Source organism: Amia ocellicauda, chromosome 22, assembly GCF_036373705.1.
Source record: "Amia ocellicauda isolate fAmiCal2 chromosome 22, fAmiCal2.hap1, whole genome shotgun sequence".
NCBI lineage: Eukaryota > Metazoa > Chordata > Actinopteri > Amiiformes > Amiidae > Amia > Amia ocellicauda.
This window is the reverse complement of record NC_089871.1, coordinates 6610146-6825024: the sequence shown is the minus strand read 5'-3', so window position 1 is coordinate 6825024 and position 214879 is coordinate 6610146. Positions and strand designations below refer to the sequence as shown.

Sequence of the window (214879 nt, the reverse complement as noted above, 5' to 3'; positions counted from 1 at the left end):
ATTCTGTACGGGGAATAGTAGGGAATGTGCATCTGTGAATTAATGAGCTGCAAGTAAGTACTCTTATTATTTTTAAATGTGTTTAATATGAATGTGTCTGCTAGGTGGGGAGTGAGAGTGTTTTGCATCTGGGGGTCTGAGTCTGCCACAGATGGGGGCTGCTGTATTGGCTAACATCAGGTCATCGCTAGAGTGTGTGTGTCGGCTCAGGGGCCCCTGTGTGTTGCCTGCAAGCTGATGCCTTCTATGTGGTGAAATAAGCCAGGGTGACAGGAAGCCAGTCCAAGTCACCTTCATGCAGATACGGCACGCTCGGAGCCTGGAAGGATGCTGAACAGAGCAGGTAACGCTGCAGTGCTGGGAGGTGGGCTGAGCCGAGGGTGGCGATGCAGGATCGATACCAGTGTAATCAATTGATTTCCTCTGCTAGGCAAACAGATGGTTTTAGTGACTAATTGTGATTACAGTCCTGCAAAGTCTGCAGTGAGATGCACCCCCTCCCCACGCTGCTGTTCTTACAGGAATAGGCTTTACTGATACCTAAATATCAGTGATCATGGTAGCTAATAGGAGAGGATCTTTTAAAGGCAAATGAAAACTGTGCTACTTTAATATTGTATAAGTTGAATACACTTCAGTATCTGCGGAAAGAAGAAAATATAGGATTATGCGGCCCTAGTGGAAGATGGTAATATTTTTAAAGACAGGCATTGAATGTGATAGTGTAGTTGTCTATGTGTAAGTGACATGTGGGAAATCACAGCTCTGTTTTTCTTTGCCGTTAAATTGATATTACAAGCAGAAGAAAATCTGTCTTCTGAATCTGAATACGCGTTATGATTGAGTGACTGGATCGGTCAAGGTTGTTCATTGCTGGCCATACAGCCTCCCCGGAGCCGGAGGCGGTGTTGGCCACAGTATTGTGTTCAGAGCGGTCAGCTGGTGAGAGGAGGTGTATGGTGGCTGGCGTTTCGGGCTCCCCTCCAGGACCGGGGAGCTTGTTTAGGTCTGAGAAGTGGATTTGGCCAGGCGACAAGATTAGAAAACCTTTACCTGTAATCACTGGTCTCAACTCAGTGGGAAAATTGAAGTTGGTCATTTCATAATACCAGGCATAATCAGGCCTTGCCAGCAGCAGCTTTTCGCAATGCAGCCAGGCAGTTCAGTGTGTTTCTCTGTTATAGAGTGAGCTCTGCACGTCCCGCCGCCCGAGGTAACGAGGCTTAAAAGAAATTGCCAATGTTAATTTCCCTGCTCTTTGCAAAGAACAAGTCCAGGATAATCTGCGTCCCAGAGGAGCTCAGACTCGATGCGCACACCTCCTCAGCTGCACGTCCCTGCACCGCAGAAGAAACGCCAGTTGTCTAGATCAGAGCAGCCGCTGTGGGGAATTGTGATGTTTTGGCTGGGCTGGAGGCAGAGCCAACAGCTGGTTAGGGGATTGATCGTGCACCTGCGAGGCATGACTCGGTGTAGCTATGGAAATGTCCTCTGTAGGTAGTCTACCTCTGCAGTCTGTGACTTCCCTGTAGTTCTCCGATGTGCTGTAGAGAGACCGGAGCAAAGGTGAGTCACTGAGCGTTTACAGCCACCTTGTTGTTTTAATCTGTTTATGGAGATGCCCTGTTGAATCTGACACGGGCTGGAGTTTATCTGCTGGTGGGATATCAGGGCTGTAATCAGAGGCCATCTCCTCCAACCGCGGTCTGTCCTGTCGACAGCAGTCTGTGTTGACCCCCCACAGGTTGGCTGCGGTCCCAGTTCTGCAGTGATGCTAGCATTAGGTGTTACAAAAATATATAGTTTAATTAAAACAACTGTTCTTCTCTGTATATCATATCAGCAAGTGATCAACTTGCCTTTCAGTTCTTGCCCTGCTTTAGTAAAATGTGACGATGCCTTGCTTGCACATTGATCACATGTTCGAGTAAAACAGGTTGTTTGATACTCTGACATGCACGGCCTAGGTGTGTCGGGGCTTGCGCACTCATTGTTTGTTCACAAGCAGAAAGCCAGCTCTTTAAATGATGATTATCCGTCCCCTTGAAAGAGAGAGAGAGACAACTCCCATGCTATTCACGTCGTGACCGTGCCATATTTTGGAGAGGGTTGTCATTGTCCTCAAAAAAGACAGCTGATAACCAGACTAGTCTTCTGAAGGAGGTGAGACTTTTTATTCCATTTATGAACTTACTGACCGGTCTGTATCCGGATTCTGGGTAAAATAGTGGGATATTGCTGCAAATGACTAAACAAAGGCTTATTTCTATGTCAAATATGCTTCATATTGTAGTTAAACCCTAAGAAACTAATCTACGTGAAAATGTTATTATTTATTTACTATTATAAATTACTGTAATGACTTTCACGCATTTCAGTTATACTCTTACAGTGAAATTCTCTGTCTAGAATTTAGATAAGATGTCTGAGATCCATCAATTTTCTGTTATGTTTATTTAGAGGATATTCGTGCAGTTATCACAGGAAACTACTGACTCCCTTGGAGGGGAAAAAGTGAAATTCGAGTGAATGGCATTCTGCATGCGCTGTGTTCAACTTTAAATCTTGATTGTTTCACACCCTGAAGAAATAGTCGATATCGGAGACGTGTATGAAATAACGTGTATATTCCTCTGATCTTTCTTGGAAACCTGATTTTTCTGAATTCTTTTGGTGAAAGGTTAACAATTTAAAAATAAATAGAGAGCGCTGTGAGAAATACCAGCCTATCTAAATGGGATAGCGAGTGACCTGTTTGGAATAAATCACATGAAGTACATTGGTGCAAATGATGATGGTAGAATAAAAAGTCTGATGCTGGTTGATCCTGTCGTTTCAACATCTTTCTGGTATAAAAAATTCCAGAAATACTTCAGCTGCTGCTTTCAAATTCACTTATCTGCCATCAGTTCTGCCTACAATGACGCTTAATCTCTCTCGTGTGAGCGCCGGAAATATTTCTGTGCCCTGAGTTCCTCTGTGCCGTAATATTAGGCCGTCTGTAATTTGTGAGGCAGTAACTACTGGAGACCTTACTGACGGAGAGATTGCTTGCCGTTTCAGAGAGTATTCAAACAGGATATCTATTAATGACAACTCATGTATGTCCATATCTGTTTTCTGGATAAGAGATCTTGTGTGAGGTGTGAATGTCCAATACTGACAGACCCCTCTGTTTCAGTTTTATATAATTATTTGCCCATATATTGAGATTTCCAGTTCCTTTGGGTGTAGCAGAATGAAATGATAATATTCCTTTAAAATAGTGTTTTTGAAAATGAACTTTGTACCTACTTCTTAGACCTAGGACACTGTAGACAAACATGAGAATAGATAGATTAATCTCTTGGTAAAGTGGCAAAACTAGAGAAACCACTCTAATGCATGTTTCTTATCAATTGTTTGCGGATAACTCCGATCAGAATTATGATACAGTGTGGTGTTGTGTAATATAATGCAGGAGAGTTGACTAGTCATCCTAACCTTTACCATCCCCATTACATGCCAGATGAACCCTGTATACCGTATTTCTCTCTTCTTTTTTTCTTAACAGCAGTTCTTTTCTCGAAATTGGCTGAGAGGAACACGAAATGGGAGCTTAATTTCACACTTCCTGATTCAGTTCATCATCCTACAACCAGGACTTTAGCAGCTATAAGCTAATAACAGCTGATGGGCCGATACACAGTGCTGGCGCGGTACGAGCACTCTCCCGTCGACTGAGGAGTGTGGCTTAATTACTTTCTGCTTAAAAAAAATAATTTAATAGTGAGAAAAAAAGCGCAAGAGCTACAAAACAGGATCTTGAGCTCAGAGTGGAAGATCGACAGCAGTTAGGCGGTCTGATTTTCAATGGACTTGTACTCCTTAATCCTCACACTTGTCTTCAGTTAGGTGAGTAGAGAGTTTGTGTTTGTTTCTTCAGCTTGCATACTACGTCCCTTTCACTACAATATTTATTTCCTTTCTCTGAAGGAACAGGTAGTCCTCTTGTGACTGGGAAATAATATAACAATTGTTCTACAGGTGTTATGTAGTTAACCTCTGCTTTCACACATCCGCCGTGTAAAGTACCTTTCTCCTGCTGCTTCTCAGTTTTGATTTGCCGTGTTTTTTTGCCGGGCTTTTACAATTCTGTCCCATTGCTGAAGCCAATTAGGTGTCAGTTAGTCAACTCTAGATAGATGGGGTGTTCGAATGGTTTGTTGGGACAGAAAATAAACTAAGATCAGAGTTTCATCCTGATAAGTATGATTTGGGCACGGTGACAGGTGACACCTATGAAAAAGAAATGTTGTGAGTTCATGGTGGTGATGTATTGCAGAAATCCTTGTAATCTCTAAGTGGTTGTCTTTGGACAAGGAGCGAAAAATAATGTATCTTACCGAGCATGTTCATTGAGCTCCCTCACCCCACCCCACACACTTCTCTCTGGATATCGAAAATGGAGAAGTGTTGGAAACTGCTGATATAATGTGTGACGAACTCCATCAGAAATCACACTTTGCCTCAGTACAGACGCCTCTCCGTGTGCCGATTTCATACTCAAGAGGTCACAGCTGCTGCTGAAACGAAGCCCTAAAAATAACATTTCGACTTGGAAGATGAACAAACAATGTGCTGCAGTAAAATGTTGCTGCAGTGAACTGTTGAGTTGGAAAATTACGTAATGCATGTGCAGTATTAAAGAAGGGGAAAAGCAAGATTTGTTTCAGTTTCTGAAATGCAGTATTTTAACTGTTCCATGTTAATTATATTTAGTTTGCTCTGCATATATGTAGGTATATAGAACTGTGAATTTTCCTACGTGTGGTCCAGTCCTGTATTGTAAAGTTTGACCCTAGTTAAAATATTAAATAAGGTGCCACATGGAAAAGCTGTACTCATGTAGGCAGTCAATGTTCCTTGTTTTTTAATAACAAACTGTTAATAACTGTCAGTTCCTTTTGTCTATAAAGGGGGGGGGGGGCTGATGAAGGCATGATTCAAATAATAACTTTCAAATCCGGTAGTTGCTCAAGTAGAAAATAAAGCATTTCTGCATGGAAGCTTTATTTTAGTGCCTCTAGCTGTATCCGTAATTATCCTGTAGTGCTTAAAAGTAACACATAACTCATCCCTTTCAAGAGGAAATACTGCCATTCTGTGTCACTTATCACACAACACAAAACCCACAGCAAACCAGAGAACATGAGTCAGTAAACAACTGAAAAGCCATCGGAGGCATCCACACCAGGGACGCCCAGGATAGAAGCCACATGTTAGATCTGAAACTAAAGGCATCGTTTATCTATAGTATAACTACAGGGAAAAAACAGTTGTAAATTCAAATGGAAAGCCGTTCCATAGGGTTTCCCAGCAGCTCACATCTTTTGTCCTCCGAGGGAACAAAATAAATGATTCTCGGCTGAACAGCAAGAAGTGAGAAAGCTAGACGTCTTTATCACGGGCCGAGCCAAATGCGCAGCGGCGTCTGCCATCAGCGGAGAGCGGAGAATGACAAGCAGATACGGTGTTTGTCAACAAATTGTGCACTCCGAAAATATCCTTTTGTTAAGCAAATAGGGAAGGCATGCACAGTGTGGTTATATACGCCTAGTTTATTCTTCATCTGCTAGATCCTTTCAGGGTTTTCTTTAGAACAGATAAGCTTTTTATTTTGGAGGTGCTTTGCCAGCAACAGCTGATGAGCATTTCAAAGTGATTTGGATCTTCTGTGTTTGCTTTAAAAACAAATTGAAAGCCACTTACAGTGTCAAATGAAGTGACTTCCGTTGTCAATTAAATGCGATCAAGCTATTGCAGTCTTAGTGGTCTCTGACTATACTTTGATATATGCAGTTCTATGAAGAAGCCTTGTTTTGCTTTGTAAGTTTGTTTCAGGAAACGCAGTGCAGCCACTTCTGATATGATCAGCACTAGATGAAAAGCCCACAGCCTCCTGAATAATGTCTATAAAGTGTGGTTAAGGAGGCAAAGTCAACCTTTATATATTTCACATAACACAAATGAAAACCTCTACTAGAAGTAGTGAATATTTCCATTTTCTTAGCTGATGGTTTACCCACATTTAACCGAGTCATTTCCCCGACAGTCTGAAGTCAGCAGGACCTTATCAGAGCTCACTTCCTTCTGTCTCTCCACACGTGCTCATCGGCAGCACAGATTCCTCTCTGTGATGTCTAGATTTCTACCTGCAAGAGTGTGGGTTTCTCAAAGCACTGAATAATGGGCTAAGAATGTTGCTGCTGTAGAAGGAGCACTTGGATTGTCAGTGTAGCTCTAATATTTCCATCAATTCCAGAAGTTAAAACCAAACAAAACCAAAAATGGAATAGGTTTAGATGTTTCCATCGAGGATAACAAGGATAACCGGGCCAGAAAGAAGAGGAAAAAATTGCACAATGCAAAAGTGTTAAAATACTTTTCTCAGTCTAGCCAATGCATTCTTCTACTCCAAGCTGTGACATCACTGTCTAAATATGCTCAAATCTTTAGAACATCTTTTTTTTTTCCTTCTTATTTTCCATAATTTTATCATGATACAATTATACAAAATTAACACTATTTATATAAGATTTTCAGTTGAAGGCTAGTGCAGTCCTATCTTTATTGTGAGATCAAGTGGAATTCATGTGGCCCATTTTTTTTTGCTCCTAAGAGGGTCGAGTGAAAATGTTGGCAGGAGGAACAGGAAACGCTGGCTGCCGCCCACATTTTATTTGGAGAACTAAGATATTGTACAGAGTTCAAGAGCCGGCACTGGAGTTTTAAAGAAACAGGTGGCCTATTGCCCTGTCAATAAAAGGGTTTAAACAACAGCTTCTGCTAGATTTTCCTCCAATATATAGTTATAGCTATAGTTTCTATGATGTGACTGTGATGGCTAGCATAACCTGATTTCCCTCCCCCACACACAAAAATGCAAATGTCAAAAAATCTGTGGTAATTAAATGTTGAAGAGTAAACCAGTCTATATTGTGTGATATGAAGGGCTTCGTTGTTGTCTTCTGTTTTACACAATGGATTTTGCATTGGCTTTCTGTTATCCAAGTCAACCAGGATGCAGTATCGGTGGCCACACTAGTAAATAAATAGCTCCTTTCAATGCAACTTCTGCATTTGGTCAGTTGTTGTTGTTGGAATAGTTGCATATAGTCTTTATCTCTGTCAAGTGTATTACTCATATGACTACGTCCATTTGGGTAGGTTGTACACTAAAGATTTGCGTTTTTTTTATGTTTTGGGCAGGCTGCAGACATTTGGAGGCCGATCTTATCACTCAGGGTGTGGCCGGTCAGCACTTAGAGCTTGTTTTTGTTTTTTGCCACAAATGTTGGACTTTTGATGTTTCCTGAAAATGTGCATTCATGCCTAAACAGTACCCTTTCATTCAAATGAATATGCCATAACCCTTTTATCTTTCCATAACTTTCTGCAATACTGAGACAGAGAAATTATGATGGGTCTTTATTTTAACAAAACTGGCTTCATCCTGTTTAATTGCACAGAAATAAGTTTTGGATGAAACAAAAAAAGATGGTTGTCAAAGATTTTCATGCAAAATTGGCCTTATGAGCATCCCTGTACAAGCGAGTTTTGTACTTTAAATCTGAGGGAAGCGTTAAAAAAGAAAGCAGAAAGCAATGTCTGTTAGTGAAGTGGTATGCACGGCCCTAAGGGAGTCTTTCAGTCTCGCATGAATTATCTGTTCGCTGCAGGGTTTAATACATGTGACCATGGCAATACAGGGGGACACCAGGTCAGGACAGCCAAGCAGTTTAGAGAACCACAACAGACGATAGAAGTCAAGCCAAAAGGTGGATAAATGCAACTTGAACACTTTTGGTTGTGCTTTTCAGTCATCAAAGCGGTCTGAAACAGTCCCACTGCAAACCGAAAGCTTCTCAGCATGAGAGCCTTGCTTCCGTATTTGAATCATAGCAGAAGCTGCAGCTCTGAGCGCCGCGGTGCTCTGTGGTTTTCCTCTTTGGAAAACACTCGCCAGACTGAGCTACAGATGCAGGCAGAGTCACAGTCGCAGGCAGAGGGGCTTCACTCAAGTCAACGAGCTTTAGAGACCTCTATTTACTGTGAGTATCCTCTGTTCAGTTCTTATTTTTTTCCGCTACGTCTGTTGCAACCTGTAAAAAAAAAAGGAAGAAAGAAAAAGCCACGTGGAACTCTCCCTTTGAGGTGGAAATTAAAGTTTGGGAAACTGACAAAATAAGAGCGCTGATTGAACTCTACATTCCTGACTTTTTAGTGTGAATATTTTGTCTGTGATTGTGGTCATTCTTTTAAATCTTTGAATGTGGTGCCTAGGTCTTAACTGAAATCTCAATCTCAAAAATCAAGTGGTTTATCATTGAAATAGGAACTGTGCCTATACTTTTAGGGTAAAAACTAATTTATATCTCGGATTTCTGTGTGAAATCTGGCAAAATAAATTGCTGATTCTAAATAAGCGTACTGAAGTATTTGTGTTTCTGATTAATATATTTGCCTATTGTATATTAAGCAGCCGAAGGCCAGATTATAACTTCATATGGGACACATCTGTAGTTCAAAGCATTTGGTGAAGCAGCATATTAAACTTTTTTACAATCTCTGTTGAAGTGAGCAGATTCTGATTGAGGGAAAATGCTTGTGTCGCTGGTGTGTCCAGTAAAAATGTAAATTTGGCTTTTTAAATGTGTAGATGAATAAAACATAAATATTCAGGTGTTTTCGCTTATTAGGTTAGATTTGAATGATCAAACCTCTAAATATGTTGAATATATACACACTTTTTATTTATTGTATTCTCTTTCAACTGGTGTTTCTCACAAACCATGTCATACAAATCATCTTGGCAGGAAATAGAGTGTGACTTCTAGACTGTAAAAACAGCGAGTTCCTGTATGGTTTGAGTATTGATCTCTTCCCACAGCAAGTTATGAATTGAACTCTCTCTCTCTCCTCTCTCTCTGAGTCCCACCCGAGCTGCATCACTAGGTTATTAGTATGCACATCAAGTCCACACTTAAACGTCATTACTGCTCCACCGCCCGGCTGAAGACATGCAAATTATCCCGCCATATGCTATTTTGACTTTTATGCGCATTAAGCTTGACATTTCTTGCCAGGGTCACCCATACATTAATCTTCGCAGGAGGCATGTGTGGCTCGCACTCTAACTGCTATTTAAAACGATACCGTCTCCTCTTCCTCCTCTGATTATTGGATCAGATTCCACACACCCAATTATACTAGTCCTGCCTTAACCACTCTCACCGGCCAGCATGGTTGTGGGAGGGTGTGTTGGAGCCGTCCGTCTAGTGTGGCTGCGATGGCCTAAATACTGCGTGCAAAAACAAAGTTCACACAAGATGGTTTCTTCCATTTTCATATTGCTTTTTTTCTGTCCATATCGTCTGCTTAGCCGTTACCACAGGGCTGCTTAACTGAGCCTTGGTGATTGATTAAGAGGCCGAGATGCTCGAATGCAGGACACAGAGTCTCTTCCAGCTGCTGGAAAGTTGGATGGACCAGGGGGATGTTTGCTGTGGACGGTTCTCCCGCTCTCGCTCTGTGTCTTAATGGACTGTAGAGCTGTAATCACTGCTGGGCATATCAGCACGTCAGGACCGCGGACCCATGATGTTTGGGGTTTTGTTAGGGAACAGTTAACTAGCATACAGTTTTGTTTTTTATCAAGGTGGTGAGTTGGCCTTTTTGAATGCTGCTCTCTTAGAATAATGCCCCTGAAAACACCCTCAAATCCCTTTATTCGTTGCTCCTAGGTCTACATAAATCGGTATATTTTTACTTCATGTCCTAGTTAAAATGCAAATGTTTCCCCCCCCAAGTTGAAAGTATTCCTTCCCACATTATACTTTTTTATGCAATTATTTCTGCCTCTGTAAATCTGTACAGTGTTTCTTAAGAGTTCACACCTGAGTCCAGGACTCCCAAGAGCTGATAAGGAATTTTTTAATTTGTTGCCAGAGTCTGAATGATTTTCTGTTATCTCTCGCTGCCAGATTGGTCTTAGTGCCTCCGAATCACCTGCCACCGGAAGATAAAACTGAAGACCAGAAGAGTGTGGCTCTTTAGTCGAGGTGGCTTCAGAAACATTCCTCTGCTTTGCTGTCAGAGTTCAAAAGTAATGCAAGTAGAAAGGAAGAGAAAAGCAGACTGTGCCTTAGGGTGTGGCTCCTGAGTATATTTGTAATTCTGTGAAATAGCCATCTTGCTCAGTTGCTGAATGTTTTTCAGCCTTTGCATTTCAGAAGTGATTTAAACATGCAAGTCATAGCCTGGTCTCCTGAGCGGAGGGTCGTGGGTTCAGTCCCAAGAGGGGGACACTGCTGTTGTGCCCTTGAGCAAGGGACTGTACCCAGAATGCTCCAGTACAAACCCAGCCGTATAAATGGGTATGTGTCTCTGAAAATGATGTGATTTAAAGTAATGATTGTAAGTTGCCTGGATAATGTCATCTGCTAAGAAACATGTAGCATGAGTTTTCACATCCATAACCCCTTAGTACCTTTATTTTTATTTTTTTGAAGTACCATAGTACATTTTTTTAATAAAATGTATTTGTTTAGGACATTCAAAACAAGCCAAAAATCTTACGTACTTTTTCATATAAAGTCATAAACGCCAACACAATGTTTTTTTTTTTGTTTTATTCACCCTCTCATTGAACATGTATGTATCTGGAATCCAGATTTTCTATTGAACATGATGTACAAATCATGTTTTAAAATGCTACATTGATAGCAGAATTATTTATGGATTAGGCTGATGAATGTCCGAGCTGAACTATCACAGAGTGAAATGTTGATTAATCTCGATACTGTGGGAGTTTTACGATACAGAGGCCCCGTACGTCTCAACACATTCTGTCCATCACTGGTACTGTCTGCAATGTGTTGTACATATGTGCCGGTCCGTTGACTGGCACGGTGTGAAAAGCTGCAGCCAGATTAATTGAGAGCAATCCTTCATTTTGACAGGGGTTTCTCTGGCAGCACTATTTATGATATCTGGGTCAGTGTGTGTATAATGGAGATAGATCATTCACAGTTACAGAGCAGTGCAAGAGAGTTTTTATGCTTTATTATTCGTATTTATAATTGTGTTATTAAGTAGCAAGAAGTAGATGTGACCGTCAAATAAAACAATATCAATTATGTTTTTCTGTTTTATCTGCGGTTTATTTCTTAATCCATTAATCTGAACAAGAGAAACTTTAACATTTTTAATCTGAGTTGCCATCTGCTTGTACTGAATTTCTCATTGTTAACTTGTTAACTTAGCTGAAGCTTTTGCATACTGAGGCTGTACTAAACCCAGTGTGTATTGTCCTATGTCAGTGAAAGCACAAAAGACTCCTTTAGGTCCTCGGGCAGGATGGGTTATCTGCAATTATTAGGAAGTTGTTTTTTGGCAAGTGTTTTATCTGTGAAACCTGCTGAAGGGTGTAAAGATCAAAACAAGAAATCACACATTTTATTCAATCACATGACTGACCCCTCAATGTGTGTACTGTGTCTACTGATCAGATAAGGCCCCACACTTCCCTAATTGCAGTCACATTATAATCTGCTTTGTGGAGAAACACAGAGGCAATTCTAGAAGAACGACACCTAACCCTTTCAGCTCTGCACTACAGTTTACGGTCTCATTCCTCTTGGAAGTTGTCTTGGTTGGCTAAGTACAGGGTTGACTTTTGCTCTGCTGACTGTAATTCCTTTAAATCACAGATCTCCGTGGAACAGACTCCTCATGATTATCAGGTTTACTGTAACACACAATACTGTAAACCAAATATTGAAAACATGCAAAATAGGAGTGGTTTCACCATGTGACCAGTGTGACTCCCTACATCGTCCATAGGGTGCATAGAATTGATTAAATAGTTCAAAATTAAGTGATTCAATGTGGTAGTTTGGGAATGTCTGTTTCAGTGATATCAAGGTTAAATCTGACTTTTCAGCTGTTTCAGTGAAATGTAAACATGGGCATAATCAGAGTCATTAGAGAGCAGGAGGTCATGACCTTACTGGAATAACGGCCAGGCAGTGGGACAGCAGTGATGGATTGTGTCTGAAACTTACATTCCTCATCGTAATAAAATAAACCACATTAAAAACAAAGCAGCACAGCCTCAATCTGTCAAAAGCAAGATTCGGATGCCCACTTTGGCCACTGCACTCTTGCCAAAGATGACATTTTAAATAATTAATGACTGTTTTTAGTGTTTTTTTTTGTTTTTTTTTACCTGTCACAGTTTAAATCAATTGACCAACCCACAGGGTCTGTAATTGTCCCTATGAGAGAGTTTATAACTGCATGGAGAAGCGGTTCTTCAGGTTGAAGAGTACTGGGAACCTTCAGTTTCACCCACAGTGATTAAATTAGTACACAGATGTCAGCTGCAGCTGAGCAATGATTTCAGTTTCTTTCAAAGTTTACTTAAATTTTCTATCATTTTAAATCATAACAGATATATTACCTTAGTCTTACCTTTTTATCAACACATTTGGAATCTTTTCCCATAGAAATCTCACAATTAAATAATTATTGTATTTAAGAAAATTCTAGACTATAATTTCTATAAACAGTAAGTCGCTCTGGATAAGGGCATCTGCCAATAAATAAATATGTAAACTAATATAGACCCTACGGAGAAAAACAGAATAATCTTCAAATGTAGATATACAGTAGATTCTGCTAGTGTAGACATCTGATGGCTTTCTGAGTTAAGTGTGTGTGTGTGTGTGTGTGAGAAAGTTTGCAGTTTGCTTAACTTTTAGGTACAGGAATCCCTTATTGCGACTCAACTGTGTTTTTTGGCACAGACAGCCACCAGCAACTTGTATATCTTTTTTTTCTGTCAGGGCACACAGCGCTCTGTAAACCACTCTGTTGTAACTGTCCAGAGGCGCCCAGCTTAGCGATTGTTTAAAAACAACTATAGCACAGACTGAAAGCTTTACACAGTTTAAGAGCTATATTTATCTTTTGGTTATTCTATATGAAAAACAATCCCTCTATTCTCTTATTTCAAAATCTTACTGCTACCAAAATAGACCTTGTTGAGTAAGAAAAGCTCTGCTCTGTGTTGTGGTCGACCGGCGATGCCACGTTTCCCTGGAGTTTCATTGAAAGTGTCTCTGGTGTTGTTTTAGATTGAGCAGACCGGGCCGTGAGACCTCAAAGCCGCGATGAAAGGCGCTGCGAAGGGAGCAGTGGTCAGACAGAGCGTCCACGCGCCAGAGAGAAGCAGGCTGGTCTCCTCCTCGGCCATCGGCATGAAGACCTCCCGGTCGTCCACCACGCTGTCCGCAGACACCCGACTCAGCAGGGTAAGTCCCATCTGCGCAGCCAGAGCAGAGAGAAGCATGAGAACAAGTTATAACCGTACACTTTCCTCCTATTACCCCTCCTATTGGCCATCAGATAGAGGACCTTCACTGATCAGAAGAAGCCCTCAGCCCCCTGCCCAAACTGCGATCTGTGAAAAACAGTTTCAAGTCCCATCCACATGCAGACTTTGCTGGCAATACTGTTTCATCTAAGCATTCTGTATATCTTAAGCCAAATTATGAAACTTTATTAAATACAGACATTGGATTGCTAGCAGTTTTAAGTACTTTATTCCATTGCATTTCCACATGGGCAAAACCCTTTAAAAGTGGTTGGATTTTGTTGTATCTGATAATAAAATATATATCCTTACCTTGTAATATACAAGACTTTTGTATATTAAAATGTATGTTGATAGATATACATCACTCTATACTCTGTAGATGATATCAGTTTAATCAGATCCTGTATCGAACGCTGTGGCTCTGAGGTGATATTGTGTCGTTTTCACACGGCGGCTCTGCCTTGCCATAGTCCGGTACTGCAGCGGTGTTTGTGTGTGTGACAGCTGAAGAGGGCCAGCAGCGATGACACCCTCGCCAAGCCCGGCGTGGGTGTGGTGCCGGGGGCATCGCGAATGAAGAAGACGGTCACCACGGGCGCCATCTCAGAGCTTGCCGATGCCAGACCCCGTGCCTCGACAGGTAGGCCGGCCTTCCTCTCGTCAGCTCAGTCTGAAGTCTTCACCGGCTGGCGGGGCCCAGTTTCTGCCTCCCGTCCTCCTTCTCAGAATCAGTTTAACCTTTGGTTTGCAAGTATAACTGAAACTGTCGCCCTTAGTCTTTTATTAGTATATTTAACATTCTTGTACGTGCTTATCTGTGATTGCCAGTGATGTGAGAGTGTGTATAATACTCGCCACTAGAGGGCCACGGTTCATCACTCTATCCAAGTTTGTGAATTGACTGAACGAACAGTCAGGGTGGCGTCTCTGTTCTGTAACTGAACCACAGTGTGATCCATGTGGGAGGTAAAGATAATTCAGTTTAATTATTCCACTAGATCCCCACTCCACTGATCTGTAACGAGTGGACGGCACACTACACAGCCGTTGTATCATAATCTCGCCTCTCGAGCGGCCTGTCTTTTCTCTCTATCTTCTCCGGCCCTTCAAACTCCTCTCTGCCCTGAATTGTAACGAGAGAGTATCACACCGCAGGGACATGGCTTTATTTACATGCAGGGCTTTAAACGACAGCCTCTTCTGCTTCAGTATATCTGCAAAATGTGTTGTTTTTTGCTGAAAGAAGGTAAAGCAGAATGGATAGAACTGTACTGGCGAGAACACTAATAATAATCACAGCCATTAATAATCGTCTGTTGTTCCACTACAGGGGTTTGATTTGCTTATCTTCCGACAGGTGTTCTTCCTGAGCGTGTGTGTTCATTAAAACTCTTACCAAATTCCCCTTTTGATTTCATTGCCTCCTTAGGTGTCATTGAGTGGAATGAAATTTCAATACTAGGCTTTATGTTCTGTACAGTTTCTGTGCAGTTGTGTATTTGCCAGTGTTTTGTTGAATGTGGTTTGGTCAAGTATTAGCTTAAGCGTAAAAGAATAAATAATGAGTTGCACAGTATAAGAACATAATAAAGTTTACAATCGAGGAGGCCGTTCGCCCCATCGTGCTCGTTTGGTGTCCATTAATAACTGAGTGATCCAAGGATCCTATCCAGTCTGTTTTTGAATGTTCCCAAATTTTCAGATTCAGCCACATCGCTGGGGAGTTTGTTCAGATTGTGACGCCTCTGTGTGTGAAGAAGTGTCTCTGTCTTGAATGCCCTGAAGCCCAATTAGATCGTATCGTTATCTATTCTAATCAGCTATCGTCTCCTGCAGTGCTTTTTAATTTCGTCACCCCAGAGCATCCCCTGGTGATGAGCAAATGTAGTGACCCTCGGCATGAGCGCCCCTCCTGGTTCAATCGCAGGTCAGCTCTACTGAGGTTATGGAAAACCGCAAACACAATGGACACTCGGGATGACTCCTTCAGCATGCTTACTGACACGCGTTTTCACTGTGCTCTCAGTCAACATGACAAGTTCATGGCCTTTGACCCCTGGGATGTAATGAGGCGATGGAAAACCTACGAGAGTGTTGTTCCACGGCTTAATCTGAACAAATGTGCACTATTCACCCACACAGTGCTCAAATATCAGCAACGCTGTGGCCAGGCCCTCCCGAGCAAACAACCTCCTCTGGCAAAACGTGCTGCTGTTCCTCAGTCTTACAGCAAATACCCACGGCCAAAGTAAATACAATTTCAATAGCTTTGATACATATATTGCCAGGTCTGTAAGAGCAGATTTCATTAACTGTAAATCATATCTTCCCCACAGTTCCGCAGTGTTATCAGGAAGCAGTAAATGCAAATTGCCTTTATACAACACTATGTATTGCACACTAACATTGCAACTATTTTTATAATTTTTTGTATATGGATTTAAAGTAACCATTTTCTTATCGTTGACCTAGAAAGCCTATTCTATACCGTGTGGCAGTTGCAAGTGATAAATTATATAGAATGCGCTAATTATCATGTTTGTCTTGAGTCCCATAATTGTTGCATTTCTTCCTCCTGACAGCTGCTTCCTCGTGTAATGTCAACTCAGGGAGACGAGAACCAGGGAGTTGAGCACTTTATCTCTGTGCCATTCCTTCGCTGCAGGAAGCCCTGGGCGGCTGCTTATATTTACAGCTTTCAAAAAACAACAGCAGCCAAAAAAATAAAATGCTTTTCCTTCTGACGCACCTTAGAATGTATCTGGCCGTCATTCTCGTTCCTGAGACCTTGGGTGTCAGAGATAGCGAACGGTTAATCTGAGGCTTTCCTGCTGTACAAACTGCTATGGGTAGAATACTTTCTCATCCTCATCTCTGTCATTTAGAAGATCTGTGACTAATAAGGAAGAAAGATGGCTGGTTTAGAACTTCCTCTTTTTTTGGACTTTGAATGTATTTTTATATCATTGGTCACAGTGGTACTTTTCATTGTGTGTTCACTAAGGTCAAACAGTCGTAACTGGCTTTTAAAATCCTCAGCCACTGTCCGATTAAATATAAACGCATTCTCTCTGACTTTGACACCGAAAGGGTTAAATACATGTGAGGGCTTGGCTTCAAATCCAAATACCAGAGTCCTAGTGGAGGTGATGATTGAACAGAAAATTGCAACTCGTTTTAGGAAACCTTCAGGTAACCGAGAACAATCGGGGAGAGACTTGGTGCCCTGTGTATTTAAATAATACTTTGATGAAAACGCAAATGTCTGATTGTTCCCTAAGCATTTTGCTCATTAACACGTCATAATCACGTTACAAGGATTTCTTTACAATAATGAGAGAGTAGTAATTGCTTTAGAACATACTATGGCTGCATTTTTATTGTTGGGTATAGTTTTGTATTCTTCTCAAAAATGTAACAAATAGTTAGAAATGTCAGTAATCCAAAAGCTATTTATACAAACAGAGGCCAGGATGTAGGATGTTTCCCATTTATTTTTTATTTTTATAGAAAATGCATTATTTCAGATATTTTAAAAGAATGCTTCTCTGTAGCCGACTTTATTCTGGGGGAAAAAATAACAAAATGCCGCTTTCTGTTCATCTGTGTACCTACTTTAAGTAACCAAAATACTCTAATAAATAAGAGATCAGACCCCACCCCCTGCAGTTAGAGATGCTTCTTTATTCTGCTGCTAGTCGGGCACTATAGAGACTTCAGTGTTTCGAAGGAGTTGGTAATTTACCAAGTTCCCTTGTGAAGGCTATTGGAGGAAAGCGCAGCAAATTGATTTCATATACAATACAGGCATTTGAGGAGAGAACCGACATTTTCCTTCGGCTCATGCGAGGCACCGCATCGTTCCCGAAGCAATTTAAAAGCTCTCAGGCAATTAGCAATCGATTTAGTGCAATTCTGAGGCACCTTGTTTGGGAGCGTATCGTAGTCGGCCTGAAAAGGTTTGTCACTCAGCGTTATTCGCTGTTTTACCTCGCTGGGTTTAAACTGTACCTCCATCATTTAGTGCGTTTGTTTTTCTGTTTTTTGCAAGTGCAATGTCACTGCCATGTACAGCTTAGAAAAGCAAAATCCAGGCTGTTGAATTTCATGCCCCATGATTATTTTAATCCACTATCTCTGCTTGAATATTGCTGTAGATGTTTTGGCTGCTGAACCTGTGCGTCCATTAGTGATGCAGTGTATTTATTTGAGTGGTCGAAATAAGACTCCAGAATCCGGCACTCTTACAGACCTAATAACATTGGTGGGGAAAAAAGATTATGCTGGCCAACCTAGGCAGACGGTGTTTAACATTAATCTATCATTTATCATTCATCAGACTCGCTGAGTAAATATAAATGTCTGAGCGCATAGGAAAGTAGAGCAGGGGCCTGAATAAGATAAGGCACACATTTACTCCCAGTAAAATCGGCACAAATTAAATTCTTCTGCAGAGAAAGTTGTTGGCATCACTAAGGCCGGAAAACATTCCTCTGGCAAAGATCTGATACCTTATTCTGCCTCTGAGTTTCAGATCAAGAGAAATAATTAGCAAACATCACAGCTGTGTGCATTGTGATTAAACTGTAAATATTAAGGAAGCGAAGGCGGGGTGGGTCTGTTATTTTCCCACATGGTTCGCTGTAATTTACATATGTGGAAGCCAAGAAACCTTAACAGAAAGTACAGATACACACAATAATAAAGATACGAATAGCTTACTTAATTATTAATTAACTCAATTGTTTTGCATTGTCCATCTTATTGACCGTTGTCAACACAAGAAGAAATGACAAAACGGAAGACACCTACATCACAGTTTCCTGGTCTAAAAATACACCAGGACCTCCTATTATTTAAATCTGTTTTCCCCTGCCTCATGACCACACTTAATGGAGTGGTATTTCACTGTCACAGCGGGGTTGCACTTCTCGATACGCTCGTATAATCGCTTGACAAGCCGCAAGCACACCGGGCATTAAAAAACAAAATCCAAGAACATCGTGTACGAAATCTGACCGACTGGAAAGGGCCCAATAGGTCAGGAGCTTGATCAGCCATGGTGAAATTACACTAAACGCATGAGTGCTGTATAATTCTGAGCTGTGTGTACGGGATGAAAATATACAGTGTTCGATACCAGACTGGATGGTTAAAAGTCAGCATGTTGTGTAATAAGATTGATGCTTAACGGGTGGAAGAAAATACACCTCAGAAAAGGTCAGCCATGCACATCCTACAAAAGGATTCTCACGCTGTTTTGTGGTTCGTCATTTGGTACTCATACCTGTGCACTCATCACAATCCATTAGCAGTGGCTTGCTTAACACATTTTGAGTGTAATGGGGAAAACATCCAGTGCATTTGTGTTCATCTCAAATCTATAATGTACATTTACTGTAGGAATGGCTATTCTCTAGAAGCTTTTGAATGCTGACCTGTCAAAACACTGTCAATAAGAATGTCACTGGCCTACGTGGGATTAAATCAGGTATTTGTTTTCAGGCAAAATGATCTGAGAAAATATCGTGGGTGAATAATCGGAGCTGAAAATCACCAGGGCCATCTCCTCAGGATCGTTCAGCACTGTCAGGACTTGTCACTTATGCGATGGGTGGGAACTTGTGGTAAAATAACCGGAATTGTAAGCTTGCACTTTGTTTTGGCACCACTTAAAGGCCACAGTAAATGAGGATTTTCATATTTATTCAAGGTGTTAGCACTTTCATTCAACACAGGGTCCTTTGAAATGACTCGAACCATTTCGCTAATGGTTATTCCAGCTGTGTCATCACTGAAACAGTGATTAAAGCTGCCTAATTCAACTTAAGTGTGTGTCGAATTTGTGTCAGGTTTAAAGAGCACATGCAGGGGTTAGTGAATTCGTTAGCATATTGTTAAGTGGAGTACAGACAAGGGAGATATTTGTTTCTTAAGCTCTGCATACTAGGAGGCCATTTGTTAAAGTTATGTATCAAATATCCCCAAAACCGTTATATTAAGCCCCAGTTCTGTTTGACCATACTAAAATAGAAACTGTTAAATGTATCTGAAATTCAGCTCAGTTACTTTTTAATTTCCGTATGTCCCATGTTTGAATACCAAAACATTTATTTAGGATTTACACCATTTTTGGTCAGCTCGGTTACACACGGCTTCCTCCTAAAGAATCACTCTAGTTCCTGTTTTTGCTGATGTATCAGATTGTTCATATGAAGGCCCTTTGTACTAAATGAAACCTCCCTTTTCCCTTTTATAATTTTCTCTTGATTTAGTTCTGTATATGGCCTGTAATTGCTGTATTATATTACAGGTGTCAACATGAACTTTATGCTATCTGGTATCTAAAACTACCGGTTATACGATTTGGCCAAATGCTGTTTATTTTCATGCCTAAATGCATGCAACGCTAGTCTAAGCAGTTATATTAATGTTTGCCCATTTGTACCCAGGCTTTGTCATTTTGCAGAGTGAGTTGTACTGGGAGACAAGGGGTTAATGCACAAGCCACTCCAAGATGATTTATTCAAAACTTCATCAATATTTAAATAAAGCTTTTGCTGAAGAGAAATTCTCACTGAACCAATTAGCCACCAAAAGGTACACCATAGTTTAGATACAGAGGCTCATCAAACTGGCCCCATTTCTCTTTCCAATTTGCACTGTAAACGTTTTGTCCATGCGGTTGCCTAAAATTCAAGCATAGATTAAAAACAAAACAAATGTCTGAGTCTCAAGAGACCCGTTTTGTGTGTTCTTTGGGAAGTTCCTTTTGATAATGAGGATGTGTGCTCTGATCTCGGCCTCTTCTTATACAGCAGAAAGTCTGTGCACCTATTAGTTAGAAAAACATAGCAAAGTTTCAGTTTTACGACCTGTAGGACTTGTTAATAATGGCCAGTAAATAGTTTTGATTATCTCCAAAGTAGGTGCTTTGAAGATCTCCCCCTAATTATTATTGTTCACTTTGCACTGCAGTCTTCATAGCTTGGGCTTTGGCCTGGTGATAGTTTCGAAAGAGCAGATTTTAAAGAGGGCGTGGATGGACATCGATTCCAGTAAATGTCCTTCTTTCAGCTGTCAGACCCACTCAGCGTTAAGAGTTTCTGCTCAGCTACCTGAGGCTCGCCAACGAACACGTGACTCGACGCAGTGCAGAAAATATCACGAGGCATTTACAGCTTGAAAGTCACGAGCTGCGCCATGCCAGGCGTGAACCCCAGTTGTATGTTTTTGTAGTGTTGGTTCTGAGTATTTTGTGTGAGGTGGGGGTAAGGGAGATTAAAAAGTACCACCATCGTTAAAATGTGGGGAGACATGGGCATTGAGAGTGTCCTGTCACTAAAGGAGGCTGTGCTTGACACAGTGAGGTGTCATCCTGCCAGATTCAGCCACTGCACATTCCTCACCATATCGCCCCTCTGGCAGTGTATTTAGTGGGGAAAGCCCTCCCACTCCTTCCTTTGATGCGCTGTTCAAGCCCCTCAGCCTGAGTCGCCCCACCCCCCATCGGTTCCACTTGATCGCAATCTGCTGCGGCACTGGCATTTACACCCAATACCAAGTAATGCCACCCTCACTCTCGCTGGTTCTGCCATGTGGATTTCAAGGGAGTAGATTAAGATGCAAATGTTTGAAGAATGAAAATAATCTAAAACAACACGTGTATCTGGTTTTAGTATGAAAATGTCCTTTGCCAACCAATGTGTACCCTGCCACTAATGTCTTATCTGCCTCCATGGTTACATTGTGACTCGTTGCTTTTGATTGAGCTTAACGACGGTTGTTGATAGATCAGGTTTCTGTTTGTTTACTGAAGCGAGTTCACCAGTGATTTAGTTCATCACAAGGAAAGGATTCAGTGACAGTTTGAAGATATGAAATATGCAGAATGAATATTGGTGCAGAGAGCAAGTGGCGCAGGCGTCTGCTTCCCAACATTGAGATGTGAAAGCTTAACGCACAGTAATAGGATTAAAAACAGAAACTGATGCCAAAAGTCATAAGCTGGTGTAACTTTAATAGGGCTGTGCAGGGAGAGAGACGTTCACTGGAAGCCACATTGTGCAGGGGGGGGGCATATTCACCTAAGTGAAGATGCCACATCAATTTATTTCAAACGAGACTTATGGCTTTTACCAGCATCAATATTTGAAAAGCCTGCATACTGGATGAGACATGGGGGGGGGGGGGGGGGCTCTGTTGGACGAACCGAGCTGAGAAGGGTAAAGTCTGAATGGGCTGTAGCTTTTTTTCCATTTTTTTCCATTTTATTTTAACGCAAAGACTCTGAGAGAAAACCTCACCAGGCAGTGTCTGGGAGCAGACTGGAGTGTCTGCCAGGGCTTCATCTAATCTTTAAGGCTGCCTCAGCATTCGCGGGATAGATGAGGTCACGGGAGTTCACGTGAAAGAGAAGAAAAGAGACGGCTCGGCTGTCAGGCTTGCCAAGAAGACAAACACAGAGCCCCTCTCTCTGCCGGCTCCTCGCTCTTTCCTCCCACAAGCAAAAGTTTGTGGAGGTGCCTGCGATCCAGCCGGGCTTACAGCAGCAGCAGCAGCAGTCTCTGTGTGCCCTGCAAGCCACGCCCCTTTCGATTACAACAGTAACTTGGCTAATTAACTGCACTGTGCTGTTTGCAGTGGATGATATTGTCATCGGGCTGGAGGAGTGTCCACAGCTGAGGCAAGCCGGCTCTGGTAGCCGTGCCTGAGCACACAGAAATGCCTCCCTCCTACTAACACAGCGCAGTGCCTCTGCTCTCAGAGTGGACGGATAATCCCTGGTCTAACTTGTCGTGGATCTACTGTGCCTCGCTTGTTTACTCACCGCACTAACCGGCCGCCACAGCCGATGGATTCATCCGTTTCATGGTGAAGAGGCACAGTGATAGACTAAAGACATGGGGAACCAAGCTGCCAGACCAGAGGAGGTGGAGGAAGGTATGCTAGACCTTCTTCTTTTACTTTAATACTGCTTTTTGCTCTCTGAGTCTATTGATTTTAACAGAAAACGGCCAATGCTGGTTTTCTATAGTACATCTTCTTTTCCCACAGAAAGCCATGACTGCTGTATGTGATTATACCGTGAAACAATATATGAATTGTTTGACTGCTTAAGTTATTCTTTATGGTGGGCTTTTCCAATGTCACTGTTCCTCTGTGTGTTATAAATGTGTCTGGCAGTGTTTAAAGGAGAGACATGATGATCAGCAAAAAAACACAGCCAATATGTGATGGCAGGACATGTCTTTCAAAATGTAAATCCTGTGTGTGTGTTTTACAGTTTGTGTACTCGGCAGAAAGGCTGAAGTCTAAGATGAGAAAAGAGGAGTAAAATACCCTTTGGCTCGGGTGCAGACAAACAGATCACATGCTTTGCTTTTCCTTTATTTTCTGAAATTAAAGACAACTATCTGAGTGGATCGGTTTCTTCCAGACAGCTTTAAAGCCCATGAATTGATGAGTCTGTGCTGATCGGTGCCGAGACTGTGTGCCATACAGCTCACAGCAGCTTCCCTCACAGATAGTGGGTTGGAGAAGATTATATCAGAGCCTCAGTCCATTACCACCTCAAACACTCGTCTGCCCATGGATACGCCGCTTAGACCATTTCCATTTCAAAGTGCTTTTTAACTTTTAACGCTGCATTTAAATCTGAGCCATAATTTCTCTGCCTGAGCCTCACCTCGTCTGAGAGCCCTGTGCAACATGCTGCATTCAGCAGCTTTTAAATCACTCTTAACTGCAGCTCCCGGTGGTTATCAGTGCCCGACTCCTCACCAGGGCTGCCGAGTTACAGGAGCGTCGGCCCCTGCTGTGTGCAGTTAATACTGCTTCACAGAGACGCACTATTAGCAAATAAGTGTTTGCAGTGGTGTGCTGTCCACCTGATGTAAATAGCGGGTTATTAAAATCTGGGAGGGAGGTCTGTGTAGCAACTCTGAAAGAGAGAGTGCCCCGCACAGCACAGCATGATCGGCTGAAACGCTAAATCCTGTCATTTACACAGGCGGTGGGATTGGTGAGATAATGCAGGGTTGGATTCCGTCTGCACGAATACAGAACATCCTGGTGTGACAGCTGTGGGACTTTGTGTGTGAAATGTGTAGTTTCTGTCACCAGATCAGACACTAGCACCTGCCTCTCTGTACTCCAGCACACAGAGTTGTGCTGTGTTGACAATAGGACAGCAGGCTGACATTCCAGCAGGCTGCATGATGCTCACGTTTTGGCTTGCTTGTGTCTTTTTTTGTGTTTTCTAATCGCTTTGTTCGAAAGTTACGATTGTGGTGTTCTGATTCTCTTAACCTGGCACACACACACGCTGTTGGGCAAAGATTTAATATCGTCAGGTCTGCAGATCCAGACATGATGCAGTGGGAACACGTTTGAAATATGTGCTTATTCATTAATTCACATGACTTAGCATTTACTCATTCTTAGTTTAATTATTTTATTCCTCTGCTTTATCTGCCTTGAGCTTCTCCATCTTTAATGTGTGTGCTTGCAGGATGAATCTGGGTTATCGACCAAGAACAGTGATTGATTTGTCAACAAGAGATTTGTCTGACAGATCAGTGCAATGTCTGTATTTATAACAATTGTTTGACTTTCACAATGCAAAGATTTCTGAATTAGTTTCTTTGTTTGGTTTGTTTGTGTTTGTGGATTGGGTTGAGGATTTTTAGTTACACTAATGCACACAAGACCAACATAGTAGGAATTATCTTTCAAGCCCCAAATGCTCCCTGATTATCCTATAGAGGCTTATAGAAGAATGTCTTTATTTCGCTTCTCTAGTTAAATGACCGATAATGTTTAGCTTCGAGTTTACTTTGGTTTTAGGCATGTGTTAGGCATATTAACAATGAAAGGAATAAACAAGCTAACACCCAAAACACTCAGGTAAAATTAATTAAAGCCTTGCTTAATTTTGTTACTTTCTTATTACTTTCTTATTTTGAAACTAAACAGACAAGTCAGACTGTCTTGCGGTAGGTTGACATGCATAGTAATAAAAAACGGACTTATGTAAATAGTTCTATTGCAGACATCTGGAGTACAAACCTGCCTGTTGATCATAATTATACACATTTGCTGTAATTGTCTTGTCAGACCTGTTAATTTTGAAAGTGAAGGGTTGGTCCACTTCAGAACAAGCCTGAGCCGTGCTAATGATCTGCCAGCCAGCTGTCATTTCCCATGTAGTGCCACAGCCCTTGAGCAATGTCAACTACACACCCTGCCTTGTCCGTTAGCTAATTTATATTGTTCAACTGCCCTGCATACCTCAACCCATATGTAATGCACTGTTTGCTCACACTTTGATAATTATTAACCCAGAGGTCAGCAGTTATTGTGTTTATAACAGCCTTTATCACCCAGAAATCTCCCTCTGCGATTCGGTCTACCTTCATTGTTTCAGACCAAACTATTTTGTCTCAGCATGCAAGATAATCCTTTAGCATCACCACTGTCTCTTACTGCTCATACTATACTTTGCAAAATGCTATGGCTGGCGAAATGATTGATCTACCATTGGCGTGTTATAAATGTGTTACCTTTGCTCCATTGTCAGTTAAAATAGAATGAGTAATGTAATAAGAATTGATTCTTAAATGGGCAGATTTTTCTTAGTTTGAAAGATGTATAATGAATATCCCTGTAATGAGTGTCATTGATCAGAAGCTTTAAATAGAATCTATTTACTCATTCTGTCTTCAGAAACAGTGACTTTTTTTTGTGAAACAGTCCTGGAATTTTGTTACTGTTTTGGTGCCAAAGACAATATTTAACTTAATGGCCTGTTTGGCCTTTATTATTTCTCTTGCTTTAAATCAGCCTTTATATTTGCAAAGCATGAAAGAAGAAAATAATAAGATTCTGATACAGTATTGTGCTTATTCGGGGGGGCGGGGGCATCGTAATTAACATCCACATCAGATGTTTTAGATGTTCTTAATATTCTGTCTTTTGTAGCTTCAATATTGCTGGTATACTGGTATTTCAAATCCAGCCAAGGTTGGTAATTCAATCTCTGTCTTTGTCTGTGCCAGCTCTGAGCTGAGTGGCTCAAGATGGCAATTTGCTTAACAAGCGCCCCTTGCTCTCTTTCATAGTCCCACTATCATTCCTCTGCAGATTGAGCATATCTGGCTCAGGTTTTCACATTATATACACGGGACTTACCCACAGGAAATGTCGGCTTTGCTTTCTGTTTTTTCAGAAAAATGAATCATGTTCTCGTTTAAAAAAACAACACACAAGATATATAAAGCAGACGTGTCTTTGGACAAGTTTTAATGGTTTGGGACTGTGTTTTAACAACACTAGTTCATTTGGTGTGAGATCTCTAAATCTAAAACTGCAATGTTTTGTCCTTTGTGGTGACTCTGAAATTGATCTGCTCTATCTATCTGACAGTGACAGTAACTGGTCCTTAACTGAAGGCTATAGTTACATGTCTCAACTAGTTTATCAAAGAGGTTTTAGCAGTAGAAATAAGCTTACTGACAGTCCGGTATGATCTCAGAACGTAAATCCCCAGTTGGTGGAGAAATGTTTGTCCAGTGAGTTGAGAGAGAACCGGAATGGTTTGTGCTCAAAAATGGGCAGCTAAGTTTGCAAGCGGTCACTTTTGGCGTAACTGAAATATTTTCAGGATCAGTAATGCTGAAAAGCTTCCAAGATTCAGGAAGAGAGGGACTGAGTGAACTCTCCACAGATGTCCACCTGGACATGATAAAACCCATAAATGGGACCCCCTGTACACCTAATACTTCATAAAGCTTATGGCTGCATTTCACTGTAGACAATCTATACTTAATATACTTTAAAATTATTTGTGATGCTTGCCTGCTGTTTGAGTTGGGCAGCGATCTAATAAGCTGTGTGGCTGTGAATGTCATGCGAAGCCGTTATCTGTGGGGTGATAGCAATATGATCAAGTGTGGCTTATCTCGCTGTCTGCAGCTTTGCATGTTGTCCAAACAACTGTCACGGCACACGGTAATCCATGTCCTTGTTTGGGAGAAATCCATTCCTGCTAACAAGGAAGTCTGTAGGCTTGCCGTTTCCTAATACCTGTTTGAACAAATGCTTATGCCTGCCCTTTGCTTGCTCAGGGCAGTGGTGATAGGTCTGTGTCGTTTGTGTCTTGCATTAGATTTGAGGTTGGTGCAACAACAACAACCTGAGGACTCTACAGTTCTACGCCCATTGCTCCAGTGTCTCCAAATGCAGTTTCCGTCTCTGTTAAGATGAACCATTCGAACAGTAGGCAGCTAAAGCTAGAGACCCTCTCTAGAGCTCTCTCAAAGTTTTTGGGAAGTCAAAAAGCATTTGACTTTCCAATGCCTTGGTGCTAGGGGCAACAGTGTATCTTTTCATGTATTTTCCTTGTTCGTTTTCTCCTCTTTGATTTAGGCCACTGTAGCATGAAACTTGCAAGGCACAGGCACTGGTTGACAGAAACACAGACTGAGTTTGTGTCTCCTGCCCCCTTCTAGCCACTGAAGAGATTCTTGTCAGGTCACTTCACCACAGAACTGCTTTCACAGCAAAACAGGGCAGTTCTGTTTTGGATTACATTGTCTCCATGTCTCCTGGTCAATCTGCATTCCAAGAACATGACCATCGGTATTTTGAAACACTGAGTCGTACAAACTGTAGTAACGGGACTTGGGTTTCTGACTGTTTGTCCCCTTTTCTGTTTTTCCTTTTTGGTTTGGTGAAATGTATGCTGTCATTAAATAGATTTTCGCCTGTAGAAACGCCTACAGATGTTCACGACTTCTTAAACGCATTTCCTAATGAGTGGTAAATCACAGTGTACACAGGAAACGGAAATTACAGCTGTCCACTTTGTGCGTACTAGAGAAATTTAAGTCATGTCAGGACGCACATACCACCTCCGTTTTCGCAGCCAAAAGGGCCGGTACATTTGGCTCTACACCATCACTGTATGCATAGATTGTTTCTTTTTCCCTACAGACTCCAGAAGAGAAGTAGTAGAGATGGTGCTGACATGCATTAATGGGGAGACTTCCTCTCAGTGTGGAATAAATTTGTGCAATCATAATGGGGGCGCTCTTTAAGAGTACAGACGCGTGCATTCCTCACGGCCCAGATCTGGACTTTATTGTTCCGAGACGATTGTTCTCAGTGATTGCGCTGGCAACTGTTTCTCTCATTGTTGGCCCATAGGTCTCTCTGGCAAGTGGTGGGCTTCGGGGAGTTACTGTTTGGCACCTTTCCCTTTCCCTCTCACTTCCTTCACAAGAGTGCTGTCTCTGCCTTCGAAGAAGAACAAAAATTTAAAAATGTGGAAGACAATAGAACATGACCAGAGGGATCTGTTAAAATATTTACATAAGAACGTTCTCTCATCTGTCTTTTTTGTTGTTCTTGTTGTTCCCCTTCATCTCTCTTCCCAACCCCTGAATCAAGCAGGATTGGATGTTTGATCTGGGTGGTCATCGCTTTCAGAGCCCAGTCTCATTTTCTTATTTTTTAGGTGTACATCATTGTGATAATTTTTAAATCGACCAACAGAACAAATGGTTAGGGCACCCAAACAGACATTGTAGTTTTCCAACACACGTGCACACTCACTGCCGACGTATTTGCTTTTGGTTTGTTTGTATCTAATCCCTTGTTGTGTCAGATGCATATCATACTACATGCTAAAGCAGCTAATTTTAATATGGCAGTGTCTGTGTCTTGTTACTAAAAGAACGGTTCTCACGGCAATTTTGCAGGTAGCAGCTGGAGGACTTTAAGATCTTGTACGTTTTATTTCTCTACTTAAGTGTTCTTTGATTGAGACCAGGCTGTGTGTTGGCGAGAAGAATGCTGACCACGTTTTCTTTTCTTTTTCTTTTTTGCTCCCTCATTATTTGTTGCATATTGCTGTTCCATTGTTGTGCATTCCAGAGAAACAAACTTCTCCGCAGTAAGTGGTCTGGCGAAAGTGGGACGGCGCTCACTGAGGAGGCAGATGGAGCAGATACAAGCCGTATGGTTATCATTTCATGAGATCTGTGGCCTTCAGGTTTTATTTACATGGTAATAGTTCAAGGGGCAGTTTGCAAGGCTGGTAAAAGTGTAGCACAAGCAAGACTTATGGGTATGCTAATAAGATACTGCATTTTTATTCTTTCCATCATAAATCTGGATTCCTCAGCATTCAGTATGATCACATACTATGGATTTTGATTTTATATGTATAGCACACATAAGCATGTGCATAAGCCAGGTATTTCAAGACCTTTCTGACCAACCTTTGTGAGTTCAACCAGGCGTCCAGCCTAACTGAGCTGCAGGTCTTTTGATTGGCTGCAATATGGTGCTCTTGCAATGTAAGATTACCGTATTTTTAGAAGTATAATCGTATCTAGTGTGAAATATTTTCAGTAATGTGTTCACAACCTTGGAAGGTCAATATTTACCCTTCTTTGCTGTTCAATGATAGGCTACTTGCTGCTGTGCATTGTGCATGGTAATGTTTTTCATTTTGTCCTGACTGATGCTCTATTATAGCAGTGTATTAGTTGTCTTCTTCAAACTGTGCTACTGTTCACTTTAGAGTTCACTGTATCATGCACAATTCTATTACCCTACAATTAATCTAGAATCAGGAACAAAGAAGCAATACCAATTAGGTTGTGAGGACCAACAAGAATACCAGCGTTTGTATGATCACAATTGTACTGTGGTGAAAGTCAATATAGAAAACAGAAAGTTGAGCTCTTTCCATGCACTAAGATGTTATTTCCTGCTGAAATCCATAGAGGCACATTAATATACTGTTAACATCGGGAAACACCACAATTACAACTGTTTTTTAAATTTTTTTGTATGATTATTACTGCCAAAGTTATGCTGGTAGTAACTTGGAAGTTCCTCTTTGTAGCGCACAGTTGTTTAATTGTCCTCCTGCAGATTGACAGTTATGAAACAGCCCATGTCCGCTTTCCTAATTTAGGCCATGGGGACCTTTCGGTTCAGCACCAGAGTGAGGCAAATGGAAACTCCACTCTCTCTCCTCACAGCGAGCGATTCCAGAGGCGCGTCAGAGTCCAGTTGTCCTCTCTGTCCACAGATAAGCTCTTGTCTTCCAGCCCGTGCAGTGGGTGGGCACGGGAAATGGCACCGGGGAGCGTGCTGCTCCAGTAGAAAGCCTGGTACTGTTTTGTTTCTACCCGCAGTCCACCTGACTGGAAAACATGACACTGCCCAGCTCCCTGTCCCAACGTACTCTGTAGTTGAGCCATGGAGGAGGAAATTCCCTGCAGAGCAGAGGTTATCCCTGACACGCAAGCTATCTGGTGAGGGAATATGACAGCACTGTTTCAGATGCCAGTGCTCTGACGTCCCACCTACATTTGTCCGTCTATTCTTGTGCCCCACTTTTTATATCCAAACTCGCCAGAGTGACTTGACTGCATATTAATCTAATCCTCCTCTAAATCAATGTGTGTGTGCCAACTCCCTGCCCTCCCACTCCCAAGTAAACAAACAAACAAACTCAAACAAAATCAATAGTCAGCCTGACCAAAATAATGTATGGTTTGTGTGAAGGTCTGGTTTAAAGTGGATAAAGCTAGCAAGCATTCTTTTGAAATAAAGCATTTGTAGTGCCTCTGCACACACAACCAGAATCTGTGTTTGGCTGTAGATCTGAAGATGGTTTGCAGGGTGACTGATACAAACGGTCTGTATCTAAGAAAATTGAACTAATTGCAAACAAATGTGAAAAAAAAATTCAGCCACTCCCATCAGAACAGAACAATATTCCTCTTCTATTCATGTATTCTGAGTGGGCCGGGGAAGGCAACATGGATCACAAATGCCAGCATTCTCCAAATGTAACTGAAGCTGAATAACCAGCTGAATATAGCTGAATAGAAGCCCAAGTTGACTTGTTCAGGTAAAACTGAAGCTGAAACCAAAAGCAATTTTATGCGTTTCCAGTCTCTAAGCTTCAGCACAGGCTTAATTGTCAGGGACAGTATTTACAGCTAGTGGGTTGTTCATATGGATACCTTTTGAAAAGCATTCAGCCCCCGGTCTCAGTAGATCCTAATTTACAGTTTCTCCATGCTGTCCCTGCATACAGAGCCATGAATGGGAGGGATGACAAGAACAGAAACGCCAGTGTAAGTCCCCCCAAAAAATCAGGATGTCATTAAATTAAGACAGACAACAGTACAATCGCTTGGTTAAATGGCAAGAAGCAGCTAAAAATAGGAGCGACTGTGTATCCGAGACTTGGGAAAAAGTCAGGGGAGAGAACTATAGAAGCGGGAAGCTTTTGTCCGACGGTTTAAAGAGACCATGTGTATTTATGGGTGGATCATTTGTCTTTTAACCATCATTAAGTTGGGAATGCATTATTAGCTTTGTTAGCCGTGAGAAATGAGGTGGTGTATTAAGACAAAGAGTGTGACTTTTGTTTGGTCATGTTACACTTCATTAAAACAAACTGAATAATATCCAGCTTTCTATCAACCGCAGACCTGCATTGGTTCTGTTTAATTAATCTGGAAACATTGAAAGTGAAGAGACTTAAAGGAGATGATCTGTAACATAAACATAAATATTACATTAATTAAAATGCATTCATTAAATGAGGAGAAAAGTCTAATTTTAAATTTGTCTGGTTTCGTTTACTTTATGTATTCTCTTCATTTCTTGAAATAATAACTTATTAACGAGCGCCTGTTTGTTAAATTGCCTTCTGGAGCTCTACTGTTAAGGGTTTATGAATACATAAACCTTCCCTGGCTCAGCACCATAACACACAGGGAACAATCGCTGGAGCAAAACTCAACACTTCCCTTCATTTATCTGGTTTATTTGTTTGTTTGGGCCATTGAAGGCCAAATCTCCACAGGATCTCAGGGGAGAAACAGTTTTGAATGAGGGAGCTCTCCAGTTGAAATGATGGGACTTCTTCTGCCCAGGGTCCATTGGGATGAGCTGGGTCAGATCTGAAAGTGTGGTACCCTGCTGGTAGGGGTATCCGATTGTGTCCACTGTGAGGATGATCTTGCACCAGGGCAAGTCTGGAGTGAGTTTCCATATCTGAAACAGTGAGCTCATAATATCAGCCTGTCTGGTCTCAAACTCTCGTCTGCTTAGTGTAAGACAAGAGGTCACCCTTTATCTCCCCTGAGCCCGTCCCCACATTCCAGCAGCGCTGTGTAATGGCTCGTTCAGATGAATGTCCGGTTGAGCACATCTTTGGCCGAACCACCTTAAATGGCTGAAGACCACGGCTCTCCTAATCTCTCTGTAGCAGGCGGACAGAGTGACTCATTGTTTGTACATTAATGTGATCTGTCAAAGAGTGATGTCATGGCAAGAAATGTTTCAAAGCTGGGGTGTTCTACATATGAGTTTTATTTTATTAGCTGCAAATAAATGCATCAGGGCTAACATCAAGGCCCCGCAATATATGGGAGAGTCTTGCTGTCCCGTTCCAGGAATTCGTCACGCTAATGGCAAGGAGAGATTTCAATAAAACCTCCAACTCCACGGCACGCAGAGGATAAAATGTTGCTTTTCCTCTGGGAGGTGGTTAGTTCCTAATCTGCCCTTTGTTTCCTGCTTTTTTTAGGCACCAAGAAGTTCCTTTCACTTCCTTAAGAACAGAGTATCAATGCTTTGTAGTGCTGTTTTGTGCAGAGTAATATTTTTATTTTGCTCATGGCCTGTGTTTTTTTGTAGTTGAATGTACAGTGAGGGAAAAAGTATTTGATCCCCTGCTGATTTTGTACATTTGCCCACTGACAAAGAAATGATCAGTCTGTAATTTTAATGGTAGGTGTATTTTAACAGTGAGAGACAGAATAACAAGAAAAAAATCCAGAAAAATGCATTTCAAAAAAGTTATAAATTGATTTGCATGTTAATGAAGGAAATAAGTATTTGACCCCTTCGACTTAGTACTTGGTGGCAAAACCCTTGTTGGCAATCACAGAGGTCAGACGTTTCTTGTAGTTGGCCACCAGGGATTTTGTCCCACTCCTCTTTGCAGATCCTCTCCAAGTCATTAAGCTTTTGAGGCTGATGTTTGGCAGCTCGAACCTTCAGCTCCCTCCACAGATTTTCTATGGGATTAAGGTCTGGAGACTGGCTAGGCCACTCCAGGACCTTAATGTACTTCTTCTTGAGCCACTCCTTTGTTGCCTTGGCTGTGTGTTTTGGGTCATTGTCATGCTGGAATACCCATCCACGACCCATTTTCAATGTCCTGGCTGAGGGAAGGAGGTTCTCACCCAAGATTTGATAGTACATGGCCCCGTCCATCGTCCCTTTGATGCGGTGCAGTTGTCCTGTCCCCTTAGCAGAAAAACACCCCAAAGCATAATGTTTCCACCTCCATGTTTGACGGTGGGGATGGTGTTCTTGGGGTCATTCCTCCTCCTCCAAATACGGCGAGTTGAGTTGATGCCAAAGAGCTCGATTTTGGTCTCATCTGACCACAACACTTTCACCCAGTTCTCCTCTGAATCATTCAGATGTTCATTGGCAAACTTCAGACGGGCCGTACATGTGCTTTCTTGAGCAGGGGGGCCTTGCGGGTGCTGCAGGATTTCAGTCCTTCACGGCGTAGTGTGTTACCAATTGTTTTCTTGGTGACTATGGTCCCAGCTGCCTTGAGATCATTAACAAGATCCTCCCGTGTAGTTCTGGACTGATTCCTCACCGTTCTCATGATCATTGAAACTCCACGAGGTGAGATCTTGCATGGAGCCCCAGACCGAGGGAGACTGACAGTTATTTTGTGTTTCTTCCATTTGCCAGTAATCGCACTAACTGTTGTCACCTTCTCACCAAGCTGCTTGGCGATGGTCTTGTAGCCCATTCCAGCCTTGTGTAGGTCTACAATCTTATCCCTGACATCGTTGGACAGCTCTTTGGTCTTGGCCATGGTGGAGAGTTTGGAATCTGATTGATTGATTGCTTCTGTGGACAGGTGTCTTTTATACAGGTAACGAGCTGAGATTAGGAGCAGTCCCTTTAAGAGAGTGCTCCTAATCTCAGCTCGTTACCTGTATAAAAGACACCTGGGAGCCAGAAATCTTGCTGATTGATAGGGGATCAAATACTTATTTCCCTCATTAACATGCAAATCAATTTATAACTTTTTTGAAATGTGTTTTTCTGGATTTTTTTGTTGTTATTCTGTCTCTCACTGTTAAAATACACCTACCATTAAAATTATAGACTGATCATTTCTTTGTCAGTGGGCAAACGTACAAAATCAGCAGGGGATCAAATACTTTTTTCCCTCACTGTAAGAGTCCACTAAACTGTGATATAGTGTATTTATGAACCTCTGCCGTGATGCACCCCTTCCTCAGAGTAAGCAGCCTTTATTTCTTGTCAAAACACAAGGCGTTCTTTTCTAATCAGGGTTGTTAATCACAGTCTGAAGCAGATCTAGACCTGTCTCAATAGATCATCATTCCTGTACTATGAATGTCGTGACTTTTCACCTTTAGGATTTTTTTCTCTCTGTGTCATTCCTGGGAACCTGACATCCTTAACCTCAGATTCTGTGCCAGAGGAGGTGAGCAGTCATTTCGGTCTTAAACAGGGTCAGAATAGGGTTCAGAGAGTTGGATAGGCTGTGCGCTGACATCTTTGCCAGTTTAATGCCAATTTCTTAACTTGTTTCCTTTCTTTTAAACCAGCAAACGTACACTATAGTCACTTCAACATCATAGAAATAAGTATTTATAAATGTATGAATAACCTTTTTAGGTGTGAGATTTATATCTTCGTTTTTGGTCGTGTTAATGTAACTGGTCCTGGTATCCGTGCATACTATGAAACTACGGCAGTAAATCTTGTTTATAAATGACCTCGGCACCTGTCAGCTGTCAGATCAATTCGGGATCGGCCCAAGAGCAGTGTGATAGATATTTGAAGGTCCAGGATCTTGGCACAGGAAGGCTGCTCATTTCCTTCAGCAGAGACTTTTCTGCTCAGTTGAATTACCCAACTGATAAGCAAGCAGTTTAAAGTTGATTAATTGGAATTTAAATTACAGGTCTGCTGTGGGTTCTTTATGAGGTTAAATGGCTTTCATATTAATTAAAAGATCAGGAAATTGTCTGTTCAAAGGACAAATTCACAGAGAAGGGGGAATATTTCCCTCCCAGATTGTCGAACGCAGGTCTGGTGGTATTTCTCTGTGACTGCATTGAAAGTCCTGTCTGATTTTTAATGTTCTCTGAGCTTTGGGATGCTTCATCAAGAGGTTAAATACCATAACACACATTTTTGAAAAGAAAAGGTGTAACCTTATAAAATTGAAGTGGATCTTATCATGCTAATATCACTGAATATTACTCTTTGTTTGTTCTGGCTTGTGAACAAGAAATCCCCTTCAATCCACGTTCTTCACGTAATAGAAAACCACAGAAGGCCCTGACAAAAGACTTGTTTTCCCACACTGTGGTTCCGGACAGTTATATCCACAAAAACTTGAGTATGCCAAACTCTTCTCCTCTTGAGACAGTGCGCAGCCTCATCGTCTACAGTGCGTACAATAAGGTGACGGCACCACAAAGTGTCCGTCAACGGGAGATGTTTAAAGTGCCTCGGGGAGAGATTTCCATTTTAAATCAGACTGTGTGTGACTGGCCGTGATCACGGAGAGAGGGGTGGATGGGAGACCCACTATCTCTCCTTCCAGGCAGCACCGACTTTGTACTGCAATTTGATTGTGTTCAAAAACACACAGCTGCCTTTGTTTACAACTGACGTCTCTTTGTAGCGAGCTGTTTTCATGAGACCAGCCATTGTTATCATGGTAATAAGACCTCGTGTTTGTGCTGTATACTGATTATTTCAAAATAGAGAATAAACCTTTGACAAACCAGTGTTTATGTGGGACTTGACAAATGTATTGAATTTAAAAAGTCCTGGAAAGCAAACATTGCGGAGCCCACACTCATGCCATTCGAAAGCCAGTTCCCATATCCAGGCTGTTTTGGCGTCGAAGAGGGGAATTTATCCCTTGCTGTTGTCCAAAATATTCCATCAAAGCTAAACCCCATCTTATGAAATTAAAACCCCTTATAATCTCCTGATTGTGGTTTAAATTAAGTCTTAATTCTCTTTCTGAAGCCAAGTAGTTGTTGATGTAATGATTATAATAGAAGTCAGGCTAGAGAAGCAGAGGTTATAGGGATAAGTATACAATCATTTCCCAACTATACTGTAGCTTCATCACATGGTGTTGCGTCATGCATGTTAACGTATATTTTTTCTACATTCTTATTCTACAGGGGTTTTGGTGTTAACTGTAAAAACAGTTATGGAAGCAAAACTACACTTTTACACCTTCTGTATTATTCCAAATACCAGTTTCTTTGGGTTTGGAATAGACTGCATGACAGGGTGATAGAAATGACAGTACTGTATAATACAACATGATTGAGCCATTCTTCTTGAGTGACACTCAGTGTTGTGTTGCCATGGAGCTGAGCTCTTTCAGTCTTTCATGGATAGGTTTGCAGAATTCTTCGAGCGATCATTTTAAAAAGCTTTTTTCGTCTTTTCATAAAATTTGAATATTCATTGCAGTCTCTTGTGTACATTTTTTGTTTGTTCATAAAGTGCATATAAATCTTTTCTTGTTTTTTTGCATAACTGACACAAACTAATAAATACTTAAAATGCATCGGATATTTCTAGTTATTCGAGCTTCTCTATTCCATATTAGATCTAGGCATGAAAACACATACATAAGATGTGGCTGCATGACATGGGAATATATCCCTCAGTGTGGGTTTAAGCAGAACAGTAAATTAAATCTGAATTCCACTCATCTGATCTGTTAGTGGGAATTGTACTTTGATGTTGATAAACTGACATCAATATCATTGTCTCCTATTTTTCAGGAGTTCCATCGGCCAAAAAGACTGGGATTCCCACCCCCAGAGAGATTCCCACGTCAATATCAAGAGACCGACTTTCCTTGCGAGATCAGCTACGGACGCCGAACACTAAGAAAATGGTTCCCAGTGCCAGCACGTCCAGTCTTGCAGTGCTTGCCAAGCACTCCCGCGCCGCTATCAAAGCCAAACCAGACAGCGAGACGAACGACAAAGCGGTCCTGGAGTGTCAGGTCAAAGAGCTCCTCGCCGAGGCCAAGGCCAAGGAGTTTGAAATCAGCAAACTGCGTATGGAGCTGAAGCGCTACAAGGACAGGGGGACACCAGACGCGACGACGCCAGAGAGCACGGACCTGGACCAGGATGGCCTCGCTGCGCAGCCTGCTGAGGTGCAGTCCTTGGTCACGACACTACGGGAGAAAAACCGAACTTTCCAACGCGAGTTGGCAGGACTGCGGGAAGAGAACCAGACCCTAAAGGAGAAGCTCCTGTTGCTGGAGCACTCACCCCTCTCCAGCAGCAACAACACCAACAGCAACAGCAGCCTTCCCCAATCTTTAGCCAGCCCCGTCAAGCACCCTGTCAACGGGATCCTCTTGGATGGCACCAGGCCTCCTCTAGGTGGGAGCCCTTTAAGGACCTCCGCATCTTCCAGCAGTGATATCACCAAGGGGTCCCCTTCTCCAGATTCCTCAGAGTTTGAGAAAATCCCCTCCCGGTCAGAGTCTCTCAGCAGCAGCATTGGGAATCGCAAAGGTTCAGCCGGTCTCAGTTCGCCCCGAGCCCGGGATCTGTCAGTGGAGTGCCTGACAGAGCAGATCCAGAAGATGGAGGAAAGTCACCACAGCACCGCGGAGGAGCTGCAGGCCACCCTGCAGGAGCTCTCCGACCAGCAGCAGGTGGTGCAGGAGTTGACGGCCGAGAACGAGAGGCTGGCTGAGGAGAAGGGCCTCCTGCAGACCTCGCTGCAGCAGCAGAGGGAGCGCGTGGAGCACCTGGCCCAGAAGAACGAGAGCCTCCTGACCCGGCTGCAGGAGGCGTCCAAGAGCGAAGAGAACGAGGCCAAGGCCGCCAGGATCAGCGAGCTGGAGCAGAGGTATGCAGAGCTGGTGGAGAGCTCGAGGTTCGAAAGGGAAAAACTGGTGGACATCCAGCAGCAGCTGACGGGCAGCCTGAGATCTCTGGAGAAGGAGCACCAGGAGGCCCAGGGGCTCATCAGGACCCTGAAGGAGGAGAAAGATCTCCTTCAGAACTGCGTGGAGAAGGAGAAGGAGGCCAGTGGGGAGATCTCTAGGACTCTGGAGGAATGTCAGTCTAGCGTGGAATTGCTGAAGGTAGAAAACGGGAGGTTGAAGGTGCAGGTGGATATTGAGAAGCAGAAAGTGACCGAGCTGAAAGCCATGCAGAGCGCCAGCGACAACACGGAGCTGCAGCACCTGCTGAAGGCGGCGCACGCGGAGAAGGAGCACCTGGAAGTGTCTGGCACTGAGCTGAGACAGGAGCTGCTGCAGGCCAATGCTGAGATCGAACGTGTGAAGGGGATGTTGCTGAAGGTAGGCTACTCTCATTTTAAATGCAGCTGTTTTCTGTTCATGTTTTATCCTTTTTTCCATTTGGCCTCTCACTGAATTGCCTGAACATTAAGAGCAGCAGATGTTTTAATTACAAGCATTCATGTTCCTAACACTAATGAAATACCCCTGTTCCTTGATTCAGTCACATGTTGTGTGGTACAGGAGGGTGGCGTCACAGTGGACTCCTTTACATCTGAAATCACCTTTAGAGTTTAGAGTCTTGTTCCCCTGATAATTGTGGTAAAAAACAGTGCTCAGTTTCAGCATCTGATGAACACCCATAAGCCATGTGGGGTGCGAAAGCGAACACCTCGCTTATTTACTGTCAATCACGTCAGCAGCGAGAGGTTTCCAGTGTAGCACTGCCAATAGCCTGAGCGTTGCCTCATTTTGCACTCTGGGCACTGTGCTGCAGCAGCTAAACTGAGCACACAAAGCAGGGGCTCAGTCATGGGGGTCTGGAATGATCGAGGCCGGTCTCGTTCCCCATTGTTCTCACGGAGCGTCATCTGGTTCTGTCAGGGCCGGGGATTAGAGCTGATGAGACTGTTTGACCTAGCAGTCTGGATACGACTGCTTTGCCATTTTATTTGAGTCAATGAATCACATGCGAAGCTCTGTTGTGAATTGTTATGGCTACGGACAACTTTAAAACTAGATCAAATTTTTATACCAGATTTATAGGTACATTTATTGAACTTGGAACATCCAATAGCATTTGGGGAATGCGCATTTATAACATGCACAGTGTTAACTCTGAAGAGTAACTAAATCCGGCGTCTACCAAGAAAGCATCAGCTATACATAGATGCTCCATGGATTTGGGGATAGTTTGTCATGACCCCGAAGCACTATATAATAGATGAATGCTGAATCCCGACTTGAGGGAGGTGATACATAAACTGAGAACGCTACACAAACGCCGTCTGTAGTTCCTGTGCGCCACATTCATAAAGAATAGATTGTGTGTATAAGCGTGTGTGCCTCAAACAGCGTGCAAACCGCCCCTACTCCCTCAACATTTATATTTCACTTTACTGAGAAGCCACTGGTATGTTTTGTACGATTATACGGTTAACTAGTTTTCAGCTAGAACAGCACAGATTTGCTGAGGTCTTATATAACCTTCACTGTAGCGAGTCATAAAATGGCCAGCGCTGCCTTCTGAATCTCCCAGGCAGCAGCAAACTTCAAGTAATAGCTTTCTGGTATCTCGATCGCATCTGTTGGTGTGCTCTGTGGACTTGTCTAAAATGCATTAGTTGAATACCTAGGGGAGTGAATTTGTTCTGCGTAGTTGAAAGTGTAGTTTTGGAGGCCGTGTCTTTCTCAGACGATTGACGGGATGCTCACTGCGATTGACCGTGCGGCACTGCTGTGATGACGTCTGGGCAGGTGGTGCCTGGAGGAGACCTGAAATGTCATTTTTTAAGGAGGACCAGTATGCGTTACCAAACACTTGGCTGCTACTTTGTCTACACATGGATTTGTTTAAAGTTTGGCGACCTTTAAGCAGTCTCTCTTCTAGAGAATATCAGTCCGCATGAGTTGGCTATTCAGGCAACCGCTCTGTCCAATTTGGGCCAGAGTTATCCAGTTATAAGCACCGAACATGTAAAGATCTTGTGCTGTGAGTCATTTTCTACAGCGGACGACTTGCAGCCGTTGTCTCTGTGAAGCCGTGTTCAAAGAGCTTGTATTGAAGTCTGTATGACACACAATCTGGAGGTTAATCAATGTAAAAGGAACAAGACGTCTTCCATCTACAGCCCATATTGAGCCCCATAAAAAAAAAAAAATGCTATTAAATGCGTTCTAATTTATAATGACCTATAAGGTGAAGGGGACAGGTCAACCCGAATAAGAAGCACAAGAGTTTGGAGGGGCCTTTTTCTCTGTGGAGCCGTGTGCTCAAATCTAGCTTCAGTGCCTGCGACCACACAACTAATCCACACAACTCCACAGCGCATCGTTGAACATTTAATCAGACGCAGAGACATTCTGTCAAGGGCCGGTAGTGAAATTCCAAATGGAGAATTACAAATGAGGTTGGACTTTTGTGTAATGAAACCATTTCTTAAGTGTCAAGCTAAACAGAGTGTTGTTTAGTCTGTGCTTTAGATTCAGGGCCTGATTAAATCATGAGTGTTCTGGAATTCACTGGAATTCTGGGTCTCTGGTCACACTGTATCCAGATAGTCCTCTAGTTCCTGGGGTCTTCATTTTAGCCATTGATTTAGTTTTAGTGTTAATAGCACCAGATCTTTTTTTTCTTTTTCTTTTCTTCATTCCATCTTAGAGCTGTACATCCATTAAGTTAACAATGTCATTCCTCGAGTGGCCTTTAAATAACATTATAATTGGGTTTTGTTATTAGAAAGCATACAGCCTGGTTCCCCCGTTTTGCCACAGATGCAGATCGCTCTCTGGGGGTTGTGCAGATTTTACACACATTTTATGTTGTTTCCACCGAGGATGTGGCGAGGGTGGGATGGGCATGAGAAAGGGATGATGTCATATATGTGCCCATGCAGTGCTGCCTATGGATCTAATCCCAGGCACTGTGGCCTCCACGCCCAGCGCAGGTCTGAGGTGCCAAGGGGACATAAGCAGTTAGTAGATTAATCCAGTCCCCAGCTTCACTGAATCAACACCACCCGAATTATCACTCTCACACCTCATTTGATGTTTTAACTGCAGCTGGCCTGTGGCTTCATTACAATGTTCACTGTGCAGAGCTTAAAGAAGTGTGATTGCTGTGGCTGATGAAGGCAGGCCCAAACATGCATTTATTGCGTGTCTATTGCTGCAGTTGTTATTCAGTTTCTAATGTGCGAATTACCATAATAAATTCATAATGATTGGGGCACCGATGAAGCAGGAAATGTGTTACACTGACCGAAATGAGAATGTATTGCAATTCCAGACCTGCTGGCTGAGTTTTGTAATGTGGCACCACAGTTGAGAGGTATATTTTAATACTCACTGAAGATATGACTGATTTTAGATGCACCATAGATGATGGCATGATAGATTACTTTGGCTCACATTAAAGAACACATTAAATATAGGACCTTTTTATACTCTGCGTTAGCGATTAATCTAATTGCTATACAGTAGATCACCGCCTGATCCATTTCCAGGCTGCATATATAAACAGTTATAACGTGCAATACCATCTTCTAGTAGGAATACAAAATTAAAAGAGAAAACCAAGCAATTACTTGTATTAATGTTCTAAAAAGTTGTTTACTGGATAATGTACATTCAGCTCCATGTTTGGATGATGCGAGTCCCTGTCTGTACTGGGCTGGGGAGTGGCACTGTGTGTTGTGTGCTCTGTGCTGTGTCTGCAGTTTGCAGTGTGTGCTCTCTGCTGTGTGCTGTACAGGTAATTAACAGGGTGTGTTGTTTGCTCCGTGCTGTGCAGGCAGTGAGCAGGGTGCTCTGTGTTGTGTGTTGTGTGCTCTGTGTTGTGTGCTCTGTGCTGTGCAGGCAGTGAGCAGTGTGTGTTCTGTGTTGTGTGTTGTGTGCTCTGTGTGGTGCAGGCAGTGACCAAGCTGTGCTCCATGTTGTGTGCTCCATGTTGTGTGCTCTGTGCTGTGTGCTCTGTGCTGTGCAGGCAGTGAGCAGGCTGTGCTCTGTGCTGTGCAGGTGGAGGCAGAGTGCCAGCGTCTGCAGTCCCAGTGTGACCGCCAGGAGATGGAGCTGAGCAACAGCGCCCAGCGTCTGGAGGAGAGGACCAGTGAGAAGGAGACCCAGATTAAAGACATGAAGGAGACCATCTTCGAGCTGGAGGACCAGGTGGAGCAGCACAGGGCCGTCAATCTCCACAACAACCAGACCATCCTGGACCTGGAAAGTAGGTCTCACTAGCCACTCACACTCTGTGTACACAGCCCCCACGGGGCTTCTCTTTGCTGTGCATCTGACACTTTTGTTTCATTTGTAAGATGTCACGTCTCTATGTGTGTCTTTGTGTCTGTCTGTGTGTGTGTTGGTGGGTGGGGGGGCGGTTGCCGTTTCTGACAGAATGCAGATCAAAAAAGTGCTTCAGACATTGCATTGTAATTGACCTTTGTGAGTCATTTCCATTACACATAGACTTTATGTAACAGGGATACAGTACCCAAAACGCACACAGATCAGTTTCATGTCGTACAATGGGTGTTAGCTGGCTGTAATAAAGTCCTGCTCCTGAATGCGTTTCAATTTCAGCGTGGCAAAACACATCCCACTTCCTGCTATATAAATCACTTACATTGTTTAATATTAGAGGAACTGATGTTCTTTTACACTTTATTATATCTTACATGTCTTTGGATAATCCTAAAGCATTTTTTACGTGCTATAAAACTATAATTCAACAAACTCTTCTAAACCCAGACAAGTGGTTGTTTAGATTATCTCAACAGTTTACAGAATAGCAAAGGAGAATATCTGGTCTCTGATGTTCAAATTTGCTCACCTTCTCACTGCAGACCGATTTCACCTTTCGAAGGGTGACTGTGGTCCGAGTACTGACGGTGTACTCAGTGTGTTATTGGTGGAGTTGTGTCAGCGGCCCGTGGAGCGGGACAGCTGGTGGAAACGAGGGCGGGGGTGCGTGGAGAATGACTTACAGATGTGTTCGCTGGCGGAGATCTGCCGTTCTGGACAAACCAAGTTATTTATAAGTAGCCTATCGTGTCCCTCCTGACACACAGCACTAGCTTCTCGTTTCTGACTTTTTTCAGTGATGTATTGAATGTCTTTTGTAGATGAACTCAAGAAGTTGGAAGAACAGAAATCTGAAGTGGAGAAACAGCTGAAAGCATTAAACAAACAGATGAAGGTAACGTATATGTATTTACTTTTCCATTACTAATAGTATTGTATACCGACGGGTCAAAAGAACAGATCTGGCTTCATCTCGGCTTCCTTGTCAGGGAAGGTTGTTTTCTCTCACATGTGTCTTGTGGCTTTTGACAACAGTGACAACTCAGACTGGATATGTGTCTGGTGTCCAGGGCCCCGGAGTGTGGTGTTTGTGTGTTGTCGCCTGTGGCCGGTGCCCAGGGCCCTGGCGCTGACTGCTCGTGTCTCTGTGTCCGCAGGACGACGTGGAGGAGTGGCGGCGTTTCCAGGCCGACCTGCAGACCGCCGTGGTGGTGGCCAACGACATCAAGGTGGAGGCCCAGCAGGAGCTGCGCGCGCTGCGGCGCCGGCTGCAGGAGGAGCAGGAGCGCAGCGCCAAGCTTGCCGGGGAGCTGGAGCAGCTGCAAGGGAACAGGTCCGTCAGCAGGGCGGCGCCACCCCCCACAGCAACCCCCCGACTGACCCCTCTGCTCGAGCTTCTGTCCTAACACACACTCGGGCCCTTTACAACTGGACTGGTTAGTAGGGCTTGGCAGATCCCTGGGCCTCTCCCCTCCTGCCAGTGTTCTGGTGTTTAGACACTGAAATCAGTTTTGATTTGGATTGAATGGATCTGTTCCTGCTCATTAATACACAGAGAGAGCTTATTAATCCACATATCCTTGGATTACTCTACAGCCCATCCCTGGATTGTGAGATTAAATATCCCAGAACTCCAAACCCTACTAATCGACTCCTCAGCACCTGCTATAACACTGTCCTGTTCTCAGCTGCACTTTCACACTCTTTCACTGGTTCTCACAACTCGATTCTTACTTTTGCGGTCCAGGTTAAAAGTTTGCATCTTATAAGTTAATTGTAAGTAATAAGGTCTTAATTGCCGTCACAGTCACAAGCTCAGCCTTCATTTGCACCCCTACGCAGTGTTTGTGTGTCCTTTATCTTTAGTGTGTAGTGTAGTGCCCTCTGGTGCCGAGCTGAGAGAATGGCTCGGATAAAGGTCTGGTGAAAATGAACCCTATTTATTTATTACATGTGTGTTAATGCGTGATTCCAGATGCCAGCATAGTATCAAAAACAATTGAACGAGGGACTTCAAAGATATATAGTAATAATAACTCTTCCTTTAATGTATTATTATAGGACATGGAAGCACATTGAATATTTAATTCCTCACAAGGAGCTCTGTTATAATTATCAACACATGGAATTGTGCGATACTTGAATTGTATAATACTGGTCAACCTTACCAGGTGTTAAGATGTTCTGCAAACAAACAAAGATCAAACATGACTCATAGTGGCTTATTCTTATTCCAGCGATCACATGGTATTTGATATTTACTGATATACTCTCTCGGCCCAGGAAAGGCAGGACAAACATGACAATACTGTTGCTGTAACACTGAACCCTGCGATGTCAGGCGGGTGTTTTGTGATGACACTGTCCATGTGATTGCTGTTGTGTACCATCCTGTCCCTCATTCAGAGAGCTGGCGTTGTCTGTGTGTTTGTAGAGACTAAACACTGTCCCTGCGTGTGTGTGACACAACGACTGTCTTTAAACCATCCACATAGTGAGGGACGGCTCAGAGAACACTGATATAAACTGGTGTAAATAAGAGAGAGCTACCAGAGCAACAGCCGGTGCAGTAAGTCGGAAAAGCTCAGCTGTTTCGCGTCTCCACCCGGCTAGCCCGTTTGCTACGTCCTCTGCTACCGAAGCCCCCGAGATCGATCTTTAAGGATTTCTGCTGACGTGGCACTTCTTTAAAAAAAAATAACAGGTAAGTTAATTGCCAGCCGCACTAAACACAGCCATTTGGAAACATACGGGGAAAATAATATTATTTGTGCTTTTTTCCCAATTATTTTTGTTCTAATTACAATTCTTAAATGTTCTTTTTTATTTCAAGCCTTTCTTTGCATTGCTCTAGCCTTTCCTCCTTCCTTTTACTGCTGTTACCTCAGTGCCAGTATCATTTTTGATTTGGGAAGCTGCTGGGGGTTCATGGGCAGAATATTATGGGTAACAAGTAACGTTAGTCTTTGTTATATTTCCCTTTAGCGCCACCTGCTGGCTATTGAAAAAATAAGTTACATTTGTGTCTAACTCACTGAGCACTTCTCATAAGGAGCGTCTGCACTTACAGCATGTTTAGCACTTTGCGCATCTTATTGCACACATTCAACTTAATGTACTATTTGAATATTATATATAATATTAATGCACACTGTGAACTAAATTTAATTGCATTATGTTTAAAACTTCGTACCAAAAATCTTAATAAAACAGGTTTTAATCTTTGGTACTTTGAGTGTCATGTAAAGAAACCTAAAAAACACTTTATATATATATTAGGAATTCACTGTAACCTAGCTGGTCTTATTGATTATTGAGACCATCATATTTTTGAAAGTGTTGCTGTCATATTTCAATGTGTCCATCTTCACCCATCACACCACCACAATCGATTGTGTAATGTTGCCGTCTGATTTAAAACCCCTCCTGATTTGTACAGCGGACAGTGTTGTGACACAACCTTTCATTGTCATTCCTCTCTTTCAGACCCAGCATCGGAGCCAGTTAACTCGGGCGCGAAGCCCATCACGTACCGTCAGGGACACATCTGATAGGATATAAAAATGTTGCCATAATGGGACTTCAGGAACAGTGTTAGCAATATGTTTTTGTCAGTATTAAGATGTAAAGATACCTCTTCTAACCCTTTTATAAAATTCTGACTTCTGAATTGCAGAACCAATCTTTTCCCTATAATTACTGTCAGTGTCCTGAACCCTCAGAACTGGGTCACAGGGCGACTCCCTCTCGACCCACACTGTTGTGGATTGTGATGGGGACTCGTGTGGGATTTGCACACAGTTTGCTTGTGTATCTATTGAGTCTTTTGGCAATATTTTGATATAGTAATGTATTTATTCTTTTTTGTTTTTATAAAGCACATGTCGTTGTTCCTATTTTTATATGTTTTTCTCAAAATGTTAAATAATATGTATGTTTACAAATCTCCTGCCGATTATAATCTTTTAATGGGGGATTACTCCACAACGTGCACAGGACAGCTCACTGCCATAAATCATGTATCGAATACACGATACATCGGAAAAGCATCTCTCTCTAAGAACGATGTCAGTCTGTCTGTCTGGAGTAAAAAAGGAAAACATTTTATTATATACTTTGTGCATTACTAACCTTGTTTATGTTTAAGGGAATGCATCATGAACAAAATCCATTATGTGCTGTATAGTTTATTTGCTGTTATAGAGAAGAATGAAACATTTCTCTGACTCGCACACGGCTGGTCCAATCCCCTGCGGTCTGCTTACTGCATATGAGCCTGTCTGGTTTTCATTGTCACCTGTGGAGTGAGTGTTTAAGGAGACTGTTTACAGGTCACATTTAGACATTATATGTTACTTTAAATATCTACATAACAATACTGTAAGAGTATAGAGTCAACAGAAAATATGTCAGCCACAATATGTCAGTCACAAGTGTTTCAGTATATGGTCAAACCTGCAGTTCATTCAGTATTTCCACTATGTGTCGAACACTTGCATCTCTTATATTTTGTAAGTCGTCCTGGACAAGGGCGTCTGCTAATAAATAAATAAATAATAATAATATGTTTACGTTAGATTAATGACAATATTGTGTTGGTGTAGTACGGTGGTCTACCACTAGATGGTGCAATGTGCAAATCGTTTAGAAAATTGTGCTTCTAAACCGTTTTAAGTTGAATAGCCTGCGATGAAACGCAAAGAACACAGGGAGCTAAAAGCATGCATAACTCAATTGTAAGATATTTATTTGACATTATCCAGGACATCTAATGTACATAGTCAAGCCAGTGAGTTCTTGTGTGTTTGCTTTTCTCCAATGTCACTAATGCTGTCATTCAAGAAGCTTCACTCACTGGGTTGTAATTACATTTAAGTGGCAATAAAAGGCTTTAATCACCCCCTATTACATTTAAAATGATCTCGCAATCTGTGAGCGGTGATGAGACGGATAGATAAACACACAGGTTAAAAACTAATTAAGAGCAGACAATGCAGGTTGACAGCACCAGCAGTACCAAGGTTACACGGGAGAGGTTTTGTGTGTCTGTGTCTGTGCGCTTGAGTCTTTCTGAATAGCCCTTGGTGAAATCATGTGCTGTAATACATTGCTTTAAAAACACTATTTTAAAAGCATCTCTCCAGATTTCTGAATGTACCAAATATGTTCTGAAACATGAAGACAATACAGCAGTCATTACAACTGAATTTAGTTATTTTCACTCTCTTTCAGTTTTAAGTATTTCTTACATATAAATAACATAAAAAATGTAAAATAGGTAATTGATTAAAATCCTAATGATGCCAAATATATAACAGTCTCAATGAATTGCTATATATAATGTGTGTGTGTGTGTGTGTGTGTGTAATTTATATACAGCCTAATTGTCATAATAATGCACTAGAAGTATAAGGTAGATAGTCAATCATGAAGATTGATTGCAAGATATATATACACACATACATTCATACATACATACATACATGCACGGGGGAAATGTGTATTTCGAGTCAAATTAAATCACTTCAAGGAGCTGCAGGGGTATCATTTGTTGGACTCGAATGCGGTGTAACTCATTAACGATGCTTGAAATGTTTTTAATAATGTCTAATTAACTCTGTGTGTGTGTTATTTGGGATTGTGCGTGCGTGGAAGTATTAGTGAATGTTTTACTAAACAATGTAAAATGTAAATTTATTAATTATGCAGCAAAGAGGAAGTCAGGCATTGTGTTGATTGTAACAGGAAGCAGAGAAATAGTTATGAATTCTTCACACATACCCACAATCACCTGCTAGACCTCTTATGACAGCACATTGGGTTCTCAGTTCAGTTTTTGTTTTTATTTTAATTTTTTTTATGTAAGTCGACTGACTCAGGTTTTAGCTGATAAAATGTTTTCCAGTGATCACAAATGAGCGTGTCAAGCATGTGCTACTATGTTAAAGCCAAAGCTTTACTCTCTACCTGACAAAAGACTTGCGTGTCATTACAGTTAAGTACTGTAGGAAGCTAGTACTTCCTGTGAAAAATATGACATGGTAATATTAATCTTCGGATTTACTTAAGATCAATGTCTGTAAGGACAATGAATGCATTCCAAAGTGTGCCAACATGTGAAATGTGCCAACTGGGAACTGTTGCCATGCATTTTAATGATTCAGTAATGTTTTTCTAATGTGTGTGGAACTCCCAGGGGTTTACAACACCTATGAACTTCAAATAATGCTGTTTTAAAGAAGAAGAAACTTTTGATTAATTTTTGCCTTTAAAATTAGTGTGATTTTGATGTCAATAAACATGAAAATGCCTTTAAGCAGATACTCTGTCTGCCTTTTTATTGTTGTGGGTTTATTTCACACTTGTGTCATTTACAATGTATCATCAGTGCTGCTTTCTTTTCCATTTCTGTAGCTAAGAACTGCACATCACTTCAGTGACATCCTGTTTTCAGTTCCAGTGCTGAGGGGAAAAAGACAAACACAATTTCATTTTAGAACAAATCTCATAAAATTAAAAACAAATTGCACATTTCTCTCTTAGTATTTAACACGTCACTAACTGTCTGTAGTATTTAACTGTGCATACACAAGAAACTGCTTAACAATGTGTTATTCCAATGCCCTTTTACAATAATACACAACTGCCATTTTGTTACTGCTTGTTGTTATCTTTTCCCATTTCCAACATGTTGAACAGTGAGGGAGGGGACTTAAATACTAGGCTATTGACTACATAATTAAGGGTTTAATTTGACGAGCAGATGCTTGTGTTTGTATTAATTGCTCCTGGGTAACAGATCATTAAATTAACATTTAATTAAAACAAATATGGCACCTTCCTGGGAATGCATTTATCTTATTCACTTGTGTTCCTTTCAAATATGTAAAGCATCCTTATCAATTGCGGTCAGATCAATGCTTTAGAAGTAGGACTGCATCGTCACTGTCCAAAGAGTAAACTCCATGGCAGTACAGTCCTTGATAACTATAGTATCTATAATATAGTAACAGTAATGACAATAGAAACGTTGCTGTGCGGATGGTCTGAACAGTTTGATGTTTTTGTGTTTCAGGCTGAGGAATGAGGAGGCCTGTTCTTCGGACACGGAGGGCAGTCCTCAGTGGTGTGGCATCTCCATCAGTCAGACCGCCTCCGCTCCCTCAGAGCCAGCCGCCAACGTGAAATCCCTCATCAAGTCCTTCGACTCAGCGGTACAGGGTAAGAGGTCCTTCTTTCGCCGGGAGGATGTGTGATAGTTTGCCAGTAAAACGTTTCCCTTTCTGTGGTGGTATCAGCAGTGGGCCCCCTCATCCTGAGAGAGACCTTATCAGCAAGACCAGTGGTTCCCAACCCTAATTGTAATTGAACCCTTAATTGATCCTGGAGAACTGATAGCCTTCACAACTGAGACAAGATTAAAACTCTGTGTTGGGAAACCAGTGTCTTATGGGTCTCAATTAACAGTTACCATCAGACTCACTTTCCTGTGGAGTTATCAGTGAGTTAAGCAGAATCGTGCCCACACAATAAGCCTGCCTGATAAAGCACCAGGGAACACCGGTTTCTGTTCAATAACAGCAGGCTTGGTTGGTTTTGCCCTCAAATGGCAATTAAATATCTGCTGATATGATACAGTAATAGATTCCCTGTGAGTACATTTGCAGCCCCAAGAATGGCTCATAAAGCGAAGACCAAAATTCCCCGTTTCCTGTTGATTTGTCAGAGAAGGAACAAAATGAATTCTAGGAAACCGGCCCATTAGATGTTGAGTGACTTCCAGCTTTTAATACCCTGCTATAACCAGACCAGTATCCATGTTGTGTTGTGCAGCAGAAGGACTATAACTTGAAGGAGCACAGAACATTTTCCCCCTTAATTGAAGACATAAACTCTTAGCTCAGATTAGCTCAATTGTTCACTGACACCCTCTTAATGACCGCAGGGCTAACTCTTCCCTGTGTTGGGCCTTGCAGGGACTCCGGGGCACACAGTACAGATGCACTCCACTCCCAGAAGCCCCTTAAGTGGGATCCCTGTCCGCACGGCCCCCGCCGCAGCGGTCTCGCCAATGCAGGTGGGTTTCCCGCATCAATTGCACTTGACTGTTCCTGGATTAAAATCAGAAGAATTCTTTTTAAATTATTGATCCCTTCATTTATTTTTTATCGTTCGCCGCTGTTGTGTTAGTAAAATCAATATGAATTAGTGGCACCGCTTTCCTTCTCAAAATCTTTAAACAGTTTCGGTGTAACACAGTGGAGCGAATGCCTGTTGTTACATGTAGAAGAAATCCAAAGTGTTGGGACATCTTTTCACATTTCATTACAGTTATTGGTCTTTTGAAAAGGAAACAGTGTAATATTTGATTCCACAGATTCAATAATAAGGAAAAAATAAACTTCTATTGCCGTTTGCTTTGGTCCTCAGGCAGACAACAGCTTTGCCCCTGGAAAGCAAATAGTTTGAATAAACCGTGTAAACGAATAAACATGATTGACACTTGTTTGACTGAAGCATTGTGTGCGTGTGAAGACTGATTCCTTGGGCTCCAGTGCAATGCTGTCAGGGCATAAGGAGCAATTTATTTTTGGAATAGGAAATAAGCAAATATCTTGTTTTTTCTTTAGAGACATTCATCCATTAAGCCACTTTCTAAAACTCTTGAGAAGAGAATAAACCTGGGGGATTTCTCTCATCCAGGTATGTACTGACCTCTCCAAGTTACTTTTATTCACGTTAGCTTTATATTAACTATATTAACTTTGTAGATTAATATGTAAACCAATCTCATCTCATGTCAGTATTCAATTGAAGGTGGTTCCCATAATATACACAAAGCTCAGTATCCTGTTTATGATGCCACTCAATATATAACAGTTATATACAACTTATAACTAATCTTTGTTACTAAGCAGACTAAATTAAACCAAAAATAAACTATCAAAGTATCAGTTATATTTAATTCAATGAAATCAATTAATATACTAAATCAGACTCAATTTAACTGCTTTGCTGTTCTATTAATTTGGCTGTAAGTTATTTTTGTACAGTAAATAACAAACAAGTTTTAGAACATAAGAAAGTTTACAAACGAGAGGAGGCCGTTCGCCCCATCGTGCTCATTTGGTGTCCATTAATAACTGAGTGATACAAGGATCCTATCCAGTCTATTTTTGAATGTTCCAAATTTTCAGCTTCAACCACATCGCTGGGGAGTTTGTTCAGATTGTGACGCCTCTCTGTGTGAAGAAGTGTCTCCTGTTTTCTGTCTCGAATGCCTTGAAGCCCAATTTCCATTTGTGTCCCCGGGTGCGTGTGTCCCTGCTGATCTGGAAAAGCTCCTCTGGTTTGATGTGGTCGATGCCTTTCATGATTTTGAAGACTTGGATCAAGTCCCCACGTAGTCTCCTCTGTTCCAGGGTGAAAAGGTTCAGTTCCTCAGTCTCTCAGTAGGACATTCCCTTCAGACCTGGAATAAGTCTGGTTGCTCTCCTCTGAACTGCCTCTAGAGCAGCGATATCTTTCTTGAAGTGTGGAGCCCAGAACTGTCCACAGTATCCAGATGAGCTCTAACTAGTGCATTGTACAGTCTGAACATCACTGCCCTTGTTCTCAATTCTACACTTTTGACAATATACCCTAACACTCTGTTTGCCTTTTTTATTGATTCCCCACATTGTTTGGATGGAGAAAATGAGGAGTCCACATAGACTCCTAGGTCTTTCTCATGCGTTACTTCATCTAGTTCTATTCCTCCCATAGTGTAATTATAGTGGACATTTTTGTTACCTGCATGTAATACCTTGCACTTTTCATTTCATCTGCCAGGTGTCGGCCCACAACTGAATATTATCTAAGTCCCTTTGAATAGCCTGTGCTGCCAAGATTGCATCTGCTGAGCCACCTATTTTAGTGTCAATAATTTTCTTTGTTTTCCTCACTTTTTTAGTTTTGTCCTCCTTCTAACCGTGTCATGTGAGGACTCTACTCTCTTGTAAAGAGTTCTTGTTACTCTCTCTAACCCTAACTTCCCAAGACAGCAACCCAGCTGTTGTCATTGAACTCGTGGCCCCTGTGGTTCTCTGGAGCCAGGCCACAGCCTAGATAAGGAGCGTTATGTACCTGCAGTCACAGACTCCCTGGAAACACCTTCGTCCCTAATTAGCTCCAAAGCAAGGAAAAAACATTAACTTAATTGATTCTCGAGATCTTTACACATCACACAAATCACCTAATTAGGCGCAGTGTGTCTTAGTCAGCTGCAGTGGATGTTCTTTTTTTTTCTTTTGTTTTTGTTTAGTTTTTTTTCCAATCGGGAACATAATAATCTGGTCCGATGTCTCGCCCGTCCACATCCGGAGGCACAAGCCATTAAGACGCTCGGTGCCCAGTGGCCCAGAGACTGCGCTCACATCCCATTCATTTCCAGGGGCTTAATGTAATCACTGGGGCGCTCAGGGTTTTCCCAGATCAGAGAAAAACTAGCAGACCTCTTGATTGATTTGTTTGTGCCTTTTTCCGCTCCGATAATGTGGTTAATAATGTCGGTTGTTCTTTTGCAGCTATGTAGCAAACTTCCATTATCATTATTGACTACTTTGAAAAGTTTTTCCCTCATGTTTATGAGGCAATTATGGGATGTGAAAGGGGTAACAATCTCTCAAGAGACATGTTTACATGCCTTTTAATGCCCCTGAACTCGGTTCCACAGACAAACTGCCCGGCCACGGTGAGGAGATGAAGCCCAATAGTCTGATGAGGAAGAGCCCGTCCCTGGAGTCGGTCATCAAGTCACCCGCGGCAATGACCGGCCGCACCTCCTCCCTCAGCTACCCCAAAGCCAACAGCAAGCTGAGGTGGGTTTTCACAGAGAGAGAGGGAGAAGGATTAAACACACTAGAAAAGATGCATACAAGTTAATTGCTTATGCCAAATATGTGCATTTATAAAAGATCACTTGACACCGGATCCCTAAGCCAGAATTCCTGCATTCGAGTGGTCTGCCTAAATATTTGGTTGCCTTAATGCTGGTTTTCCCATATAAAGTCTTCCCTGGTCTTGCTGTTTTATTGATGGACTGATTCATTTAAACACTGCAGGGCCTGCCTGGCTGGAGTTTGACATTAACTTGCATTTAATTAATTTCAGACTTTCTCTTTTTTTGTTCCCTCCCACATACCTGCCCTCTGGTATCAACAGTGTTTCCATCACAGTGATTAACAACTCATTTCGGTTCCTGGGCCGTGACATTTCGCAGTGCCGTTCCACATGCTGGTGCCCCAGTATATCCAGACCCAATGGCCGCTCAGATTGGCCTGTATATGTGTACATCTGTGTTCTAGACTATTGCAACCATTATGGTTCCTTCCATTAACTATTCCTCCCATTTTTTGTACGCATTCCAGCCTCCACAAATACACCCAGTTAGTTTTTTTTTTCTTGATCATCATCATATTATTGTAATTAATGTCATCTAAGTTTTATGTAAAGAACACAGAAGTACCGAGGAGCTCAAGTAAAGTTTAAATTCCTGAATATGAATTAGAGGAAGCGGTCATTTGTTGTTTTTTTACATAAATAATGCTTTATCGACTTGTGGATGTGGTAAATCAAAACAGCACACCATTTCCATGATAACAGTGATGTAATCAACTAATTACAACAGAGTTTTTGGTTTCTCTGATGTTTCTCAGTAGCAGTAACTTCCCCACAAACCACAGAAGAGCATCAAATTTCTCTGGTCATATAATTTACTGATCACATTACTGTTGTGTGTGGTGCGGCCACCAAACATCCCCAGGCATTTAAGTACTGTCAATGTGCCTCGTTAACGGACCGTTATTTTGATGATTGATGGACACTGGAACCTTCTAGAATGTGTTCCGCTTCGCTTTATTGGGAACCGATTGCCTTTAACTGCGCAGCTTCCTTTGGATGAAGAACAAGAACATACAAGTCTAGAAATAATGCACGTTTCATAAACAGGCCTCGCATGCATCTAAAAATGGTCATGCTTGCGTACTTACAGTTTATGTGAGTCTCCTGATATCAGAATTCAGTATAAAAAAAATAGGAATGTGTGGTTTAAGCTAAAAATGAATCGCCTTCCAGATGCTTTGTGTAACCAGTGCATTGTCTCCTTTTCAGTGTGGAAAGAAAAGACCCCTTGGCTGCACTTGCCAGAGAGTATGGAGGATCTAAGAGGAATGCTCTTCTGAAGTGGTGCCAGAAGAAAACAGAAGGCTATCCGGTAAGGGGCAGGAGATCGAGTCAGACCAGGCCTTTTCCTTCGCTATTGTCTGTGGAGATCTGACATCCTCAACAAGGCCTGGAGAGGACAGTTCAAGCGTAACAGGAAAGCACAGGTGGTGTTAGCAGTGAACGGTGGATCACAAAGCCCAGGTGGAGCTCGTGTCCACACAGTGGGGTTAGCAACAGGAAGCAACGTCCACCTTGTTGCTAAACACGGGATCTCTTAATCTGTTGACAAAACGAGCTAATCTTCTGAGCTAAAATTAGCAGAGGATGACTCAGTCAGCGGCCGTGTTGAAAGCGCGAGTCACGGACATCTTGGGAATGTGCTGATTTATTGTGTGATGTCTTTAGGATGTTGCCAGTTTTCCCCATGTCATCTGGCCTGGGTGTCTGTAGCACTAGACGTCTCTTTATGGAGCCCCATTAAACCTGCAGATTAATGTTTGCTCTCGGTGACAACCATCTGTCAGGATTGTAAGATTATTGACCCTAAAAGCGCTTGTAAAGATCATCGTTACGGTGCGTAAACAAAGGGTGCTATACACCCCTCAGCACTGGCAGAGATACAGGTGTCGTAATTGTAAATGATGCTCTGTTACTCAGGCATCTGCCAGAACTCGAGTCCGATCGAATGGCTGCCCCGAGTGATACATTGGAGAGCAGGGGATCGATTCAGTGGATGAGCTCTGATTTAGTGTTTGTGTTTTTTAAGATGCAGAGAAAATCATCATTCTCTGCCCCCCAAAATGACTTATTATCCAGTGTTTGTTTTGTGCTGAATATCCCTTTCCCGTAAACTTCTGTGTCTGTGTTGATGGAGATCTTCGCCTAGGTAGTCCTTCTCTTCCTAAACTTGATCTGTAGTTTGGTTCCCCCCCACACCAGCATCCTCATGTAAACTCACAATGAAAAATTAACAACACGGGAAGGATTGTCAAGAGCAATATAAGAGCAGATGACTTTAAACTATACATCTTCCTTCCTTTTATTGGTTCTGTACATTCAAGCTCAATACCTTTGTTTGTCAACTGTATTCTCAACTAACTGTTTTTCATGCTCCATTTTCATTGCTGGGGTATAATTATATATTTACACAGAATACACTGAGGAATTTCCACTTCTCACAATGAGCATCTCACTAAAGCCAGTGGATTTTTTTTTTTTTTTTTTTTTTTTGGAAGAGTACTTTCACAGTAGGTTACTCTCTCTCACTCAGTCATTCACCAGCATTGGAAAAGCAGGCCCGTTGTACTTTTAGTTGTTTTTGGCGCTCCAGGGACCCGAACCCTGCCTACATTCTCCGGCATTAGGTGACGTTGGATTTTAAACCTTTTCGGTAGAAACAGGCCACCATCCCCAGCCACAGTCTGTTGCTGTGAGCAGAACCATCACCACACTCTTACCCGAGTGACTTTGGAGAAAGGTTATCTGCTGAAGTACATGCTCACCCAGTTGAACTGAATATCACCTAGGAAAGGTCAGAGCAGACATAACATACTCACTCAGACTGAATGTGCCATATTACAGACATCAGACTGGTCTCATAATAGCAAAGATCTAATTATGATTTAAGACGCAAACGGTAACAGCTACTGATGATTTAGGCTCAGACGGTCTGCAGAAACCACGGCAGTATAACAGCATTCATTAGCTTTAACCCATGTAGCTGGAGTCTGAATTTATTACATCCTTTCACCCTGAATTCAGAGTGTGTTTGTGCATGTGTGGTGTTTATGTATGTAAAGCAAAATCAATCCCCGCTGCATTGAAAAATAATAAACGCTAGTTTTCTGCGGAGATGCAGAGTCGTGATTAAATGTCACTTCAAAGCAGCTGCACTTCTCAATGCAATCCAAATATTGACTTGGCTATTATTCCTCAGATGGAAAAATTTGCCAAGAGTAAGGTTCATATATTTTGTTCATGACTGCTAATGGAGCATTTATGAATAGGTCTTTAGCCCTGGCGTTTCCTCTAGTGCTGCGGGAATTGTTTCAGTGCTATTAATTATGCATCTCTTACATTAAATGGGCTCAGTATTTAAAAAGTGTAGCAATTCATCTGTCATGACAGCTTTGTGTTAGAGGCCTCGCTGTGCGTTTGGGCCCTGACTGGATTCACGAAACTCTGTGACAGCGGGTGAGAAAGTACCAGGATCCGCTCATGTTTATTTTCACATGTATTCTTGCATTTCCCATGTGATTGATTAAAAAATATGGAAAACTAGCTGGCGCAACAAGGATTATATAATGAGTTCGATACCCATAAAAATATGGCGTTGCTATAAATATTATGCCTTTCAAATGCACTTTTATTCAGAAGACAGTTTACTTTATTTACTTTAAATAATAACTTTAGAGATTCATTTCTTGGTATTTTATTTCACAGATCGTAGCCGGTGTTGTTGTGAATACATATTGACTTTTTAAACACGAGCTTCCAATTCTGCTGTTGTGTGTTGTGCGGCCGAGTCCCCAGACTCCTGAGCGGACGTCAGCTCTCGTCAGTCTCTCCACACCAGCTACGTGCAGCATTAAGGTCACTGCATACATGCGCCGCTGCACGACTGTATTCCTGGGACGGATTAATACCCTGCCCTGCTCGAACACAGGCTGGGATAATTAGTCCTTTATCTTGAGGTGTTATCACCTGTATCTGACCTTCATTTTAGTCGTGCAAACACTCAGTATCTCTCTGGTCTGTGTTTGTGGGACTACCCTTTGACCTCCACTATTTCCAATTATAATGTAATTAGCGTCGAGATTCCCCTCAAGGACCGCAGGGCGCTTTACATAAGTACACACGATCGGGGCATCCAAAGACACAACGTGTTCCGCTGTACACAGACTGTAATTCATGGGATCAATCTGTTTGCACATACGTGACTTACAGGAATGGCGATGTGATGGCAGAACTCTCCCGTCTGAAATCCCAGAGCTTTCTTCAGGAAGTAATCTCAAACAGCCTCGTTTTTTTCTTTACTTGTTCAAAGAATCTTCAACATTGTGAGAATTACTTTTTAGTAGGTACATCATTACTGTTGTTGACCATTAAGAATCTACAAATTTGCCTCAGTTTGGTAGTAAAGTTTTATTGCAAGAATGTTATTCTCTCTGTAGATTTATATTACACCACCCTGAGCCAAAAGGGTTTTATTATGGTAGCAGTGTCTCTATCCGTTCACTACAGCTCTTAGTTTTTTATTTGAATGCACTTATGCCTGTGACTGTACACTGAAAGCACAGCCGGCCTAATTGTTCTCTCTCTTAATCAGACTGGGCAGTTTACTTAATTATTGAAGTGTCTCTGTGTTTCTCTTCAGTACAAATGCCATATTAATTCTGCCCCTGTAAGAGGGGGTCAAAAGCTAGCCATTAAAAGCTTTCGGTCACAATTAATGCCCGACTCTTCCAGGGACCTGATCATCTGTGGATCGATACAGACCATAATTATTGCTGTCAGTTAATTATTCATGATGTTAAGTGCCGTTCGTTGCTCCATCCTGTCCTGTCGATCAGGTCTGGTGAATGTGCAGCTCTCTGAGGGGGTGAGAGGGACGTTGCTTTAAATGTGGGTCTGGGAAAGCGGCCGACTGGACTGGACTGTAGTTGAGGTGTTTTATACCGGAGGTGAAAGTACTGAACCTGGGCATGGGCTTTGGTTCCCATGGCAGATGAATATATGATACAGTGAAGGGATGGAGGGGGTCTTGTGTAAAAACTAGAAGCAAATCCTTCTCTTCAAAGGGATGTTGTGGTTGATGGTTTGCCAACTGCATGGTATAATTGTAATTTTTCCAGGGAGAAACACCTAACAGATTTTCTCCACCTGCTTATTAACCATCTAGTTGCAATTCACAATGGGGGATCAACGCCTCCAGAGCCAGGAGGCAGGATATTAATGGCACGTCTCCGTAGGCAGGAATTGGTCTCCTTCTGCCGTTTGGTAATTTATGAAATGGCAGACTTGGCTGCCAGTCTGTAAACTGCAGTGATCGTGATTGCTCCCGACAGACATTCATACACAAATTTATAATTTAGAATAAAAACATATGGCAACGCACCTGAGCTTAGTCAAATGTTTAGTCTAAAGAGTAGTTTAAATACTCCCTGTCTGCATGAGAACAGGTCACACGTGTCACGCAGACATGTCTGTTTGAACTTTTTAACAATTTACTAACAAGAAGTTGTGGCTCTGTTATTGCGGACCCCAATATGGGATGTTTTGTTTTGTTTTTTACTTTACTTGCAGTTTGATGCTAACTGTAGTATCATTAAAATAAGAGCAGAGGAGTAGAAAGTGAAGGCAGAATGAGTACAAAGAACACCAGTCTGAACTTTGCTGTGTTTCGGCATTGTGGCAAGCAACAATGCATGTATTTTTAATTCTGAACTTCATACTCTTTGTTTCTCTCTACAATGGCCTCCATCTATGAAAACACAAACGTGTTACAGTATAGAGCTGCCTTTTTATAGAAACAAAAATCCCGACGTCTTTCAAGTAACATTCATTACAATTGTTTTTTTTTGCTGCTGTTGTTTTATTTTATATGTACCCTTTGAAGTACCTCTTTTTATGTCTATTAATTCTGCTAATAACCCAGAACAATATTTTGGCAGGACCAGAATGAAAACAAAACAAAAGACCCGATTCAGGGAATAATTGAATTGGCCCTATCTGTTTGGAAAATACATCCGTGGTCCGCGATAGCTTTTCTGACTCTTTACTAAACAAACACAAACTCGGAAAGCAGTCTGAGACCTCCAGCAGGTTTGAGGAAGCCGGGGCAGCTCTCAGCCCGCGCTGCGGCTGCTGAGGGAAGGATGTCGGCCTGAAACGCCAGGCTCTCTTTGAGATCCTCAACACGACTGAGTTCAAACAGTGGGAAATCTGTCCTGGGAAAAATCATAATGTTTCATTGGAGCTTTACCATCAGAAACCGTGCAGGAGGTCAGAGGAGCCGCCTAATGGGCTCGGGGCGAGTGTCAGAAGATGGTGTTGGACAGGAAAACACTATAAACCAAACCTGAACAAGTCTGAAATTGCCAGCTCTATGAGAGACTTGTGAGACAGTGTTTCTGTACTCATTACACTCCAGCAGTCCTCTGGGACAGCACTGGCCATGTTGGGAATTGCCCTAAGTGGAAATTAAATGCCGCGCTGTATTGTTTAATTGTTTGATGTATTTGTGAGCGCAGCCCTTTTCCGATACAGCGGCAGTCACAGACCCCCGACAGAGGCCTCGGCTATGTTTGGTAGTCTGCTAATGGATGGAGATATCAGATCTGTTACATAAAGCGAACGGTGTCATTAATTACCAGCGTATTTCTTAGTCGTATATATCATCAGATCAATACACACGTCTTATACTCAGCCCCCTGACTGCATCTGAAGTCTGCTGATCTGATGGATGGATCCTGACAGCTCCAAGCCCGTACTCCCCTGGAAAGGCCAAGATCTCGGTCATCGCTGACGTGCTGTGCATCTGGGGTGGGACGCGGTAGCCTGTATTTAGACGTGTCACTTCGAGGCTGAGCATGTTGACCACATACACAGAGGCAGTGACACAGAAATTGCATAATAAGCAAACGCCTGTGTCAGGAGAGGTAACAGTGTCTTAAGCTGGCTGTCAATTCAAACTGTACTGCCAGGGGTATGAAAAACAAAGAGCAGTCGGTTAAATACGCTTCCCACCTGCTTTGACACCATCTAGTAATGTATCAGTAATATTTAATTTGCAGTCATTCTCCAATGGGACCATTATCCAATATTGTATAATCATATATATAATTTAGCTCAGCAGTTCCAGCGCTTCAGGGAGCTGTGCTCAGATCCCGTCAGCGAATCAAGACACACTTTGTTCTTTATTATTATTACCATGGCAACGATGTGTAGCGGCTTCAATTTAGATCCGTGAGATCTTATTAATGATGTCATTGTTCTCAAGGTTATGGTATCATTTTCTTGCAGACTTGGCTTGGTTACCACATGTAGTTTCATAATAAAGGCATGTTTGATGTGTCCACCCAGATCCTCACCCAATGTTGATTCACTAGACTTTTTAGATTGATAGTTCTTCTTTTGGTCCAACTTTAGACAACTTCCATGCATTATTGTCTTATTTCATTTGCACTCTCAGTAATACCTTGATGGATAAGAATAGGTCAGGCGACGCGAGGACTCGTAAATCAAGACTCATCGTATCAAACACAAATACAGCACCTTCTGCCCCATGATAAAGACTCCAGTCACAGCCGTTCGATGGAGCACGTTAAATACTTGGCAGTCGGGAGACATCGTGACTCGGTGGGGGAGTTTCTTAAGGTTGAGAGACTGACGTGCACTCGATGTTATCCCAACTGATGCTCTGTTACTGCTGGCTTGCTCGGTCAAAGAGAAGGCCAAGGAAAATAAAGAAAGAAAGAAAGAAAAGCAAAAATCATGGAGCCTCATGAAACGAATACAGACACTCGGTCGTTCCCTGTCGTCTCGCTGGGATTTCGAGTTTCCGGCTCAGTGGTCTGTTTGCAGATGTATCAGTGGGTCGGTTATTTTTTTTGATTAGCTCAAATCAAACATAGATTAATACAACAAACACTGTCAGATTGCGGTAATGGGTTGACAGTGCTGCTGGAAAGATAGGCCAGTGTGTCTGTGAGAAGATAACTGAGAGACTCCAGCTCAGAGACTCTGGCCTGGTGGGGGCGGCCTGCCGTATGTGGGAAATTGGATGCGCTGGATGTGTGCTAAGTAGGTGCTCTGGTTCCCTGCATGTGGTTAATTGTTCCTTAATAGTCTTTTTCATTCCTGAACCAAACACCATACGCCGAGTAATATGTTAGCAGTAGCCTCAGTGGATGAAACCCAGACATCCATTGCGCTTGTTTAAACTTAAACTGTATTAATATTTATTTAATCTCACAACACAACCAAATGAATAGCCTGTCAAATAGCCTGTTTATTGTGCTTAATTTAAGTGTCTTTAATGTATTCATCAAATAGTTTCCATTCTGTTAATAGAAAGGACTGCCTCCCTCTCTCTCTGTAATTCAGACAGACTGAAGAGATCTCTGAAGAGCCGCTCTCGTCCCTCTGATTATGGATCTCGTCTCAACTCTCTCCCCATCCAGAACGGCTTCCTGTGATGAGTCTAGCTTCCCTCCATAGATCACATGTTACACGACACAATGCTTAACTGACATTGTAGTCATCATCTCGATTTATATTTCCATTTGTCTGTCTGTCAGTAGATAAACCGCCACAGTGTAGTCTGATGCTGTTCAGAAGCAGGACTTAAAAAAAAGATAGCCGACTTCCTATCAGCGAACAGGTCGCATTGTGGTCGTTTCATTTCACGCTTTGTTTTTGTGCTATCTAGCGCTACATTTCCACTCGTTTCAGAGTAAAAGGGAGTCCAGACACCCTGCTAGTGAAAGGCCTGTGAGGTGGGAGGCAGGTGGGCTCTGCGATGATCAGAAAATGACAATCACAGTGATGGAAACTCCCCAGACATCCAGCACTCAGAGAGGGTGGCTTTCCACTCAGTAGGTGCAAACGCTGACGGAACCTGTGGACAGTCCCTGTCTGACATAAGAGTGTTTTTTTTCCTCCCAGTGAAATATGTTCCCCAGACTCAAAGGAATACATTTGTCCTGTTGACCAGTAATTTGGTACTTCATGTTTATGCATGTATATATGTGTGTGTGTATGCATGTGTGTGCATGTGTGTGTGTTATACAGTGAGCTGGCACCCAGGAGCCAGTAACAGAATTAAAGTAAATACAATACTTTTATTTAAATAAATACACAAAACAAAACCACCAGCACGTTGGCCTGAAACAACAAAACTCAACAGTTTCTCTCAGTCTCGTTACTCTCTTCTGTGTCTAAACTGTATTCTGTTCAGTGGAGTGACTCGAGTGACAGAGCTGTGTCTGTGGGTGTCTCAGACGCTTGGTATTTCGTGTCAAGATATTATTGGAGTCAGGGCCACTGGGCACTGTGTTTCTGACTGACAGGAGACCCTCTCTCACGATGGTGGGGTTACTGAGATGACCGTGAGCAGATGTAATGACCCAGCAGAGCCCTGAGTGGGCTGCAGTGAAGGTCCTTACCCTTGACCACACCAGGGAAACCGCACTGACCACAAGTCACACGCTCTACATGAAGGCAGCCCTGTAAGGCTTTCCAAAATCGCGTTATCAAGTAACAATCAATTAATTATCCCTTTGAAAAAACTGGAGCATGTGAAACTGGGTCAAACAGGGTGTGTGATGGAGGCTGTTATCGTCATGAATAGAAGGAACCCAGATCTAGGGATTTAGGCACTTGACTTGACTGTTCCCATAGCTGTTTTCTCAATTAACAAAGCATACAAACAATAAAACATATAAATCCATAAACACAAATCCTTCTTTAAAAAATAAAACAGAAAAAAAAAAAAGAAGCCCTGACCCCCAGCTGTCCGAATCTGGCGTTTCCTTTGATTTGGCAGAGCAGGCTTGGTGGACATTTCCTGGTCCTTGATGTTGTTTTCACTGGGAGTCCCACTCTGCTCCCTGGACCTCGGCCCGCTGGGACACTGGGCTCCTCGGCCCAGATCCCCCTCTCTGCCGTTCACATCACCCGGCAACAACCTCACCTCGTTGGGTGACCATGTGACCGTGGTGCACTGACACTGCTGTGGTCGGGTCGAGCTGGACATCATAAATCTGGCCACGGGTCAGACCCTGTCGTGACATGTGATGAGTGACGTTCCTCATATTGCTCTCGACGCTGTGGGTCTCCCAAAGCGTTTCCAGTGACCCGCCGAAGACCCATGTCAGTGCTCTGATGGCGAAATATTACCCGTCGCTCTGTGTGGAATACATACCTCATCGAATAACGATTTACTGTCGGTTCACCGTGCTTTACTACCACTTAGACTACTGTAATGGGTTTTTCAATATTTCATTTTGATGGCAATGCATTTGTCCTGACAGCGATTAGTAGTGTATGTCCAGAGTGTAATTAGAGCACCTGTGGGTCGCCCTCAGAAGGTCTCGCCATCTCTGTTACCAACCCTGCCTCGGCGTTTCTCTAAACTGTCAGCAAAAGCTATTACCCTTCCTTTAAATAACTGAAGGCAGGAAAGCTTTCCTGTACACCTCTTCCTTGGAAAACACTGTCATTGTGTACAGGATGATCAGCTTGTGTTTTCATGCTGTGTGAGCCGGACTGGCCTGACTAATCTATACTTGTCAGTGCTTTGGTGGTGGAGAACGGTGGGGGGCTGCTGGCGGTTTGTTGGACAGGGAATGACAGTAACGACAGAATGAATTATAGGAGTGCATATGAAAATTTTTCACAAGTTACGTGGGCATATGAAAAATGCCCTTCAAATTACGAAATTACGAGATGTGAGTCTTTTTGTATCTTTTGCAAGACATTAAGTTACATACTTACAGTGTATCTCAAAAGTATTCACCCCCCTTGGACTTTTCCACATTTGATTGTTACAACATGAAATCAGAATGGATTTAATCAGTAGTTTTTGCCACTGATCAACACAGAAACTGTCCATAATATACAAATATAATATGCAAATTGTTCTAATTAAAAATACAAAACCGAAAATAATTAAATGTATAAGTTATCACCCCCTTCAGTCAATATTTGGTAGAGGCACCTTTGGCAGCAAGGTTGTGCCATATTCTCTCTATTTCTTAAAAAATGGACTTTACTGTGCTCTGGGGATATTCATTGCCTTGGAAATATTTTTATATGCTACACCTGATTGGTGTTTTGAAGAACCTTATTCTACATTTGCATTGAATATTCCTTCGTCTTCATGATGTAGTTTTTGTTAGGAATTGTACTAACCAACTTTGGCACCTCCCAGAGACAGATGTATTTAACCTGAAATCATGTGAATTGCACTGTGGACTTCATTCAAATAATTACGTGTCTTCTAAAGACAATTGGTTTCACCACAGCTCAATCAGGTGTGTCATAGCAAAGGGGGTGATTTCTTATGTATTTGTAATTCATGTGCAGATTCTATTTTTCGCTTTGACATTATGGAAATTTTCGGTGTTGATCAGTGGCAGAAACTCCCGATTGAATCCATTCTGATTTCATGTTGTAAAGGGGGGTGAATATTTTAGAGAGCCACTGTATCTGTCAGAAGTGATTACATCTCAATCAAATCCAGATATACAAGTTCAGTCTAGTTGTACCAGTTCAGTTCACCACATGCCATGAAAAGCCAGTCGTTGATTAAGTATCCAAAAGAGAGTGGTTGATAGAATATTTTAAAAGACAATGGCTGGTTAAAGTGGCCTCTCAGACAGTAGTTGGTTAAGTATCTAAAATACAATGGCTGGTTAAAATATTTGTATTCTATTCAAGAAACAATTAACCTTCAGGCGGAGGCAGGGTAACAGCACTTTGGTAGATTTCTGTACCATCTTTAGTTGGCAAGAAGCTACAGAGACCATAATGAACACTGTGTCGGACACACAAATCATAGTGGGATCAGAGAAATGGTTTCAGGTCTGTGTCTGGCATCTTGAACCCTAACAGAGGCTCTAACACCGGTCTAAAGGCTATCCTGTTGATGAAGAGCCCTTCGAATGTAGAGACAGGTTAGTGATGAGGAAAGGAAAACCAAGATAGATAAAACAGAGACACCAGAAATATTTATAAGGCGAAACCAGTCCTGTGTCTCCACCAGACTCCGGTCGAGCTCGGGCCATCAGGATCTTAGTTTCTGTCTCAGCCACGTGTGCATGGGCCTCAGCCATGTCCACTTCACGCTGGACGGGACTTACTTGTTCCTCAACTGTCCTCGGTCATGTGAGTCTGTGTTCAGCCGCTCTTGTGTTCTGGCTGATGCAGAGCAGGACACACTGACGATTGTGTCCGTGTGAGGACAGTGGAGGACGGTTGTTCATGAAATGTTAGTAAAGGACAGTATTTGAGCTCTACAATCGAAGTCAAAGCTAAACTGTGTCTACTGGTGAAAATACATCACCAGTTATCAGCCTGAATAACTTACTCAAATTCCAAAAGTGAATGTATGTCAGCTACTACGTGCAACACAGATAAGTTTACAACGGGACGTGTACTGATGTGTTAATTAATAGATTAGAATCTTCCCACCTTTGATGTTTACAAACTATTTTGTAGTTGGTAGGGGACGGTTTGTAATAGAGAGTGACCCTCATTGTCGATTAGCATACTCTGAAGCACTCGTCCCACAGGAACGGAAACCAGACTCTCACAGTCTTTCATATCACACACTGCAGCCTGGATCATTCTCCTCCCCTCCTCTGCTATGCTGGAGCTCAGTGCTGATGGTGGCGTATGTAGTGGAAAAGCCTGCTGCCCTCCACTGCCATTTTTACTTCACACTGTCCTTCTCTATTATTATTATTTTATTAAGTTCTGGCCCACAGATTTGCACATTTTAAACACTTGTATATTACTTGTTATTAGTGCAGCCAGCTTAACTAGAATGTTCCCACTACACTGATTTAAACATGATTTAATTATATATATGTATGAAAAATATACACTGAAAGATCCGCCCTGCTTGCTTTCTAGCTTCCCCAGACGCCAGTATCACTGCCCAACAGTCATTCTGTGCTCTTATTATTAAAATCATTAGCAGGAAAACCTTTTCAAAGACAACCCTGGGAATATGAACTTTTCAGACTCTTCCCTCAGTGGCGTTTATTCTTCCAAAGCTTTATAACATGATTATAATATAAATAATGTCAGACATTAGGTCAAACAATGCAGTCATTCTTGGACTTGGACAGACCCCACCAGCTGAACACGAGCTGCATTGATCCTGCGTCCTACTGGCGTGGCTTGATGAAGTCTTGATTCTGTGGGGCTAGGTGTGAAACTGGGCCCGATCCTACAAAGCCACGAAGATGACACACAGGAGACAACGAGCCGAGGAGTTGTGCGTCGTTCCCTGGGCTGGGATATCGCGTCCCCTCGGACGCTCTGGACAAAACATCTGATGATGAATGAGCAGAATCAAATGGGTGTCTGGCCATCGGAGCAATACCCAGGGGCGCACGCTCTGGCCCCGGGCCCAGTTTCCAGCATTTACTCTGGCAGCGGTTACAAGGGAAAGGGAGATGCAGGAAGTAAAGACCCTGCCGACAGGGACGACTGAGCGCGGACCGGCTGTCCGAGCATCCGAGCGCCGAGCAGCGCGGGTCACACACAACAGCATACGTGCATTCTTGGCGCATGAGCTGTAAACCGTGCACAAGAAAGCAGCATTAAACACGTGCTGTGGGACACATTTCAACTCCTTCCAGCAGAGACTGAAAGGAGGGAAACAGCGGCATCAAAACAAAAACATGGGAAACTTGTAGAAAAGTACAGCACCTGTTTGTTATGGAAGGGTGGGGTTTTGTTTCTGGACTTTTTCCACACTTTCGGAAAGTAAAAGCCTCTATCTGGTGTATATTTTCATACTTAGATCAGTCCGCCTCAAGTCATACTTTTTTGACGCAGAAAAAAAAATTAAGCTAATGATGTAAAGTGGAAGATCACGGCACACGGACACAATTCAGTAAGGATCCGAATTAATCATAATGATCGTCAAGCCTCTCCTGTCTAGTTTGTGTCTCATTAAATGCTTAGGTGTCCAGATATACATTCTCAATCATTTTCAAACCACTCAATTTGATTAGACTTGCAGTTTACAGCACAATTTGATCTTATTTACCTCTTGGTCAGTAAATTGAAGATAAGTATATGGAAACAGTAAGTCATTATTATTTCCATTTTGCCTTGAAGGGTAGTTCATTATAATGGGCTTGTTTTGTATCTGTGGAAACCATGGCATCACAACCAGTTAAGTACAATTGTAATTATAATGATCCAATCCGTAACCACAAGTTCAGACACTGATGGATATATCTAACCCCAACCCTAATTAAAAATCAGTGGCTTAGTGATGCAGGTTCCAGTAAATATGTAATGGACTTTATGAAAGCTGTCTTGTACAGTCCTGGAGCAGAGGAAGTTACATGTTAGCGTGTGGGGACCCTCAAAAGATACAATTAATAACAAAAAGTCAATAAGGATACAGGATGTTTGTGTTCCAGGACGGGGCGATGCTTGGCACACTTCAGAATGATGAGTTTGTATCTACTAGGCCTTATCATCATACATTGTATGTTGTGTTTGTTACGCTTTGAAAAGTTTTTTTGGTGACGACTGAGTTGCCCTGGGAAATTGTTATCTGCCGAGAAATCGTCACGATCGTGTTGCTGTATCTGTTCCAGAACATCGACGTGACCAACTTCAGCAGCAGCTGGAGCGACGGGCTGGCGTTCTGCGCTCTCCTGCACACGTACCTGCCCGCGCACATCCCCTACCGGGAGCTCATTAGCCAGGACAAGGTAGGCCTCTGTGCCCTGAGCCACACCGCACAACAGGGGGACTACAGGTTTACACAGCAGCCGGCTTTTATCCCATAATTAATACTGTGGACTGTCATGGTGTAAAAATGTACTTCTGTCCCAACTTGTCTGGCAGAATCTGAGATCACTGCCTAGATCAAATAACACATTTTTCATTAGATGGTTCATGTTTACTTTGCTAGAATTGGAGGCCCTTCGCAAAAGAGTATTTGAGAGGGAAAATGATCCGCAAGTATGGATTTGTGTACACAATGTATGTGTGTTTATAGATACAGACATAGACGTGTGAGTGTGTGAGCAGATGGGGAATTGTTATAAAAGAAAGCCCACAAAGGGGAATGAACAACAAGCGGGGCTTAGTGAGAGCGCTTTATTAGTGTTAAACAGAGCAGAGCATCAAATGCAAACAAGAACAAATATACTACGTTAAGGTCAAATGATAAATGACACAGTGCTCTCCACATGTCAGAGTAACACAAACATGAACAGCCCAGATGATGCCTTATTAAATATTAAGGGGGTGCATTTTAATTTGAAAAGAAATATGAATTATGAATGAATGATGTACAGTGATGTTGGTGGGAGTGGCACAGCCCTGCTGTTCTGTGAGCTCAAAGCATCACAAAGACCAAGGCAATGGTCATACTGATATTGTTATAAGCAAATAAAGCTTTTAGTAGGAAGTAAATACTAATAATTAATACAAATACTCATCTCTTACATGCACACGTTTATTAAAGGAATAGCAATGTGCACCTACACATAGAAACACTTCTGAGAGCCACACATGATTTGCTGCTCGTGGATCAGATGTAGTTGATGAGATTGTTGTTCTGGAGTTTATATGTCAGATTGAGTTGTTTTATTTCCCCTCTTGGCTCCTTGGTTTTGCTTGACTGAGCGTTCAGCTGAACCAATACCTCAGGACCCACCGGAGGAGACCCGCCACGGTGGGCAATAAATCACGTTTGTGTTTTCACAGGGCAGGAATTTAACCCTGGCTTTCCAGGCCGCGGAGAGTGTGGGCATCAAGCCGTCCCTGGTGAGTCCAACTCGATTCTGCTCTGACCCACATGTGTGTCACCCCAGCACTGGGCCCCTACACTGACCCATGTTAGATACTGTGTACAGCCATGATGAGTAGAGTTGTACCACAGGCTAATTTTATGGAGGAATATATAGTTTATATATTATTAACATTAATTTGTCACTTGTCACATTGAGTTTAATCCTCAGTAGAGATGTGATCTAAACACTTAAACACATGTAATGGATTAGGGTTTCTCAGCTTTAAAGACCTGGTGCTGTAGTGTTGTTGTTTTTGTACAAAAGGAAGAGGGGTGATCTAACCCAGGACACTCTGACAGGGTTCTGTTGTTTCCCGGCGTGACCGAGGTTTAACCATTCACAACATGCAGAGTTCATGGGAACTGGTGTGACGCTGAATGAGCCACACTTAGGCCCCTTAGGTTCAAGGTTCCTCATGTGAAGGTCTGTGGTTCCTGGAGGTCACTGACACGGGCTCTGTCCCTGTCCCCTCTCGGGGGATAAATCAGAATAATTACAGGGGACAAACACACAGCAGATGTACAAATATCCTTGCATCTTTGTTCTACAGAGCAGTTCATCCCCCGAAAGTAATTTATTTAGCTCAGATGCATCCTGTTCAAAGGGGAAAACATCTTCCAGATGGAAAATGTAAAAAAAAAAAAAAAAACATACAATTCAAAAATAATTTACTAGCATAGAGAGCTGGATATGGTGTTTGATTTATATGAGAACATACTGATAAGTCAGTCTTGGGTTTTCATAGTTTATTATAATAATAAGCATTAGCACAAATTAACCAAAGCACTTGTGTTTTCCAGAAAACAAACCCCCAGTTTTTCTTTAGTGAAATGTTTTCTAAACAGGTGATGTTTTCTGTTTCACTAAGATAATTTGAATCGATTAAAATAATAAGTGGGTGGATGCCTTTATCCTGGGTTGGGTTAAAATTCAAAAGCCCATTTATTATTAATGCCAGCTTTACAATTGACATTTAAACGAGCTCTTTCATTGTTGAACGATGTTAAGTTTTCTCATCGCATACCAAGGAGGTGGGAGATGGTCTGAGCGGAGCATGTCTGCTCATTTATCAGGCGCGCTGCAGTGGCATCATTCTCCGGCTCCAGGACCGGCCTATATTTTACCCGTCCTGGCAGGCAGGTGTCTGCTGCTAACGGTGATGTTATTATAGATGTTTCTCTTTACTTTCTCCCGATGCATTTTAAGTATGCGGATGACATGCATTGAATACAGAGTTCAGTCTTCCTTCTGAGGCATCCCATGTACACGACTGATCAGAAGGGTACAGAATAGCTCTTGTACAGACTTCACATCCGTTGCCCCGTTTGGGTCGAATTCATAAAAAGCTGCAGATTTAATGTGAAAATTAAGTGAAAGGTTTTTAACTGAAAACCAGTACCCTTGGATCTTGAGTATCGGGTCATGAGATGCCCTCAGAAACTGCAGTACGAGCAACAGGTCATCCTGCAGTCAGAGCAGGCTGTCTGGCAATGTTTTATCAGATCATACAAAGCACAACCCTGGGTACTTAATCTTTATGACACGGATATCGATCTGTGCAATATGTATTCAATAGCAACAACACAAATAATGCCAATAACAAAGACGATTAGCCACGTTTCTTGTTCCAGGTATTCTAAGTGTTTTCATTTGTAAGAAATACCAGTTAGATGCTCCTGTGTGGCTCAGGATCAGGGCTGCAGAGTGGGTTTTGGTGGTTTCAGCCGAGCCTGGGCTCTGAGATTGGCTGTCAGCTGTTCTCCAACATCTCTCGCTCCTTAAACGTCAGGCTGTGGTGCGAAGCTTCTCCAACCGTGGCCTTTCTGAGTCCAGTTCACCTGCAGGAGCCACATATAAAGAGCGATAGATTAGTGTATAAGCAGTGGTTATGGCCTCTATCTCAATACTGTGTCTACAAACCCAATTCACTGGAAAAGGCGGGGAAGAACATTTCCAGGACGAACAATGCCTGCACTGTCAAGACCAGACAAGTTTCCTGAGCAGATTCCATTAACTCCAGACCTGAGTTTGGAAAGAGATAGTCATCCTCTTCAGGGCTATTTACTTTGGGGATATAGTCTTAATTCCAAGACAGGAGGACAGAGTTTTTTTCTTTCCCACATCTTCATTGAAACCCTGCACATGTTATGTAATATCTACCAGCAACCTGTAAATCACACCAGTGATCTAAGAGCCCTGTGGATCCAGCACAGCATTACAATGCTTTAATCCACATACTTCTCTGATGGAGGTTTTCAAAAGCATGTGACACCCGTGGCCATCGCAGATTAAGCTCCTAAAGAAGATTAAAGGGTTGTTCTAGATTTCCACTTTAAAACCTTTAGAAAGGTTTTTTTTTTTTTCTTTTTTATACATGTATTTATTAGTCCAGGACAACAACTGCATAAGCTAAATCTAGATGTTTGTGGTTAAAAACAGTTTAAAGCCAACAGCTGCCCCTGTAAACAACAGCTGTATGTATACAGGATAGTGAGAACAAAACACAGGATCATGTCACAGTCATTTTACCTCACAAATGTAAAAAAACAAACCAATCAATGCTGTGATTTCAGGGAACAGAAGTTCAGATCAAAGTAGTAGTTTGAGGTGACAGTGTGTTGGCACGCAGCCCAGGGTGTGTAATTTCACTTTATAAAAACATAATTGAGTAAAATAGTGCAAATCTGACCATAACTGTGGTGTAGCTGTGGCTTCACGTACCACTTGGTGACCGAAATTACATCAGCGCAGTTACTGCATCCGAAAATCGAAGCACCAGTCCCCGTGTGGGCTGTATTTTTAAATGAAACCCTAGTAATCATTTGAGAAAATACAATTCTAGCAGAAATCGGTTACATACTGTGTGTAGAGGATATATACAAAACCTGTGGAGAAGTCGTCTCTTACTCCAAAGTGGAGCAGAGAAGGAGGACTGATTGTCTGTGATATTATCTAGAGTATCTTGTAGACAATAATAGGGATATTCAATATTCCCTGCAATTATTTTACACCCCAGTTAGTAACTTAATTGTGAAACAGCAGGTGGATGCTGAGATGGGAATGAAGCCTAAAAAAAGATGCCAAAACTCCAAACTGTTCCTATTGGTACTGTTTCACGCTGCGCCTTCCTGTCTGAATTCACAAAAAGCATAATCTGAAAGAGCCTGGCAGCCGAGCCCAGTTTCTGAATGAGCTCGGCCCGAAACGGACCCTGGCAACACCATGTCAGCACTGGCACAGCCCTTCCCACAATCAAGGCCAGCATTCATTTCCATCAGCAATAGGGAGTGAATTAAACAGTCCGTCACAATGAACACAGGCAGCCTGAGGTACAGATAATATACGTGCAACGAAACAACTCAGCACTCGAGTCAAACAATCTCTCGGGTCTTCTTTCCCTTAAGGGACATATTATTCTGAAGGGTATTGATCCCAGTTTTAGCTGACACAACATTGCTGTTCACTCCAGCAGCTATTACACCACAAGACCAGATTTCTATAGTTCATCTGATTTTAAAATATATATTCACAGATAGAGAACGCAATATACGATAATCGTACTTCATACTATCATCACATCTATGAATGATAATATGCCTTTAATACCTTTTCCTTCATTAAATCGCCAACTGATCATTTTATGGATGACAAAAGCATTAGGAACAAAACCACATGGTGTATTATTATGCAAGTGAAGAGTCACGTTGAGGCTAAAGCACAGTGATTGGAAAGTGCGTCACTCACTGAGATGACTTCCTCTAAATTTGCCTCCCGAGAATGTTTTCCTTTCACACTATACTGCTCTACAGTACGAGCACAGACTGACTCATCTCTCATCTCTCGCCCCGCGCAGGACATCAATGAGCTGATGCACACGGACCGGCCCGACTGGCAGAGCGTGATGCAGTACGTGGCGCAGATCTACAAGTACTTTGAGACCTGAGGAGGCCCGGCCCGGCCCGAGCACGAGCACGGCGGCACTTTCACACGAGGCCAAGCTTCCCCCACTGCCTTTTGGAGCAAACTCAAGTTCACCATTAACTCTGTCTTGTGAACTCCTTTTTGAGAGAATGTATTTGCTTTGAGTTTCAGGGTAAAGGTTTTCTGCACCCACGAGTTTAAATAACACAACACTTGACTTGACACGCAGTACTAAGAGGCATTCGCAACACTAGTTTGAAACTGTTTTAAGCTTTACGATTGTAAGGAACGCACTACTTTAGGGGAGTGTAATGCCAGGCTGTTTCCATCATTGGGACACTGACTTGCAGCTTTATTTATCAGCTGTTTCCCATGAGAGACGTATATTTATTTATAACATTGTACTGTTACAAAATCTAAATATATTAAAACATGAATAACAGACTGCTGTGTGTGTCTTCTGTTTACTGTCATCTCCGTGGGGTCTGTTTTAGTCATGGGAGGGTGAGCCAGTGTCAGTGTATGCATTCAGTTGGCAAAGTATGACTGTGCTGTCCTCAACACTTAAGATGAATATAAATACACAACAGCGACCTCTGATGCATGACACCGTACAGCGCTTTAGCAAGACAACACATTCCAGACCCCCAGCTTCTTCACTGAAACACTAACACTACGGATGTGGACCTTGTTTAGCACGTTGAACTTGGTGAACTGAGAAACGAGATGCACATTCAGGCACTTGATTGGAGCTACAAATCTGTTTCTCTAATGCAGTGGGAAAAGATACCACAACGAGAAATTAAACAATAAAATAAATAGTGTTGGTAATTGGATTGCCACACAGAAGAGCTCTATAATGGGATCTCTGATGAGAAATAGGGGAAAAAACACACATGTACATTACTCGGAGTGTGTTTTATTGGACGTCTTAATGGAAACTATTCTCTGTGATTTAGAATTCATGCCATTACATTTGTCTGTCTGGAAATTATGATGTTACCTTAACTGAATTTAATTTGCGCCTCTGGTGATTCAACAAGAATGATTCAACAAGAGAAGAATATATATACTGAAGCAAATAGTTTCCTCACCTCCTCATAACATTAGGGTGGAAAGTTAAGGGCAAGTATCTGCTAATGAATAAATAATAATAATAAATCAAGACAGAAAATCTTTAATGCTAAGTCACCTTAAGTATGTATATATGTCAAAGAACAGAATCTGCACATTTTAACATCACTGAGCGAGCCGTGTCGGTCGAAATCAAACGCACACTTGGGAACGCACCATTCCTCACCCCCCCCCCCCCACACAGCACTTCCCAACTGCAGCTCACAAGCACCAGCTCATGCCAAATCCCCCAGCATGCACAGAGCAGAAAGCCCCCCAAACAAAGACATATTGTAACGAGGAAACAGACAGAACTATGTTTAAGAAACCTAATTATATATTAGCACAGTCCTGTGATGAGTGTTCCAGTCTTTATCAGCGTCTTGTTGGATCTACTGAAGGAATGTGTTAAATCGTTTATTTTAGTTTTACTTGCGAGAACTGGTTCAGAGAGCACTGCAATTTTGCAACAGTCGAGTTCACACCTTGAGTAGTCTCAGTCATTTCATCTCCTGAAACAAGAGAAGCACTTCAGTCAATGAGCCTTGTTTGTAAAGTCCTCTCCACGAGTTACGGCCCACCTTTGAGCAACCTGGGTTATGATTTCCACTAGCGTGAACGGGTCAGGCACGACCAGTCCCGGGTCTAGAGGAGGTGGGCCCACTCAGGAAGTGTCAGACAGGCAGTACTGACCCGGGTAGAGCAAGAGAAAAGGCACTGAGCAATTCCTTCAATAACGGTACAGTGGACATGGACAGAGGATGGAAGTGTGCAAGGGGCTTAAGAGTGGATCACAACACCTAAAAAAGGGCACAATAAAATAAGGCAAACAAGTTCCCACTTTAAATTGGTTAATGACAAACGGTTGACAATCACTCCTAAAGATCAGCTGATTAAGGATGTACATGTATTTGGGCTTACAATACTAAAATGACTGCAAAGGCTTCTGTCCTTTGAGTAAAAATATCCAGAACAACAGGAATGTGAACACCAGACCTAATAAGCACAATTCAGTTTTGGATTAATGCGCTGCAGACGGCATGGCATCTCTGCGTGTTTCACTTTTAAAAGCATCATCTCGGTGCTTGTGTGAACCGGTCTGTGCCGCTATAATAAAGCGGGGCTGGAATAAAGAGGCGGGGTTACGGCGGACGCGCAGCCGACTCGGCGCTTTGAAAAGACATTTGCGCAAATCACACGCTGCGACTCCGCGGCTGCAGCAGCATGTGCACATAGGAGCCCCGGCGGAGTAACTCTGTAGTAAGACAGCGAAACCACCGACTCCTCATCTTGATGAAAAGGTAAGCAACTTCCCTGTGTAGCTCGGATTCACATGCTATCCGCTTAACACATTCAAACTTTCTGTCTGCTCTTTCGATAGACGCAATAAACCAAAAGTGGATTTTAATATTTCACTCCTATAGCCAAGCAGACGCTCATATTGTATGATCTTTAACAACACGTGTGTCCGTCATCCTCGCAGGTTACTTCTTTCGCTCAACAACTTTAGGGTTTTTATGTTTTAGTTTTTATGAGTAATATGCAGCTTCAGAGTTGTATATGCGTTTCATCCACATCTGATTACACCTCATTACACACTGATGGGCGGATACAGAACAGTTCAAAACGCGCACTAAAACTTCTTCATGAATGTGTTACATGTGTGTCCCTCTCCCTGTGTGATGAATGTGTTACATGTGTGTCCCTCTCCCTGTGTGATGAATGTGTTACATGTGTGTCCCTCTCCCTGTGTGATGAATGTGTTACATGTGTGTCCCTCTCCCTGTGTGATGAATGTGTGAGACTGTGTCTGTGTCCGCCGCTGGTCCTCAATCTCTCTCCTCCATTGCCTTCCAGATGACCGCTGCTCTGATGGACACAACTTTCAGGAAATTTCCACCCGCTGGATTATAACTTCTTCACATTCAATTTATTGATTGTCCAGCTTCAGTTATATGTTCCCCTGGATGCAGGCAAGAGGGATTTCCCTGGAGCACAATGGGCTTGTTGTCTCGACCGATGTGATTTCTTCCTCCTTTTTTTGTTTTGTTCGGTCCTTATCAGAAGCGAAAGCCTCCTCTCTGGCATGTACATATCTGGCATGCAGACGGTCTATATAGCGATTGAGCTCATTATCGCAGTGCTGGCCATCTCTGGCAATGTCCTGGTGTGCTGGGCAGTGGCCATCAACACGACCCTGAAAACCGCGACCAACTATTTCCTGGTGTCCCTGGCGGTGGCCGATATCCTGGTGGGCTGCCTCGCCATCCCCTTCGCCATCACCATCAGCATCGGGCTGCAGTCGGACTTCTACGGCTGCCTGTTCCTGGCCTGCTTCGTGCTGGTGCTGACCCAGAGCTCCATCTTCAGCCTGCTGGCCGTGGCCATCGACCGCTATCTGGCCGTCAAAATCCCACTGAGGTAAGGCAGTGCATTGATTTATATATCGATTTATTTTACACGAACTGGTGCGACTAAAAGGTTTTCAAGAGATCAAGGGGTGCAGGTTTGAATACCCTGGCCGGCATCAGCTTAACTATTTTGCACCACAACAAAAGCAGCAGGAATCACACTAAATACACCCAAAAAGCACGCATTACTATTGCTGTTGGTAAAACCAGCAGTCCTTGCTTTGTGAATGTGTGCACGCAGCAGAGGCGACGCGGCGGGGCGGGCTGCACTACAGGTAGTACCCTGTCCATGTTATTACATGTTATTACATGCCATTAGGTCACAAAGTAATAAAGCCATCTGCTCGACTTGACAGCTATGTCATCTCCCCCGTCTGTGAATACACCCCTCTTCACCCGCAGTTTGGTTTAGTGATCCACTTCACTGTATTTTTTTCCCAATTCCCAGCTATAGACCACTGCCCGTTTCAGTAAGAAACATTGAAAAATATGTCAAACAGCAAAGGTGTAATATAAAGTCCACATATAGAGTATCCTTCATTCAATGACTTGCTTAAAATCACAGTAACACGGCGCCACGCTGTTGAAACATGTGATGTAACTCAAGATTGACAGCCCGGATGCAACACTTCCAGTCTGTTTCTTATGTCAGGATTTGTGCGCAAAAGGAAGTCCCTGGAAAGGGCAGGGTGCGATCGAGCTCGTATCAAATACAACTGAATTCACTTATTTCGTTTCAGCCGGATTCATCTGCTCTATACAATTCGGTCAACTTTTGTTTCTTCTTCAATTACAATTTCTACAATACTTGACTCGGTTGTGTTTCTTCATTTCCCAAATTGCCCTCCCATCATTTCCAGCACAATATTGTTACATATTGTATTGCCTCGGCCTGGACAGAAAGTCTGAGGTTTTCTTATATTTCCTGTTGGGTGTAAACACAGGTCTGTAGACTCTCAGATGTAGCCTTTAAATGTGCGTCAGTTCGCTGCGCATAATTCATTAATAACGTAACGTAATCTTTACATGTGTAAACAATGGTATTTAGTTGGACATATATATTGATAATTGCACTCTACTTATTTGCCGTGTTCAGTTCAGAAGGCAGTATCCCAATTCACTGAACAGAGATCTGGTGCGAGTCACAGTTCAACACACCCTGGAAATTTACAATTAATACATATTTGTTCGTCAAAACGACCAAATATTAGTTTCGAATGAAGGACTTCCAATTAAAACTGTAGATACATCTGTTTATTTGTATTTGAAAATGTTACTGATGTTATATTCATTTGAGATACCAATATAATGTAATATAAAGATATAATGTCAGTAAAGCCACTGTGCTCTAATATTAACCTCTGAAATTGAATTAATTGAATCCTCCTGTCATGTGGCGTAATCCTAGAGACAACTCCTCACTGAATAATTTGAATCCATAATAGGAAATAATAATAATAATATTATCATTATTATTATTATTATTATTATTATTAACTGCTAATGCATTGTGAAGCACAGGTGACTTAACTAAAGGCCACTTAAAGCAGTTGTTACAGCTCAGTTATCACACTTTAAACAAAAGAGGGAAACAGTAATGTTTTGCATCAACGCAATGCCTGTCAGTCAAAGCCAGTACATTTTTCTGACACCCCTGTCAACACTGAGTTCAAATAACCAACTGTGCCAGAGCCATGTACAAGCAGATCATGCGAGGTAATGTCAGTCTTAGAGGTACATATACAGGTGCAAGTCACATATTGTGTGCAAATCCCAGAACTCTTCCAATCATCTTAGTCCAATCCCTGCACAACCCCCAGTGGTGCCAAACAGCTGGCGCATACACGGAAAGGATCTCTAAAGATGAGACTATCATATTTTGGACATGGCCTCACTGTACAAAGACTTTGCCAAGTCTACAAAATTATATTTAAAAAGAAATTAACAAAAAAGAAGGATTAATGTGCAGCTTCAAAGCACAGTCACAGTGACAGATTTCACTAACAAATTTGTGCTATTTGTATGTTATTTATGCAAATATAATATCTTTGGTAGAGTAAAACAAAGACATACAGATTGGTGCTAGACTAGTAGACTTTTTTTATTAATATAGTTTTTCATAGTATGTCTTCAGTTTAGACATGCTAACACTCTGAAACACCCTCGTCCTGTACAGTACAGTACTGCAAGAATCTACTGTCCATTCACACTACAACCGCAGACAGAGACCTTGCGCAGATGTTAATTATTCACCGCTGCTGTGGCCGTTGTGATTCCTGGTAGTGCGTATCACCACAAACAGTATCACTTTGTGTATTTATTTAAATGCTCAATATAATTGCACTGGCTCTTTATGCAGCTTAACACCTTTAAAACCTACGGACACTTATTCTTCTGAATCAGAGATGGCTACAATGGAGTGACTATAGCTCAGTTTCGAACAGTGAACTCTCAAGCAATAAGCAAGCATCCTCTTCATTACTGGGGCAAATTATTTTTCTCCCCTTCTCACTTTCCAAATTCACATCATTCAAAAGCATGTTTTACATATTCACAGTCTGTATGCCATGTGGTATCATTTGAGGATTACTCTGAAACATCTGAGAGTCTACAGACCTGTATAGTAATTCATTTCGCTGTAGGGTTAGTTCCTCACCCTGCAAAGAGGTTGAAGGAAACCAGCCTATTATGAAAAACATGTGTTTACACCAAACAGGAAATATAAGAAAACCTCAGACTTTCTGTTCAGGCCGAGGCAATACACCCAAAACAGCAGCACGTGGAGAATGTGACTATGAAAATGTTCTTTGCTGCAAAAAGAGCTTATTCAAATATGAGAAGTGTAGAAGATGTCCTTGCAGAAGAACACCCTTTTGATGTGGGGAACTGGTATATATCTAACTAGAGCTAGAGAGAAAATAAATAAACCACAATGGAGCCGTTACATATTTATATCTATGTATTAATGTGACCTTCGACATCAGCCTCTACAGTCAGCAGCATGGGCCCTCCTCCTCAAAAGCAGACTGGTCAACAACTTTATCCAATTCCCCTGGCATGATGTTAAGCAAGAGCTGCTTCCAGGATTTAAGATTTAAACCTGCTGGACATGGATGCTCCCATGAGAAATACAAGCAGAGGCAATAACTCTAGACTCATATAGCTGGTTTCCTCAGCATCTTAATAAGCCTGCCATGGCTGATGGGTCTGTTTTTTTTATTAGAGATTGATTGATTGTCATAACAGTCACAGACGGTGATTCCCCCTTGGCCATTCGAAGAGACAGACTCGATTTCTTCTCTGATTAAGAAAAGTGGGCCATCAAGTTTGTCGTTTGAAGCTCCCCCCCACTCCTCAGTAAGTCAGTCAGATCTAACGTAGTGACATAGTAATGCTGTAGTGGTTTCTTAAAGCATTTTGGTCTGTAGTTTCATACTCAGGATGCTATAAAGATCTACCAAAGTCATGTTACCCTGTTTCTTAGGTTAACTGTTTCCTGGATTGTGTGTTTTGGTTATTTCAAATCTTTAGGATAATTCAATCAGCTACTGCCTTCTAGGATATTCAATCAGCTTAAACAGTTGAACAGTTTAAAGGTTTTGTGATTTGGGGCTCAGGTATTTGGTTGAGGACTTAAAAAAATGTCTTTGATAAACATCTGCTGCCTGAAGAATGCTGTCCAGCACCAATCAACACATCAAACACTGTTAATTACTATGCATGTGGTAAACTATGTTGTACAAATGTATTTCAATGAGATGTAATCACTTCTGATAGATAAGACTGCAACCTGTTGTCTATCTGAAGACACAAAAAGGCTTCTCCAACTCACATCCTTAGCTCTTTTCTAGGCTCCGGGTTAACCTGTATTTGTTTTCCATAATAAACCAGTGTTTACAAAATAACTACAATGTTTTGGACTTAAAAGGATCATTTGCAAGTTAAGGGGAACCTAAACTAAACTAAAATGAAACTATTATGAGGTGAAATCAAATACACCACTTTCAGAAATAAAGAGTATAACTTTATAAAGTATATATTGGAGACTTTCGGAATATCACTGAGATTTTAGTCCTTCCAGTTTGCATGAATTGTATAGTATGTCTAAGGAGTTGTCAAAATCGTGTGCAGTGGCTCCTGTGAAAACAAGGTGTGGATGTGTACTTAACAGCTGTGTTGGACATGATATGCTAGCCTTTTTTTTTTTTTTTTTTTTCTGTCTCGGCATCCCGTATTTTTCCCAGGCCCCTCTCCTTTCATCTCCTCCACAGAGATCCTGCACTTTGCCAAACTGGCCAGCCTCCTGACTCTGCTAAAAAAGACATATGTAAAAAAGGCTTTTCCACAGAACTCGAACGAAAACCTCGCGGCTCTCCATCACAAACGCCTGCAGAGAATTGCACACTAATGACCGTTAACTAGTGGGACTTTCTGACAAGCAGCTAAGATCTCTGTCCATCACAGAGAGATGAGAGAAACACATCTATGCTACATTAATTAAAGCCCATTTAATATTCCAATGAACAATTCTAGGAACAGTTCAGAATTTAAGAGGCACAACGCTGGGGAATAGTTTGAATCTTGTCATGTGCGGGTAACTGGAGAACAGTATTTACCCTTGTTGCCGGGAAGTGCCACTCTATTATTATTATTATGTCAATATTTAAAAAGCCTCAAACATGGTAGGAGGACAACTTTATTATGGTCTTGTTGACATAACGATAAAACAAATCTCTCCCTCAGAGACCGTGTGAACAATCTCAAACAGTGGCGCATACTGGTGGCCATTGTTGTAGTACAATAAAAAATGATATACAATGTGTAAATAAGTAGATAGGAAGTAAAATTATGTCTTGCGGCTGCCTGTTCTTAACCCTGCAAATTATTACAATTATTACCCTGCAAAGTACAAGTCTGTTCCTTTAACGGCCGCAGCTTTATTTACAGCACCGCTGCCAAGGTCCGCGGCGCAGGCGGAAGCAGGAGAACAGTTGTGTTATAAATGGGATTATGGGATTGTGAGAGTGTGAGATGGCATGCCAGTGAGCTGTTGTCACCCCAGTATTAATCCATTCAGCCCATTCACCGGCCTCTGAGCGAATTCCGGCAGCTTCATTAAATAGCCGTCCGGCGCAATGATTAACTGCCAGGCTGCGGCCGAAGTGAGACATCACCATAGAAACCCGGGAAGCGGGGAGAGTGGTCCCTCCACATCTGAGAGCAACATAGGCAAGGGGGCTGCAGATGGCTCATTAGTACAACAGCGATTATCTCATGAGGTTGCATGTTATTTATGGTAAGGGTCATGTGCCACATACTAAAAAACATAGCAAAGGTAAGACTGTGAAGGTTAAGGTGCTCCTTAATCACAAAACCCTGGTGCCGGGAGACTCTGATGCCCCATCTCTCCCAACACAAGCATCCTTTTTCTCTCCATCCAATTCAAACCCTACAAAACAACCCCTCAGCCTTCAGAAAGTCCAGCTCCACAGGGATATTACATTGTTTTGCAAAAGCCCACTTCCCGCAGAAGTAAAGCAACATCCTCTTAACTTGCAGTGCAGCTGAGGACTTCTTTTTTTTTTTTAAGCTGCTGTATATGAATCACAATGACAATTGGATTTCTACATCTGTTGAAACGAGCGCAGGTGACAACAGGAGGAAAGCCCCCAATACGAGATTGACCAATTGTTCGGCCATGTGATGTGGTTCACATTAGCCCTTCTCAGTCTCACAATAAAGTGTCGGATAAGCTTGATTCTCCAGGAAGAGTGACACTATTGTGCAGGGTGGCTTTCCAAAGTGGAGACAAAGAGACTTCAGAAAATAATACAATAACCCCCTGAGACACAGCTTTCTTCCCTTCTTTAATCTTTGTCTTTTTTTACTCACAAGGAAGTGCTGAAAGAAAGGCTCAGTACGGTGACTCAGCCAGGGTGGTGAGGGCATGGCACGGCGTCGGCTTGCCAGACCTGCTGCTGAGTTGTTCACTTCACAAATAAAGTAGGGTTTTAAAGATCAATTCTCGGGTCTATAAACGAGGGATTTGTGCTTCAGGATAGATGTGGTGAGCAACTGTGAAAGTTATAATTTTTTCATTAACTAAATTGCACTTTTATAACGTTACGAGTCTCGAATCACTGCTCACAGTTTACTTCAGAAATATTGTAGAGAGAACTTACACCTTCCGTCATACAAATAAATGGGGGATTTTTGGGACGCAAAATGAATCGATATTTGCTCGGGCCACATTTGTTAGAGGAGTGTTTGAGGTTTGAGACTTCAGTCAATAATTCAATAACACATAACTGGTTGATGTTATGCCACTGACAGGCCTCCTAACCGATTTCTGTAAAAAGATCATATTGGGAGGTGCATGTGACCTGTCAACACTACAGTTTTCACAGCAGGCCTTACCTTGACCTGGGTGAGAGGGGTGTATTTTTAGTAAACCGCTCAGTGTAGTAACCCAGCATGTGTGGCTCAACGGTCACGTGACCTTGATCTCAGGTTCAGGCTGAAACCAGGTTCCGTAATTCTCACAGTGTTTATCATACAGGGAAGCATGGCCACTTGGCACCACATGCGTTAAGTACAACAGAATTAAATCCAATTAATATTTACACTGTAAACAATGATTCGACAGCTACATCACACCGGCTCAAGACACAATTTGTAGCTACAAATGTGTTGAGAGGTGTACTGTGAATGAATTCATCACCTTTAATCAAATGTTTTCAATCACAATAAATATTTATTGTACAAAATTCGAATGGCTAAAGAAAATAAGCATTTTTATGGTTTGGTTTTAAACACCTCCTAAATGTGTCCCCGTGGTGCACTAAAAAAGCACTCCTACTTTGTACTGGTGTTAGTTGTGTAGTTCCCAAGTGGCTCAATTAGACGGTCTGACTCTCTGCTCAATAAAAATGACAACGCTCTGTTCATTCCTCCAGTAATTGTATTGAAGATCAATAGTCCAGTGATTGAACTTATTTATTAATTCACAAAGCTTATATTGAGCAAGAAACGAATGCATGTGAAAATCTTCATTGCTGAAGTTTATTTTTTGAAACGAGTTCGAACAAAAATATCCCAGAGGCACCGTAGGCATGTATCGTGGTGTGTTTTCAACTTAAGGGTAACATTCCTGCTGTTTTCAGATAAAAATTAAAGGAATGCCTTCACCAGACTAAGACTGAGACAAGATGACTCTCGTCTTTAAACTCCTGACTGTAAAACACATTCATCAGCTCAACTGGAATGCAGAGGAGCATTTACTATCTGAGAATACACTCGCATCCCCATCTATCATACCAGAGTTCACTACTACTTCATGATTTGAAACCAATGCGAAACATTTATCCTTTTCTTCTGAATCCTTAAGTAGCACATTTGAATCAATGAAAATAAGAAAACCGACTTGTGAGAATCACAGGGGAAAAGATCCTACCTATTTATATGTTCTATTAAATCTAAACATAGCAGATGATATGTGAAGAACTTGAAAAAATACAAAGACCTACTACAAAATAAGCTCACGATTAAAAGAAAGAAAGATTATACTGTTTTGTAACATCCTTGTGGTAAAGAAACAGGCTACTGTTACACTGCTACTTGGCTACTTTGATGTGATGGCTGTTTTTTTAGGTTTTTTCAATGCATTCATAGTCTTTGACCTTTGGCCTTGAAAAGTAATGAGAGATCACTGAAATGCTGATGGCGGTTACAAGTAAAGGGGCTGCTCTGTGCAGGTGGGCTGAGGTGACATTTGGAAAAAAACATTGTTGGAAAAAGTGCTTAATTCAGCCGAGAAAGGTCAGGTTGGCGGGTACATATCTCACACGCTAATGTCTTTCACTTTTCCCCGCAGATACAAGGAGCTGGTGACGGGGAAGAGAGCCCGGGAGATCATTGCCATCCTATGGATCCTGTCCTTCGTCATTGGCCTCGTCCCTTTCCTAGGATGGAACTTGAAAGCCAAGTGGTGCCAAGAAAACAACTCCACCAGCAACGGCACGCACCACTGCCAGCCGCACTGCTACTTTGAGAGCGTGGTGGAGATGAGCTACATGGTGTACTTCAACTTCTTCGGCTGCGTCCTGCTGCCCCTGCTCATCATGCTGGGCATCTACATCAAGATCTTCATCGTGGCCCGCAAACAGCTGCGGCAGATCGAGCTGAAGAGCGTGAACGGCGAGAGCTCGCGGCGGCTCCTGCAGAAGGAGATCAACGCGGCTAAGTCGCTGTCCATCATCGTGGGCCTGTTCGCGCTCTGCTGGCTGCCCGTCCACATCCTGAACTGCCTGACGTTGTTCTACAAAGGGGAGCTGCACCGGCCGGACATCGTCATGTATCTGGCCATCATCCTGTCCCACGCCAACTCAGTGGTGAACCCCATCATCTACGCCTACCGGATACAGGACTTCAGGAACACCTTCCGCAAGATCCTGTCCAAGCACGTCCTCTGCCGCCGGGACGAGCTATACCTGAGCTCCAACGGCAGCATGCGCAGCACCATGCGCCACAGGGACCAGTGCAGCACCGCCACCAACGTCGACCCCTTGCTATAGTGGTACGGGCGGCTCCTTCTACCACACTCCTCCTCAGGCCACTGCGAGGGCGGTGGGATACGTTTACAGCAGAAAGAGTCCGGGATGTACCGCGATGGAAGAGGAGAAATGCTCAGCACAAGGCCGCTCTTGGGTGTGAACTGTGAACTGCCAGAGCAGCTGAGGAATGGACGCAGGTGATGTTTAAATACGGACGATGCATGCAGGTGTTTGGTTTTGTTTCAGGATTTTGTTTTTTAAATCTCAGTATAGGTGAAGGAAATGTACGTTCTAACTGGATATATACAGTACTGTGAAATTAAACCATACACTCACTAAACTGTTATTGACCTGCCCCCCCGTATGGCCCTCACGTCATGATTCAAACTAAGTCATTTTCTTATCTAATCTTTCATAGAGAACTACGCCTTCAACTTCTCTTCCAACTACATCGTCTGTTGTTTGTGGTCTTATTGTTAATCTCCATCTGCTTCCTTATTTATTGTCCTGAGGTGTCATAACATTGAATTATGGAGATAACACACCACAATTCAATGGTAGCTTGGAATCCTATTGTCGGGTAGTCATAGGTATTGCCCGTTGCACCAGTATTAGTGCAGACATAGCCTACACTGCCAGCGAGGTCTCAGAGCATGAATCATCGGCAGAAAATGGTTGTGCTGTTACTCATCAACTCATCAAATTATATAAAAATCCCACTGGAAGCCAGGGTAGCCAGATTACAGCATTAGACACCGTATACTGGGATCTGCAATCAATTAAACGCCTGTTTTTGACTAGAGTCCAGCTAAAGCAATGCCACAAAGAAATCAACATCAGCAGTAACATTAACTGGAAATCACAAAAACTCAAGCAAAAACCTCAGTTTAATAAACGCCTAGTTTCCACATGTAAAAAAAATATAAAAAAACAAATGGGTGTTTAATATCTCTACCCTTTCACAAAGCAAGGGAACTGGTGATAATGGAATTTAACAAATAGATCAAACTCGGTCTTCTTCAAAGATAAAATGCCCCTGAAGGTTTGTAGTTACCACATTTTTAATGAAAAACAGGTGTTACAAAATTTGCAACAAATGCTTTGTTGTTTTAATAGCAGCTGTGTATTTCTTCTCAGTGAATTTTCAAGGCTCTACATTGAAAACCTATGTAAGAGTCATCTGCACAATGCCCTCTACAGTTTGACATTTCCAGTGTGTGTGCAAGGCTCACAAGGTTTCTTTTTTTTAAGCAGTCGAACAGAAATTCATAATGGCCAATGGATGTTTGTAAATATATATATATTTAAAAATAAAACTAAAAATTACACACATTGACATGGGTGACATGGAAGCCACTGAATAGGTTTTCAATATAAACATATTTCTTTAAAACCTTGTTTTCAAAGTGTGGTTAAGTATGTGCACAAACTTAGCACATTTTGCACGTCTTTACATACAAATTCTGATTTTATCCAGAATGTGTTTCTCTCAAATGAATGTTGTGACAAACATAAACAAAACTGTCATCAAAGCAGAAACGGCACACTGCGTTATAAAGGAAAGACCTCTTCTTCCGGTGTAGTTTCCTTTATGTTTCAGAGAGTGAAGGAAGCATCTTTAACCACAAGAATAAGTCTGCTGTCTCAGAAATAAAGCCAGGGTAATTCAATAATTAGCTTACTCTGAAATCCTCTTGGCTGTGTCCATCACTGCCTGCCCACCGTAGGCAAAAGCCCATGAACGCACCCCCCGTTCCACCAGAACCCAGCTGCCATTTACTTCAGTTCGAGCTTTACTGTCAGCACTATTTATCATTGAAACTTCAAAGGTTTCCAGGTTCACCACAGTACATTTCACTACAGGGCTGCAAGCAAACCGCTCTAACAGTAACTTACACAATTGCCCTTGTTTTTTCTGCTCTCACATTCGACACCTACAACTTTAAACCTTAAATGTTCTGCCTAGGTTCCCGTTCATATGTACTCACATGCCATGTATATGATTTTTAGAATGGCATTTTAAAAGTTATGAACGTTTCAAACAAACTACTTCTTGTAAACAATATTTTAATACAACCTTCCCCCTGATTGACTAAAAGGACGGTGAAATGAGATCAACCAAACCGAAACAGGATAAAAAACCCTCAGTCTCAGATGCCAACATAGATTTGGGTGGAAGACCCTCGCAGACAAGTCGCACTATAAATAATAGGAAAGACTACACGGTTTATTTTGCGGCCTGCTGTTCTCGGTATGAGTTTGGTGCTTCCTGCTTCCTGCTTCCCTTTCTGGTACTCTGTGCCTGCTTTCTAATTGACGTTGCCCAATTAACCTTACACCAAAAGGGAAACTAATAATTTTAACGATACTGGCTCTACAGGCGTCCGAGATCACCGACTTTTTCACCGAAAAGTAAATCTCCAAATAATAGCATGGGAGGCCGTCTGGATTTGTCTGATTAAAAAAAAAAAAAAAAAAAGTTTAATTATTGGCATAACTAACCGAGTTACAAGTCATTCAGATCATTGCTGGATTGGGCAACCAATGTATTGAGCAACATAGGAGATCACTATAGCTATTAATATCTCCCAGTATACTGGGGTGTTAAAAACAGAAAATGCATTGTGCTGACATTGGCTTTATAAAAACAAAAATCAGCTGCTTCCCCAATAACAAAAAAAAAACCTCTGGGACTGAGGTTCTCAGGCTGAAGACCCCCAAAAGACTTGGTTAGTTCCCCCAATAAGGCCTTTGTTGAGTGAATTGCTTAAAGGTACTCTTCAAATCAATTTGACCAAAATAACAGGAAATAAAGCCGCTCTCAGAAAAGCCTCTACAGTGAGGCCACAATCCACGGCTCTGCCTCTGAATAGACCGGAACCTTCCAGAACTGATTAAACCAAATGACACAAACTGCTAAACAGACACATAAAACGGACCATAACTCATAATTTGCAATACTAATTAAAAGCACTTGCAATATGGTTAGAATGATTTGAGAGAGCTTCACCCATCTGCTTCAATTAGAGCCGCGCTGATTGTAGAGGTGACAGCCGTCCTCCCCGGAGATGCGGCAACAGATGTACATCTGTGCAGTATCAGAGAGCCCTATCAGCCGCTGACCACTTAACCAACCCACCGAGAGTCGCCAGGCCATAACAGTCCCCCGCTGACACGCTTTCTGCATTCGGCGCTCGCCACTAGCATAGAGTCATGACTTTGAGTGACAGCACACAAGTGAAAAGTGTCCTGTTAAGGTTATTAATGCAAATTGTCTATCTACACCCATAACAAAGCTGCAAGAAAATATATATTTAAAAAAATAATAATCATATTTATTTATTTATTGTTACCAGTTGAGTGCAGACACTACAGAGACTATCTACAATCCAGGTCAATGTTAGGTTTCATCACAGAGGTGAGAGTGCTGTCAGGGTGACATGAAGGTTTCTATAGAGTCAGGTTTTGGCAAATGTAGCCTCAATTTCAGGCTAATATTAACCACATCTCCACCTCAACCGTACCACCAAGGACAGACTTTACCAAACCTACTAAGCTTTGTCTTCAGCTGAATCCTTAAAGCTTGAATTAAACTACACGCCAACCTAAACCATTGTCCCATGGTCATACAGATTAATCTATAGTTGAACCATTTTGTAGTTAGTGTTTTTTTACATTATACCCATTCTACATATCAAATTACACACACACACACAAAACATAACCCTGACATCAATATGAGTCTAAGGGATACAGGAATCCTAACCCTAAAACCTAGTACATCACTGACGCTCATCAGGAACTAACACGAACCCTAAACGTGTGTGAAAACATTGCAACTCACGACTCATTCCAGTTATTGGATGTACTTTGTATTTCATCATCTGTATTTGCATAGGATTTGCCTACATTTTCGCCATCTGTAATATTGCTGGTGTCACTGACAAAATTGCTTAATGATCATAAACTCAGTACAGGAAGCTTTCAAGTCATAAAAGTTACGTTGTTTGTTCAATGAAGGATACTAACACTTTGCACTTGTACAGTTAAGAGCACCACAGGTTACATTTCCTTAAAACTGACTGGCTTCACAGTGTTTTGTCAGATATATCAATACATCATGTAATGACTGTATTCTCTGTAACGGTGACTTATTTTGTTATTAAATGCTATGTTTTATAGACATGTCTGTATTTCTTCCCCAGCCACTTCACTTTGACGACATGCAACGTAGACAGTATATCAGAAGGTAAATGAACGGAGCAGCCTACATTTAACAATATACATATGTACACCAGAGACCAAGGTGGCAACAAAGACAAACCTACAAGAACCAGTAAGACTGACCACGAAGGTCACCAGTAACACACACTATTCCCACTGATCTCAACAACCTTGTGCTGTAGATCAGTAATCCCCAATCACTACACACACACATTGACAAAACTCTTATCTGGTCTAAAGAAAAAAATAAGTGCCGTAATTGGGAAAACATACATCTATTAGAATATGAACACGTGATGCACACGGATCGCACAACAGAGCAGATTTTAAAAGTCTGTTAACATCCAGGGAGTCTTATGGTTTTATTAGCACTGTAAAGTGAGGGGTTGTGCCACATTAGCCAAAGCCAAAAGCCTAGATATCAATACACTCTGGTCACAGTTGAAGCGGGTTTTTGAAAATAATACTTGTATCGGCGGCCTTGGTTGCCGGGCTGTAGTATCAGATACATGCGAATTCTGAACACTGACTGTAGAACACTGTTCTGAACACTGTAGTAGACGTACACGATATATATCCCCACCACATTCAATAAAAAAAATGATAAAGTGCAATGTGGCTTCTGTCTGGTTTGTGTTTGTATAAACGTATATTGAAACGGACATTGAAATACATGTATAAGAAATACTATTTCTTACCAGTCAAGCCTCTTTCACACATGAAGTGTGTGTATTTTAGGAGTACTACACACTATGTCATAATGAACCTCAGGCTGCAGACTTTTGACCAGAGACCCAGACCACATAGAAACAGACAAGAAAGTGACAGGTCACTTCAAAAAACAAACTAATATAGTTTGTCTTCCTTTTTCACATCTCTCTTGCAGTACTCTGTGTACAAAAAACGCTTTCTATTGTTTTTCTTTCACTTTCTTTCTGTCCCTCTCGCCTTGACTAAAACCCCACAACTGCTGCACCAAGTCAACTCACATCACACACCCCCTAACTTTACAGAAATGAGCAAACCAACAGAGTCTAAAGGAAACCTACAACAAACAGGTGTAGAGAGAGAGAGGATTGAGGAACGGCATGTTTGACGTCATAAGTAACTCAGAATCAAAAGTAAATGTTGATCTTAAATTAAAGATTAAAACAGTTCTCCCCCAGCATCAGATGTCTACCTTTCCTCGCCTGCTCTTCCAGAGAGGATCTCGGACATCTGTAGGTCTGTCACCGCCGCTTCCTGCGAGAGCCCCATCGCCTGGCAGAGGTAGGTGGCCAGAATGTGTTTACACTGTGGGCAGAGAAGCGGACGGTAGTGCACAGATAAGATTGACACCCTGTGCGTTGTCTCACAAACGTCAATTTTTCCTCCCAAAATCATGTAAACCAACCAAAAATGGTGTTCCAACACAGTTATTTTTATTATCTGATATGACAAGATCTGAAACCTTAAATTGAAGAGATTTTATGACTCATACAGTGTGGTCAAACATTTGATTACCTTACTCTAGAGGAAACCGTACTCCTGCTTGCGGTAAGGTGATCATTTATCTCTTAGCAGACCATGCCCTGACCTGGGGCACCTTAGCAATCTCAAGGAACATTCTTCAGAATTTCACAAAATACAGTAAACACAATAAGTGCAAATGACAATAAGATAAACATACAACCTAGTAAATAAGAGATAGAACACACAGTGAGCTGAGGGGTAGAGCAGGCTGATGATGTCAAATATATTTACCAGCAAGCTGTCGTTTCTCCTTAGGACAGAGAAAGCAAACGCGGGGCATGGGCAGTAATGGCAGGAAGTGTAGCAGGTGTACAATCGCCCGGATCCTCCCACCACCTGCAGAGGGGTCCAAACACAAGGGTTAGAGTTCAAAGTTCCAGTACTATGCACAATAAAGAACAAAAACCACTGTCAAACCCCAAAACATAATGTGTTGTTTTGCTTTCTGTTTCACATTGTGATTATCGATGCTCAATTCCTGACTCCCACTCTGACCTAGTCCAGCCAGCACTGCATATTACACACTGTGGACGACCCTCAGACGTACAGGTTTTGAAGCCCAGTCGATGGGATCAGTATCCAAACACTTGAGAAATGCAATTAAATTTAAGCCGTGCCTAACAGCAGTGGAGACCTGGTGGCTGTCCCGACAGAGTTTCTATTAGAGAAACACACTCTCCCGCTAATGAAGCGTTACATCTTCTTGAATTATGCTTTTCTCCATCTTTGGTGTCCAAAAGTAAGGTCTCTCAGTGAGTCAGTGTGTCTGTCTGTCTGTCTGTGAGAGAGAGAGCAGTGCTATATCTTTAAAGACGTTTTTTGCACCGGGTCAAGAAAGATGAGGGGGGTCACAGCTGTTGCCTGCCATCGCCGGACAGTGGACAGCAAGGTGTGAAAGAGGACACGGGGACCAGGGGAAAAATGTTCTTCATGACCCGGGGGAGTTTGATGGCAAGGCCAAGCTATGTCAGCCGCCTTCCACAGCAACAGCCGCCTTCCACTTTATTTTAAAGGTCCGTCTCCGAGTCCACCCGGCCACCGCGGCACACGGGAGGCAGCTGGTTGCCTAGAACAGAACTCTGGCTACCGTTAGCTGGGGATTACTCCTGACCGGTTGGGTGACTCTTGCTCCAGAGGAGGAGATGGGAAAGGATTACTCTAAGAAATAGCCATTAAAGTTGTGCACAATACACTTACTGTATGGGAGCTTATACGAGCCACGTGCAAATCTAGCGTATTTACCCCATCATCCGCCTTTAATACTTTTCCTTATATTAAAGCCCCTTTCGCCGCCCCATAAACATACTGTGTCCCCGACCCCAGTGATATCACGCACCCAAGGGCCCATATGAGTGGTCTCGGCACAGGTCACATGCACGGAGCGGCGCTGTGTCACAGACCGCAAGAACAGAGACAGTCGAAGCACACGCCTCTCGGCCAACAGAAAGGTCAGATGAGCCCAGAGAACAGCGATGTGCTCGGCTCCAAAAGACTATACCACTCGGATGAGTCTTGAAGGCAACGAACGAGAAAAAGGGAGGAACTAAATAAAAAACAACAAAAAAAAACATGCGGTCGGGGACTGTCCTCATTTATTTGATTATCCTCAATCATTTTGATGACATGCTCTCTCATGTTGATTACAGAACAGAATCATGTATACATCCATTTATTTTCCCCACTTCTAAAACAATATAGCTGTCTGCAACTTAAAGACTATAATAAAATGGTTCATTAAGACTTATGACAACAGAGGACAACAACCTATTGCACAACTCTTCCTTGGCACACGCAACATTGCATAACACACTGATGGTACACAACAACTAATGTATTCAGACTGCAGTCAGCAATTAAGTTAATCTTCAGGAATGCATTATCTGTGTAACTGGATTAGTCTCATATCTTCCCTGTGAATTTTTCACACTAACAGTAATTTTTCACACTAACACGGAGGAACAAGGGCTCCGTTGTGTTTCTGGATCTTGGGAAACCACCTCATCAACATTGCTTGAATTTTTTCAAGTTTATTACTCTCATAAAACACAAAAATAAAAGCTGCTTTGAACCACTGAGGAAGGGATTACTTTTTCACAAGAAGGCTAACAAATTAGAGGAAAAAAAAACAATGTATTTGAAACAGAAAGTAGCACAGCTTCTCTGTAATCCCTTCCTTACCTGGATATAATTACACAGGCTTGGATGGAGGTAGCCAAGAAAAGCCTGACTTGAGGAATGTTCATTGCTTCCCTATTGCAAGACATATGGGAGTCATGTGACTTTAAAGGATTCCACGAGTAATAAGTGTCTATCTATCTATCGTAATCCTTTAATTCTGCTAAATATAACAAGTGTTTAACATCAAGGTTTGAGCAAGGGGTTGGGACTCTCTCTCTCTCAGACCAGACCGATTCACAGTAAAGAAAGAATGGGAGAATTGTGTCTTTTCAAACACAGAATTATGCCCATTCCTATCTGGAAACTCTGTAATGCCTCATGCAAGCAGATTGAGCATGCCCAGGGGAATCTCATAGCTGGCTAAACTGAACCACTTGTGCAGGACTTAAGGGTTTAAAGTGAAGAGTTCCAGCTTCCAGCTTTTTCAATGTTTAACTATTGCTGAGAGGTACATGGCAGGGTTGACAGGGTTTGCTGGCCCCAGAGCCGAGAGACACTGAACTGTTCATATGCACACACACACTCAAATATATTAGGACATTGCGTAGGTGATTAATCAATACTTTATGATTCACTGTTTATCAACCAATAAAAACAATCTGATCAAGGGCAGTGGTATTGAAATCCATACGATAAATAAAAACACAACTAGTGAAAAGGCGAAATTCATTAATATTCGAGTAGGAAGCTATTCAATTATTCATGAGAAGCAAAAGGCCAGCCGGTGATCATCTATCAGGAGTAATCTGTTGCAGAGCTCACAGAAAGGCAAGAAGCTCAAACAGCAGTGCCAACACATCTTTATTAGGAAATTACTCCGGGTACAACTTCTCCAGATCTCATGTATTTATAATTCTTAATATAGTTCCCAGGAACCCCAGGTTTGTCATAACAGCTTTTAAAAGAGGTTAAATAGCACAGGGAAACAACTAAACTTGAAGTACAGGAAGTACTCAAGTCATAAAAACTGACGTTTATTATGTTAAAGCATTCATCCAGTCTCTCTTAAGATATCTGCCCAGACAGGATGTTATCATCGCCGGACAATCATGAGTCACGAAGCACTAGTGGTCGTTAACACAGAATCAGAAAAGACGCAGGACTAAAAGCAGACACTACAGCCTTGCATTAAATTAACTTTTGTCACAACACAAGAGCTCAGCCTAAGGGCTAAAACATTTACATCTGCATTGTGCTTTGAAAGATTTTTTTTTCCACCCAAAGTAAAACTAAACAAAACAAATTTACACAAGCAAACAAGACTAAAATGCTTTGGTAACTATATCTGTGTGTGTATTCACATTAAATATTGTAACTGATCTGCGAGTTGCCGGACTCTACAATGGATGAAGGAACTAAATAATATTTGTTCTGATTAGTAAAAGGATTAGCTTGACTAAACTTGATCTATCATAAACAATGTGGTCTTTTTGGCAGATATAATGAAGTTCCAGTTAAAGAGGTGATCTTAAGGGAAATTGTGTTGCCAGTCTCCTATATCAAGATAAAGCAATCAAACACTTAATGTCCTTTGAGCAGAAAATCTCTACATGTGGAATTCATAAACATACTATTTCCTCAATATGTTTCTTTCCTCTTCTGTCTGTCAATCAAAAAAATATTCTAACAATTTGACTTCTAAGTTACATAATACCTCCCGGAAAGAAACGGGAGTACAACACTCCTGCTTACCTACCAAAACCACCATATAAACTCAGCTTTAAAACTTTTGTCTGCTGACAGGACTGAGGTGAAGTGTGTGAGTGGACTGAAGTTGTGTTCGTTAGACCCCTTTTCTTCCCCCTCATAAAACATTGACACCTGGATTTCCTAACCAGAAACACTGTAAAACTATGAAGTGTCACATACATGCAATAGAAATGCAAACACCTGAGGGTCTTTAGATATGTTGGTGGCAATCAGAGTGCCAGATTGAAAAGTCTAGACATTTTCCCAGTGAAGCTGATTCTGTGACCAGAACTTGTTCAAAACATCTCCATTTGGTTTTGTACGTCGCATGTTAAATGAGGTCTGTGGCAGGTTCATTACAGGTTCTTAATTACCTTTCAGTTTCAGCACAGATACTAGTAATAAAACAAGTCTCCTGTACAATGTAAGTGCTCAGGGGTGACAGACAAGCCCTTTGAGTTAACGCACTGGGGCTCTCATACCTAGCGGCATGATTTGCTCTCATTAGTACTGGACCAGTGTTCTGGAAGCTATTTTTCTTAATTTGTCTCAAAACCGACTGGTATAGTAAATAATTAACACAACTTTTTTTACGGACTTCACAAAAAAACCCTCTCACTGTTCAGCTGTGCAACAAGAGACATTGAGAGCATAAGGAGAATTACAGTAGGGTTGAGGTTTCCCAAACCATGGAGTAAATAAGCATAAATAAATAATTGTAATTACAAAACAAAAAAGGACTTTAAAATTGCTCAAGAGAAAGAAAGTCTCTAAAACTCATAAACTCATGTTCATAAAGAAAAAGAAGATTCTGGAAAATCCATCTCCAGATGCAAAAATTAAAACCCTTCCCAAAAAACAGGTTTTGAAAATAATGATGATAATGTTGTAATTGAAATTGCTTAAATATGTAAATATATGATGAATGAAATACAAAAATTAACCAAAATGTGTTATTCACTAACTGTTTATGCTCCCATGTACATATCCATGTTCAGTAGGGATAAAAACAAGTTTGCTTTTTTGTTTGAACAAGGAAAACAATGCTAATGCAATATAAACAGATGTTTAGTTTTATACTTTATAATAACTTTTGTAATAATAAAAACAATACACTAAAATGCAAATAAACATGCTGAAACAAATACAAATGATACGCAATACACTGGAACTCATTTGAAAATAATAACCAATACACTGAAATGCTATAATAATAAACAATGAATAAAACTAAAACTCAGTCACTATCAAAACCTGTGCCACCACCCTCTTGCTGTGCCATTTATTGAATTTTCAACACAGTAAACTTGGAGGGATGAGCTACAGGCTTTGCACAGCACTGTGATGGATCTGGCTGACGCTACTGCATAGCTTTTTTCTAAAAACGACATAACCTACAACTAAAACAAGTACAACTAACAATAAAAACAGCAATAATAATATAAAACTGTATTTATATACTTGTAAAAGGTTAATGGAATGCCGCAATAGACAGTACACTAGTTCTAGATGCAGTGGAAGCTCTAAATGGCATGCGATTGTATAAAAACATCCCCCGTTTTCAATCCACATTGTACAGTAGCAGCACTGAAATGTTCTCAGTCCTGAAACGCTGCTAATAGAATCGAATATTTATACTGACATACACCGGTACGGCATGGTACTGTGTGAGGGTTTTCATTTGACGTATGTGTGTACGCTAGGGTTGGCTGTGCACTGGCTCTGAAGCCCTGAGCCAGCTCCAGGAACAGGAACCGGAGCCGGACAGTTTTTGTTAGTTGTGCTACGGAGCCGGAGCAGAGCTGGAGCTGGCAGTGCTGGAGCCGGAGCGGAGCTCATCAGAGCGCTCCGAAGCCTGGAGCCGGAGCTGAGGTCATGGAGCTGCTCCACTCTCTACCCCTTCCATTACCCAGATATTAAGTCCAGTTTTCTTCAATTAACAAAATAAAAAACTTCATAGGAATTGTTGTGTGTTGGGGGTTATAAAATAAGATCAGTTCTCACTGCAGCTATTAGTATATAATACATTATTTTGTAATTTTGTAATTGTAATTATATGACACCTTCACTTCTCACTCCATTCAAGTGATTCTATAATCTCTCATAAACCTCTTGCAAAAGAAGTAAAGTCCATTTTTAAGCGAAAGTTTTAAGTATTTCCAAATTATTTTATTCCAACCAAATTCTTCATCTGCCTAAAGTAACCTCATTTTATAGCCATATATTATCTGAAATGTGCTGACTAGTTTGTCCAAAAGTTGGTTGCCAGGGAGTTAAGGTCACATGCAGGAGTCATGCCCCCTGCACCTTGTTTGCCACTTTTGAGATACGACAATACCGGCAAACTGTACACTGAAAATTTTGTAACAACATATTAAATGGATTACAGTACTTAAAATAACTGGACATCTTCCAAAAATACTGGACAGGGGTTCAAAGTACATACACTACATGTCAAACCAGTCAAGTTGTTTGACAAACTAGTTCTGTATGGACCTCACTTTGTGAACGGGTTGTCATGATGAAACAGGAAAGGGCCTTCTTCAAACTGTTGCTACAAATTTGGAAGTGCAAATTCACCTAGAATATCAATGTAGGCTGTAGCGTTAAGATTTCCCTTCAGTGGGACAAAGGGGCCGAGGCCTGAGACCATTATTCCTCCTCCAAATTTTACAGTTGGTCTATGCATTCATGCAGGTAGCGTTCTCCTGGCATTCGCCAAACCCAGATTCCTCCGATGGTTTGCCAGATGGTGAAGTGTGATTCATCACTCCTGAGATCGCATTTCCACTGCTCCCGGGTCAAATGGTGGCTAGCTTAACACCACTCCAGACGACGCTTGGCATTGCTCATGAAGATCTTAGGCTTGTGCGGCTGCTCGGCCATGTAAACCAATTTCATGAAGCTCCCGACAAACAGTTATTTTGCTGACGTTGCTTCCAGAGGCACTCGGAAGCGATTGTTGCAACCAACGAAAGACTATTTTTATGCGCTACGTACTTCAGCACTCGACAGTCCCGTTATGTGAGCTTGTGTGGCCGACCACTTCGCAGCTGAGCTGTTGTTGCTCCTAGATGTTTCCTCTTAATAATAACAGCACTTACAGCTCACCAGGGCAGCTCTAGCAGGGCAAAAATTTGAAAAACTGACTTGTTGGAAAGGTAGCAGTAAAGTTCTAAGGAGTTTGCTGTGTGGCTTGATTTTACACTGGCTCTCAAAAGTATTCACCCCTCTTGGTCTTTTCCACATTTCATTGTGTTACAACATGAAATCAGAATGGATTTAATCAGGAGTTTTTGCCACTGATCAACACCAAAAATGTCAAAGTGAAAAATATGATCTGCATTTTGTTCTAAATTAATAACAAATACAAAACAGAAAATAATTGAATGCATAAGTAATCACCCCTTCAGTCAATATTTGGTAGCGGCAACTGTGGCAGCAATTACAGCCATGAGTCTATGTGGATAAGCCTCTACCAGCTTTGCACATGTGGACACAGCAATGTTCGCCCATTCGTCTTGCTCTTGCTCAAGCTCCATGGATGGTGACCTTTGGTGAACAGCAATTTTCAACTCTTTCCACATATTCTCAATTGGATTGAGGTCCAGGCTTTGACTGCGCCACTCCGGGACATTGACCTTTTCATTTTGAAGCCACTCCAGTGTGGCTTTGTCTGTATGTTTGGGGTCATTGCCCTGCTGGAACATTAATCTTCTCCCAAGTTCCAGGTCTCTTGCAGACTTCAGCAGCTTTTTTTTTACAGGATTTCTCTGTACTTTGCTGCATCCATTTTGCGTAATGCTGCCACCACCATGCTTCATGGTAGGGATGGTGTTCCCAGAATGATGTGCGGTGTTAGGCTTGTACCAAAGGTCACGCTTAGCATTGTTGAGGCCAAAAAGCTCTATTTTGGTCTCATCAGATCATAGAATCTTCCTCTACTTGGTCTCAGAGTCTCATACGTGCCAAATACACTAATTAGAACAGGTGTCCACATACTGTTGGCCATGTAGTGTACAAATACCGGACAGTCCACTAAAATACTGGCCAGCTGGCAACCCTAATTGCCACAGACATCTTTACAATTTTCTACTTTTTCATGTTTGAATGGTTTGTTATTAATATTTTGTTTTTGTTAAACAGTTATTTACATAAAAGAAGTAAAAAAGGAAACGTTATAAATAATGATCGCATCCTAGTTTGCACTGTTTTTTGTGGCTCCGGAGCTGGAGCAGGTTAAAAGCAGCCGGAGCTGGAGCAGCAGTGTGGAGCTGTACCGAAGCCGCTCCGGGGCTTGAGCTGGGGCTGCTGGAGCCGGCCTGGAGCTGGAGCTGAACCTCCGGAGCCAGCAAACCCGGAGCACTGCCAACCCTAGTGTACGCCATGGTCTTGAAGTGATTAAGTAATGTTTGTTTGCATTGTTTACATTAACTTATTCTTCATTTTTAGTTTTTTTACATTTGAAAAGCAACTAAATGTTTATAAACAACACCAAACAGTTTTCAGACCCCATGCATCATGCGCACTGATGTCCCACATAGCATTAAATAAATGCAGTTATTGTAAGAGCACAAAAGCCGGGAAACATTATAATATGCTAACGTATAATTAAGATAAGCCCTCAGTGGACAGCAGTCAGCATCACGTGAATACTAAAACACATCACAATTTGGCACCTCATAGTTTGCAGGCAAGAGGCCAAGTATTTACAGGCAAACAGAAGGTCAACGGGCCTCAAGAGATTGGATGAGGCACTGTAGAAGGGAACAATGTGTATGTATGTTTTTTCTTTTTGTTTTTTAATCCAGTATACAATGATAACACTGAACATTATGTATGTAACTCACTGCAGAATAAACACTAATTCCCACATAATTATATATTTACAGTATTTTATAAGTTCTGCAAAGCATCAAAAAGGATCTGTGACAATTGCTGAAATGATGCAGTGCAACTGAAAGGATATATTTACACAAATGAAAAGTGCCCACTTGAAAATTACAGGAAAAAAGGGCTTTGTGTCACAACTGAATTAAAATGTACTCATGTACAACAATGCCTTGTGGGGCAGATTGGCGCTTTATTTATTTTTTAAAGGAAAAAAAATCCCAGAGATTATGATCTTGCGAGAGAGCAGAACATCGAGCCGCAGCTGGCTCCGACGGCCAGGGAAAATCGTTTTGTACCACAGCGTCCCACGACAGCGACTAAACGAACTGAGGCATTCCTTGTAAAACCATGTCACTTCAAAAACCGCAAGAAATTAGTTTTAGTTTTAGTAGACTATGATGTATTTAAACAGGCCAATTACATGTAGGCCTAAAAAAAACGAACCAATAAATGCCTACAAAACTAAACAAAGTATTGTTTTAATTAAGAGACGAATACAGATCGGTCTTAAGTTTCCAAGCAATACCATTACAAATATTTAATTGAGAGCAATGCAAGTAACCATCCCATTTGTTATACAAGTGATTTAACTTTAAGAGTCTTCCCAGGGTTTGTTCATCTTGGAACCAACCCAGAGGGATGGTCTGTAAAGCGGAGGAATGCAGGCATCTGTCCTTCTCGTTTAACTCGCGTCTCTTACTTTCAGCTCTCTCTTGCTCTGATCCTTCAGGTATCATTATGTTTATTTTATTGTATGGGGGGGTCAATCTACAAATCTACAATCTACAGGTTTTAATGGAAGACAAGAGTTCAGCTCAAAAACTCTATAATCTCTCGACACATCTGAGCAGAGTAATTGCATAAGCAGCTGCTCTCTGCCTACGACATCCTATCCTATGCATCCTGACGCAGTGGGCTGCTGGCAGATGTGAAACAGTTCAGCAATGGTAGCATGTTTAAGGCAAGAGGCCTCTTTCTTTCCCTCTGACTATTATTTCCAGCAACCGTTTTTTTTCTTCCCTTCCTCTCATAGGACAATAACTCAGACACTCTTTGGCTGATGTGCTCCTTATTAATCTTTCATGTGCTTTGCTTGTCTTAATATTAAAAACCTTTTCTTAATTAGTTTGAACTTCAATGAGCTCATTTCAAGCATCACCTTGTAGATTAAATAATTTTCCATACTGAGCTCACAACGAGAACGTTTTCTTCCCTGAATTAACATGAGGTACGTCAGTGAAAACACACACTTCTTGCCCACAGAGTGGATGTGTGACGATTCGAGATTCTCTGGCTCTGCCTAATCAGGCCGACTGTAAGTTCCCGACAGCACAGCGATTCACCCGCCTGCTTTGAGTTCCTGTTAATCTTGGTTGTGAGAAGGTAAACAAAATGAAGTGTTTCATTCCTGGCTCATGCAAAGCACCTTGTTGGCAGTGATCATGATTTTTTTTTTAATGACTACACCAGTGCAACCTTCAAGAGTCAGATTTGTGTCAACACCAGAGACATCAGATAGCATGGGTTTGGCGTATCTGACTCCTGAGCACCAAAAGGATGTTACGGTTCTGCAGGTCACCACTCCGTCACTGCCTGGAACAACAATTACGAATGCAAGTCCAAGATGAAGGAGACTTACCAGGAGCCTACGCAAATACACGTACCACACTTTTACCAACAATGAAGTGAACATAACCGCTAAGATCTACTTAAAAACAATACAATAAAACACTTGTACTGACAGTTTTACCACAGACACTGGGATGCGAGCCAACGCCGATACTCTGAGCTGATGGATTAACTGCGCAGTGTGTGGGACATAGTCAGTAAATGTGTGTGTATAAGCCTTTTGAACAGATCTCCCGCGCACCCAACAGGCACCTTTGCCGTGTCTGACACAGGATAGCAAAAGTCTTTTTTCGTCAAAGGCACCCTGCAGGGAGCAGCTGTCCAGGTGGTCTTGATGGGTTTGTTGAAAGAGGGTCATCACAATTATAAAAGGGCAGTGTGTAAATGGATTAATAATTACAGCCTCTATTATATATGCAGTTTGGGCTGGAAACCACATATTTATACCCTTGTGTCATGACAAGGCATATGAATGTCATCTAATCACTGGTGACTGGGTGCAGACGGTTTTACAGTAACCTTGGCAAATAAAAACCCACATCAATTTCTGTGTAATTGGAGGAGTAAGATGCAGTTGTTTTATTTAAAAGTTGTTTTATTTAACTGCTGGAGATTATATATAAATTGTATTACTTTTTTCATCTCTTATCAACACTCTAAAACACTCATTCTGACACAACTTATGTCTACTGAGGAAATGAGCAAAGCATGTTCGTCATCAGGAGAATTGCTTCACATCCTAGGCAAAATTATGGACTGAAGAGGTCGAGGAGGAAATGCTGACACTTCCTTTACCTGAAAAACCTTTCTCCCGCTAGGTGACGTAACGCAGGTTACGGCCCGCTTGTCCACAAGGTCCAAGGCGTGCACGGTGGAGGACCCGAACACAAACTTCAGCCTGAAAAACAGGTTCACGCAAAGAGCGTTGTCATTCCTTCTGCAGATATTGAACCCAGCACATTCCCAGACCATTCCTACCATTTTCTATGTCTGGATTTTAAGCATAGCCTAAAACTGTGAAACTGCATTTCAGTGTCAAAAGCAGAGGCTTGTCACTATAACCCATTGTGTTATAACAGTAGTGGCCTGCCACAATATAAATGCAAACAACAGCTTGAACCTCAACCCCAGCCAACAAACCAATTTCAAACCAGGTCCATAAAAATCCTCACCCGATCCAGTAGAAAAGCTACCCTAACTTTAATCATTTAAATGCGGACTAACCTGAACCGCAATATAACCCTAATTTCAACACCAATCACTAAATTACTTTTAATTAGCCTAAAACTCAAATAATATTGAGAATCTGTAGTCTGATGTGTGACACTAGCATGAGCAGTGGTTTCCCTCTTCTTGCCATGATAACTAAACAAATACAATAAAATCGAACAAAATAGAAAAACAACACTTTAGAACAAGAAACTAAAAACCAAACAGCCACGCCTCACAAGTTTTGGTCACTTCCATGGGTACAAATAAAGAAGACGCATATTTGACACATCTGTCACTCAGATTTTCACAGTTGGCACAAACACTGAATGAATCGTGAACCCCCGTACCCCTCTACACTAGAGAGGAAGTCACAAGGTCTGCCCAGGAAATGCCAAGCAACTCTCCCATCTATCACAGCGGTAGGAAACATCTCATAAAATCAGTTGATCTCAGGCATCTCTCCTACCATCTTCCTTCCCACAACACTCAAGAGCAACCACTCTTCTACTTCCAGGCAACTGATGTTTCCTTTTAAAATGCCAACTGTAGGAAAATGAGAATGATTGTTCTGGATAATCTGGAATACAATTGAAAAAGTAAGACTTTTAAATAAAATGCAGCAGCCAAGACTAACACAGCATAAATTGTCTTTGCCTACAGACAAGAAGGCCAGTCCTGTTTATATATATATATATATATATATATATATATATATATATAAAAAAGTTCATACATTCTGAGAAAGAACAGACAGTAAGCGTATACTAGAATATTGGCAGATTTTCTTTATTTTAAACCTACGGATTCCAGGAAATTTACCAGGAACAGATTAAATCTCTCACAGGCGATTGGGAATTACAAGAATAACCTTTAGATTTTAAAACAAAAGCTGTAATTGAGCTATTCGTGGAGAGGTGTACGATAATAACAAGTTCCTCTGTGAGTACATGGCACACACTTCAATAACCATTTGCTTTTCACCCAGGACAGATACAGCCTTCATCTCTACCAACTGCACTTAGGAGTCTTGGATTATTTGCCAATGTGACCTGTAGGACGATAAAGTTCACAGATACTCCACTCTTCTCTGACAGCGGAGATCTCCCGTATTTATCGAGTTGCAACACTACTTTGAAATCCATATCCTGTCTGTTGCTGGATTTACAACTGACTGGCCAAAGACCATCCAAAAAAGATTGTGTTTTGTTAACTCACACAGATGGAGATTGCGAGGAGTCACTTAAGGACATAGGTTAAGATCCTGCAACATTTTACTGTTAAAGCAATGAAAACAGAAATAGACTACAGGGTGGCATGAGGCATGTTTGTTTTCAAGACCCGACAGACATCAGAAATCTATACAGAATTTACACAAAACAAACAGCATTTTTAAGAACTTTGAAAAATTAAAAAAACTAGGGTGAAAATAAGCTTTGGGAATATTTTTCCTTTATTTACTGCACCGTTTATTTATTTATTTATTTTCACTCTATACACAGAAGACTGCGGTTTCAGACAGTTTTATTTTTTTATTATCGAAACATGTAATCTTCAAGAACTGAAAAAGTAAAAATAAATAAGTCTTGTGATATCACAGTAAAAAGAATGCGGTCTTTAGGGGAATAGGCAGGAAACATCTGCAGGCACTGAAGAGTTGCTTTGAGACCACAGTCTGGCCATGGCATAGGGATGACCGCGCCCCCCAAGCCCTGAGGTAATGGAGATGCCAGGCCTCTATCTGGCAGCAGGAAGAAAAGACCAGCCCTGTGTGGTAAACTACACTTTACCACAGAAACCTATGAAACATCCTAATGCATTTTTGTGATTACCAGTGTGGGGCATATTTTATCACAAATCAAGCACAGAAAAATGCAGTAAAATACAGAGAACAAGAGGAATAAAAGGAGAAGGTGGGGGAGGGGTGTCTAAATGTGTCTAGGGGGCATTCCAAAGCACCATCTGCATTTCCATCAAAGGAACAAAATAAGAAATTGACTCAGACTGGCCACTGAACTGTTTCATAACAGCACACAGCAATGTAGTGATCCTACAGGTGCACAAGTCACTTTAATGTCAGTTTTACAGTAAATATGTTGAAACACTTCTGTATTGCAACTCTTATAGCAGTAAACAGTACGACGAGGGGGGGAATAAAAAAAAAAGAGTGATTGCTTGCGCACTCAAATTCAACAAAACTGAGGGATGGGGACAAAACGGGAGAGAGAGAGAGAGAGATCAAAATACTTTGTTCTTCAGGCAAAAGGGTAGATTTCCCACAATTACACTTCTCTATTTATTCATACACTTTGTGAAATGTTTTGTCAGAATCTTTTCCATTTCTTCCCCAGCTTCTTTTAGGATCCCCACTGTGACTCCATCTCTGGGTGCTTTTCCGTTTTTCATTTCGTTTATGGCATAGCCTACTTCTGCAGGAATGGCATCTGGTATTTCACTTGCGTTCACCGACTTTAGGATGGAGTACAATTGCAAGAAACGGCTCGCTGTTGAAAGGAAATGTACCCATTTGCCTGATGAGAAAAGTATTTGATCAATGCATGCTACCCTTGTGGCTGTGAAACCTGGTGACTTAATGCACAAATTATACAGACACTGTGGACCACACAAGTGAGCAGGGAAAGATGTGTGCTTGGAATAGCAGGAAGAGACAGAAACATGAATGAATGGATGAGAAGAAACCAAAACGTGACATAATTGAAAGAGTGAAAATATTAAAATGGCAAAGGGGACACACTGCAAGAAGAACAGATCAAAGATGGACGAAGGAAGCTATTGAATGGATGTGAAAAGAATAAAAAAGACCTAGAAGATGAGCCCATAGAAGATGGAAAGATGAAATCATACACTTTGCAGGCATGGCGTGAAAGAGAGAAGCTGTAGATTAAAGCAAGTGGAAGCATCTGGGGGAGGCCTACAGATGATAGATAGATCAATACATACATACATCTATCGTCATCAGCCTCTATCAATCCACAGCTGGAAGGCCCCCTCAAGGTATTTAATTAATGTATTTATATATATTTTTTATATATATATATATATATACACACTTACACACACATACATACACTATTTAAATTGATTTTATTTTCTTTTGAGAAATATAAGCAATTCCAGTAACAAGAGTATATCATATAACTACAGAATACAAAAACTAAAACGAAATAAATAGAAAACCGGCTTGTTCTGGCTGGACTGGGGCCAAAGAATGGGTTGGGCCGCACTGCTCCATGATAAATTAATAAAGCCTCTAGCTACTGTTTATATTACTTTTTATTTTAAGGGTTTCCTTTTAACTTGCTTTCTTATCTGACCTTTATAAGACTGACTCACATCATTATACTTCCAACGTTAGTGAATGCCCCCAGAGTCAATTACACACATTTTCCAAAATCTTTGGGGAAGCAAGTCATTCATGAAAAACTGATTTTATTAGATCTGAAATCAGCTATACTCACGCCAACAGCAGTTCATCTGGAACTAGAAAAACAAACAGAAATACAAAAAGGTATTATTTTCTCGAACATGGGCCTGGAAATTCACTGGCACTACATTTATAAATAAAAAAGACATAGCATCTCTGGGGGGCGCAAAACAGCAACAGACAGTTTTAAAGGACAGACAAACACACCACCAAATGAGTGTTGACCTGAGGAACATCTGGGCACCTTGTACTACACGAATAACGAAACATTTGGGTTGAGACCAGGACAACAGATGGGGTCTACGTAAGTTAATCTCCAGATCTCTGTCATAACAGTGCGTCTGCCAAATAGCACCTTCGATCACACAGGGCCGAGAACTAACCAACGCAACACGCTTATAAAGCACTCTCAAGAGAGTCAAAATAATGAAACACTTTGCACGGGTCTTACATGCAGTGCAACTTGTAATAAAAAAAATAGGTTTTGCTGAAGTAAAACTGTCACCTTTCAGGGGATAATAAAACAAATCCGAGGCTGCATTTCAGTCTAGTTTAGCGAGTACACATCTGCCTTGGCTGGGAGTAAAGGTCAAGGAGAGGTCAACATGTTAGGATGAGGAGCCGGGCACTTTGATGGTGCAGGGGAGGAAAATAGTAATATCGTTTTACCTGTTATTACTATAAACACTGAATAACACCAGATGACTTATAAATCCCGCAGGCATAGGCATCTTTTAAACATCAAGGCCACGCCCACACTTTCTGGTGCCCGGCCAAAATGAGATTACTGATCTGCATCACCTCATTCTGCATCATTATTTTTAAGCAGACGATCTATGCCTTGTTGCTGTTATTCTGCTGTATTTAATCATTTACTTGAGTGTCCATATGTTCTCTATGTCCGGTCTTAGTCCAATGTAGCCTTGTGGGAAAGAAACCTGTCAATTGCTGAAACTCGATCCAGTCTGCGGTCATACGTGCCTTGGATAATAAAGGGAGACGGCTTGGAGAACACGTTCCCAGAATTGAGAGCATTCCCAGAAAACCACAACAAGAGCAAATCTCACAAGGCACACAATTTCAGTAGGCTGTGACACATTTACACAAATCATTTTTCCTTTAATTACTTTTGGTAAGGTCCCTCCCCTGTTCCACAACTGGAAAATCCATTGCAGACACTTAAACGAAACCCATGTGGCGGAACAAGTCAAGGCTGTCCAAGAACCGCACCAGTCCATCGGTGCTGCCAATATTTCACTAGGGCTGGACTCTCACCGGCAGGTCTCTCTGTTAATCGGCATTAGAGATCAAGGTTGCTAATGATGGGTTCTGGAAATGTGCCTGACTGTGCGTTTGATCAACATCAAAATCAACAACATCTGAAAAGAATAAAACCACAGAAGTTTGAGTGGCGGAAATGTAGCAGGGGCTTATATAGTGTGTGACAGCTGAATGGGTTTGGGAGACTGAGCTCTTTCTGCAGAGGAAACGTACATGTGAGGGATAGTGATCTCTGCTGGTGATAGTGTGATATAGCAGCATGATTATTATTATGATGATGATGATTATTATTATTATTATTATATACGGCGGTGATGGCCATGCACTCACTGTGTGACGTCATCCGGTAGGCTGTCCCTACGTCTCTCAGGAGCTCCTCGGCCACATCCGGCAGGCAGGCCATTATGTCAGACCAAATCTGTTTAAAATCAATTACATAACACACGTTAAGTGGGCATGATTATCTGCACTATATGTGTTTGTACTTAAAGTCATTCACTAAACAATGCACATTATATACACTTTCAAGTTTTCTATTTCCGTATTGTTGTTGACTATTATTGCTTCGAGTCTAGTTTTATCTTCCATTTACTATGAAACGCACAGTTATCAAAACAAATGCACGTAAATGCGACTATAACTTTACAAAGCGGCTGCTGGACCTACTTCAGTTTCTCGCCGTGTGTTTATTGATACGGTTTCTTGCGAGACGTGTAGAAGCTGTGTTGCAGCTCACCAGGAACACGTTTGTTTTCCGCGCCACCATGGAGGTTTTGGTCGCGCACGGATCTCTGGGAGTTGTAGTTCCATTTGATACGCACGTTTGCCAGTTTCGGGTATTAGAGAACTACAGTTCCCGTCGTCCATCTGGTCCAAGTCCGGACCTAGCAATAATAAACTCTGTACAAGTGTTGTTGCTCATGAAACAAACTCAGTGTCGTTTTTCAGTGCCAGAGCAATATTAAATATTATATTTTTCTTGGGAATATAACACATTAATGACAATATAAGTATATGAATGTAACGTAACCAAACGCTCCCACATGAACATAGCAAGCGGCCCATCCTTGTTCTCTGCTGCCCTCCTCTGGTAAGACGAGGAAAAACACGAAGGCACAAATGGGAGAAACCTGAAGCGTATTTTTAAGTTCAGAATTCAATATTTTTCCCTTTGGCATGTTCTATGGGACAACATGAGATTATTATGATGAATACAAATGTACTTACTCAAAGATCCTGACACGAGCAGACATATAATTCAGGAAAATATGACAGAAATTACGATTATTAAATCACACCAGGGCACTCAGAGGCAATTATTATTCCTGGATTGAAATTACTGTCATAAATGGGCTCTTTCTCATGGTGTTCCTGGACATTACTTAGTGGTGCAAATCATCCCCGCCTACTGCTGTCCTTGCTGAGGTAGAAAAGCAGAAAATACAATTTATAGACCTTTGGAAAGAGTTCAGTTCGCCACTGAAAAAAAGATGTACAGTTTTCCAATTCTTAACTTTGAATCTCTTTTTCAGTAAAGGTCAAGAACCTTATCGGTGTAGTTTCCTCATCCGTTGCTAGAGTCTAAACCAGCAATGTAGTGCTATTTTTGCAACTGCAGGACCTCCACTACCTTCAGTGAGAAGAGAAGTGGTCAACACAATAAAAATCACTCATCATTGCAAGCAGTCGCAGCCAAACTGATGTTTAGGTGGTTTCCTGTACTAATCTCAGTGTGTGTGTGTGTTTGTCTGTGTGTGTGTGTGGTTTCACATAAGAAGCTGATGACGCAATAGGTCAAATGGCCTTAATCTCTCTCATGCTCTTAGCGAGAACCCAGGTGAGAAATTGACTCTGCACTGCAGCCTCCAGCAAGTATCACAACAGCCATTTTGTCACAATTTGCATTTACTTAAAAAAAAAAGTAAAACAAAAAGAAAAATACAAAAAAGGCAAGTCAATGAACCACATAAAACAGTGTGAGCTTGCTAATAGGTCTTGGTTTTCATAAATATTACATTTCTAACATTTAAAACATTAGCCAAGACACTTCCTTACAATACCTTACAATTAAATATAACACTCCCAGCACCGCAACTGATTAACATCAGATTTGCCCTGCTCTGATATCCGGGCCGGAGGTCAGGCAATAGTCTTATCATAGCTACTGTATTTCTCCCGCTTCATTCATTCCTCCAGGTTGTTGAGTTGTTCCCGGCTGTTGGCATAAATGGGATTTATGTACTGATCTCCTAAAAAGAAGGAAACAGAGTATGTCATGTTATAATATATACAAAATAGGGAATCTGCCGTTTTCTATTCCTTCACTATTATTCAAATGAGCGACACCACCATTTTCAATATTAGTACATCTATATGTGTGTCTAGGTCAGTCTACTGGACACTGCTGTGTGTGTGTGTGTGTGTAGTCTCCACCCTGTGCTTAGTGTTTTGTTGAACACATATGTCCTTATTTTCCCTTAGAGAAAACTGCGCACACCATACTAAATTAATTACGGCAACAGGCCCAGTTTACCCAGAGGGAAATCAGGCCCATATTCTCTCTCTCTCTCAGGGCAATTTGTTACGATTTTTGTGAAGTTATTTCTTACTTAATATTAGGAACAAACTCACACAAAACAAGAAAAAGAAACTTTTTTTTCTTGGTCCCTTATTTGCAGTGTCAGAGAGAGTCACTCACTGAGCAGCTGTATCTGTCCTAGAGTAGATGCTGTCAGTTATAAACCCTTCAGGTCCTGCTAATTTGGAGGCAGTGGGAGCTCCATGTTTTGCTCAGCGGGGACAATTCCCCTTCTGTTGCTGGAAGAGTGTGTTTGAATCTGGGTCACTGTCATCTGTCATTACTGATGTGAGTCTTAACGAGTTGACAAATAGCATGGAATCTGGTTCACGAAGGTAAAAAAAGGACTCCTTTTTGGAAAATGTATTTTTAATGGAGAAAAGGGGACCTACTTTGATCTTTAGTTTTCTTCTTTTCATTGGATTCTGTCAGAGAGAGTGGGGGGTGGAGAGAAGATCATTAGTACACAACTCCAGTCCAGGAAGGTCACAGTGTCTTTCTAGTTTTTGTTCCACTTCAGCTCTCAATTACTAATCTGAATAATGTATTTGCTTAATTGAACCAAGCATTGCTTGTAAGCAGGTAGATATTTAAAGAAAGTAGGCACGCACAACATCTGAGATTTCCTTTCCTCCTTTTCAAAAGCACCGATCAAGGAACATCAAACACACTATAACCTGTAAGTCATCTTGAACAAGGTTGTCTGCCCATAAATACATCAATAATAATAACTTATGAATAAAACCATTTCACTACATACTTATCTTGTGGGGCTGTTTGGTTGGTTCACTCCTGCTGCTCAGCTCCATTTGATTTACTGTGAAGAGAAATAAGACGACACACAAGACACACTTAATGCATTGTGTGAGCATCGACGCCTTCTGGAAACCTGATTAGAGTAATTATGGTTGTGGTTTTACAGTGGGCTGTGACTTCAGGGGTTCATATTGCTTTTTCACCAGTTTAATTGACTAGCAGTATAAAAACAATATGAATATTCTAAATGAGTACTAAATGACTCCTACAATCTTATATTATTGGGCAATCATTCAGTGTTTTGGCATCAACACAGACTAAAAGGTGTTGATTTGAGCATCATGTCTTTTCAATCAAGCTGAACTGATCTCACCATAATCTGGTTTCCTTAATTTTGGTTGTGTGTATCCACCTAAACAAAATAAACAGAAGGTGCAATATTCACATACAGTGACTTACAGACATGGGCAGACACAACGCTGCAATAAGACAGAAAACAGTACAGCTATACAGCAACAGAAATTGATTCCTTACTTTGCTGGGGCTCTGGTGTTCTCTTCAAATGTTTCCAGTACTCTGGGGCATGAAAACGGTTTTCTACGCATATGAAAAATACATTAAATCACTCACCGTTGCTAAAATTGTGCATTGTTTATGTATCTTTTAAGTATACAATCTTGTGTATGTTTCATTTTCTTTCGAACAGAAGGACTGTAATGGAAAATATCTAATATTGTCTTTCTGAGAATTATTACTGGGATCCACCGCTCAAAAAACAGGAAGATGGAAACATAATGCAACTGCGGTTCATTTCTGTTGTATGAAAGTTGTGCAAGTTGTGAACTCAACAACTGTGCCAAGAGGTTAATAACATGATTGCACAACATACGCATACAATAACTTACCATAAAAAGTCACAGGTCTCTCAGGTTCTAGAGTAAGAGGAAATAACACACAGGGCTTCATCAGTTACAATGTCTATTTACTTCACGTTCTGCAGAAATTCAAGGCCCAGCTGTCAGGGGACAATGACAACATTGCTCCGGTCAGAGAGGTGCAGACACTTACTTTGCTCTCTGTCCATTTTAATGTCACCTTCTCGGGCTGCTTGTGTGCTGTTCTCTGTTATATAAAACAAAGGAGACGGAGCTCATTAATCGCATTGTTAGCATGTGCCACCAATCGAAAATGTTTGTCCATCATTCTGTAGGATGAACGGTTGACAGAGCAAAGACCATTACCTGAGTGGAAGCTCATGTTGGCATAGATAGAGTCCACCGACTGATCTGAAGTTACAAAGACAATGACAATGCTTTACTTCCATGGACGACCGATCACCTTGTCAGAAAAGCTACCTGCGAGGAAGTGAACTGAACACCACAGGACAGAGTGTCCAACTGTTCCAGACAGAGAGCGACACAGACAGAGACAGACAGACATTGGCTCTTTGCCTCATCTTACCTGGATCAGGACTCCTAAGACACGAAGAGAAAAACATATGAGATTCACATTGTCCAAACCGAGGCCTGTATTTCATATACAGTTAACTTAGCATAAAGGATAAGAAGAAAAAAGGAGAATATAACTATCATTCCTACTTTGAAAGAGCAGGTTTATACCTATATTTGGCATAGTAAGAATAATTATAACAACAACAATGACTAGCTGGGAATGGGATTTACAATGAGTATTTCTTAAGTTCAGAGGTCACAGTTCCTTGCCAGCCTTTGGGAATTTAACGTAAACATAAACAATGTATTAGATGTAGATTGCACAGGTGAGAAACTAGTAAGTGACTGATAAATACCTTGACTGGTTGGCTGTTCGTTTTTTACCTTTAAAAGACAGTGCAAACAAAAACGGTTGAAAAATGTGACAGGCATTTCTGGAAGTCACACAACTTTATCTAGGACCCCAGCAACACTGTACATTGTTAATAGGAGACACAATTGGCTTGGTCTCCCCTCCCGGCAGTTATTTATTAGTGCAAGGAGTCTTTGTGAGGATAATGGACTTCAAAATCTGTAACAGAAAGGCATCTCTCACCCAGGCCTGGGTGAGAGATGCCTTTCTGTTACAGATTTTGGAGTCCATTATCCCATAGAAACTGTGGGGCAAGGTGTTGGTTTTCCTTCTAGGTAGTTTTCTCTTTTACTGTCACCCATGCCCGTTGTTTATATCGATTCTTGTCATCCATAGCGACTTTATGAATGGTTTCGTCTTGCCCCCGTGTGACGCTTGTGTGTGAAGGGCGTGATACCACATGAAAATCGACGAATCAATTAAAAACTGATTCATTTTGTTTGTTTCTGTGTACACCCCCGATATTGATTTATATCTCCACCCACCGAAATAAATCAATAGAAAAAAGGACGTTATGCTCACATTTGCACAGGACTGCAGCGACGACAATGAGGAGGATAATAATGAAGCCGCCTCCTGCCCCAGCAGCAATGAAGTGCCAGCTCTGTATCTGCCCAGCATCTACAGGAAGTGACAGCTTTACACTAGAAGAGCCAGCAGTGACTTTGTACATTTGATTGGCTGAAATAATTACAATTATGAACATGAAAATGTCTACAATTACAAGCTTACTATGAAGTAATTAAGAGATATTAGAGAGATTCAGCGGAGTGCATAGACCCACAAATATAACAGGATGTCATATTTGGAATATGAAACGGAATATTCCGGCCCTGAATATTGGGAATGAGTGTGGGATAGTCCTCGAGTTCAGAGAGAGTTGCTGTGATGTAAAAAACAAGGATGGGTTCAAAGAGCTGAAGAGCTTTTGGTCTGAATTAGAAACTACAAAGCAGCTTAGTGCAAAAAAGCGAGCTGAACTTTTTAAAGCAGTGTCGAAACAATCCCGTTTGCATTGACGCATCGCACTGAATGAAGGCCCGAAGACATCAAGAGAATCTCAAAATATTAAATTTAATATGTGAAAAAATACACACCAAAACAGAATGTTTGCTAGATATTAGGCTACAAGAAAACCAGACAAAATTACAGGTGAAATTCTCTCTCTCTCGTATGTATCTCTGTGTGTGTATACATGTATGTATGTGTATAAATATATCAGTATATGAAGCCCTCACCCCTATTTGCTTTTTTATCAGTACAGGTGGATCTATTGTTGTTCATTACCATTGATTAAAATATCTTGATAACCCAGACGGCAGTTGGAGCCGCGGAAGAGTTCGCAGCGGTATAGTCCAAAATCCTCTGGCTGGACATCGTCCAAGCGGATGGAAAAGTTGCCACTTGGTGACAGGTTTTGGAAAATCTTCATCCTGCCCATCTTGTTGTTCAAGAAATGCACCTCCCCTGTTAATTTGATCTGAACCAGGGAGATGTTAGTGGTGCCATTTATATATTTCCACATAACACTCACATCCTTCTTTCCTTGTTTAAACAGGCTGTTGTTGAAGTGGCACTGAACGACAACATCCATGTTAGTCCGGCCAGAAACTTTGGCCAGATTCACACTCCCACCTTCATTGCACAGAGTCTGCGCTGGGTGAATAACTGACAGGAAGACAGAGGAAATGAGTGTCATTTTCAGCACTATCTTGGTCAGCTCCAAAAATAAATGCAACACAAGCAGTATTTAATATAAGGAATATAAGGAACCATTTTTCTGTTCATGTTTGTGGTCAAGAGCAGAATTATAATTAAAGATTAAAAAGTGACCGATTACGAGGTAATGTCACTCTACGGTGATAGCAGGGCAAATGATGAAAGTAATACTGAAAAAATAAAACTATTCACAATTCAAAATTTAAATATATATGTATATTCATAAAAAAAAAAAAAACTAGAAATATAGTGTAGGCAAAATCTTAATGTGCTGTGTAGAGATTTTGACCAAGCAGATTTCCGGTAAGGGCACGACAACACGCTTCTTCGGTTATTGACCTTTTAGCCATTTTGTCACTGTAATGCTGCTTCTGAAAAGAAAAGAAAAGAAAGTGTACATGGGCAGCTTACCCTTCAGAGATGGCAGAAAGGCACACAAGAAGATCCACGCGGCACAGCGCCTAGTGTTGTCCCCAAACATCTCTCTGCCGGGGGCTCAGAAGGTGGCTTCAGAGAGAAGGAAACAAACCCTTCACTGAAGACGAGCCATAGCAGACGAGGGGTGAGAGGCGTAGAGAGCGGCAACCACAATTTATCGGATTGCAGAAGGTGGAGGGAAGTCTTTGTTTTGGTCATTTCCTGAGTCATTTCATTTTTCATAGTGTAGTGTTCAGTATGCTTTACATAGCGGCTTACAAATAGTCAGAAGCGTGAATCCCTTGAAAAGAAGTATGCCTTCACACAACGTGGAGCGCACGGTGGCAGCAGACTCTTTGGGCACCTTCTATAATTTGTGTTTGATTAGCGACGGACACTTACGTTAATGGAAAACAAAATCCCTTCGATCCACTGCCTTTTGAGAATTGAAGTTGTGGTTTCAATGATCTTCTCTGTGTGGTTTTCGTGTCTCATGTCTCGAACTGCAAGGGAAATTAAATTTGGTCGCATGCATTGCCTCTGCAAATAGTGGTGTCTGTGCATTCTTCAAAAAAATATTTATGCCCAGGACTGGTCAACATATTGCACATAGAGAAGATTGTACAAACTGGCAAGACTCACAGGAAACAATGGGCAATATGGACCACACTCCCACACCTCAGATGACCGAAAAACACAAGATCCTTCACATGACGGGAAAAAAATGAGTGCCATGGCAATGTCATTAAAAGAGACTGCGTTCGGCCACCTTCTTTACTTTTAAAATAAGATTAAAATCCGTTTGAACCAAAGCAAAGTAACAATTATTGCTATGGCTCGACTACAAACTATGGAGTTCTTCAGCAAGGGATTCAAATTGTGTCCTTACGATGGGGGAAAAACAAGCAGTTAGGTTGTGAGTTTTTGGGTTTTATTTTTATTTGTATTGAAAGACACCATTTCCTGTTGTGCTTTTGAGTATGTCCAAAAAAGGAACTGCAACAAAAATATGCAAGAAGGAAAAGCTTAAAAATGGCCAGGCAAGTGGTAGTACAAATGTGGAATCAGCAAAGGATAAACAGTCTTCCCACGATAACAGGCATGCTGTTTTAGATGACTCCAATATCTTAATTAACAAAAACGCACCTGCCATTTTGTGCCGGTTTCTTTATTTTTGTGTGTTCAATCTCCCCCTTTCAACCCCCACCTCCAGAAAGTCTGTATTGTCATTCTGGCTGACTCTTGCACTCCATAGGACTTCTTGTGAGGTTAAAAAAAAAAAAAGAGGTCTGTTGATAATATAGATAAATAAAATTGCTTTAATAAAACTGCAGGCCACAGCGTTGCAGGGCCGCAGACGATGCTTTAATGTGGCTGCAGGAGTCGGGGGTCGGCTGGTGCTCTCTTTGCTGTCGCCTGACTAAAACTTACGCCTACAAGTTGCAACATCTAGCGGCTTCTTTCTTCCTCGGCTCTTGCTTAGTTCAGAAAAGGCTGTCCTCTAAGCTTCCCGCCGTGCTAAACTTCGATCCTGCCTTCAATCTAGCCGGCTTAAACTGTACTTTGGCCTCCTGGAAAACAAACACCAAAATAAAGAATAAAGATTCTTCCCTTTCTGCTCTTCCATTTCCAGAGACATCCGCAGTGCCAAATCGTATGTTGGCATTTTGTTTTTCTCTTGCATATACCTCGAGTACTTCTTAAGAGGTTACAATAGGGGGTGATTTGTGGACAGGAAGCATGAATTAAAAAACAAACCGTACATGAGAAGAGGTTTATTACAGGGAAAACCACTGGCTAAACAAAGAAAACAGACAGAGAAACATTCTTCAGAGAGGTGGAGAACTGATCCACTTTATTGATTGGTCTGAACTCTCGTCATTGACTACTAAAAAGACATTGTGCGATACAAACTGCGTTTTAACATGATGTGATGCATGGGCTTGTAAGTCTCAGATTTAACAGAAATTATAACCACTTAAAAAAGGTCAGAAGAATGGAAAACTGCATCGATCCTTTATGGTTAAGATTCACTTTTTGTAAACTTGTGTGTTTTTGCCATCGTCGTTGCCATTGTAAACACTTGACACCTCGTCAAATAACTAAACGAAAAAAAAAAGGACAAGAAAAAATCATATGGGGGGCGGGTTGGGGGGGAATGGAAATTGGAACGACAGCTCTGGGATTTTAAAATCAGGAACAAACGTGTGAAGAACAGAGACTTGTTTTCACATAAGCAAAGGGAAATAAAGTTTGACTTCACAAATCTTAGTGACTTATCAATATTATCATTATTATTTTAAAAAAAATCCATAGCAAATCAATAAATTCCTCTTTGAAAGACACGAGAGAGCTGCACTTCAGTTTAGTTTGAAAAAAATTAAACGTTTATATGTCATGAAAGTGCAATTAACAGCTACCCCACTACACATGACTGTACCATATACAAAATTAAACTGAAGGTCATTAGTTACGATACAAAAATAATGAATTTGTGGCAAAAGAAAGTCAACTGGAGGCGGAGAATCGCCCAGGACTGGCACGTATGAAATGTTATTCATAATTCACTTTTAGAAAATGCCATGCAAGGCTAACATTTTCCGAATGTGCCCAAATCAAACAGGTAGTACAATTCTGTGTACGTCTTAAAAAGTCACAATGCAAAAGTGCAACAATGGTGCAGCCCCCCCCCGCCCCCCACCCACCCTGACTACACAGAAAATGAACAGAGACTGCGGTCTGTACAATATCAAAGACGGTTAAAAACACCAAAAGGACGTTTCACTTAAAAGAACAGGAGTCCACGTGGACAAGTCAGAGCCACCTGTCCGACAGACCCTCGCTCTCACCGGGAAAGAGTTCGAAACGTCGTCTCGTAACGTATTTAACACAAGACCGTCATTATTCAAATCAATCGGAAAGTCAGAGGAGTGACACTTTCAAAAGACACCCAGAGCTTCAGTTCCGGACTTCCATTTAGTCGTCGTCAGTCAGACCTGCTCCAAAATATCCATTCAGGTACAAAGATTACTTTAGGGATTCTTTAAAAAAAAAAAAAAAAAAAAAAAAAAAAAAAAAAAATTAAAAGAAATAATAAATTAAAATCAATTATTCAGCTTATAAATCTTCCACGTTCATTACCAGTGTGCAGAACAATGAGGTACTCCTCAAAGAACAAAAAGAAAAGCTTTCTTCAGAAGCAAACAAAAACAATTTTCCCATGCATTATTTTCCACAGTTTTGCAAAATACGTTGCATTCAAATTTACACTGTAGCTGAGATGTGAACGATCTCACCGGCTACAGAAAGCCGGAGGATCCACAATGTACGAGGCCAGGAGAGCGGGACTGAGCGAGGTCTGCATTTCAGCACCGCGGCGCCGCCACGCGATTCTTCACGGCGCTTGAACTCGGCCCGGGTAAACCCGCTCAAAGGCGCTGGCTGGGCTGGCGTGTGGCGGCGCGGCTGAAACACGGGTCCCCGAACAGCAGGGATCAATTTCCATAACGACATTAAAAAAAAAAAAAAAAAACACTGCAAAAAAAAAAAAAAGTACTCTCTATTTACATACAATGATTTAAAGACATTAAGTTTTTTTTTTCCTTTACAAACAGAAATTGAACAAGAAATAGTCCTTTTTCTTTACATTAAAGTTTTTTTTTTCCATTTCATTTCTACAACAGTCCGCGCACGGTCTGATAAGTACAGCCCCACCGGCGCGTCCGGGCGTCTCCTCTCTCTCCACCTCCGCAGCCTCCCGCCCGCGTCACTCCTCACAGACAAAGGCCTCCCTGGCGCCAGCCGTCCAGGGCAAGGGATCCCCGGTCACACAACCACCCCACCCCGGCCCCAGAGGCACTGGCCCCTTCATGCAGCCGGGTCAGTCGTCGCTGTCTGACAGGGTCTCGTACTGCTCCGACAGCAGGGGCGCCGGCTCCCGCTCCCACAGCCGGCTCTGGGGCAGGGCTCCTGGCTGGGCCTGCAGGGCGGGGGGGGTGCAGGCGATGGTGGTGGGGGGGGTCAGCATGCGCATCGTCAAGGGGTTGTAGGGGAACTGCGTGGAGCCTGCGAGAGTAAAGTCAACAGTCACTGGGAGGGACGAGGCACAAGCATAAATAAATACATAAAATCTTCATAAAAATAACAAAACCATTCAAAAACACTGCACCTCTACACTCGAAGACCCCAATAAGTGATCATCCCCACCATTATTATTAGTCTGCGTGTGAAAACATGCAGAGTCTTGTTCTCTAACAAAATCTTTTATATTATCATTCTGTTCGTACTAACACTAACTCCTCCTACACTTTTTACCGTACATATACCAAACTTCATACAGTGGTTCCTTATGATACCGTGTTCTTTTTTTTTTGGCTAGGATTGATATTTATTGTTCTGATCGATTAAATACCCCAAATTTCCCATTGACTTCAAAGGTGGAAGACATTCTTGCCCACAGACCTTCCAAGCTGTAGGTCAGTAGCCAATCAGCAATGAGAATTGAGCTGTATTTGCATAACCAATGCAAATCACGGTTCCCAGCATCAGTGCTATTCTCTGAGCTTTGCCGTGTTGTACTGGGATTCCCATTGCGGTCTGAATATACAATTAATATTTGATTTCTGCATAAAATTCTGTATTATACTAATACTTATACCACTTCTACTACTACTAATAATAATTATACTACGTTAAATACGTGTATACAGGGCTTTAATATGGATTATTTGTATTATTATTCAGATGTGTCACAATTTGCGCTATGAAAATGCCCTATTTACCTCAGTTAATTCCCTATAGCATATGTTCTATGATTTTATCATGCTTTTAAGAATTTAACCATATGGTTTCCCCTTTTAATACTGTATTATATACTAATAGCACTTCTATTACTACTACTAAGCATACAACATTACATTTGTTTAATACTGTTATATACTAATATGTATTCCATTTGTACTAATAATTATACTACACTACATTTGTATATACAGAGCTTTAGTACCGATTAATATTAAATCGCTACTACAACCTACATACAGTGAGGGAAAAAAGTATTTGATCCCCTGCTGATTTTGTATGTTTGCCCACTGACAAAGAAATGATCAGTCTATCATTTTAATGGTAGGTGTATTTTAACAGTGAGATACAGAATAACAACAAAAAAAATACAGAAAAACGCATTTCAAAAAAGTTATAAATTGATTTACATGTTAAAGGGGAAATAAGTATTTGATCCCCTATCAATCAGCAAGATTTCTGGCTCCCAGGTGTCTTTTATACAGGTAATGAGCTGAGATTAGGAGCACTCTCTTAAAGGGACTCTCCTAATCTCAGCTCGTTACCTGTATAAAAGACACCTGTCCACAGAAGCAACCAATCAATCAGATTCCAAACTCTCCACCATGACCAAGACCAAAGAGCTGTCCAAGGATGTCAGAGACAAGATTGTAGACCTACACAAGGCTGGAATGGGCTACAAGACCATCGCCAAGCAGCTTGGTGAGAAGGTGACAACAGTTGGTGCGATTATTCGCAAATGGAAGAAACACAAAATAACTGTCAGTCTCCCTCGGTCTGGGGCTCCATGCAAGATCTCACCTCGTGGAGTTTCAATGATCATGAGAATGGTGAGGAATCAGCCCAGAACTACACGGGAGGATCTTGTTAATGACCTCAAGGCAGCTGGGACCATAGTCACCAAGAAAACAATTGGTAACACACTACGCCGTGAAGGACTGAAATCCTGCAGCGCCCGCAAGGTCCCCATGCTCAAGAAATCACATGTACAGGCCCGTCTGACGTTTGCCAACATCTGAATGATTCAGAGGAGAACTGGGTGAAAGTGTTGTGGTCAGATGAGACCAAAATCGAGCTCTTTGGCATCAACTCAACTCGCCGTGTTTGGAGGAGGAGGAATGACCCCAAGAACACCATCCCCACCGTCAAACATGGAGGTGGAAACATTATGCTTTGGGGGTGTTTTTCTGCTAAGGGGACAGGACAACTGCAGCGCATCAAAGGGACGATGGACGGGGCCATGTACCGTCAAATCTTGGGTGAGAACCTCCTTCCCTCAGCCAGGGCATTGAAAATGGGTAGTGGATGGGTAATCCAGCATGACAATGACCCAAAACACACAGCCAAGGCAACAAAGGAGTGGCTCAAGAAGAAGCATATTGAGGTCCTGGAGTGGCCTAGCCAGTCTCCAGACCTTAATCCCATAGAAAATCTGTGGAGGGAGCTGAAGGTTCGAGTTGCCAAACGTCAGCCTCGAAACCTTAATGACTTGGAGAGGATCTGCAAAGAGGAGTGGGACAAAATCCCTCCTGAGATGTGTGCAAACCTGGTGGCCAACTACAAGAAACGTCTGACCTCTGTGATTGCCAACAAGGGTTTTGCCACCAAGTACTAAGTCGAAGGGGTCAAATACTTATTTCCCTCATTAACATGCAAATCAATTTATAACTTTTTTGAAATGCGTTTTTCTGTATTTTTTTTGTTGTTATTCTGTCTCTCACTGTTAAAATACACCTACCATTAAAATTATAGACTGATCATTTCTTTGTCAGTGGGCAAATGTACAAAATCAGCAGGGGATCAAATACTTTTTTCCCTCACTGTACATTCCCTACAATATTTTCTATACTATACTTTATTACCTTGTGATGTACTACAGTACTTACTACAGTAGTATAAAAAATACTGTAGTACACTAATTTCCCATAATATACTATTATACTACTAAAATAGGTTTTATACCATATTATACTTATACTATAGTATACTGTAGAAACTTGTAACACTGCTGTATACTTCAGTATCTTGTACTTACTACAGTACTACATGTACACTGAAACATACTGCTAACTAAAAAAAAATCTCACATGCAGACAGTTTGTCCAGAAACTTTTGCATTGTTGTTGTTGTTATTATTTACTAAAGCTACGATCGCCATAATTTAGACACAGGCCGGCTCGGCGGGGGTCTGACCTGTGGATGAGGGTCTGTCGTCCCAGGTCCACCCCGGGGTCTGGCGGTGATAATCTCCCTCAGAGTGCACTGACGATACGGAGGAGGGACGCTCCGCCCCCGGGTAGCCCTGTCCAGGAATCGGGGACTTGGACTTCCTGCTGCTGGCCTTCGCCACCAGCTTCTGCTTGCCTGTGGAGCAGAGGACACAGCACAGTGTGAGTGAGAGCGAGGGCCGCAGGGTCACGCGCTGGCACCACTTCCTGTGTCACCGGTTAACTGTATGATAAGACTTGGTAAATTGTGGCGGCAGTGACCTGTGTTGGGGGAAGGGTTGACCTCCTCTCTCCGGGCCTCGCTCATGCTAGCGATGGTGGTAGCGATGTTGGGCATGGCAAGGCTGAGCGGCTGTGCGATGCCGGCCTGGTGGTCGTCCTGCTTGTCCTCGAAGTTGCCCATCAGGGCCTTCCGGATGATGTCCTCCAGGCCCAGATTGCTGGCGGGGTCGGCGAAGGAGTGGCTCTTGGCGCTGACGCCGGCTGGGCGGGAGACACACAGGCACTGATCAGCACTGAACAAGAGCACACGGGGACAGCGGCCGGGGCTAAAGGGAGGTGGGGAGGAGCGGAGCAGAGCGGAGGCAGGGTGGGCTACATGGAGAGAAGAAAGGAGGAACGAAGGCAGAAAAAGGAAAGAACAGAAAAGTGGGAGAGAAGGAAATGAGAATGAAAAAGGAAAAGAAATGGAAGATGGTGGAGTCAAGCCAAAGCCGCTGTCATTTGAACCCCAATGCCGGCAAACCAGCGTAGAAGATCTGATCTCGAAACTCAAATAAGAACGCCCCCGCACTCACCAGAGGTGGTCACCGCCGGCAGGTTGAAGATCTCCGTCCCCGGCTGTGCGCTCGCTGAAAAAAAAAAAAAAGGCATTAAAGAATTTTTTAAATTTTTTTTTAAATCAACACTGGCTATAGAAACATTTCTCACTGGTAGAATACTGGAGTTCCTTAAAAGAACATCACACGTTTATAATTTGCGTAAAAGTACATCAATGGAGTTTCAACACTGATCACAGAAGACTAGATAAGGAAGTCATGTCACTGACAAGACAAATGCTTGCAAAACTAAAATTATGAGAGAAAATTAAAGCTTTACATGTTTCTGTGGTGATCAAAGAAGTTTTACGCTTAAATGATGTGAGCTTTTTATGATACAGACGCAGTAAGCTTGACACAAAGTCATCTATCGGCACACATTGTTTTAGAAAACCCACTTTACAAGTCACATGGCAGCACCAGGCCTGAATTAAACTGCTTTAAAAGGGAGATGGGAAAAGCACCTTCATCAAATAAGAATTAGATTAGGAGGGGAAAGCTAAAACCTCAAAATACTAAAGGCCAAAAAAATAACAAACATGCTGTTAGTATTTCACACAAGCAGCTGGGTAGCTTTTTTTTTTTTTTAATACCTCTGCTCAGATAAATGAATGTGACCTACATGTGTAAAGCATGCATTTAAACCACATCCCTCTGTGCGAACGCTAACGAGCAACGCTGCATGGACAGATATCTGTGTGTTTAAATAGTGGCAGTGACCCTTAGTGGCACTCAGGATATACGAAGACTTAAACGTTAAGTCTTGGATGGCTCTGAAACAAGCCATTGACCGGGAAAGCCAGGTCCTCAACAACACAGGAAAATAACAGTGACCTTCTACCCATTTATTACGACGGCAAAGTATTCATAATCCTAAAAGTGGCCTATATTCCCCCTGTACCTGCACAAAGACATGTTCCTACACAAGGCTTAATCAATTATATGTATAAATATTAACACACATGTTCTGCTAACAACGAGATCCACTCTGGTGTGACAGGCAGAGGGAGCATGGCTCACGAGTCAAAGATTAAACACAGACAGCAATGTTAGTAGAAGCTAGAAGCAATTAGAAGAGCCCCACTTACCCATGTCAGCATCCCCGCCACCAGAGGAGATCAACTTACGAAATATCTCCTGCTTCTTGGATTTCACCATAGGGGAGGTGTTCTCCAGTTTGGTGAAGAACGAGGGCAGGTAGTTCCCCGGAGAGCGAGAGTCAGTCCTGAAAGGCAGAGAGGGGCAGGATGTTGACGGGCAAGACACGGCACAAGGGGCCGAGGTCCTGCTACAGTATAGGAGCCAGTGGTTGGATACCTTCGTTAAGTGTAAATGTTAGTTTAGACCCAGGAGGGACTGATCTTTACAAGAGAAAAAAACTGTCATTAAATTTATATTTGTCATAAAATTAGCTGACCGACTGTGTATGAAAAGGAACTCAGTCCTGTCCTGCCTGTCAGGCCTGTTATCGCTCTTTCAAAAATAACTTGAGGCTAATGACTATGCCAGCGTTTTGTGGTTTAACATCTGCGTTTACATCCTGCGTTTCCCCAGAGAAATGGGTTTACAGAGCTGCTTATTCTTATCAATGTGAGATTAGGCACCATGTAGAAGCATTGTCCATTTTTCACAGAACGCAAGTCCCTGTTTTCATTTCAGAGCATTCAGAGAAATCCAGTAATCCATCAATTAAATCTGACAGGTGTCAATCACTTAAAGTGGGAGTCGCTGCTCACTGCTCAGCTAAATATAATCTGTTAAAGATTTTGACAACTATATTTGGGTCACAGTTAGAAATACAACGGAAAAGTGTCGTCTACATTGTTGTTTCCTGTGTGTGTTTCTGTACACTGCTCAGTTCTACAGTTCTGGCTTCAAAGGACCAGCAGCTCAGTGTCGGGGTGTCCCGTACCCTTCCCGTCTCTACCTGCCACTGTACCTCTGCTCCGGGTTATCTGCGTCACGTCTCTGAGCCTGCTGCTGCAGCAGGGCCTCCTGCTTGTCCAGACTAGCATAGTTCTGTGGCGGGGAAATGGGCTCGTAGGGCTCCATGGCCACGTTGCGCTCCGGGGACTTGCCATGCCTGGGGAACACGGAGAAGACACAAAGTAAAAACATAAGCACACACGAATACATACAAAAGGCTTTAATTATTTAACCTGATTAAACAGTTTTAGTAAAACACAGCCCAGTCATTTCTTTCAGGTCTCCAAAAAATGTGCTGAGTGTGCTGTGCCGTGTTGTGCCGTGTTGTGTGTGCTGTGCTGCATTGTGTTGCGTGTGTTGTGCTACATTGTGTTGTGCCGTGTTGTGTTGTGTGTGCTGTGCCAGTATGCAGAGGGCAGTACCGAGCCCGGGGCTTGTCTGTGGCGTTCTCCGGGGAGACGCGGCTGGAGGGTCTCTGGTGGTGGGCAGGGGGGCCCTGCGCAGGCGGGCCCTGGCCCTCAGGACTGTAGCGGCTGGGCAGCTTGCTGCGGCCGGAGGGCGCGGGCGGCAGGGTCTGGGCGGAGCTCTGGAATGTGGCCGTGGAGGAGGTGGCCGGCGACGCCTGGCTGGTGGCCTGGCTCCGGGCGAAGTCCTGGGTGATGATTTGCTGCGGAGGACGAGGCGTTCGATTAGGGACGGGGAAACTAACTCACTTGTCTCTCTCCGCAAAGGAGTCGCACGCTGTCCTGATTGACTTCCCGAGATCGCAAACCTGCCACACGTCTGGCCCAGATGTGATCGAACTCCACCGGGGTGTAAACTTACAGAGATGTGGTCGGCCAGGGTCATGACGCGGTGAGTCTTGGGGACCTGGGCATACATGTCAGCCTGCGAGGGGTGCTGCTGTGGAGATGGCGATCCCTGCTGCTGCCGGAAGCGGTTCATCTGGGACTCGAAGGCCCGCTGCTCAGCTGCAAAACACACGAGAGGCCACGTCAACGCTGTAGCACAGGGGCTAAGCCAAGGGCCGGCTGCCAAGAGACTCTTTCTCAAAGGCATATTCACGTGAGTTCATTTAACTTGTTTTAAATGTATATGAAAACAAAATATATATTTTATATATATACAGTGAGGGGAAAAAAGTATTTGATCCCCTGCTGAATTTGTACATTTGCCCACTGACAAAGAAATGATCAGTCTATAATTTTAATGGTAGGTGTATTTTAACAGTGAGAGACAGAACAAAACAAAAAAAATCCAGAAAAACGCATTTCAAAAAAGTTATACATTGATTTGCATGTTAATGAGGGAAATAAGTATTTGACCCCTTCGACTTAGTACTTGGTGGCAAAACCCTTGTTGGCAATCACAGAGGTCAGACATTTCTTGTAGTTGGCCACCAGGTTTGCACACATCTCAGGAGGGATTTTGTCCCACTCCTCTTTGCAGATCCTCTCCAAGTCATTAAGGTTTCGAGGCTGACGTTTGGCAACTCGAACCTTCAGCTCCCTCCACAGATTTTCTATGGGATCAAGGTCTGGAGACTGGCTAGGCCACTCCAGGACCTTAATGTGCTTCTTCTTGAGCCACTCCTTTGTTGCCTTGGCTGTGTGTTTTGGGTCATTGTCATGCTGGAATACCCATCCACGACCCATTTTCAATGCCCTGGCTGAGGGAAGGAGGTTCTCACCCAAGATTTGACGGTACATGGCCCCGTCCATCGTCCCTTTGATGCGCTGCAGTTGTCCTGTCCCCTTAGCAGAAAAACACCCCCAAAGCATAATGTTTCCACCTCCATGTTTGACGGTGGGGATGGTGTTCTTGGGGTCATTCCTCCTCCTCCAAACACGGCGAGTTGAGTTGATGCCAAAGAGATCGATTTTGGTCTCATCTGACCACAACACTTTCACCCAGTTCTCCTCTGAATCATTCAGATGTTCATTGGCAAACTTCAGACGGGCCTGTACATGTGCTTTCTTGAGCAGGGGGACCTTGCGGGGGCAGCAGGATTTCAGTCCTTCACGGCGTAGTGTGTTACCAATTGTTTTCTTGGTGACTATGGTCCCAGCTGCCTTGAGGTCATTAACAAGATCCTCCCGTGTAGTTCTGGGCTGATTCCTCACCGTTCTCATGATCATTGAAACTCCACGAGGTGAGATCTTGCATGGAGCCCCAGACCGAGGGAGACTGACAGTTATTTTGTGTTTCTTCCATTTGCGAATAATCGCACCAACTGTTGTCACCTTCTCACCAAGCAGCTTGGCGATGGTCTTGTAACCCATTCCAGCCTTGTGTAGGTCTACAATCTTGTCTCTGACATCCTTGGACAGCTCTTTGGTCTTGGTCATGGTGGAGAGTTTGGAATCTGATTGATTGATTGCTTCTGTGGACAGAGAGAGTGCTCCTAATCTCAGCTCGTTACCTGTATAAAAGACACCTGGGAGCCAGAAATCTTGCTGATTGATAGGGGATCAAGTACTTATTTCACTCATTAACATGCAAATCAATGTATAACTTTTTTGAAATGCGTTTTTCTGGATTTTTGTTGTTGTTATTCTGTCTCTCACTGTTAAAATACACCTACCATTAAAATTATTTCTTTGTCAGTGGGCAAACGTACAAAATCAGCAGGGGATCAAATACTTTTTTCCCTCACTTTGTATATATATATATATATATATATACACACACATACATACATACACACACACACACACAGAAACACGTCCTTGGATAAAATGTATTTGTGTGCGAGTAACTAGGAGTACGAAGGAAAAGGAGTTTAAATCTTCTGGTCACAGTACAACATCATTAAAATAATCATCTTCTCCTTCAGCCTGGCATTACAGGAGACACTGGTTCTCCAGTTTGACAGATAGGGGTCTTACCCTCAGCCTGGGTGGGTTTGGGAGGCTCCTGTGCGAAGGAGGGCTCTGGCTTCTCCTGCATCTGTGCCGGAGAGCTGGCCGGGCTGATGACCTCGATGGCGTCGGCCGATGGAGCTTCGTACCGATTGGAGGACACTAAAGGGTTTTGTGGGGGGGGGTGAGGGAAAGAAACAAACAGAAGATTAACCCAACATGTCTTTGGAGTGTGAAGAGGACTCCCTCACACCAGATCAGATAAAGCCAGGGACTCACGGCTGCTGGAGGAGTCGGAGCTCTGAGAGCCCCGGTCGCGGCTGTCCTTGTCGGAGGCGATCTGGCGCGTGATGATGACGTCGATGAAGTTGGCAGCAGTGATGGTGGTCTTGCCCCGGGTGCGCAGCTCCTCCTCGATGCGGGACTTGGTGGGCGGGGCCTTGTCCTTGCCGCTGTCCCCGTAAGCCAGGGCCCCGGAGTGGGGCTTGGCGCCGGGCGGGGCGTAGGGGGACTGCATGGACCGCCGCTCCGCCTCCATGGCCGCCTGCTGCTGCTGCTGCTGCTGCTGCTGCTGCTGCTGCTGCTGCTGCTGCTGCTGGTGATGGAGTTGCTGCAGATGTTGCTGCTGCTGCTGCTGCTGCTGCTGGTGATGGAGGAGCTGGAGATGTTGCTGCTGCTTCTGCAGTTGCTGCTGCTGGTGTTGCTGCTGGTCGCTCAGCACCGTGGCCCGGCGGGACGGCAGCTCGTCCATGCGGCCCGTCTCGTGCTTGTTCTCTTTGGCCTTGGACACGTCCATCTGGGGGGCAGAGGCAGCAGCGTCCACCAGGGCGGCCAGGGCGTCAGCCGCGGTGCTGTAGCGGCCGCCCGGCTGGGAGGGCACGCTGGGGGCGATTTGCCTGTCAAGGGGAGTGGTAAGTTGAGGTTAGTTACTATAGTATTTGCAACATCTGGAGGTAAAGGATGACTCCAAGAAGACTGCGATAAAACACGGAGCTCACATGATGCGCGAAGGGTCCAGAGGAGTGATGACACTCTTGCCGTTGGTGCCCTGGAATATACTGGGCCTCTGCTGCACCACACTCTCCTGCGACCTCACCGAGGGGGAGGGCGACCGCAGGAAACCGTGGCTTCCTGGCTGCTCTGAGCCTGTACAACAACAGCGACCAAGAGTCAATCCCCATGGTGAACAGCCTGCGAACTCCACAGCCATCACAACACTGACACACCGCAGATTTATAGATTTACGTTTATAGTCAATGACACGGCTGTTTCAAACCATGACACCTGCAAATGCAGCTTCACACAGAATTTCTCTTATCTGTCGATTATTATGAAGTTCTTCAGCAGATTATCCTGCGCCGAGCCACCGCGTCTACCTCACCTGCCCGGATGTACGCAATGTTGTTGGAAGCAGCAGCCGAGGCGGCCTCCATGCGGTCCCGTTCCCGCTCCCTCTCCCTCTGTTCCCTCTCCCGCTCCTTCTCCCGCTCCTTCTCCCGCTCCCTGTCCCTTTCCCGGTCCCTCTCCCGCTCGCGCTCCCTCTCGCGCTCGCGCTCACGCTCCACGCTGGCAGCGGACACGGCAAGATGGGCAGGGTGACCTGGAAGACAAGGACGGAGAGGCAAACTGACTGGGACTGGCAGCCACCAGCCAACACCCAGGGTGGGAGACAAGGACAGCAGCTTGGGAGTCGGACACCGTGTGGAAAATCCAGGGCTCAACTTCGGCCAATGGAAAACGTGACAGAACTATTACACTGGATTCCAGCCAACGCCACACGCACCACAAGTCGTATATTTTCAATTTAGGAAAATTAATAAACTCGCAAAGTCACTCACAGCAGAGAAGCCTACCCTGATCCACAATCCCCTCCCACCACCACCTCCACCAAACCCCTGCCTTGGGAATCTCAGGTTCTCCCCCCGAGGGATTTCGACAGACGAAGCTCATTTTACAAACACCGTGGGACAGACCCGGGACAGTCTAGTCTCGGATCGACAGCAGGCGCACGTCCACGTCCCATGAGTCTGTGATTCTGCAGCGATGGGACGCGGGCTGGGATTCTCACCTGGAGACACGGAGGCTGGGTTGAAAGCCCTAGCAGGGAAAGGGGCCTGAGTTCCAGGGATGTAGGTGACGCGGTCCATGGGGGGAGTACTTGTTCCCCCCGGATGAGGCAACAGGATAGTGGGAGGCATCTGGGCTAGATCAATAATCCCTTTTCAGACAGAAGCAAAGGGCCAGAGTGAATACCAAAAGCATCAATTTCATAAAGAACCTCTACATTTGTACTTCCCACCCTGCCCACCCCCATCTCTTTATCTTTTTAGATTGATTAAATTTAATTATAAGGCAACGCAAATACAAATTCGGGATATATATATTTGTGATACACGTTAAGATGAAAGGATATCTAAATTCAAATAAAGTGAGCATTTGATTCCATGGCAGGTTTGCCCAGCGGTCATTTGCTTCTACCAGTCTGGAAAAGGTAGCTCGTCTTCCACAGACACCGGTACAGTGTTTGTCCCCCGAAACGCGGACAAGACGGCAGGGCCGGGAGGCGCCGGTACCTCGTGTTCCAGGAGGATACGGGATGGTGATCTGCTGCTCCCGTGGGGACAGGCCCCTAGCGACATCAGGCCGGGGGATGACTTGCATCTGCTGCGAAGTGATGTAGTCGTTGAGGATGGTCTGCCGTGTGTTCTCCATGGCATACAGCTGATACGTGTTGTAGCCAGTGGGGGAGGGCTGTCTGGGGAACAGGTACGCTGCTACAAGGCGAGAGATAGAGAGAGAGAATATATATATGGTTAAATTAACACCTTATGTGCTCTAACTGCAGTAGATTACCATTAACAAGAGCATTTTGACTAAACAGAAAATTCTTGATAGAGAATTATTGATATTCTAAGTAATTTGTATAAGACTTTACAAATCAGGAAGTTAAGAACATGCAGACAAGTAAGCGTGCCATACCAGGGTCGAGCGAGCGGTGGAAGGCGATGGCAGGGTCGAGGTGGGGGGGCAGGTGGGCGCGGTAAATCTCCCCGGCACGGTGGTGTTGGTCGAAGGGGCTGTGTGAGGACATGGGGTCTCCCCCAGACACAGGGGACTTGGCGGGAACACTGTCGCGCTGCGTTGGTGTCAGGGTGCTCTTTCTCTCGTGGCTGGGTTTCCCTCCTGAAGAGACATCGTAAGCAGCTGTATTAGTTTTAAAATGTATACCTATATATTCCACACAAATAAAAAAGAAGTACATTTGAGGAGTTGATTCGTTTTGCAAAGAAATGGTTTCAATAAAGAGCAAATAAAAATCACCCTCATCACAGACAGTGATGTCATCTAGATATTAAACAAAATAAACATTCAGTTTCCTCTCACATCTGATGAAATATCTGATAGAAAACAACCTTTAAAGGCTTCAGCTGTGCGAGAACTGAAATGAAAACGTCAAGACTGAAGAAGTACGGGCCCGGTGCCGGGAGTACCTTCTTGCGTGCGGCCCAGCATGGGGGATCCCCGGGGCATGGACGTGCTGTAGTTGACCGGCGTCCGGCGCGCATTGCTGTCCTCGTACATGCCGGGGCTGTGCTGGGACTTGCTGGCCTCGTGCATTGTGGAGCGCAGGACCCCAGAGCTGACCACCGACTGGCGCACACGCAGCGCCTCCCCGGCCTTCACTTCCTCGTACTTTCCCCGGTCCATTTCCAGCGGGGCCATGCCATGGGGCAGTTTGCTCGAGCCCGTGATCAGAGACTTCACGTTGTGCTTGATGGCCGACTGGCTAACGCCGCTGCTCTCATACTTGATTGGTGTGCCCTGGGAGCAATGAAGAATGATTAATTATGGACATGGGCACACACAATATTTGTGGGGCTGTAAAAATGGCCCAAATATACACAGAGTCTGCTGAGAGATCATGTAATGACACGTTTCCCATTCCCACCTGGGATATGGAGCCCTCCATGACTGGCCGGGTGTTCTGCACCATCTCGGGGGTCTTGCGGTTGTCCTGGCCCGACAGGTCCTGCCTGGGGATCTCGTGGATGGAGCGGCCCATCTCCTTGATGGTGGTGACGGACTCGTAAGGCCGGCCCTTGCTGATGGCTCCGTCGAAGGGGCGGACGGGGGGGCTCTCCCTCTTGATCTGCTTGGCGTACTTCTGCCCATCATCGAGAGCATCTGTCGCCGCCCGAGGGGTCCCTGCGTATGCAACAAGGGAAGGAGAATCAGTACATTTGTTCAGTTCAGTGTTGCCCTACAGGGTTTTCAGACGCAGGGTTAGAAGCAAACAACAGTCCTTGCCACTGACCTTGCATGATGGATCCCGACAACACAGTCCTCTCCTTGGATTCGCCGCCATGGGGGCTCTCTCTCGGCAGCGCACGGCTTATCAAGCCTAAAGAAACAGAGGCAGGTACAGATTTCAGAGCTCATCCGTCTGCCTGGTTTCATATGTGTGGCTGTAGGAACTCCCAGCAGGCAGTGATGTTGCTCTCACCTTCGTAGGGAGCCGAGTCCCTCACAGGGTGGCCTCTTATCGATCCCTCGATCATGTCATAGCTGCGCTTCACCCCCACCATCTCGTGACCCAGCCTGGGGCTCCTCGTGCCCTCCCTCGCGTTCTTGATGGCTGCGGAGTAGAAATACATTGATTAACACCAGTGCAGGTACAAAGGACAGGGAGGCCTGACCTCAGAATCTTAGCCCCCCTGAAAAAGAAAACAGGTGAACGCAAGAGCATCTTCCACGGTATCCACTCACTGTCATAAGAGAGGATGTGGCCACTCTTTCCTTCATAGATGACGTGTCCTTTGGAGGGTGCCTCCTCCCTGGCTTTCTCAGGGTTGCCGACATCTTCGTTGGCCAGTTTGGCGATGGTGCCCTTGAGCAGAAGGTCTGCAGGAATGCTGGACTGGGACAGAGCAGGCGTCCCCTGTGCGGAGAAGGGTCCAAACAGGAAGTCAGAAAAGGGGACACAAGTCTGTCACGGCCCACCATCATTTTGACTGAAACCATCCCGCAACTACTTCTACAACGTCACCAGAACTAATGAGCGACACCTGTGAGAAAAACATTTGAAAGCTGGCCCCAGGGAGGAGGCCGGTCGGTCAGAACAGCCGCCCAGAGCAGCAGGATGGGACGGAGGCCGGTACCTGGGTGATGGAGCCCCGGAAGGGAATGGGCTCTCCGGACCCCTTGGCTGGAGTACCTCGGGTGATGCTTCCCTCCTGGATGGCTGATATTGCGTTACCTGGAAGAAGCAGGGGGGGGGGGAATAAATTAACTTAAACACATGACTGCCCCCAGCCACTGTAACTTAAAGGGAATGGTTTTGTTTTTTCACTTAAAATGTTTAGTTATTTTTATTTTCACAAACTATTACATCATGAAAGCATGTCCCAAAACCATCATCAAAATCTGTTCATCATCCTGAGAGATGAACAATGATGTGGTATCTTTTCAAAAAATACATGCGGATGTACTCTTCGGTGGGATTTTCATTTTTTATTTCCAGTTCTACTAAAGAAAGCTCTTGCATTTGCATGCCATTTACACAAAGGTGTCTTGCAATTCCCTCGGTGCCCTCTAGGTGGTAGCACATTTCCTGGGCTTAAGCTTGAGCACTAAGCTAATGACCAGCATAGCAAGATTCTGACATGACTCTACAATAATATCCCAGAACTCGCTCCTAATGGCTTAGATTAAAATATATATTTCCAACAATATGTGGGAGCTCAAGCAGCAGTCTTGAAGCCATACTTTGAACTGTTTCTGAATGAGGTCAATTTCTGTCACCAGTATGCAAAATTCTGACACGTCTGGGAAAACGGAGCAAAGGGGGGGGAGGCAAACTTACCTCTCACGATGCCCTCGTACTGTGCCCGGGACAGCAGCCCCTCAGCCTGTGCGTTCTGCCCACGGGGAGAGCACTCTTCCTGTTTGATGTAGGACACTACAATGACAGCAGGGCATCAGTGTTACTGTCAAAACCCAGGGCAACACTGCTACTGTCAGAGACAGACCCAGGGCAACAACTGTGACTGTGCGAGGCCAACCCAGGCCGAGGGCAACCATGCACAGACTACACTGAAACCAACACAGGCGTGTGTTATTAATAAAACAATGAAAATAAACCGTTAGGCACGGAGGAGAGAAAAACAAAAACTCCTACAGGACGACAGACAAAATACATCTCTTAAGGCATAGGCCACATGGTTGCCTCCCCTCCTCCCTTTGACCAGAAAGTCCTCGTCCCAGTGCCTTCCGACTCTGAAAACATCAATGCCAGCTGAGGAAAACTTCTTTAACAATACAAAGCCATTTACTCTCAAAGAATGACATGAAAGCAAATAAATTAAATACTCATCTTCCAAAACCTTAAGACAAACAGATTTACAGTTCCTCCAAGACTGGGCTGCGGACTGTGGTGAAGTCCACAACAAACACACAATCCTCAGTCTCAGGCAGTTGATGCTTGGACAAACTTTCCTCCGAACTCTGGCAGTAAGACCTTTAAACCCGCCTTCCCTGCCCCCTGCTCACCGGGTTTGGAGGGGTCCTGTCTGGGCAGCCCCAGGGATATGGAGCCCACGGAGCTCTTCGCGCCATCTTGACTGTATACCGTTTGGCTGTGGGAAGGTAAATATGTGCCAGGAGTTCCCTGAAAAGGCGAAAGAAACATGAAAAAACAAATACATGAGAAATATCGCAGCTGATTCTGACATTTTCCCTGAAGGTTTCCATTCTAGTCAGTCAAGAGTTGCCAAGAATACAGCACAATACAAAGAAGGGAAAGAAAAACAAAAAAATGTATAATAAAACATTCCCCTTTTTGGTTTAAAATAATCCCAGGGAGTTTGTAAAAGGTTTGCAGAGCTCTATAAGACACAAACCGCAATCTAAGGGATGAGTCACTAAGAGAACATGATTAGAGAGGGGAGTTTAATTCACTCAAGATGAGACCCATGATTTGCCTTCATGGGGGGGGGGGGGAGCTGTGTTGAGCTCTCTTTTTAAACAAATACGCAATCACACAAGAACCGCGCTTCAAGTAACCTGCATATAACAGAGGTATACAACATAAATCATCTCTAACACAGCTACAGACCCCTGAGAGAAGGACGCCCATTTATCCTTCACTCTCAAGCTCTCGCCGTGCTCACCTGGGAGATGGATCCTCCCATGATGAAGGATGGCTTGTCGGAAGGTTTTGAGGATGGAATGAGTGGGGGGGGGGAAGGAATGTTGGCCGGCCTGGTGTGTCTGGAGAACGTCACCCGGACCCCGTCGGTGAGGCCCTGCAGGATCTGGCTCTGGGCCGGCTGAAGGACTAGGCGGCCAGGGAAAAAAACAACACAAGGAAAGACAGAACGAATGAAATACGAGGAGAGGCACGGCCATCACATCTGCAGGGCCGAGCTAATCACCCACTTCCTCTTTCTGCACCTCATCTTTTGCTTCCCACGTTTAGCCCTACTTTTAGTCTGATTAAAAGGATGTCAACTTAATGGGGTCTGCATGATCAAAAGCTAGATGTCACATTATATCTGTCAGGCAGACGTGGCTTTGCTCCCCCAGAGATGCACTTTCTAATATTGATTTTCACATCGTTGAACTGGCGTTGCTGGCAACACTGGTGCCAAGGTATTTGGCCATCAGATGGATAACAAATCTCAGTTTATTTGACAAATCGATCGGTTACTGAAGTAAGCGTGACAGAGGAGCAAATGTAGTTTAAATTTCCTGCCCAGCCTGCCACTCCCTCTGCACTTTGGCGGCCATGACAGGTATTTTATCCAATCGGCTCTTGTAGGAGGTGGAGCCACTCAATGTATCCAAATATCACTCTTACACTCCATTGGAATGACACGAGGTGTGCACACAATTAAGCAATTTAAGTGCATGTCTGAGTTAACACTAACCACCAACATATATTTTACAAAGGCTATTGCTTACTACCCTTTCCTAAAAAGTATTGGGTCCCCCATAAATTCAGAGCTTGCCACCAATGAGTAACACACAGCAAATACAAGACTGAAACTGATCACCTCCCACATTCTAGAAATTAATCAAATCAATCACATCATTGGTGAGAAAAAAAAAAAACAATCAACACCAACCAAGTCAAGGCAGATCGTTTTTTTGTTTTTTTTCAGATTTAGTTTTGGCAAAGATTAGAAGCTGGGAAAAGAAAAAAAGAAAAGACTTTTTAAAAGCACCTGTGTGTTGAGGGAAGGAGTCAATGGCTCTGACGTCGGGGGGGAGGGGATATCTGTGCCGAAGGTAGTTACCTGGTGGCACGCTGTAGGGAGAGGAATGCTGCGGGGAGGCCTTGCTCACTTCCCTGGGGGAAAGTCTGTATGGGGAGGCAGCCCTGGCGGAGTTACCGTGAGACTGGGCCTCCTGTTCCATCGACAGCTTCACCTCGTAAGGCATGTAGGCGTACGGCTTCCCTGCAGCAGGACAAAACGACAAGACGGTGAGCTCCGAGTGTCGATGCACGCCCACAAACACACACACACACACACACACACACACACACACACACACACACACACACACACACAAACACGCCTAAACCATGTCTGCCCGAAGATCTCCTGCAGATCAAAAACTCTGACCCTGCCAAGCGCTTCTTGGATGACAGAGAGGAAACTTCTGGAGCACATTAGTTCGACCGCAGGGATTCTTCGACGAACCAGATTCTCTGAAAACCAAGATCGCGAATGAATTCCAAGGAGGTAAAACTAATTTACAGCCGGAGCTGCGACACATACATCTTCAATCACACAGACGCAAGCAAAGATGGGACAATAAATCATGAGAAATCTGACAGATGCTTGACTCCTCAACGTTTGTGTCAATTATAGCAATAACATTTTAATCATCAGGTTTATATACATCTGGGTGGTTTTATTTATGTATTTATTTATATACACACACAGACATTTCTGGGGACAGGCTCGTGTCTATGCTGTGCCTTGAATGACAGGATACACCACTTGGAATTGTGGGGAAAATCTTGAACCTGAAAATCTGAATTCTCAGCGCAGCCTGGAAAGTTAAAGATAATTTAGGTGTGAAGGAACCCTTAGCATGTTGTGCTTAACTTGGGAATGAAAGCGCAGTACTTTGCAATAGTTATCTAATAGCTATAGACATACAGAAGCTGTAACTTTTCCAGATTCACAAGAGCGATTCATTTTGATCACAGGACAAGGCCCACCGCACCGATAAGTGACAAGGACCAAACCGCCAATGGAAAACCACGCTAAACTCCAAACGTGATCCAGACCACAGGGCCCTTCCAGTTCAACTTTTAACATGGTATGTTAAATATTATAAAAACTATTATAAAATTATAAATTATAAAAATTACTGACTGCAGTGAAAGACAAACCATGCACTACCATGTAATGGGAAACAGCACTGAAAAATGCAGTCCTCTCGTTCGATTAACTCGGCAAAACAGCATGCAAATAACTCCCACTGTGAGAGGGTTTATACCGAAATTAACTCAAACTTATGAACGGTATATTACCACTATATATCTACCTTCTGCCTGTGGAGAACTGCGTCTCTCTCTCTGTCTCTCTCTCTGTGCAAAGGAATGCTGGTATGGACTGTTTGGCCTTACAAAGAGAAATGCAAACCCAGCCCCACACTCGCTTTTCCATTCCTCCTTTGGCCAGGACAACACATCATAACATCGCGCTGTGTCGAACGGGTTTAAGACAAAAGCTTATTACACGGCTGAACTGCGTTTCCCTTCGGTTCAGAAGGAAGGGGGATCAGTCGATCGCACGGCTGCCTGCAGGCAGTGCACGCATGGCATAAAAACATCACCGATGACAGTTTCCTACACTCACTCGAAAAATAAACTTCTCACAGATGTCTTTCCTAAAAGCTAGAAGTAACAGCAACAGAAGGAGTCTAAGTGAGGACAAAAAAGCCCGCAGGAACGGACGTCTCGCAGGAAAGACAATACTGCTCTGTTTCCCAGAGGAATTTTAATTATGGATCTACTTTGGCAGGCAGTTCTTGGGGCCTAGAAGTCAAGTAATATAAGGCTATCTATACAGTTTCCAAATCAGCACACTTTCAAATAAAAAATAAAAAGCCCTTTTATGTGAAGATCTGACAAGTCAGGCTCCACTTATTATATCAAAAGGAGCACATAGTCATGGACTCAAAACGAAAACAGAGAAGGTTAGAATTATCGCATATCCTCCCTACGTGTACTCTGAGTCTGTCAGAGAGCGGGTTTGCGTGTCAGTTGGTTGGTGGTGGGTGGCTCTTACCCTCCCTGTCCAGGACCGTGGGGCTCTTGGTGGCGACACGGGGGCAGTTGGCGGCGCGGCGGTCCGAGTCAACCTGGTCCTGGCGCTGCTTCTCCTCCTGGTGCGAGGATTCATGCACGGCCTTGATCTGCTGCTGCAGCATGGTCAGGCCGCTCAGAGGGGCGACCATGGGCATGCTGGGGGACCCGAAGGGAGGGGACACCTGCAGGGCGCGGCATATATTATTAAACCACTGACAACACAGCAAACAATATTACAAACAACACAAGCACAGAGCCCTGCTGGGGTAAAACTAGCATTCCCCCAATTCAATTTTCTGCCCCACAGTACTTCAGCACACACCTACTTCCCCTCATTATCTCCCTTCCTGCCCTTATTCAACCCAGGTGATCGGTGCAAGCTTCGCAGCAGATTAGGGCGTCCGATTTTGAACTTCTGCAAGTATCTAGTGATCAGACTTCGATTGACACACAAGACACACAATCTGACATCGTTGCAAGGAAACCAAGCGCCCCACACCGCTTAAGAATTGAGAGAGACATCCGTTCAAGTGCGGAATAGATCTTCAGGAAGAGGAGGAAGAGAAAGAGGGGGTGCAAAATAAAAAAAGTGGGGTGGGGGGGGAGAGAGGTAGAGGGTTGGGCAGGATGAGGACAAAAGCGTGAAGAAACAATCACATGACTTTGTAATAATGTGTATAGTGTTATAATGCGTTAAAACTCACATGATAAGTCGGTTGGTCTAAATAAGACATACTTTCACCCTTGTGACTGCTTCCATTTTTCTCCGAATGCGCATATCTGATAGTAAACTGGGGAGCAGTATAGTGACTGACCATGGGCGGGATGAAGGCGGCGCGCTGATGCAGCTGTTGCACGTTCATGTGCCCTTGCTTGATGGGCGAAGACACCAGCACAGAGCCGGGGGGGCCGAGCAGAGACGGCTTGTCTAGAGAGAACATCCTGCAAAGGTACAAGACATCCCAGGACACCGTGAGAAGCGCTTCTCATTTTTTCATTTGGCTGTTGTTCAAAGATCAAGTCACAGACCGCAGCAGAGGGAGGGAGAGGGGTAAAAGAGGTTAAGTTGCCTCCTGGGAAGGACTGGAGTGGTTTCTTCGCTCCCTCTCGATCAACCCCCCACCAAACACACATTGCCCTTTCTCTATTCCTTTTCCAAAGCACTCTTGACCTTACATCTACTCAATTGTTTTGCATAATCAGGTTCAGCCTCAATCTTAGTGGTACTTGTTTCATTGCAGCTTTTTTTTATATATATATTATTATTAGAACAGATCCTAAACTGTTACCAGACCCACACAGCCACAGGAAGAAACATTTTGTTTGCCCCTGTTATAGTGAAAGGCCTGTTGTGAAGACAACAGAGATGTTCTTCATCCGTAAATCAACTTTATGGCCAAAATGAAGGGTCTTCACTGAGTTTCAGGAAATACCACTCAATTCATAGAAAATGCATCTGACTCGAGCAGACAAGTCACAAAGGAACACGAACTGTACTACGAGGCCCCTAGTGTCAGCCTGGCACGGCTAAACACTACATATAAACTCAAAGCTTTTCAGCATCTCCTGGAGCTAACAAATAAGGCCGTTCTTGGGGGATTTACAGACATCCGGCTACGATGAAGGATTTTAGATGTTTCTCTCATCCACTCAAAGAGCAGCAATCCTGACACTTTCACCAAGCCGCTGCTATTCTGATGCAATCCTTCGGCACAGATTGAAATGTGATTTGTGGGGGGGGGCTGCTGAGTTCTTGGGAGAGATGGGGCAAAAATGCAGTTACAAGGCTATCTGAAGGCCAGCTCTGTACATTCCTCGGTCAGCCTCAGAAACCAGTAACCCAAACATGAGAATAAGAGCCCAGATTAGAAAACATAATATATCAATCTGTGGTGTCAAAGAAAAGAAAAACAGCCACTTGTATAATGTAGGCAGCAGGTTGCTCAGGAATGTTATGCATGGCGTGTTTGTGAGTACAGATTTAACTGTGTGTGTGTGTGTGTGTGTGTGTGTGTGTGTGTGTGTGTGCGTGCGTGCGTGCGTGCGTGTGTGTATGTGTCTGTGTGTTGGGGGCAGGCCGCTCACCTCTGCCTCTCGGGCTCGGTGTCCACGTCTTCGTCGGCGCTGCAGGTGGCGCTGGAGTCGTTGTCCGAATGGGCATTGTCGCGCTGAGGCCCACGCTGGGACAGGTTCAGCCCAGTCTCCTGCGGCTCCCCTTTGTCCCTGGGCTTCTCAGGGAAGTCCCTGTCCCGGGCGTCGGCCTCCACCTTGACCTGGACGTTGGCCATCGACTTCATGTCCACATCGGGCGGCTCACTCTTGGTCTGGACCTGGGCCTCGTAGGTGACCCGCGGCCTCTCCTCCTGCGCGCCACCGTCCACCGCCTCAGGGCTCTTCTCCTGCTTCACCCGCAGCTCGCCGTACGCCGGCTCCTGGGGCCTGGGGGGGCCGTCGGGCATGGGGGTGCCGCTCTTGGGGGGGCCGTCCTGCTGGCCCGGGGGCTCTGCGCTGGGGGTCGCGCTGCTCTCCGCCCGCTGCTCCGCAGCCTTGCTGGACTCCACCTGCGACGGGGAGGGGGCGCTCTCGGTGTCGGAGCTGTTCTCCGCTCCTGGGGGAGAGACGAGCACAAACACGGCTGCAGGTTAGAAGACGAACTGGGACCCAGGTGGGCTGAATAAAAGATTTCCTTCCTCTTATAATCAAGGTCAATCAAGGTGAGCTATGCACTGGTCACTCATTAGCAAGTCAGTGTCCAACACCTAACAAAACAACCCTGTATCGTATGTACACAGCTTGGCTCATAGCAAGGACAGAGAGTTGCTCCCATGAGAGTTTGCCTAAGGCTCACCTCATACCTCCACTGAGCACATGAGAGCAGAGAGGCCCAGTTAGAGAAGCTCCATTCACTAGTGTAACCACAGGGGTCAGCGGCTCAGGCTGGCGGGGCAGGCGTCAGGACTCTGCTCGGTGTTGGCGTGTCACTCGGAAAAGGGCGCATTGAAAGCACTAGTCAAACATGCCTCGATGTGTCGCAGGTACAGGGCGAGAGCGTCTGCCACTTGAACCACCATTTGAACATTCAAATTGAGTCTCCACAGCCCGGGTGACACAGAGTGAGTGGGGGTAATCTAGGACTTGTGCAGAAAAAAAAGGAAGAAACACTGGCCTCGAGGAGCGGAGGGAAGACTTTCTTGGCTCGTACATCACGCGGTTCTGTGGCTCCTTAATGAAACCTTCAAACTGGCTATTGTCAAGTTCTCACAGAGGGGAGTCTGACAGGGTCACCCGGTCGACAGCAGAGCTCAGCTTGAACATTCAAAACACTCCCATCGTGACCTGACCTAACCCAACCCGGAGGCTCAGCACACTTAAACCACACGCCTGGCTCAGGGCTACCTGCCAAGTTTCAGAAAGGGGAATACTGCCTCACCAGCTGGGTTTTCCTCCAAAATCTTAATTCTATCTATTTAGCGTAAAATATATATATATATATTTTTTTATGTAATGTTGGCGTAATTATTTTTAGTTCCTTTATTGAGTCACTGGTTTGTTTGACGTTCCCCCACGGGCGTTATGTGCACACAGCTGGGTTCAATTCCAATCTCAATTCAATTCAATCTGAATTCCAATTCCAATTCCGTAACTCTGAGATTTTTCAGTTCCAGTTCTAGAATTGAGTCGGAAACAAGCCCAGCTCTGGCTGTGCGCCATGTTGTGACAGACGAGGGCTGAGGTGCCAGGAAAGGACGAAACGCAGGCCCCCACACCCGAGGGAACCTGTACCATTGGCTAACACGGCTGTGTGCGCGTGTGTGTGCGTGTGTGTGCAGCCGTGCCCCCGGGGGCTTAATCTAACCTTCACTATCCTCTGGGTTCTCCTCCTCGTTGGAGCCCTCGTTCTCCTCGTCATCAGGTGCTGAGACGGTGGAGGTCACACTCTCGCTCTGAGACACATCTCTGTCTCCCCTGGACCTCCGCGAACCCTGCGCAGGAACACACATGTACACACACAGGAGTCATTGACTTTAATCATCTCAGGTACAATATAGATTTGACATTATTTTATTTTTTTTAATTGAGAAACTATTCAAGCAGACTTGTGGAAAACCCAGTATTTTCCACTGACACGTTCCCTCAGGCTTTGAAACACTATGTCTGTAACTATAAACCGAACAAGACTTCTCTTACTGTAGAAAACAAAAACAAAACACAAACACCCGTCATATTTTTATACAGTGCAGCTCTGAGACAGGAGCAGAGGAGCCTCTCAGTTCAGTGTGAGATGCCCAGCGAATACCTGTTTGTGCTGCTGCAGCAGGTTGTCCAGGTTGTGTCGCCTCTTGTAGTTGAAGTAGAAGTTCTTGCACTGGGCCTCGCTCTTGGTGCCCACCATCTTGGCAATGGCGGACCAGTTGCGCCCGTGCTCCACTAACCCTGAAACCAAGCAAAAACAGTGGGGCTCAGTGAAGCCCTGGGAAATTAATCAGTGACTAAACTCAAGAGCCGTCAGGGGGAAAAGCCCTGACATCTAGAGCAGTAACGCCAAACCGTCCCGCCAGGTTCTTCACACAGATGCAGTCACCACAACAAACCCGTTTTGTCCGTGCAGTTCTTAAACATATTAAACATAAAGTGTGAGTTTCAAGGCCTGGTGGAATCATTACAGAACCTAATATTCCACTAATCAGGATGGCATGAGTTTAAATTAATGAAAATGAAAGGAAATTGACATTTGGTTGGTTGATTGGTTGGTTGTATTTTTACAGGTGAGATTACTCAGAGGACAGGCTCCCCCACCTGCTGTCTGGCACTCAGACTGTTTCCAAAACTGTGAGTTTGCTAATGTTAATCTTCAAATCAGCTTTCGTGGTTTCAATAAATTATTAAGACGGGGCTTAGCAGCAGCTACTCAAGACGGGGGCTGGACTGCAGCTTATTTTGGCACGGCTGTTCCCTCTCGTGGCCTCTGGAAAGCTTACCGTACTAGACTGCTTCGGGTCGGGAGCGCAGGTACGGCAGACAGGGGCCTGGGAAGTGGGAGGTGGGCCGTGGGGTGGCAAGGAACTCTTACAGGCCCTGGGCTATACTGCCCTCTTTATGATCCACCAAGTTGATCTTTGCAAAAGCTATGTTGAGCCCTACCGTATTTGTTGTCACTGATATTACACAAGTCACAGAATTTGGGGCCTGCTGTTCAGGATCCCGCCTGCAGATGGATTTCTGGGGTCTGTAAAACACTGAGAGATGCCGACGTTTGGTCAACTGACGCCAATATGAGCTGCACTCTCTCTCACTGCACCTCTTCAACAGTCATTTCTGTTTAGAATCTCTGTCAAAGCCACCCTGGCGTTTACACCAGGGTGTCAGGCGATTTGAAAAGGTAATGTATACAGCCTTCCTCCGCTTCAGAGCCGCTCGTTTTGTTTCTCTGCGTACTGACCTCGGTGTAATCTAATTCGGTGTGCGAGGCATCAACGCCATAAACAGTGGGAGTTAAACATCCTTGTGGCCCTCTGCCTACGTGTGGCTGACTCGGACACATCAATTATCCGGCAGGGAATGAACGGCTAACCCTTCCCTGACCTCCTCCCCTCCTCCGCAGTAAAAGTAACATCAACAAAGTCTCTCTAACACAGACCAGATCACTGTGGTGATGTTTTCCCATTACTCTTTCCGCAGGTAGGCTTCTGTGTAGTGAGAAGGGTGCCTTTAAACGTCAGGATGAAAAACCTCTTCTACTCTGCAGAGCCAACCATGTTCAAGGGACAGTGACCTGGATTGTGTAGCACTCAATAAAAGTTGCTCTCAAAGGTGATGCTGGAGATTCTTAGAGAAAGTGTGTGCGTCATTTCATTAGCAGCCTTCAGGACCCCCATTCCCCAGAGTCTGAACATTTAGCAATTTAAAAAACAAAACAAAACAAAATTTAAGGTGATGACTTTTTAAACCCTGCCTAACTGATTCCAATAATAGGGCAGTTTAATTAATTAATATATTAAAAAAAGAGAGCATACAATTAATAACACAACCTTGTTAGGTCACTTAGTCTTCTTATAAGAGAAACTTGTTACAGAAAAGACAAAAATATGAAAACTGTGTTGTCTGTTGTCACACTTACAACATGATTTACAAAAGAAAAGTGCTTTATATGCATTTCTGTCCAGAACCATCATTATGAGAAGGCAAGACTATTAACTATATAAAATGTATAGGACTTTTAAATGCAATTCACTTGAATGCAAAAAAAAAATCATTCTACTTTCTAGTCTTAATGAGAGGAAGAACTGAAACAAATTTCTCGGTTCAAATGGGCCTCCATTAGAGAAGGACCGAGAAACAGGTCGAGCACAGGTCAATAGCACTGACACGGCCGCCAATACCAGCTGAAGTCTCATTGACAGAACCCCCCCCCCACACACACACACACTCACACACAAGGGTTGCGTAGAAAAGAAGAAATTACTGAGAAAAGCCACAGCCTACCTTTCTTGGCCACTTCCATTTCTTCCTCGGTCCAGCGGGACGTCTCCCCAGCCTCTGCCGCGCCTGCAGTCACAGCAGAGATCCCATCAGACACGGCAGAGACCTCACTTCGCCTCTCTCTCTCTCGCGCGCTCTCTCCTCTCTCTCGCTCTCACGGATCAGTAATCTAATAATCTGTTTACATTCAAGGCTACCCGGGCCATTCCTCACAGAAGCAGGAGGCTTGTCAGCTGATCGCTCTCTCGCAGCTCAGGACGCAGGAGAGAGACAAGCAAAAGCCTTCCTCTGCGCTGCCACTTCACAAACTACACTTATTACTGTGCCGGTCTCAGACCCCTCTCCCCAGTCTGTGACAGCGGAGCATTGAGCCGCTGATGAGCCGCAGTCCTCTAAAAGCAATCCCAAAAGCACAAAGGTTCACAAGTTTAAGTGCACGGAGAACCTCTCACCCGCATTCGAGTTCGTGCTCCTCGAAGCCTTGTAAACGGCACACAAATACCGCTGGGGATGACCCTTGACCTCTCTGTTTTACACAGTGTTTCAACCAGGATCTCTCACGTCATAGCACTTTATAACCGATCAAGTAAAAGGTACAAACAATATAAATAACCCAATTATTTATATAACCTCCCAACCCCCATAAATCAGGAAACGGGATGGATTGAATACTTAATTGTCACTCTTTGCCAGCTCACTCTTCTACTGGAGGGTTTGTTGAGCGTTGAACACTAGAATTCAGTTTACAACCTAGGCGTAACAGTCTCAAAGGATCTGATCAGGGACTTGGCAAACATAAGAGAGCAATGGAATTAAAACACATTAAAAGCGCGTAGTCTTGAGACCTTGTGTCATCATCTTGAAACTTTCTATCCAGCTTACAGCTTTCATTACAGTGGCCAAGAAAGTATGATCCTCTTGGAACAATAACTACTTTCAAATCGATGTATAATAACTTCTACTTTACAACTGGCAGAAGGTAAAGATCCGCACAATATGTTTAAGAGAATAAGTATTCTAAAACTGAACAGATGGTTACACCCATGTTACACAAACAATAAAACCATGAATTTAAAACAAACATTAATGAATCCACAAATGCAGTCAGACTGAGAAAAACTTGTGATTTGTGTCGATTAAAAACTATACAAGTGTCACCCGTTGCCACACGGAGACATGGGAAGCAGGAGACTTAAACCCTGTCCACAGTTCACCTGTCTGACCCTCTTTAAAGCTCAGCCCAGCGGCCAATCAGAAGGCAGGGGCTCCAGCAGCTTACAGAGCCTCACCGGTCAAGGGGTGATCGAGCCCAACACAGAATTAAGCAAATCCCAGAGGAGCAGAAGACTAGGAAGTTTAATTAAATTAGGATATGCTTGGGTCACTTTACAGGACTTTTTTTTCACGTTTGAAGACTTTCCATTAGAGGTTGGGGGGGTTCTGGCTGCAGGGTCACGGACGTGCCAACTAGGCATAAGGAGTGTAAAATCAATGAAATACACAAGTTAAAGAACATTTTGACTTGCATAAAATATACAAAAACATGTTTTTTGTTGATATTACACCAGCAAGGTTATAACAGTGCTTTGTTTTCATAACAATTTTTGCTTTCAAATCCTAAACAGCTTGGGTAAAGCATTGTGGTAATGGCTCATACAATCAGAAATGATTGGAATCTCTCATTACTTACACTCTTTCTTACACATGTAAATATAATTATTCGCCTTCTTTATTCCATCCATGTCAAGTGTTATGTCAATATAAACAATTAATAAACAAAATAATTGAAGAGAAAAAGAAAAACTCAAACCACAAGCACAAACAAGTCACTGAAAAAGAAGGGGTCCTCAAATGAAAGCTAATTATGAAATGATATAAAAGGACATCAGACCTCTGGGAAAGCAAAAGCTGTGGATATATAAGCCACATGTTCCAGACGCTGATTTGTAAAGAGACATGAAGAAACACAACCACACTCCAGCAGAGGGAGCCACAGCAGCAGCACAAATAAACTAACAAGAACCAGCATAAAAATAACACTGAATACGACAGGATGGGGCAACAAGCAAAGACACCTGAAACAGTCAGATGAAATAGCCAGCTAACTATATAAGCTGTCGCATCCTTTTCAAGCATCTTGGGAAGCACACGTATTCCCATTTCTGCTTCGTCTGTTATGATATAAGAATAATGTTTCAGAAACTCATCCTACCTCATCCCTGACAACAGGATACTCTGATGAGCTGTAACAGCTGTGAGCACGCAAACCCGTTGGTTCATAAACAAGAAATATGCCTTCACGCTCGGGGATGACCAGGAAAGGAAAAACGGTTTGGGTTTGCTGGCCTGCTGCCACTCCACCCACACCCCCCACCACAAACTGGTAAACAAGTTCATAAGCAATACACCAGGATAGCTCCACGGCTTCAGATGTACCTGGGAGCCACTTCATCGAAGCACAAATGGGAGAGCGAGTCGGTGCTGAAAGAGCAGGGAAAGCTGTGCCAGTATGTGCCCTGGGTGCAGAGCGCTGGCAGAGCAGCATTTTAGGGGGGGAGCTTTGGCAGCACAGCTGGGAACATTCCCAGAATGATGAAACCAAAGCAAGCCAAGGGCAGCCCAGCTCGTCTGCAATCACCGTTGCAAATAAACAGCAGAGAAGCAAAATTTGGCTCTGCAAAAGCCAGGCTCTGCAGTGAAGAAAACAAACGCTGCGCTGACCCCACCTCACCCCCCTCCCGCCAAAGACCTGCACTGTGTCCAAACAAACACGCTCGTGGCCCAAACAAACCCCAGTCTGGTTCTAATCCAGAGCTGGGAACAGGGTGGCAAGGGGGTGTTGGCGGCTCACTGCCCACACGGCTGGAGGAGTTCCATATTCAACCGGCAGTACGGACTTTCGACAGCTGCATCTACAACTGCCGCACACAAAACCACCATCAGGGCTGGGACAGCGAAGTCCCACGAGCACTGTGCTTATCCAACTCACAGGATGGGTAGGGCAGGGATATATACACCGATCAGCCATAACATGATGACCACCTGCCCAATATTGTGTAGGTCCCCCTTCTGACACCAAAACAGCCCTGACCCGTCATGGCATGGACTCCACTAGACCTCTGAAGGTGTGCTGTGGTATCTGCCACCAAGACATTAGCAGCAGATCCTTTAAGTCCTGTAAGTTGCGAGGTGGGGCCTCCATGGATCGGACTTGTTTGTCCAGCACATCCCACAGATGCTCGATTGGATTGAGATCTGGGGAATTTGGAGGCCAAGTCAACACCTTGAACTCGTGATTCATCAGACCAGGCCACCTTCTTCCATTGCTCCGTGGTCCAGTTCTGATGCTCACGTGCCCATTGTACGCGTTTTGGCAGTGGACAGGGGTCAGCATGGGCACCCTGACTGGTCTGCGGCTATGCAGCCCCATACGCAGCAAACTGTGAAGCACTGTGTGTTCTGACACTTTTCTATCAGAACCAGCATTAACTTTTTCAGCAATTTGAGCTACAGTAGCTCGTCTGTTGGATCGGACCTGTTTCATCGCTCCCCATGTGCATCAATGAGCCTTAGCCGCCCATGACTCCTTTGATAGGTACTGACCACTGCAGACCGGGAACACCCCACAAGAGCTGCAGTTTTGGAGATGCTCTGACCCAGTCGTCTAGCCATCACAATTTTGCCCTTGTCGAAGTCGCTCAGATCCTTACGCTGCCCATTTTTCCTGCTTCTAACACATCAACGTTGAGGACAAAATGTTCACTTGCTGCCTAATATATCCCACCCACTGACAGGTGCCATGTGTTATTCAGTTCACCTGTCAGTGGTCATAATGTTATGGCTGATCGGTGTATAATGGGTGAAGTATAGGAGATCTGCTTTTCATTCTGAAGTTATAATAATTTAGTTATCCATGTGCATGTGAAGCCCACACGTTTACTTAACATGTCTTTCGATTCTTAAATACAATTGTCAGCTCCTGTCCCTTGTGTACACAAAAACCCTGCTTCAAAGTTCAGTTTCACTCCCTGTTTGTCCTGAGCTAGGTTCAGGTGAGATGGGAACGTTAAAGTCAAGTCAAAGCTGCCTATGAAACATCATCAACAGAGACATAAAACCTCTGATCACAAGTCAATGGCACTTAAAAGACGGGAGAAAGGTGTGCGATTTCATCTGCATCTCAAGAATCTCAAGAGGAAACAGATTCTCTTGTAACGAAATATCCAACGACACAAAGCTATTTTTAAACGCGAAAACGACAACAAAACGTGTGCAATGGAGTTTACCTCTGGTTGCTTGCGTCTCCATGGCTACCGCGTTGCCTTTGGTCTGATCACGGACATTCTTCTGCGCCGGCTCCGGTTTCGGTGGCTGAACGGGCTCCTGCAGCACTGAAAACCACAGCCGCCCGAGGCGAGTCAATCGGTGTACTGTAAACCCATTAAAACAAACACCTGTCCTCTCTCCCTTACTGGAGCCAAAGAAGGTAACCAGGACTTTTACCAAAACCTATTCAGGCTCACAGAGCAGCCCAAGACGTGGTGTGTGGTTGACAAGGAGAATACAGGACCCTATACGACGTCCAGACAACAGGACATTAATACACCTTTTCCTGTGTCACGTAGAGCACTGTGGTTAAGATCGTCATGAGATAGAAAGCTGATGATGTTTACAGAGGTGTGCAGAGAAAGCAGGGGGTTTTGTGCGCATTCAAGCAGGGGTGGAGGGCAGGTAGAGCTCTCTGTGCGGCTCAGTGGGACTCACCTGGCTCTGGGGGCGGAGGGGGCGCTGGAGGGGGTTCCTCGGCCGCCACGGCAGCCGCCTCGTTGGCCATGGAGCGCGTGATCCGGCCCTTACGGCGGCCCTGGCTGTTGGCGGTCTTCCTGCCGCGGGGCGTGGCCTGCTCCTTGCCTTCCTCGTCCTCGCCGCCGCCGTCACACTTGTCTCTGTCTTTGCCGATGTCCCTGTGACAGAGAGACAGAGCTTTACAGCGCGCACCGAGGCCTGCCGTCCGCATTCACCAAGCGCAGATGTCTCTCTCTGCCTCGTTAATCCCTGGGCTGCTCATTTTTTTTGTTTTTTTCACCCATTCAGTTCTGGTAACCGAGAATGGAAAGTTTGATTGGGGGGGCTGTTGGTTTTTAGTTTTTTTTGGTCAAAGGAGATAATTTCTTTGGAAAGAGTTCACACAGGGTCACACTCGTGATCTAAACAACAGCTGCAACATTCAGCACAGTTTATAAATATTCCTCGAGGAAGGGAAGCGCTGTAAACAAACATCTGCACAAAATGGCTATTTTTAAGCCGTGAATGATGGAAGGAGGACTAACACGTTTTACTGGTATAAAAACAGTTGACGAAGTCAGGTTCGCAGAGGAGTCTGTAAGGTCACGAGATATTTAAAACAGTTATTGTACTTTAGATAAAAGGGAATAAATGAATAGACCGGAAAGAGAATGCAGCAAATGTTCTCAGGCCATGCATTTTATCATAATGAATGAGACTATTTCTGTGGGAGGAAAAAGAAAACACGACAAAACAAAACTGACAAACCTTTCTTCAGAGCAAATAGTGATAATATTTCAGGGAACATCTATCCACACAACTAAATGAAGACCCTATAGCATCTGAGGAGACATCTGAGCCTGATCCAGCTGTAACGTTTCAGGATATTAGACATAAAAGACATGGCTACCCATCATGCAACACAGGAAGTAGATTCATGCTGATGTCATTCACTGCATATTTAAAAGGAAAGTTATTCCTCAAAGCAGGCACCGAGTTTGTCACACTTGCTTCAAACTATAAACTGCAGATGGCATCACTCCTTACACTTAACTCGAGACTGAGAAAGCCTAGGTTCAACGCCAACACTGACCAACATTGACAATACCAGGCAGAAACACGAAAACAAGACTCACTTGGATTCCTCTTTTTCATCTTTCTCCTCCTCTTCCTTCTTTTCCTCGTCCTCTTTTTTCTCCGCTTTCTCTGACTTGTCCTCTTCGGTTTTGTCTTCAGTTTTCTCTTCTTGCGAAGGACGCGTTATCTGTTGCTGGAAACACACGGCCGTTTGTTAGGGCGGCGGTGCCAGAAGAGACAGCCATTCATGCGCAAGAGACAATCACACGGTTCTGCTCGAGTAAAAGGGTGCCGCTCACTGGGGGCCAGATTGTGTCAAGGCTCAGAACGGTGCAATACACTGCTTGTGTGCGAGAAAGAGTTAAAAGTCTTTTAACATTAACCACAAGACTTTTTGTTTCTCCCTACCTTTTCCTCCCTACCTCCCTACCAATTAGTCTCCAAGGAAGATTCCTCCATAAGCTTTACATGAATTATACAGTGTGCCCCAATTAATTAAAACAAAAAAAATGCTTTTCAAAATATTTCCTGTCTGACACAATCCTATATTGACCCAAAATAAGACGTAAAAGACACTGTGGTTAGGTTAGTATTGTTTCCGGTCTTTTTTTTTTTTTTAAACACATTTACAATCAAGTCTCAATCAGATAACACGTTTAAATCCCTGCTCAGTGACTTCCCAGCATGCTCAGCTCTGAATTGACCTTTTAAGAAGGGTATGTTTTAATAGGGGCACTGTTAAATGCATTTTAACATCAACACTTTTCACCTGGATCCAGGAACATGGGACAAGAACAATTAAGCATATTTACTTATTAGCTCATTCTATAGGCATTTAATTAATGTCTGATTTAAATTATAATAGTTATATCATTAGGGGAATACAGAGCGCACAATTGAATATATTTTCCTGAAACATAACCCGCCCTGAAATCCTACCCACCTGCCCTGACAGAGTGTTTAAAAATGTTTTGGAGTTTAAATCCAGGTTTCAGTCCACAATCCCTACTGCTAGACTAGACTTATATTTCAAATGTTAAGGTTCAGATGGTAAAAGGCAGAAAACAAAACCAAAACAATGCAAAGTCTGACTCATAGAAACAGATTTACGAGGTGGATCAATCTTACAGTGGCTATAGGAGTCTTTAAACAGATTTTAAAGAAGACGATATATATATATATATATTTGGTTTGACTTCCAAACGGACAACCTCAAATGCACATGCTGACACACTAGTATGCCTCTGCAATGTCAAACCAGACGAGGAATCTGACCTACCTGCTTTCGAGTATTGTAATTGCCTAGAACTTCAGGGAGGGAAAGATGTGATGCCACAGACTGATTTGTAAACTAGGAGGCAATCAAAATGGAGTTTAAGCACATCACACAAATGTGCTTCAGAAAATAATAATAATAATAATAATAAAACAAGTCACATTGTCTCATTGGGGGGGGAGAAAACAGGTCAAAACACATAGAGAAGGAAGTCATCTCAGCAGTTTTATAAGGGGGATCAAAAAGGTTTAGGTTTATACAGCATACATATGATCAAAATAATGAAATAAATATTCTCAAACGGTCTTCTGGAGGGGCGATACTGGGGGGGTTGATTCAATTAACACCCCCTTTTAACCTCCTATAAAAGTTTTTAAATCGAATCACTTGGCAGTTTGACAAGCTTTCAGCACTCACTCACTATTTGTGCTTCTGTCTGGATTTTACTTTAAGGACAGCCTGTACAAAGGCCTCTGTACAGATGGTTCGACATAGCAGCATCTCCTCCTGTCTGATCGTCCTAAGAGGGTGGTGGCAGTGAGGTGAGGAGAGAAAAGTCTTGGCTGGAGGGGAGCAGGACGCTGCAGTTTTGGACATATCTTTCACTGAGATCGCAGCGCTCAACCTGTTCAAAGCACACCACAGATCTGACTGCCATTTTTCCGGAACCTCAAATCGGTAACCGTAATTCTCATTACATTAATAATAATTAAAAAATCATTATCATAAGAGGAATGCTCTCTGCTCAGCATGCGTTTTAGTTCACACAAAAGGAGCCACACACACTTACGCTATTATGCAACAACAGCATGCCGATAATTGCTTGCGTAAGAGAACTAGTAAAGTACAGTGGCTACGGCTGTATCAATGATGAAAGGTCCTGTGATTTTTTCCGCACGTCATGAGCATCTTTATGGATGGAAGATTGAAATAAAGCACCTCTTGTTCACAAGAAAGCTCAATTTGTTAAGACAAATGCATACCATCACCTCCAACCCCCGGCACATGGGTAGGTAGTTTACTGTGCCTTTAATTGGGCTCTACTGATATCACCTTTGCTCCTAGTGCTCACATCTTTGGGATAGCCCCATATAGACCCAAATTAACTCCGACAAACCTCAGAAACCAAAGTTACATTTCAATAACAATCATTCAGACTTTATTTTAATATAGGCACAGTATGTTCAGTCATTCATAAATCATTCTGAATTCAACATATGCAATATTTGAATTGCAGATCTTTCCAAGATAAGCTGATAACCGACAGGTGGACTTCAAAGATAATTGCTTACAAATCACCACCCACTTACTGTACTACAGTGGGAGAAAAAAGTATTTGATCCCCTGCTGATTTTGTACGTTTGCCTACTGACAAAGAAATGATCAGTCTATAATTTTAATGGTAGGTGTATTTTAACAGTGAGAGACAGAATAACAACAAAAAAATCCAGAAAAATGCATTTCAAAAAAGTTATAAATTGATTTGCATGTTAATGAGGGAAATAAGTATTTGACCCCTTCGACTTAGTACTTGGTGGCAAAACCCTTGCTGGCAATCAAAGAGGTCAGACGTTTCTTGTAGTTGGCCACCAGGTTTGCGCACATCTCAGGAGGGATTTTGTCCCACTCCTCTTTGCAGATCCTCTCCAAGTCATTAAGGTTTCGAGGCTGACATTTGGCAACTCGAACCTTCAGCTCCCTCCATAGATTTTCTATGGTATTAAGGTCTGGAGACTGGCTAGGCCAATCCAGGACCTCAATGTGCTTCTTCTTGAGCCACTCCTTTGTTGCCTTGGCTGTGTGTTTTGGGTCAATGTCATGCTGGAATACCCATCCACGACCCATTTTCAATGCCCTGGCTGAGGGAAGGAGGTTCTCACCCAAGATTTGACGGTACATGGCCCCGTCCATCGTCCCTTTGATGCGCTGCAGTTGTCCTGTCCCCTTAGCAGAAAAACACCCCCAAAGCATAATGTTTCCACCTCCATGTTTGACGGTGGGGATGGTGTTCTTGGGGTCATTCCTCCTCCTCCAAACACAGTGAGTTGAGATGATGCCAAAGAGCTTGATTTTGGTCTCATCTGACCACAACACTTTCATCCGGTTCTCCTCTGAATCATTCAGATGTTCATTGGCAAACTTCAGACGGGCCTGTACATGTGCTTTCTTGAGCAGGGGGACCTTGCGGGCGCTGCAGGATTTCAGTCCTTCACGGCGTAGTGTGTTACCAATTGTTTTCTTGGCGACTATGGTCCCAGCTGCCTTGAGATCATTAACAAGATCCTCCCATGTAGTTCTGGGTTGATTCCTCACCGTTCTCATGATCATTGAAACTGCACGAGGTGAGATCTTGCATGGAGCCCCAGACCGAGGGAGACTGACAGTTATTTTGTGTTTCTTCCATTTGCGAATAATTGCACCAACTGTCGTCACCTTCTCAGCAAGCTGCTTGGCGATGGTCTTATAGCCCATTCCAGCCTTGTGTAGGTCTACAATCTTGTCCCTGACATCCTTGGACAGCTCTTTGGTCTTGGCCATGGTGGAGAGTTTGGAATCTGATTGATTGATTGCTTCTGTGGACAGGTGTCTTTTATACAGGTAACGAGCTGAGATTAGGAGCAGTTCCTTTAAGAGAGTGCTCCTAATCTCAGCTCGTTACCTGTATAAAAGACAACTGGGAGCCAGAAATCTTGCTGATTGATAGGGGATCAAATACTTATTTCCCTCATTAACATGCAAATCAATTTATAACTTTTAAAATATGTTTTTCTGGATTTTTTTTGCTGTTATTCTGTCTCTCACTGTTAAAATACACCTACCATTAAAATTATAGACTGATCATTTCTTTGTCAGTGGGCAAACGTACAAAATCAGCAGGGGATCAAATACTTTTTTCCCCTCACTGTATGCAACGTATACTCTGGCAGGAGGTCTCCAATTCAACCACGCTGACACAGCCTGAAAGATACAGCCGTCTCCTACTCTATGGTAACAACCACATCTGGGGGAGCAATTCAAAAGCATTCGACTAAGTATTTCGGTCCAGTACATATGCAAGTGATCCAAAACTAAATTAGCCGACACACCTAACTGAAACTGGAAATGTCAACGGCAGGACGGTTCAGATCAGTTTGGTGCAAGGCGATCATTCGGATGCCAAAGATGCCTCTGGAGTTTATCTGAGCACCATGGACACCTGAGGACTAGGTAGGAGCTGATAGCAGGCCGTGAAATTCAACTGCATTTCAATTCAAGTCAATAATAATAAATCAATAAAGTGAAAAAAGAGGAATCAGAAAATGTGAATTTTGTCGAAAGTACAAAAACAAATAAAATCGGTCTGCATCACTGACGTCTGCAGAACTCTCTCATTTTGCTTTGTAAAAACCCAGCCCAGATCAGACCTGCTTGTGCCAAGGCAAACATCCCATGCTGTTACCAGATGGCGCGAGGAATGTGAAAACCAAAGAGTGTGTCCTGTGTGTGTGTGTGTGTGAGAGAGAGAGAGAGAGAGAGAGAGAGAGAGAGAGAGAGAGAGAGAGAGAGAGAGAGGGAGAAATGTTCCTACAGAAACAAAACAATTGCCTGGAGCTGGGATCAGACGCATGTACTTTAAAAGTCCTACTTATTAAAATGAGCATCTACCAAAGGATATACTACCGTCAATCCTGAGAGATAACACAGAGCAGAAAAAAACAATCCTACTCTAGTCTGGTGTTAATAAATACACCAGTAGGTTAGTCTGATTCAAAGCTAAACACACACAGAGACAAGGCTTTCTGTAACACTTGTTGTATAAGTTACAAAATGCACCTTTCTGCTTGATTTATAAAGATATTCATAGTTTGTTCCCGCAGGGCAATCAGAGTAGCTTTTTCCTCATTCATATCACAGCACCATTTTCAGTTTCATATTATGGAATTCGCAAAGCATCTGAATTATTGAGAGATGGTTACATGGCTAAAATAGGCAAAAAGAAACACACCTGATTCAGTAACTCAGTAGAAACACAACCCTAAACTTAACAAGAGACTCAGTTTATCAGAAGCCCTAACCCCAACCCTAACCCAGACAAAATAACGTAACCCTAGTTGGATGGCTTGATTTCAGTGCATAATTTACCTATATTATGCAAAATATTACCCTATGAACAACCTGAATGTAATCATAAGATTATTTCTTCCTTCAGCCATATCCCTATTGTAAGCTTAGTGAAATTTGCTCTTTTCTATTTTTATTGTATCCTGACATTTTTCTTAATCTTCCAATTCTTCATTTCACAGAGATGTGGTATATATTAGACGAACACCACATTAATATTCTGATTCTTTATGATGCCGCAGTGCAGTTTAGAAAGGAGAGATTGTACTTCATATTACCAAATACCGTCGCAAAAATCTCTTATTTTGGACGTGCCACAGAAGTTTGGAAAAGAAACAAACTTAATACATTAAATTAATAAATAATGCCGACCACAATTGCACAACTCCATCCCAAACAAAGAGGGAAATTATTTGTTGCTGTTGTTCTCGTTTTCACTGTTGTTTGCAAAGTGCTGTGAAGATCCTTCCCTTTAAATTCTAAATATTGTTCTTGTATGTATTTAACCATCTTGGTTTGCAGATCAGTGTGGGAGGGGAGCACAGTGCCTGTAGGGTAAAGCCCTGGTCATGTGAATCAACTTGTGAGGTGTGCAACGTCTCTGGAGAATAATGGTAGGGGGCCGCTACGAATCATGACACCTGACCTGACCGGGGCAGTGGAAAGCTACTGGCTTCAATTAAAAAGCAGACGGGCATCCAGGTCAAGCACGGTTTTCTGTCTAGTAGGCGTTGCAGCCCTGTAAACTGATGCCTAGATGCAGAATGTATCACTGATAAAAGTAAACTTGTCCCAAGAGACAGAGAGAAAAAGAAACGCAAGCAAAACGGCAAACTTTCCACAAAAAGTAAACACAACCCCCAATACAAAGAAACAAAGTAAATTAATGTTGGGGAATGGATGTACTCCTGAGCCATTTTAAAAGCACTTTGAAAACAAACCTGTGTAAATAAAAGCACACTTATGGCATACACTCTCCAGCTAATGGCTGAAATCACATTTCTGGAAATGCATCTGAACTGAGCTGCAGACAAATTCATCTCCCTGCTCTGACGTTTCATCTGACACTGTGATGCCAGAGACCAGACGTCATTCTGGACAGGGGAATAAGAGCAATAAACCTGGCAGGAAAGAGTCAAAATAGAAAACACCACCACTGTAACTACTGATCTTTTGATGATCCAAAAATAAAGTGAAAGTCGTCAAAGAAGTATAGTCTTAAATGATCTATTAACATTTTGCACATGGAGGGCAAAAGTGTCCTCTGGGTTTCGCAAACTGCTGTGGAAGAGGGTCAAGTTCTCAGTATGTTTCTAAATGGCCAAATATAAATATTGTTATTATGGGGCACAGCAGCTCTGATGAAGGATTGCATCCATCGCCAGGGGTCTTATACAAATTAGAATATAAAGCAGTTGCAGAAATGTCCTCAGTGAATCCGAATTGGATCTGCACCACAGCACAGAGCTCGGCAACTAAACAAGACGAGAAAACAAAAAAGCACTGACCGCAAAAGATGGTACGAAGTTCAGTAATCCTTCAGGGTGACAGCACCACCAAATGACTATGCCCAGTCACCCTTTCACACGGCAGACAGATGCACAGACCCCACTCCCACACGGCGCACATTTCACAGGCTCAGGCCAACAGGACACAGGGAGCAGGGGTTAAAGCCCGAGGCAACTTCTGCACAAGAGAGTGCCTTGAACTTTAGCCCACTGAGTTAGCGGTGGCATGTCAGTTCCAGAGAAACCAGGCAGCCATCACAGCTCATTCGTGGTCGACTTAACAGCCCCCTCCTCCCCGAAGCAGAATTCATTTTCGAGCTGGAGGCTTATGCTAGGAGAGGGAAGCTGAAAGAGGGAAGTAGAGTAAATTCAGGCTTGCCACACACAGAGAGAGAGAGAGCGAGTGTGCAAGAGAGAGCAAGAGAAGGACCGAGAGAGCGTGCAAGAGAGAGAGAGAGAGGAGAGAGAGAGAGAGACAGAGAGCGTGCAAGAGAAAAAGCAAGAGAGAGAGAGGAGAGTGCGAGGGAGAGAGGGAGAAGGAGAGAGTACCAGAGAGCGCACGAGAGAGAGAGAAAAAGAAAGCTGACAGCGGTTGTGCACCCGTTAACATACCTGCAAGCTCATCGGTTGGTGTAAAAGCACTTTTGCCCGGACCCACCCAAACTATCCACAGTGGGTGTCAGGCTTGGACCCGAGATAAAGCTGAAGAGGACAAGGAAGCAGCATCGCCGAGCTCCTTAGCAGGGCTGCTTGACCCGGCGCCGTGCATATTCCAGGAAACTGTGTCATCCTGCTGCTTAAGCTGCCTGAAGAATCGCCCATCTCACATGCACACGCTAATCTACCAGGGGTCAGTCAAGGTAATCCCCGCCGAGCGCTCGCTTTGATTGGCATTCGCAGCAGCACAGCAAGTTTTTGGTCTCGTCAGATCACTGGGCTGTACCACTGGCTTCACAGCCGAGAGGGGTGTTCCCCTGCCAGGGAGAGAGCACGGCTCATGCAAGCATACTGTCGGGGATTCGATTCTTTTTTCCTTTTTCTGCTACTCTACATTCTGCTTAATTGCTCTCTCAATCTGTTACGTGCCCTCTCTCCCCCTCAATTCCCTCCATCTTCCTCCCCCTCAATTCACTCTCTTACCCTCTCTCCATGCCCTCTATGCCTCCCTTTCCCCTGTCCCTCTTCCACCTCTCTCCCTCCCTCTCCCTCTCCATCCCACTCTCCCTTCCTCTATCCTCCCCCTCTCCCTTCATCTCTCCACCCCCTCCCCATCTCCTCTCCCTCCCTCCTTCCTTCTCTTCTCCACTATTTCCTTCTTTCCTCCCCCTCCCTCTCTCTCTCTCTCTCTCTCTCTCTCTCCCTGCCCCTCCCTCTCCTTCCCTGCTCCTCCATCCCTGCCTCTCTTTCCCTCTCTCTCTCCCTCCTTCAGAAGCTCTACACACTCACTCCAGTCTGTCAGTCTCCAGGGCTTTCTGCAAGTACAGAGCCCAGCTTGCCGTCTCTTTGAAAAGCCACAATACGCAGTGTCGGTCTGTAGACTACGCAGCACTCGTACAAAGCAGGGACGCCCTACTATGCTCATGTTTTTTACTATAATTATTTTATTTCCCTTTCCTTTTCTTTTCTAAATCTCCGAACAGCAAAACTCCTCTCTGTTTACTTCCACCGATTTCACGACCTATCCCCTCCACCCTTCCTGCTAGCTGTGATATAACGGAGCTCAATTAATCCTAGTCGAGTTAGAGTTTGTAATGGTACCTACCCATAAGGTTCCACATATTTTTAATTATGATTGCCTTTATTTGATTTGCTACTGATTAAAGCTGTGCTTTTATTTGATCTCTGTGCTGTTCTGTCTGTTCTTCTCACCATGTATCACTGTCCATCCTCACACTCATTTGGAGAAGGAAATGTTTAGACTACACGGCAGAGAGGTATCTTTTAGCTCTGGGAACTTTACTGAACATGCAGAGGAATTCTTACTAGGAGAGGTCAAAGGGGAAATAAAATAAAAACAAATAGCGTGTGGCCACCAGGGTGTGGCTCCCTGTATCCCATCTACAAATATCTCCCAGACTAATGTCTGCATCCATTTTTAAGCGTCTGTATTTGCCTCCATTTTAGATATCTATGATTCACATTTTACATACTGTATCTCCCGAGACAAAACAACGGGCAGAGTCCTTATCACCTTGCCCATAAACTTAACGGAAGCAAAACACGGCCATGCATACAATAGCACGCTTTCCCCCGAATCGCACTCTCCCCCCGCAGCGAGAGGCAATGTCACCGACGGCCCCAGTCTCGCTGTGCGTATATAAATACACCCTTTTTGTTTTAATCAGCAAGGCGGATGGAGTGGGGGGGAGGGAGAGTGAACAGGTTGGAGACGGGCAGCCTATGGGGTTCAGACTGCGAGAGGATTGGACGACGGCTAGAACTCATTCAAGGACAAAAACAACTTTAATAATTTACTCGGTGCTCTGGGGAACGGAACAACCTTCGCTACAGCCGAGAAGTGATGAACGAAGACATTTTAGGGCACTTTTCTCTTTATCTTGTAACTTTATTTTTGCCTGAAGCGCAGAGTAGGTTTGACCTGTCAATGGTTCCAGTTGAATGGGGATTTAGCAGTACTGGCTCGGAAGTCACGGTACAGCTTCGTAGTAGTTGTTTGATGGCTTCTGCATCGCTGTACAAACTATGCACAGATCTAGTGCTGATGTTGTACACTTATATACATACACACAGTCCAGAGTCACCACACAGCAATAAGCATCATCCCCCCTCCACCACCCTTCAAAAGTATCAGTCTAAACAGGGGATTATCAATCAGAGATTAACTGCTCACAAAGGAAGGTCACGACCTTTGGGGTGAAAAATATGTTCTGTGGATCTCCGTGGTTTGGTGCCCAACAGACTGAGTTTACTCACTGTTCGGGGATCATACCAACTGTTATCCTCCTTAAGAAGAGAATGCAGGTCAATTTGAACAAGTTAAATAGTAAAATAGCAATACGCAATGATTCATATATGATGATAAGTATATTAGAGAGAGAGAGATCTGATATCCCACACACAATTCAGACCACAAATGTTTGAGAAAGTGACTGTACTGCAGATCAAGACAATCATTAACCCCCGGCATATGGGTCTCTCGGAACATTTTGAAATTCTGAAAAATGTCTGGCAGAGAGCAACGTGGAAATTAATATCATGCCGACAAGAGCAGCCAACCAGATCAAACGCATTCCAGGGACCTCCTCCGAATCGCTGTCCAAATCTGCTAATCAGGCGACACATAAATCTATTTTATATTTACCAGAGGAATAAGGAAAGACTCCTCTACTCCCAAAGCACTGTCTTTTAGCCCACGAGATTAAAAGACACGTATACTTTTGATTTTAACACGTACAGAGGGGGAAGGAAATAAAGAAAAACCAAGATTGAGCTGTACAGTAGGGGGCTCCCAAGAGCAGAGCAATAGGTTTGACTTATCCGGTTCATTTTATAGAAAGCTTTCAAAATACACACTGTCCTCTCAAACATGAAACAGTTCAGGTGCCTATTTCCTCCATTAGCACAAAATAAGAAACTACATAACGTATTATTGAATTAAAAAACATTTCCTTTCATTTATCTTTCAAAAAAAGTATGTATAAAACTGTATGTGCTTCCTACAACATAAACAGGTTAGAAATTAAACAGCATGACATATCTTCAATACTTACAATACAAATGTTATTTTTACAAGAGAGAGAACCCCCAGAACAAAGCACAGCCAGATAGAGTGTGTGTAATTTTGTGAAGGTTTGTGTAATTGAGACCCTTCCGATTTTTTGCATCAGAGATTTTAGAGTTTGTAAGTTTTGTGTTGTGGTCTTTTTGTTCAGAGATCTCAGAAGGCCCCCCATGTTTAAATGAAAAGACTGCATTTAAAAATAAGCCGAAAAGATGGGGGCTAGCTTTCTCCGGGGGAGTTCTCTCAGACACAGTTCAGCCCGAACCAACGGCACACTAACCTGGTTCCTTCCTTTGCGACGCCCTAAGTTTCGCCTCACCAGAGTTTTGTAATTTTCGTTTTTCTTCGTCAAGTAGTAGTACAGAACGCAGTCTGACACGCACTGCAGCAGAGAGAGGGGTGGATACGGGGGCGAAGATGAGAGACGAGCACACAAACGAGGGGGCGAAGAAACAAACAAACAAACAAGCTCCAATCAGAACCATATGGTACTTGATTCACAGGCACAGTAAAGATTCAGGTTTGCTACTCAGCCCCAGAGTCAGGACTTTCTGAAGTAAACCAAATCTTTTAATAAATGGATTCAGAAAAATATTGACTGAAACCTTCTACATAAACACTTAGGAGGTGAAAGATGAAACTTGGATATGAGATTTGAGAAGTTTTAGTGATTAACTGTGGATAAGAGACCCAACTGGATTGATACTGTTCTGGGATTCGTTTTTGTTTGATGTTTAAAGTTCAAACTCAGCTCATCTGAAGTAATTCATGTTTGGATTTCTGCGTTTCAGTGTGTGTTGTAAACATTTCTCAAAAGCCCCTTCAGTGGAATAGTTATAAATGAGAGAGAACAATATCACAACCGACAGAATTCACTCACTTTCCTCTCCAAATAGGAAGCGATGAGGCCAAAGTTTTTGGGATGTAGCATAAACCTAGAAGAGGAAAATAAAAAGTCAGCACAGAAAACGCATACAAGCTGATGAAGACATGGTCGATTAAGTATTTTTTTCACACACTGTCAGCCCTGATGGTCAACCAGATCTTTCTTTTGTTTCTTTTAACATTTGAAACCACATTTTCTCTGACCATTTTCAGTCATATAACAGAGAATATGTTTTATTATACAGGGACATAATGAAATCGTCAAGCAGCAACATTTCTTTTTAACTTCTCAGACAGAGTATTAAACAGGATGCAGATGCCGAAACCAAAAATAAAAAAACATCAATCCCTCCTTTCCTGTGCACGAGTTTCATACCTATATGTGATGAAACAGCTGCCACTGTTTTCTTCCAAGAGACACCACGCCAGGTACCTCTCTGCCTGCTCCACAAGATCTACACCATCTGGTTTCCATTCCAGCTGAGCTCTCAGTTACCACATTCATCCAATTATTGGCTTAACTGGTCAGGATTAAAGTGATCTTTACTTACTGACTGAAGACACCTTTAAAACCTGAAGGTGAGAGCTCTGCGGGACCAGGCTTGGAGACCACGCTAATGAAATGTAACCAGGCTGTAGCAGGCCGCTTCCCTGTTGTGGTACCAATCTAAAAATCCCTAGTTAGAAATCTGTATGTCTAGATCTTTTTGAGCAGTCACTGACACCTACATATCAGGGTGGGAAAAAGTGCTACTATTTCTACAATTACTTGCAAGGAGGAAGTTTGAAGGACACTTTATTTTTGTTCTCCTCATAGCTTCGCACTCATGTTCCAAAATACGATACAGCTCTATCCTAGTGCCATGAAAACCTATTAGCTAATCTGTCAGATATGCATTGATCTTTTAATTAGATTTTAAAAGAGGATACAATCAGCAGTTTACACTACACTTCAAAGCAGCTACCATAATAAACCATTCTTGTACAAGATACAAAAACGCAAGACCTAATTTTCAAAAAGATATATTATCATTAAAAACAGGGGGTGAACTTAATTTAATTAAAGCAGTTACATTAATTTAGGGATATTAAAAAAAGAGAAGGGGCTTTAAATGGGGAACTAGCATTATTGTACAATTCCTTTTAGATTTCTTGATTCCTTCCAAGCGTGACACACAACACGATTATCAGCAGATCTGGCTGGTCTTGCCAGTGACCCAGAGAGGGGAGGCTGAGTCATTCAAGTCTGGCTTCTTAAAAGTGTAAGATTCTACATTCTGCACTCCGAAACAAGGAGTGATCGTTCTTCAAACAACACGGTAAAAACCTTTAACCATAGCCACCCACGGCTTCGGTTTTCCTCCTTGAAAGGTTTTGACAATATCCTCTGAAGAGCTGCAACTCTTTAAGCAGGCCTTAAAAGTGTTGTGCATGCTTCGCCACGGCCAACTCGACCTTTCACATAAAAAAAAAACTGACAACAACAACAACAAAGCATCAGAGCCGAGTGCCCATCTGTCAACCACAGGCCCAGCTGCTCACTTGTCTTTGAAGATCTCCTTCTCGTGGTCTGTCCAGACGTTCATGAACTGTCGTGCCTTGTACACCTTCATGGGGTCATCCATGAGCCCGTTCATGTTGATGAACTTCACGCGGCGCTGCTCTGAGTCGTACATCATGGGCGGGATGACGGAGAGCTGGCGCATCTGCTTCTCGTTGTTCTGCACAGAGGAGGAGGAGAAGAGAAGATTGTGACGTTACTCCGGCGCGCCTCGCCCTCTCCGCACAAACACAGATGCCTCGGTCCAGAGCAGAGTACAGCAGAGCACACTGTCCAGCGCCTCACAGAGGGGGAACTGTGAGATGTTCTGAGGTGCTATTGATTTCTTTCTGAAGCCATAATATAAAGACCTGAAAATATTATTTCTATTTTTGCTCATCCAGCACAGAAAAATTACCTATTCACCTTTTATTCCACCAACTCTTGCAGCGAAAACATCTCCATTTCGGTGGATTAACTTGGCATAAGACTTATGGTATAAACTTACATTAAAATCCAGGTGCTGAGATTTTTTAAGCAAATATCCAATAGATTGTGAAAAGCCAAAGCCTCAAAATGTTTGGTCATTTAATTTATAAACCAACATCAATCCAAACTCCAGACAGACATACCTCCTGCTCGGACAGGCCGTCGATGATTTCGGAGATCTCGTGTTCGCTCCTGGCGATGGTGGCAGAAAGACCAGTACCTCGCTGGCCCACCCTACAAAAAATTAAATCAGAAAATGTAAGTAAATTGCAGTCAGTTACCGTCAAATCCAGCGGCGATTTTGAGAGCATCTTCCAGAACACAAAAAATTATGTTTTTAAAATACCACTCAGGCAGTCTCTTCTCTTCCTCGAGGGGTGACTGAGGGACAGGGGCCGAGGCACGGCTTCAGCTAGAATTTAATTTTAAGCCTGACCTGGCTTGTCCTTTGCTCCAAACTTGGCAACCGAGACAGTGCATTAGAAGGGTTTCATCCCGGATTATCTTTTATCCATTTTTATCAGAAGATAAACATTTAGATGCACGACGCCACTGCCAGCCTGGACACATTAACAGAAGGTAGAGAGTAAAAGGTTCACAATTACACAGGCTCGATTAACTCGACCAGACAGAAGCAACTGCAGTCGGCGGCTTCTTAGCAATGAAAATAATAACACGCCTCTTGCTTCACTACTAGGCGAGCAATGAAATTAGTTTTTGTTTGTGCCGTCCAATTGCGTGACCCTCCCTTGTTCTGCAGTGGCCTTGCCATCACCTCTGTACTGTGAAAACCCCATGTAGTGCTTTAATAACCACAGTTTCCTGAGCGCTCTTATACAAAACAAGGGAAGCTTTAGGTCAGACAGCCATGCTCTTCCCTTTTCAGATACAATTTTTAGCTTTTTCTCTTTCACCTACTTTCCAAACAGGAAGATCTCGAGATTACACTTTACTGCCTTTCAGTTTCTCTATTTTTAAACAATGATTTAATTTACAAGAGAAAGAAATTCTCTCAAAGCAGATGCACGTCTCATACAAGTAAGCGTTCTTCGACATGACTGTTGACAGCACTGGTGCGTTTTCATTCAGATCGGTGTGGCAAATTCAGAGCAGTAGGCCCGTTTCAAAGTTACTCGCATTATCATCAAGAACGGACAACAAAAATGTAGGATTTTCCTGCGGCTCTGCTGGTAAGATCGCCAGTAAGTAATTGGGGCACTTGAAGAACACGGTGCTCCTCCAGAGACTAACATTTCAGCATTACGCTAGACGCTGATATATAATACAGCTGGTTCCCAGTAGAGTTCAGGCACCTAAAAATGGCTCTGTCTGCCCGGCGCTTTGTGATTCTAGGAAGACATCACTTTGCAGTACCAGGAATATTTCACGGGGCACTTCTGTAGCTGACTAGCAAAACGAACACTGACCCAATTCCTTAGATTCGACTATATGGAGGAGTGAAGATGACACCAATCCAAGATAATTTTCTACTGCAAAAAAAAAAAGCAGAGACCTGTGTGGCGCTATCAATGCTGTGCTTGGAGAAATGGATGAAGGGGACACTTCCACTCCTCAACAGCAGTGAGGATGTATTTAATTACAAAACCTACAGAACAAGAATTTGCAGCAATTCTTACTTGAACTTTATCAGAGGAGTCCAATGTCCCGTGTCGTGTCCTCTAAACTGAACACCCCGACTGGGAGATGTCCAAAACGTTCGCATAGGAAAAGTAGTTCCGGCCGAAGCCGTGGCTCGGGGCCTGAATTCCCGAGACAGACCCTCTCGGCTACACTCATCCGAGCCACACCCCCAGCTCCCGTTGGCGTACCTCTGGAAGCGCTCCTGCTGCTCACGCTGCTTGCGGATCTCGGGGAACTGCCTCTCGTAGTACTCCCTGGTGCGGCTCTCCTTGGCCTTCCTGCGGGGGTTGTTCTCGATCCGCTCCACCTTCTTCTCCCAGGCCTCCATCAGCTGGTCGTAGCGCTGACATATCTTCTGCTCCTAATGACAGATCCGGGAAGATCCGTTGTGTGTTAGCGATTGTTGGCAAAAAAACATTTTGTTACCCAGAAGCACCACCTCCCACCCACCCACCACGTTCCAGGTCCTCCTGTGAACACCGAAAGCATTAACATTCCCATTCCCAATCCCAAACAAGTGCAAGACAACTGAAAGCAAAAGGAGCTGCAAACAAACTGCAAGGAAATAATCTATTCATCATTCAAGAGGCACCTAGTGGGCGAGGGCAGGGAGGAGACTGGCACAGACAGTGACTGGTCTTCATGCTCTCTGTCCTCAGGTTACTATCCAAAATTACGGCTCTTTTGATTAAGAAGTGTTAATCTGTAGTGGGAGGGCGTCAGTGGGGATATTTTCATTGGTAAACCAGCAACTGCTTTCACAACGGCAGAAGAGAGACTCTGTGAAGTGTGTCTCGCGTGGAGACATGTGTAATGCATTTCACTCGCCCATGAAAACAGTCTTCGCCAAGAAAGATGAAAAAGATTAAGTAAAATAAAAAACATTTAGAGGGAAATCGCGTGGTTTCGATTCGCAGTCCAGATTGAGTTGAACAATTTGCTCTCCTCCTGGCCCATTGCCATGCTCTCCCTGCTATTGTTTCGAGCTAAGGGCTGCAGGTCGGTCTGCTGCTGGACGCTTCCAACAAAGGTCACATTCTCAGCATTAAAAAAAACACGTCTCCCTCGTAAAGGGAAACGCTCCTACTTGTGATATTTTTAGACAAAGCTTTAACCACCATGGGATTGTAAACTGTTGTTGCACAGCCCGTATGTGCCAGACCTGCCCTGCGCCGCTGGGTGACGGAGAACGATCCTAACAGAGCAGGAAACCCAGTTCAGTAATTCAACACTCCCAGTCAAACCGCACAGCATGGTGACTGGGCCCTGGGCCTTGTGAGGGGGACACACACAGAGGGCAATTTCAGCTGGTCTACACGACCCTTTCAGGGACGGTATAAGAATAGAAATGTAAATTAAATGGCAGTGGTGTGTCACTATGATGGAAATGAGCTTGCCAGCAAAAGGAGGAGCCCAGATTTGCATAACAGCTCCGCAATGTGATTCCCGTAGATCTCTTCAGCTCAGCTTTCACCCGTTTGTCCCACTAAGCAGCTCTGCGTGGCACTGTTTTAAACCAATGCCAGCACGTATGCATGACTTGGTGACGGTACCTGTGACTGAGGAGTGTGGCAGCTAGGGAAGAACAGACACCGAGGCACTCTTACCCTTTGTTTGCGAGCATGGTTCCTCCTCTTGAAAAACAGAATGAGCTTCTTTCTCATCACCTGGTTGCTGAAACGAAAAACATACGTGGGTGAGAAAATGTCAGCATGCGTACAGGGAGACCTTTTCTGCTCTGATCCTGCTACGGATAGATGAGAGACTGCATTCACTCTTGCCGTTTATACGTTTTTCTTTTCAGAGAGCAGGAATTCCACCCTGCTGAGCTTTTTCTCCAGAACAGAAAATTAGAAATTTACATAAAACATTTATACCACGCTCTCCAGAGATACTGTGAAGATACTTTGATCTCGACATCAAGTTCCTCATGTTGTGGGCCTAGTAATTGACAGAAACAACATCTATCCACTCTATATTTTAAACACTCTTCCCCACCAAAGGGCGTCCATCTTTAATGAGGAGATAAAAGGCTTGATGATGCAGCTCAGACCAAATCACTTCACATGCAAAAGCCTCACTGCAGGCCTCACATGCTAATAAATAACGTCTTGTTAACTCTGATTCTAAGGCTCAAGGTTTTATCCCTAAATCCGGGTCGACAGCACTTCCTATATATCCTCTACAGATGAGCCAGCACCTTCCACAGGCCATGGACCTAAAGCAGTGGCCACAACAGCACGGAAATCAAATCCTTATTTTGTTCTGAATGTCTTCCAAAAAACACACACCTCCCCCCCCCACCCCCCGGAAATAAAGCAAGGCACTGCAGTGAATGAACTTTGGAGCACTCTTGAGCTTTGGACATGCCGTGTTCAAGGACACAGGGGAGGAAAAAGTAGCTAGAGAGCATCTGAAGGCCGGCCAAGCCCAAGTCCTGCAGCTCTACAATTTCGTTCACTACAATACCCCGCTTATTATGACAGAGCGCCGAGTCCTTGTGGAGTAAAGGTTTTGAATTCTGCTGTATCATTTCACCGCAGGTCCACAAAGTCAGAAATCCAAGCGCTGGAATGCATGAACTTCAGACTAGTTTAGAAAAAACAGCAAACTTTAAATACATTTCACAGCACCAGGAATGACAGGAGTGGTAAGAACCCAACTTGGAATACAACTATTACTGGGAAGTAATTGTTTCAGAATTTATATACATTTATAGATACTTCTAGGTTTTAATTTCTAAGATTTATTAAAAGAAAAATCACACCAGGAGATCCTTTCAAACAACAGGTTTCTATCAAGCTGTTGAATTATACTGTCAACAATCCTAACAAACAAATGAGGAAATCCAGGTTGTGGTAAAAGCACGGTGCTGGCCGTGGAAGCGACCTCTCCGGTTCCTACTACAAAAGGGAACTCTGTCCACCCGCCAACATCAGCATAAAATCCCTTCGGGTCCCATTTCCAGACTCCCAGAGACCTGTCTCGTTAAGACGACACTAAACAACACCAAGCCGCTTGAACAGAGAAGACCAAGCAGCCCCTTATAAGGTTCATCAGCCAACAAAAAGATCCCCAACTCACTGTTGTTGTGCTTTAAAAACGAGAAGATCTTTACTGTGCAGTGGAGAAAACATCACCTCTTTAATGCAATTCATTTTTCAGCAACTATGACAGACCTAGCCAAGAGCCAACACATTGGCTGTTAGTCTTCTTCATGTTGTGAGAAGTAGACAGGCTTGTAAACAGGTTGCCTTTGCCTTCCGATGGCCAGAAACCATGAATAGTCCCTTGTAGTAGTCTCACCGAGATGAATTACTGCTATAAATACACACCATACAAGGAGACCACTGGAGATGTTGGCAAACATGAGTTCTCATAGTCAAGACCTTCCCTGATTTTTAACTACATTGCAACCACAAAAATACTCTGAATATTTTCTTGGTTATTACTACCAAAAAAAAAGGTGTCCTAGCTGGCTGGTGTCGGTGGAGCCTGCAGTACAAATGCAATAAAGAATCTGAAAGTGCCCCAGGACTAAGGGGTTAAACTGTTCTGAGAGGTGAACTTGTATTACCTTGCCCTTCCTGCCAAAACAAGTGCGTTCTCACAGTGCAGTGTGCTGATAAGGGTGATGTGGATTTCTCATGGTGCGAACAGATAAGGGCCCTCGTCAGAAAGGGTGCCCCTCACTCACCTTTACTTCTATAAAGCGGCCAATTCTGATTTGGCATTGTTTCCTGTTCTTGTCTTTCTGAACACGTGTAAGGCAGTCCCAGGCCGCCAAGATATTAAGAAGTGGGACAAACCGACTTAAGCTTAAGCTTAACCCCTTCATTTGGGGAGCAGTAACCACCTCTGGTCATGAAGAGCCCCCCCAAGCTACACTGCACATAACAGTCAAACCTAAGATACTTGTCATGCCATCTTTATAGCACTTGTTAGGGTTTCTCATTGCAGCCTCGTTTCCTGTTGTTTCTACCTTCCGAGCAGTTCACCTAAACGACACTCCACTACAAGAAGGGAAACTGAAACATATTTTGGTCACACTTTAAAATTAAGTGTTGTGATTCCTCATTAATTGATACACGAATACCACAGGATTAATACTTGAATGTGTCACACACTTTATTATCTGAATGTTTTAAAATTACTGCCCTTCATTCCTATAAACGCAGGGAAGCCCCATACTTACGTTTTAATGTTGTCATGGTAGACCTTGGTGTCGGACGGCTGATTATACAGTGGCTAAAAGCAGAAACAATACACAATGCACATCAATACACTACATGTTTATTGATAAATACAGTATAAGAGACTTCTTTAAAACAATCTTATAAATCATTTTCAGGAGAAGAAAATCATAAGCCCTCCATCAGATCAATGAATCGGAAAAAGCAAATTATAATTTCGTGCAGGATTACATTACGCAGTATTACTCCTCAAATTTATGTCCATTTTCCAAGTAAGAGGAAGACTCCCACAGACGTCAACTGTAGGATAAAGCACTTACCAGTTCAACCTTCGGCCCAAGTCCCTCAAATATCTTATGAGCTTCTTCTGCTTTTTTCTAGAAATAAAAATAATACAAACAGGACCAATTGTTAGTAATCTCATGAACAGATTAATGACAATTGAAAATGTTTAACAAAAAATCATATATCATATATATATACACACACTGTGATTAACACAAAATAAAAATAATTTATTTTTAAAACTTGTTCTGCATAATCACTAATATTAGAAGCTATAAATATGATCCACAACAATTTGTGCTGGAGTCAAGTTTTCCTTTCCAAACCTGGCAAAATGTCTCTGCAATGAGTTATTAGAAACGTCCTAATGTTCGTTTCCAGCAGTTAAATATCTCTCTGCAAGACACAGCAGTCTAGGGTTCACAAACACTGTATTGGCCAATTTTTTTTCAGTCTTTATGTTTTTATTTTTTGAAAAAAAAATCTCTTTAAGTGTTACACGGCTTCTGATATTTTCTCAGCAAACACTTGGGTTTGTTTTGTCTCAAGTAAGATCTCTGAAACAAAGTTTCCAGTATTTTCAGGCCAAATAGACTCCCAAGGTAGCTGAACTCTGAAAATAAAGAGGCTCTTTCCCAGGCACAGCGCTGTGGATCCCAGAGCCGTAAAGATGCCAAGCTTCGCTTTGGTAATGGCAGACAACACAGTTACACATGAGGTGGGGAGTGAGCGACAGAGGGCAACTACAACAAATCTTGCCTGCTTAAGGGGTTGCTTTTATCTGTATAAACATGACTACTCCCTCCTTCACCAGCCAGTGCATGCGTGTGTGTGCGTGCATGCATGTTTGTGTTGACAACACACCCTGCGTTTCTTCTACAATCCTCCACCCCTTTGTAAATACTGCACTTTCACCTACATTCCCCTCAGTATTTTACTGCTCCTCTCAAAAGTATAATCCTGCTAGTGTGTTCTACTTGGAAGGAGATTTTAATCAGGAATGAATAAAACAAATACAAACAGAAAAAACAACAACATAAAAAGATCCAGATGTGCCACTTGAAAAACGTTTCATATTGGTTTAAGTTACAAAAAGCTTTTTAGTGTGAATTCTAGGACCCATACGAAGACCTACAAACAGCCTAGTCTAGCGTTAGCTGTATTAAAGCAAGAAAAAAAAAAAAAAAAAAAGATTAGCTTCCTTATATGGTAAAAACCCTCGAAGGAAATACCCAGCTACTATAGGTATACATCACTACGTATTTAACAAACAAACAGCAGCAACAAACTGAGGGCACCAATGAGTCGGTGAGTCCCGCCAGCAGGCTGAGCTCTCCAGCTGAAAGAGTTAACTGCTGGTTTAACAGGAAGTGGTGCCTCAGTGACAGGCAAGCCAGGACTTCCTGCCCCTTAGCAGACACACAGAGAGAGGAGGCTGAACTGGAGTAACCCCAGAGCGCTGTCACTGCAGGCAGACATCTGTGTCTACAGCTAATGATCGAGACATTGGCCTCAGACCTCCTACACATCCCCGCAGGAGAGAATGGCAGCTGGAGCATTTTCTTGTACACAAACAAATTAACTGTATCTCAGGGTTCAAATCTAGGGCAAAGTGTAGGTGTGGGGGGGAAATAAACTGAAAAACGTATATTTTGCACTTGAAGCTTGAGAATGCCATGTTTTTTTTTGTTTTGTTTTTTTTGTAAATGTTTTTTCCTGCCAACAGTTCAGTTAGGACTGCGGTTGGCACCGCTCACCCGGTTCTCATCGTATATGATTTGCACGATGCTGCGGTGCTTCTGCTCCACAGGGGGGGGCGAGACCGGCCTCTCCGGCTCCACCGGCTTCGCAGCTTCTTCCTCCAGTTGTTGCTAAGAGACAGAGACACAAACATCTGCATACAGCGAAAAAATAAAAGTAATAGTAGCAACCTGTTTCAAAGAGCAGCCCGGTGAGCACCTCGGGGGGGGGGGGGGGGCACTTCGATTCAGCATTCCCAAGGGGCTCTACTTCCTATGCCAACATCCAGATTAAAGAAAAGCTAGTTCACACCTTCACCGTGACCCTCTCCGTAGTGGTTTGAACACACAAATTATCAACAGAGAAGGAAATCCCAGGGGCTTTTAAAACCCTTCTGTAACGCAGAGGTATACATTCACGTTGAAATAATTCTCATTGCGTTTCTTTAATTCCTGCCACCGAGTATGTGAAGGTCCAGACGGACAGGGACAGATCTTGTGACGCACCACAGAGGAGCGGCCTTCAACTGAAACCTTAAACCTGGCTGAATTCCACATCTCTCATTCGGCCAATTTAAATATTTCTTTCCCTTCTCTGGTCGCCAACTGAAAACAATAGTTAATTTCTTCCTGTTTTAAAAGAAGGGAGCATTTCATCATATTCTAAATGTAGCCTTTACTCAGTTAACTCCATTCATTCTTCTCAGTGGGGCAAGGGCAAAAACCCATATAATTTGCAAATATGTATTAGAGAACATTGAAAGTATACTCTACAACTGGTTTAATTATTTGATTTAGTGCAAAGAGTATCACCCACAAGATCTGAATCTCTACAGACACACCTCTTAACTGGCTACAAAGTTCATTCAAAGCTTAGAAACAAACAGGTTAACAGCAGACACTGTCAACACAAGCAAGATATATATATACATTTTATTTCCTAGTAATAGTTTTAGGAGGGCTTAAAGCCAATGCTCCCTACAACAGGTCACAGGAACCTCAGAAAAGGAAGGGAGCTGGATGAAATTGATAATCTGCACTGCACTTTTCCTACCTCTTTTTGGAGGCTTTAATTGGATGGGAATGATTTTGAGGCCGACAGCAGTTCACACACAGAACATGCCCATCACACGAACAACTCAAAGCCCTGAGAGTCTTCTTCAAACACTCCTATCACAGGGGGTCACGCGTACACGGTTCCAGAAGATTAAAGTATCGCGGGGAGAACTACAAAGCAGCCGCTCCTTTACAACAGACAACTACCAGAGAACTGAGGCATCTAAATGTCTAAGAGACAACTTCTATCCTTTTAAGATGCGGGAACATTTCGTGACACCAAAGGCACGGTAGGACACGTAGAGGAAGGAATTAAGAGAGAAATAAAACTTTTATCAAAGCTCATCCAGAGACTGTCACTCAGATGGTGTTGAAATAGTTTGGTTCGGGTCTTTAAAGAATAATAACAGCTTGTCTTTAATAAACTAAATCTGCACATGCGAGTGATGCAGGCTACATTGTACAGAACAGGAATGAGTGCCAGCAGGCCTTGGGTCCAATTTCCAGGTGAAGATGCCACCTCACCTGCTTCTTCTTGAGTTTGAAGATCTGCTGCTCCACCTTAGCGATCTCTCGGTCCACGCGGTCCATGCTCTGGATCAGCTCCTCCTTGGACAGCTTGGATGGAGAAGTGTCCTGCTCATCCACCACATGCTGGGTGCCAGGGCCCGGGGACGAGGCCTCCGTTTTCACACTGAAGGAAGCATCCTGGGAAAAGGAGAAGCAGCAGCAGACATCATCAATGAATAATCTGCTTCACTGGCCAGTTGGCTGGACTGGCAGTGAGAAGAATGAGGAGCTACAGCAAGAAGACTAATTCTGTACCCTCCAAAGTATGCCACTGCAGGTTTTTGGTACAACCAGTGGTTTAATCAAACTACTTGATTAATTATCTACTAATCACACCACTAACAAGCTGGTTGTGCCCTGCACTGGAATGCGCTGGACCATGTCTGATCTGAATCCTGCCCTTCGTCTCCGGTACTCCTGCGAGGTTCGCCAGAAGGAGAAGAGTTGCACCCCGAGTGTGAAGAGAACAAAGCGTGAGTCTTTCCCACCTTCTTTACCTCCCCAGAAGTCCGCAGGCTGTCTGGCAGGGCGTGCTGCAAGGGCAGGATTCCAGTGGTGGGCGCGCGCTGGAAGTGGGTCTCAGAGAGGGGCTCGATGCGCGGCCGCTTGGACTCCAGCGCCTCGTGGTCGGGTTGCGACGACACCGAGTGGAACTGCTGCTCGTACCCATGTCTCCTCTCGGGGGGTCTGAGGATGACACAAACACACTCAGTCAATGACTGGGAACTTCCTTGCACACCTGACTGGGAATCCAAGTCAATGCTTCAGCAACCATGGGGTCACCTCAGTTAACAATAGCCTTCCCAAGCATTCGGGCCACACCCCACGAGTCAACGTGGGAGGAGGTGTGCTGACAGATCTGAATGCATGTGGTTAGTCATTCTTTGGCCCAAACCTCAGGTTGAGGAGAGTTACTGGTACCAAAGATCACCCTTCCTAAACAGACAGGCACGATGTGTACACGTCAAACAGGTTTGTGGTCTTTGTCTACAGCTCAGCAGACTAACATTCTCCAGAAACCAGTGCGGGTAATAACACTCCCTGGGTTTGAGCATGCATGCAGTGCAGAGAGGGAGGGCATCTTCAAGTTATATATACAGGCAAAACAAGACACATCGGGAGTAATTTAAGACAATGTTATGATTGGTAACAAAACACCACAGTGGACATCATGAATGACCTTGTGTCATGAGCTGAAGTATAAGAATCTTCTGTGGCTCAAAACAAAGGTCACCACATACATGTTTCTGTGGGACAACCCAAGTGTGTTGTTTCTGGGGATTACACTAAACTTCGACCACATTTATTAGCCTATCAACGTCCACACCAAGTTGTGTGTGATCCTGAGTTAAGTCTTGAGCAAATGGATAATTTTACTAAACACATTTTACTACTATGTTCTATGTTTACTACCAGTTACCTCTCGGTCCCGGGGTGGAACTCGGACAGCAGGGAGGGCCGGCGCCGGAGTTGCTGCTGCTGCTGTATGAGCTGGGAGGCTGAGCTGACCTCCTGTAGGTGAGAGCGGTAGTCTGGAACGGCAAAGTCCTGCCAACAAGCAGCACATACAGAAGCACCGTGAGACAGCACAGTCACCGACACACACACAGAACTGTAATCATACACTTCGCATCGCAGAGCACCATCCAACACTGCACACTGATGACTCTCAATCACACATAAAGCACAATGAACAACACTCAGTCAAATTTGAAAACAGAGCGAGAGACATTACTAAACTTTCAGTTTACTAAGCTAGAGAGAAATAAAACTAAGCCATTGAACTGGTTTCTTTGAATGTAGGTTTCTGGGAATCCCTAAATTAACTCCAATCAATAAACCAAAAATGACCTTCGTGTTATGTGCACTAATCTCGGACCATTTTCCCCAGAGACTGATTGCATAATGCTTAGTTCTTGTTTATTATTCCAATTTCAGTATGTATTTTTTTTTTTTTTTTTTTTCCCCAAAGGTAAAGGAAAATCAGGAGACATCTTATCAGAATTCATTTTATGGGCATTTGAACTCCACAGACATAACAAGAGATTAGTGCACTGAGGGGCAATCAAACAACAGAAAGTGACAAGGGCAACAGCTGACATGAATCTCTTCTCCTTTATGCCTCACCTTTAGCCCAGATCAAAAATCAGAAGCATTTTTTTATGAAATGGAAACCAGATGAGGCAATATTATGTTGTAAGTCGCCTGGATAAGGGCGTCTGCCAAGAATTAAAAATAATAATAATAATAATAATTTCTACCTAGTGCACTAGCTGTGAAACAACAGCTAAGCCTGAAAAACTTGTGGCATTGTTTCCTTATTCTTCCTGCTTGTCAGTGCTGCCCAAGCACATGGGGCACATCATACTAGACCTCCCGGCTTGCTTCTGCATAAAAGGACCCTGAGTTTTTAGGAAGCACTCGAGATGTATTCCCATTCACAAGTGTTATCACTATTCGCAGGCATGACTGCATCTATGACACTGAGGTGAAAGCAAATGTATAATGACCAGGGTTCAGCCACTTAATAATAAAATAAAAATAAACTGCCAGCATCGCATGCTTCCTGCTCTTATAGGCCAAGCCAAACAAATAAACTGAGCATTTTGCATGATGTTAGAAACATGCTAAGCCTCACTGATTAATTATCAATGTTATGGATTTAAGAGACAGAGAAAAGAAAACATCCTAAAGAGCACATTTCTGATGTCTGTAATGAACAATGGTCTGCCCACATTTTGTCCTAGGCAGTAGCTGGTGTTTAGGTAGCAAGGTCACAAAGCAATCCCTGTGCTTTCCCTTGTTCATAGGAAATTACATTTCCCTTAAACAAACTCAAATGAAAAGATCTTAAGAACGCAGAAAAAGTATTTAACAAAATTAAAACCACTGGCAAAGTCAGAGAAAATATACAATTAGACTTTAATTAAAAAAAAATTTCACTTGGCCAAAGGCTCCTCAGCGTGTTCGGCTCTGTGGGTTGAGGTTTAACCTAAATATGACAATCAGAGGCGTCTTGTGCAGCCAATTAAAATTGCTTATTTCCAAGATCATCATGACAGTGGCTTTGCTCTAATCCTAACAAGGACACGACCAAGAAATTCCAGCTAATCTCTGAGAGCCCATTTAAGGGACTCTCCAGTTACTCATAAAAATCAGACTTTCAAGAGGTGGCTCCCAGTCAGCTTAATGCCCTGGTGTAAAAGGTTACAATTGTTGTAATTATATTTAAAACTAAACAAAAGTAAACGCTGTTTGACTGAAATCTTTCAATACGTTCATCACATAATCTCCGTGCTGGTAAACACCCAGAGCAGAGAGAGACACTGGAGTTCAGGTCAGGTGGTGGTTCTGTCCAGAGCAGGTGGGTGGGGGGGTAACGTACCTGCTGGTGCCGGGCGGTGGTGAAGGTGTATTGGACCGAGTGGGGGGGGTAGCGGCTCTGCTCCGTGCTGAAGGCCCCCTGGCTGGGAGGGTAGCCTGAGCTGGACATGGTCGCAGGCCTGGTCTATTGCTATGAAGATATCAGGGCCAATGAGGAAGCACGGGACCTGGAGACCACCTGTGGGAAAAACAACAGAAGCAAAGGAGCTCAGCCCGGCTGCCACCTCTCCTCCCCACTGACATGGTTACGGTCTGCCACATTACATTGCAGCTAAACAAATCTCAACATCTTTAAAGGTTTATTTTCACATCAGGATGAAAGAAAATAAAAATCCCACTATGTAAGCCTACTGGCAGAATAAAGATGACCTTGAACAGGATTTTTGAACAGCCCTTTCTGGTAAAACTGCAAAAACAAGCATGAAATACAATATTGAGGAGACAATAACTGCACATTAGGTCACCTCTCTCAAATTACGTAAATCACAAAAACGATACGCAGCAACCAAAAACAACAAATAAGATATCCACATTTTATAATAAAAATATACAGAATTGTCATGGTCAGATGACTGAGTAACTGACTAAAACTCAATGAGTCGCACAACAGAAAAACGTCCCCCTGCAACAGAGCTGCTGAGAGCATCCTTAGCACAGAGGCCCAGGTGACCGCATGGCACAGCCACTACAGTGACTCAGCGATTTACGGGGGGCAGCCCCATCAGAGCTCCGATCGCCTGCGCAGACCCAGGGCAGGGCCATGTCCAGTGTTTCATTCATATATTTATGCAAAAACAAAACCCCGCTTGTTCACCTGCAGTGTAGCCACCACACACACACAACTCTCACTTTAACCCTGTTTGTTATTACCATCACAAAAGAGCAAACTAAAGGACAAGGAAGACAAACAACATTTATCTCCCGTCTTCAACGTGGCGACTGGAGCTCGCTCTGCGTTCGCGGTAAGTGACCTTCCCAGCGACAGAGGGGTGATCACAACGATCTGAACGCAGAAGCCAAAGTTTACATAGAAAACACACTATGCCAGACATTGTGAGAGGGAACATCAATATCATGCCGTGACCTCCGGGCACATGATTGTGTGCAAGATCGAGAGGTCGCCGCTTCCGCTGTGCATGTGATCCAACTAAAACAACTGCCAATTCCGACATTGTGCGTCTACTACTAAATTCCACCGCAGGCATCAGGTTCAATACATTGTTTCATACATCAAGGTGTGGTCAAGAGCAGAGGAGGTTGCATGGGTTTGAAGTGAAGCTGTGTTTGCCCCGTGCATGCGGTCCGTAAGAGGTTCACAATGCCCTTACACACCTGTGGAAAAGGGTTTAGGGAGGTCAAAAACTGAAACACCGTGTTCTCTGCATCCAAGCCTGTATATCGCTGATATGCTTCCCCACATTCAGTTATCAGAAGCTTTTTCCCCCAGAAGCTAGTTTTATTTTATATAATTGTATTGGTTAACACTGCAAATTACACAGAATGCTTTAAGGTGCAGGACAGAAAAGATGACATACAGATATATAGTGCCCCTTTCACTAGCCAAAATATAAACAGATTTCAGGCATGCTGGCAACAAATTCCAAGTCTTACTCCAGCATTCAGGAGAGAGAATGTCTTGCCCGCATTGTATGAACAGCGACGGGATTCATAATTCAAATAGGAAACAGCGTCCCTAGCACTGCCAGGCAACAAGGACGTCAGCAAATGTCTGAGGCCTTTGATTAGCTTTCAAGAAATCTTTGAGGCTTAGAAAGCTCTGAACTGCCAAGACGCTCTGACGCTTAGAATCAAGAATTTGTAAAAACATCTGCTTCACCAGTGTCATCCAGATTGCTTCAAACTAAGCTGCAAAATCATGATATGTAAAAGAAAAAGAAGATGTGCTTCAGGCATTTACTGCCCACTATTACCTTTGTGTCTTTTAATGAGGGGAATCATGCTGGGATGAGGAGAAGCACTGCATGGTGTCCAAAAGAATATAATTTTAAACCGATTTATCAATGCAAGGTCACAAGGAATTCTTGTTTTTGTTGATCCTGGGAAAATAATAATAATAATAATAATAATAATAATAAGCAATAAAGCCCAGATATACCTTTCACTATCAACATAAATATATTCTATTTAAATCCACAATGAACTGGAGCAGGCAGGTAACGGACCGAGTATATCACTCTCCCAAGATAGATCACAGAAACCGCATTTCTAATACAGGTACAGAGACACAGGGAGAACTGTTGTGATTCTATACTTAAACAGAAGTAAAATCAGGAGGAAAAGGCTAATAAATAATGAGCATAGTAACAAGCAAATGAGAACAATAACACTAACTGGCAACATGGCATGTGATACCTACATACTCTCGTAAGGAAATATGTATTAATCAGCAAAGCGTGACCTATGATGACTGCAAGTTTGCCGTATCTCAAACCAGCATGGATTGCTGCGCCCATATTGTCTTCAGACAATGTGTGGGTGACTGCCACATTATCATTGGGCAGCAGTGTTTAAGGATGTGACCTGGCATATGTCAATATGTTGTGCCTGCACTTCCACACACATTTAAAACACACACAGCAGACAGCTGTGCTTCGTCATGGTGGCTAATTATGTTTTCTCTTCTAATGCAGCTTTAAGTTGCTCGATCATGTTTTCCCCACAGGCAACTTCGACCTTAAAAAGAGTGATGGGACTCAAAATATATCTGCCATTTCACTGTTATCAGGCAACGACGTAAGAGTAGGTCTTGCACAGTTTAGATCATACCCCTCTGAGGCAAGCAGCCAACAAGGATTTCCTTCTCCTGCATCGCACTAATCAGTTGCTCTGCTTAAATACAGCCACACTGCCAGGAAACATGTGTATATGTGTAAATATATAGATAAATATATAGATATATAAACCCTTACATGGTTTTACACATTCCTGGACATCTTGAAAACCTCTAACAACCCACAGCAGGTATATAAAAAGATCTGACATTTGACCCATTTGACACTGGTCCAAGTCAAGTACAGTAGAAGCAACCTCTGTCCAAAATGCAGAGCCATGTTCTGCATAGCCATGCCTGTGCTGCACTCTCACACAGATGTCTGGCACACTGTTTGAGAAGCAGGCAATAAACTCCGCTGGTAAAAATAAAACACACCCAATATATCAACTAGATAACCAAACCCAAAGAAAGTCTACCACCATACACAACTCTCACCCGCTCTCTTGTAAACCCACATACAAGCATCTGTAATCAAATGTCCTTGTTAAAAACATTAACTTCTTCTGCCAGCTGGTACACATAAGGTCAGAGCAGCAGAAAACATGATACCCCTAAACAGTAGACAGGTGTGAAATACCGCCACCCCCCCAAAAAACTAATCAGGAGACTGTGTCACTTGCACCATGAGTAGCTCTCATGAAGATGAGAGAAGGTCACACACGACAAAGCACTGGTGACATTCCACCCAGGGATGCAACGCTGTCATAGGAAGCAAAACGTAAGATGCGTCCTGGTGATCGGTGAGGCAGGAAGAAAGTCACGAAAAGTCACAGAGCGCTTTGCACAAAGGTTCACGTACACCAATTTCAAACTGATTGACCAACGAACACACCACGTGGAAATCCCCAGTGTGAGATCAAGAGCACGCCCCCTGGGAAATGGTGCGTTCAGTTTCTAAAAATCGAACACAGGTTCAGAAACATGCTTTCACTTTCAAATGTGTGCTTATAACTCTGAGCGATTACACAGCATTTATCAGTCGAGGGAAATGCCACACCTCAGTGTCCACATCTCTTTCACCTGCCACTGCCCAAGCTAAGCCCATTATCTCATTTCTATGCATCCTTGTTCTCCATTTGCAGCAATACAAATGTAAAGTGCAACGGCTGTTTTTATTATTATTATTCCTTCTGTTGAAGAGTAGGCTATGCATTTGATTCTGTTTGTAACTAAAACATGACAAAAAGCAGCAATACATTAAAAGGCCACGTTTTTAAAAGCAAGTCCTTCTCGAGTGTGTGTCAGTTGCCTTCACATTTCCTCCCACTGAGCGAAGACCACCTATGCGGTCTCTATTCTACTCCAGAGTTCACACACCCATGACGTAACACCACCTCATTTTAGGCAAGAATTTACTACAGCGTAAAGGTTAGTTACTTCCTGAGAACCAATGCAAGCCCAAAAAACAACCTTCTTTCCTTAGACCATTGAAGAAAATTTACCTGTGCCATTCAAGATATAGTGTGCCATTGCTGAAAGACTCTGTTCTTCACTGGGTGATTGTTGGACTCAAGACTGCTGTAAAAGTGCAGCAGAGCAATGAGGAAATTTCCGGTAAAAGTGCAGACCCTCAGTCACCTGCAGAAAAAACTGCAAGCAAGGGGGAAGAAAGGGAATCTGCTTAGACTATGAATTCCCAGAAGATTGGTGCTGCATGGAAACCGTGCAAATATCAGTTTAAATGCACACATATCGCTTTGATTACACTGTCCCTGGCCTGTTCCAAAATGTATTTAGACGAACATAAAGTATAGAGAGACAGTGACACTCAGCATCCTATGCATGATGTGAAAACTTTCAAATGCACATTTCAGATTCCCAACACTTCCTTACAATCCAGTCTACCACCTTATCTAGCACTTTGAGCATGTGTGTTGAATAGTGTGAGTAGCCCTGGGGGAGGGCATCTGCTAAGAAATAAAGCATCATCAGTTGCACTTTGAGTGTGGAAGGTGGCCAGGCTATTTATATCTGCTACAAACGAGTTACAATTAAATACCTTTGCTGTATAGTTAGAATGGAATAAAACACACACACACACAACTAAGGATAATTTTCTTGTATTTGCAAACACAGTTGAATGTAGCTAGTATTACACAGACCAGAACAGGGTAGCCTAAACAATATTACACATGCCACGTAAATATAGTATATAATGTATGGTCCTAAATACACACACATCTTCACACATCTACAGTACCAGCGGAACAAGCCAACGTTGCACAGCTTTTCGTCATCTACCATTGGTTATTTATTTAGATGTTTAATAGAAGAATCACTCAACAACAAAAAATGTGTAAAAAAAAATATTGCAAAGACTCACACTTATGAATCTTGCACAGAAAACCACGCACTACAATGGAGGAAAATATAATATTTGTATACCACTAAGTTTGAGCCAGTGACATTTGTTTATGCCAGGGATACCAAACCTAGAGGACACTGCAATCGTGTGTACATCTACAGATGAACACGATCCCTGTTTTTTCATCAAAGGAGAGTATTAAAATGTAGGACTGGTTATTGGGGATTAAAAACAGCTGCGTGTGTTTGGTTTTTTAAACAGGTTTCTTGTTTATGTCCGTCCTGCATGCAATTTCTTCCCAAGCCCCCCCAGTATGGCACGTCTCTGTTTCAAAATCAGACCCCCATTTCGCGGGGGAAACACCCGTGGCGGTGAATATAGTCCAGATACAACCTGGCCCATCACAGGACCGCTCACAGACACAGATAACAGCACGCAATATCAGCCAAAGTCCGAGATCATTTCACCTCCAGCATCCACAACCCCGCCGCCATCTTGCATAGGAGAAGTGGTGAGAGCTCGACCCAGCCACAGCGCCGTCTCTATTCGTAACACAACGGTGTGCATTTGGAGAAAACGAGGAAAGCAACTCACCTCATTGTCGCCCTACAGACCTTTACCCCTAATGAAACAGGTATTTTTATCCGGGCTTACGGGGATCAATGTGTATAAATCCTTTTAAATCGCGCTCCGTCCGGACGCTGCGCACAGTCCGCTAGAGCTGCGGCACACTACCCAGCTCCTATCGCCGTCAGGGTCTTGGAAGGGAACAGCATCCCGTTTTGAAATCTCTTCAGGTGTCAATACAGGCGGTATATGGACCAGATGATACTTACAAACGCATCGAGCATTTCTTCACATCTTCAAAAGCCTCCTGGGTGTATTTTGTGAGGCACAGGATGCGAACAATGTGGAATGTTATGTTCTATTTCGTTTTACTCATCTGGAAGGACACGATGGTGTAACAACAAAGGCGTCCCACTCCGAACAACAGAAAATGTGTCCGATTCTCCCCGTCAACCTGCACCTTCACCCCCACCGCCGCGCTGCTGTAATGCATGTTACCTCCACCCCCGAATAAAAAACAACAAAGCATACACTGTGACATAAAACACATCGCTCAAGGGTAAACGCATGCATTAATTATGTGCTTTTTCCGTGTCAATGTGGTGGAACGGGGGAGGGTAGCGTGTAAATAAATAAATGTTCCCCTGTTCTTGATGGCAGCCTAGTACTATGATCATAAACTGCTCACCATCACCTCATATTGTTATAATGAGAAACAGTATGTAAAGTATTATATACATACATATGAAAGATAAGCAAAACAAGCTGTATAAAATAAACAACACAGGTAATTGTATATTGTAATAACTGTACTGTATATATATATATATATATATATATATATATATATATATATATATATATTGATTTTTATTTTTTATTAATAAGTGACACAATTATTGGCACCCTTGATTTCAGTACTCTGTGCATCCTTCTCTTTTTTATATAATTTATGAAATTGGAGATCACATTGGAAGGGATCTTAGACCATTCCTCCATTCGGAGTCTTTCCAGATCCTTGATATCCTTTGGTCTACACTTATGGCCTGCCCTCTTCAATTCAAACCACAGCTTTTCAATGGGATTCAATTCCGGAGACTGAGATGGCCATTGCAAAGTGTGGATGATTTTGGTCAATTAACCATTTATTTGTGGATTTTTATGTTTGCTTGGGATCACTGTCTTGCTGGAATGTCCAGAGACAACCAGGTGTTTGGTTAAATATCCTGGTATTCGGTTGATTTTATGATGCCATTGACATAAACAAGGGCTTCAAGACCAGTGGAAGCAAAACAGTTCCATAACATAAGATAAATCAAAATATTTTAAAGTAGGTATGAGATTATTAATGTATATACATCCTTCTTTACACACCCTTCTTTCGTTTGTTAGCACACCCTTTCTTTTACAGATTCATAACAACTATAACTGAAGAGGGAGCTCCATCTTTTCAACAACTTTTATTTCGACATGAAGAAACGTGTTGTGTAATATTCTGCATCCCCTGGAATCCTGCATTCCACTATTGATTGCGCATGCGCATAATTGCAATATTACTATTGCCAACAGTAATTCAAATCAGATTTAAAATCATTAGGCCCTATGTTAATTATTTACTCTTCATCATATAGGCTACTGCCGACTTGACATCTGGCTTCATAAAACAGTCTGCATTAGAATGTATTTGAATTACTAGCACAATGTAGGTTAGTTTTTTATGTGCATGATTTATATTTAAATTGATTGCCGTGAAGCAAATTCCTACCCAAACCAGCATGCACTGTGGGGCAATTCATAAAGTAATCTGTCAGGGGACGCACAATATGACACAACCCCGGCTCCAGGGACCCAAGATGCAACCAAGTTCTGTAATTCTCCAGCTGTGGCCCCTAGATCCCTCTATCATGCCCCCCGAATAACCACCCTCACAGTGTAGCAGGCAGGTTTACCCCTTTCCCACTGCTTTTGAATTCTGTGCTTCCCCCCATGGTGATGGATGACAGACGGATTTTGCAGGCGTGTTACCTCCTTTCTCTACCCCAGTGCAACAGCAAGCCCGGATGTACTTAGAAAAGTAGAACGTTCACGTAGATTTAATTCTGTTTGATTTAATTTATAATAATTTGTAGGGGTGCCAATCATTTTGACAGCTGTCTTTATGAGAAATAAATAAGAAAGAAAAAAAAACTTTTTCTCTGAGAAATTGTATTAGTATAATACAATATAGTTTTCCCATATTTTTGATTAAATATACAGCTCTGTTGTTTATTTAATACTGACTTTTTGGTAACTCTTTATCAAGGGTGGCAATCATTTTGGAGGCGACTGTATAGCCTACACACACTATACGATTAAGTACCTTAAATATAATGTATACTTAACAAGGGGATAATGTATTTCTACAATGCACAATCAGGCGCATTTTATACCCCTTTCTGTAAAATATATGTTGTGTATTTAAGGATCGGTGTTTAACGTGAATTAAATGTGCACAGGAACGCAGTAAACGAGAGAGAGCGGGGCAGCCCGGAGTGTTTTTTGTTACGGCCAGCGAAGCATGTTGTCATTTGCGCTGGCTGTAATTTTGTACTGCGTCTGGATTAAAGTACTATATAACCAGCAGCGACTGCTCACGACGAGGACTGGAAAGGCGCGTTTATTGGCACTGATCGGGCGAGGCTGCGCTTCTCGGAGCAAAAGCACGCATGGTCCGCATCCGTGTCCGTCCGACGAGCAGCCCGCTGCGGACGGCATCCGGGCCCTGCTGGTCACCGCGCACCCCGACGACGAGTGCATGTTCTTCGCACCCACCGTCCTACAGCTGCTGGAGATCAACGCTGCCGTGCATCTGTTATGCTTGTCGTCAGGTAGGTTGTGCAGATGCGTGTACAATGAAAACGATGCTACGAGTGGTGTCGTGGTGCATCGCAAGTACATCGCACTTGGCAGGCATAACCGGCATCTTTTGTCGCATTCAGATCCCAGCTAGTGTTGCATCTAGCTATATTAAAACAAATAAAACAACTTGATATTAAATGTCAAAGCTGGCAAAGATCCCCCTTACCTACATCGCGCCATTGTGGAGAAATGTGTCCAAGTCACCCAATCCATTAAGAACTCTTACTGATATGTTGCATTTCAATATCACTTTGATTTGTTTCTGTAATAACTACACTGAACTAAAATCAAGCCGATTCCTCTTTCAAACTAAGGTCAAATCATTTAATAAGCTTCCCCTACATCGTTTATTAAACCCTGTGCTGTATATACATCTATACATCTTAGGTCAGTGATAACAGATCTGTATTAAGTGTGTTGATAATATTGTCGGCTTATATGTTATAAACTCAGCAAAAAACTGCTGCTTTTATTTTCAGCAAACTTTACGTGTAAATATTTGTATGAACATAAAAAGATTCAACAATTAAGACATAAACTGAACACGTTTCACAGACATGTGACTAACAGAAATGGGATAATGTGTCCCTGAACAAAGGGGGGTCAAAATCAAAAGTAACAGTCAGTATCTGCTGTGGCCACCAGCTGCATTAAGTCCTGCAGTGCATCTCCTCCTCATGGACTGACCCAGATCTGCCAGTTCTTGCTGTGAGATGTTACCCCACTCTTCCACCAAGGCACTTGCAAGTTCCCAGACATTTCTGGGGGGAATGGCCCTAGCCTTCACCCTCTGATCCAACAGGTCCCAGACGTGCTCAATGGGATTGAGATCCGGGCTCTTCGCTGGCCGTGGCAGACACTAACACTCCTGTCTTGCAGGAAATCACGTCCAGCGAAGGTGGGTTTGTGCCCATAGGCGACGTTGTTGCCGGTGATGTCTGGTGAGGACCTGCCTTACAACAGGTCTACAAGCCCTCAGTCCAGCCTCTCTCAGCCTATTGCGGACAGTCTGAGCACTGATGGAGGGATTGTGCGTTCCTGGTGTAACCCGGGCAGTTGTTGTTGCCGTCCTGTACCTGTCCCGCAGGTGTGATATTCGGATGTACCGATCCTGTGCAGGTGTTGTTACACGTGGTCGGCCACTGCGAGGACGATCAGCTGTCCTTCCTATCTCCCGTAGCGCTGTTAGGCGTCTCACAGTACGGACATTGCAATTTATTGCCCTGGCCACATCTGCAGTCCTCATGCCTCCTTGCAGCATGCCTAAGGCACGTTCACGCAGATGAGCAGGGACCTGGGCATCTTTCTTCTGGTGTTTTTCAGAGTCGGTAGAAAGGGCTCTTTAGTGTCCTAAGTTTTTATAACTGTGACCTTAATCGCCTACCATCTGTAAGCTGTTAGTGTCTTAACGACCGTTCCACAGGTGCATGTTCATTTCTTGTTTATGGTTCATTGAACAAGCATGGAAAACATTGTTTAAACCCTTTACAATAAAGATCTGTAAAGTTATTTAGATTTTTACAAAATTATCTTTAAAATACAGTGTTCTGAAAAAGGGATGTTTTTTTTTTTTTGCAGAGTATATTATCGATATTGTTCTACTGCTGCGAACACAATTGCAAACTAGTTGGTTACATAATAAGTGATATCTGTTATTATATATTTGCAACATCTGTATAAAAGAGAATAAAAATGACATGCCCCCACACTTTCTCTGTTAACCCCAGTGGGGTTAAAAACATGATATACGTGATACGACAAATCATTTGGTGTGAAGAATGTACAATGTAAATATAACACTAGGTAAAAAAATGTTTAGAAAGCCATAGGCCTACATGTATATTAACTGGTGAACATACATCTTAACTACTGTAGCTACATTCATTTGAACTGGAATGTTGCGTAGCACTGTTTATACATTAAAAATAAATGTGCAAAGAACTGTACAAAATGCTGAAGCTACAGATTATAAAGTGGTTTAATAACTAATTTTGGGAACACAATAATGCAATATGGGTTGTCTTCAGACTGATTTCATTCCTAAAAATAAAGGGCAAGAAGGATGATGAGCCCGAATAAGCAGTTCGATAGGTCACAGGTCAGAGCTGTCAAGTTTAGAGAGAGAAATGAACAGGGGTCCACTGTGCTTTTGTCGGGATGGAGAGAGTGTTAAAGCCATGAGTCATGGTGAATGTTTGTTGGGCGTGTCGGTCCATTTGCATTCCTCTCACACGCACACTATCACATTCCCCATGGCCACTCTACCACACATCACGGTCCTCAGTTACAAACAGGAAAACAAGTAGTCCCGAGCAATACTAGGTCTAAAGCTCAATACACAATACATGTAAAACACCATTCTGAACACCAGGAAATAGTCGGCTTGGGTTATAAATCACGTGGACTTTTGGGGGATATAAATACATACAAAATAATTGCATAATATAACTACACGATTGCCTTCAGCTGCGTGTTTTCAAAGTTGTTTTGTTTTTAATTTAGGAAATTACTATGGCCAAGGGGAACTGCGAAAGAAGGAACTCCTTCAGAGCTGTGAGGTCCTGGGAATCCCAGCCGTTCACGTCACTGTCGTTGACCACAGGTGAGGGAGTCACTGGCCCACGTAGCAGGGCTATTATTTTAAAAGTATATATTTTTAAATGGAGCTAAATTTTGTAATCAGCAAATACTGGCCAACTCAACTTACCATTTAAACCTCATACCATGACAGGGGTGAAGACAACATACATATATCCTACAACGCAAGTACAGTCAGGCCACTGGCAAGTAAACAGCAGAGCTAAAGACATCACTGAGCTAGCTATACACAGCTGGACTCTGCAAACTGAGTGGGAAAGACTGGGAATCACTCAGGATATGCTGGCTCAGTTTTGTGTCATTCTCTGGGGAATCGTCTAAAAAGTCAACTACTAATAGGCCAAGTTTAATAAAACCAGGGAAATCTGGAACAGATATGGCACAACCTGTACTCTTAGTGGAGGCCTTTGTTGGTGGGACCTCAATTGGTATTTCCCAGTGTGGGAAACTATTCCAACAATGCTAAGATGAAAGACAGTCTATTGTGGATGACGGTAGAGATATAACATCAAAGTGGACTTTGCATTGTGTCATGCCTGAGGAGGTGGTTTGTTCAGAGGAATTTATTACTGTATATGTAAATAAAATCACAGGTCTGCACAAGCATCTTTCAGGCAGTCGAGCTGCCAAGGTCTATACGGATCATTACTAAGCCAACCTGGCATGAAAGATGCATAGGGGTAAACACTTCTATTACTCACTAGTGAGGTGTAGGACTGAGGCTGTGACAGAGCGTGCATGTTACAGCAGGATCCCCTTTTCTCGACATGAAAGATCTGCCCCCTGAATATACAACACAGAGACACGGCTCACCGAAGTGATGCCTATTAATTTGGGCTGTGTGTCTTTATTAAAGGTGAGCCAGATTTAGGTAGGCAATATTCAGACGTGTATGTTTAATCCAGAAGGGATTAAAGATCCGTCAGTTGTAATTCTGCGTGGCTGTCTGATTCGCCGAAGAGCTGAGATTGTTGTGAAACAAAACCCATGAACTGAAATGATCTTTCCTAGCAGGAAAGTGCAGCCCGTTCTTCCCAGAATGACCCGGTGATGCAAGTGTTTCCCAAGTTCACCGAGTTTGTAAGAAAGCTAAAGGCTACAATAAAATGCTTTTACGGCATCATTACTAGTTTTCCTAAGAAGTGCAATGACCGTCAGCTGTTTTTCTCAGTAAACACTTTGCGGCATTTTGGCAGGAATCTGCACGGCCCCACCATATTAGAATGAGCAGTCGGGTAGTTACATCTATGTTGGTAACCATTTTTGTGTTGTGATTTTTTTTACTGAAACCCGTACCAAAATGTGCTGCTACTTTTATCACTTTATGTTCAAGCAAAATTGACTAAATTACTCTTAAAAATGCTCTACACACAACCTGGATGTCACTGTAAGACCATTTCTAACTTCATCCGTTTGCCTAATTGAACTTACCGCTGCCACATATTTAAACATTGTTTAAACATCCAAATGATACAGTACAGATTTCAAACAGGGGTACCAATTAATCATCCTAACACCGGCATCATATTCAGACTCTTTGTTCTGACCTGTGGTGGTGGGCTCAGCTAAGGCTGTTTTCAGCTGCAGCACGAGAGACGCACTGACTTGTGTTCAGTTAGTTACTCAAATATGGGTGTTGACAGTGAGCCTTGGTGTGAAGACCCGGCCCACCAGGCAGGGCACCGTGAACAAATGGCCACAGACGCGCACACACACATGGCCTGCAGCCCTGAACCCTGAGTGGACTCCCATTAAGAGGCACCAATCCGAGTCGAACCCCTCCCCCCGGGCTGGGGTCTTCAGAGTGAACCAGTAGGTGGTCACAAATCACCCGGCGCTCATTCATACCAGAGTGGCCATGGCAGCCTGATGTATTGGGTGTCTCTGTCACTGAGGGCCTTAAAGAATTGGATCACAAAGCCAAGGAGGCATTGAAGGAGCTCTTTCCAGCACTTGCTCGCCAACCTGCAGACCCTGTAGATAAGCAAAACATGCTCCTCACACGCTGAAACCCCAAGCATTCATTCACCGTTAATTAAAGTTACAAATCAAGCCTGCTACAGCTAATGTAGGCATAACTGCATTAATAATAACATTATTATTCTGATTACTGTAACTCTGCCCCACTGTGACATCACTCCCACATCACCGGGCCGCATTTTCCCTGTCCTGACCGGTTTCCATTCACTCCATTCATCCTCCAGTTTGTATTCTTGTGCTCTGCTTCTGCAGGAAGAAACCAAAAACAAATATAGCTCTACCAAGAGCTCAGAAGGTCAGTGTGCCAGGCTAGGGCTATACAGATCAAAAGGCCAATCTGCCCCCTGAATGGCCTGAGGTTTTAATAAATACTCTGCCGAGCCATGCTGAGCACGGACCTGCCCCCCCCACCCCCAGGTCTATTCATCAGCTAGACAGCCCTCCCAGTCTTGAACAAAGGGGAGCAGGGCCCTGTGGGCTGGAGCTGGTGATGGAATAAGAACATATAAGAACTGGATGGGATGAACTTCAGACAGGGGTCCATTACGGCCCAGCCCTGATCCTGGCTTCGGCACAGTCTGTCTGGCTGTGTTTAACTCTCAGTGGCTTCACAGTGTCTCCCATCAGGGCCTATACTTTTCAATTCGGTGATGTTTGAAAAATCACCTAGAGTTCATTTAGGATCAGAAACCGTAATCAATAGTCATACAAATTCTGTTATGATTCCCAAGTCCAAAAACCAAAATCAATCAATGCTATCCAAACCAATATATTGAAACATGGCCATAGAGCAATAGCAGGAGAGGACGGTATGGGTTGGGGTTGGGGATGGGGAGTGGTGTTGCCTCATTTCTATAAAGTAGGGCATCCTTCTTGTCTTATCAGCCTAGACATATGAATCCAGTGATGAAGCCCAATGACATACTCCGTTGTTGGCCGTTGCGAAATGAACGTCCTGGAGGGTGTACATTAGTTTGGATTGTGAAGTAATAATTACCCCACAAAGGCACTCATGAATGATTCAGTGGCCTCACTGTGACGCTGGCCAAAAGACCGGCAGGGTAAATGAGTTTCCACAGAAAGATTATTCCTTGTTTTCACCCAAGCCACATTTGCCCTCTGGGAGGAACCTGACAAGAAAAACGGCCAAGGATAGGTGAAAACATGTCTGTGTCGAGCATTGTTTAGATTTTGTATTACATAATTTCTATCCACATCTGAATTGTGTAGTATTTCAGATTAAAGTGGAAGTTTCAGCACACTGTACAACACAAAATACATAAACAATGAAGGTTGCTAAACTTTATCTGAACTCAAGGCTGAAATCTAAGAAAATATTGTAGCTTGATATTTTTTGCATAAGTACCAGTGCCGCCGATGGGTTCGACTGATGACACTGATTAAAAACGAAACGATGCATCATAAAATATGACAACCATCTGGGCAATATGTGGATACTCTCACAAATCCTGTCTCTTCTTTAGATTTAATATTAATATTAGAATGAATGTGACTGCCGAGTGATCAGTGACAGCACTGATGATGAGGACTATGCATTTGTATTTTCCATTTAAATCAAGAGTTTGAGAATAACAGTAGGCCGAGCCCTGAACCCTAAACATAATCCTAGTGAAAATTGTAGCTTAAATAGCCAATCACCACTATAACCAACCTCTAGCCTTAAATGCAGTCCACACGTTCAACCTAAATCAAACCCACAGATATCCACTCACTTTGTTTCCTGTCCTGAATAAACATAGGAATTTGGTCTCTTTAGATTTTGCGAAGCAACTACATGTCAAATCCCACATAATGTTCTGGGGAAAAGGCACAGTTTAAAGAGCACATCGTTCTATGTCGCTAGGATACTTACCCCTCTGCTGTGGTTCACTGGCCAAACCGCTGTGTCGAGAAGGTCTAATTTCTGAATACATGTTTTGCAAAGAATGTCAACGGCAGCCAAGTTCGGGGTCATCCAAAACGCCAAAATAGCTGACTTTCAGAGTATCGCATTCCTTTCAATATTGCGTCTTGTTGTCCACTAAGCCTGCAAAAACACAGCCACTTGGACAGTGTAAACCTGACGAGGACAGAGACAGGCCAGGGACGTTAATGTCTGTTAAGCATGTGTTTTTCATTTGGTAATTCAAGTACCCACGCTCTGATGCCGAATAAACAAATAAACCACAGATAAAGAGGTACACTTTTATTCCCTCCATGTTACTGAAAAGATATTTCCTTTGACCCCATTAGTGTCTTGTGGGTCTGTGACCCTGCTTTGTCATGGTTTACGCATCCCATAATAAATACAAATAAATGATTGTGTGTACTCCATTGTACTGTGTGTTTTGCATGTTTATCTCCCTTGGCTGTTTCCACCTGGGCATGTATTCTTTATCAGTGATTTCTTCTAACAAAACCATTTGTTTTGAGTTGTAAAATGATACTAAAAGAAATTACTCCAGGTTCAACGCTCCCATATTTTCCGGGGATGAAAGCTACTTAACTAGCTAGAGCAGGTTGAGAAATGAACCCTGGAACGTGAGTCCTGCCCAGAATGAAATCAGTCTTCAATCCTGTTATCAAATGGCCCTGTTCTGACACTTTTGTGAGCAGTTGCTGGAGGAGGGAGAGAGGGGGTCTAGACTTCACTTTAACACTTGTTTGCCCTCCTAGGTTTATTCCTCAAGGTCAGTATACATTTAAAACTAAAGAAAACAAACAATAATATCACTGTTTAGATTAGGTCTTAATTTCGGGAAGACAAAAACGCTAAAACATGAAAACCCCAATAAAAACACAAGAATGACAATTTAATGCAAATAAAGAGGAACCAAAGTTAAGATTTAGAAATAGAGAGCACCGGTAATTCCTCCGATGGGGTTTATCGTTCTCCCTGCGTGTCTGACCTTTGCCTCGGTCAGCCCCAGTGGCTGTACTTGGAAGAGTCCTTGTGCTTCTGAGAATGCAGGTGCTGTCTGCATGTGAGATTACACATGGTGGCCTGCCAAGACTGGTATTTGAACTTAACCATTGACCTGGAGCTTTCCATAATAAGCTGGCCGACTTCCCAGAACCTGCAGTCCTACGGTACGTTGCTGCTGCAGTCGCCGTTTCTCTCTCATACTCTCTCTCACTCGATTTATTGTCTCTTTTTACAGTCAGATATTGTTGAACTTTGATCCACGTCGGTCTACTTGGTATCTTTCCTGGCCCTCTCCATCCTGAAAAGCAATACTCCATTCTCCAGTGCCTGTGCTACTGCATGCATGTGCTTTTTTGCATTGAACTCTGTCTCTCAGACTCCCCTCATCAGATGGTGGTGTTCAAAACTGCGGCCCAGTTTCACAGATGTTGCTATGTAGGTCAAAGTGACCTGCTGTTTGTCTGTTTACAGCAGCCACACCAAACTGAGTGTTTGGCTTTTGTGGTGTTTTGCATCAGAGCAAGGCCAAGATCTAGAGTCCCACCAAGACTTTAACTGACAGGTTGACAGAGCCTGACATCAGTCACCGGGGGAGCTCTGACCCAAACCCTGGACACACTGAACATCTTGACATGCAGTTGCATACACGACTGCCTCTCTGTCACTGACAGTGCTCGGCTGAAGTGAATGTCCTTTGAAGCAGTAGCCCTGTGTGTGCCTGCAGGAGTGATGCTAATTCTGGATCAATGCAGTCGTCCCGCAGCTGGGCCTGGCTCTGCAGGGGAGCACTGGAGGTGACCAGGGGATTAGTAATAGGAATCCTCCGGGCCACAATCACCGTCATTATAAACCAGGGCCCGGCCTCTCTGTCATGTTGTGTTATCCTGCTGCCGTTGTGTCGAGTGCCATGACGGCCGGTGGAATGATCCAATACACACCGTCGATGGAGCACAGTGGATATTGTTGGATTGTTTTAAACGTGATGTTTATATCGGACAGACAGGTTAGATCTAAAGTTGAGCGACCATTATTATATAGTAAAAAATGCCTGGTTAGGTCCAAAATACTGCCGTTTCCTGCACAATAATGCATATTAGGCTCTCACAGTGGGGTGCTGCACTAAGCTACGTGCTTATTCCATCACAGACGCTTTCCCATAGGAGTTCAGATGTGCTGATCCATATGGTGGGAGGGGCTGGAAGTCCTGACCAACGAGTCGCCTTTGGCTGATGATAAAGCACATTCAGGAGATTGCGTCATCGAAGAAGACTCGTTTTAAGGGTGTCTGTTTAAATATAACTCAGACCCTCTAATCCAGTCATTGCAATCATACAGGTCTTTGATGTAAAATAATAATGAGCGATTGGCCAGTCTTTAAGGGGATGTTCTTCTATAGTCCTCAACCCTCATCTTAAAAGAAACTGTGGCAGCGCCTCCCCCACCCCCGCTTGGTCTTAGGATCCAGTGTCAGGCTGACTGGAGGGGCTTAGTGCTTAATGACCAGGACAGCCGTGTTGAGTCTCTCAGGCCCAAAGCTTTGTGGGTCCTTTGTAATCAGCCCAGATCTGCCCTTGTTCCAGTGCTTCTGTGCTGCCCCCACACGCCCCCGGGCTACGCTGAGCCATAAAGGGAGTCGAGGACTTCAGGGACCCAGCAGTCAATCGGGACCCGTGGAAGACTCTCGGCTGAGCAGCGGACACCAAATCGGCTTTCCCTTCACTTGCCCATTCATTTTAGGTGGTGTTTTTTATTTACATCTGCGTGAAGTACATTTCACTGGATTACCATTCTGTGAGTCTGCTGTATGGGCAGATGTCGTGGGGATGCTGTTTTTATTATTCACTCTTTCTGTGAAACTGACAAACATCAGGAAAATGTAACGACAGTAACAGTGTGTTGAATTTGAAATGATCAAATAAACAAATATATGTGGAAAGTGTGACATACGATGGGGTATGAAGTGGGGTTTGAACACTGATTCCTATAATCTGAACATATTCATTGAGGGGTTCCACATACGTACTTCCCTGCCCTCTTTATTCTTGTCAGGCTGCCAACAACGAGTCCCTGATTTTACACAGGATGTTGATTAAGCAGAAACTGCGCCAGATCATTGCTTGAGAAAGGTCATGAGATCATACACTTATGTGACAAACTAAAGTCTCATTGACAAAACCAAACCATCTTAAATATTAAAATGTGTGGAGTATCTGAAGTGTATCTGTTCAGTTTTCATAAGGTATGGGCCAGTTTGTCAGAAAGATTATTCAAAAGCACTATAAACTGTGTCTCTCTCTCGGAGAAAGACAGTAAGTGGTTTTAAATGTTATATTTTGTTTCACCTCTGCACAGAGGTAATCCACAATGCAGAGAAGCTGTCAGTGTTTGCCTGATATTTTATTCCCACTCCTTGTCAGCAGCCTCTATTTAATTATAAATTGATTGCCACATACAGCACTGCAACCTTTCTGTACTGAGAGTAATGGACAAAGAATTGCTCTGAGATTTGCCAGGCCTGGTACTGTTCCTGTATTGGGTCTGGACTGAGCATGAGCCCTTTACCTTAATCGGGGGAAACCCCTTCGAATGGAGGCCTTAGCAAGCCATTGACATGCCCCGTCTGACACTCGGCTGAAGTGGGAATTTAGAAGTGCCTTAGGAAGCACTGTTTTCTACAAGTTTACCCTTTACAACCTCACAGACATTCACATGTAATATCCAGCCTGATTTCTTACATGATAATCGGTATTCAGACAAAGCAGGTGTCCTCGACTGGATCAGACACAGGCAACAGCTGTGCAAGCTTTTACGGTTCAGTTGAGAGGCAGTGTAAGGCTGGAAGTTAAACTTCAGAAACGTACCACTTGCGCAGACAGGATATTGAAAAGCTCACAGAGGAGTTAAAGTCTGTGTGTACTGTGTGTACAGGATGGAAGCTCATTTGTTGGCTTGTAGTTCCTGGCCCATGTGATCAGACTGTCAATCAAAACAGGCGGCTTTGCTAGTAGGCCAAAGTTCAACAACTGCATTCAGATGCTTGTGGGCAATTAGAGATCTACATGCAAAGCAGCAAAAGACAGGGGTTACTCTAGGCCGACACACTGTTGCTATAGCAAAGCCAGCACACCGCATGTCAATTAAGCCGATACTCTGCCAGCGTATTGCATGAGAAAGGTCATGTAGATCAGCCATGTATATTGTGAGCATTTTTCCTTTCTTTTCCTTTCACCTGAGGTCCAGTAATAGCTGAGTTAAGAGCTGAGCTACACTGTAACGTCCCACCAGTTAAAATTACTTTAGGAGTTTGGACAACCCCAGCAGATGTACGTATAAGGTAGATTGAGTTTATTCTGGCTGAGGCTCGCTTGACTAAGGGACAGTGACCCGGCCACGAGGACGAGGCCATGGGATCCCTCCCACCAGGTGGAATGAGCCGAGGAACTGCAGCAAAGGCTGTGTTTCGTGTGGGGGAGGGAGGCCAAGCGACAGATGCTGGAAAAGTGTGTTCGTTGACAGATACTTCTGCTTGGAAAAGGCAGAAGTCAGGCGTGAGATTGGGTCTATCTTCCTCCCAAATTTACTGCAGATTATGGTTGTGTGTGGACAACACTACTACCTGGGAGCTTGTACATGAAATTAATATGATGCGATTGTAATCCGAAGTAACCTTATTATTGTACTGTATTGTCCGATGGAAACAACTGTTAAAGGTCATTTGATTTGGACTGAGTTTAAGTGGTGGAATACAGGGTAATTTCTGCGCTTGTTTAACATGGTATCTACAGCAGAATCGTCTCCGTCTGTAATTAAAAACATTAAATTGCTTCAGTCCCTAAGAGTTTGTCACGGGGCAGACAGGCAATGTAATTACTGTATTAGAGCAATTTCGCTTTAGTAGACATGCACTACAGAAGGCCGATTTTGAGGGTGAATTAGGCAAGCTGGGCAATACAGGTCTTTAAACGTCAGCCTAGAAATGTGTTTGTGTGTGACACTAACTATCACAGTGAGGAGTGGCCCCTGGTGTGACAATGCACACGATGACTAATTATAGAGATACTGTACTAATTATAGACGCCTACCACACAGAATGATGCACACAATATTTTGGCTTTGTAAAATGATCTAGCACGGGAGTTGACGATTCTGCTACTTTTCTGGAGGGGAAGAAAACATAATAAATGTATAAAAATGTATCTTTCTGTTACAGCTGGTCTGTTTGATCCCCCCCCCCCCACCCCCCACATACGGTGTGCAGAAGTGAGGAAGACCATCTGTGGACATTCATTAGAATATTGGTGTTAAGCACGGAGGGCAGGACACTTTTTCTTTTTGTTTACCAATCCCGCTCCCCTCCCCTCGGCACCTACAACACGACCCCGGATGACCCCGGCAGCAGTTGATTTGTGTTCTGATCCATCACACTCCCTGACAGCCACGGCAGACCCATCCCAAGGCGCGGGGCCCAGGGGGCAGGGCCAGCTCTATTCATCCTGAGTAAATGTGCCGCATTTTCAGACCATTACTCTCTGTTATCTGGCCTTGTGACCTCGGAGCGCGGAGGGACAGGAACTGTTAACACTTTCAGTGCCACGTCCCCCGCCAGTCCGGCACGGTGTCAGGCAGAGAGGTCACTGTACGACACATGTTGAACTTACTTTACACCTCATACCTGATTATTATCCTGCTTATTTTAAAAGCTAATCGAAAAAGGGAGGATGTCGGCCGTGGTTTGAGATGCCGGGACCTCAGCTCCTCTGCTCACAGCCCTGGTTCAGTGTCGAACTGTGGACGTGTCTGAGGACAAATCCAGGGCTTGACTATCAGCTGAGGAACGCAAAGTAGTGGAAATGCAAAGGGCAAAATAAAGAGTTGATTCTGTCATCTGAAGACCTCCCCTCCCAGGGAAACAAGAACAGCATTGTCTCTGCTCTCTGCACAGTGTGAGGGAGAGACCGTCCCCCGCCTGGTAGCCCTGGCATCTCGGCTGTGTAAACAAACAACCCCGCCTGACCGCTGTGTGCACTGGCCGGCTTCGCAGGTTTGGCAACAGTTTTATTCTATACCGCCTTATACAACGCAAAGTGCACTTCACTATTTATTTATTTTTTACCTCAGGTCAATGTTTATTCAGATCTTTTTAAATTACCCTCTCTGTCCCATTATTAATATCAAAGACACACGACCTGTTCTGTGGCCCGTGGGAACAACAGTTTATTATTCTTGTAAATATAAATTTCAATTGTATATCTGGCACAACTAGGCTGGTGAAACATGCAGGGCAATGGTATCAAACTGTGTGGCAGAGATACTGTGCAGTTTATTTTATTTGTACATCAAATTTGTTTTAAAAAAGCACAACAAAAGCAGTTACCTGCTGGCAGCGCAGAAAGGAAATCTGCTGTTCTTGGCCGTGTTGAGAGCTGTGTTCACACTGCTGTTCACAAAACCTGTCAGCAGGACAGGGCAGAGGGCCTCTGTCAGGTGCTGAGGGTTCAGTGACTGAGCGGCTGAACCTCCACCATCACCCACATATGGCCGGGTGCGAGAGTGGGGCCAGTACTGGAACAACAGGAAATGAGAATTGTTGCCATTGTGCCAAACCATGAGAGTAAATCACAATCTGATCCGAAACCAGCTGCCGCCACCAGATGTGGCACTAGAATATAACACGTTTTTGCAAAATAAGGGCTGACAGTGGCAGTGCAGAATTTTACCTTCAGTAAAACACAGATGCACAGAGGTAGGTCACACGGTGCATTGCAAAACCAAGGTTTCAAGAACTGCATGTTGGGCTGCCTGTCTCCGGGACAATGCTGCATGGCTGTATGTTCAGGCTGCCTTGAAGGTACTGACAGTTCAGAGTCTGTCACGTAAGCTGCTGTTTACACAGTTATTTGTTGACATTCTTCGCCGTGTCATGGGCTGTCAGGTCAGGTGCAGAGTGACAGATTGGACGGGCCCCGGAGACCCCTACACTGCATCCCTGCTGAAACTCATGTCACGCCCCTTTCACTGTTGGGCTGTTTGTTGTGGTTCAGGAGATTAAATTGCCAGGAATCCCTGTTTGAGGGAGTCAGAGTAAACAGCGGCCCCGTGAGAACGCCTGCCGGAAACCCAGCTGGTTCTTCAACACTGCGACCGAGCAGATTGACATATCGTGACAACTCTAGCCTCACTGCTGAAAGTGCATTGATAAGCAGGTAAATTATCAAATGCACATATTTGCAGAAGTATAGAAGTAGGAGAAATATTATCACAATATAGTCACGTTTCTCTCTCTAGAGTCTTAACATGGGGTTGGGGTCTCTGTCTCTAGTTGGTTCTTTTTTAAATACAAGTATAACCGATGTCAATGTGTTTCTAATTTTGTAGAGGAGACATCCAACCAATTAATCTGCAAATGCTTTCCCTGATTCCTCTGCTGTGGGAAAAAGTGAAACGGTATACTATGACATGTTATAATTTACATTCCTGTATTAGAGGCCTGCTTACCAAGTAACCCCAGTTGATCCGTGTCCTTAAATAATCTTTATATGTGGGTATCTGGCAGGGTAAACCCAGGCTTTGACACATTCTTCCCTCTCTTCTTCACATAATTAAAGGTGAAGATTGACAATGTTTCTCAGACTGATCCCAGAGACATTTAGGTTACAATACAAGACTGAATAAGGATGAACTGGAGATTAAATGTAAAAAATTGATTAAAGGGGCACTGGGTCAGTGGGAGGATGTTAGAGAATTTGAAAGGGGGGTTTAGTTATTTAGTAAATAAGGGGTTAAACTGTCTCGCAAAGCAGACTTTTTTTTTTTTTCCTCTCTCTCTCTCTCCCCCCAATCTAATGAAGCGAGGCCTGGGGCTGTTGTTTTCATTTGAACTGCCTTGACCTTTGTCTGTCTGAACCATTTTGATTGTGCTTCACTGCCTCTCTTTCACTTTATGTTTGATTCTGCTGGAGAGACACCCCTGCCCCCTCCCACCACCAAAAAAAAGCATAGTGACTGAAGGCATTTTGGGCTTTGTCACGGAGAGATATTGATGACACGTCCTCAGCCACACTGCCTCAGCACACAGCCTCCAGGGCTCTACAGAAACCCCACCCCTTGAGCTATACAATCAAAGGCACAATCACACACAGGAAGATGCATCCAAACCCTACGCAAAATAATAAACAACTGCAAGTCAGAATGACACAGGTATTAAGTTGTATTTCCAAGAGAGATGAACGACATGTATATATATTATTTGTTTTAAAGAAAATGTGCAAGACTTACATTTCCACTACACAAAAGTTTGTATATGTATGTATTTATTTTTTACAGCGGGAGTAACTGGTGTGGTGTCAGTAACCTCAGTTTTCAGAGAATGTATTTCTCACAGTCTGTCGTGGTGATACGGTGCAAAGACAAAGGGATCAGTACAAAAAATGTTAACCTCGACACTGATGCCCACAAACGTAGTACAGGTGCTACTTCATTTGTCATTTAAAATTGTGAATTGAAGTCTGAAACCTCATTATGGGGGAAGACGTGTTGGTCATTTTGATTTTGCTGCAAAGATCAAAAGACATTCCTAGTTGCTGAGGCCAAAGAAGGACCAACAGGCTTTACTGCAACGTGGGCTGATAAATGCCACCCTTCCTTCCATTTACAAATGGCAGAGCTCAAAGCAGAAAACCCATATTTTAGGAGGCTGGTAATCAAGTTGTCAGTGTGGAACAGAAAGGAGCAGTTCAGTCCCTTGTGAGACTTGTAATCATTTTCCCTGGGATGAAGGTCTTAAGCACAATATTATGCAAGAACCCCATGACCTTTAACCCCTGCCAAGCCCAGTTTGCACTCTGTAAATCAAATCGTAAAATGGCATCTTGGGCTCGGCTGAATCACAAACAATACCAAGAAAAGCCGCCTACTTACTGAATAAAAAGGAAGGAACTCAGAAGAGATGAAGAAAAGCGAATTAGTTAAGGAACTGTTACTTTAAGATGGAAAAACATGTGTTACAGAGCAAGTAATAACCCATTTCCAAAGCCTACACTGCACTGGACAGTTGTTCTAAACTTCAACGAAAGCAAAGGTTACCATCCGGCATTAACCAGTTACTTAAATGTTCCTCTGAAGCCCTAATTCCAGAAGTAAAGAGACCCAAATGACCCAGTATGTTTGCCAAAAAGGATGAATCACTGTTGATCAGGAGCTGCCTAGTCATTTAATTCCCAAATTGGACCAAAGTCACTTAGAAGCAATTTAAGGTTGAGTGTGATATGTGAATTCATCGCCAAAATGTGTGGTGTGTTATTAACAATATATGTAATGTTTTTTTATTATTTGTAAAGGTTTTATATCTAAAACTGACCCTATAGCATTCAGTTTATCTGGTCTCACTGGATGATACATCTGAAGAGAGCATGAACTCTTGCTTAGAATATCGAAAATTACAGTTTGCAGTTCTTTCAGACTCTAAATCTGAACACATAGGTGATTATTTAATTAGCTTTTCATGAATTAGTAATTTTATCATATCGGTGAGTTTGTACTGCTTGTTACCATAACCACTGCCTTCAGAAGCAGTTCTTTACATATAATCCATGTAAAGAAGCACAACTGACAATAAGCGCTCAGTGGCGAGATAAAGCCTGAAATGTAAAGCCCTGAGATAAGTCAGACCTGACGTCTGTGAATTGTTTGGCCATACTGGGTGTTTGTCTTCATTCTTGTTTTGACTTTCTCCTTTCAAAAAGCATAAAATACATTCATGCTTCAGAAAATGTCATGGCGCAAAGGAATCCATTTGTAGTATGTTTATAATCCCCCCCACCCAATCCTGCATTTCAGAGAACTTCCAGATGATCCAGACGTGCAATGGGACACACACCTTGTCTCTACCCTGATCCTCAAGCAAGTTCAGGCCAGTTCCATCAACCTGGTAAGGGCTGCTATGTTTTTTAATTCAAACCTAAATAACAACAAGGTACGGAGGGAGACAATCTTTAACTGAGGATCTCTTGAAAGCAGTTCCTAAGCTTGTTTTTACACTGCTATGACAGTAACACAGACTGAGCCAAAGTTGTCTGCAAGCTGCAGTAGATCAGCTCTGCAGAATCCATAATTTGCTTTTACTGGACTACTTGTATAGCTGAACCAAAGTAATAAATAATGATAGCATGGTTGTTCTTTGACCTTTTTTTTTTCCTGGAAAACTTTTAGGTTTTCCTCCCATATGTAGCAGACGTGTCCTGATTCAATTAAGTTAGAAAAACCTGAACTGGATGTATGCAAGTGCCTTTCTATCCTGTCCCCGGTGTATCCGTTTCAAAACATGCGCTGGTCTGTCTGTGTCACCAAGACCTGACCAGTGGTTCTCATGGCAATCTAATTAGGACATTTGTATCCCTGTGTATCTTTGTGTTTGGTGAATGGTCTGCTGGATTACATTGCTCCTACTCAGGCATTTCATGATAATTAATTTACTACCAGGGTACCTCCCCCCCTCCTTTGATGCCGTGCTGAAAAGGAACATCGCAAACCATATTTCCGTTGCATTTCTCGTCTGTTGCTATCGTTTGTATTCTCGTAATGTAACCTCAGACTGTAAATCATCCGTAAGAGGAACAATAACCGCTTAAAGACTAACCAAAGTGGAGTGAGAGGCTTTAACAACACAAATAAATAATTGTCAATCTGTCTTCACATTGGTGCCAATTAACTCATTTTCATTCTCTATAATGTCAATAACAGCAACTCACTGACAACTGATGACAGTCAGTGAACTGAGAGTATAAACAGCACTGAGACTTCAAGAAAACATATAACGTGTGAAGTGCTTCTCAGAAGGTGTGCAGGTGGATTAAAATTAGAAACTTGGGAGAGCTGAAAAGGGCTATGCATCCCACCAGGCAACATCCCAATCAGAAAACACGGTTTAAACATTCGCAGTGTAACTTTACAGGTGTGCAAACCATTTCCTATGACGGGAAATGCCTAGGAGGAAAGAAAAGAAATATGCAAGTAAACCGGTTGTGCGGCTGCATCCTCCGTCCGACTCCTTTGGCCAACGCGAGACCCGGTGATGGTTTTCTCATATTGGCCCAGTTCATAAAAACACGGTTTTGTCGAGTTGTGTTTCTTGGACGGGCCACTTCCTCGGAAGGAAGAGAGAATCCCACCATCCCCCAGACGAGGGCCCCAGTACTGTTTGCTTTAGCAGATGCGGATTAGGCCACGATGAGCCCCTGAGCGTCAGTAACAATACAGACACCGCCAGCGTGCGGCACACACTGCGTGGGTCATCCAGAGACGTTCGCTCTCTCTCATTTTCCCTTTATCCAATGCTGGAGCAGGATTCATCCGCCGCCACTCCGGAAGCCATTTGGCATCCTCTGTTTGTTTTGGCAGTGCCTCAGACTTCCGCTAATGAAAGTATTTTTTTCTTGTTGTTGTTTTTTGTTTGTTTTGGCCTCTCTGGCCCAAAGGCAGCAGAAATAGCAGTCACTCCTGCCGGTCCATTAGGGTCAAACAGGCCACATATCCTCTCAGAACAAAAACCGAGGCCGACTGCGCGACTGTTTGTTTACCTGCATCGCCGACGGCCTCAGAGGACTAGACTTTAAATGGATTAGTTTGTTTTTTTGCGGTCAACTGAGTCTCGAGAGCATCTGTCTGTGTGTTCACCACTGCATTCAGTTCTCTGTCTATTCTTGAATCTGCCCTTGTGTCCCCACTTCTTCCAAGGAGTGAAAGCCATGAATGAGGAGAATGTGGTAGCCTTTAAATACCAGGGTGCTCCTGCCAAGTGATGTTTCTGTTTGCTGGTAAGTAGGCCCAGCTCTCAGGGACTGGGACGTGCTCTCCTAACCATGAATCCAGCAAACACTCAAGACCACTTGGCCACAGCTAGACAAACTTTCTCCTGCAAATGCTTGTAATTGGATCTGCTGTTTACCATGGAACGGTTCCACCACGCAGGGTGAACCATTACTTACACAAAGAGACAGTAAACTCTCGAATGATCTTACTCCACAGCCGGCTGGGCCGAGGGAATCACAATTTAAAAGTAAAATCCTGTAATGTGACATTGACAATGCCCGTCGTTGTCCCTGGCCAAGCTCGAGTGTGTCTGTAGTCCTGAGCCATTGTGGAAACAAAAACAACATCCACGTCCACATTCCTCGGTGATTCGTCTGCCCTCTCAGACAGCACAACTTGTTTGTTGGTGCAGCTGTGTTACAACATCATGAAGATCAGGCAGAATCAAAGTAAAAATGCTGCAGTCTGGTTTTGTACATTGAAAATATAGTGTGTGTGTGTTGCGTAAGTGTGTGTCTTTTTCTGTGTGACAATGATCTTCACAATCATCTATAAGGAGGGATCCTTCCTGACGTGGAAATCCAAGACGTTGTTTCTCCCTACGTGAATAACGGTCCGTCTTCACAGGTGCTGACTTTCGATGGCCGTGGAGTGAGTGGCCACCCCAACCACATCGCCATCTACAGGTCTATCAGGTATACTGCCAGCTCATCTATAAATACTTCGCTATTGTAACTTCATACAACCTCGTGTCCTGCAAAGATCCCTTACTCCACATTTAGCAGGAGCCTGGTGCCCACCCAGCTACTTTTTAGGTGTGTCTCGTCTCACAGAACTGCACTTCGGTCACAATCAGCTGTGGATCATGGTGTCCTCCGAGTCCGATTTACACAGACCGGAGCCAGCTGTCCTAGGAATGAGCCAGCTGGAGGGCAAGGCAGAACTTGTATGTTCACTCTGCAGGCGATGAGCCAGCCAGTCCTGTCCAGAGAGAGAGAAAGCTCCCCACCTACCGTCACTCTCTAGTCAGCGCTGTGACAGGGATCCATAGCCAGTTCGTGATTCAGAGCATGGAAGGGGTCGAGAGGGAGGAAAGAGGAAAATGTCACCCTGTGACACGGTCCTCTTCCAAAAGGAGTCAAAGACACGGGCAGGCCCTGAAACAGTATAGCAGATGAGGCTAAATGTCTGGTTGACAGAGGAGTGAATGGAGGAACTCTTCCAATAAGCAGAACTCACCGGGATTGTAGGTCTCTAATTATAATTTACAGCTGAAACCACTTCCAACCACGTCCTTGTTCCAGAGCTCTGTTTTCTATCATTTGCATAGTTTAAAGCCTTCCAAAGCACGCACGGTGGAATGACAGACACCCATTTAAAACCACTGCAAAATTAATTTGAGGTTTCAAAAAAGAAAAGTTAATTGGTCGATAAAGTTTTCCAACTGGTAGCATCAGTTGGTCAAAATGCAGACTGAGGGTTAGGGATCAGCTCTGAAGGATAATCCCAGGGTCCTGATGCAGTAATGGAATTATGCTCTATATCTCCCTCGTCAAGAGTTTAAACAACTCCAAGTCCCACAAGTCTGTTCGCTCGGAAGCTCTGCCCATGACAGCTGCCAAGGTTTTTTTTTCCCTGAGGGCAGTTTAAAAATGTTAACCTCTCTCCCACTTGGCGCTATGCCAGTAGAACAGACACTTCAGATTGAAGAAACTGATTGCGTCTGGACCGAACTACACGGCAAACACGCATACCATTTCCACGCACACAAGCTGTTTTCTTAACTCTGGCCTACATGGCCGATCCGACTGTGCCCCGTTCACAGGGTCACTCTGTCGACCCGCATGATTGCTCGGCTTCAGGAAACAACAGCAGTGTGGGAGGGAGAGCAAAACATGTTCTTAGAATGGAGTTCAGAGGAGTTTTTCTTTTCCATTAACTGCGATCAAATTTTTAGTCTCGGTAATGATTAATAAGAGATGGATATTGTAATAAAAACAGTATGATTGTTGTTGTTGTTCTCATTAGTAGTAGTACAACTAATTTCTGCCTTTGCATGTTTCCTCTTCTGACAAAAAAAGTCAAAACAGGAAAAGAATAAGACAGACTGATACTGAATTTGGAAACGATGTTCTGAGAAACTACTGATGTCAATCTCTATATTTGTAACACTTTCTTTCTTTCATTCTTTTACTTCTGCCAACAGCTATCTCGCCTCAGTTGGGAAAATCCCTGAAGGTAAGTAATTTTTTGTACGTTAAAAACACAAGATCAAAGCATAAGGCTGGTCTCCCTTCAACAGTCAGACTGTAATCACGTACAACAAGATATGCAAATGTCTATCTGGGAATCTGGAGTGAAAACCCTATACCACAGGTGAGACACACACAGCCAATTGTTGAAGAAACCAAGCGCCGAGGGTTGGAGATGGTATTCCCCGGTGCAGTCCCCGGCACCACTACTACAGTCAACCTACGGGTCACACGCGGCTCCCTATTGGTCGAGAAGAACCACATTCAGAGAAACCACAAGCGTAGGGCACACAAGGCAGCACCTGTGTTTGAATTTCTCGGAAGAGTTTCACGCAATTGGGAAAGACGACTGACTCAGAGAACGAGGTAGTGAAATAAAAACGCAGCCACCATCTTTGGTGACCTTGACTCAAAAGCAGGGAATTCCAGAACTGAAGACAGATCAGAAGATATCGGCCTGAAGTTGTGCATGAATGAGCTCTTCATGGATCTATCGTTCTGTCCTTTTCAGATGATGGATGGGATGATTAAGATTTTAAATTTTAAATATTCGATTTAAAAAAGTAAGTTTGATATGTCATCGTTGTCCCCTTGTTGTTTTTTTTAATGAAGACCGGCCATTTCTGGGATTAATAAGAGACCCGTGAATCTTCTTATGATCTATTTAGGAGGGTTTGGTTTCCCTGGTGAAAAACCCCAGTGAAGGGCGACATCTGCTGCCTGACTTTGGCAAGTTCACTAAGGGAGCCTCATTCTGCTGTCTAAGGGCTTGTGGGTAAAGTCATATATTCCAATTTGGCTACAGCAGTCAAACTTCGCAAAATAACAAACTATATCCACTCTCACTATACAGAGGAGATATATATACAGAGGATAGATCTCAGGGATCCTACTGCATTGGCACAAAAAGTTTACTGATTTATCCTAGTCTTTTTTTATAGTAGGTAGGCAAAGCTTTGCGATGCATTGGTGATACTTTCTCGCTACACCAGGAGTTATTACAAAATAGACTAAAAGACTGAACCCAGGACTGCAAAGCGCGTCAAGAGACATTATCAGATATGCAGTTGACACCAGCCGATGGGAATATGAATTACAACAGTCTGTTCATGTGTTGAATATCATGCACCCCCCCAATACGACACTGCCAGGAATAACCCATAAACACCATATGGGAGCGAAAACGGAGAAAGCTCAGGTTTCTTTCAGCTTAATTCCCCCCCCCCAGTACCATCTTCTTACATAATCTGAAGACAGAAAGACAAAACCGCTCCGGTGCACAGGGTTTAATTATGAAAATGATCAGCTCCCAGATGAAAATTAATGTTCAGATCCACAGGGAATGGCACGGCCCCTCCCCGACATCTGAAAGTAATCCCCAAAAACACAAACAAAAACAGGCTAAATCAAGATTCAATAATTGCCAGTCTGCCCTGTTTTCATGTCTATTATTAACATTACAATGTCAAGTGAGTGTGTCCTTTGAAAGCTTCTCTCTGCGGTACAGTTGTTTCTTTGCGGGGCAGGAAAGTGCAGGTTTGTCCTTTCCACTCATTAAACGGTCAGGGCATTCATGAACGAGAGGCAATCCATCACTTTAAATTAAACGTGGGGGGGGGGGGGGGAATTAACGCCAAACAAACAGGCCACTTTAAATGCATTACCCTGCCAGTCTGAGAGTTCATGCACAGCAAACCCTGCCACTGGGGGGTTTGTGTCGCCAGCTCCAGCTTGCATCCCCTTGATGGGAGAGCGGTTGATGCGTCTCCCACCTGGCATTCCTTTAATCGCAGGAGCCTGTGTGCCCAGCAAAAATAAATTGACACATAATTGCCCAGTTTGCACAACCACTTATTTCCCCCTCAGGGGCTCGTTAAGCTCACAATAAGACGATTACAGGATAAACTGCACTCAGATTCATCACTGACATTAAAAAGGCAGGTCAGGGACAGTCCACACTGAACACAGAGCTGCTCCAGTAAAAGGAGTCTCGCCAGTCATCTCCATTAGCTTTGGAGCTGGAGCCCAAACGAGAAATAAACATTCAACTTTTTTATCTTTTAATCTTCTTCTAACCTATTCTCACAATGTAATCATGAGGTATATAGCTGAACAGTAATTACAACGCAAAGGAACCGTAACAGAGCTTCTGAAATTAAAACACTGACAGAATATCCGCTTATTACAACCGTTTTCCTCTATATTCTTCAGCTCGTGCACGTGGCTGGGGTTTAGGTTGTGTATCGGCAGTGGAACTGGCAAGAGAGCCAATTTTTGTGAAATAACACAACTTCATTTCTCCCTCAGGCTGCTGTGCTCTAGCCCTGGAGACCGTCGGCTTATTCAGGAAGTACCTGTCGGTCTCTGAGCTGCCCGTCAGCTGGATGAGAAGATGCGATTTTACTTCCATCATTGGGATGGGGGGATATGTCCAAGCTAAGGTAAGAGGACCAGACATCAGAGCCTGATGCTATGTAGGTGAAAAGGGTTGTTTGTATTAACTATATGTACGCCATTGATTTGAGGCCATAGGAGGTGGAATTCAAACAGAAGCACTACATAATTTCCTTCATGCTTTGGGAATAATGGGTCCAATCCACGTGTCCCTGTTTTCAGGCAGCCATGTACCGCCACCAGAGTCAGCTGCTGTGGTTTCGCCACGTCTACCTGCTGCTGTCCCGCTACATGTTCGTCAACACGTTCCAGCTCATCTCCCAGGACACTCAGGTGCCAAGAATCTACTGAGAGGGACAAGAGGGCCTCGTGGGAGCGCACACCAGATCGTATCCTCAACTGATCCGCAAATGGATAAAAAACACATTGATCTTTCCATATTCCGCTCTGATAAAGGGTGGGAGGACCAATATTCATGTTTAATACAACTATAAGTGTTTTTCTGAACTATTGTACCCATTAAAATGCTGCATCTACTAAATGTCTATGCAACGGGAATCTTTATTTGTATATTATTATTATTAGTTTGTTAGTGATGGTCTCTCCTGTTCTTATGCACTGGATGTGAAAGTACTGTCACAGCTTTAAAAATGTGAAACACTGATGCGCAGGACCAAGTGGGTTCTGAATGTCCCAAACTGAACACTGTTTCTATGTTTACAACTTGAATAAAACTTTATATGTGGCTTTAAATCAAGATTTGCTGTGATCATCTGTAATGTAATCCAAAGTCTGAACTGAACCCAACAACCATCAGATGGTCAGAGATGACCAACACAAGTCAATTCCACATTTCAAACTCCTCTGTACGACACAAATGGGATGTTAATAACACGATTAATGTAAATCACTGTGCAATATACTTTCAGGGGATATCTCATGATTAGTCTGGGTTCTGGAGGTAAAGCTTCCATTTCCTATAACAGTGCAGGGCAAGGAATATTCATGGGTAACAGGGAAGGTTTTCTGTTTTATTTCTGCCCCATTAAAAAAAAGAAAAGCAGCAGTGTGTTTTGCCACTACAGTCCCGTTCCAGGGGTCTTTGAAGGAGATAGTGTTCAGCACCCTCTAGTGGGTTTAGTTGAAATCTTATTTCCTTGATTCCTGCGAAAGGAATGGTTGCAATTAAATAAAACCATACTGATAAAACAAAACTGTAAAGGCTTTGTTCTATGTGTCCCCCCACACCACACACACCTGAAGATGCACCAGTTCGGACACTGCCCTGAGAGAAGTACCCAAACTCCCCTAACCCTCCGTTCCAGCAGTGGGTTTCGACATGCTCTTGATGGTCTGGTGTGACTCCATGCTCTCCTCCCACTTCTCCCCGTTGAAGTCCTCCACTGTGACACTGCGCACTGTCCCCGGGTCCAGGCAGTGCGGCGCCACACCTGGGAAAAGCACAGAACCAGCCAGGCCTTCGGTCTACATCTCAGGGAAATACAATGTTTTCTACCACGTCAAATGCCAGATAAAGTGTGACTGAAAAAGAAAACTTACACCTCTCTCTCTCTCACTCAAATAACTAAAATAATCAAATCTAATGAGCATTTCACTGGCAAACTGAGATCAAATCTGTAGGGCAGCCTTTTACATTCACTCCATTTTCCATGGATGGAGCTTTCAATTCCACTATTTTTGTCGTCTGCAAAATGTTACAGTCATTATTCCCCCCTGCTTACCGAATCCGTCAGGGTTGGATCGAGGACAGTAGAAGCTCTGCACACCACAAGTCTTGCAGAATGTGTGCTTGGCATTGTGGGTATTGAAAGTGTATGTGGTTAAATTGTCTACTCCCTGCAACACAAATACAAAATAACATCATGTTACCCTGTATTGAAATGGTATTCTTATTTGATCACACCTCCTACACCATATATAGTGTTTCTTTCACAGTGTGAAAACTGCCCTCAGGGATTGAAAGTGCATATCTCAGCAACAGGACAGGTAAATGAAAAATAGAAACCTCACCTCTGTCAGAAGGGCGGAGTAAATTCACACAATACGCCGTTAGGGACGCAACTCATTATCTGTGCAATTCTCTCGTCACCCTTACTCAATGTCTGCTAAATTAACACTTTCTGAAGAGGAGCCTACCTGTAGAAGTTTAAACTGGGAGGCCGGGACAATGAAATGGCGGTTCTGCTTCTTGGTGCAGATACTGCAACTGGAAAAGGGGGAAACAATATCTATGTTCAGAGTGTGACATGCATTTAACTGGTTCTTGCATTAGAGCAGGGGTGTCACACTCCAGCACTGTTGCAACAGGAGCTCCAAATTACTTAATAAATGTCATTATTTACTCAGGTAGGCTTATCTAAAATTTGACTTTTATAGCTGACACCTTACAATTACAAAGTCACACAACATTTCAGAGTCTGGAAAGAAGTGTTCAATTAATCCAGTTAATTGTTTCATTGGACCAATTAAGCAGCCAAGAGCTGAACTCTGAGTTGTTATTGAGATGTACCCGAGTAAATCATGACATTAATGAAGTAATTGGTAGCTCCTGTTGGAACAAAAAACAGCGCACACTGCAGCCCCCCAGGACTGAAGTCTGACACCCCTGGATTAGAGGTTTCCAAGCCAGCCATGGAGCCAATGGTCGCAGGCCCTGTGAACTGATGTGGTTTAGCAAAACAGTTAAACACAGTTAAACACAGTTAAACACAGCAGGGGTTTGACTCACTTGCAGTTGAAGACGCGCAGGTCTGCGCAGCTCCGCACCTCGAAGCGGACCGTCCCGCAGTGGCAGCCGCCGGAGTGCGTCACCAGCTCGGGGCTTGCACTGCGGACAGGCCCGTTACACGGACAAACCAACCAGTCAGTCAATCAATCAATCAATATAACCCTAACACTGCGATACAGTGCAAATATACAGACCGCATAAAAACTACAGCGTGACTGCTTATCGAAGGCTTTCAAATAAATATCACACACCGCATACCAACATGAACACAACTGAGTTGGCATTAAAACTGTCGTATACTGTTATATAGTGTGAGAATATAAACCGTAGATGCATTTGCATGAATTCACTTAATTAAACACAAACTCAAGCGCTCATGTGATTGCAGTGTTGAAAACGGATTGTGCCACTTTCTCCCAACACTTTACGTCTATTTTGTTGTTACCGTTTAGTATAGTGACCCACCTGTGTAGCTTTCCGGAGACTGTAGCGTTGGCCATAATGCTAAGTTTACAGAAAAAAAAAAATATATATATATATGTAGGTTTTAAAAGTACAAATACACAGTGAGGAATAAATCAAAAGCTGGAGGGCGCACAGCTGCTCTCTGAATGGAGGGGCTCTGGTTACCGTAATGCCACACAGTGACGCGCACTCGTATTTACCGTTCACTATAGAGGTCTGGTGGTCCTGTGGGTGCAGCACTCAAGTACGAAACAACCTAGACTTGCTATTGATTGACGCTGACGCATAGCATTTAAAACCCAGCCCTGAGGACTATTGTCTTAGGAAAAGACTTCACCCACTCTTTAAAAAATAATACAGGTCTTCTTGTCACTGCCAGAGGGCGCACTAGCTTGGTATATATTGGAGCTACTGTGCCTTTTCACATTATAAATTACAACAAAAATAAAAACACACAACAGGGAAAAAAATTGTATTTTCTGTCACTCCCGGCAAACCTTTATTCATGTGTGTGTTTATTGATTGAGTGGGTGATATCAGTTATGGGTTGGTGGCTAGGTTATCGATTGAAAAGCAGATGGCACGCATTAGTCCGGATGCATTGCGAGGATCATCAGCTCCATTGGGCTCGAGGTTGCCCACACTTCATTATCTCAAAGTGCACAGGGCGAGTTACACAAGGAGGGGCAGGTGTTCTTTATCAGTGAGATAGATAAACTGCATGCGGTTGAATCACATGTTGACCTTTTGCTTTTGACACAAAAGTGTGCACAACAAGCTGTCCTGTCCTGTTTACTAACAGACAGCTGATGTTCCAGAGACTTTCCCAAGCCTTGCAACACACCATGTGACTGAAGCAACGTTGGTCTATGTACTGTTGACCAACAAAATACAGAGTGAAAGAAAACACAGTTGAATGTTGTTCTGATTGTTGTTGTTTATGGTTGCTAAACAAATTCGAACATATGACTCCATGACCTACTGTACATAGAAACCGATATTTAAAAAAAGATACTATTACATCCTAGAGTATTCACGATCTTGGTAACAAGCTTACAATCTACACTACTTACATTAAGACATAAGAAATGGGGAAAGGAGGGCAAGGATACTACTGCTACTACCACCACTACTACTCAAATGGTTGCTACTTTGGAGAGAAAGAGACAAGTATATTAAACGTGACCAAAATAAATACCATTAACAGTATCTGTTATCGTGTAACCGCTCTCGTTAAGATACTGTTTCACCTCCAAAGGAAAGACAAAGTTCATTTTCAGTAGGAGAACTTCGTGCTGTTGACGTGGAAGGCAGCTTTCCAAATTAAAGTCCTAAGTCCAATAATCAAGTACAAAAGGTCTTTTAATCAATGATTAAGGGTAAACTGACCCAGATTTAAACCTATTAGGTCTAGACTGTGGAAAATAAGCCCAAACAATTTGATTATCACAAGACTGGCAGCTACTGTAATGGAGAACAAGTCAGGATTTGACAGCGATTTCCTGTCCATAACACTTCTGTGTCTACTAAAATGCCTATGCTAATAAACCACACTGTTACAATGGTTCTATAGAGCTGCAGATAAAGATCACCAGCAGTAAACTGTGGTCATACTTTTTCAGTGTATTTTTCAAGAAAATGAAACACTTTGAACATGTCACTGTCTGTCTAACTGTAACACGTGTCTGTCTGTCTGTAACACACAGATAACAGCAGCAAATGACGAAGCTGAAACTGTTCAAAGCAAGCAGACACACAAGAAAAGTGCAAAATGCAAGAGTTTTCTTACTGCTAGCTCAGTTTCTAATAAATAAAGTCATATGAGTAGCAACTGAGTCAATGTGGATAGGTGATAGATGACGATAAAGCTGCCCTCAAAACTGAGGAAACTACGCCAGTCTGGACTTTAATGGTCACTATCGTACCCACGTTGATCCTCTCCCTGTTTGGTACTGTATCTGACACAAGACTTAGATGGATTCCAGTCCTCTCCTGCCCTCGCCCCCCCCAATCACAGCTATATTTAGCATCTCTAAAAATACTCCATGTGTCCCACAGGCTCCAATTATTATTTACTGAGCCAGCTTGAAAATCTGCATTAAAAAAGGACTGCAGTGTTGGATTATAGCTTCAGGTTTAAACACCTACATATTGCTGAACTGTTAGGTAATTGTCTTGTTTCACAGGGCTTTGTTTACATTGTTAAATCCCACATAGTCAGTATGGGTGGTAAAGAAGGACAATACAGTATTGTATAAGAAGCTGGTATAACAGGACCTCCCAGTTTACTGACTAACAGATGTGTGGGCTGCTGTTGTTATGCGGGTCACTGTCCGGACATGTGACCAGCCCCAGAAACCCCACTGAGATTACAGATCTATGAAGGAGAGACTGATTAAACAGGTTATCTGCCTTTTGTTTGGCACATCCTTGTTCTATTTATAATTAAAGCCTCCTGGTCAATTAAAGTTATTCTAAAGCTCCACCATTATCATCAGAGCCACCTGAAATATAGTCTCTGAAATCTGTGTTCTTTTGGTAAAGGCTCCTGTTTTTCTTCCTGTTAACCAAGCTGTTGTGTTTGAGCCGTTGTTCCTTTTCAATCTTTTTATAGTTGGTTGGAATGCCAATTATAATTGGGTAACAATAACACTATGCATCATGTCCACTTTTTTATGCAAAGGCTAACCAAAACACATTCACTCAAACAATACCATTATAATTACTACCAAGAAAGTTTCAGTTGCCTGAGCAATGACTGGTTGGAGAAGATGTTTGTCCTTGAGGATAGTCAGGGTGTTGTAACAAGGCAGCAGTTTTTGTTGTTTTATCTACTACAAAACAATACCAAACACTGGGTATGATACTTTCTGCCACACGGTAAAGAATGCTGTTGGGCTGGTTAGACAGAAACACAGCTGCATGGAAACATTACACATGGAATGAGATTGTTTTTAAGAGTCTTTGCTTAAAAATGTTTTCATTGCAGGGAAATCAAGAACTTCCTCCCCCCACCTCCAGCCTCTATAACAATCCCCCAGCTTATCAGAAGGTCTCTTTAAAGAAGTGGCGAAATTCATTGTGAAAGGACATCTGAAAGTTTAGAAGTAATCGAGGTAGCCAGGGAGAGGGCCTACGCAAGTCATGTAAATAGACGTGTAAATAGTGTAAATAGAGATTTCCAGTAGAAATCCAGGCTTCTCATTCCAGAGTTCCTTCCTGAACATGTCTGAAGCGCACACTCAAAATGGAGATCCTGGGAATCAGTGCTCTCCTGAATAGCCAAAGATGGCTGCGAGAGGTCTGTTTGTGTTGTACCTTTTATTCTACGGTACATTTTCTGTCTATAATGACAGCTTTTGGCGTTACACCTGAACCCTGAGGGGTGATGTCATGGTCAATCTCATTTTTCACAGCTGAACACACAGGTTCTCTGCTTTCTGTCTGACCCCTCCATGCCCCCAGCATGTCTAATTACAGCCTGTCCAGTGAATTGAGGTGACTCCAAAGCCACATGAGCCCCACAGTCAACCCAATTCCCTCCTCAAGATGCAAAAATCTTGCCCTGCCTTCCAAATGTCAAATAGACACTACAGCCAGCTACCTCGTGACTGACAGCTCACACAACATTTGCTATATGTATCACACTCCGCTATATTCATTTAAAAAATATCTGCCAGTCAGAATGAGAATAATGAGGGGAAAAGAGAGAAACAACTGAGAAAGGACACTCCTTAAATCTACCAGGAAAAAGTTTGCTCTATTACTGCAGCACTACCACACATTCCCCAGCAATGACCTACTTCAGTTTTAGAGTTTGCCAGCTGACTGCATGCTTTTATGAAACACGTTGCCTTCTGTCTAACCCCTGTACCAGTGCGGTACATTTCCTTCCATAAAAAGGAATGCAGCGACTGGTTAGGTTTAATGCACTGAAGGCTATATGACTGTGTGACTGATGTCTTTGTGTTCTGAACAGATTACACAAACATTATACGTATTGCATGATCACTGTACGTTTCTTTTATTTCTTCCAAGGAGAAGGCTGGTTAGTCATTAAGGGTGTGGATCTCCTTGTATAACTTAGCTCTAGAAGGTTCGGGCTGCTTTGAGATAAACAGAAAGCTGAGTCAGATGTTCTGCTTTGTGTGATAATGTTTGTGCCACTTGAATTCAGTAGAATTTACATGAACCCCTTTAACAAACATCAGTGGCTCGAAGTCCAAAAAGCAGAAACCTTACTCCTATTAAAATGGGTGAAGTAATACACTAAACAGAATACATGTGTTTTAATGTTTATTGTCTATTGTGGTGACTTAAAATGGTGGAAATTAATATTATAACTTATTATTGCTGATATACAACGTAATGCTGTTATATCACATTAACTGGGACTGAGCCCACGACCCTCCCCTCACAGTGCAGGGCCC

General features: G+C 43.1%; 7 protein-coding genes and 1 long non-coding RNA gene across 28 annotated transcripts; 4 read left to right on the top strand and 4 right to left on the bottom strand.

The window, feature by feature from the left end:
- The first annotated feature begins 3758 nt into the window (after window positions 1–3758).
- On the top strand, window positions 3759–72979 carry specc1 (sperm antigen with calponin homology and coiled-coil domains 1). 3 transcript variants are annotated; one of them, XM_066696174.1, is made up of 15 exons: window positions 3759–3894; window positions 13182–13358; window positions 13928–14063; window positions 36349–37895; window positions 41571–41778; window positions 42677–42750; window positions 43013–43188; window positions 48931–49076; window positions 49832–49932; window positions 50486–50558; window positions 52570–52714; window positions 54006–54108; window positions 67409–67525; window positions 68529–68588; window positions 72468–72979. In XM_066696174.1, exons 2-15 carry the CDS (start codon window positions 13218–13220, stop codon window positions 72555–72557), a joined length of 3117 nt encoding a protein of 1038 aa, XP_066552271.1. In that variant the 5' UTR covers window positions 3759–3894; window positions 13182–13217; the 3' UTR covers window positions 72558–72979. The 3 variants fall into 3 exon arrangements, with proteins under 3 accessions (XP_066552271.1, XP_066552270.1, XP_066552272.1); XM_066696173.1 differs by lacking the exon at window positions 3759–3894 and adding an exon at window positions 7985–8093; XM_066696175.1 differs by lacking the exons at window positions 3759–3894; window positions 13182–13358; window positions 13928–14063 and adding an exon at window positions 22012–22366.
- On the top strand, window positions 43196–48171 carry LOC136718440 (uncharacterized). The gene is made up of 2 exons (XR_010805288.1): window positions 43196–44559; window positions 45342–48171. It is a non-coding gene; the product is annotated as an uncharacterized LOC136718440 (long non-coding RNA).
- zswim7 (zinc finger, SWIM-type containing 7) lies at window positions 68583–107654 on the bottom strand. The gene is made up of 7 exons (XM_066696176.1): window positions 107338–107654; window positions 107002–107089; window positions 105425–105446; window positions 101532–101634; window positions 90579–90683; window positions 90016–90128; window positions 68583–70452 (listed from the first exon to the last, which is right to left on the bottom strand). Exons 2-7 carry the CDS (start codon window positions 107072–107074, stop codon window positions 70449–70451), a joined length of 420 nt encoding a protein of 139 aa, XP_066552273.1. The 5' UTR covers window positions 107075–107089; window positions 107338–107654; the 3' UTR covers window positions 68583–70448.
- On the top strand, window positions 74855–88794 carry adora2b (adenosine A2b receptor). The gene is made up of 3 exons (XM_066695753.1): window positions 74855–74949; window positions 75506–76069; window positions 83933–88794. Exons 2-3 carry the CDS (start codon window positions 75735–75737, stop codon window positions 84630–84632), a joined length of 1035 nt encoding a protein of 344 aa, XP_066551850.1. The 5' UTR covers window positions 74855–74949; window positions 75506–75734; the 3' UTR covers window positions 84633–88794.
- A 904-nt stretch (window positions 107655–108558) lies between the features above and the next one.
- On the bottom strand, window positions 108559–114640 carry LOC136718271 (uncharacterized). 2 transcript variants are annotated; one of them, XM_066695954.1, is made up of 13 exons: window positions 113999–114640; window positions 113156–113536; window positions 112391–112489; window positions 111813–111840; window positions 111467–111480; window positions 111247–111291; window positions 111074–111127; window positions 110911–110937; window positions 110540–110602; window positions 110379–110417; window positions 110010–110066; window positions 109642–109674; window positions 108559–108920 (listed from the first exon to the last, which is right to left on the bottom strand). In XM_066695954.1, exons 1-13 carry the CDS (start codon window positions 114066–114068, stop codon window positions 108856–108858), a joined length of 975 nt encoding a protein of 324 aa, XP_066552051.1. In that variant the 5' UTR covers window positions 114069–114640; the 3' UTR covers window positions 108559–108855. The 2 variants fall into 2 exon arrangements, with proteins under 2 accessions (XP_066552051.1, XP_066552052.1); XM_066695955.1 differs by lacking the exon at window positions 110379–110417 and having other exon boundaries at window positions 113999–114635.
- Window positions 114641–115764: 1124 nt separating this feature from the next.
- Window positions 115765–181558, bottom strand: ncor1 (nuclear receptor corepressor 1). 18 transcript variants are annotated; one of them, XM_066695858.1, is made up of 49 exons: window positions 181409–181558; window positions 175717–175893; window positions 173752–173879; window positions 172820–173018; window positions 172287–172469; window positions 170724–170837; window positions 169002–169058; window positions 168684–168736; window positions 166096–166162; window positions 164677–164849; window positions 162991–163081; window positions 162361–162539; window positions 160814–160868; window positions 160214–160315; window positions 150586–150657; window positions 149366–149499; window positions 148209–148408; window positions 147731–147835; window positions 143448–143510; window positions 141262–141398; window positions 140821–140947; window positions 139050–139572; window positions 137669–137906; window positions 136945–137146; window positions 134863–135096; window positions 133807–133973; window positions 133187–133304; window positions 132501–132596; window positions 131797–131894; window positions 131405–131576; window positions 131142–131273; window positions 130953–131039; window positions 130587–130843; window positions 130129–130459; window positions 129617–129820; window positions 129211–129411; window positions 128706–128855; window positions 128019–128237; window positions 127636–127783; window positions 126917–127533; window positions 126665–126799; window positions 124602–124747; window positions 124199–124443; window positions 123778–123933; window positions 122939–123075; window positions 121830–121883; window positions 121294–121515; window positions 120998–121168; window positions 115765–118069 (listed from the first exon to the last, which is right to left on the bottom strand). In XM_066695858.1, the coding sequence occupies exons 2-49, from the start codon at window positions 175822–175824 to the stop codon at window positions 117885–117887; spliced, it is 7992 nt and encodes a 2663-aa protein (XP_066551955.1). In that variant the 5' UTR covers window positions 175825–175893; window positions 181409–181558; the 3' UTR covers window positions 115765–117884. The 18 variants fall into 18 exon arrangements, with proteins under 18 accessions (XP_066551955.1, XP_066551958.1, XP_066551957.1 ...); XM_066695861.1 differs by having other exon boundaries at window positions 122978–123075; XM_066695860.1 differs by having other exon boundaries at window positions 123790–123933.
- Window positions 181559–183902: 2344 nt separating this feature from the next.
- Window positions 183903–207992, top strand: pigl (phosphatidylinositol glycan anchor biosynthesis, class L). The gene is made up of 7 exons (XM_066696193.1): window positions 183903–184248; window positions 186782–186881; window positions 200619–200709; window positions 203217–203284; window positions 204796–204827; window positions 207149–207282; window positions 207458–207992. The coding sequence occupies exons 1-7, from the start codon at window positions 183939–183941 to the stop codon at window positions 207584–207586; spliced, it is 864 nt and encodes a 287-aa protein (XP_066552290.1). The 5' UTR covers window positions 183903–183938; the 3' UTR covers window positions 207587–207992.
- Window positions 207993–208252: 260 nt separating this feature from the next.
- Window positions 208253–210630, bottom strand: cenpv (centromere protein V). Its single transcript, XM_066696194.1, has 6 exons — window positions 210450–210630; window positions 209985–210083; window positions 209393–209462; window positions 208978–209092; window positions 208493–208686; window positions 208253–208399 (listed from the first exon to the last, which is right to left on the bottom strand). The coding sequence occupies exons 1-5, from the start codon at window positions 210482–210484 to the stop codon at window positions 208544–208546; spliced, it is 462 nt and encodes a 153-aa protein (XP_066552291.1). The 5' UTR covers window positions 210485–210630; the 3' UTR covers window positions 208253–208399; window positions 208493–208543.
- Between the last annotated feature and the right edge of the window lie 4249 nt (window positions 210631–214879).

What these genes read in the sequence shown, in the direction of transcription:
- specc1 (XM_066696174.1), top strand. Translation starts at nt 13,218, where the DNA reads ATGAAAGGCGCTGCGAAGGGAGCAGTGGTCAGACAGAGCGTCCACGCG. An exon ending in CAGACACCCGACTCAGCAGG is followed by an intron (nt 13,359 to 13,927) that starts GTAAGTCCCATC and finishes TGTGTGTGACAG; the next exon opens with CTGAAGAGGGCCAGCAGCGA. An exon ending in CAGACCCCGTGCCTCGACAG is followed by an intron (nt 14,064 to 36,348) that starts GTAGGCCGGCCT and finishes CCTATTTTTCAG; the next exon opens with GAGTTCCATCGGCCAAAAAG.
- adora2b (XM_066695753.1), top strand. Translation starts at nt 75,735, where the DNA reads ATGTACATATCTGGCATGCAGACGGTCTATATAGCGATTGAGCTCATT. An exon ending in GCCGTCAAAATCCCACTGAG is followed by an intron (nt 76,070 to 83,932) that starts GTAAGGCAGTGC and finishes TTTTCCCCGCAG; the next exon opens with ATACAAGGAGCTGGTGACGG.
- zswim7 (XM_066696176.1), bottom strand. Translation starts at nt 107,074, where the DNA reads ATGGCCTGCCTGCCGGATGTGGCCGAGGAGCTCCTGAGAGACGTAGGG. An exon ending in CTACCGGATGACGTCACACA is followed by an intron (nt 105,447 to 107,001) that starts GTGAGTGCATGG and finishes TTGTTTTTCTAG; the next exon opens with TTCCAGATGAACTGCTGTTG. An exon ending in CCAGATGAACTGCTGTTGGC is followed by an intron (nt 101,635 to 105,424) that starts GTGAGTATAGCT and finishes CCTGTTTTTCAG; the next exon opens with GCTGAAGTTTGTGTTCGGGT.
- LOC136718271 (XM_066695954.1), bottom strand. Translation starts at nt 114,068, where the DNA reads ATGTTTGGGGACAACACTAGGCGCTGTGCCGCGTGGATCTTCTTGTGT. An exon ending in CTTTCTGCCATCTCTGAAGG is followed by an intron (nt 113,537 to 113,998) that starts GTAAGCTGCCCA and finishes TCTTCCTGTCAG; the next exon opens with TTATTCACCCAGCGCAGACT. An exon ending in GAAGAAAACTAAAGATCAAA is followed by an intron (nt 108,921 to 109,641) that starts GTAGGTCCCCTT and finishes CCTTCTTTTTAG; the next exon opens with GAGATCAGTACATAAATCCC.
- ncor1 (XM_066695858.1), bottom strand. Translation starts at nt 175,824, where the DNA reads ATGTCCAGCTCAGGCTACCCTCCCAGCCAGGGGGCCTTCAGCACGGAG. An exon ending in ATTACAATACTCGAAAGCAG is followed by an intron (nt 149,500 to 150,585) that starts GTAGGTCAGATT and finishes GTGTGTTTCCAG; the next exon opens with CAACAGATAACGCGTCCTTC. An exon ending in TCCGGGGCTCCATCACCCAG is followed by an intron (nt 131,577 to 131,796) that starts GTACCGGCCTCC and finishes TTCTCCGCACAG; the next exon opens with GGGACGCCTGCTCTGTCCCA.
- pigl (XM_066696193.1), top strand. Translation starts at nt 183,939, where the DNA reads ATGTTGTCATTTGCGCTGGCTGTAATTTTGTACTGCGTCTGGATTAAA. An exon ending in GTCACTGTCGTTGACCACAG is followed by an intron (nt 186,882 to 200,618) that starts GTGAGGGAGTCA and finishes CCTGCATTTCAG; the next exon opens with AGAACTTCCAGATGATCCAG. An exon ending in AGGCCAGTTCCATCAACCTG is followed by an intron (nt 200,710 to 203,216) that starts GTAAGGGCTGCT and finishes CCGTCTTCACAG; the next exon opens with GTGCTGACTTTCGATGGCCG.
- cenpv (XM_066696194.1), bottom strand. Translation starts at nt 210,484, where the DNA reads ATGGCCAACGCTACAGTCTCCGGAAAGCTACACAG. An exon ending in GTCTCCGGAAAGCTACACAG is followed by an intron (nt 210,084 to 210,449) that starts GTGGGTCACTAT and finishes GCCTGTCCGCAG; the next exon opens with TGCAAGCCCCGAGCTGGTGA. An exon ending in ATCCAACCCTGACGGATTCG is followed by an intron (nt 208,687 to 208,977) that starts GTAAGCAGGGGG and finishes TGCTTTTCCCAG; the next exon opens with GTGTGGCGCCGCACTGCCTG.